This window comes from Manis pentadactyla, chromosome 1 (assembly GCF_030020395.1).
Source record: "Manis pentadactyla isolate mManPen7 chromosome 1, mManPen7.hap1, whole genome shotgun sequence".
Taxonomy (NCBI): domain Eukaryota; kingdom Metazoa; phylum Chordata; class Mammalia; order Pholidota; family Manidae; genus Manis; species Manis pentadactyla.
Genome location: NC_080019.1, coordinates 148,663,672 through 148,952,029, shown reverse-complemented (window position 1 = coordinate 148,952,029; position 288,358 = coordinate 148,663,672). Strand labels below are relative to the sequence as shown.

The 288,358-nt window shown below is 35.5% G+C and overlaps 1 long non-coding RNA gene across 1 annotated transcript; it reads left to right on the top strand.

Moving 5' to 3' along the window:
- Positions 1 to 58,378: 58,378 nt before the first annotated feature.
- LOC130683626 (uncharacterized) lies at positions 58,379 to 285,062 on the top strand. Its single transcript, XR_008997517.1, has 4 exons — positions 58,379 to 58,521; positions 278,705 to 278,779; positions 279,311 to 279,361; positions 284,375 to 285,062. It is a non-coding gene; the product is annotated as an uncharacterized LOC130683626 (long non-coding RNA).
- The last annotated feature ends 3,296 nt before the right edge of the window (positions 285,063 to 288,358 follow it).

Here is a 288,358-nt window from a genome sequence, read left to right as displayed (position 1 = left end):
TGCTTCTGCCCATAGGGAGGAACGTTAAGATGGCTACACGTCTTGATCTTTCCCAGGAAGGGCCATTATAACAAACCAATGCCCGCGGCTCACTCACCCCTCTCACGCTGTCTGGACGGGAGGACTGAATCATGGCTGTTATAAGGTAATGATTTTACCTCAGTCAGTTTCAGGCCATGCCCTGTATATGCTCCCCTTTAATCTGTGGAAGCGAACGACCCATGAACCACTGTGGCACCAGATAATTTTGCTGAGTCTGTGTCGAGAAGCAGCAGAAAGTAATAGTAACTAATGGTGCATTTGCTATCTCTAAAGGAAAGGATAATAGAGCTGAATATTTAACCTACTCCCAAATCTATTTGACTGAAACTTGCATTCAGATAAACGATTTAACTCTTCTGTGTGTGTGTGTGTATGTGGGCATGTGCTATGTGCACATATTTGTAGGCATCTTTAAAAACTTCAAATGTCTCAGAACAAGTATCTCACATCAAATACCTCTGCTTCCCTACTTGTTTACCTTTTTTCCCCGCCCTACACACAATAGACCCATGAACATTTTACTTGCCTATTACTTGGAGTGGAAAATTAAAATCATAGATTTTCTCCCCTATTGCTTTCAAGACAGTAATACCTTTGGTCTTAAAAATTGTCTCAGAGGGCATGCTGGAAATATTAGATTGGTAAGTTAAAGCAATCTCAGCATGTAAACTTTTTGAAGCAAGGGACCTAGAATAATGCAATTTGCCTCATCAACCAGGAAGCAGGTGACTTTTCTTAGTCTCTTCTTTGTGCCTGGATTTAAACAAATTAACAAACTGTCACTACTATACCATTCAAGATGGCCTCATAAACACATCTATATTACATATAAACAATTCATTGTGTACTGTAAATAATATGCAAACATAATATTCCCATGTATGTGCTATGTTTATTAATATACATTACAAAATATATGCATAGTTTTGCTCATTCCACAAATATGTGATATCTATAAGCTATAAGACCTGGTAATAGACCATAAGGCTGCCCAGATGCCCCATCACACAGTCCGCTGCACAGAGGCATGGGTAAGTGAATGACACAGGGGACTGTGAGTTGTGCTAAGCAGAGTATCTACAAGTATTTGAGAGTGTCAGAGGGAGTGACAGAGAAGACCTCACAGATGAGGTGGCATTAGAGCTGAGATGTTAAAGGGCGTCTAGTAGACCTTCATGTAGTCAACCAAAGAAAGATGAGGAATGTGCATGATACATTCAGAAGTTGTAATTGGTTATCTGTCATTAAAGCCTGGATTGAGAAAGTCAGGAGGGCAGTCTGGAAAGAGAAATTTCAATATGATCTGCATGTTGGATCTACTATTGTGGTTATCAGAGAACCACAAAATATTTCTAATGAGCAAATTTGTATAATTAGACTTTTTATTTTAGAAAAATAAATTTTGACATGCAGAAGTAAGATTCTAAAGGCAGAAAGAATCTTTAGGAAGCTAATTTGATAGCTCTAAAGGGAGATGATGTAGACAGAATTCATGGAGGTGAACAAGTCTAGTGCAGGAAGTAAAAATACCAAAGATTTTGAAAGATGTGAGATTATAGCAAATGTCAGCTTGCTTTCACTAGTAAGTAGAAATTGAAAACCCTCCCTCCAAACACATGTGCGCATACACTCATACACACATGTTCACGCACATACACACACTCCACATGCCAAAGACAGAATGAAGACATTTGAAATTTTGAACAACAAATTGATTGTTTCATTATTCCCTTTATATAATACAGCTTTTTTTCTAAAGGTTTATTCAACTGTATAACAAGTATTTATTGTAAGTTATCTATGTGCACAGGTCTGTACTTGGTGTTGGGATTTAGAAACTTAGAAACACAATTTTTGACCACTGTGGAGTGTGTGTTTTGGTAGGTGGTCACTGACATTGATTCATGTTAACCCCTAATGTGATAAATCAATGGAAGAAATTCAATTTAAGCTGTGCTCTGTAATAGCAAATAAGATCTATTTGAGACTTTTCCCCAAGAAAGTAGTGATTTCCTGGTAATCATAGAATAAAGAACCCCTAAATGTACTGCTTCACAGAAAAGACCTGGGGAAGCAAAATATTTAAAAGTTAGGCAAAATAGAGGCAGAAATAATATGCCATGGTATTATTTTATAACTCAAATTGTCTTTGAAAATTTCATTTGGTAGAAAGATAAAATTGTAAAGGAAACTATATTAAATTTATTTTTTCCTCACAACCTAGGTGGAAAGCCATCTAAAAAATAAATCAGCTGAATTCAATGATTCTGATGTAAATATTCTAATTAGGAGCAAGTGCATTAAAAACATGTAAGCAAAATTCTAATTTCCCTATCCTACATGAATTAAATATATATAAAGCTACATACATTTATATATATCTATATACTTTTATTAGCAATGTGTATATATTCACATTTAGATATATATGCTTTCTGTTTCCTGATCCTAGAAGCTTTCTGTCAGATTTTTTTTCAATTATATCAAATACAAAGAGAAGAAAATAATTTTTGCAGACCTCAGGCCAGTGCTCCAGGTGAAAAGAGAAAGGAAACAAAGCTTCCTTGATGGAAGAATAAAAGCTTTCTCATCATTTTGGCCAAGCTTGAGCCATTTATCAAAAGTGATTTATTTTCTGAGAAAAAAAACAAATTGCTCAGAGGAGAAAATACGATTGGGAAACTCGAATTTGGGGAGACAGACACCCAGAGTTCTTTTGAATCATTATGTATGATATGTCTAGATACTAAGAAATTGTAAGGAAATTTTAAAAGATATATAGAATTCCCAGTGGTGGCCCTTATTTCTCAGTTATTTTCACTGGCGAACTGCATCTTTTCAAACCATATTGTGGAGGCTTTTATATACCCTTGAAGATATATTTTTTTCTTACAATAAACTGTCAACGAGTACTTTTGTAGACACACCAAATGCCTTATATATCTCAACCTGTTTATTTACCCTCTGAATTATTGAATCTTGAATAAGTAATGGGTTTGTTCATAGCTCTCTACTCATTCTCTTGTCTTCTGTACATGTTCAAAGTTTGTACATTGTTCTGAAGATTATCTAGTTGTCTGCCACTTCTGTTTCCATGTTTTCAGATGAGTCAGCTGCCAATACCTAATCTAAGAGGATTTACTCATGTCGAAATTGGGTAAACCCTGAACTGACCTCCTGGGGACTGGATGGTGCAGACTAATAAAACGTCACAATAACAGAGTTTTAGAAATACTTGGGTTAAAAGAAAATCTTGAAATGGTGCTTTGTATATATTTCACACCTATTCACTAAACAAAACAAAACAAAACAAAACAAAATTAAACTGGAAATTAAAACATCATGTAACTGGTATATAGGGAAATGTTTTCAGAGTGCAGATACAGTGGAGAATAGAAGTCATGCTTCAAAATGAAAGATCCAATTTATGCTTACCCAGCTTTCTCCCCAGTTTTTCCTGATTCTAATACAGCTTAAATAAGTTTCCCCTGAGTGAGTTTCAAAGTAAAACAAGAAGAATGAGCAGAGACATTTTGTGAGCCATCGAATAGATTTTCCTATTAGTTTTGGATGGATGCTTTTTAACATGAATACTATATTTAGGTGCTTAGTACAAAAGGTCACTCTATAAGCACTGCCTGATACAGTGATTTGTGTCACTTTTAGAGAGTTCAGAATTATCTTGCTATATCAAAAGACTTAATTCTGCCTGGCAAATTCTACTATAAAACAAAAGGAAATTATACCCTTCTCATTATATCTTTAAGAGGCTAAATTCACCACAGTCCCATTTTGTTCTATTTTATTTAAGGCCTGTGTAGAATAAATGTAACCATTCATTATAATTTTAGTCAGCATTTATTTAGAATCTCATGAATATTTTTATAATTCATGCAATAATAACCAATAAGAAACCTAAATGGGGATCAAAGTGTTCTCATTTTTAAAAAAAATTTGTTTTTAAGAAAAATAAAGGGAACAGTGACAACATAAGCTTTGAAATAAATTTTATATGGGTCAGTCAAAGTAGAATAAAGTTAGCAAGAGTGTTTGAATGAATAAAAGATAGCACTTGAGTTTCTTTCATAAAAAGAGTTATGAGACCAGTATGTCACCATGTCATCTAAATCTTTTGTTTGAGCTTTTCCTGTGATTTTGAAGAGGCTGTAACAAACAGAAAGGAAAAAAGTTGAAATGCCTTTTAAGTCAAAGGAGGAGAAAAAGCAAATTTCTTGAGTCTATAAGAATAGAATTTGTAGCCAATATTGAATTGGCTGCTTGGAACTTGACTGCAATAGATCTACAGTTCACACATATCTATGTCTCTGTCAAGTTTTACTGGATAATCTTCTCAACTGAATAAATGAAATCAATATAAGCTGGTTTGAATAGATAGTAACTGTTGTTCAGGTATGTGTTCTCCTTAGGTTTTCACAAAGCCCTACAGTTAGTTAATAGCCAATGAACTGCTGTTTAATCAAATTATGAATCGATGCTTCTCTGCTATTATTAAATGCTGATCAAATCATGCACAGATTTTTATTTTGTTTGATAAATTCTCAGTTGTGGTAATGACCAGTGAACTCTTAGCTCTATGAGTAAGGTCTTTTACACTGTAACTGTGTGTGCACATGTGTATACAAAAACATACAACTACATAATTTTACTTATTATCAGTTAAATTATAGAAAAATCAAATATCTAAAATGATATCCTCATAACACGTTATTTCATGAAATTAGTTTAAGGAAGCAAGTATAATACTTAAAAAAATAACGTTTAGTGATCCTCATTATGTTAAAAAAATTAAGGTTGAAAATTAAGGTACAACCAACCAGTCAATGGCAGTGACAGATATTCTGATTTACAGTATTGCTGATTACACCAAAATGTAAACCTATATAGTTATTTTAAATAATCAAGGATTTAATGCTTTACTTCCTCTTTCTAGCAATCTTCTTATCTACTTCTCCCAGGAGTCTGAGTAATTCTAACTGATTCTTTTCCCCGTGATATATACTATGAATATTCATGCTAAAATGAGAACTATTAAAATAAAGCATGAATTATTTACTGCTGCCCAGAGCTGCATTAACTTCATGGAATATTTCTAATTCACAAAGGCGTTAAACATCTACCTGAGGTCAGTTAAGCATTCATAATACATGATTATAAAATAATGTTCTCCAAAGTGTGTGATTTTCACTTGAAAATATCAATACAAATCTGATTATAATGAACAGTATGATTGTATCCAGGTCAGAAAAATATATTTCTTTTCTCTCCACAGATTAGGAACAGAATTGTGACTTTGGACAACTCCTGTGGAAGGGAAACGAGGTATTGTTCCTGGGACACCATCTTCACATCTATGAGGTTGCATAGTAATTGTGATGCAGGGGTTATGTTTCATGCTGATAAAACAAGTAACATATTACAACACATGGGGAAACATCGGTAGGGCAGGGTTTTGCTTTGCAAAACACAATTTAAAAATTTTGTTCTCCCTTGCTGGCCAGCCAGGACACAAAGTTCCTGTGCCCACATTAGAAACCTTCTCTTTCTTTTAGAGTTAGTGTGGTGCAGTGGAAAGATCACACATCTAAAGCAGACTCATTTATGTAATTTTGTACAAATTAATGAATGTCTCCAAGTTCTCTGTTTCATCTGTAATACACCTCCATCCTACAGGTGCTAGGTATATTAGATAAATTAATATGTTATTAATAACTTAATACAGTTCCTGGTGAGCTAATATAAATTCAAGAAATCGGATATTTGGGTTCAAAGAATCAGTGTGCTTCCTGTGTATTTTGGTAATTTAGGGGAAATTAGTTAATTTCTCTCAACTCCAGTTTCTTCAGCTGTGAAATGGGGATAATAGCATCACCTAATGTGGGGTGTGTGTATGTAATATTTAATAATATATATACTAAGTATGTATAAAGTATGTATATAAAATATATTTATAACTATATATTTAAATATATATGTATAAAAACATATAAATATGTATATATAAAGTGTTCAGTGCAGTAAAGAGCGTCCCATAACACTCAGTTCAGGTTAACTTTTATTCCATCAACATTAGTTGGTTATTTTCATTTCTGTAATTTATCTGATGATAATGAGATTGAATGACTGGATGGGCAGCTAATATTTCAGTTTTAGGAGGAAAAGAAAGCAATTCTTTTCTCTGATAATTTAATATATGAGTATTTGGGGGGAGGAACAGACAATGTATATTTAGGATGAATACTTGAAATTTAACATTAAAGTTACTTTAAAGTACTAGTTTTTCTGGTTATTGAATAATCACCCAAATATGAGCTGTAGTCTTTAAGAGGAAACAACAAAATATAGAAACTGTTTTAGAACTTTTATAGGATTAATGGTATAAGGAGAGCTTATGGAAGAAGGCATTCATTCCTAATTCTTTAGCTAATCTCAATTATACTAAAAAAAAGAGGGGGATATTTATACATCAGTTTTATGGCAATATTACCAAAGCTACTCCAGGTATGCATACAGAGGAGTAAGGCAGGAAATCCAGTTTATTCATTCATTCATTTCAAAACTATTTGTTAAGTGGCTACTATGTATATGGTACTTTTCTAAACTCTGAGTACATAGCACTGAGCAAAGTGGACAAAAATCTTTGCTCTTAGAGATTTCTCATGAAGAAAGCAATAAACAAGACAAATAATTATATACAGTGTAGGACAGACAGCTTTAAGTGATTCGGAGACAGATACAGCAGAGGGGGGCTGAAATTTTAGATAGGCGTGCTGGGTAACAGCTAATAGCTTCCAGAAGGTGACATCTGGAAACCTGGAGGTGAGGGAATGAATGATGTGAATCTCAGAAAAGTGTGCTCCAGGAAGAGACAGAAAATGCAAATGCTCAGGGAGACTAGGCCTGATGGGTTGGGGCTGATGACCATTCCTGAGATCACACTTAGGTCTGCAGCCTTGGCAGGAGGAGCCCCCACTGCCAGCCTTTCCTACCTGCCCAGCTTGATCAGTGGCTGGTCGCTGGTACAGGAAGCTTCAGGATGGACATTACAGTAAGCCACGAGGAGGTCCCCTGCCCAGACCTGAGCTCACAGAGGGACCCGTGCCCTCAGAGGACCCCAGGGGTGTCTGTTTCTATGTTCTACCTTGTTGCTGTTCAGTTTCCACATAAGCACACAGAGGTCCTATTACCCAAAACAGATGAGACATTTTGCTTGTGAGATTCTCGTCTTGTTTATCGGATCCTCCGTTTCACACACAGAGAATATTGCCTTTTTATTGGAAAGCAGAGAAAAGAAATAGAAATAGCTGGCAGGTATCAAGGGAGTGAGATTGTTTGAAGGCTATTGCAAATTGTTATTAATGTAGTGATATAAGGATTATTCAATATAGTCTTACATGGTCTTATCATAAAGAAGGAAAAAAAGAGATGAACATTTTATCTTATATGCCATAAAATAACTCACGAAACTGCAAAGCAACAGAGAATTGTTATCAGGGCAAGGGGACTGCCTTATGGGTAAAATGCCTTATTAAGAAATTCTTCTGATATTATTATAATTAGCATCCCATTTAATATATTGCAAAATTCCCACTCTTTAGCAAATACACCAAGTGATCTGCATAATACAGAAGTTTCAAATATATTTTTTAAATAAAGAAAAAAGTTCAAGTTAAAAAATAATATTTGTTTAAAAGACTAAAAAGAATAGATACAAAATATGAAGAGTTGTGGCTGTCTGTGGGTGGTGGGATTAGGAATGGTTTTCTTCCTCTGTGCTTTTCTGCTTGCCAAATTTCTCCATAATAAATACTTTTTAAAAGTATAAAAACAAATAATTCAAAAAGCTTTATGTCTGAGTGTGAATGCTTAGGCAAGGTTTAAATGTGACGGAAAAATTAAAGACTTCTGCATTATTTTAGTCCAGATGGCATTCAGCTTATGGTTTTTTTGTGCCTAGCCTTTGAAAGATATGACTTTAACATAAAATAATGATAATGATAACTGTGATAACAATAGCAATCTCACAAGTTCCACCTGACTCTGTCTGGGTTGCTTGAAAGTGAACGAAAGCAGTGCCAGGCTTGTGCAATTTAATTGATCAGTTCAGAAACCATTGTTACCATTGTAGCAAGCAGATGTCACTGCAGACTGTGTGAAAATGTCAGAGAAAATGAAGCAAATACAAGTAGTAGTAGAAATGAAATCTCACCCTTAAAGTGTGTCCTTTCCCACCCTAAAGATTGTCAGTTTGAAGACTCTTTGTTCATTTGCAGTATTTATGCTGCCTGGAACTCATGGTCTGAAAACATTGCCATTTACCTCGATCTGGTATGGCAGCTTCGCCTCCCAGGCTCATAAGGCTCTGAGTGTGTCACCAAAGCACGGTAGCTGCAGGGTCCGATAAAAGGGAGCTCAAAACCTGCTCAGGTGCTGAGGGGGCCACAGAGGAGGGGAGTGGGAGTGTGGCAAAAGGTGGGGATGTTATTAAGTTGCAGAACTGAGTATGCCATGCCATTTTCTGGATAGATGGGTAGAGTAATACATGTGCTGATCTCAGCTCTGAAGGAATAAAGTACTTCGAGTCCAATCTGTTTCTCACTGCCACTATAAACAAGCCTTCTAAGGGCTCTTTCATTAAAAGTAAAAGCCGACAATCTCTGAACTTAAGCTTGGAATTTGAGAGTGCAATCCTCTAAAATCAGGACACTTTATAATAGCAGAATCCTCTCTCTGGGACTAATTTTCTATCCACTCAGGCTGGAGAGTATTTAAGTTTCTAGAGTGAAATGCTACTATCTGGAAACACAATCCTATTTCCTTCTTCAAGTAAAAAGAGCTTAATAAGAAATCCTTATGTTACACAGTCTTTAAATTATAATTTTGGAACAAAAGCCAATGGATAATATATGCATGTACCATCTATGTTAATATATTTTATCAATAATTAGCTCTATCTCATAATATATAATTCAAGCATGATCATAATCAGAATACCTGCCTCACCATATCTGTGGATTTATCTTATTGTGAGAACTCTGATCAAATTTTGATGGTGTTTAAAAATGTCATACACCATAACTCTGGAGTGGGAGTGAAATAAAACCTGAGGATAGGTGAGATGTAAAACTACAGTAAATTGAGGCAATTACAGAGTTCATGGAAGGTGGAGATTTAGAAACCTGAAAGAAAATGATTCATCTCTTCCCCGTGGAACCCCTCTTCATAATTGCATAAGAAATTGTAAACTATAGATATAATTTTTGTAAAAGCATTTCTTTCACAGAGTATTTCAGAGCAGTAAAAGTAGAGAGAAAAAGAAACAGTGAAAAGCACTGGACTTGGACTGTCAGTTCAATTCTCACTTGCACATTCTGGGGTCTTAGGCCCATTATCAGCCTCTCAGCATCCTCATTGGCCAACTGTACCACAGGACCACGTGGGATGTCACCTCTGATCACAGGTGCACACAGTCTGGAAACTGTTGACTCTTTAAAAAATGTAAGATGTGAGTTACCATATGTCAAGGCTTTCCTTCACTGAAAAAGAGAATGAATCTGTGTCTTAACAGTTGTGGGCTGGGTCAGAGAGCGTACAGCTTGGCCTACCTGCAGATCTCCGAGAGCCGACTGGGATTTAGTGGCTTTAAAGCTTTGGAGAAGCTGCGTACCCCCAGTATCATCTCCATAAGCTGGAGCAGCCTTCTTTTACCAGAGTTTGAACTCCCTGACTATAGAGTGAAAAATAAAGAAGAAAAAAGAAAGAAAGAAAAGACAAGGATTTTCTGTAGTAACTAAGAAAGATAAGTCTGGTTTTATAATTAAGGGCTCCGACTGGCTTAGGTTCACTAAAACAAAAAACCCGAGTTGGGAGGCAGGAATGATTTCTCTCTTTTAATTAGGAAACCTATTCCCCAGAAAGGAGGGCAGAATGAGAATGAATATTTCTGATTCCTCAGTTTTTCCATTCTCCTTACCTCCTTTACCTTATAAATTTAGCAGATTTGCATACATAAAATATACCTAAAAAAACTCAGTAAAAGTATGGTTTAAAAATATGCAGCTAATTATATGAGAATGTTCATTTCTTTTCCCTATAAGGCAAATGAATATTTATCAAGTTAAATTCCAAGATACTTATTATCTTGCTTGCATTTTGAATATAATTACATTGGAAGGCAATTGTTCTGATGGGTGTAGGCACAGATTAAAAGATTTGTATGCACTTTTTAAAAATGCGAAATAATCATTTTTTTTATCATTAACAAAGTAGTGCAACCCTTCCCTTCAGCTGAAAAATAAATTAGCATTAAAGCAAGCAGTTCTAAAGATATTATGCAATAAATGAAAATGGCCAAATAAAAAGTAGGTTGTAATTATTTTTCAGAGCCTAAGTTTATAAACACTAGGAAAGATGGTTGAAATATTTAAAGGAACTATTTAATCTATTATTTTAAAGCTCAGATTTAAAAATAACTTCCCTTAAGTTATTCCACTACTGTATGACCTAAATAATATCAAATTGAAGAAAATGTATAAAATAGCAAATAAGTCATGATTGTCTTTAAATTAATTACATTTAATAATGTTAAGGCAAATAAAACCAAGATCTCATGAATCTACAATGCATGTAACTTCTATAACTATAGAAGGTTTTTACTCACACTGTACTTAATAAGAATAAACAGCATCAGAATTAAGTTATCTACATACACATCTTATTTTCCCATCTATATCTAAGCTTCCTGAAAACATGGATTTTGCATCATATTTCTTTTATTGATCCCAGCTATCAAAAATGTCTTACAACTAATTGGCTGCCAATAAATACGTTAAATGCTAGCAATAGAAAAACATAGGAGAGGACATATGAAAAATTATAACAAAAATTATGTAAATTAAATTTAATCACTCTAAAAAGCAAAAAGTTGATCTATTATGTATGCCTGGTTACATATAAACCTATCTTGTCTGATTATATTTTTGTTCTCCCAAATATGTGCCTGCTATAACAAATATTGTTAGTGTCTTTACAGATTAAACATGGAACCTAAACAATAATGAAAACTGTTAAACAAAAAGCATCCTGATCCTACTTTCATGTTTGACCAAAACGCTTTAATAATTCTAAGGAGCAAAGCTAAAATGTTAGGTGGTGAGACAGGACAAAAACTCATGCAGCAACTGCCACTGAAGTAGTGGAACATTCAAAGCCTGAAAGACTGAACAAATTTCAACGGAGATTAGCTCTGGAGAACGTTCTGGCCAAATAGGAATAGAAGTATATTACTGCTTAGAAAATGAGTTATGCATTTTTATAAAAAATACTATATGTACATGTAGTTTGGTTTGAACTAGGGGAAAAGAAAACAATCTCTTAGACTCTAGAGCCCTTTTATAAAATTTCTAATTAATTTTGATAAATCCCTTTTAATATGGCAAGGAGTTCCACTTGGGCTTATCAATTTAAGACCTATACTTGCACTCAGTAGACTACAATCTGCCCTAAGCTAGTTATGCATAACACCTGCTAAAGTTAATAGATGTTCCACATGAGTAGCTCATTTTTCCAGAGAGTCATATGGAATTAACTAATAATGAAATTTGGCTGACAATATCTTTAATTTTTCCATTTAGAGACTATTTATTACCTTGCATGGCCTCCCTATATAATTAACTACTTTTGATGTGTACTCACCATATTTCAGATGTGTCATCATTCTTTTTCTCTGATGCTATATAATCAGGCAAAGAAAATATTTTGAAAGTTTATCTCCTAACATTCATTACAAATGATACAGTGGCATATGAATACACACACATACACACAGAGGTTATGTATAAGAAAACTTGTAAATGGATGATATATTACTTTTGAAAATCCCTATAGAATCTCATAAACTGAGTGATATACTCTCTTTAAAGGAAACAACATTATTGATTTAATGATGAAAGTACTAAAATCTTAGAATTACTATTCTTGGTTTAAAAGAAATGGTGCACAGAAGGGCAGGCATGAGTTCGCTCCATTAATTAATCACATTCCCCAGACTAGTTTCCTTTTGCATGGTCACATTCCCATTCACGTTGCTTTTCTCTGTTGGAACTCTTTCCCTAATCCCTGTTACTCGAAATCTTTAGAATTTAGGTCCTGCGTCTCACATTTCCTGTACAGTGTTTCCTAACACACAGAAATATCTCTAACCATCAAATTGCTGCCTTATTATGTCCTTCTCTCATCACAAGATTATATTCCATGTCCATGTTTTCTTATTCAGACTGAAAACTCCTGAAGTAGCAGAGTTTTTATATGTCGGGTTTCTTCCTAGACCTTATGCAATGACTTATACATGTTCGGTACGTGGTTAGACATGGGATGATGAAAAGTGTTTTTTTTTATATTGATGCAAGATGAAACAGTACGAATGTGAATCCCTGATAAGGTCTTAGTGTGATGGACTTGCTCTGACCAACAATACCAGACACTATTTTACTAAATAAGTATAATTCCTATAAGATTCAGAATGCTACCGAGGATTTCCATAATGTGTCATAAATTTATTGAAACCCCAAACTACTCACTGAGAGATATAGTTCATCTATTTTACCACCTAAAGTCTAATGATTTCAAATTCAAATTTTTCAAATATTACTTTTTTGTACCACTTCTTAAGATCCCTGTTTGTGTCATCTTATTTTATAGTCATCAGCATTTATTTTGCATAGTATGCTATATATTCAGCACATTAAAAGCTAGAAAGAAACCAAAGATATAATTCTTTCCACAGGGGTTTTCAATTTGTTTGGTAAGTTGAAAAATGAACATCTAAGAAAGCACAAAGATAGTGAAGATTGTGCGTCTACAAATAATTTAGGGAAATGATGTTATTATATGATGAGGTAGAAATGAAGAAAAATTTTAAAAAGGTATGTTAGATTACAAATACTGATGAGGGATCTGAATAGCAATATCCGAGGCAGATGTTACATAGTCTGTGAAGAGAGGGTTATAGCAGCGGGAATAGAAATCGGAGAGTCACGCATATTGGTAGTAGTTAAATCCACTTGCGTGTACACACTACCAGGATGAATGTAACTGAAGACGATTAGAGAGTCAAGCTCTGAAAGTTCCAGGACAGCCACTCTCCATAAGAAAGACAGGATTTAAGAAAAAGAACTCTAAGCTTAGAGAACCAGCAGAGAACAGAGAGCCAGAAATGGATAGAAAATTTCAAATAAATTGGTCGATAGCCTGATTTTATCAGCAGCCTTTTCCCACTTTTTCTTTGTGATCTCTTTAACTCCAATCCCTTCAACCACCACACACACACACACACACACACACACACACATATCTGATACCTATGCTTTGCAGCTAAAGTGACTCTTTTATATGTTAAATGTCTTATCTTGCCACTCCTTTGTTTTAATTATTTTGTGGGTAATATATAAATCTCCATGTATTATTTATCAGTTTCTTCTTTATCTGCCTCTTGCCTGCCTCTCTAGGCTCATTGTTCAGATTTCCAACCTGTTCCCTGTATTCCAACCATGTAGAATCTCTTATAGAAATTAATTTGGCTTTTCATACTTTCCTTGGAACTGTTTCCTTTGTATGAAACTCCCTTTCGGTTATTTAACAAACTTATACTTGCCTTCAAGTTTGTGTTTAACAATCTCTTCCTCTTGGAGGCTTTGATGAAGATTGGCCCCTTGTGCCTCCCTGGTGCCCCACCACAGTCTGGGTGAAGTTCTAGTTCACCATTATCTCATTCCTTTGTATATCTGCCATGGTAGGTACCATCATAGTGTGATTGATTGTTTGCTTTTCCACCTCCCCCATTCATTTTTAAATTTTTTTAGAGCAGGAACTTATCTTTCATTTTTGATGACCAGTGTCTAACAGCACCTAACATGCATTCATTCACTTATTCAGCAAATATATATTGAACAAATCCATGAATATGTGAGAGATCATGGTAAGAATTTGACAATTACTACCCAGTTTGAATATTAGAGCTACCATTGAATCTTAGAGAGCAAACATATTCATCATAAATGAAGTAGAAGCCAAACAATAAGTTATCTAATTCTGCATGTAAAAGAAAAGTAACTGGATATAACTTAGTAAAAAGAGAAGGTAGAGAATAGGAGATGGCATATAAGGGGAAAACTAGATACAATAGTATGAAATGCAAGGTATTTTTTAATCCTTTGTATATATGTGTGTCTTAGAAAACAGGAGATGAGGACAGTTGAAGAAAGATATATACTTAAGAGCATACCAAGTAAGCTTTAAAGAAGGTAAAGCTGAACTTTGTCCTTATACAGGCATTTTTAAGACCTAGTCCTTTTACGGATTTTGGAGTTAACAAAATATTACTCCATATTCTATCTCATTTCTATTTTCATACTAACCGTTTCATGCAGGTATTGCCATTTTTATTTTATAAATACAAAAAATAAGATTCAAAGAGGTCATGACCTGTTGAAGTTTATTAAAAAGTAAGTTCATATGCACACATGAGATGCTGTAATATATACTTTTTAAGTTTCAGAATCCTGAAGACTAATAGATGTGAGTGAAAATTATTCGGAGTAACATGCAAATAATTATCCGATTAACCTTGCTAAAAGGCCACAGCATTCTTTGCATGACAGTTTTCTATATAAATAAAACTTAAAAAGCATATCTCAGTGATAGTCTAATAACTGTATGTGTGAAAACATACATGATTAAACTGTGAATTTAAGAATTCCAAATAACTGTGAATTTAAGAAATCCGAATATTTAGGTTTATGCAAAAAGTGTAAGTGTCATGTGATATAGAAGGTTTTCTTGTGTGACAAGAAAATATTTTTGTTTCGGTCATACATTCATATCTCCCACACATGGATGCAACCTTGGTCCTTGGGACTTGAGGGCATCCTGGTGTTAAGAGCCCTTCAAGATCCTTCTACTTAGCCTTTAATCTTTCCTATAGATGGAGGGATTTGACTACTTCTAACTTAATAAGAATGTTGGATTTGGTTTACTTTATAGTTCTTCCAATTAGCTTCTGAGTGCTTTTTTGGAACCTTTAATCTTGTCTATACTTGTGAGAAAGTACAGAGAGGAAGAAAAAGAACACTCTTTCTTAAAAAAATTACAATTAATTGTCAGTACACTTGACTTGGATCATCTCATACTCTATGTGGAACTCAGTTTAATTACATGACAGTTTTCATTGCTTCTAAATAAGCACCATTTTATTAAAGATTGGATAGACTTTGAAATTGAAGGAATGTTCTATAATGAGACCAAAGGGAAGAAGATTCTAGTAGTCTTAATATCAAGTACAATATTTCTTCAATATTTCTAAAGTCCCCCAAATTAATGTATATTTAAGGCAATTCCTTTGTATAGGTATCCTCACATTTTGCCACTTGCCTTTTATGAAAGACCTACAATAGTAAGTCAATGGCTTTTAATGTAAAAGCAAAATTCTTTTTGGGTTTCTTTTGGTTAGTGAAAATAGGTACTAATGTAGTTACTTTATAAAAGGGAAATGGCATAACAAGAACTTTCAGAAAGCAGGTGATACTCTGCTTTATGCCAATTGGCTTACAAAAGTTCTCATAGGAATGTTTTACTTTCATATAGTGGGGAAACCTGTATTTCTTTTTAGCCTACATGTATATGTGTATGCACACATTTATATACGCCTTTCTAAGGAATATGAGTTATAGTTGCAGTTCACATTTCTCTTTGTTAGTAAATCTCTGATGCTAGGGAGGCCTAATAGATTTTTGTACTTGAGTCTAGGCCCTGTTGGAACTACCCCAAGAGAGGGCATGCATCCTCAGCTTGCTAAGTGGTTGCCAGGTCTTATCACTACGCTCTAAGGAGATGTCCCACCAATGAAAAGTGACTTGCAAAGCTCTGCCTGTAGGTTAGGTGAACAAGAACACTTAACATCTGTCACAGCCATGTATGGGGGAAATAAATCATGGGTAAGAAATTGTAGTCTAGTCTTGTGTTATGCAGAGTTGTTATTTCCAAATTAATACTACAGCATGGTACAGGAAACCAAGCCAAGAAATTAACATAAAACAGAACCATTTACATCTATAGAGCTCCTGAGGAAGTAAACAAAATCATTTGTCCAAAACCTTTTACAACTCCTGTATTAACAGCCCTCCCACAGGAATCACTGATGATGAGCTAACAATATCACATAGGAAAAAAATGACAAAAACAAACAAATTAAACAAACAAAACATGGAAAGAGAGGTGGTTAATAAAAATAGAAAAAATTAAGATTTGCCTCCACAGGAAATGTTGGAACCATTTGGAAAACACTATGTTTTAGATGATTCAAAAGATAAAAGAAGATTAATGAGTCAAAAAGAAGAGAAGAACATGAAATAAGAACAGGTAGCTTTGAAAAATAACTAAACAGAAGCTAAATTATAATTTAGAAACAATGTTGTCATTGTAATTAAATACACAGTTATTTAATTACAGTGAAAAAATGAACCACTGTCCTCGATGGACATATCATGAGAATAAAATACAGGGAGCTACAGATGTGGAAAATGTTAAAGAATGATTAAGAATACAATGAGCAAAGAAGAAAAAAGGTCTTGTACTGGTTTATTAAAACTTTCAGGCAGAGGGAATGGGAGAAGAGAGAGAATGTATAAAGAGGTAATTACTGATGATTTTAAATGCTTGAAGAAAAAAACATGGCTTCCAATGTAAGTAGAACAGCCTGCCCCAAAAGTTTAAATAAAAATCATTATACTTCTAATAACATACAGAAGAACTTCAAATATAAAAGAGTGCTCTGAAAAGTAACACTAGGAAAAAGATGGATTTTCTAAGAAGGGATTGAGAATTTAAGTTAGACATCAAAAACAAATGGCAAAAGAAAATAGAATATTGTGCAAAGGAAAATATGTGTCAGTCTACACTTGGAAATTCTATCAATCATTCAAGAATGAAGATAAAATAAAGGCATTTCAAAAAACACAGAGGTGATATAATTTGAATGTTAGGAGATCCCAAAGTGAGCAAATTGATTTTATAATCCGGTAGAGTGTAAACTTTCTCTACCTGATTATGAAATATTTGAGTTTAGAGATTATTTCTTATTAATCTAAATACCTCCAAAGTACAAAAAAATATCCTGAGTGAACGAATGAGTGCTTAAAAAGTGAATGGAGAGATATTATGGTAAAATTATATGCCTAAAGGCTAATAGTATGATTCCTTATGATGGATTTTTGATGGATTTATCTTTAATCCATTTCATCACCAGTATTAACCTCTGGTTTAGTTCTTGATGTTTCAAATTGGATTGACTTTTTAATTCACATGAAATTCTTAATTTCACTCATTAAATATTTCCCTTGGCTGTATTTCTGAGTTAATAGTTTAGCTTTTGACCCAGCCACCAATTTTATCCCATGACATTATTTTAAAATCATTTTTAAAATTTAAATCCATTCTTTAAAAGTATTAAAAAATTCTCAGTAAACAGACGTAGTGTGGTTCACCCACAGCAAATAGATGATCAAAACATTCAATTCTACTTTTCTGGGTAAAATTTCCAGGTAAAATCATCATGTTTGTTCTCTTAAAACCCTCTAAAGTTAAAAAAGTTGAATCATAGCCAGGCCAAACGTGTCACACTACCTTAACTCTCTAGAAGGCATGCCTATTCGCCAGAGATCCAGGGTCAGAAATTAAAAACTCTTTAAGAGACAAAAAGGTCCTCTAAATGAGTGAAGCAGGTTGTAATCTGTAAATATGCTTTATTTGCTTATTATTCACTTTCATTATTAGAGAAACACACTCTACCATTTTTCTTGAGATGCATGGCTTTCTTGGTTTACCCTTTATTTCTTGGCTCTTGAAGATATATTTTACAGTATAAAATGTAAATAAATGTGAGAAGAGTGATCACAAATAGCAATTGACACAAAAGCACTGTTTCAGAAAACAATGGGAGTAGCAGGAACTCGGAGGAAGCACAAGCCCCATCTAAAGGAGGCAACCACTACTCAGCTCTAACAAGAACCGGAGGAATGCAGCACAGACCTGCCAATTACACCGAGAAGCCAGAAACCTGAATGTGGAAGGGTTGATAAGACCCAACTAAACATGTTTGTTGGCTTTTGGTTTGCATATCTTTCTTGAGGTCCTCAAACCACACTATAATAACCCTAGCTCAGTAATTTACTCCAGTGGAAAGCTGAGGCACCCTTGGGATATCCTCTACTGGCATGTGTGACATGGTTCACATGGCTGAATTCCAACCAACCTCAGTTTCCTTGTAGCTGCACCCTGACGACTCCTGTCCAGGGTGTTTTATCCCTTACTCGGTGTGGTAGTCGCATTAATGGCCTCCCAAAGGTGTCCACATATGAATCCCTGGAATCTGTGAATATGTTACATTACATGGAAAGGAAGATTAATGTAACAGATGGAATCAAAGTTGCTAGCCAAGTGATGTCAAAAATAGAGAGATTACCCTGGATTATCAGGATCAAATGTCATCTCAGTCTTTAAATGTGGGAAGAGAAAGAAGAGTTAGTGTGAGAGGATGAGACATGAGGCTCAGCTGGCCATCGGGGTCTGATGATGGAAGAGCACCATGATCCAGAGAATGCAGGCAACCTCTAGAAACTGGAAATGCCGAGAAAATGAATTCTCTCTGAGAGCCTCTGGATCTTTGTTTTTAGACTGGTGAGACCCATTTTGGACTTCAGACATCTAGAATGGTAAGGCAATGGATTTGTACTGGTTTAAGTGACACATTCATAGTAATTTTTTGCAGCAGCAGTAGGAAACAGATATAGTCACTGACATAAATGTGGTTTTCCAGTTACTTATCCTGATGATTGACCTTCCTTCCCATGTGTTCATCTGTTAGTCTGCATTATTGATAATTGGCTTGTCCAATCAGACATTCCTTTTACCTATGACTGTGGTCCTGAATTATGTAAGATAGTATGGTGTTCAGTTTAAACTGGATTTTGATCTCACTTTTACCATTTATCCTCTCTGAAACTTGAGTTTTATCATCTATAAAAAGATTATCTCATAGGCTTCCTGGAAAGATAAATGTAGATATTGCACAGCAAGTACTTAGCACAGTGACTAACTCATAGTGAGATACTGAAAATCAGAGTGATACTGTTTTTGTTATCTTATGCTTAAATTTCCACACTATTTAAGCTACTACTTTCCTGCCTCATTCTGTAAAAACCGCTGTGAATCCTCGACGCAGGCTTCACTTGATTTAATGACATTCACATTCTCCCTTTTCCTTCATACTCACCTGTGCATAACGGCATACCTTCTGCATTTGCATGTCAGGTTTTTCCTCAGGTACTGGCATACCTCTTTCTTCTCTATTCAGGAATCCCACATCTGGCACGTTGAGACTTCCTGATATTAAAGATCAGAGCATTAAAATTAGTCTCAGCAGGATGTAGAAATTCATGTTCTCAGAATGATACATAACAAAGTGTACATAATGTGATTTCAGAGAAACCTGGATATTTTACTGGATATTCAGAGGAACCAAAATACCCAGTTCACAACTTGTCCAGTTCATCACTGTGGACCAAAGTTTTTGACCACTATTGGTAACATTTTGGACAGAATCTTTAAGAAAATATCTAGTATTAGCACTAAGGCCAATTGCTTCCATATTTTTCTCCCTGGTTCTCCTTCAAGTGACTTTCAAGAAACTTACTCCAGTAGAAGTAATAACTAAGTAATAATAATAACAAGCATTTATTGTGTGCTTTAATTTTTCAAAATTACTGCTTTAGGAGTTTAATTTATATTAGCTCACTTAATACTCATTTACTACTTCTTTCTTTTGCACAAGAGAAACTAAATCATAGAGAAGTTAAGATAGTAAAGACCATGAGAGTAAATCATAAATCCAGGATTTGAACCCAGGTGAAAATTCCTGAGCTTGAACTTTTAAAGGCCACATGATTCTAATAATAACCTCAAAATGATATTTAGTACAAGTTGTTATCGACTGAATGTTTGTGTCCCCTGAAAAATCCCTATATTGAAATATTAGCTCCCCATGTGATGGTATTAGATTTGGTAGGTAATTAGGTCAGGAAGGTGGAGCACTCATGAATGGGATTGGTGCCCTTATAAAAAGAGATCTGAGATAGCTTGCCTATCTCTGCACTCTGCCAAGTGAGGACACGATGAGCAGATGGCCATTTGCACCCCAGGAAAAAGAAGGTTCTCATCTTGGACTCCCCAGTGCCCAGAAACATGAAAACTAAACATTTGTTGTTGAAGCCATACAGGCTCTGGTCATTTGTTAGAGCAGCCCAAACTAAGACACAAGCATTGAAAATGTTTCCATCGTACTATTTACTAAGTGGTTTGATTTTCATTCTGGGGATTTTTACAACAAATCATAATTTCTTCAAGAAAGATAAGAGGATCTATATTACAGTTAAAGAACAACAGAAAATAAACTTGTGAATTTACTGAAATAGTATTAGCGTTATAAATAAGAAAAAAGATAAGCCTGCAAAGCAGCACAACCATATGATACAGCAGAATCCTGAACTTTCATTAGTTTTATGGAAATATGTTTTAAATGTCAGCCTAGCAGCTATTAAAGAGGCTTAACAGTACAGATGAACATTAAAAAAAAAACAGGAATCAAGGAGACATCATAGACTGACACCTTCTAATGTTTTTACTGACTACATAGAAAGTTTTAAAAATCACTTTCTTTTCTCTTTGAATAAGTCAGCAACACAATTTTGACTACAGATATTGTGATCAATAGGATTTATTCATCAATGACTCATTTCAGCACTTGATTTTTCTAAATGTTCCATTATTCATATTTTTCTATTAATCTCAATAAGGAAAAATGTTTAAAATCCAAGTTGAGAGGGGCGGAAGATGGCGGCGTGAGTAGAGCAGCAGAAATCTCCTCCCAAAACCACATATATCTATGAAAATATAACAAAGACAACCCTTCCTAGAATAAAGACCAGAGGACACAGGACAATATCCAGACCACATCCGCACCTGAGAGAACCCAGCGCCTCGCGAAGGGGGTAAGATACAAGCCTCGGCCCGGCGGGAGCCAAGTGCCCATCCCCCCAACTCCCGGCGGGAGAAGAATAGGCAGAGCGGGAGGGAAACGGAGCCCAGGACTGCTGAACACCCAGCTCGAGCCATCCGAGCCAGAGTGCAGACGCAGTGCATGCCCAGGGGGCCCTGGATACTAGGGAAACAGGGCAGCAAGAACAGTGAGCAGGCACCGGAGGCCGGGTGCCGGAGGACATAAGAAAAGCGCGCGACCATTTTTTTTTTTTTTTTTTTTTTTTTTGCTGTTTTGTTTTGGCGAGTGCTTTTTGGAAGTCTTAAAGGGATAGGGCCTCCAATACTAGGGAAACAGGGCAGCAAGACTGGTGAGCAGATGCCTGAGGCTGGCGTCGGAGAATAAAGAAAAACGAGCGGCCACCTTTTTTTTTTCTTTTTAATTAAAAAAAAATTTTTTTTTTTAATTTAAAATTTTTTTTTTTTTTTGTGGTCATTGTTTTGTTTTGGTGGGTGGGTGCTTTTTGGAAGTCTTAAAGGGGCAGGGTGGGACACTTAATCCAGAGGTAGGGAATCCGGGGATCTCTGGGCACCCTAACCCCTGGGCAGCAGGGAGCAGGGAGGCCCCTTATGGAGATAAATAGCATCCAGGCCGCTCCCCCTCCAACGCAACTCCACCGCTTTGGAGCAGAGGCCCGAACCAGGCCACACCCACAGCAAGAGCGGAGATAAACTCCATAGCAGCCCGGCAGGAAGCAGAAACCTTGTGTGCACGCAGCTGCCCAGCACAAGCCACTAGAGGTCGCTGTTCTCCCAGGAGAGGAGGGCCGCAAACCAACAAGAAGGGACGTTCTTCCAGCCGTCACTTGTCCCAGCTCTGCAAACTATTCCTATCACCATGAAAAGGCAAAGCTACAGGCAGACAAAGATCACAGAGACAACACCAGAGAAGGAGACCGACCTAACCAGTCTTCCTGACAAAGAATTCAAAATAAGAATCATAAACATGCTGACAGAGATGCAGAGAAATACGCAAGAGAAATGGGATGAAGTCCAGAGGGAGATCACAGATGCCAGAAAGGAGATCGCAGAAATGAAACAAACTCTGGAAGGGTTTATAAGCAGAATGGATAGGATGCAAGAGGCCATTGATGGAATTGAAACCAGAGAACAGGAACACATAGAAGCTGACATAGAGAGAGATAAAAGGATCTCCAGGAATGAAACAATGTTAAGAGAACTGTGTGACCAATCCAAAAGGAACAATATCCGTATTATAGGGGTTCCAGAAGAAGAAGAGAGAGGAAAAGAGATGGAAAGTACCTTAGAAGAAATAATTGCTTAAAAACTTCCACAAACTGGGGGAGGAAATAATCGAACAGACCACCGAAATACACAGAACCCCAACAGAAAGGATCCAAGGAGGACAACACCAAGACACATAATAATTAAAATGGCAAAGATCAAGGACAAGGAAAGAGTTTTAAAGGCAGCTAGAGAGAAAAAGGTCAAGTACAAAGGAAAACCCACAGGCTAACATCAGATTTCTCGACAGAAACCCTACAGGCCAGAAGAGAATGGCATGATATATTTAATACAATGAAACAAAAGGGTTTTGAAACAAGGATACTGTATCCAGCACGATTATCATTCAAATATGATGGTGGGATTAAACAATTCCCAGACAAACAAAAGCTGAGGGAATTTGCTTCCCACAAACCACCTCTACAGAACATCTTACAGGGACTGCTCTAGATGGGAGCACTCCTAGAAAGAGCACAGCACAAACACCCAACATATGAAGAATGGAGGAGGAGGAATAAAAAGGGAGATAAGAAAAGAATCTCCAGACAGTGTAAATAACAGCTCAATAAGCGAGCTAAGTTAGGCAGTAAGATACTAAAGAGGCTAACCTTGAACCTTTGGTAACCACAAATTTAAAGCCTGCAATGGCAATAAGTACATATCTTTCAATAGTCACCCTAAATGTTAATGGGCTGAATAAACCAATCAAAAGACATAGAGTAATAGAATGCATAAAAAAGCAAGATCCATCTATATGCTGCTTACAAGAAACTCACCTCTAACCCAAACACATGTACAGACTAAAAGTCAAGGGATGGAAAAACATATTTCAAGCAAACAACAGCGAGAAGAAAGCAGGGGTTGCAGTACTAATATCAGACAAAATAGACTTCAAAACAAAGAAAGTAACAAGAGATAAAGTAGGACACTACATAATGATAAAGGGCTTAGACCAACAAGAGGATATAACCATTCTAAATATATATGCACCCAACACAGGAGCACCAGCATATGTGAAACAAATACTAACAGAACTAAAGGGGGAAATAGAATGCAATGCATTCATTCTAGGAGACTTCAACACAGCACTCACCCCAAAGGATAGATCCAGCAGGCAGAAAATAAGCAAGGACACAGAGGCACTGAACAACACAGTAGAGCAGATGGACCTAATAGACATCTATAGAACTCTACATCCAAAAGCAACAGGATATACATTCTTCTCAAGTGCACATGGAACATTCTCCAGAATAGACCACATACTAGGCCACAAAAAGAGCCTCAGAAAATTCCAAAAGATTGAAATCCTACCAACCAACTTTTCAGACCACAAAGGCATAAAACTAGAAATAAACTGTACAAAGAAAGCAAAGAGGCTCACAAACACATGGAGGCTTAACAACACGCTCCTAAATAATCAATGGATCAATGACCAAATCAAAATGGAGATCCAGCAATATATGGAAACAAATGACAACAACAACACTAAGCCCCAACTTCTGTGGGACACAGCAAAAGCAGTCTTAAGAGGAAAGTATATAGCAATCCAAGCATATTTAAAAAAGGAAGAACAATCCCAAATGAATGAACTAGTGTCACAATTATCGAAATTGGAAAAAGAAGAACAAATGAGGCCTAAGGTCAGAAGAAGGAGGGACATAATAAAGATCAGAGAAGAAATAAATAAAATTGAGAAGAATAAAACAATAGCAAAAATCAATGAAACCAAGAGCTGGTTCTTCGAGAAAATAAACAAAATAGATTAGGCTCTAGCCAGATTTATTAAGAATAAAAGAGAGTCAACACAAATCAACAGTATCAGAAACGAGAAAGGAAAAATCACGACGGACCCCACAGAAATACAAAGAATTATTAGAGAATACTATGAAAACCTACATGCTAACAAGCTGGGAAACCTAGGAGAAATGGACAACTTCCTAGAAAAATACAACCTTCCACAACTGACCCAGAAAGAAACAGAAAATCTAAACAGAACAATTACCAGCAACGAAATTGAAGCAGTAATCAAAAAACTACCAAAGAACAAAACCCCTGGGCCAGATGGATTTACCTCGGAATTTTATCAGACATACAGTGAAGACATAATACCCATTCTCCTTAGAGTTTTCCAAAAAATAGAGGAGGAGGGGATACTCCCAAACTCATTCTATAAAGCTAACATCACCCTAATACCAAAACCAGGCAAAGACCCCACCAAAAAAGAAAACTACAGACCAATATACCTGATGAACGTAGGTGCAAAAATACTCAACAAAATCTTAGCAAACCGAATTCAAAAATACATCAAAAGGATCATACACCATGACCAAGTGGGATTCATCCCAGGGATGCAAGGATGGTACAACATTCGAAAGTCCATCAACATCATCTACCACATCAACAAAAAGAAAGACAAAAACCTCATGATCATCTCCATAGATGCTGAAAAAGCATTTGACAAAATTCAACATCCATTCATGATAAAAACTCTCAGCAAAATGGGAATAGAGGGCAAGTACCTCAACATAATAAAGGCCATCTATGATAAACCCACAGCCAACTTTATATTGAACAGCGAGAAGCTGAAAGCATTTCCTCTGAGATCGGGAACTAGACAGGGATGCCCACTCTCTCCACTGTTATTTAACATAGTACTGGAGGTACTAGCCACGGTAATCAGACAAAACAAAGAAATACAAGGAATCCAGATTGGTAAAGAAGAAGTTATACTGTCACTATTTGCAGATGACATGATACTGTACATAAAAAACCCTAAAGACTCCACCCCAAAACTACTAGAACTGATATCGGAATACAGCAAAGTTGCAGGATACAAAATCAACGAACAGAAATCTGTGGCTTTCCTATATACTGACAATGAACCAACAGAAAGAGAAATCAGGAAAACAACTCCATTCACAATTGCATCAAAAAAAATAAAATACCTAGGAATAAACCTAACCAAGGAAGTGAAAGACTTATACTCTGAAAACTCCAAGTCACTCTTAAGAGAAATTAATGGGGACACTAACAGAGGGAAACTCATCCCATGCTCATCGCTAGGAAGAATTAATATCGTCAAAATGGCCATCCTGCCCAAAGCAATATACAGATTTGATGCAATCCCTATGAAACTACCAGCAACATTCTTCAATGAACTGGAACAAATAATTCAAAAATTCATATGGAAACACCAAAGACCCCGAATAGACAAAGCAATCCTGAGAAAGAAGAATAAAGTAGGGGGGATTTCACTCCCCAACTTCAAGCTCTACTATAAAGCCGTAGTAATCAAGACAATTTGGTACTGGCACAAGAACAGAGCCACAGACCAATGGAACAGACTAGACAATCCAGACATTAACCCAGACATATATGGTCAATTAATATTTGATAAAGGAGCCATGGACATACAATGGTGAAATGACAGTCTCTTCAACAGATGGTGCTGGCAAAACTGGACAGCTACATGTAGGAGAATGAAACTGGACCATTGTCTAACCCTATATACAAAAGTAAACTCAAAATGGATCAAAGACCTGAATGTAAGTCATGAAACCATTAAACTCTTGGAAGAAAACATAGGCAAAAACCTCTTAGACATAAACATGAGTGACCTCTTCTTGAACATATCTCCCCGGGCAAGGAAAACAACAGCAAAAATGAATAAGTGGGACTATATTAAGCTGAAAAGCTTCTGTACAGCAAAAGACACCATCAATAGAACAAAAAGGAACCCTACAGTATGGGAGAATATATTTGAAAATGACACACCCGATAAAGGCTTGACGTCCAGAATATATAAAGAGCTCACACACCTCAACAAACAAAAAACAAATAACCCAATTAAAAATGGGCAGAGAAACTGAACAGACAGTTCTCCAAAAAAGAAATACAGATGGCCAACAGACACATGAAAAGATGCTTCACATCGCTAATTATCAGAGAAATGCAAATTAAAACTACAATGAGGTATCACCTCACACCAGTAAGGATGGCTGCCATCCAAAAGACAAACAACAACAAATGTTGGCGAGGCTGTGGAGAAAGGGGAACCCTCCTACACTGCTGGTGGGAATGTAAGTTAGTTCAACCATTGTGGAAAGCAGTATGGAGGTACATCAAAATGCTCAAAACAGACCTACCAGTTGACCCAGGAATTGCACTCCTAGGAATTTACCCTAAGAATGCAGCAATCAAGTATGAGAAAGATCAGTGCACCCCTATATTTATCGCAGCACTATTTACAATAGCCAAGAATTGGAAGCAACCTAAATGTCCATCGATAGATGAATGGATAAAGAAGATGTGGTACATATACACAATGGAATACTACTCAGCCATAAGAAAAAGGCAAATCCAACCATTTGCAGCAACATGGATGGAGCTGGAGGGTATTATGCTCAGTGAAACAAGCCAAGCAGAGAAAGAGAAATACCAAATGATTTCACTCATCTGTGGAATATAAGAACAATGGAAAAACTGAAGGAACAAAACAGCAGCAGAATCACAGAACTCAAGAATGGACTAACAGTTACCAAAGGGAAAGGGACTGGGGAGGATGGGTGGGTAGGGAGGGATAAGGGGGGGGAGAAGTACGGGTGTATTAAGATTAGCATGCATGGGGGGGTAGGAGAAAAGGGAGGGCTGTACAACACAGAGAAGGCAAGTAGTGATTCTACAACATTTTGCTATGCTGATGGACAGTGACTGTAAAGGGGTTTATAAGGGGGACCTGTTATAGGGGAGAGCCTAGTAAACATAATATTCATCATGTAAGTGTAGATTACTGATACCAAAAAGAAAAAAAAAAAGGGCAGTTCCTGTGTGGTAACCTCCAATGAGTTCTACACAAGAGTATAAAGGGCATATAAAAGTGTAGGCAAAGGGTCTGTTTGTGTTTATACAGAGGATCAAAGCCTAATTTGGCTACCCCAAAAATGAACTAAGATACGATATGAAAAAGATCTTCCAACATCAGCACTCTCTGGAAGACTCATGCCAGAAGATGATCATCGAAAACCCCAACAAAGATCCACGCACTGCTACAGCTGTAGCACTCATCCCACCAGTTCCTGGACTTGCCATGGGAATGATTAAGGAGATATCTAAGCTGGCCTGTGCATACAATAAAACAACAAATTTGACTGGATCTATACTGTTGGAACTCAACCAAGAATTAGGAGAAGTGCAAATTGTAGCCCTCCAAAATCTTACAACTGTAGACTATTTACTGTTAAAGGAACATAAGGGATGTGAACATTCCCCAGGAATGGGTTGTTTTAATTTGTCTGATTTCTCTCAGACTGTTCAAGTTCAGTTGGACAATATCCACCATATCATAGATAAGTTTTCACAAATGCCTAAGGTGCCTAACTGGTTTTCTTGGTTTCACTGGAGATGGCTGGTAATTACAGGTATGCTTTGGTTATGAAACTATACTCCTATTATGTTAATGTGTGTGCGCAATTTAAGTAGTAGCTTAAAACCTATACATGCTGAAGTTACTCTACAAGAAGATATGTCAAAGAAATAATCAATCTTCCCATGTTTTCTGCCGCCTGCTACTTCTATAGCTTTTCTTCTTCCTTCCTAATTACAACCCTTAAATAGAATTCGTGCCTCATATCAAATTTACTGAGTATCATAATTCTTCCAAATGGTAAAGATATCTCAAGACAAATGCTGGGCATAGAAGCTACAGGGCATAAATATGCAAAGAAATAAAAAGCTAACCATTTCAAACAATAAGGCTTCTCTCTCACTTACAACTTTACATTTCCCTGTATGGCCCTGGAAGATGACTGGTTAGCCAGAGATGGGTAAGATTCCTCAAGGGAGGAACAACCTAAGACAGGCACAGTCGCAGGGGCATCATCAGGTGAGAAATTGGGGATCAACAGAGGTGAGGCTTAGAACCTCAGCCCCCCGTTCTGAGAGAAATCTTCTGCATCCGTGGATGTTTTTTTGCCCTTGTCTAGCTTGGATTAACACATAGTCTACAGGCACACACTTGATCTTCTACATTTGCTCTCTTACAACACTAAACTATGTTTTCTACCTTTATCTTGTATCTACCTACCACTTCAGCATTTTATTAAAAATAATAATAATAAAGAGAGAAATGTGGTATCCACATATAAATCAAGGATAAAAATCAAATGAGTATTCATGTTTGAACTGACTGTTTATAGTTCATAATGCATGAGCAAAACCGAGAGTTTCTGTGATGACTGCCCTTGTACTGTTCACCATGTAACTTATTCACTATGTAAGAATTTGTTCTCCATGTAAGAACTTGTTTGTTATGCCTCAGAAGATTGGAGACTGATGAAAATTAGGCTTGGGGTTGATTAATGATTGTGCATTGAGCATTGACTCCCCTATACAGAATTTAATTGTTGTTAACAACCATTTGATCAATAAATATGAGAGATGCCCTCACAAAAAAAAAAAAAGTATACACTTCCAATGGTAAAATAATAAGTAACCGGGATGTAATGAATATAGTCAAGATATTGTAACAGCTTGGTATGGTGATAGCTGGTACCTAGAATTGTCATGTATATAAATGTTGAATCACTATGTTGTACACCTGAAACTAATGTAATGTAATACTTTGTGTCTACTACCCTTCAGTAAAAAGTAATTATCTACAAAAAAAAAAAAAAAATCCAAGTTGAGCAGATCCTAGGCAGATTTCCTAGTCTAATCATATATAAGGTAAATTGTGTTTCCAGTGTCTTTTATGTATGTTTAGTCATCAAGTAGTTGTCTAGCGAATTACCAAGGTCAGCTACGTATATGTATACACACACACACATACACACGTATTTATTTAAAGATCAAGTTGAGTTATATAATCTTCCTAAACACCACTTTCCAGAGAACTAAGATTTACCTGTGATGCAATATTAACACCGATGACATATAATTTAGAGAGCTATTTCCATGAAAAGAGACTTCTGATACGTGCACTTTGCTGACTCTGAAATGTGTCATTCTTTGCCATATAAAATGGGTAATTGCGCAGTTGATGATTATAAACATGCAATAAAAGCTACAAAGTGATTTTATATTTTGCCAACTTCTATTTGAAAGAGTAGGCCATTTACAATGGATTTATTTAATGTGCTATTTTAAATGTTTCCTACATATTAGCAGGCAATAGTGTAAAGGAGACTTAAAAAAAATAAGTAATATGTAATGCCTTAGATAATAGAATAAACAGAATATGTTTAGTTGGCATGGGAGATGTTTAGTTAATTTATGGGACACTTGCATTTCAAAAGTCCTTTGTTTAATCAACACAAGACAGCACTGCATTTTGAGGAGCTGTGACATCTCTTCCTTTAAGGAACAAAGACCAAGAAATGGAAGTTGGGTCCTAAAATACAAAACATTACTGCTCAACCCCAACTACTGACAGCATTAAATCAACTACCTTTTACAACCAGGATGTGTTAACACAGCACATTGAAAAGAGCACAGACTTTGAAGTTAGGTCTGTTTAATCATGCATGGACTTGACAAATGGACAGGCAAGCATACGATCTACTTTACCTCTTAAAAACTGATTTCCTTTTCATGAAGTGAGTATAATATCTACAACTTCAAAAAATATGAGTATTAAGTTCCCCCATGCAAACTAATGCCTGGGATCTCATATGCAGTGAAGAAAAATGACCCTTTTTTAAAAAAAACAACAGAAATTTATTTTCTCACAGTTCTGGAGGCTGGAAGTCCAAGATCAAGGTGGTAGCAGGGTTGATTTCATTTTTTTAAAAAATTGAAATAAAGTCGATATACAGTATTATATCAGTTTCAAATGTACAACATAGTAACAAGATAATTATGTACATTATTAAATGTTTACCACAGTAAGTGTAATTATCCCCTGGTAACTATACCAAAATATTGCAATATTATTTGTTATTTTCTCTATGGTTGCACTTCTATTTGTGTGACTAATTTATTTTATAATTTGAAGTTTGTACCTCTTTATCCCCTTCAGCTGTTTGACCTGTCTCCCATCCCCTCCCCATGGTAATCAACAGTATGTTGTTTTATGGGTCTGTTTCTTTTTTGTTTGTTTCATTTTTTTGGATTCAACATAAGTGAAATTATGTGGCATTTGTCTTTCTTTATCTGACATTTCATTAGCATAATACCCTCTAGGTCCATCCACATTGTTGCAAATGGCAAGGTTTCCTTCTTTCCTATGGCTGAGTAATAATCCATTATGTACATGTACCACATCTTCTTTATGCATCTATTGATGTACACTTGGGTTGCTTTCATATCTTCGCTATTGTAAATAGTGCTGCAAAGAACATAGGTGTGCATATATCTTTTCAAGTTAGTGACTTTGTTTTCTTTGGGTAAATTCTCAGAATTGGAATTGCTGAGTTGTATAGTATTTCTGTTTTTAGTTTTTCGAGAAACCTCCATGTTGTTTTCCACAGTGACTGGACCAATTTACATTAATACCTTTTCTCCACATTTTTGCCAGCACTTGTTATTTCTTGTCTTTTGGATAATAGCTATTCTGACTGGTGTGAGGTGATACCTGACTGTGGTTTTGAATTGCATTTCCCTGATGATTAGTGATGTGGAATATCTTTTCATATGTCTGTGGGCCATCTGCATGTCTTCTTTGGAAAAAGCCTATTCAGGTCCTCTGTCCATTTTTAATTGTTGAGTTGTATAAGTTCTTTATATGTTTTGGATATTAGCCAATTATTTGATATATTGTTCGCAAATATATTCTCCCATACAGTAGGTTGCCTTTTTGTTTTGTTGATGGACCTCTTTACTGACAATAAAGGAATAGTGTATAATATGTTCTTAAAGATATTCACTTAATCACAAAATGAGTCACAGGTAATACAAAATGTATTTTTATGGGAAATTTTATGTGTTAGTATTTAAAATGTTTTAAAAATTATTTGAAAATGTCATTTGTGCTTATCAGTATAGTTTATAGGAAGTATAATGTCCATACTTTATTTCACTGTGTCATATAAGCCACCATAAGTGGACAAATGACAGTGAATGGCTACCTGGCAGTTCTCCAGAATTCACTATGTATGTGAGAGCTGGTCAGTTTTTGAAAGATAGTCTGTCATGAACTCTACTAGAAGCATATCAGAACCAGGTTAATTCTCTTGCTGATTATCTTAAATCTTCTTTATATATGGTTTAGAATCAAACATCATAAGCTAGGCAAGAAAGAAAATGTATTTATTTTGATTTTAAATCCTTCCTTTATGAATAAAAAATAAAAAGACACATTTCCCTCTGAGCAATGCCAGAGGCATTCTTAAGTTGCCTTGGTGGATATGATCATAATATGTAGAGTGGATAGCAAAGAAGCAAATTTCACTAAAACAAAAGAATAATATTGAAAATGTATTAGGACTAAGGTTAAAGACCAAGCAATAGGTCATGTTATGGAGAGCTTTGTGGGCTAAAGAGATGAGCTTATTTTGACAGTGCTGTAACTAGAGAAATACTGAAAAGCCATAGTTCAAAGAACTTCATGGTGAAAAGAATATTTGAAGAACATTGATCCAGTTGTGAAGGACAGTATGGATTCTGAAAAACTGTTTTCTCCATTCATCCTGTTATTTAATTATCAGAGTCTTACAAATAATTGCAACTCTCTAAAAACAGACTTGCATTCTATCTTGAGTTAAGGCAAAATTTATTCTTCTACTGGAAGACACTTCCAGTGCACACTGATGCATGTAAACACACATTGAGAAAAAAAAAAGTCTTAGTATTTTAAAAAACAAACAGAAAGTGTGCCAGGTATAAATAAATTTTATTTTACTTAGGTATGGCTGCAAATTAGCTTGTAAACAATCATTCTAACCACCTCAGATAATTCAGTCTCAAATAAAATAAGTAGATAAGGTATCTACTCCGAATAAATTTGCATTTCTTTTGCTTGGTTATCCACTCTAAGAGATTCAATTCTGATATCTGAAATGGATAATAATCATGCTGATTATCCCATTGCCAATTCATATTTGCATGAATGGTAGCCTATAAAAATGGACAATAGTTTGATTCAGGGGGACAAAGGGACCTGGCAAGTGAAGTCTCATGCTGGGATTACAGGAAGTCCTCTGTCTTTACAGGAAGGCTTGTAAGGGATTCTGTGCATCAAAAATCTATGAGTATCTATTTCCTACATAAAATGCTTCAAGCAGCTGCTTACTTTTCATCTGTAACTTTCCTTTCCCATGTTCTTTCATTTTTCTGATTACATTAAGGGAAATCCTTGATTAGGAGCCAGTGGTCTTTAACACCTGCTAATCTCCTTTTGAACAAGGAAAGTGTTTGCCAGGCCGGGCCATCTGCAGGCAACAGAGGGCTAGAGTGGCACCAGGGGGGCAGGATGCAGTGGGTATTCAAATCCGCGTATCCTGAATCTTTGAATCAAGAGGGTTTCCTTCATTGAACACTTGAGTGGGGTCGCCTAGCAGCTAAGGAAGCCCTGGCGGTAAGTAATTAAAGGAGTCCATTATGCCTGAAACACAGCAAGACTGTAGCTACTCCTAATTCCCATAGAATGGAGCCAGCTCCGTGTGCCCACTGCAGAGCTTGTGCTCATTCTTCAGGAAGTGCCTGGCCGCCCCTCCACTGTGGGAAGGCAACTGTGAAGGGCTGTAGTATGTTTCCTTGCAGTAGAAAGTGGCTTATATATCATTGAAAAGGATATGGTGTTGAAGCCAGCACCTGGGCTCTCCTAGCATCCATGCCAGTCAAGTCTGGCTTAAAATTTAATGAGGTCTTTCGGGAAAGGACATTCTACATATTTTTAGTCCATTCCAATTCTGTACAAGTACAGTTCACAACTATAATAATAAAAATCCCAGTGTTGAGTTGCACCTTGGAAATAATTTCATCTACCTTTGTCATTTTCCCAGGGTGAAAATTTAGCCAAAATCAAGCAGTGTTTAGCTGAAGTTCACAAGTTTCTGTTTCGCAAAGCTTTAACCTTCATATTGTCCTGAAGTTCAATTAAAAAAAGACTTAGTGTTCTGGCATTACATGTTAGGCACCATGCTATGGTTTGATGATATAATGAAGAACAAGATAGAAATGGTTTATGCCTTCACAGAATTAGAGGCTAAGGGTAGATGACAAGTTTTAAGTGTTATGATAGTTATGTGTCTTGCCATTGGGTTTCAGCCCCAGACAAGTATAACTGTGGATTCAATGAGAATGAAGAAATGACAGTAGAACATTCTTGGGGTGAAAGGGTTTATACCCAACTTTATTCCCACGGTAGCAGGTCTATCACTAGAATCCTGTCGTCCAATCAGAGAAAGTCTGTATGCAGCAAACCAGTCTCTGCCTCTGTCCTCAGTGCTGCCAACACTCCAGTGTCTGCTCTCCTGCAGCTATGAAGGAGCCATGTCACCATGCACCGTGTCACCCAGAGCACTGGGCGGAGCTCTTTACATAGAGTCAATAACAATGTATTGCCCACATGAGTGTAGTGAGCTACCCGACCAGGGCCAGGTGAGAATCCTGGCCATAGGACCCTTCACTTTCTCCACATTATAATAAGAGAAAAATGTAACTATGGAAACAATTCAAATAAAGAAGTGTGAATAATATAGATTGGTATCAAAGTTAGGTTTTTATTATTGAAACAGTACATTTTAAAATAAAAAATATGGAGTTACTTTAAATTTATTTATGAGGACATGCTGAGGATTTTGATTACTGAGGCATTGTGTATCTTCTTGAGAGAAGATTATAAAACTTCAAAATATTTTCCCACTGCAGATTTTTCTGATTAGGGGGATATAGGTTTATTAAAAATGTATAAAAGAATGCATTAATTCAAACAGGTTTTCCTAGGGCAATTAAAATACTTTCACACATTCTAGAAACAAGTATTCTTGTTTTATTTGCTTTTTAAAAAATTTATTCTACCTGGTGTATCTTTTTTGTGAAGCATTTTAATATTAAGTAAGGAATTTGCTTTCTGTGGTTAGTAAAAGTAGTACTAAAATTATGCCTTAAAGGAAAGTTGTATTATACAACAAGATGACTGACATTTTAAGTCCAGAGCCAATGTATTTTGACCTTATTGATTTATTTTTTGAATAATTGTTCTTAAATAGATGAGGGGTGGAGTCTCAAGTGTCCATCTGAATATTCAATTGAAGCTCCAAATAACCTCCTTAAAAACATGAATGCACTGTTGTTTTTTCAGATTCCACACCCTTATCCAGAGAGATCTATAATTGTATAATTATATATAGGGTCATTGTCACTGACCTTCCCTTACTTTTGTCAATATATTGGAATGAAATACAAAAAACTAATTAGTCAAATTATAGGTAACACCTTCTGGACAGATTAAAGTAAAATGTCTGGTCTTCTGAAACAATAGACTCCATAGTAGTAGTAATGATATAGTAAAGGGGAAAAACATGTATTTAAGGTAAAATAATCAAAGTAATAAATAATTCCACTCATTTTCACCACAGCATACTTAACTTGACTTCTAATATTAATTACTAGTTTCTGTATTTATGAAACAGGGGTGTCAAACCAGAAACATTAAGGGAGTGCAACAAGCATGATGGGATCTTGAAATAGTCGATTGAGCAACAGTTTACAGGCCCACAGATTTCTAGCTTTGAAGAGAGAAACTAAGGGGCACATATCTCTTCACTAAGGGGCACACATCTGTGTAGAGGTCAGAATTAGCAGCAGTTGGTACATTTTACCACTTGATTACAGGTTCTTAAGAGTAAGCTCTGTAATTATTTATCCCTGAAAGAGTGTTCTATAAATACCTGAGTAAATTAATATATTCTACATGGAAGAAAACTACACAATAAAGAGGTTCGAATTATTAGCTGATAGAGATTAGTGGACTGGTATCTCTGAAAGGTTCCTAGAGATGTGACATTGTCATTTATTAGGAATTTAAAGAAGAAATTACTGAATTGAGAATGAGATGATGATAGATAATTTCTAAGTTCCTACTCTGTTTCAGTAGTTCATGATTCCTTTATAAAGGGGACCTTCCCTTTTCTTCAGAGAATATGATGTGTTAACATACAAAAGGAATTTATTTTTCATCTAAAAATGGTGGTACTTTTAGTTTTTATAAATTTATCAACTCACTAACACAACAGTAATTTAAACTGGATTTTACCTTTCGATACAAAGTGGTAAAATACGATATTCTGTCCTTTGGAATTGTAATAGTAATCACTACAAATCCCTCCAACTGAGGGCTACGAAAAAACATACAATTACAATTTCACCTTCAGGTGAAGCCTCTCCAATCTTGACTCTGAAATTGTACAGAATCAACTCTGTAGAATCTGGAAGTCACTGAGTCCAAAAGAAGAGATTTAAAAAATTAAACAAATGAAACCAACACAAACATTGGATAATTGGTTCCTTCACTAGTGTGAATTAATGAAACAAGTGGTATTTCAAATACATCAGGTTGTTTCTGTCTGCATTTTCTACATTCAATAAAAATACAGTGCAAGCACATTCTTATACTGGAAATCAATAAAACATTACTATTTTATGCCTGATGATATAAAACATCAGGTTATTTGCAAACATATCAGCTTTCAACTGATGCAAATGTATTATTTCATTAGAAAGCATGATTTGGTCCCATAGCTTATCATAATTTGTATATGTCATTATGAGATGCTACTGAAAACCTTCCAAGGAATGGTATTGAAAAATTACAATGACTAAAAGACTTCATGGGGATCAGTTCTAAAGATATTAGAAGAGAGAAATAAAAAAATATATTAGAAATTAGAAGAGTCATCTTCATGTAAAAACAACATATTACAAAGCAGACAGTTAACCCAAATGATGATAAATAACTTGTCTGGTGTTTTTGAATATCAGCTATAAGCCTGTGTAAAAAATAATTTGTTTTTATAACAAATTTGTTAATTGATTATATTTGACATAAAATTATAGGTAATAACATTAATTAATAATATGTTGCTTATAATTAACACTAATTTTAATAATAAATTAATAATTTATTATGTTTTGTTATGGTTACTTTACTACTACCCAAAAAGATGGAAAGTCCATATATCATCTTTAAGAACATTAATGGATGGGATGAGGGAAGATCACTAATGATGCCACCATATGCCTCTTAGAACTTTCTAGTTTCCCACTTTTAACTACTGGACTTACTCATTATAGACTCTATAAGGAGCAACTGTATTATCTGTGCAAATTATATAGCACAAAAATTCATTAGAAACTCACTAAGATTTACTAATGATTGTCAAAAAAGTTTTGACTACCATTTCATTTCAAGATGGCAGGTTGTAACTTATGATACACAAATACCCTTTCAAAACTCTTAGTATTTTGTGTTTGTTGTTAAGTCAGCTGATTCCTTAGGCAATCATTAGAGAACTTTTATGTAAACTATGAAAACTAAATGAATGTGGTTGGAAGTAAAAACAATGAAAAATATTTCCTAAACATATGTTATTTGCTTGCAGTTAACCATGTAAATAAAATAAAAGAAATAAAAAACGCAATTTTATATGATAAATATTTACTGGCTTAACAGTTTTCTAAATTTGGATTTCCCATCAGAAAGAAGTGTGTTAGCTAATGAGTTGATACAAATTTCTGGTCTACTTTGCAATTATAGTTTTCAAAATGAATGAATATATGATTCTTTTGGATAATTACCCAATCATTTATTTTTTGATTTGCATGAAACTATTCATCAAAATCTACTCTTAGTTGATAAACTGCAAATGTGAATTTCAAATTTCTAGAACTGATTTATCATTAAAAAAATAGATAAATAAAAATCCAAAGATAAGAAATATAGAATATAGTACAATGACATATTCTGGAATTCTTTTTTTAAATATCCATATGCTATTTAAAAATAGATTGATATACAAAGGATAATATGTCATAAAAAGAAATGATAATTTAAACAATGAATTCTGAAATGAAAAGAATAGCATATAGTTTCCTTGGGAGATTATTTTCAGAAGAATGTATAAATTAAAAGAGGAACTATATAGAAAGAAGAAAACTTTGTGGACATTTGTGACCTTTGGTAATATTCACTTTTCATTTTCTTTCTAGCCATCTCTACTCCACTCTATTAAGGAAGTATACACTTTTCATGTTAAGTTAATATTACGAATTCACAAAGAAATACCAAAACCCCTACTTAAATTTAGAGCAATGATGGATGAAATATATGTCAAAATACATTCAAAAGACATAACTATGATCCAAAACAAGATAAAATATCTTTGTTTAGCTAACACAGAATGGTGAGTAGAAATGGAAGCCACAGACCTGCTGAACTTAAGACTGGAAAAAATGGTGCAAAAGTGTCTCCTAAATGATAAGGAAGAAAGCCAGGCTCACTGGGAAAATCTGGAGCTAGGGTAGGTTCTCTGTCTATGAAAGGAGGTTAAATACCTACAATCACTGCTTAGGCCTACATCTAGTTTTGAGCAGCTGGTCAGTCAGATAACAGGAAGACTGGGGAAAGCCACAGGATCAGGAACATGGTCAAGCCACACATGGGCTAGAAGGATAGAACTGGATCAGTAATATCTCCACAGAATGAGAGCCTTGCAGTACCAATAAAGCTCATATTTTAAAATTGAAAACCTCATTTTTCAGGTGGAGGGAAGCATATGCTTCTAGGTATTCAAGGAATGGCATGAGGTTGTGAGGCTGGAGGAAATGGAAGTTGAGAAAAAGGGGGAGGGAGAAAGAAGTATGAAAAGAAACTCTTTCAAGATGAGCATGCAACCTTAATTTCACAACAGTTTAGTGAAACAAACTTTGTGAACAATAGCCAACAATTAAATAAATGGGTTGAGTCATTCCAATAAGTTAACTTCCAATGAGTTAATTTATTTTAAATTCCAATGAACAATCTGAAAAGGACATAAGTGTATTAAAGAACCCAAAGATATAAAAGTAGAAATAAACAAAAAGAACAGTTTATAAAATGATAAAAAGCAGACATAATTCAAGACCAGAAGGAACTGAAAAAAAAAAAAGAGAAGATATGGTATATATATATACATATATATATTTAGAAGAAACAAAGGTCAGGTTGGTCACAACTGAAAACAAATTCATTGCAAAGATAAAGGAGAAAATTAACATATAAAAATGAATTTGGGAAATGTGTAGGAGATAAGGTGCTCCAACAGATTTCTAGTAAAAGTTCCAGAGTGGTAGGGAAAAAAAACACAGAATGCAGAGATGCTTTTCAAAAGGACAATGCCTGAAATTTTGTAAGAATCAAAGGAAAATGGAAATCCTAAAAGAGAAAAATATCTAGTGTTGAAGAAGACAAATAAAATACAGCCAAAACCAGATATTTTGAATTGAAAGTAAAGTATGCCAGCAATAAAAATAAATTAAAAGTTATTCAGGAGGTAAAATAAGTGATCTACAGATAAAAGTCATTTAGGCAATGGAATTTTTAGTAAAAACTAATTATAGAAATAACTAATATTTCCAAATTGATGGAAAAAATAACTGTCAATTTAGAATCCTAAATCTAGCTAAACTATCATTACAAATTAAGAAAATAATAGTGATATTTTCAGGTATAGAGATAATTTACCACTTACAGATTCTAGGCAAAGAACTAGTAAGGTAACTTGAATCTGAAAATTTAATTCAGAGATGATGCAAGCTAAAAATGTGTCAAAATGTCCTGGAAAATATTAATCAAATGATGATAAAATAATTTAATAGATAATGTGTGAGAGTGAGTTCATAGAAAAGTTCAAGAGTAATGAGATTCACATCTTTTATGGGAGGGTGATTAATATACTAAGTAACATTAGACCCAGGAAATTATGAAGGTAAATTTGTTTGATAAAATATTGAATGTAATTGATAACATAATAGAAATAAAATCTATAATTTCCAAATCAGTAAGAAATAATCCAAGATAAGTCCAGAAATTACCTAAAATAAAAAAGAATAAAAAAGTTAAAACATAGTAGGAGACAGCAGAAATTTGTTATAAAAATATTTATAAATATTTGTTATAAAAAAATTATAAATGAATTTTAAGTTACTTCTTAAAGTAACAAATTACTGGCTTAACAGTTTTCTTAATTTGGATTTTCCATCAGAAAGAAGTGTGTTAGCTAATGAGTTGATACAAATTTCTGATCTACTTTGCAATTATAGTTTTCAAAATAAATGAATATATGATTCTTTTGGATAATTACCCAATCATTTATTTTTCAATTTGCATGAAACTATTCATCAAAATCTACTCTTAGTTGATAAACTGCAAATGTGAATTTCAAATTTCTAAAACTGATTTATCATTAAAAAAATAGGCAGATAAATAAAAATACAAATTATCAGAAACTATTTTTTAAAATCTCAACCATGTAATGCTTACTAAAGATATGCATTAAATAAATATCCAATTAAATGACACAAAGTATAAAAGTGTAAACATGAAAAATACTTTCACCAGTGAATGGTAGCCAATAAAAGCTCTCATAGCAATATTACTTTCTATCAAAATTGAATTTAAGGTGAGAATCATGAAGTATACAGCCAAGAACAACATCACGAATTTATAAAGACTGATAGAAATAACAGGAAAATTTGATAACTTTATTGAATATAGACAATTAAAGAAGTGTTATAGGTCACATATCCTAGAGGCATAAAATGGTAGCAAAGGAATATTTTAAATTATTTTATAACAAAAATGTATATTTAGATGAAATATGCAAATTTATTGAAAATCAATATTTTAAAATCTGACTCAAGAAGAAATATAACATCCTAATAATGTTATGTCTATTAAAGGTATGAAATTCAGAATTAAATTTTTCAAATAAAACTGTGGTCATCAGTGTCCAATCAGGAGGCAGAAACCTAGCAATTTGAACACAAAAAATAAAGTACTATTAACTGGTAAAAGAGGTTAATAACTATTAAAAGGGATAGATGAGGATTCTAAATTCTAAAGAGTGATAAACATAGGGAGCAGCTACTATCTCTGGGCAGAGGAAGTACCAAGGAAGGAATACCACTGGAAATGGAACTCCCACAGATGAAATTCAGATGTATTTGGAGAAGGTATGGCTTCAGCTCACAGGATGATGAGTTTGCTGAGGTGCTTCAAGCAAGAGCTTGTCTAATAATAGCCATCTTGTGGGGTACAAGCAGAGTTCACTAGATAATCACGGGCCAAAGATAGTACATAGGAATTCAACCACTGGGATGCCAGAAGGCTGAACTTGGTCCATAAGAAGCTATTCATTGCCACTCAGTAAAAGCTTACTAGAGAGTGAGTTCTCCTGGTCTCCTGCACACTGCTGACAGCTAAGGCATTAGAGAAAGAAACGCACCCAAAACCAATATATGCCCCTCCCTGCTATGCCTATAGTGTCTCTCCAGAACCCTCTATAGGCAAAATATAATACTGGTCCACCAAACAAGGGATACATGTCTCCATGGTCCAGCTCCAGGATCACAAAGCAGTGTGAAGAAGGGTCAACATGGAGTTATGATGCAATATAGTGATAAATGGCCCTAAACTGTTGGCCTAGTAACATCAATAGTGAATTCTATCAAGACCGTTTAAAATAGCATCTGAAAAACAAATATACCTATGAATAAATGTAACAAATAGTAAAAAAGACCTATACACTAAAAAAGTACAAAATCAACATGCAGTGTAATAAGGTGTGGGGAAAATGGAAGTTCTATGGCCAGCATCCTCACCTGACCCTTGATGATGTAATTGGGCTACTGCTAGACTAGTGCTTCCACATTAGGCAATAAGCTATTATTGATTGAGTCACCGCATAAAGTGCTCTGCCCAGTGGAGGCAGAGATGGAGGTGGATTACAGACCTGCAGACTGTTGGATTGTAATTCTAGTGTGCAACCTACCTCTGTGAGAATAAAGCTGGGTATAAATGCTTTTACCCCAAGAATGTTCTGTTGTCATTTCTCAGTCTCACTGAATAAATAGTGAACTTGCCCAGGGCTGAAACTCTCAGGCAAGACACCCTTATCAAATAAAAATGAAATCCAAAAACTGAGAGGAATTTTCACATTTATCTGACAAAGTCCTCCTTTCAGAATATATAAATAATTCTTATAATTAATTATAAAGACAAATGAGGCAACTAAAAAGAGGCCATGGACTAAGACCCAAAAGAGCAAATATAAATAGTTAATATGTACATAAATGTTGCTAAACACCATTAATCATCAAGAAAATGCAAATTAATTTCCTGAAACCACATACATGCAAAATAGATCAAATTATGAAGAACTAACTATGAAATATTGGAAATGATAAAGAACAATTTTTAAATTTCATTCATAACTACTAAAAGTACAAAATGCAAACAACTCTTTTGGAAACTGGCAGTTTCTAATAAAATTAAACCTGTATATGATTCAGCAATTCCACATAAAAACATTTATTCTAAAGAAGTAATAATAAATATCCACACAAAAAAATTTGTATAGGTATGCCCATCACTGCTTTATTCATAATGCTAAAAATTTTGGCACATTCATTTAATTGCATACTACTCAAGAGAAAAAAAGTTAAATACTGATATAAATAGCAACATCAATGAAACTCAAAATACAATTGTGATCCCAAAAAGGATCCAGGCACAAAATATAAATATTTTGGATAATATGAGGCTCAAAATCAGATAAAGTCAATTTATAGTGATAGAAATAAGAACAGTGGATGCCTGTGTGGTAGTGGTGGGGAGATTGACTGAAAAGTGGTTTGGGAGAACTTCCTAAGATGATAACAATGTTCTACATGGGATATGCATGTGTCACAATTCATCTAACTATACACTTAAAATCCATCTGTCTTACCATATTATAGGAAATATTATGAAAGAGGTAAAATAACATTTACAAAATTAATAAGATATTCCATCTTCATAAAGAAACTCATTATCCTAAAATATTAATTTCTCCAAGTTATATAACTATTTCATGTAATTTCAACAAGGACATTCCTGATTTATCCTGAAATTAACATCTTATTCTCCATTTCATATAGAGACTTGGCTGGTCCAGATGGCAACCGCCTTCTAAAAAAAACCTTCCATTATTAGGCAGATTAGAAAGATAAGACCTCTTTCCCCCCAAATTCCTAAAAGCCTAAGACCCATATATGGCCAAGCAGATAACGCAGCACAAAATATGAGAGATAACAATGTGTGATATCAACTCTTCACACAGAGTTCGTTCATGTGGAAAGCACAGCGGTAGAAGCATCAGTATTTCTGATAGTTCCCTTCCAGTTTTGGAGGAGCCTATTGTTGTGTTTTTAGGTCAAAGCTTCTTTCCTCAGCTGTATCCAGCCTGCCAGTATGCTCATCACAGACTTTTGTCGTGCCTGTTTGTGGGGAAGTTGGGGTTCCTATGGTCAGGATCCTCACTGAACTTAAACAACCTGATGATGTAACTGGCCTGCTGCTAGGCTACCACTTCCACACCTTTAGGCAATAAGCTATTATTGCACCATATAGAGAGCTCTGCCCAGTGCTCTGGGTGGAGGCAGAGACGCTAGTGCTCAACCTACTGCTGGGAGAACAAGCTGGGTAATAAACCCTTTCACCCCAAAGAATGTATTGCTGTTCGTTTCTTTGGTCACATTGAATCCATAGTGAACTTGGCCAGGGATGAAACCCATTGGCAAGACAATTGGTGAAAGTTGGCAAGGTTCATTGTTCCAAGGAAAAAGGCTGCCCTTATGGGAGGGGTGCTTCAGTGGGTTGCCCCTGTGAATAGGGAGACAGTAGATTGTCCCCCAGTGGGAATGTGCTCTGAGGTGGCTTCTCTTGTAAAGGACTGGGTCCCACCCCAGGACTGGAGGCAAGTGGAGGTGACACCTGAGGCTGTAGGGGTGGCCCTTGGTATAGTAAGTAGGTCTTTTGAGAGACAGAGTGCCTGTGAGGCAGCAGGGACTGTGCTTTGGCTGTTTCTCACAGTATTAAAAATGTCTACAGGAGAAAAGGACATTCTCCTGAAAAATACCCAAGAAATGGCATCCTAAGAATATGAGCTTCAAACTTCTGTGGATTCCCTGAAGAAGGAAATAGCATTGATGTGAGAGGAGGCAGCATGAGAACGCCGGCAGCAAGGTGCCATTGAAGAAGTAAAAAATTATTTACAGAACGAGATGGCAGCACTGCCAAGTGCTCTGAAATAGATAAAGACCATCAAGGAAAAAGATGAACTCCTGAGGGAAGCACAGGTGGAGGTGGCACTAGAACAACAGCTGTAAAGCATTGAGGTGAAGGTAAGAGAGCTTCTGAAGACTGAGCTAGCATTGCTGTGAGGCACTGTAGAAAAGGTAAAGGTTGTAGCAGAGGAGGCACTTAGGGGAGGGGAGAGAAAGGTGCCATCAGCCCCAGAAATGGAGGAGCTGGGAAGGATGAAGGGGTGGTGCCAGAGGCACTGGCCCCTCCTGTATTGAAAGCATGCCCAGTGGTTGTAAAGAAAATGAAGACCCAGCAGCTCAAAGATTCCCCAGGAGAGGAGCAGCCCCCTCCCCAGGTCATGGAGCACTCTATGGTCCGCCCCTATACTCAGGCTGAGCTGGTGGATTTGGGCTCCCGGTTCAGGCAGAAGCCCTCGGAGTTAATATCAGCTTGGCTTCTGTGTCTGTGGGACTTAGGGGTGGAAGGAATTGTTCTGCCGGGATCAGAGAAGTGAAAGCTGGCTTCGCTGACAGTGCAGCTCACCTTGAGGCAGCGATTACAAATTGCATATCAGATTCCAGGGAGTCACTCCCTCCTCAATTGGCTTATGGCTGCACTTCATGCTGTGTGGCCCAATCCGGGTGATCTACCATCCTCTCCTGTTAGATGGCAGATGTATGTTGAGCTCCAACAGGTGTTATGAGAGTTAAGCATAAGAAATGCCATCTATATTGCAGAGAATTATGGCCCAGATGAAGAGATTTTCACTACTGAGATGATAAATATTGGGCTTCAAATGGCTCCCACATCCCTCTTTGGGTTTCTAGTGGCCATTCTTTCCCCTCACTTAGGGCATCCCATAAGTGAGGTGACACATACAGTAGCAGACTTAGGAGAGGCTGAAGCAATGAGAGACCAAAAAGAAATAAGATCTGCTACTCATAAGAAGAATTTAAAGGGCCCCATGAAGGTTATGAGAACCAAGATGTGGGTTGATTTAATATGGTCAGGAGCAGATGGAAGGAAATTAGATTGGAAGTCAAATAGGATCTTACTAGAGCATGGCAACAACTGAAACCAGAGCAGCAGTTCCAGCCATTAAGACCAAAGAGGCAGAGGTCAGAAACAGAATCACGAGTCTGGCCTGTGTGTTTGCAAGACATCTTGCTGGAGAGTGAGCCAATCTCGAACCCACACAGAAAGATGATTGGGAACATGGTTTGACTGAGAGGAAGGTCAAGGGATCTGCCCTGAGGGACCAGGGGGTGACCAGAGGCCACATGTTGAAATAGCTATCCATTGGTCCCCAGTGAACATACAATGTGTCCTGGCTCTGGTGGACACTGGGGCTGAAAGTTCACTGATTCATGGTAACCCTGGGCAGTTCCCCAGGCCCCCCTCTCTCATAGATGGATATAGGATAAGGCTATCAGAGAGAAAAAAGCCCAAATCCCTTTGGGAATAGGCATCTACCCCCAAAGAGTATACTGTGTATATATCTCCAATCCCTGAGTATATTTTAGGGATTGATATCCTGCAGGGTCTATGGTTGCAGACCACTGCAGGTGAGTTCAGACTGAGAGTACGTGTGGTGAAGGCAGTTCTGAGGGGACATGCTAGGCACCTGCCAATAGCTTTGCCTGTGCCTCAGCGGGTGACCAATACCAAATAATACAAACTGCCTGGAGGGCATAAAGAGACTGGAGAAACTCTCCAGGAGCTGGTAAAGGTGGGTACTATAAAGCCCACCTATAGTCCTTTCAATTCCCCAGTGTGACCAGTAAAAATGTCAGGTGGCTCCTGGCGTATGATTGTGGATTACAGAGAACTGAATAAAGTCATACCCCCTATGCATGCTGCTATCCCCTCTATTGCAGGCTTAATGGATAAGCTCAGCCATGAACTAGGAACATACCATTATGAGGTAGATCTTGCTAATGCCTTCTTTTCCATTGACATTGAGCAGGAAGTCAGAAACAGTTTGCCTTCATGTGCGAAGGACGGCAATGGACTTTTACCATCCTTCTATAGGAATACCTCTACAGCTCCACCATTTGTCATGGACTTGTAGCCCAGAACTTGGCTACGTGGGAGAAACCACCAATGGTGTGGCTGTACCATTATATTGATGGACATGCTCATGTCTGATTCTCTTTCAGATCTAGAAGGTGCAGCGCCTAGACTACTGCAACATTTACAGGAGAAAGGATGGGCTGTGAACACTACCAAGGTTCAGGGACCTGGTTTATCTGTCAAACTCTTGGGAGTCGTCTGGTCAGGTAAGACCAAAGTTATACCAGAAGCAGTTATAGACAAAGTCCAGACCTTTCCTACCCCTACAACTGTAGTATTGCTACAGGAGTTTCTGGGTCTTCTAGAACACTGGAGAGTGTTTATCCCTCACTTGGCACAAATTCTGAAGCCATTATACTGGTCTGTACAAAAGGGCATCAGGTGAGACTGAGATGAGACATGTGCTTCTGCCTTTACTACAGCAAAACGGGCTGTGATAGACCCATCAAGGCCCTTTGAGCTGGATGTTCATGTGACTGAAGACGTTTATGGCTGGGGTCTCTGGCAGCGGCTTGAATGAACTCACCAACTCGTTGGATTCTGGTCACAACTCTGGAAAGTGGCAGAGGTATGATACACTTTGATAGAAAACAACTGGCTGCCGTGTATCATGCCTTACTGGCTACCGAATCCATCACTGAATGGCCCCAATAAAGGTAAGAACCACCTATCCCATCTTGGGATGGGTATGAGACTGGACCCAAAAGCCAAGGAGTCATGTGGCACAAATGCCCACACTAGCCAAGTTGGGTGCTTACCTACAGCAGCATAGTGCCCTCTCTAGTAGCTCCTTGAGTGAAGAACTCCAACGCTTATTGGAGCCAGTGACATATACTAGTGAAAAGCAGGAAGAACTTGCTTTTGAACCATTAGTAGCAGAGAGTCCCCATTGTGAGGGAAGAATCCCTATACCCGAAGATGCATGGTACACAGATGGCTGCAGCCGTGGACAGCTCCCAAAATGGAGGGCCATAACTTTCCATCCTAAGACTGAGACAATATGAATGGAAGATGGTAAGGGGAAGAGCAGCCAATGGGCAGAGCTGCGGGCTGTGTGGCTTTTGATCAGCCAGGAGCCCTCCCCTATATTTGTCTACACTGACAGCTGGGCTGTCTATTGGGGCTTGACCCTATGGCTACCAACCTGGTACCATGCCAACTGGCTGGTTGGCCACTGACCCCTTTGGGGACAAGAATTGTGGCAAGACTTATGGACCTCTGGTCAGACTAAAATAATTACAGCATACTATGTGACAGGTCATTTGCCACTGGCATCTCCAGGATGATGAGGCAGATAAATTGGCCCAGATATGTTGGTTAGAAGGAAAGCCTGCCTCTGATGTAGCCCAATGGTTATATCAGTGTTTGTTGCATGTGGGACAAATGACAATGTGGGCTGTAGCCCATCGGTGGGGCTTGCCTTTAGCCTTTAAAGAAGTTATTAGAGCCTGGCAGGAGTGTGTTATGTTCTCCAAAGGGGACTTACACTGAGTTCCACAGCAACATGGGACAATAGCTAAGGGGTCTATACCCCTCTTCAGGTGGCAGATAAACTATATTGGGCCTATACCTGTGTCAGAAGGATATCAGTATGCTATGACTTGTGTGGACACAGCTACTGGAATTCTGGTTGTTCTTCCTACCCACTGTGCAGAACAGTAGATGACCAAAAGAGGCCTGGAGCATCTCTTTGCTGCCTATGGCCAATCGCAGGTAATTGAGAGTGATCAGGGCACCCGTTTTACTGGACATACACTGCAAGAATGGGTGTGACAGCTGGGAATCAAATGGAAGTTTCTTGTGCCATACAATCCTACCACAGCAGACATGATAGAGACGCACAATGGCTTGTTAAAATCTGGACTAAAATCAAATACCAATAGTCTGCAGGGATAGTCAGTCCACTTACAACCGTGCTACAGCGTTTGAACAAGAGACCCTGAAAGGGAGCCCTGAGCCCTGTAGACATGTTAACATATATGGCTGCCTCCCCTATACAACTGCAAGTACAAACCAAGGAAGAATCACTGAAGCTGAGGTTCGGCCACCAGAATAACATCTTGCTGCCAGCACCAACTGCATTGAATCCCAGAGACTCCATTGAGTGGATGTGGCCTTGGACCTTTTGACACATTGACCAATGATGGCTGGCTCTCCTGGCACCTTGGGGACAAGGCCTAGAAGCTGGCCTCCTGTGTATTCCTGGAATAACAGCAGAGTGGCCCCCAAAGGTCACAGTAGTATATCCTGAATGGCTAGAAGGTAGGAGCATCTTACTGGGGAGTTTTGTTTTATCATTATGGCCAGTGCATATATCTCCAATAGCACTATACATAGACCCTTCAGTAATCCCCATGGGGAAAGGAGTAAGAGTATGGTGTAATAGACCTGGAAGGGACCCCCTTCCTGCTACAGTCCTATCACGGGACCACTCTCTTGCATGCATCTTACCTGAAGGACAAGATTTGCCTATGTTTGTGTCATTGAAACATGTGTCTTGTCACCCCTAAAGTCTTTGTTATTAGGAACCTCCTCTGGCTTGACAATTATTATAATTTTTGAAACCTGTATCAAAATCTTATTGTATCTTAATTTTTGTTACTATCTCTAAGTTGTTATTATCCTCTGTTGCTATTGTGGAATCTGGTTACAGTGCTCCAGCTTTCTTGCACAGGGAACATTTCGGAAGATTGAAAGCATGTAGATTGTAAGGCGAGAATCCTGGAGGGGTGGAGTGTGGGGAAGTTGGGGTTCCTATGTCCAGGATCCTCATTGAACTTAAACCACCTGATGATGTAACTGGCCAGTTGCGAGGCTACTATTTCCACACCTTTGGGCTATAAACTATTATTGCACTATAGGGAGCTCAGCCCAGTGCTCTGGGAGGCAGAGACGCTAGTGCTCGACCTACTACCGGGAGAAAAAGCTGGGTAATAAACGCATTCACGCCGAAGAATGTTTTGCTGTCAATTTCTTTGGTCACATTGAATCCATAGCAAACTTGCCCCAGGCTGAAACCCATTAGTAAGACACTGTTTGTGGATAAAATGAAGGTTCCTGTGGCCAGAATTCTCACCTGGCCCTAGTTGGCTAGCTCACTACACACGTGTGGGCAATTTGTTGCTATTGACTCTATTTAAAGAGCTCTGGCCAGTGCTCTGGGTGATACAGTGGCATGGCTATAAGGCTGCAGGAGAGCAGAGCAGAGGCTGGAGTGGTGGCAGCACTGAGGACAGAGGCCCAGAGGACGGCTGTGCAGACAGAGAGGCTCAGAGGCAGAGACAGGCTTGCTGCATGCACACTTGCTCTGAGTGAATGGGATTTTAGTGACTGACCTGCCACCATGGAAATAAAGCTGAGTAAAACCCTTTCACCCCAAGAACATTTTACTGTCATTTCTTTCATCACATTGAATCCATAGTGAACTTGCCTGGGGCTGAAACCCATTGGCAAGACACTGTTCCAGTGGATTTGAGCTCTAGCATTTCTTTCTGGTTCTTTGCTTAGGATTTCCATCTCTGCTTACATTCTCCATCTGTTCTTGCTCACTATCCACTTTACCTGTTAGAGCCCTTAGCATATTCATCACAGTTGTTTTAAATTCCTGGTCTGATAACTCCAACATCCCTGCCATGTCTGGGTCTGATGCTGGCTCCATCTCTTCAGACTGTGTTTCTTGCCTTTGGTCAACCTTGTGATTTTTTCTTGGTGGCTGGCCATGATGAATCCGTTAAAGGAACTGCTATAAATAGGTCTTTAGTGACACGGCAGTTCTACAGTCCTATGATTAGGTCTCAGATGTCAACTGAGCTTGTGCTTCTAGACTATACATGTCACAAGTATTTCTCTTTTTTTCTCCCCACTAAGATGGGCAAAGATAGCTACAGTAGGCTGGAGGTAGGTTTTTCCCTCTTCCACCTGAGAAGCTAGTGCCAGCTGGAGTTGGTCTATCCTTTCGCTAGGTCATTAGGCTCTGATCATGCCCAGCAGGTGAAGCTCTAGCTAACTACTTTCCCTTGAGGGCAGGCCAAGTCAAGAAATACAGATTGCTCTGTCATAATTCAAAATGGTTCCTTTTCTCTAGTTCCTGCCAGAAACCCAAGGTGATTTTTTTATGAGATTTACTGTGGGAACCTGGTCAAACTCTTGGAGGTAAATCTCACTATATTGAGGTGGAGGAGGCCTGCATTACTTGGTCCCCCTGCAGTTTTTGAACCTCAGGCTAGTCCACACAAGTCTCTGGCAATTTGTCAAAGAAGTTCAGGTCTTCCTCTCCAGTACGGGTTGCCCCAGAGTGATTTGTGCTTGTGGGTCTCTGCCCCAGGTAAGCCGTGACTCCCTGTAGTTGTCTGTCTCTCTCTCTGATACTGGGGACAGTTGGCCTGTGGTTTGTCCTTTCTGTTATGGGTCCACGAATTGTTCGTTCTTTCATCTGCTCAGCTTTTTACTTACTGTTAAGATGGAATGGTGACTTTCAAGCTCCTTACGTGTGGAACTGGAAAGTTAGAAATGAGCAGTATCTAATAAAATTGAACAACAAAAAAACACAGTGTGTCTCTGATGACTCTTCAGTTTAACTTAGAGATTTGCATCCTAGAGAAACCTGTCCTAATGTATACAAACATATATGCACAAAGCCATTCACTGTAGTATTGTTTAAAGTTCAAAAATGTGAAAATAAATGGTCATCAGCAGGAAAATGGATATAATTTGCGCACACTTTGAATATTTAGTACATATGAGTTAAACATAAATAAACTGGCTGTTCCTCTATCAACCTCTCTGTACTTCAAGAAAATAAGTGAATAAATCAACCTGCAGAAGGATTTCATGTAGCTTTTCAACAAAATGTAAACAATTCTTTGTGTTTATAGAAATATTTGTATGTAGACAAAATATAAATTCAGAGATTATAAAGTGTTATTTTAAATGATGACAGTCTACCTACCCCTTATCCCTGTGGAGAGATGGAATTAAAATCTTACTGGGGAAAACATATTTAAAGTTTATTTATAATATTTTATTTTTAAGGAAAATTACATAAAGCCAAAATTGAAAGAACTAATCACTTTTAGTTATGAAGGATAGATATCCAAGATTTTAAAAATGGTTTCTACTGTACTTTTTAAAATAAAAATTGAAACATTTATAAGTTAATATGACCTCATTATAGAAAATTTAAAGTTTGATAAGCCACAATGTTTGACTTTTGTCAGGTCTTCATAAATACTGGTTGAAATAAATTATATAGATATCATCCCAAACATATAATATTGTGTTCTGCATTTTTTACCACTTAATTGTATATTATGAAATGTATGAAGAGTGGATTTATGGAGTTAGATTACTGTCATTTAAACACAAGATCCATGGATGGGTAATTCATTTAACTGCTTTTTGCCTCAGTTTCCTAAAAAGTATAAACAAGCTAGTGAAGTTGTGTAAAGATTAAATGAAATGCTGCATGTAAAGTACTTGGAAAAGTATCCTGAACACAGGAAGTTTTTCATATCTGTTAGACTGTGTTATTATTTCTCAGGTCATTTAAAAGTCTTTAAGCATATCATATAAATGGCTGCATAATATTCTGATTTAATATTATCATAGACGATGCTTCATATGTTACCACAGCTTTTCTGATCCTGAGTTAATAGCTTTAAAATATGTTACAATTAAGTATATGTTTATGTCATTTTACTTCCAAGGTGGGTTATAGGTAGTAGTAATTTTTGAATGATTAATATTTGAGAATATTTTTCTATTGTTCATAAAGAAAGTTATTGGATCAAAACATTTTTCTCAAATCTCAAAAAATATTGTGCTATTTTCCTTTAGTAATTACTGAGAAATTAAATGAAAATTAAAATGAGTCTCATTTTTGTTCTATTACATATGATTTTTTGTCTAATTGAATATAAGACTTGATTATGTGTTACTAATTCAAATTTTTGCCTTGTTTTGTGTTTGAGTGTGATGAATTTTTATTGATATTTTACTGACATTTATTAATATTTGTTGACATTTATCTTCATTATTGATGAAGACTTTATACCAGTATTTTTCTTTCCCTTTCTTATTTTTTAAAATTTTAATTCAGTTATTTTGTTCTTTTTTTCCCTTAGGGATTTTTTTTCCCCCACTGTGGGATTCCTAATATGTTTTATACTCATAATTAATTCTTTTGTAGTAATTTTCCTTGTGGACTAGAAGCTCCATGAGATCAGAACCCTTTCCCATTATTAATTCCAATGCTGAATACTGTTTGGAACAAACATATATATATTGAGTACTGTCTAGAAGCCTGCCTGCCTTTCCTCTAAGTCTTCCTTATATTCTTCCTTTCCTTTATTCCATTGAATGCTTATTTGACAGTCTCTGCCACAGAATGAATGACTGTGTCCTTCCTCCCACTGAGTTTGTAAACTGAAGTCCTAACTCCCAGTGTGATGGCATTAGGAAGTGTCATGAGGGTGGAGACTTCACACATGCGATTAGTGCCCTTATAGGAAGAGACATTGTGGAGGTGATCCCCCTTCTCCAGTATGTGAAGCTGTAACAGGTAGGTGTCTGTCTGCAAACCAGGAGGCGAGTTCTCATCAGGAAGTGAATCTTGATCTTGAATTTCTTGGAAGTTCTTTATATTGGAGATCTCAGGGTAAATCCAGGGGGAAAATCCTGGGTCAAAATACCGTTGAAACCAGAATCAGTCAAAGGGAGAAATAAAGTGGGAGATACCTGTTTATTTCTTACAAGCAGTCAATTTATGCTCTCCAGTGTCTCTTGCAACCCAGCTGCAGAAGAAGAGACCCCACCCAACCTCTCTGGTCAAGATATGACCTCCTTGCCCTTATAATTAACTATTGATAAGGAGATGGACTACTTCTCTCCACCCCATGGAAACACCTACCGATACGGAGATGTGCCAAGAGTAGGAGAGATATTCTGGAAATACTGCAATTTTGCCCACACTCAGCCTGCAAAATTATGAGAAAAAAAGTTCTGTTCTTAAAGCCACCTGGTATGGCACTTTTGTTATGGCACCCTGAATATACTAAAACAGACTTCATTTCAACATTTTATTTGTACTATATTAATGTGCTTGGCCATGTGTTCTTACACCATTCTAAATTAACTTTATTTCACTGGACTTAATGAAAAAATACCATTCACATATGGTATATAATTAGCTCATCTATTGTATGGAGTGAATCTATGTCAATCAACAGTTTTTCAATAACCTGTTTCAAAAAGTAAAGCACTCCTTTTTCTTACTAAACAAAATTAAAGCTATTTCCAGGCATGTATTCATCTTCAGCCCAACTACAAACCTGTATTAATGGATGCTGTCATCATACCTTCTTTTGATTGTTCATTCACAATTTCCTTTAGTTTTTTAAACATACTTAACAGTAGTGGTGGCCTAGAAGTCTTTGTCTTTGAAATGTAGCATCTGTGTGCTTTCACAGACAGTTCCTATGCCTGCTTTTCCCCCTTATATATCTATTTCCCTGTTTCTTTGTATGTCTTGTGATTTTTTGTTGGAAACTGGACCTTTTAGATAATATGGTTGATCCTCATTATTCACAGATTTCTCGTTTTTGGATTTATCTTATCACTAAAATTTATTGTAATCCCCAAGTTAATACTCACTGTGCTTTTGTGGACTTTCGTAGATTTGCATAGAGTAGGGAAAAATCTGAGTCACTCAATGTGCATATTCCCACTTGAGGTCAAACAAGGTGATGCTCTCCCTTTGCTATTTCCACTCTCATAAACAAGTGTCCTCTTCAGGATCTACATAGAGCCACACTATTATGACTTATGATGGTCATTTTGCTGTTTAAAATGGACCTAACCATAGTGTTGAAGTGCAAGGAGGCTGTGATGTGCCTTAAGGAGAAAATATGTGTTAGGTAGCTTTGTTCAGGACTGAGTTTTAGTGCTCTTGGCTATGAGTTCAGTGTTAATGAATCAACAATGTATATTAAATAAGTGTCTTCAATAAAAACACAGATGTAACAAGGTTTGAATCAATTCATTGACAAAAATATTGTGACCAGAGGTGGAAATTGCAGGAATTTACCCTTGTTTTCCCCTTAGGAGAAAATTCTTCAGTATTCACTAATTTTGTGTTTGCAGTGAGTTTACAAGACATAACTATTATGAGCACTGAGAATCAACTGAATAACATAGCAACCCTGTGTTCTGATCCCCCCCTTCTCCCTCTGCAGAACTTGGGTCACATCTCTTTTCCTGACTGCCTCTCCCCTGACCTATCCACTATAAAACCCCACTAATTGTTCACTGATGGTTCTATTGTTTTCAAGAGCACCTTTAGGCATAAACTAATTCACAGACAGATCCAGGCTTTGAAAGGATAGTTCCTCAGTTGGTTCAGCTTTGTTAGGACCCAAAGAAGGTTCTTAACTGTATCTTCCCTTTTTTTTTTCCCTCCCTGCAGGCTAGCAGACCTACAGTTTATTTCTCATGAGTCTATCAATCTCCTTCCAACTGCCTTTAACCACCACTTTCATTATTTTTGAAAGTGCCTTCAGGCTTGATATTCTCCATCTACTGTTATAGATTAAGTCCACTTTCTTTGGAGAAGGATTGAAATTCTCTTCCACAGTCTGCTTTTCTCTTGGGAAATATCTTATGAGCCATTGACTTGGTGCTGGGAGTGAGGACCGCGGCGCACTCTAACCGTCCCTCCTCTAGGAGCTGAGCGCTTGGTGGGTGGGTGGGGCAGCAGCCTCAGGGCTCCTCAGCTGGCCTCTCTGGTGTGTTGACCCAACCCCACAAGCCATGGCAAAGGCAGTTAGGATCCCACTATTCTCAGCAGTATTTTTTTCCTAAGTTAGAGATTCCATCCTACAAGGGAGCTGAGAAGATGAAGGAGCCGCGTCCCTCAGCCACACTGGCACAAAGTTAGCTTCAGTAACAGAGAGCTGGGACTATTTGAGAAATGTTGATATCCTGCACATCTCAGAAAGATTGCCCTCGACGGGGAGCTGGGAGGACAGCCTCTGGGCCCTGTGACCTTTGCTGTACGAGCTGGAGGGCAGTTTCTGTCTCACTGCACTGAGAGGCTGGAGGGAGGGTATGGGACTTGCTTGAAATAACAGAGACTTTTGTAGTTCTTACCAGTTTTATTTTTTGAATAAATGTTTTTCATTTGTTGTATACCATTAGGGCTATTTACAGAGAGTTTAAATTGTAAGTTTCTTAAAAATAATTTCCACTAGTTTACCTGGAGTGGGTGTCCTCAGAGTGCCTCACACTGTCTTGCTAGAAGTAGAACAAATGCGTCATTTAGGTTCTGTAATATATTTAACAGTAATATACAATTGTATGCAACAAATCAAAGTCTATTCTCAATTGTTCTGTTTGTGCTATTTGAGAAATGATAGTGTGGTCACATGTCACATGACATCTTGATGGTAGGGTTCTTGTTCACGAAGCCAAAGAATGAGCTTCACAAACACTCAAGGTAGGAGAGCAAGGTACCGGCTTTTATTTCAAGATACAGTGAGAGGAAAGAGCTCCTGGCTCATGCCAGGAGGGGACAAGAGAGCCCGGGGTGGTGCGTTGTCTAGGGGATTTATAGGCAGTTGAGGATTTGGGGGAATTTAAGGCTTAGGGTGTGGACTTGTACCACCTGCCCTGCCCTCAAGGTGGGCTGGGTTGTTGTCTGTTTGCTAGGGCTGTTTACAGTGAAGTCACGGGTTATGCTGAGATATCTTTGCGGAACACTCAAACATTCCAGGCCAAGTTGCTCCTAGCCTTTTGACCTTTAACTGATCTCACTGAAGATGTCTATATTCTTAGTCTAGTACCTTTACCCTAGAGAATTAGTGTGACCTTAACTTTGCATAATACTCAACACAGTTTCAATAGGGACTTTACATTGTTTCATTGCTTTGACTGTAAATATCTTGCCTTGCTTTTTCTGGAGGCCCTCAACCAACTCTAAGCCCATGGTTCCTGTCTCAATCTTAATGAGCAACTTTATGGTAGAGATTAATTTCTTAATAAACTATTTAAATTTATGTATGCAAGTTACTAATGACTGCTGCCTGTAATTATTATCAGTGCTGTAAATTCTAAGTCTATTAATTTTGCTAGGTACCATGGACCAGGTGGCCTCAACATCAGACATTTATTTTCTTGCAGTTCTGGAGGCTCCAAGTCCAAAGCCAAGGTGTCGGCAGGCTTGGTTCCTCCTGAGGGCTATAAGAAAAGGACTTGCCACCAGCTTCTCTCCTTGGTTCACAGATGTTGTCTCCTCTCTGTGTCTTTGCATCATTCCCTTTGTTCATGTTTCTGTTCAAATTTCCTCTTCTTATAAGGACACCAATTATATTGGATTAAGGCCCACCCTTACGATCCCATTTCAATGCAATTATCTCTTTAAAGACCTTATCTCTAAACAAGGTTACTTTTTGAGGTATGACGTGTTAGGACTTCATATGAATTTTCAGGGGATATAATTCAGCACATAACACTAGGTAGCATAGGTTATGTTCAGCTGCTACTTAGCTTACTTTAAAATATTTTTTAAAAGCACATTGGAAATGAATCTTAGGAAAACATAAAAATATCAGGTAGCTCAATGTATTAGAACCAGAACACTGTTAAGATTGCTAATAAAGTTTAAAAATCTCATTGTCTCCTTGCATTAAAAAGCACTAATTGACTTACAGTTTAGCGAAACACTTGAAAAAAACATAATATTAAAATGTATTAGCTATTTATCAAGTCTACAAATTTTGCAACACGGATCAAAAGGAAAGTCCTAAAACAATCAGAAGTTAAGTTATTTAGTTTTTAAATAACAGGTTAAATTTTTGATACATAAGTAAATAAATATCTTCCAAATTGGAATTTCAGTATGTAATAAGCAGCTGTAATATGATAACATATGGTCTAAGACCTCTTAGGTAATAAGACAGCAAATGTGTGTCATAAATTTAAATATTGATAGTCTTCAAGATAGGTATTAATGATGATTTCCCCTTTGTTTGCCTTGTGTTGTTCAGTATTTCAATGAAGATTAAAACTTTACTTGTCTCTATTACTTGGATGTATTTCCAAATATCCAGAAAGTATATATATTTCTTTACTAAAAATCTAATCAATATTATTTTTGAATGATTAACTGTGTAACTGTATATTTGGTATGTTTTTTTCCAATGTATCAATTAATACTTGCAAAAATTGTCTAAAACTATTACAAAAAATACTACAGTGCTCATGCAAGCCAATTATAACACACTTTGTAATCGAACTTATAAATTATACTTTATTAAAGAAATGAAATGAGCAACTGAACCCCATTATCAACTGCTACATTATTGATTTCCTTTCATCCTTTATTAGGATAGACTTTTAGCCTTCCTTTTCATTTATTTGTACCTCTTCCAAATTCCTTAGACCAAAAATAAGTCAACCAACTTCAGTTGACTCAGTCAGTATAATGAAATTTGTATTACAGCAGGATCCTCATATGTTATCACTGTGGTAGGAAGCCAAGGAGACAAAGTTTCTGTTGAGGCTTTAGGAACGTAGAGGAATCACAAGATGCTTGGGTGCTTGAGACTGAAACAATGTAACAATGTATCACCCCCACCGGGCTGGTGGTATGGAACATCTTGTTGATCATAGTCAAGGAAGCCCATTAGTTTATAATATGGTATCCCTGTAACCTTTACAGAGATAGATTAAAATATAACTAGCATCTTGAATACACCTATAGCGACCTAATAGCTCCTACTGCAACAGTTCCTGGGTGCTGACTCCCCCACAACCTTGTAGCCAAAGTATAAAAAGCATGGCCCTGCTGTGCTCGGGGCTCAGCCTGTGGATAGGAATCTGCGGAGCCAGGGCTGGCACTAATGAACGCTGATTCTCCAAACGTCTCGGCGACACAACTTCTTGTTTGTAGTTCCTGCGGTTCCTGCAACATCACCACCATAGCTAACTTAAAATTAGCCAGCAATTGACTAGTATTGATTGTGGCCACCATTTTTATAGGAGGCAATTAGGGGTGAAAGCTGAGTATGAAGAGGGTCTTTGTCGTCCCTTTCCCAAATCATATTAAAAAGAATTATTTCTTTGCTCTTCTCCTCTTTCCCCTTTGTGGGTCCTCAAGAAACTACTGTCTACTTAGTGAGCTGATCCCAGGTTCTTTAATGGTTTAGACACAATTGGGAAACCCATATAGGTTCCCCTAGCCTATAAAGAGTCCACTTAATCTACAACTTTCAGGATTTCTCTAAGATTAAAATTATAATTTTGTGATCTAAAGCCACTCCAAAGATATGCTAAAGTTGTATTTTTTTTTGTTTATTTCTAACTTTGACAGATTACTTAATATTTTTTTAAGTGTTTTAATTCCCTTTTGGCCTTTGTCGGTAGTGACAAGGATCCTTTGGTTACAGAGTTAGGTATTTCTTTCATGATGATGTCTTCATTAACCAGCTTAGCAGTTTCCTGTATCCTAGCTTCTTTAAATTAAGCATAGATTACATGGTTTTAATATGGTAGGCAGGGTGTGTTAGCCCTCAAAAGCCTCCTTTGCTTTATTATTTTAGGTGATGCGGTGGCTATGCTGTCTCAGGAGAGACCACTGATCTCAAGCAAGCACTAGAAAGTGAATGACTGCACTGATGCAAACCCCTCTCAGTGCCTGCAAGACCCACTAACTTGAGTGTTCTGCTAAAGATCTGATCATATCATCTGTAAGTACTTTTCAATTCATTAAAATTTAAACAATGGAAAAATTATTTAAATTATCATTTGATATTATTTGAAACTTTAAGAAATCTTGGTTGATGTGTCTACTGTAGTTTTTAGTAACAAGGATTTATACAGACTGGACTTCAAATCCTGTCAATTGCACTTATTGTGTGACCATGGAAAACTATTCAACCTCTCTAGCTTCAGGTTCCCAGTGATAAAATGGTAATAATTACATCCACTAGATTGAAGAACATATCAAGCGATGCTGAGCGAGTAGGAGGCAGAAAGAGAGGACTTCCTGTATTTCTGACAATGCCCTGATTCTGCTTTCCTTCTTGAGGAACTGGTGCTTATGTTCCCTTTGATTTTTAGAAATGCCTTAACAATAATTATAGTAACTTATTATAAACAGTCACATGGGCCTAAACATACAAGCTGTGTTCTAAATATGTTATTTAATAGTCACAATAACCTCATGGGATAGGTGATAAGATGATCACTATCCTACAGATGAAGAACTTGGAGCACAGAGTTGTTAAATAACTTGTCTGAAGTCATGTGGAAAGTAAATGGCAGAGTTGGGGCTATTAACAACCATGTAAAGTCCTCTCAGTAGTAATGTCCTTTCAGTATAATTCACCTGTGTTTAATCTTGCTTGAATTTGGTTTGTAACACTTGAAACCAAAATTCTCTTAACAGATATTTCACTCCCAATACTTAAAATGCTTTCAGAAAGTAACAGGAATAATCATAGTAGTGGCAATTATTCTAGCACTGGTGATTATTATTATTTTTTTATTAAAATTGAGTATTTTACTGTATGTCACATGACTGTATGTCAACATGTAAGATACTCTGAATTTCTTATAAGCAAATTTTTATTATGTAAGTTTAAAATAGGATTAGGTGATAAACCCAATACTACCATATAACAAAAAAGTTAACAAAAGAGACATAAACGAATTCAATAACTGGAGTTCAGTAATAAGCATATGGTGTAAACTAACATAAACCAAATAGTTTATGAAAAACTGTCAACATGTAGTTAGTGTAAGAATTGAATCAACTAAATTTAAAATTTAAAACTGTTTTCAACCAGCAGTTTTGCTGTTTTTATTTTTCTTCATGTTTTCCTTAAATTGATGCAGAAATTCTTATACTTAGGAAGAAATGTGCTATAAATTATTGCCCTAAATGCAACAACCCATTTGCAAGTTATTAATTTGCTTATTAGAGAAACAGTCTATAATTTCTTTGAAAATTTCATAGTGATATTTTCTTGTTAAGAAAATCTTCAACGTTTTGCCTTAAGCATTGTGTTTTCTGGGTGATATATTCCCAAAGAGCATTGGTGATGAACAATTTTAAGAGTACAAAAATACCTTTTTCAAGGATACACTTCCATAGAAATCATTTCTTCTCTAACAGACAATATTTTTTCTCAGCCGCCCTTGGTTTTTGCTTCAAGATCAAGCCTGTAAGTCTCACTTTGCCTTTGATCCTCTGTATTTATAGTTATATAGAATTTTTGGTCAGTCCAGTCAGATTTCCAGATAGATTACCAATTAAAAGCTGCAGAAAGATTGACACACACATGCACTTACACACCCTAAAACACTGTAAAGTTAGAGATGTCTAGAAGATAAGGATTTTGAATCACTTTTTTTTCTGTTTTATTCTCATTCCGCTTTCAAATATTAGATTATTAAAATTTCTGGGTATGTGAAGGTGGCTTATATATAGGGATATCAAAATATAAAACACTAATCAATATATGATATATTTCCCTACATTATATAATCAGGCCAAGGTACATATTCTTCAGGAAGCTGAGAAAGAATGAAATTGTAATATATTTGTGAGCTGAAATGTTTTGCATTAATGGACAATATTACAGCAATTCCTTATCAAACATCATGAGGATTTCCTATCCCTACCTTTACTATTTCATTTTCCCCTTGCCATCTGGATTCAATTTTCACTGTAATTCCTATCTATCATCTAATATTTTCCCTTTAATAGTACCCTATCTTTCTAACAGAATATGCAGAATTTTAAAGTCTTTAATGAATTCTTATAAAATTAAAATAGACTAAACAAGTTGAAGAATTTCAGTCTATCTTGAACAAAGATCTAAACTAGCATTTTTTTTTAACTTGACATTCTTTTCAGAGATGTATTATTCAACCATTATTTCATTATTTACAACTTTATCCAGATTTTATCATACCCTTGGGACTTTTGCAAACACCAGAGTTTTAAGGGTGTGGGAGTCGAACCATTAAATAGTTGTAAAAATAAAAACATGGCTGGTTTATATTTTCAAAACCATCTCAGTACTTCAAGTATTAGCAGTTAAAGTGGCAGAAGACACCAGCAAGATAATAATTACATTGATGTTTTCTGGTACACTAGAGACCTACATTTGGCTAGAGATATTTATCTAATAAAGTGATAAAATCAAATTTCATAATAGCTGGGGAGTGTGGAGGGTGAGCTAGATTCTCTGGTTTATGTAATTTAGTCACACAAACCTGATGCAAAATGCATGACACAGAGTACCTATGTAGTTAAATTGTTCTCTAAGTCTTCTCCTTATTGCAAAACATAAAGACATTATGAATGCTCAGTATTCATTTGGTCTCGCTAAGTGTGTAATAATGAAATTTTAACTCCTTTTTCTATACTATGCCTTTGAACAAGAGAAGGAAATAGGTCAAATTATGGAACTAACTCTGTTGTACCCCTTGAAAGGATGTTAATAATGAATTCTATGTTTAAGGAAGAAAAAAAGCCTAGGGCAGAAAAATTCTGTGAATGGACTCCAGTCGAGTCACTATTTGAAAAATTTCATAGAGAGCAGTTGCAGTTCATGTGGAGGCCTGCAGATATAATTTACAGAATCCTTAGTGACTCAGAGCTAAGGGGAGCTTCATTAAGGATAGGGTTCAAAGTAAAGGTGATAAAGACAATCTAAATATGAGTGAACTTTATACTGTAAGAACCTTAAGCCAGTGGAACTAAGTAATGAGGGCTGATTACTTGTATATTTGTTTTGAGTCATACTACAGTGGAATTACTCTCATGTGTACATCTGATGATGTTCTTGTAACAGGTGACTGATTCGCCCGTGCTGGCAAAGACACCATACATAGGGGATAAGAGTATTGAAAGTGATGTCAAGTGAAAGAAGGATGATCCCTCAGTAATGATAATGGAAAATTATTCAAGCAACAATTAAGCATTCAGGGATCCTCCTGTTTGCAAAACTGCCTTAGGCCACATTTAGTTCCATAGTCTGCAATGGCAAATCCGTAGAGAACAAAGCCCCATTTATTCTACATTGCTGCATGATGACGTGTTCCAGCAAAGGGAGTTTCCTAGTTAAGTTTACCCCTTCAGAAAAAAGGAAAAAAATGTCTTTATGAAAGCCATGTCCCAACCTGTGAACCTCTAAAAGTTTGAAAAGTCCATTTCTAACTCCAAAGAAAATGGTTCTTTGAAATCTTATTTACATTTACCTTTCTCCTTAGACAGAGTACAGTTTCCATAGAGAGAATTCAAAAGTATTAATGTCATAGCTGTTCATGATAACCTATTTTTGAAAAAATCTACATAACACTCATACCCAAAGAAAAAAGTGCCTATATTTTCTCTTATTGAAATTTATTTATATATTTTTAAAAAGGGCACTGGAGAATTAGCTGCCTGACCCTAGAGCTATGCTTGGAAAGCCAGCTCTTGAAAGAGCTCCAAGAGATAGACAACTCTCTACACGAATTTAGAAACGCAAAGCTGGAGGGAGCTTTGGCTTCCTTAGCTTAACATCCTCCTTTTAGAATGAGGATGCTGAGCACCAGAAGGATGAAAGTCTTCCCACAGCGGTGTTAGTGCCATTACCACATCCTACATCAAGGGTTGGAAAAGCACGGATCTCTGGCCAAATTCAGTCTTTCTTCCATTTTTGCAAACAAAGTTTCATTGGGGCATATAGCCATACCCATTAATTTACATAGTATCAATGGCTGTTTTTATGCTATAGCTGCAGAGTTAATTCATTGTGACGGAGATCACAGACCAAGACATCTGGTTCACAAAGCCTAAAATACTATTTGTCACTGTTCAGAGAACATGTGCTGACTCCTGCCTTTTCTCCATTACCATCCAACCCTTTCCCACTTTGGCCTAGTGCATAGCATTGGTTTGCTGGATTCACCTCATGCATGCATACAAATAACACCCAGGGACCTAAAGAACTCCATGAGGGGACTTTTGTGTTAGTGTTTGGTCCAGCCAACATCTGCTGTTACAGGACAAAAATCTGAGGACCATACTGCTTTAAAACACACTACTTTAAGACCATGCTACTTCAAAAATGTACTATGTCATATTGCTCTACTGTGAATTAATGAGGTGGGAAGGATGCAGAAAAAATATATCTCCTTTTAATCTTTTCCCACAGTGCATGGTTAGATCATTAAGTCTTCTGAAGGAAAAAATATATGGGTTACTTACTCATAAACCTTGTTACATTGCTATAACAATAAATTTGGTAACAATTTTGTTGTGTGGTATATATTTATGAGAGTAAATATAACTGTTACCTTCTTTAGAATTGAAAACTCAAAGGAATTAACTGATAACTAGGGGTAAAGAAGTTTCTTAACTCAGTAAGTAAGTTATCCTCTCTTCCACCTGTGGCACAAGCCATCTATATAGAAGCCTGGGTTATAAGGAAACTCCTGCTGAAATTCAAAACACTTCAGACAAGCTTTCTCATGCACAAAATATTGCTTTTAATTGGTTCTTAACTAAATTAATTAAGCTACTATGACTCATTCTCCAGTCACATCTCAACTTGAAAAACACAAAGGAATATGGCTGGGAAAACAAAAGTTAAGGGTCCTGAATTGCTCCTGATTTTCATATTAACAAGGGAGTTGAGCCTACAGAGAAAAGGTTAATTTGTTTTTTAATAGGCTTTTGAAAGACGTGATCAGGTCTAGTGTGATAATTTATGGTTAATCATATGTTTGGAAGCAAAAGGGATTAATCTTTAATATTAGAGCTATTTTTATGCAATGTAAAACAAAGTTCTCTTCATAGTAACTTTAAAAGTCAGGTCAGACTACTTTTTTGAGCAAAGATAGCAAACAATCAACAAGGAAAGAGCAATTCTGTCTTAGTAGAAACATGGCAAGAACAAAATGACAGAAACACTCCCTGAGAAAACTTCATTCTTCTTCATTTTGCCGTATCTTGTGACTGAAACCTTTCTTCTACCAACTTATGAATTATGGCACTACACACTGAACAACTGTATTCCAGACCTTCATAACCAAATGAGAGACAAAATAATCCCTTAAATCCTTTTGGTCAGTCATTGACCTCCAAAAATGTAATTCCTGGAGCTGATGTTTGCTAAGCTCAACCACAGTTACTTTACCACATTGGAATCTTGCCAAAAATCACCCACCGAGAGACACCAGTGCAGAAAGACAGCATACAACAATATAAGTTTACAACCCGTGTTAAGGGCTTTTATGGGTTGCCTTGTGTCCCCCAGAAAATAAATGTTTTAAAAAGTTCTAATTATCAGTACCTCAGAATGTGAGGGTCTTTATAGTCAAAGTTAAAATGAGGCCAGTAGGGTAAGCCCCAATCCAATATGGCTGGTATTCTCAAGAAAGGGAAAATTTGGACACAGAGACATATTCGCATGCAGAAGAGATAATACGTAGACACCCAAGGAGAAGACACCACGTTACTGGAGTGATGCATGAATAAGCCAAAGAATGTCGCACACTGCTGGTAGACTGCAGGATCTTTAAAAGGCAAGGAAGGATTCTCCCCCACACCAATAGAAAGAACATGGTCTTACTAACAATTTGGTTTCAGGCTTCTATCATCCAGAGCTCTGAGGCCATACATTTCTGCTGTTTCTAAGCCACTCAGTTCTGGTGTTTGTTCTAACAGCCCTAGGACATTGGGCATAATAGTTTTCTTCCATGGTCTAGTGAAGAACTTCAGGAAAAGAGTAAGAAAGATAGAAGGAAATAAATAATGTTACATTATGTTAGATACTTACATTTTAGAATTTAAAAATCAATCTCATGGCTAGAGCAGAAGCACAATTTCAGAAATGGGGGAATATCCTATTTTGTGCATCCCTTCACATCGATGAGACTTGATGAAACCTGACATTTCTGCCATAGAAATATGCATTCCTTGCGGGTAAATGGGATACAGGAAAGCTTAGACATAATGCTGTACTTTTTTCCATGTTGAATGATAATGCTTAACTGGGCTGGTACATGCACAGAAATAATATGAGAATCTGATCAAAAAAGATCAAATTTAAAGATCTTCCAGAAGTAAGTTGTATCTTAGAGAAACGATATTAGGAGACATTATTTATTGTTGATGAATAGATGGAAAAGGATCTTTAAACTTATCCTGTTCAACCCCTTGCTCAACACTACAAGGTTTTTATGCTGGGACCACGGTACTATACCTGTAGACTCAGCTCGATCCCAGGGTCTGAAGTTGTCTGATATTTTAGGTCTCACCCTCTCACACATCTGGACTCAGCTTCATGCACTGACCTAGTTTAGATTGCATCTTCTTGGCTCCATGAAATTTATTTTATTTTCTATTAATTTAATTGAGTCTGAGTCTTCAACCAAACCAAATAAGTTAAATAACAAATAGCAATCAGTGTCTTTTTCTTTAGATGTTGCATCATCTTATAACATCCTAATTATCCTGATCACTTACCAGCTTCAAGTTACCTCCACCACCAAAAAGTGAACACGAATTGTTCATCCTCATTGTTAAATCTATCCAAGATCCACTACAAATTTATTTCCTACATCTTGCTTCTTCTAAGAAAATTGACTTGAAACCCCAGTTTTCTTATTTGCAATCTTATCGTGTCTTTTTTCTGAAAACTTCCTGACTCCCCTCTTTCAGTCCATACACTCCCTAATTAAATGAAAATTTAGGCTATCATGATAATAAAGGGAAGAGCACAGATTTCACCCCAGGGAGGCAAACTGCCAACTCTATTGCTTCCAAGGCCAGAGACTACACACATCAATTGCATTTGTACACAGGACCCAGCCAAACATCCACTATTGCTTTTATAATTCTAGTACCTAACCTAGAAAAAAGAATGTATCAGGGACATCTTAGGGAGAAAATTCGGTGCTCATTTCAAACACGGGAGAAGCTTTGGAGAGAAATACATGAAATTGAGAGGAAGGAGATACTAACTAAGGTATTAGAATCTTGGAAACTGATGCTGGATGTCAACAAGATGACAAATAAGACTGCCAGGAACTTTGTATCTACTTTTTGAGACAAGGCAGTTATATTTAGGTATATTTAATAATGTATGCAAGTGTCTGAAAGATACCATTATGAAAATAATTCAAATACAGACATACATAAGTTCATAGTTTTCAAAATAATGTGATAAATTTATTTATTCCTTCCATCTAATCTGAAGACTATCAAGTGGAAAAACTGGCTCCTAAAGAGTAGTAACATTCACAAAGTCACATAGACCCAGACTGGTCAAATCAAGATTCAAAGGCAGAACATCTATTGACTGTATGAACATTAATTCAATACCTACTCTATGCTAGACTTATGTTCTGGGTAAGACTAAGAATGTTCTTGTATCACTATTTCTTTGAAACACATGCTCTAGACAGACTAGAAAGATGATAATTTTAAAAAGTCGTTGAATTATTTCTTTCAAAAAAGTCTCAAATTTTGGTTAAAGGAATAAAATTGCTTGAAGCTTGAAATACATAATCCAATAACATTAAATGACCATTTCTGAACACCTCTGCACTGTCAGAATATCTATTTGAGGTTTGGAACTATAGTATCTTCTCTAGACATTAACTCTAATTTATGTGTAAGTATCAGTAAACAATATGTTTAGAATCCTTTCTCATTGTCTTTTTTGTATCTAATATAGATTTTTGCTTTGTGGTTACCATGAGAGTCATATGTAATATCCTATATATATAAAACAATCTGTTTAAGTTGATAGTATCTTAAGTTTGAGTGCATTCTAAAACATCTGTGTTTCTACTCCCCTGCCAATGTGGTTTTTTTTGATATCATATTTTATGTCTTTTTATTTTGTATATTCCTTATTTAATTTTTGTAGATAACAATCGATTTTTTTACATTTTATCCTTCATACTAGCTTTATAAGTGATTAATATACTACTTTTCAAAATTATTTTTCTTTTTGTTGCTCTGATTAGGTGATTTCCACTATGCTGTCTTCCAGGTCATTGATCTATTCCTCTACTTCATTCAGTCATCAGTTGAATCCCTCTAGCGTATTTTTCAATTCAGCTACTGTATTCTTCAGGTCTGTGGCTTCTGTTTGGTTCTTGTATTTTCTCTCTGTTGAAGTGTTCACTGTGTATTTCCACTCTTCTTCTAAGTTCAGTGAGCATCTTTATGACCATTACTTTATCTTGATCATTAAGATCTTTCTCTGAGGTTTTATCTTGTTTTTGATTTCGGGCATATTCTTCTGTCTCTTATTTTGCTTGACTCTGTGTTTTTATATATTAGGTAAAACATCTATCTTTTCAGGTCTTGAAGAAGTGGCCTTATGTAGGAGATGAAACTTACCATTCAACCTTGCCCTTGATTTTGGTTATTTCTCAGACTTTTGTGATTGTCTAAGTAGCTTGATTTGTTCTTCGTAGGTGCCAGTTGTTGAGGGTGTTAAAGACCTGTCAGTGTTCCAAGGGAGGCATCTCAGAGGGTGCCTAGTTTCAAACTAATTATAAGCCAGATCCTCAGGTAGCAGCTTTTTGTGTATGGAAATATATACAGCATTGTGGGTCCACATTTGTAAGCCCTGCTGACTTCCAAACCAGAAGATCTGAAGGTGTCACTAGGCAATTGTTGAAAAAATCATGGCCTTATATATATGTGTAAGCTCCTTTCTTGGATATCAGTGAACTGTGGTGAGGCCAGGAGAGGGAGCTGATATGGTGCCTCCCTGCCCATGCTCCCTAGGTGTACTTCTGCATCCTCTGATTGTACAGCAAATATGAAGCCTGCCCCTCAAGCTGAAGCTCCAGGACAAGCAAATAGGAGTTTGTCACATGAAGGTGGGGGTATATTTTAGTCTTATATTTGTGCAGTGCCGTTTGGATGGTACCCTGCCAATGACTCTCCCTGTTTCAGACTGTGGAATCCAGACACTCAATAGTCTCTGGTCACCAGAGCCAGTACCCTGTGTGGTCTGTGCATTTATGTGACTGGGGCAGGATGGGTGACCCTTGGGCAGCCCATTGGGAGCAGGGTGGGCTGTGGCTGTGGCACAGAGCAGGGCTCCCTCCCAGAACCAGCTGGCTAGAGGATGGACAGCTACCACCAGTGTTGGCACAAACAAAGCAGAAGTTGAATGCAAAAATGGTGCCTGCCAGTGCTTAGGGCCCCAGAGAGTCCTAGAAGGCTCCTGCCTCTTTGGCAGACATTCTAAGGTTAACAAATGAGCCTCATTTGCATGGATGAGGTGCCTTTCAACTGTTGTTTTTTTGTTGGCTTCTGGGACATGTGATTCCATGTGTGATCCCTTTTGGAGAGGATTTTTCATTTCCTATATCCCTGTGGTTTTCCTGGAAGTAAACACTGTTGGATTTCAAGGCAAGATGCTTTGGGGACTCATCTCTACAGTACTGTTCCTCTAGGCTGGGGTGCCTGATGTGGGAAACAAACTTCTCACTCTGGAGGGACAAGCTTAACTGTATGTTGCCACATGTTGTGGTGGGATTTCTTGCAGGACCTTGTAGCTGCCTCTCCTACTTGTCCTGAAGTAGCCCGTTCTTCCTTTGTTTTAGAGGTGCTGTTCAGCTTAGCTTTCAGGTTCTTTTCAGAGGGAATGTTCCCATAGGTAGCTATAGATTTGTTGTTTGTGGGACGAGGTAAGTTTAAGATAATTCTACACCACCATCTTCACTAAATCTCTCCAAAAACTTTTAATAATCTGTCAGTTGAAATCACCCATGGATATTTGTTTATATTAATCCATCCATTCACTCCAATCTCCAGTTTGCTTACTAAGCTGTTGGCCTTTTAATTCTAGAGTACACCGGCTCCATAATTTTCAGAGCATGTGAGAGCGTTCAGTACTATTCTGCTATCCAGGAGGGTTTGAAACTGAAGCCTCCCTGGACCTCTGGATGTAGCGATGTGTAAATCCAGCTGACTGTTTAGGCCAGGCCTAGAGGGGAATTACACCCTCATGCGTTCACTGTGACCCAGCTCTGCTGAATCAGATGCTCACTTTTGTTATAATATCCAAGGGAGATCCATCTCTGATTTTCAGTGATTATACTTAAAAGGGACTTATTTATAAGCTGTAATGCCAATAATTTACAACTGGGTAGGAGAATTTGGCACTTGCTCACCATAGTCCTTTCCAAATAAGTAGGTTTATTTAGATAAATAAGTAAAGTTTAGGAGGTTGCCTGATGAATACTGTGCTTTAGAAAAGAATATATATACACTACTTTAAAAAGATTTCTGTATTCTAACTAAAAACACTTGCCTCCACTGCAAAAAAAAATTTAAAGGCAAGGATCAGTCATTAGGGATACCACCTTCCTCTAAAGATAGCAAAGAAACTAACAAAACTTAACTTCTTGGAGTTCAATATCTCACCTTTTGGTTGCATTTAAAACTATATCCTTCCATTTTCTTTCAAAGCATACTAAAATTATTTTGTCATTGTCTTGCTAATGGGTTTCAGGACCAGGAAGTTCACTATGGATTCAGTGAGACCAAAAAATGACAGTAGAACGTTCTTTGGGTGAAAGGGTTATACCCAACTTTATTCTCATGGTAGCAGGTCAGTCACTAAATCCCATCCTCTCAGAGAGAGTCTGCATGCACCAAGCTGGTCTCTTCCTCTGGGCCTCTCTATCCCACAGCTGTCTCAGTCTCTGTCCTCGGCACTGCCACCACTCCAGCCTCTGCTCTCTTGCAGCCTTACAGCTCTGCCACCATGTCGCCCAGACCACTGGGTGGAGCTCTTTATATAGAGTCAATAGCAACGTATTGCCCACACGTGTGTAGTGAGGTAGCCAACCAGGGCCAGGTGAGAATCCTGGCCACAAGCATTTTATCCACAGTCATCTTAGATTTTTAAAGTGACAATAGGAAAACTCAATAATTTTTTAAAGTTTTGTCCAAATTATAGCATGAATTCCTTGTTGTTTCTCTAACACCTAATTGTAAATACAGCTTCATTTGTTTATTCACCCTTTTATATTTATTCATTCAAAAATAGCATAAAAGGTCTGGTTAGCTTGAATCAAGGGGAATATATCTTTATTTCTCTTTGAACTTTCATTCAATTACTTCCTTCAGTAATTTCCTTAAATGATTATTAGACCTACTTTTGTAATTTAAGGTTGGACTTTCATTCTTTACAACCTGTCTGGCCTGGGTCAATTTCAATATTTTAAAGAATACCTTAGTTGATTCTGTCTCTGTCCTAGACTATTATATCATAGAGGATGTTTCTGGAAATCTGAGCAATTAGTTAACTGTCATTAACTACAGGAAAAATATGAATGCTTCAGAAAACTCTCAGATTACTGTTCTAATGTGGAATATGGAATTTTCTACTTGTTCTATTCCTACAGTTAAGCCAAAGGAGTAAAAAATATTATGGGGTTAATCAGTTTTGAAGCATGAACTAAATATTCCAAAACATGAAAGCTCACATCATATAAAAATCACAGAGAATTTAAATTTTCTCAAAGATACAAAATGTTTATTTTCCTAATCTGCCTAGTCTTTTATCATAATTGTGACTTGTTTTCAGTATTAGAAAAAGTAGGACAAATAAAACCTGAATTTTTCCCCCAGAGTCATATTGATTCTTCACAAATGTAGATAGATCCCCAAAGTCATATTTGGTCAGTTTTACACCACTGTTTCATACAAGATTGTAAAAAAATCACATAGCAATGCTCTCTCTTGACCTTGACTGGGGTGCAAGCAGATCATCTCTCTCTTTGGAAGTGTTAGAGTATGATTGCTTCATCTCCTCAGTCTGCAAGTTGAGTCACTGTATTTTCAAAGCCAGGAGAAAGAACAAGTCATGTTGCTGAACAGAAAATTAAAGTTGGCTTAAATATCAGATATGCATCTTCAAAGTATAGTTTGTCACTCTGCACAATATGAGATCTAGATTTATGATGGTCCATCAACTTTAGAGATTGACATGGGGGTCAACTTTGAACTGTGGGTTCCTAAGGAGGTTATTATGATAATGAGATTAGGAGGAATATAACAATGAATAATTAATCTGATTATATTGAGATCATATTTTCTAAAAATAATTAATACAGGAAACAATTATATTACATGGTAGGTACAAAACATAATAGGTGTTTTTGTCTTTTTTAATGAAACCTAGTACACAAATGATTCACTTATTAATGAAGATAAATTAAGTAATAATCAGCCCTATAAAATATTCCTGGATAACCTTAGATAAGAACCTCAATCACATTAAAATGTGATTCAATTTAGAAAATTTTTATTCATGTGTTTGTTTTTTTAGAAATACATCTATTTCACAAGTGTAATTTACAAATGAATAGAAACCTGCTTACCTGTGACATTCCTGGTCTAGTTCTTATTTGCAAACCTCTGGTTCTTACAGAACAACTAATAATTTGTTTTGTTTGTTTAATATCTTTTGGGGGAAAACATTGGCATTTGTAAATACAACTATCAAGATTATAAATAATAAATATTGCAAAATAAGAAACACCAGGTAGGCTTGTAAAATTATTGTGAATTATTTTTGTCCCAATTTTTCCTGGTCTTAAAGTTCATGTGTCTGGTAGAGAAAACCTGCTTACTGAACCCCCCTCTAAAGAGATAACAATTAAAATTGTATTTCACTAGTGTCCATTATGTATGCCCCAGAAAAATTAGCAGAAAAGATAAAGGTACTCCTTTTAAGCTGTCTCCAACCTGTGTTAGCAATGACTGCCAGACATCCCTCTGTGTGTACCCACCAGAAGAAATAATGGTAGACTCCTTGGATATTTACAGAAAGATGGACTTAGCAATAAGAAGGAAAAATTCAGTGAGTATATTGTCTTGTTTAGCATTGCCTGTAAACAGGTAATAGAGAGGACAACAATTTCTATCTCTTGGTCTTTGAAACTTCTAATTGGTTTCAAAGGCTAATCCAAACCTTCAAAACCAAAGCATTCATTCATTCACTCTCTAGACAGCATTCATGGAATGCCTACTGTGTCCCCAACACTGGCCTATGCAATGAGGATAAAATAGTGGGTAAAAACATCTATGCTTAAAATAAAATAATCTAAGCTTCTCAACATGCATCTCTGAATCAATTTTAGTATTTTTAGGGAATTACTTAATTACTGAGCTTTCTAACTTCAAATTTTAGAAAGGCCCTTGTTCAGGATTTGTATTCTGAAATCTATGTGTAAAAATAAATACTAAATGTTCTATGTCCTTAGATAAAAAAAAATATACAAACATAAGGTTACCTGTATATATATATTATATTATATTTTTTTAATACAGTGCTGGGAAAAATTGACAGCATTTAATGAAACTTAAAAATGCATTTTTTGAGTGTTCACAAAATATAAGAAAATATGATAATGTGTCTAATTGTGACATTATTTTATAGGAAAGATTCCAAGGTCAAATTTAGCCATTTAGTTTACTAGATCACAGGTTTATTTCGTTAACATAGAATTCAGGTAGAGGTTATATGAAGGGGTATGCAATTACTCATTTACTAAATATTTATTGCACCTAGTAGACTCAACAGAGGCAGAATTGTTGTTTGTTTTTTAAAGAATCTGTGGTAGGAATCTTATAAAAGTGTATGAAAGTGAAGCTGACATAATTTGTGAGCATAAACTCATTAAACAGCCAAGTAGCCTATGTAATGGGGACACACAGGAAGCATGAGTCCAAGTTTCTGTTCAACGAAGGCAGCTTCACTCCAGAATCAGTCTGTAAAAAAGCACATTATATAAAAAGCTGGCCAGAGAGAACAGCTCCCTTTCTAGTAGCGAAAGGAGACTTGAGGTAGTAAAAGGGACATAAAGAGCAGAGCAGTAGGAAGATGAAAGTGGAAATACAAGCTCTTCTTCCATAAAGTAACTTGTATATCTTTGCTGGCATATTAAAGCAAGACAAAATGCCAGCATAGAGCTAATAACGACCTGTGCCCAATATGAACATTGAACAATTATATAAACACAGCTGATGATTTTGAGCAAGGAATAAAGGAAAGCATTGGTGCAGATTATCCTGGAAAAATGGCAAAGGCATGCCACAAAAGCCTGCCAGCAGAATTTAGGTTACTTAGGACTCAGAGAGAAAAATTTCTATACCTGCAAAGCAAATGCATGGTTTTGTCTAGGTCTTTAGTGGGGAGAGTTAAAATTATTTCAGTATTTTCATGTTTGTTATTTATTTTCTAAACAGAGTGATGTTTATGTTACTTATATCCATTAAGCTGTATAGCATTCTCATTACATAGGACCATTTAATCACTTTCATAAATACTTGTATTCACAAATACTTCGCTTAAATATAACTCTGGGTTAGTTTTCAGTGTCATCCTGGGATTCTGTGTTGTAGAGAACAAAACAACATCAAGTAAATGCAAGTATATACATATGTGTTTGTAGGTAGTAACAAACAAACCTGGAAACAGACTGAATAAGCATCCTCAAGAAAAGGTGAAATAATTCGGATATATTTACTGCATGACTATTATGCACCCATTAAAAAGATAGGATTAAAGTAACAGTACTCTAGAAGAGCTAACTAGGAAGTACTCCCAGGTGTAAAAGCAGGGTGCAATAGAGTACAATAGGCACATTTTTGTTGGTCAGTGGAAACAAAATCCTTTTATATACATGTGTGTGTATGTGCACATTTATAAAACACCTGTATAAAATGATATAAGCATAAAGAAAAAAGAGAGAAGGGTCCATCCTAGCTGGTTAACAAGTTCCTGAGAGAGGCAGGGGTGAAGAATGATGCTGTTTTGAGGATGAAAGTAAACACTATGTGAAAGCAAAGCCAAAAAGAGGGGAAAGTGTAGAAAAGTGTCTCTTTAGAAAAAAGCATTAATGTTACATTATATCTTTATGCATCATTATTTAGGTGTCCATGTGTATAAAGAGCTTTCATTAAAATTTCAAAATAAAAAAAAGATTCTGGTTCACAGAGTGATAAAAATAGTAAGTCATAAAAAAAACACACAGATCCTTTCCTGGTTCTTGAAATGAGCCTCATTACAAAATGAATGTCCCTACAGTGTTCACAGTCAAATCCAAAACTGTAAATTTGATTTGGGATTATTTCCAAAAATACATTTTACAGGTAGTATTATGATACTCCAAAGAAAAACAATAATAGTTTCAGACAAATACATAAAATCTCTTAACATTTTCTAAATCTAATTGTGATAGTTTCTGAAGTATAATTTAAAATTAATATATACTAATTTCAATGTCCAAATATTAAATGCTTATAAGGATGTTATCAGTATTACTATTTAGCACTGGCTATATTTGGTAACTCTTAAAATAATTTTGTTTAGCCACATAGTAATAAAGAATGTGGTAAGTATATGTTTTTTTAAAGTTGCTTATTTTCTGGTTAAAATTTTGGTTAAGTGAAGCAAAGATTCAATTCCATATATAATACAGAAAAATGCCTTCTTAATTATGAAAAAATGGGAAAGAAGTTATATTTTTTCTGGAAGTCCTTTGATATTTTGCTTTATAGAATAAAATAGATGAAGTATTTGTAATTGGCATAGTATTTTAAATAAAGACATTTTTAAGAGCCTGAACCATTTTCTTCACTCCTGAAAAACTAAGTATTCTCCTGTGACATCTTGAATGATTAGCCTTTTTTTTCAGATTGTGAAAAATACATTTGACTAAGCCTTAGACTCAAAATTTTCAGTGTTCAACTTAATTAGGTTCAAGTGTATTTGCAAACTTAAGCTACTATAAGAATAAAAATTGTAGCTTTCTCTATACCCAGTATATTCTAAGAAAAAAATAGGACTAAGAAGTAAATGTAAACTTCAAATATAAGCAGATGTACTGGCCAGAACTCTGAAAGAAAATAAAAAGCTGAATTGTCAATGGTACTTTACATTTCATTCACCCTTCATCCAGTTTTGAAGATAGTCTCCTTCCCCAATTCATAAAGAACATAATACCAGCTAATTTTTACAGAGCTCTTCATATACCTGTCACTACTCTTGGTGACTTTTATGTGAACATTTTGAACCCTTAAAACAATTTTGTGAAACAAGATTTATTAATATAATTATTTCACAGATGAAGAAACTAGTATTAAGGTGAAATATATTGTTAAGAAATTCAATGGGTATAAGATTTCAGTCATACTAGGTAAAAAGATTGTAGAGATCTAATGAATAACACAGTGCCTATTGTTAACAAGACAATATTATGTACTTCCAAATTTGTTCAGAGGGAAGACTTCATGTTGTGTTCTTACCACAAAAACAAAAACAAAAAAGAAGACAGAGGGACACAAGAAAACTCTGGGCAGTGTCAGATATGTTTATAACCTTGACGGGGTGATAGCGCCACCAGTGCTGCCTAGGCTTGAACTCATCAAATTGGGCACATTAAGTATGTGCAGTTGTTCACATATCGGTTACATTTGCATAAGGCTGTTTAAAAAAAAGGAAAGAAAAGGAACCTTAGCCAGGATATGTAGAGCGGAGGTCCAAACCAGACAGATCATGCTCTTAATCAATACGCCAGGCTTTCTCATCCTCAGCACCTCTGACATATAAAGCAAATGATTATTTGTTGTAGGGGAAGTTCCCACACATTGCAGGATATTCAGCAGCGTCTACACCTCACTCTTACTAGATGCCATCCATAAACTGTGACAACTAACAATGTCTCTAGAAATTGCCAGATGTCTCCTGGAGACAATCTAACTCAGGTGAGACTTGCTGAGTTAGAATGTTGAATGGATGAAAATTAGAATGGAATCATTTCTGACAATCACCGAGGGCCAATTATTGAATGATTTACTCCTCCAAGAAAATTTTTTAAATATAAATTTAGGTTAGCAACTATCACATTACTTTTTAGGGCATACATTATTGTTGAGTCACTAGATGACTACACAACAACTGAGAACTCTGAAAACAGAGTTGACACACCCAGAAATGCTATGTAGCATAAGAGGAGGTTGAATGTCAAATCCCAACGTTGACATTTGTAGTTGCTGTGTGACCATTATTTACACCATTTAAAAATCTTTGAATATTATTATCTTCCTATAACAACCATGGGGTTGCATTAGGAATTAAGTGATAGAATGTACACAAATAGCAAATGCAGTTCCTGGTCTATGGGCAAGGAGAACACATGGCAAATCAGGATATATTTGAGAGTGAATGAGGCTGGGACAAAAAGAAAAAACTTCCACTGTCTGGAATATACCCAAGACACACAATGCTCAATAAAAGGAGGTAATATTTGTGGCCCCAAAGAGATGCTGTTCGTAGAGCAGTGAGTGCACTGCTTTGTGGTTACAGCTGGTAACAACATCCATTAACAGGAGTGTATTTTATGGCTCCTTATACCACGACTTGCCCATCTCATAATTTTTAAAGTTTTTTAACACAGATTTATCTGAAATAAAAATGAATTCTCAGCTACATCTTCTGTCATTTTGAAGATTATTACATTTGTTGATAATATAACTTCGTTTTCTTGAACATCTAGAAACATGTATACATGAGCTCCACAGGTGTGTAAATACTTTGTATCCATGGAGATTCAGTGAGGAAAAACAGATAGCTGCCAGCCTACTGAGGCTGGGGTTCTCATTTGTGGAGTCAAAAAATGAACTTCACAAACACTCAAGGTACAAGAGCAAGAGAGAGGCTTTTATTTAGAGATAAGGTGAGAGGACAGAGCTCCTAGTTCATGCCAGGAGGGAACAAGAGAGTCCATGTTTGTGCATTGTCTAGGGGCTTATATCTTTAGGTTTAACTGAGGGGTTTAATTATTATTGGTCCCAGCCTGAATGCTGCCTTTTTGTTTTAACCAATCCCACTGAGAATTGCCCATATTCCTAATTTGATATTTCTATCCTCAAGAATTTGTGTGACTCTGATTTTACTTAATGTTTAACACAAAGTTTAAGTAGGAGTTTCTGCAAATTGTTACGTTGTTCTGACAGTAATTACCCTGTTTTGCTTCTTCCAGAGACCCTCACCCTACTCTGTCTAAACCCAGGGTCCCTGTCTCACTACCACTGCTTGAGTATGTGTTACATTGAGAAGGATGCCATACGACAATGCAACAATGCTCACAAAAACTCAGATTTTATGGGCAGATCTCTCTGTGAATAAAACATCTATATTAAAAGTGGAGATAATTACTTGATTATATACTGTATTAAGTGGACACCTTGGTTTGTACTGTACTAATCAAGCAGTAACTACTCTTTAGAGAACTTACAGATATGGTTAAAAATGCCATCAACCAGGAGCTGAGAGCTCAACCTGGATTATCACAACCTTACATTTAAAATAAAAAAAATTTTCCCATAGAAGAATATAACCAAATTTTCTATCATTTCTTTTCAAAAGCACACTTTCATACTTCTTCTAATGTTTATAAATTTATGTAACCATTGATACACACTTTCATCTGTGTGTAAGGTATGAATCTGTGGATCCATCTATGTATGTGTTAGGCATTACTGACCATGGTGGGCCAGACTCTAACTCTGATAGACCCAGTGTGGATCTTTGTTATCTGCACTTCATGTAAATTCTTCTTAATAAGTCAAGTCTGTAGACACAGAGCTAGTCCATATGAAGCACAATCATAGAGCTTATATTCAGAATGTTTCTCTTTGATTCATTTATATGTATATGAATAATATATTTGTGAATGTACAATAAATATATTTGCTATCATTTTCTAAATTATTTTAGTGATTTTGATTTTAAAAGAAAATTTAAAAATAGTTCTAAGTACATTGAATGATTTACTGCCCCCAAGAAAAGACATAGCCTCTACTAAAGGATATCAAACAGCTTTTGATTGATTTAGTCTCCTTACAAACATAAGATTTCCTTCATAACTCTATTACCTGGGGACTATGGACAATAGCTGAGAGAAGATTCCTGATACCAGACTGTTTAAGGTATTAGATGGTGTTATTGTAGATGAACTCTAATCCTGTGCACTTAAGGGTGGGGACACAGATAGCTTCCATTTTACCTCTGCTTGAATATGTGTTATGTTGAGAAGGATGCTCAGAAAATCTTTGTTCAGAGAGCTATACTGACCACTGAAACCTCCACTCATTGGCCTGGCCAACCTGTGAAGACAGTGGTACTCATTCCTATCTCTCATGTATCAGGCAAAACTTAAATGGAATTTTTCTGTATATGGACATTTACTTCTAAGAGAGCAGGTTGAAGATGGGAGAAAGAAGAGTGAATAGGAGAAATTATATACACAATTTGGAGATATTTCATGCATTCAAAGCTAATTACATGGCAAACAGTACAAAAAGGACCCTGCTAATAGTTCAGTTTCAGTGTGAGCCTTTAACTCGGCAACACAACTCAGATCCCACTTCTGCCCTTAGGTTACCATGTCCTAAATCTCTTTTATTTACCACATGTGAAACTGCCAAGTAGAGTGGCTCAAAAAAGTCACCTCTAACTTTTTCATATCATGAATAAAATGAAGATACACTCTATTACTTGAATCGGAGGTGGGTCTATGTTGACATGTAACTCTAAAATATAATTCTAGTTTCACAGACTTCTTTACTTATGAAGGAAATTTCTTAATTTCTACATATGGTAAGGGGAAGGATCTCAATAGTTGGTGAATGGATACCATGTTGTTAAAAATCACTTATGATGGAAGAGCCATAAGCAAAGGATGCCATTATATGGATAGCAATAAAAATAAACTAAATCACTTAGGGAAATATCACATTAGTGATCAAATGAACAGAGGCAAATATAATTTGACTTATTATTTGTATTTTCACTAAATGATATCAAGACTTCATTGTTTTCCTGTCATTTAAAAATAGCAAACTTAATTCATACAGTAGTTCCTCCTTATCCATGAGGGATATATTTCAAGACCGCTTGTGGATACCGGACCAGGGTTAGTACCAGACCCTAATACACTCTTTTTTTCCTATACACACATACCTATGATAAAGTTCAACTAATAAATTAGGCACAGTAAGAGATTAGCAATAACTAATAAAACTGTAATAATTGTTAGATTGAGCATACAAGACACAAGAAGTGGACTGAAGTCATTGGATGGGGGCAGGTAAAGACCAGGGAGAAGTAGGAGATGGAAGATGGAGCTTCAGAGCTCATGTAAGGCAGGGAGCGGTGGGCTGAGTCCCTTGTCTTCCATTTACAATCCTCTGGGCTCCCTAATTCATCTATAGTAGCCTTTAAGAGTCACAGGGAGAGAATTCTGCTAAGTCAGTACTCACTTCACCAATGAAAGGGCTAGTGATTTAAATAAGTAATATGTACTTCCATAGTTAACATTCTCAGGTATGCCCCAGTTACTGCAAAATGCTGATGAGTTTCCAATCATGAGGTATTAATTTTTGGAGAGAGGCTGGGGAATGACATCAGATTTCATGAGGAAATGAGCTAAAAAATTAAAGATCAGTACATGAAAACTTTCTCTCAATTTAGCACTGCAATGGCCTTTGATGATCACTTGGAGTTGTGCTCATACGAAGTACTATCCAGAAACCAAGTTATCAGTATTGTGAGTGAGATGAGATAAGTCATTCAAAGATAAGCAATCTATAGGGTTATTACACTTTCCTGGTCTTAGCCTGGGTATCTAACCATGGATAATAACAATGATCATTTAATTAATAACACTGATAATTACCAGATATTGAAAAATCCCAATGAAAAAAGGTATTTTTCCTATTGTGTGGATATTCTTTATTGTCCTAAAAATTATCATTAGTTTTACAAAAGGGGTAAGATGCTTATATGTGTCCCTAAAGGAACATAGAAGTAGATACTTCAGGAATTAGAGTTACAGTGTTTCATCATTTCAGAGATTTAATATAGTGTAGTTTCTGAGTTTTATAAGAAACCATTTGTTGTTACAAAACGTTAGTCAAAGTATATCAGTTTTCTTATAATGTCTTGATTTGTCAATATTTAATCTTTACTACTATCTATAAAGAGAATAAAAGGAACTTTTGAGTCTTGGGGAAAATGGTTAATAGGAAAAATAAATTTTCAAAATAATGTAGATATTTATATTTAATTGAGTTTTAGACAAAACCCTTACCTTTCTTGTATAGTTTTCTTATTTTGAAATTTAAACGTGCTAAAGCTTTGTAACTAAATAACAGTGAGATTTTAGTGTAATACAGTATGTAGTCTTTTCACATTAGCTTATTTACTTATTAATATGCATTTAAGTTCCTCCACATCTTTTCATGACTTGATAGCTCACTTCTTTTTAACACTGAATAATATTCCACTGTCTGCATGTACCTGCTTATCGATTCATCTACTGACAGCCATCTTGATTGCTTCCAAGTTTTGGCAATTATTAACAAAGTTGTTACAAACTTTGTTATGTATGAAGGTAAATTTTCAACTTCCAAGAGGCACAACTGCCAAATTGCACAATAAGAATGTATTTCATTTTTCTAAGAAACCACCAAACTCTTTTCCAAAGTGACTGTGTATCATTTTCCATTTCTGTAGCAATGTATGAGAGTTACTGTTGCTCCACATCTTCTCCAGCATTTGGTATTGTCGTGTTTCATATTTTGAACATTCTAATAGATGTGTAGTCATATCTCATTGTTTTAATTTGCATTTCTCTAATGTGATGTGAAAGATCTTTTCATATACTTATTTGCCATCTGTATATCTTCTTTGGCAAGGTGTCTGTTAGGGACTTTAACTCATTTTTTAATCAGATTGTTTGTTTTCTTACTGTTGAGTTCTAAGAGTTCCTTGTATGTATTGAATAGCAGTCCTTTATCGGATGTGTCTTTTGCAAATATTTTCTCCCTATCTGTGGCTTTGTCTTCTCATTTTATGGACAGCATTTTTCACAAAGCAGAAGTTTTTAATTTTAATCAAGTCTAGCTTATCAGTTATTTCTTTCATGAATCATGCCTTTTTGGTTTTATATCTAAAAACTCATTATCATACTCAAAATTATCTAGGTTTTCTTCTTTATTATCTCAGAGTTTTGTAAGCTTGCATTTTACACTTAGATCTATGTTCCATTTTGAGAAACATTTTCTTTTCAAACATGTGTAAACCAAGTTTCACAAAATCAATGACAAGTCTTAAAAGTAATAGAAAAAAATGGAAAACTTTAACTTTCAAATCCCAAGAAAATAATCACCAATATGATGTGAATATGTATTTATGTATTTCCAAAAGGGAACTCTAACAAGGTTTATATATATCACAGAGAAAGAAATATCTGGTAAGATAGTGTAACTTAATAGAAAATAAATCTTGACTACTAATGTCCAAAAAATCAGGAAAATGTTTTCATTTAGTGGCACATGTAAAGTTATACTTTGACATTTTACATCATAGCAATTACCTTTAGCTTCTTTTTAGATATAAAATAAGTAAAGACAAAAGAAAAAAAACTAAGGATTAGATTTTGGCATTTGTTTACTCAAGAACTTGTGTTCATCAGCAATTACTTAAGGATAAAATCAATTCAGCAAAGTGCATTCCACAGTACATATAACCTTCTGCAGGCTCTAGTTTTAAGTCCATCCTCTCATTGTGAAGCTATTATCACTCTTTCTGAAATTTCTGCATCTCAGGGCATTTGTAATATCTATAAACAATCAGAGTAATAAGTAAAGTCAGTATAGCATTGACAATTTAGGTCTAAAAACCCATTTTTATAGAAAAAACTATAATCTCTAGCAAATGATTAGTTTGCAAACCACCTCATACTATTTGAGAAAGAAATCTTCAGAATTGTTGACTATAACCATTTTGAAAACTCTATAACTTCTTTGAAATTTTCCCAGCAGGAAATAGATTTATTCTTACCATCTTTGAAACTAAAAAGGCTGAAGGGTAAACATCCTATTTCATATGTACATGAAATTATTAAATGTCAAAGTGAAAGCAATTCCAATACCAACGGTAATTCTATTTCTTCCTTCTTCAACACGATAACACCTGCCCATTATTTATTTACATGCAGAATTATATAAAACTTTTTCTTACAAGAGAAAACACTTTTATGGAGCAATAGTAGCTACAATATTTATGTTTGATGTACATAGACTGGTAAAAGTGACTGCTTCCAGGAGGGAGACTGCATGTGTGGAGCTTCATTTTTAATTAAAGGAACCTATGAATCACTTTAATAATCCCACACAATATTTTCATAATTAATTATCAATTTCTGCAGCTTTGTCCCAGCAGCCTACATTTCACATAATTTTTGTGAAATGTTATGAGCATGACCAGTAAGCTGTTCTAAGTACTGGTATTATTTATTTTTTCATTTATAAGAAAATGCTCTATTTGAGTACCTGGACATTATGCAAAATACACACATTAAAGATATTTATTTGTAATGATGAAGAATCCATTTCTCCTTTATTCTCTATTTTTATGAACTATATGTGAAAAACTGCCTAGTTCTTGTCTGTAGACTTTCAGGGAAGCATTAGCATACTAAGAAACATTCAGAGAAAAACAACAAGAATAAAATATCTTGTGATTATGTCATATGACAAATTGTTGAATGATTATGGAATAAAACCACCAGTTCTTTCCAAGGGGCAGAAATAGGACTGATGGGTAGAAGTTAAGATTTTTTTCATGTAACATAGGTAAATTTTAAAAACATAAACTTTCTTAAAAATATTTCTCTTCACTTACATCTTAAAAAGTTGTACCCATTACTAAAAATGTTTGAGCACAAGCTAGATAACCACTTTTTTGTAATGATATAGTTTAGTTCATTACAAAAGTTTGTATTAGGTGACCTCTAGGATTCCTTGAAATACTAAGATTGAATCAATTAAATTATATATACTCTAAAGATATTTTTTGCAGTTCCATGAATATGTCCTAAACTGAAACACAAGATTCAGACAAGTATTAATGGGCTATTAAATTATGCCCTATGGTGTCTTTAAATCACATGTCTTTCAGGCTTACATTTAATTAAAAATTAAAGGCTATTTTTGGCTATTGCCTGCTCTTCTATCAGAAAAGGTTAGGAAAAAGGAAGATTATTCTTTTCTCTTGTTAAATGTTCACCATTACTGAAACTTTTTCATACTACTGTCCACTTGCTCCCAAAGTTCTAATTCTAGAGACCCATTTCATCTGCATAATACTTTCTTGCTTTGATAAGCTTAAAAGCCATTACACTTGAAATAGATTTATAATATATACACAGAAACAGGTTTTTTTCACATCCTCTTGTTAAAGTGATATTCAAAAGAGCAAATCTTTATTATAAATGGAGGAGTTTGCAATTTTTATACATTTTTAAACAAGTTTGTCTTGTGTTCACACCAATGGTATATACTTGTGGTTAATGTAATGTGATCACCTGAACAGTTACCAATGTTTTATTTGCCAGAGAAGATTATGAACATTTCTGTAACAATATTTTTAAGAGATTAGAGGCAGAAGAAAACACCCTGAATCTACAAGATTCCAAGAATAATGTATTGAAAATGCAATTTGATTGTAAATTACATGTATTAATCTTCTGGGATTTCAACTGTTGATGGATTGAGAAATAGCCAGAGTAAGAAGAATAAAAAATTAATGTAATTCAAAAAGAGAATTATTAGTTCCACAAAGATAGGCAGAATTCAAAATCTGAATTTGAGTGCAGAAATATCTTTTGTGGAGGGATGTTGAAGGATGCCAGGTGTAGCAAAAATGTGGTCCTATAAGCCTTAAAAGGCATCACTGAGATGGTTCTATTTGAATGAGCTCTGATTTGACATTCAAGAGGTAATCTACCAAGTAATGACTATGTGAATTTTGCTGGGACAATAACTTAACATGCTTGTGGTTGTGTTTTTTCTTTCTCTAACATAAAAGAATTTGATAACTGTTACAAGTAGAACAAAAGCTTGAGATTTCTCAAGTTGTAATATTGAAAAATAATTTTTAAAAATCCTTATTTTATGGCTAACCAGATTTAAAAAGGGAAATATATCTATAAATAGAAGAATATTAAACAAGAAAAAGATGATGTACTATGAGAGTAATTTAAAATAATTCCCTTTTGTATGTTCTATATAGGACCTAAAAGTAGTTACACACTGGCATTACAAGAAGAAGCTACTTTTTTCACTAGTTTAAAATTAATTTGTAGACAATTTGGAAATGCAAGAAAAAACTACAGTCAGTAGTACATTTTTAAGAAGTGTGAAAAATCATTTGGGTTTATTAAAATTTTGAGTATTAGGAATATAGAAGATATTCCTTTCAGGAAATGTGTAATATTACTGGAAAGATAAACTATGGGTCCATAAATATTACTCAGTTGCAGGCAATCTGGACAACAGCTGGAATTTCATTAAAAAGAAAGCAGATATTCCATAGCTTTGGAAGGGGATACGATTGCTTCAAAATGCAGTACCTTTTTCTAATTAAATCAATGTTTTTGGATATCAGCATATCTTTACTGCATTTATAAACATCTTTACTTTTCTAGTTAATTTACAATAGGAGATAATATAATAGATAAGAGAATTTGATCTTCATATAAATCAAGGGATCAAGGTATAATTATACACCTAATTCTTTTGTTTTCAGACCATTACAGTGTAGTTCTAATTAAGTCAACAGCTATTCTCATGAGTGCCAAATGTTTTTCATCTGCAGTGTTTTGGAATTGGGTCATTCACATACTTTACATGTACAGCACTAACAGAGTTTGACCAGTAGAGGGAGCCATTATCTATGTAGTATAAAATTTGAAAACTATTGTATTCTCATAAAAGAAACTATCATAGAATCGTAAAGTCTATCAGTCCCTTTTTATATTAAAAAACAAACAAACACCTAAGTGGGTTTAAAGTACTTGTTTCAAAACAAATTAAAAATCAAGTTTATTGTAATTCCTTTTGGTGTAGTAAAGAAATAAATACCTTTGGAATGTGTATACTTTTTAAATCTTGCCTCAAATTTATCAAATGTCTATAATACCAAAAGAAATGTATATACAGCTATTATACCCATATTTTCTTCTCTTGATATTACTGGTGTATCTATTTAGCTTCATTGTTTCCTGTAAAGTTCAAATACACTAACATGAGGGGCAGATTTATCTACATAGGTCTGTTATCTATTTAAATAAGAAGCCATGTCCTACCTTCCAAAGAGTTATGGATTTTCTTATTGGTAAATATGAGAATATAATGGAAATTCTCACTTGATAGGGTATAATGTAGTTAATAAATGATTCCTTGTGTCTAAAAAATAGAGAAATAGAATTAGGAAATCTGTGTTTGCCCATATACTGGCACATTAATAACACTAGTGTGGTATTTAAAGTTTATTTATTTATTTAAAATATATTTAAATATAATTATACATGAAGACACCTAAAGTGATTCACATAATTTTGTATAGCACAGCTTGACACAAACTTAAAATAAGTTTATAATTAAAATCTCCACACTCATACTCCAAAGTGCAATTTGCTTTTCATAATGATATATGAATTAACACCTGTATTAATCAAAGCAAAACATCTTGGGACTGTTTTAAATAGTATGTAATTAGAGATTGTAAATGATTCCTCACTTTTCCATAATTCTTCCTATCCTTACTATGACATAGTTCTTTACTATCATTGTGATGAGATATACAAACATGGCCTTTGTTTGTGTCAGATTTTACAGTCTAGACTAGTAGTTCAGCAAATTTATTAACAGCACAGACATATGCCAGGCACTGTGCTAGTAGATATAATCTCTTTATATAGCACCTGCTAAAGCAATCCCCCACAACTCCACCTTTAATGTGGTTTATATAGTAAGAACTCAGTCCAGTTAGCACTCCTTGGAATGAAAATCAATATCCTGGCCACTCAGTGTACATTCTACTGTCCAGGAGAGGCTGGTGCTACTCTCCTGGGAGACTGTTAGAAGTCTGGCCTCTCAGGGCCAACCTAGAACCGCTGAGCTAGAATCTGCATCTTAGTAAGATTTGCAAGTACTTGGAAGACATTCAATTTTGAGAAGCACAGGTACATACCATCTCTTTGCAGAGATTTCTCCAGGACCCAGGGGACCCCTAAACTTCTAGAGTCACTCGTATTAATGAATATTGTGACTTTGAAACTGCTGGGCAGTTTGGGAAAATGGCAAGAAAGTTTTTTAGGTCTTAGTTGTCTCTTGCCTTTCTGGAATTCTATAAATCATAACTTGATGGTGTGACAGAGTCCTTGGGCAGTTTTACATGATGAGTTTAATTCTGAAATCACCGAACAGTTTTTCTCTAGTTCTCTTGTCTTTTTTCAGTAAAAAAAAATTGTTAGAAATAAGACTACCACTTCCATATTTTTCATGCTTTTTTCTTATATATCTGTAAAACCTTTGACCTAAAATAATCACTGTAACATGAGCACTTTTCACGATTGAGATATAATACAAAGTGAAAAAATAATGGTAGGGTTAAAAAACTTCATTGTATTCTTGAAAATAGCTAGTGCATAAACTTTGACATAACAAATCTGGCAACGATTTAAATGTCTCTAGTTGCTCCTTAAGAATGGAGGAGGAGAGTCAGTCTGCAGGATACTGTGATGATTTCTTTTTCTCCCCAAACCTGCACTAATATCTCAGCTGACAAGGTAATCTTCCTCATGTTCAGCAACTGTTTATACTTGGTCAAATTATATCTTCAATGTCCCAAACAACCTCACCTTTATTATGATATAAAATTAACAAACAGAAGAGTAAAAATCATGATGCAGAACTAGCAAAGACAATGGAAGCTTATGTCTCTGGATAGAGCTGACCTGGTGGCATTTGCAGTGTGAGTGATAACCTCAGCCAAAGCACATGCCTCCTGAAGAAACATGTCTTGTGTGGCAGAGCAGAGGGGAGAAGCAGGAGAAAGAGGGATTCCATTGCCAAAGTGTCCTCAGGTTATATACACCTCTGTGTCATGGGTCTGCCCACTTGTGTACACACAGAAAAATACTGTCCCCTGTTCTCCCATCTTTTGTCCATAATCACAATTCACAGTCTCAGGACATCAGTATCATGTCAGTGAAAAGATGAGAGCAGCAGTCACTTTAGTTACAGATATGGAAGCTGAGCTCAGCTAGGCTAAGGAACTTGCTTAAGGCTTACAGTTAGCTTACACAGCAGGACAGATCATCAAATCAAAGGTTCACCAAGGCCCAGCTTGTATCCACACTCACCTTCAAGATGGCATTTAAAAAATATATGGATTTTATTTTCCCTTCTAGATATCCCCCTTAACATAACTTTGAGATTGGGAAGATAGAGAAAATGCCCCATACATTAGCAGTCTGGGCATTTAGACAAATTTGATTCAGTAAATAGTTATTATGTGTCTACCATATTCAAGATTGTGAAGTGGTAAGATAGATAATAAGAAGGCTTTTCCCTCTTTTTTCCCTGAGCTGATATATATGCGAAGGCTTAGGGTTGTCACCAGGCTTCACAAAGCAACCAATTCTCTCTAGTAGGAGGCTACAGCAACCTGTCATAAGCCTCAGTGGGAGAATGCACCTCTCTCTCCCATATCCTTCACACCTGTACCTAGAAGGCTGTACACACCCCTAGGAATTACACACTCTCTGAGCACATGAACAAGCCTACCTGACTTAAACATGGTTCTCTGAAAAATAGCAGACCAAGTCCCTTGCTGACATGAGAATCTATTTGAATTTGAAAAGAACAGGCCAGGGAACTATTGAAATTCTGAGCATAGTATTGTGTTCTTGAAATTCCATCATAAAACAGACTGTCTCATCAAACATGACCATCACTTTATACCCTTTATTTTGCCAAGCATTGAATTTTGTAATGTTTTTTTTTAAAGTGACCTCAGCAATATAAGATGTACATATGCTTTTAAAAAAAGTTGTCATAAAGCTGTAAATTTTAAAAAATTTAATGTTTGGTACTTTGATCTCATCTCTTTCCATTTGATAAAATGATCAGTAGCAAGCATCAGCTCTCCACTCAAATATACACATGCATCCTACTGTTTTTGCAAGAGCATAAAATTATAATTCTTACTGAGAAAAATCATAAGCCTCTTATTATGTTTTTTCTTCCTTCAACAAAATCAAATAGAAAGAGAAAAGGAGGAAGATAGGCATTATTAGCGATTTGTATCTCTAAAAAGTGCTTTAGCACATGCTGAAGAAATTCCAATATCTCCAGCTAAAATTCTGTTGTTTTAAACTGTTCAGATGCATGCATAGATAGAGAATTAAGCATAGATCATTTTAACACTCTTACAGAATAAAGGATGAGTGTTAAACTGTACAGGGGAAGAAAAGAGGAATTAATAAAGACAGAAACACTATAGAAGGATTGTAGGTATTATAAACATTTTTATGTAGTGCACCTAGTGAGATATGTTTTAAAAATTAACAGCACCTACACACATTGTGGTAATACAGAATGTCACTTGAGATGCCACTATTACCTGTGTGTAAGTCTAAGGGCTCATTTCTCACTTAAAATACTGCTTCAGCTTCCAGACTGGCCCCCCTCCTACCAGTCTTGCTAGTCAAATCTGATCAATTACCACAAAAGTGTGTCTCTAAAAACAATTCGTCATAACTTCCTAGTTTAAAAATAGCTCTTCCATGTCTCTTGTCTAGGGGATAAAATCCCACTTTGACCAAGGCTTTAAGGTCATTTGCAACCTTGCTGAAGCTTCTGTTCTTCATTTCTCCTTTGCATTTCCCCCAGCTCATCTACCTGCTTTCTACAAGGCATAACCAGGGCTCCAATACTCTGAGCTTTTCAACATTTCCCAAGCAAGCGAGGCATCACTTAATAATTTTTTTCTCTGCCTGAAATGCTTTTCTTCCCCTTCACACATAGCAAACTCATAGTTTTCTGTACAAACTTGACTTGTGAGCAAGCTAGTGAGAAAGGATCTTTGGTAACTCTGGTTCTCTCTTTAAGTCATGTCTTAACTCAGTGTTATATAACCTGAAACATTTATTCATGCTTCTGCAACAGTGACAGCATGGTGGTATTAGAGCAATTTACCAATTGTCTCCTCTATTTCTTACATTGAATCATAAGAGTCTGTGTCTTATCTGCTTTTTCTATTTCCAGTTTCCACGACCAAACACAGTACCAGGCATATGGTTATTTTTCAATAACTAATGGCTCAGGGGAAAATGAATGAATGGCCCCAGTCAGATTGGGAAAACATATTCAAAAAATTAAACAGTTCACTCTTTTTCCAATTGATTAGCACAATATTTTGTAGCTCAAATTATACTTCAAATTTTATTTACAGGCACGACAATTAGTATTAATAGGCCAATTTTTGCATATAATGTTTAGCCCTCTTTTTATCTGAGAAACAATGCTGTTAAAATGCCTTTTTTATTTAGATCACTACTAAAGTAGCAGTGGGAACTTTTGGTGCAATTATAAAATAAGTAAATGTCACATTGGTTCTTAGATTTCTATTTATCTTCCTATAATATTTTGCAAATTTATGATTAATCAAATTCCATTAGTAGTATAAATTATCCTGTTATATATCCCCAAATTATTGTACTCTAAGCTCATGTTTTGAATTATCAACTCATACCAAATAGAAATTTCAAATCAAATTAATTGTGATTTTTAAAGTTTTAGCTTACTTCCTTTGTGTGCTGTTATAGTTAATAAATAATCTCAAGGTGCTTTGTAAAGGCTTATTGATCTAGCCATGTAATAATGGGAAGTTTTAAACTTGTGGTTCATTTAATATCAATATGGATTTCAGAAAACCAGGGAACCTGAACTTTTTCATCAACAGATACCATGTTTCACTTGTATAAAATAAATCCAGGTTAAATTTTCTTGAAACTCTTTGAACAAAATCATTGTCTTGCCTATAGATTTTGCAGCTACCAGTAATCACTCTGTGCCTCTCTGGTGAACACCACACCTTCAGAGAGGTCTGTACAGAGGTGATCCCACTTGTACTGGTATATTACAAAGCTGAATAGAAATGTTAAAAGAAGACATTCTTTTCTTATTTCCAGTATTGAGGTGGAGGGAGTGTTCAGTATTTCCCCAGTAGATGAGGTGTTGTAGCTGCCCACTTTTAGACTGGGATGTCAGTTTGCTGAAAGCTTTAATCATGAATCAGTGTTGAATTTTGTGATATGATGCTTTCTATATCGTTTGATATCATTCCATGTTTATTTTTAAATAAGTACTAGGTTATATTAATTAATTTTTGTATGTTAAACCACTTTACAATCCTGGGTTAAGGCCTGCTTCGTCATGATGTATTATCTTTTTTATGTATTCTTGGATGGTATTTATGTTCTGGATGGTTATGTGTATGAGGAATATCAGTCTGCATTTTTCTTTGTTTTTAACTAAGGTTTATAATTAAAGGTTATATGGCTTTTAAAAGCAAGTTGGCATATGTTCCTTACTCCTCTAGTTTTTCAAAAGCTTTGCATGAGATGGTATTATATCTTCCTTAAATGTGTTATAGAATTCATCAGTGAAGCTGTGTCTGGATTTGTCTAGGTATTTTTTTAATTAAAATAATTCAATAACATATAGGGCTACTCAGATTTTTTATTTCTTAATTCAGCTTTGGTGAATTATAATTTTCAAAGAATATGTCCATTTCTGTTAAGCTATCAATTTTATTGGCACAATGTTGTTATAATCTTTTTAAATATCAGTATCATCTGTAATGATCTTCCCTTTCTTACTATGATACTACACTTGGCATATTTTCTTCTCTCTTTTTTATTTATCATCATCAGTCTTCCTAGGGATTTAACAATTTTATTAACCTAATCAAAGAATCAACTTTTGGCTTTTGATTTTAGCTGTTATTTATCTGTTGTGTATTTCACTGTTTTCCACTATTATTTTTCCTTCTCTTATTCATGTTGTTTATAGTTTGCTTTTCTATTTTAGAGCTTGTTAAAGTGGTAGCATAGATGACTGATTTTATATCTTTCCCTTTTTCTAATAGAAGCATTTGAAAATATATTATTTCCCTCTAAACATTGCCTAATTAGGATCTCATAAATTTTGAAACACTGTTTTTATTATCATTCTTTTGGATATATCATTTAAATATTCATTGGGATTTATTCTATAAATTTATTCTTTATTTGGAAATAGATTTTTTAATTTCTGATATTTGAAAGTTTGTAGATTTTTTGATCAATGATTTCTAATTACATAACATTATATCTAGAGAACATATTATATATGATTCTGCTTCTTTTAAACTTACCAACACCTCCTATAAAGCCCATTCGTGGTTCATGTTCCATGTGCAATTGAGAAGAATGTTTCCTGCTGTTTGGGGATGTGTAAGTATCAATTAGTTGGCTCAAAATTCTGTGACCTACCTTTTTGTCCTACTGCAACATCAGTGGAGCTTTGAATTGTCTCAGAAATCTTGGTCCTGATTTGGATACTTTCCCAAGTGGAAAATCCTGCAAGCCAGTCATCCTTGGTTCAGCTTAAGGAGAGGTCAGTGCCATCACTTGTACTGTTTCTGCAATAAAGGAACAAGGCCTATTGAGCCCCTTCAAGAAAAGACATCTCTCTCTAGAAAGTTAGAACAGAGGGCTGTGGAAAGATGTGAGAAATCTACACCATTTCCTATTCTAATTGCTTTACATCAAATATGCTCTTCTGGTTTAAAAGCCTATATATCATGAGTGCTAAATTTAATCAGTCTCACAAAAGATAGGAAGGAAATCGGAAGTTACTTCAACTTTAAGAGCTCTGTGGTTTGATTAGTAATTCAGAACCAGCTGGGGAAAATTATAGAATAGTACCTCTAAGAAATATTTTGTATAAGTTACATTAGTCTATTACCCTCAGCACACACATAGACACACACAAACACACACACTCATTTCACTCACACTTCATATCTTCTTAACCTCCACATTTACAGCCCAGAAATCATTGTATTCTGAATATAGAACCACACATTTACAAAGATATTATTTATCCCTTTTAAAATTAGATTTGCATAAAAATTTTTTTAAAAAATAATTTCAATCAAAATTTTTGATTCACTGGTTCCATGAAGACACATCTTATATGTTTTCCTTTAATTAAAATAAAGGATAAAAAACACAAAGAAAACACTTAACTTAGGATTCCTATCAACCTGTTTTCTTTCTGTGCTGCTTGAAGGATCAACAAATGAAAAAGTGTTGAACTATTTTAATGTGTAACTAAATCAGAAGTTTTTCCGCTTCTTTACAGAATAGATCTGTTGCTTCCCAAGCAGATAATTTGTCAAATTCTTTCTCTTATGAAGTACTGCAGTGACCTTGAAACTGCATTAGAACCCTGTAAGCAGAAGTGCTTTATTTTCTGCTGCAATATTTATACATTAAGATGCTTTGGAAATTGGGATGTGGGTATCTTCATTAATTGCATATTCTTTGTGTAAATGAGTGTTTTTAAAAGGCCATTTATTATGACAGAATAGCCATTAAAGTGAGGTGTTCCAAGTAGGACAAATTTAGCAGAAAACACTTTTTTTATTGGATATACTTAGAATAACATGTACACACATGTTTTTGCTTTACCATTTTGCAATGATTTGTGAGATTTTACTGCCTCCTATACTCATATAATTAGGTAGATGAAAATCAAATCAGAGAAGCTGGGGAAATTCTGTACAAAGTCATTTAAATGTGCCAGTGCTAAGACTATTAAGGTGTATTCCTTTTTTCTTTTTAAATTGCTATTACATAATATCTTGATTAGTAAAGTGTTTTTTTTTTACAGTTTTGCACTATAAAACTTGATGTAACATTGTGTAAGTTTAAGGTGTACAATGTAACAATCTGAGACATAACTATAATCCCAAACATTTACCACAGTAAAGCTTGTGAATGAATCCTTTACCTCACATAATTACCATTTTGCTATTGTAGCATTATGGTGACAATATTAAAGCTTTATTCTCATAGCAACTTTCAAGTATGCAGTACAGTGTTGTTTGCTATAGTCACAGCCCTGTTCATTAGCTCCCCAAACATATTTATCTTATAACCAGAAGTATGTATGCTTTGACTGACATCTCCCATTTTCCTGAACCTTCAGTCCCTGGCAAGCACTGTTCTATTGAGGTGCAAAGGTTTAAAGATACTTATCTATAGGTGTGTGTTTCTCCTGGCACAAGCTTGCTGCTATCTTATGGGAAGGTTAGTGGTATTTTCCAAAGGTAGGTGGTCTCAAGAGCGTTTGGAGGCTGAGAGGCTGAAGTAGCCAAACTTCTGGAGTTAGCCTTGTAAGTAAATGTTACAAAGCATTTAGTAAATATTCCTGTTCAAAATATCTTCATTAGTGGAAAGCAAATTGCTTCTAATAATCATATCATGAGTGGGTTTAACCCTTTTATTTAAACTCTCCCAGAATAGCACAACGTTAGACTAAGGCTTGAGTGTTGGCTTACTGAATGTAACTGGCTTACTGAATTTAGGTTGGTACTATCTTACCCACCTGAAATAGTTTGTTACTTAGGGTATCACTCCATGTATTTGAAATTAGATGATTAAAGGGAAGCAGATTGTATAAATGTGGTAATAATTGTTTACAACATAGTATGTGTATCAAGAGAAGACTTTTGTGCCTAGAAAAATACAAAGCCATTCTCATTTTTTTACCAAATAATCTTGAAAGTTATCATTTCCCTGAGAATATTGTCTGTAATGGAGTTAGCATACAGATACTCATTTGAAATGTTAATTATTTGTTCAGGTATGTGTACTTTTTGGCAACTGAAACCCAAATGAATAGTCACTATAATCATGCCCATTTTACATATAATGAAACTGAAGACTAATTTATTAAAAAACCTCAAATAAAACAAGTTAAAAATTAATACTTTTATCAGACATATACTTACATCAGTTTATATTATTTAGCACCTAGATTAATACTATCAGACATATACACAAATATACATGTGTATGGGTGCAACATAGCCAGTGTGATTTGTCCAGGATAACTTACATGAATCCAAATACAGAAATATGTATTACTTTATGACTATATCAGATGAACAGATCATATACAGTTTGGAAAAATAGAGTTTGATTTATAACCACAATGAAGTAAACCTTAAAGCCTACAACAAAATAGATCACTTAAATGATCAGATAATGGAGAGATGTCTAACAGAAGTGTTATTCTGGTGTAAAAGTCATGGATGATAGTAAGGCACCCTGAAGACAATCCCAAAGATATTTTTTTCTTCTGCAAGGAAAAGTTCACATTTGTGTAATTCAGCATATATTCCTGTGGAAAGAGAAGTGAACAGATGCATAAAGATAGTGCAAATTTAACTGGAAAGGAATTTTTGTAATTAGGATTAGTAGGGATAGGAAAACATAAGAAGTAGAAGCCATGCAATTTTCAAGCCTAGATTCAGAAGCAGTAAGAAAGGACCACTACTCAAAAGCAACAATTTTGTTGCCATTTAGGTCCAAACACATTAAGATTACAGTCAAATGTGATCTACTCTCATATTTTTGAATTTTGCATGAATGGAAGGGACAGCTCAGATTCATGGCGATAGGCTCCTGGCTGATTTTGGCCTGGAGACTTTCTAGTTCATTACCTTCCTTAGTCCAGAGAAAACCAATTTCCACTATGTTAAAAGAATTCTTGCTGTATGCTTTAGTCTCTCATTTTTTAATTTAAGATTTTTTCTTCTGTCTTTTCCAAATGTATTTCAAAAGAAACATTCCTTTTGCTTTATAACTCTGCTGTTTTGAAATAGGTTGTGTTTATACTACTACACAATAAATTACTGCAAATTGTCCGAAATATATGGTGTTATTTACAATAAAACATTTATAACCAAATCATTTTGATGAGTTGTTCCCATCCATATTTCATTGAAATATAAAGATGGTTGCAAAACAGTTTTTAGAATGTCAAAATCGATTACCTTCTATTTCTACTTCCCTCTTAAGTTATAGAAAATCAAAGTCAAACCATTTGCCCAGTAGTGTCAGCCACCAGTACTTTCTACATATCCTGCATCCTTGTCAGTTAATAATTCAGTGTGCTTCATTTTCCCAGGGTAGCCTTATGCTACTGCAAAAGTGATGTGAACAGTTGAACCAACTCTTTGAGTATTGCCAGAATTTCTCAAGTAATCCAAGCAGAAATGGAAAGTTTGCTCGAAGCACTATTGTTATCCTTCTCTTCACAAGAGGAGTCAGCCCCAAGCTTGTCCATCAAATGTCCTTTCTGTTAGACGGTTCCACTCTCTTAACCACTATTGCTCAAAATGTCTGGACCTCATACATTTTCTTGTTTTATTCTTGGAAACATTCTTTAAAAACATTGGTCTCACTTTAGATAGAGAATTTATATATACATCAGAAATGAGCTCTAACAGCATATTTTTGTAAATAAAATATTTTATTATGCATATCTAAAAAAATTTTCCAGCCCATTAGACCCACATGATTACATTTTCTCCCTTATATAAGTCATATGAATATAAACACATGATCATGTGGCTATAAGGCATTGTAAATTTGTAAATAAACATTAGAATGAATACATCTAAACGTTAATACCTTCAAAGTGATTGTTAATATTTTTAAAGGTTCTGTGTTTATTCAGAAGTAATGATTACTTTGCAAGAAAAGTATTTAGAAATTTTCTTGGAGAATTACTTTGAATATCTGTGATAGATTCATTGAATTTCTATAATTCTTTACCCACACAGAATATATTCATGTCATCACTGTCCCACAATCTCATCACTTTTCCTTGTCAAAAATAGAACTTTAAGCCTGGCACCCCAGAGGGACCTTATATTCTCCAGCCTGAGCACAATCTCTCACCTTCCAAAATAACCACTATCTAGATTTTTATCATTCAAGGGTGCATTCTTAGTCATTATTATTTAGTCTTGCCCATTTTTTAAAACTTGATATGTATTCTAAATATCTGTTAAGCTATAGGGTCACTTTCTATCCCTTAATTTTCCTTATATTTTAAAATGGTACTTATTAGGCCATTTGCCCTGTCGGGTTTCCCAGTGCCCAGATGTTGTAGATTGTATGCCTCTGGTGTAGTTAAGAGCATTGCTTTGTCTCTGTATTTCCTGCAAATTGACTGCTGGACCCAGAGACTCGATCAGACAAGTCTGATCCCTCTGGGAAAACCACGGGTGGTTGTGGCGTGTGTATGTTTCTTTTTCTTCAGGATACATATCTTATCTGGTTTTGATTTTTTTGATGTTAATTATCGGTTGCTGACCAATGACTAGATCCTTTATTGGATTGAAGGTTGCAAGATGGTGGAGGTCTATCATTTTATTTTTAATTATTAGGAGGAATAATTTCATAAAAAAACACTTTCCCTCATCTGTTACTTGGTTGTATAATAGCAGGAGAGGCAGGACAAATATTGATTCTTTACTCCTATTTACCCAGAGACCTTGTGAATGCTTCTAACAGCCTCCTGCTGCCTAAAACTCCAGGGGAAAGAAGCTGGGCTGGCCTCTCAGAGGTGAGAAATCCCATGGATAAAGGGGGCCAGGTGAAGGCAGAATCAGCTCCCAAAAGTGAGTGAGGCTATCTTGGGTCACAAGCCACTCACCCTCAGCTGTCACCTGACTTCCTTTGTAAGAATGATTCCCCAAAAGACCATTGGTAAGAAACCACCTAGCTGAGCCCAAATTGCTAACCCAAAGAATTAAGAGCAAATAAAATAGTTCTTTTAAGCCATTAAGTGTTCAGATGGCACTATAGACTTGATGCAATGTATTTAAAGATAAAATGTCTTGGGAGCTCATACTGATATTTCCAATTCAAATCACACCATAGACTTCTTACATAACCTCTTTCCTAATATATCTGGATCTTCCTTCTTCTATACTAAGAAGCCAGGTTCTGAAGGACACAGGGAGTAATTACTCATTTGCTTTATTCCACATTATCCATACAATGGTCATAGAAAAACAATACTATTGTTATCAGTCATAATGACTAAAAAACATTAAAATGTTTCTGAATATGCTTCTCCTATTCTCTTTGCATATTTTAATGTTTTGTTACATCTATTTACCACAAGTCCTATATCAATGTTTCTCTCATTTTTGCTGTTTTAAGATCTTTCTCTATAAGCCTTATCCTGTATATTAGGATAAAAACAAGGGAACTGTATTCTCTCAGTTTTGTGTGTTGATAACAGTTTGTGACTTTCATAACTGAAGGTCAGTTTTAGTGGATAAATCGCTTATCACACTTTATTTGAGAATCTTACATATTTACTCTAATTTCTTCTGAAGTAAAGCATTGCTATCCAAAAGTCTGATGCTAATCTAACTTCCTTTCCCAAAAAGGTCACATTTTTTCCCTATACTTATCCCAAAGACTTATTTTTCCTTTTGTTTAAATTCCAGAAAATGTGCTTGATTGTATGATGATTTCCCAGATATATATCATTGCATATGAAACCACCCCAAAACTTAATAGCCTGAACAACCCTGTTATTAGGCTCACAGATTTTGTAGAAAAGAAATGGAAAGGACACAGAGAAGACAGCTCTTCTCTACATCAGAGTGTCTGGAGCTAGAAAATTGATCACTATGATAGCTTCCTCACTTGCATCTATGGCTAGACTTGGGTGACTGAGGGCCAGTATTGGCTAGGACAGGTGGCTGGAGCACCTACATGTCATCTCTGCAGGTGGAGGGCTTTATTGATATCTTACATGAGCATAGAGGGTTCTCTTATTCCCAGTAAATTAATGGGAAGCTGTAAGGTCTTTTATACTCTATATCAAAGCAGCCACAGGCCTGTCCAAATTGAAGAAGGAGAGACATAGCTCCCCCACTTGATAGGAGCTGTCTTATTCTGTTCAGGCTGCTAGAACAAGTCACCCCAGGTTGGATGGCTTTCAAACAATAGAAGTTTATTTCTCACAGTTCTTCAACCCAGAAAGTCCAAGCTCAAGGCCAGGCAGATTCTTTCTTGACTCTCCTAGCTCATTTCTTGTTCTGCATTTGAAAAATGTAGTTCTTCCATGTATTGGGTCATTTTTCTTATGTATTTGAGCTCATTTGGAAATAGTACAATACAGCTTTAATCTGTTCTTTTGTACTGAGCCTGACTTTCTGGTGGGCTTTCATTCCTGTAGTGATGTTATCCTCTTCCTTATTCCTCTTCACCTTACAGTAACTTTGTATTTGATGAATTGACATTGATATTTTTTCTGTTGCTCATACTAATGTGATTTTGGTTTTCCTGAACTCTAAGAAGGGGGTTTGGACCAGATAGCTTTTCTAACTTCACAGAAGTTTTCATAGTGTTAAAAAGATGATGGCTTACTTTATGAAATGTCCTGGCTCTGTTTCCAAGTCCAATTTCAATTAAATCGTATTTCTTCACATCTGTTCTTATTCTGATCAATTTATTTATACCCTAAGCTGTTTCTGCTTAGTGTGTAGCCCCCTCAGGGAAGAGAGTCTTCATTGGTCCATTTCAAGAGTTCAGAATGCTCAGTTGGCTTCAAAACTTTCCATAGACTGCGTGCATGCAGTCGTTATCAGAGTGAACAAAACCCATCCCAGTTTCAGCTGGACTTCCATGCTTTCCAATGCACACCTGTTGCCTCTCTGCGGTTCCATGTTTTCACTTCCATCAGCCACCCTACTGCTTCCCTCTGCTTTCTTCTGCACAGGTGGATACAACACACAGTTGCTGTGAATTACCAGTTTAATCCTACCTACTTATAATTTGTGGTTCTCAGGAATATCTTCTCATCTGGTTTTGTTATACATTTTAATACATGTGTTTAGTTGTATATTGTTACTTTGTTTGTATTTGGAAATCAGGGAAGATGAAAAAATATGCCCACCACTGCTGCCATTTTCCAAAAAAACCCTGAAGACAATTCAAAAGGAGTTTTCCAAACTATTTGAGAAATGGCAACATAATAGTGGCCATCTTTGAAAGATCCTATATCTATGATCTTATATATCTAATATGTATCTAGTATATTGAAGTTAAGCTTAATATTTTAGAGTCACAGATCACATTACATATATTTCTAATGGCAACAAGTAATATAGAGCTCAATGTCATTTTAAATTGTAGCTTTTGAGAAAAAAACTACTTTCCTTATATACAATCTTACTGCTATCAGAAAGTCAATATGATGAATACCTTAATTTGCTCTATCTCCTTTTAATACCAGCTTTATATTAAATACAATGCAAAAAACATGTATCTTTAGATTAAACAAATATATAACAGGTTCTTATGCATAGGAAATAATGTACTTTGAGAGGGACTAAGACTAATAGAGTATAAAACTGAAAGAACTTTCATGTTATCTTAAGGAGTAATGTAAGTCTTTTTCTCACAGCATAATTTTCTAGCAAAACTAGAAAATTGCTTTGTAATCATGACATGTTCTTTGATCCATGAGGCCATACTCAGCATTTCCTCCATATTTCCAGATTCACTTCAGTGAAGATAAAGTTCCAATACCTCATGATTATTCTGGGGGGGCAGTATAATTATACTATTGATTGTCAATTCATTAATAGCCAACTCCCCCATAGCAAACATACTTTTCTTTTTGTATGTTAAGATAATGGCTACTTATCAGAGTTCCTTTGCATTTCTGCAATTTACTAAAAATCTACACATGGATATTTGCTTTGCATGATAACAATGAGTAATGACAAAAACTAGTGTTTTCTAGGAAGGCAACTTAATGTGTCTTTAGAGAAGATATTATTTCTTAGAGTGAAGCGTAATTTACCACAGATTTACAGATATAAGATGCATGTAAATATCCTATATACATGTATCATTGAAAAAAGCAGTCAGAGGATAAATTCTATATGCTCTCCCACCAAACTACAAATGTATACACTCTGCTTTCCCTCTTTGTACAGGGGCTGTGTGCCCATCTAAGATGCTCATCTACTGGCAATGGATCACATCCACTTTTCATTCAAGGAAACCAGTTCTGAAATTGTTTCTTCCTCATTATCACCAATTTTCCCTTCTATTTTCTCAATCTTATCAGTATACAAATGTGCTATAATAATTCAAGCTTTCAAAAAAAGGTTTTGCTCTCCACATTCCTTTAAGCAATTATCCCCCTATCATTTCTCAGCTCTGTCTATAGCAAAACTCCACAAATTTCTTTATTCTCATTGTTCCTGATTCCTGACTTCCCATTTTCTCATGAAGCCATTTAGTTCCCATTACTCCACTGAAATTATTCTTGCATTCATATCCATGTTGTCATATTTAATGCCACTTTCTCAGGACCCATGTTAATCCATATATCAGTACCATTTTATAGTTTCTTTTTCTTTCCTTCTTGAAATACTTTCTTCACTTGCTCTTTGAGATACTCTGCCCCTTGGGTGTCTTCCAAATTCCACAATCCACTTTACTGTGAAGTTCTAATTCTTCTAACCTCTAAATATTGAAGCAACCCAGGAATCAATTCATGGATACTTACCATCTCTATTAATATGTGCTTTTTAAGGTTATCAAAACTAGTTTTGAGCTTGACATATTTTCTCTACGCAAAGACACCTAAGTTTATATCTCCAACACATTATTGCTGTTTCCTAACTATGAGACTCATATACACAACTGCCTACTCAACAATTGAGATTTTAGTAGACTCAACATTTTTAATTCTTTGCATAACATACTCCCCAAATTTACCCATCTCTGGATCTTCCTTGACTTTGTACATAGTGTTTTCTGTATCCTAACGTGAACTCAGGACAAAAAGCTGTTCATCATTCTTGATCTCTCTACCTGGAAATCCAGAATCTAACCATATTTCTTCATCACCACTCATATCATCCTAGTCTAAGTAATCATTATATTTTGCACCTGTTATTGTAATAGTGTCCTCCTGCTTCCATTTTCACTCCCCCACCCTCTGTTCTCCCAAGGGAAAATAAAGTAAGCATATTGCATTTATTCATTCTTTATTTAGCATATGTGTTGAATAAATAATTAATAAAGAAGGAAATGAAAAACAGGAACATAGATGGGAATAAAAAAATAAGAAAAAGAGGAAAAAAATGTGTACACAAATAATTTCCATGAGTAGATGAAGAAGAGCAGCAGATGAAAGGGAGAGCCTATTGCAGTGAGGTCGCATTAGTAAAATTATATAGAATTGAACCTGTCCTGGTTTTTAACTAATATGTGACCTTTAGTGCATTATTTTTCTCTGATACTGTTTTGTAACTGTGGAGGGTGGAATTCTAAGGTGCGCCCCATGAATCCCACACCTTGAGAGGCATGCACATTTTCCCTCTTCAATCAAACACTAATCTGGGTGCCGCTGTGAAAGAATTTTGCAGCTGTAATTAGGATCACAAATCAGGGGACTTTAAATATAAGATCAGTTGGTAGGCCTAACCAAATTTTGTGAGCCCTTAACAATGGATAAGGCTCTTCCTGGCATTGAAGATTTGAATCCTAATGAGAATTTTCTATTGCTTGTTTTGAAAATGGAGAGACCATGTGCCAAGGAATGCAGGTGGCTTTTATAGGAACTGAGAGTGACCTGCAGCTGACAGTGAGCAAGGAAATGGGGACTTCAGGCCTATAATCACCTGTTTGCAAGAGTACTCTGAACTCCAGGTGAGAACGCAACCTGACCTAAACATTGGTTTTAGCCTTGCAAAACCCAGAGCAGAAATCTAGTTACGTTCGTTGTGCCCGAGTTTCTGACCTACAGATCTGTAGCCTGTTAAGTATTGTTTTGAGTCATTAAGTCTGTAGTAATTTGCTATGCAGCAAGGGTAAATGATTACATTAATCTTTAAAATAAGGATTTTTAAGAGCATCTTTTTTTTTTATGAGAAAGGAGGTAGCAAATATTTTTTGAAGGAACATAAATAGTGTTTCTAAATTTGAAGAAAGAAAATTGTTGAGAGAGATGTTGGTAAAACACTTTGCTGCTACAACAAGAAGTTTAAAATAGGAAAGAGGCACCAATAGCTATGTATTTTTACCATGTATTTTTAATTGACATCTATTAATATGTACCATGAATATGTAGCCATAATATAGTACCTGAGTGCAGAATTCCTGGACTATGAATATGCAGCCACCATTTAAATCTTATTGTAGGATACATTTTATCTTATTGAAAATGTCCTTATATACTTAGTCTACTTCTTTGCATTATGTTTTGGATTTTGTTTACAAAATAAAAAGAGCTGATGTATTACTGAATTCGGACTATGGGGGAGGCACTATACTAGATACTTTATTTAGAATGTCAAATTTAGTCCTCCAAACAAAAGCAAAGAATTAGTAATAACATCAAGGCAAAAATTTGTTGTTATAAACACCACCAAAAAGATGCTATATATTCTGGTGTTCAAAGGAAAAGTGTCCTCTAAAATCTAGAATTTTCACAGAAGGATATTTGAGCTTTCCTATATTATGCTATACTATAGGGGGAAATCTTGAGTCATTAGAAGTTATGTTTTAGGAGGACTACAGAGTTCAGTAAAGTTGCCACTATTTGTTATTTTGGCTGACGTTTTATAACCAGAAAACTTCTTTTAAACTGTGACTGTTATGCTCAATTATACTCCTAATGTCATTTTGAGCTTTACACCTGGTAGACATTTTATGCTCATTTAAGTCTATCTTCTAGTCTTAAGTCTCTCTTTATGTTATGTCTAATTTATTTATTATTTCACTTTTATTATTACTCACATTTATTGCTAGAAATTCTATTCAAAAAATTTATTTGTTATATTCCACATTATAGTCCTTTATATATGTAAACAGTTTTTTTTATATGTAAACAATCAAATAGTCTAATTTTATTATTTCTTATAGGTTCTACTATCTTAACTTCTTAGAGATTTAAAGTCTATTCTTTGTTATGTCAGCTGACACTTTAAGAGCATCATATTCCTTGTGAATTTTGAAATTTTTTATTGTTACCTCATCTTAAGAGTTTTACATTTTTCCTGTGGAATCATATGCATCCTAGGCCGAGAAATTGTTTTATAGAATTGTTTTTTGTCTGCTTTTCTCTGATATCCTTCTGTTATCACAGGTCCATAATGAAATGATTAATTTATTAGTAGATCAGCAACATGAATATAAAAATATAAACTGGATTCAATGTTAGAGTGTATCTTTTCCTTTACCCAAAGATCTAAGCAGACATGTTTTTTGTTTTTGATTTTTTTTTCATGTTGCTTGGATAAGTGGATTACAAATTTACCTTCTGCTTTTGGACTGGTCAAAGCTTATTTTTTCTTCTATGGGCTTTGAAAGTTGATTCTGTCATCCCTAGGGCAATATGCAGCCCAAAATCATCATATGTCTTCTCCCATATCTATCAGGCTAAAGTATTGCTTACCAGTACAGTGCTGGAACCTGCACTAGTAGCTCACCTGCTGTTAAAATATTCTGGAATTTTGTAAGCCAGTTATTACTGTATTGGTAGCAGAAATAGACCGTGGAGGATATATTTATACCACAGAAATTGGCAAACACTACAAACAAGGACCTTAATTAATCAAGAACTGATTTACCAGCCAGCACAGAATATAATTAAAATGATGGTCATATAATTCCATTTGTTTTAAATTTATTCAATTTGACTTTTGTGTTTATTTAACATCAGTTTTTAGGATTCTAAGCCCTCTTCTTTTCTTAAACTGATGGATATCTTTCTTTTGAACACTTTATGAAACACAAGCCTCCTTCATTTATTTTTCCTTATTATTGGAAAAAGAATGTGTATACAATTTTAGTTAGAAGAGATACAATAAAAAGAGAAAAAGCTGGGAAATATCTGCGCTGTTGCATGAATGGTTTTAGGAAAATTATTTGACTTCTTTGAGCTTTAGTTTTCTCATCTGGAAAATTGAATTTTTTTCATTTAGAAGTGTTGTGGGAGGACTCAGGGAGGATGTCTTATTTGTGTTCTACTGCCTGAGGACATTGCCAGTTAAAAGTTCGTCTATAAAGCCAGGAGATGGCCATTGATAAAGAATGAAATGGGCTTATTTCTCTTAGAAATCACTGGGGCTGTGGATGAGACTGTAGAGAAAACACAAGTACTGATTAGCAACAGAATGATCATTTTCCTGAGAAGTCCCAGGTGGAGAACTATCTTTAGACATTTTCTTACTAAACTCAGGAAGTAATGACACCATATTTACTCTTAATAGCAGCATTACAATTTTTAAATCTTCAATAATAAAGATGTCTTCTTCCATATCTATCAGGCTAAAGAATTGCTTACCAGTACAGTGCTGGAACCTGCACTAGTAGCTCACCTGCTGTTAAAATATTCTGGAATTTTGTAAGCCAGTTATTACTGTATTGGTAGCAGAAATGGACCATTGAGGAAATATTTATACCACAGAAATTGGCAAACACTACAAACAAGGACCTTAATTAATCAAGAACTGATTTACCAGCCAGCACAGCATATAATTAAAATGATAGTCATATAATTCCATTTGTTTTAAGTTTGTTCAATTTGACTTTTACTCTGATAAGGTTTTCTCATTTTAATAATTTAAACTGTGTTTACAATTGCGGAGAAGAGATTTACACATCAAACTGGAACTACTATAGGAGAGCCCTCAAAGCCTAGGGTATGCTGAAAGCATTAGAATTAATTGCTCTAGTTCTCATCTCACCAGGCTAAACAGCAGTACTGTCTGGCTGAATTTTGACTTCCCCTGTGTATAAGAGGGTTTTATTGTCCAAGCATGGTGTCCCTAAAGAGCTGTTAACATCTCACATGGGCTTTGATGGTTTCAAAAAACATTTGTTGAGCATGCATATGAAAATTAATCCTATTATTAGATAAAACAAAATTGAGGTATGTGGCAAATACAATTTCCTGAAACATTTCTTCAGAGGAAACTACTTACACAATTATAAACACTCTTTCCCTATCATTTATTTGCTATCAATATTTTGGTTTCCAGTTATAAATGTAGTTAAAATATCCAGTGCATCCTGCTATCTGATTTCTGCCAGACTAAGGTTATGTTTGACTAATGACTACTTGTATAACTTCTTGTTTTACAATATCCTTCCTAATCCTAAATCACTCTCAAAGCCAGTAATAGGTTCTGATGTGTCATGTCACTCAGTATAAAACTCCTCATGTAATTTTGATACCACTCAGACTGTATGGCAAGATGACTCTCAATATAAAATTGTTCCTGTGAACTTTCCAAAGAAAGAACTTTTTCAACAATGTTTTCAAAAATCTTTTTTAACACATGCTGACTTTTGAGGAGTAACAACTCTTCTGCCACCTGACAGCATGACCATTCTATAAAGGTTGCCTAATACAATCCCACCTGAACAGCCTCTTAGTCTTTTGGATTTGCAGCATGCGTGAGTTTTCACCTCCTTTAATTTGAACACATACTTACATTTAACCATTATATCTAACTCTGTATTTTCCATGTAAATTAAAGTTGTCCGATGGACCAATATGCATTTATGCTGTGACTTATCACTAAGTTTAAATACTCTTGAAGAGTCCATACGTTTTTTAGTATTTTATTTTTTGTTATTTGCACAGAATGTCTCATAGGATCAACACTCAGTAGGAATGTGATATAAGTTGAATGATCCATGTTTGTCAAAAATACATAATGGGTATAATAAATCTAGAATATATCATATGTAACCAGAAGAATCATCAATTTATAGTTATACAAATAGAATATTATAATATGGCTTTGTATATTTAAAGGACCATATACTTTCAAAGGAGTCCATGATTTTATGTTAAGACATTTTAAATATTTTCAATAAATATGGCACGTCCAGACCTACCAGGCTGGTCAGGTTGTTCAAATTCTCTTATTCTGGTCTTATAATTACAGCTTTGTTTGGTATTAAGAATTATTGTGGCATGTAGAGGTTGAAGAAATTGTGTCAGTCTCAATAACAGATCATATGAAGATTTCCAGAAAATCTGAACATTGGAATTAAGGGACTGAGTTAATCACTAAGTGAGGCTAAGGTTGAGACATAGAAAGGTGAAATTAGGGAATCTGACAATGGATGTTAGAGTTTGGGAAATGGCCTCCAATTTCTGGAATGACAAGGTTAAAGAACAAACAAGGATATTCATCCAGAAAAAAATCATACTCAAAGAGAGAATCAGATCAGGTTTTATTTAGTTCTTTATTAGAGAGAATATCAGGTTTAGGCACTGAGAACAAGGGTACGTGATCAATGTAAGTGTCTTTCTACCTCTCCCTTACCCATCCCCAGTTCCCCCAGTTTGTTCAGAAGACAGAGACAGAAATCCTGAGTAAAACAATAACAAGAGGCTGGTCATAAATGCATTTTAGTTTTGAAACCATTTGAAGTTTAGCCTTGAAACCATATGAATTCTCCGCTAAATAAACTATGATTTGATTCTTGTTTTTTGAGTATGATGTTTTTGAGTATGATGGGTAGCTCTGTTTGGTACCTAACCTTGTCCTTCCAGAAATTAGAAGTCATTTCCAAACTTTGAGACATTCTGAGTAAATAACTATTAAAATAGTGTTTCTGATCAAAAACATTGACTTTCAGATATGCATAAACTCAATACACTTGCTTGAGGTTTCCTGAGAAAGTACAAATTTTACAGGTAAGTTTAAATATTAAGCTCTCAGTATTAAGTGCACTAAGAAGTTATTTGCACTGATCTACTCAAGTATAAGTGGTTCTGCTAAACATTCCTAACTGTTGATAAAACCTCAACTGACTGACTTGTATATATTTTCTTAAAACTTGCACTTTATTTGCTTAACTTAAATTTAACTATAAAATTTTAAATAGAGGTAAAAAATAAGACTTATTCAGAAATTGTAAAGAGCAAGTGCTTATAATTTTGATTTTGTTGTGTAGTAGTAACTGGTATGCAAAAAGTAACCTAAAAATGTTCCCTTTTAATTTATCCAGTTTAGAAAACATTTGTACTGGAAGTGCGTAACTTGAACTATCTATTGATTATAATATTATTTCAATGTATTAACATAGGAGTTTTATTTTGAAAAGGAATTTTTAAAAAATAGTCACGTAATTCACTAATCAAAACAACATTTCAGTATACTTTTCTTTTTTATTTCACAAAAGGTATTTATTCTCCAGGACAGGAAAAAATATTTAATATTATTTACATATAAAGTCTCTTATTAATAATCCATAATATCTAAGTACATATTTACACATATAAACATCCATTAATTTTAGTCAATTTAAATTTTAAAACAGATATAAGATTTAATCAGATAAAGTATAAAATTAGACTAATTATCTAAATAATACCTTTCCATCCCCAACTCATTCTCCTTCAAGTATCTTATTATTTCCTGAAATATTGTAGTATGTTATTTTTACTGAATCATTCTCCTTAGATTTTTTTTAGTATAGATATTGTCTGCATTAAAAAAACAAATTTGTGAGTGATTATATTTCTATTATTTTACTCAAGCATCTAAAAAAAGGGAAAACTTTTGAAAAATTTTGAACAAATAATTTAACTTGTTTAATTGAAAATAGTAAAAACATTTACAAACAGGATGATTATAACTGTTCATCCAACGATCTTACCAACACCTTTATTTAAAAAGATAATGGACAAATGCAATAATGTTAGGAAAATTCGGTGCTAAGGTATTCAATGACAAGATGTTTAAAATAATACCTGCCAACCTGATTACTGTAAATTGTTATGAAAATAATAAAAAAAATATTAAGTTAACACATTTAAAAATGTATTTAAAATTATATATTAGAGTTATTAAATACAAAGATAATCGTCAATAATAACAACTAATTTATGTTAATAAGTAGTTAAAAATAAACATATCAGAAACAATACAGAGAGGTGACCTATAGAGATTTGTACATATAATCAGTAATTAAAATATTTTTATATTGAAGATATTATTTAATGTGCAATAGCTGCTGCACTTTAATATGTTTTAAACTAAATAATTGGAATAAAGGATTTATCAACAGGACTTTTTCCTAAATCTGAGATTGTGTACGTCTTAATCCTTCTGAAATCAGGGCAATACTTAGGGGAACTTATTAAAGAGAAAAAAATTGCAAAAATAATTAGCCCACATTCACTTTATAAACCCAAATGCAAGGAAGTGGCCTTTAGCTAGACTCCAACACTTTAAATGCAAAGTAAAATATTTCTAAGTGGAGAGAAAGAATTTCTTAGCAAGTCTGGACTGAAGAAAGAACAAAACTGATAGCTGTTGAAAAGGAATAGGAAGAACTCAATGAAACATTCTCTGCAGAAATGAGATGAGATGCTCATGAGTCATGATTACTCTTGACTTTGATATCCTTCTTGTCCTGGCTTAGCATGGTTGGAAAGGCAGAGAAACTTAAGTACATGTCAGAACTTTCCTAAACTATTCTACAGCATACTTCTGAGCCTAATTTCTCCTGCAGATCCCCAAATAGTCCTCTGTTTTAGTGAACACGGCCAATCCTGACCATGCCAATTAGCAGGTGAGAAGATGTGATGCATCATTACTGTAGTTACGAGGGATTTAGCACCATTACTACCACTGACAAGGGCTGAGCAGTTAGTCCTTATACCCAATCAACACCAAGGAGTAGCCCAGGCTAATGAAAATGAATTCACTATAAATTGAGAAGTACTCAAAAATGCTACTTAAACCTTCTAAATGTCATTCATGTTGCAAATAATCGACAATATCTGTTCCTTTTCTCTCCATCCTTTCTCTCTCCCTAGTGCTTGTTTTATTTTCATTATGTGTGTAAATCCCCCTCTGTTTTCTCTTCTTTCAGATCACCTCTGTCTGTGATGAGGAAGTTATATAACTTCCTTCTACACACTCTTTGTGTGTGGTATTTTCTTCTTCATAAGAAAAATGTAGTATCAAACATGATCTATTGAACATCAATTTAAATTTCAGCCTTTACTTAATAGTTTAGTTTGGGCAGTTAACCTGCTGTACTTTCCAACAATGTGTTATGATTAAGTTTTCATTTAATTATTTAAGAAAAATGATATTAAGAGCAAGAGATATGTCAATTAAATTTTCTTTCAAGAAAAGGAAAGCAAAGAGGGAAATGCTAGTATTGTCATGGAAATAAGTGAAATATAATTAATTCAAATTCTGTGAAGCCAAGTCTCAAAAACACCATCATTACAGGAAATAAACTATTTTTCAGAATAGAGCACAAAAACTATTGATAGAAAAAAATTAAGGTACAAAAAAATGTGATAAACACACTGTTGAATATGACTTAATAAGATGAAACAAATTGTTAACATAATTTTAAGCTACAGAAAAGTCTGATTTATAATGAATAAAGGAAAGATATATAGGTTGCCAGGAATAAAATATTTTGAGAAGTAAATGATTCTAGATCTTTCAATATTAAATATTTTAATACCTTCACCATCTGAGGATACAATTAACCTCTCCTGACATCAGTGGCAAAGCTTTTTAAGGAATCTAAGGCATGAAGATAGAAATTACAATTTAAATAAATTACAGAGTTTATAATGACATTTAAAAAAATGTTACTTTCCTAGATATTTTCACTTATTTTAAAAAATATTCAAGTGTGTGGACTAGTTATCCAAATTACCATCTAAAGTAAATTCTAGAAGGTAATAAAGTATTCTTTTCGTTTTTTTGTTTATTTTATTTCCTCCTTGATTCAAGCTAATGTTGCAGGACACTTTAAAACCTATTCATTTAGATCTTTGAAGCCATCTTCTTACCTTGCTTTACATATTTAATATTCCATTCTTATACTTTGCAATGATTTATTATAGTTATATTGTTAGATAATGTGCATTTAAGATATATCCTTTAGTCTATAGGGAAACCTATAGAGTTGAAATAAGTAGAATTTACTACTTACTATGTTGTCCCAAAAAATTCAAAACCAGATGTTTGAATAAGACCTTAACTGTCTACACTAAAGCCACAAGAATAATCCTGAAGAAAAGCAATAGCCACAAAACAAAGATAAACTGAAAACAAGAACCTGAAGTATTCAGTTCTCTCATCCATTTTCCACTCATTTCGTTGTGGAAAATGTAAATTTGATTTGTATGGTCTAAACTGTGATTAATTAAGGAAAAGTTTTCAACCAAATTATTTAATAAATTCTTATGCAGACAGTCAGTATCTAAAAATGATCTGTTGGCTTGTTGGCAATCCTCTGTTTAATACATATTTTCTAAACTAGGACAGCTAAGAAAATCTCTCTGTCTTTTTCTAACCAGAAAGACATGATAAAGGTTATATATCCCACCTAATTTAGGGTTTATTTAGAGAAACTAAAGATCCAGGATGCTAAACAACATGCCCAAAAGGTGACACAAACTTGCTCTTTGATGTGTCACATCAAAACTCAGGGTTCTAGATTCCTAGGTGCCAAGTTGTCTCTTAATTCCTAAGATACAGTAACTTCCCAGTAATTTAAAAATTATTAGCAATGAACTATGAAAGCTGTATAAATGAATGAAGTATAGAGTGATAATCGAATAAAATGACAAAATATATTTAGTACATGCTTAATGGTATACAAAATCCATATCCTACCACAATCTAATTGCATATAAATAGTAAGCAAAGATTAAAAGAGCACAATTAGTTATTTAAGTGGTCGATTGTATTGTTTTATCTCCCTAATTTTTTAAGTCCTGGGTTTTTGGTTCACCCTGATTTTAGTTTATCTTCAGCTGTGTTCAGGCAAGCTATGCTTAGAGAGATTTCATGAGTTTTAAGCACACATACCTTCACAGTAACGCTACCATTTAGATAACTGAGTAAAGCAATCTATGAGACACCTTGTGGGTGGGAAAGGCCTCTGAAAAACCAAGACTAGAGACTATGTCTTAGGAATGTTAGAGCAGTTTCCAGCAGTGAACTATTTTCATCAGAAAAGTGGTATAAAAAGTTCTAGCTTGAAAGAAAAAGTTAATTATTGCTTCAAGTTAACAGCGCTGTCCCAACTGGGGCTGCTGAGCTCAAGGTTAATGTAAAAGTACAACAATAAGCAGGGCAGGAACAAGGAATTGAACTTGAAAAATGCTGGGGCACAAAGAGGTGGGAGAGGGAGAGGGAGGTTGAACCAGCGTGAATCACGCTTGCCTTGATTGAAGGGTCTTCAGGGGTTGGAGACCAGCAACGAAATGCATGCTTTTCTATCTTACTCTTTGACCCCGCTTACGGTTAGAAATTTGGGAACCTGATAGATGACATGTTACAGGAAAACCACTGCTCCCCTTGCCCAAGGGACCCTTGCTCCCCATTAGTCTTGCCAGTTTTTAACATGAGCCAATATGATGCTGCTTAATTAGAAGAAACATCATTTCCTGCAGTTTATTTGCTGAAACTTATTTGCCTGCTTTTTTGCAAGTATCCCCAGTTGAAGAAAAAGCTGATCTTACATGAACAAGGAGCAGAAATGTAAACTATAATAGTACGACTGAAGCATAGCAACTTTGGTGTTCAATGAAAGGAAAAGGTTCTTTGAGGAATTTTTGATTGGTAATCAGAAATGTCTAAAAAGGGGAGGTAAGATACTGAAGATTAAGGATGAACATTTCAGCAAAATCATTTTAAACTTACCAGATTCTCTATGGCTATGCTTTTGTGTTTGTAACTTATTAATGAGTTATAAAATCAGTTGAATGGATCACAACCAGCCTTTAAACAGTAACTAGAGTAGAATAAAAATATAACGGAAACTACCAGATTCATAGTAAGAGCAAGTATCATTTGACGTAACTCTTGTCCCTGTCTTTTTTTTTTTGTGTGTGTGTGTGTTCTGGCCCTTTATGCTACTAAAGCAGTTGTTTTTTGAGTCAAAGGAAAACCAACAAAAATCTACCACTCTCCAAAACAAAAACAAACTTTGAAAATCACCATCCCTCACCCAAGGTGCAAACTGAAAAGGACTAATGGCTTTGAATGCACAAGTAATCCTTTATGTGGTAAAGTCATAGGAACCCACTAAATCTGTATTTCCAAAACCACTTCATTCTCCCTGTATAATTCCTATTTTATTTTCCTGACCTAATTTCTATTTTATTTTCTCTCATAAACAATCACCATACACACAGGCACAGCTCTCATGAAGAGTACCCCATAGAACCTTGCACTGACAAATGCTAATTAGCTCAACATTTTTAACAGTTTGCTTTCTTTTTCCTAATAATTTAAAATTGATGCATCTTTTCTCACAGTTTTACAGAAGGAATCTGTAAAGATAATTACAAACTGCCTTCCATTAATTTTTCCTATTTTAACTTAATGTAGTTACACTGAAGACTTACACACTTATACACACACTGACCACAGAAACCTCAGGAAATCTTTGGAAAATCATTATTATTAACAGGCTTCAAGACCATCCCTCTACCTATTTTGTATTCATAGATAAATGGGAGAAAATAGCAGCATTCCATCTGGTTTATCCCACTGGGTTTTATATATGCCATCTGGCCCATTTTCCATAATTCTATTCAATTCTTCCAACTACCTAAAATTGTGCACAAGAAATCCTGAATCTACCTGATTCCATAAGCAATATTTATTGAGGACTTACTCATTAAGGTCATGCTTCTATGCAATTTTTTTCTTACTGAGGGTTATTTTACGATGTACTCACCTCTGAGTCAATTTATTTCATAGAATGGGAGTCACCACTGTCCAACACACCCACATGGAAGAGTAGCTGGCTCCCATCTCTGCGTGATGAAAGAATACCCAGAACTACTGCCTCCGGAGACTGGAAACTCTTATGTGAGTTTTAGGAGAAAGAAATGGTACACACGTCCACCTATATGCAGCTGTCTGTATTTTACAATATAAAATTACTCTCCAACAGTAGTCAAAACCAGAACTTTTTTAAGATTTTCAATACAAAATTTCCAGTGTGCAATGAACAATGGCTTTAAAACATATAAACTATTCAGTGTTGTTATTGTTATTGGGTGTTTTTATTTTTCTACTGTCACAGCTTAATGAATAAAAGCAGTAGTGAAACTTAATAGGCTTTTTGCTAGAAGAGTTTTCAACCCAAATTACTTATGAAGAATCAAATATGCTATGTGAGGGAAGTATACAATGTTAAAAGTCAGAGAGTATAGCTCAGAGAGGCTTATGTGATTCTGTGTGACTCAAGATTGATGCAAGTAATAATATGGATTAAGGGACAAGTGGACATAGCAGAGGGGGCAAGGCATTCATTTAACAGAGTGTCTTTCTCTTATATTACTGATGAAAGAGAAGGCTCTTATCTGTTGTACACACTTAAACTTTATATTCTGTTTCTTTATTCACAGTATTACATAGTTTCTTAGAAAATCACTGAATCCTAATATCAATGTATTAGTCCAGTTTTTTCTAGGTGTTTAAGTACACTTTTTTGATGACCAGTATCATAACAATGCACTAAATGTACATATCGGGTTCCTGAATCATTGCATGTCATGAGTTAAGGATTTATTTAATAATTTGTTTTATGATGTAAAAATATACAAAACATGAAATTTACCATTTTAACCATTTTAAAGTATACAGTTCAGTGGCATTAGGTGAACAAACATTGTTGTGCAACCATTAGCACCATCTGTCTCTAAAACGTTTTCATCTTCTCACACTGAAACTCCATACTCATTAAAAAATACCCACACCGTCCTTTTCCTAGGTCCTGACAACCATTTTCTGTCACTATGAATTTGACTACTCTTGGCAACTTGTATAAGTGGATCATACAGTATTTGTCTTTTAGTGACTGGCTTATTTCATATAGTATATTGTCTTCAAGGTCCAGCCCTATTGTAGCATGTGTCACAATTTTCTTCTATCTTAAGATCTAATAATATTCCATGGTATGTATATACCACATTTTGTTTATCCAGTGGACACTAGGATTGCTTCCAACTTTTGATTATTGTGAAAATAATGTTATGAACATTGGTGTACCAACACCTGTTTGGTCCTTGTTTTCAATTCTTTTCAGTATATATCCAGAAGTGGAATTGCTGGATTATATGGTAATTATATTTCTCTAATTGAATTGAACAACAGTAAGACTGATTCCAAACATATATATCATTGTTTGTTCAATTCTAGTGTACATACATAGTAGTTCCAGAATTGTTGACCAGTGCCTTCATAGGAAACAAATTTATTCAACTAGAGCACAGTACTAACGTACAGTTCCTTTTGCTTTTATAGACTCCATCAATTTCCAAAGATACATAGGTAAGCATCTTTATCCCCCATCTCCTTCAGGAAGTTGTATATATCTGTAATAGAGTTAGAACCTTTTATTACATTCTGCATTCCATCCTGGGATCCCCAACTTTTTGAATGTTTTGTTTTAATTTGTGTACCTTAAGGTTTACTCTTTGTAAAGTTATAAAAGTCTTGACAAATGCATAATTATATATATCCAACATTATAGTATTGCACAGAATGGTTTCACTGTCCTATAATATCCCCTGTATTTCTACTTAGCTCTCCCCTCTTTCCATGAACAACTGACAACCAATGACCTGTTGACTATTTCTATAATTTTACCTTTTTCAGAATGTCATATGAGTGATATATACTGGATATAGCCTTTTCAGATTGGTAGACTAGTTCCTTTTACTTAGCAATATGTATTTAAGATGAACCTATGTCTTTGTGTAGTTTGATAGCTTATTCCTTTTTATTGTTAAATAGTTTAATTTTTTAAATAGTTAAATTGTTTGTGTATCCACTTAGTCAAGGACATTTTGGTCACTTCCAGTTTGGGGAATTATAAAGAAAACTTCCATAACATCGGCATGCAGTTTGTGTGCAAACCCAAGTTTTCAAATCTTTTGGGTAACTATCTATGAGCACAACAGGAGGATCATATGGTAAGACTATGTTTATCTTTGTAAGAAACTGCCAAACTGTCTTCCAAAATGGCTGCACCACTTACATTCCCACAGCAGTGAATGAAAATTCCTGTTGAAGTTTGTTTTTTAATAAGCAATTTGGCAGTTACAGAGGTATAACTGGATAAAGTAATAAAAATCTATCTTGCATTTAAACAATATATTGAACATCCTCAGTGATTTCTGGTATGACAAAGATTAGTAATGCTGCAGTAGCAACTGGGAGTGTTTCACAATCTTGGAAACATCTCCCAACTCACAACACTGCCACTTACACACTGTGTCACCTCAGGGAGAGGACTGTCCTCTCTGTGCATTTTTGCCTCATCCGTGAAAGGAAGATTGCAACATCTGTCTTTCAAGTATTTTGGAACTTAAATAAAACAATGGTAGCTGAAGACAGTAATGAAAGCATGGTTTTACATTAAAACTTAGGGCTAATCTTTCTTGATTTTGTTCTATTGTCTGCGTTTCACTGACTTCCTAGTAGCACCATCCATAATTATTTTTCTCAAATAACTTTCATACTATTTTAGTTACAAACCGAACTCTACACTGCTAATTCTTGGAAAATTCTCTGTCTTCTTACTTAGCAAAGTAGACTGAAGAAATACAATGGTGATTATACAGTGATTTTATATATCTATCACATATATTATTATATATTACATTGCATATTATATATTAATATATTATATGTTAATATAAATTAGTATATTATACAAAATATGTATTACATTTCATTATATAAACACATATATTGATGTCATTAATATGACATATTAATAATTAATATTATATATTATGTTTTATGTATATAATGTATATATATAAAACATTATATATATATATAAATGTAGTGAGACCAGTCTAAGCTGAATCTAGTAGAAACACTTGGGTTTCTCCTTATGCATATTCTCTCTTCACAGCTGGAGAGAAGCTGGCCACCTTATGTGTACACGAACTGAGGGACCCTTACCCCTTCTCTGTTCCAACACTGTCCGTACCATTCTTGCACACACATTCACATACACATAGCCTCTTTCATTGTTTTCTTAAAATCATTCTTGGTGTTTCTGAGTGTCCTGGGACCAGCACAAAGGAATTAAGAAGTGTTCTGGTCCTTCTATTCCTCTTCCATACCCAAGGGAGTCTTGAGACAGCAGGAGCGGTGTGAAAGAGGAGCCAGACCTCCTGATCTCCGACTTCCCGGCCCTCCCGGTCCCCTCGGAGACCTACGCCTTTGCAGGACTAGCAACTACTTTTTTCCTCCCTGTATACCTGTGCCAGAAGCTATCTCCAGTATTCAGTCTCCTTGAGTAAAACCTTGAGCTAGCTATTACTTACTTATAATTAATGTATCTCTAAAAATTACTTTTATGTCTTATCCAGTGAAGTTTACTGAGCACTTAAGATATGCCAGAAAAAGTGGTAGGTGTATTTTACCTCAACAAACTTCAATAGCATCAGCATCACATCGGCGTCTTGTCATCATCCATCCACAAACATTTATTAAATCACACTGTTGTAGGAATTGGAATACAGTGGTGAAAAAAACTAATATGGTCCCACATTTAGGGTCTGGTGGAATTAATTATAAAGAAAAAAGAACAGGTACACTACAATTTGAAAATATGTTCAATTATGCCGTGTATTTTGTTTCATGACAAAATTTTAAACTCTAAATTATGAAATAATTTAGTTTTCTCCTGTCTTCCTGTCTCATTAGAATAATAGTAATAAAACTGCTTTTGTGGTCCAGCTGTTTGTACAGTGATAGCTATCATTTAAAGGTATTACTCTAGCAATAATACTTTCAAGGAGGGAATGTATAAGAAGGTCATTTCAGTTTTAAGCATGTTGCATTTGCAATGACACAGTAAGTTATAAATATTCAGTGGATAGCCTGTTGGCCATAGTGGACTGGAACTCAGGAGTGAGAAATGGGCTGGAGATTAGGGATCCACAAAATGTATTGTTGGTAGATGATGCCATGGTTGAAAACACCCAAAGAGAAGGGTAAATGAGATGAAAACAGGCGAGAGAATCGTAAAGACGTTCATCTAAGAATGGTGGGGTTAGTCAAAGGAGAAGTTGCCTAGGAGACTTATAAAGCCAGTAAAAGGTAAATGAGAAACTAGGAGATTAGGCATAAGAAGGACACTTCCAAGAAAAGGGAGTGGTCAAACATGATTGAGATACAGAACTGAAAATTGCAAAGCAGATTCTGTAATTAGGATATTAACAAGCCAGTTTAGAGTGCAGAAATTGAGTTTTGCAGTTCAATAGTGAGTGTGGAGAATAAGTAAAGACAGGATCACTGGAGACTATGATTAAGAGTTCAAGAGTGTTTCATTTTTTTTTTGTATCCACATGTCTAAAAACCAGATCTTCTCTTATGTTTTCTTATCTTCTCTTATCCCCTCTCCACTCTTTTTTCCTCTCTCCTGCCCATTCCATCCACTCAATCTTTCTCAATATCCCTCTCAAAATCTTTGGTGTTCTAAGACTTCTTACCTATATTTTTCAAGAACTGGAATGAGAATTTGACTGAGACATAAAACTGGCAATATAAAATTCCCTATAAAAGTTAGATTGCACTTCTATAGCACTGGCTTCCTCATGCGGAGTGCATTGATGGGTGTGTGCTCTGCCTTGCTGATCCTCTGATAGTCAGCAGAGACTGCAGCTTTGTAAATGTCACTGCTTTCTGGGTCTGGAATGCCAGGATGCAGCTGGTCCATTAGATTCTCTCTGAAATGACTGAGGAAAGAAAAATTTGACTCTCCATGAGATATTCTTCTGAAGATATCAACCAAATAGAAAATTCTTCACCAAAATATTTATAGAACAAACCTCCCTGGAGCTTAATTTCGATATATTTGGACCAAGTTAGGGAGAATTTTATTTGTATTTTTACTCTAGGGAAACAGTTTCATAAACTATTCCAAAACAACTTCCCCTGTATTTACAACACTATTTAGAATGTGTTCTGGAATATGAAGAAAGTGGCTGCTTCATCCTTCTCCACATTATTTGATGTAGCTGCCTGAATCTCTCCTAGCTGAATGAATTCTCCACATTATGAGACTAAACTCACAAATAGTGCCTAACAAAGAAGATGCAACTATTAAATATTAGATATTTTTGGTGAGATGCAGAGCCTATCTCTCACTTGACAGTAAATATGATCTGTGATTGTTTTTCAATCTTCCTTCACATCTGGGATGTGGACACAATAACCTTGATTCATACATCAGAAACAATCTCTACAGTTTCTGAATTGCAGTATACTGACAGAAGGATATTAAAGAAACAGGGAGAGCACAGAATGAGTTCTGATACCAACGGTGGCTGTGGAGCAGACACATGCTGATCTTAGTAGCCATATTCCAGAAGCAGTCCATACCTACTGTCCACAGATGCCTCCTCTTCTAGTGTGCAGAACTAGAGGCTTATTCTTTTTCAGGGGCATGATTTCTGCTAAGTCCTGACTGTAGCATAATGTCCTTGTCCCTATTCTCCACATACCTGGTCCTTGAGGTTTCTAATAGTCTGTAATCTGTTCATACTGTTATAAAAAATTCAGTTTCTGTTTAAATAATAATCAAAATCAGATTCTGTTGCCTACAGATAAGAACCTGATAGATACAATCGCCAAATACATCAAAACTCAGAAACAACAACCAAGGATTTTATCAAATTTAACTCTGATTGTACATTATTAATGCCTTGAAAAACTTAAATATGGGTTATCTATGTGAAAATACTGTTTATTCTCCAGACCTATTAATGAAATGAGATACTAAGGCTTTGTTACTTAAGGCATAAATTTGGTGAGTGAGGTCCTAGGAGTTCAGATTCTGATGGTTGCCTTTAGAGATTGTTTTCCCAGTCTGACATAAAAACCCAAGGTCCACAGGCCATTTTCTGAATGATAATTAGCAATGTGCGCTCAAGAAATAGTTGATGTTTAAAAGTCTACTCAATAATGTCCCTAATAATAACTTATATCTCTGAAGTCTTCAAGGGTTTTTTTGAGTGGTGAGCAACTAACTCCACTAATTTATTTACTTTTGTAACTCCAAGAATATGCTCTTTCTTGATGGAACATGGCTCCACTTCAATCCCTTTGCCCTCAAAATAAAAATTTTCTAGCTAATTAGGCACTCCCTTGAAAATGTATGTGAGTTTCTCCTTGTTTGAGTCATAAGTCTGAGATTCTTCATACTTCTTTAGGAAGAAGGGCATTTTTCAGGGTTTGATTCAAATTAAAACTTTGTGTAGGGATGATTATATAGATCATATGTCTTAATATATCAATATACATTCAGAACCAGAAGAATTATCTCTTGATGTATTTATCATGTGGACAAGACACAAAAATGTTCTGGGATCCTGTGATTTAAAAGTCTGTAATTGACACTTTGATTAATATATTTGAATACATGAAATGCATATTCCTCTTCAGGGAGGAGAAAAAGTTCCTCCTCCTTCTATATGCAAATAAAATGGTCTCATTTTCTTGAACTAGAAGTAATCTTAGCACAGAAATGACCCTGATAACACACTTGCTACCATAGAGAGTAATTATTTGAGCTAGAGAATCCCTAACAGGTTTGTAGGTAAACATATTCTTCAGAAAGTTGACTTATTCAATAACCTATGGATGTTTTTGAAAACGTTATCTTCTAATATCCAGCTGAATTTACAAAGGATACCATATTTTACCAATATTATTTAGTTGGCAATATGGATATTGACCAAAACCCAATATTATTCAGATAAAATCAGAACAGGCAAGACATATGGCCTAGAATTTTGACCCTCAGAGTTGGCATGAAATCAAACTTTATTTCTTTTTAAGAAAATTCTGTCCCTATTCATGGATGGTCTTTCCATTTTGAGTCTTATCCACTTTCATAAGGGACAGTAAAGTTAACAGATGTGAAGATGGAAGGGTCTTGCTTGGAGTGCATGTGGAAAGCCCTGATGAGACCAGCCACTTGAGACCCTAGACTTAGAGAGCAGGTGTTGGAAAATATCACTCTGAATAATTTCATCTGGTTTGATATATTAAGGCATTCCACAAAAGAATATATGCCAGGGCCGTGCTGTTCCAAATCCCCACCAGCTAGGATTTACCTTATTGAATTGCATGTGTTGCATGGTGCCAGCCATCAGAGGGCTTTATGAAAGATATGATCCTTTGAAACTCATCATTGCATTTATCATAATTATGATGTTAAAAATATTAGTCACTATATCATACAACTCCTCTTTTCTCACAGGAAAACTTTATTTCATATGTCACAACTAGGAATAATTGTACCCATGTGAAATCTGTTTGTTTTCATCTTTGGAACACTGAAACACATGTAATAGGTTCTTTGTATTTATTGGCTGGTAACAGCTCAAGGACAGGTTTGTGGCTTAAACCTAGTGTTCGACTCCAGGCTGTTTGATTTCGTGTGTTCTGGTTGTGTCTTTGCTTGTTTGTTATTTTTGCATTTGCTTTTTAGACTTTAATTTTTTCTTTAATCTGTTTCATTTCTCATCTGAAAGAATTAATTAATCTGATTATATTATTTGTACTTCTGAATGCTGCCTGAAATCCACTTTTTGGAACAAGGTAAGATATAAGTTTAATAGAATAATTTGAAAACATACCATTTCTTTTTCCTCATCCATGTGAAGTCTTGAGTGTGTATATTTAGTATGAAACCTTCTAAAGCTTTCTTTTCCTTTTCTCACTATTTATGTTCAACAAATCTACTTATGCCTAACTTGTCCTTTCACACACTCATTATAAATAAAGTACTAAAAGTTTTCAAATATTTGATGTGCTCATGAACAATTAGTTGTGAACAGTCATTTTTCCTCAAAAACAATTTAGGTAGAAACATTTATCTTCTACTTTTAATTCAAATACCAGTACTTCCAAGGTTTCCAGTTTGGTGTAAAAATCCTAAGCTCAAAATGCTTCCAAAACCTTAACAACTAGACAAGTGAATGGGTAATAAAGGCAGTCAGGGGTGTCCTGTACTTCATTAGCAGAAAAGTAAATAGCAGAGCTTTTTGAAAATATTTTTAGAAGCTAGAGCTCTAATGTGCATACAGATATCAGATATGTAAATTGGGTTGAACTTTGTTTGTATTTGTCAACCTGTCCTCCATGAGGTTAACCAGGAATTTGTAAAGATTTGCTATAGTAATTGATACATCTAAAATAACAACTAGTCTCTTAAGTATGGTTTATTGGAAGTCACAGACTCAACATGGAGGAGAACAGAAATTTAACTTTATCATTTCCAACCATATTTCAGTGCAATAGGGTACTTTCTGTGCCATCAATTGATAGACCAAATTAACAGATAGTGCTCAGGTGCCCTTAAACAGTTAAATAATTTTATTAGGAAATACTCTTCTTACAGTGCCAGGCTCAATATAACTACCCAGTTTAAAATAAATGTTTCCAAATGTTAAAAAATTATCTGCTTAATAGTCAGAGAGCCTAGCAGATCCCCAGGGATAATTAGACAGAATCACACTATGGAAACTGGGAGGCACATCAAGCAGATAATTTCTAATACATTTTAAGCAGTGGCTCTCCACTTTTGCCCTGTAATTATTTCTCACACAATATGATCCATCCCAGGGCAGAATTTTTGAATATAAACATAACTTTCAGTGGGAACTACTAATGAAGGAGCAATGCTTAGTGGTATCTAGCACAAGGACATGCATAAATCATACTCTCAAACTGCAAAAACAGAATGAACTGCTGTATTATTCAAGAGTTATAGTCCTCAATACATTACTATCCCCCAAACTAATGACATCAAGTAGACTTTTATTCCAAATAAAACTTTCTATCCTATGAAAGCAATATGAATATATTTATTATTTCCAAATTTCCTTGAGATATTTTCTAATTAACTGTATAATTTTGGGAAACATATTAATAACATTTCTTTCAACCAAAGCCAGCATTTTAATCAAACCAAATTTTCCCCCAAAATGATTCTACATAGAATAATTTTTATAAATTAGTCTAATATTTATATATAATGATTGTGCTCATCTCTAATTTACTTACAATTCTGCCATAAGACAAAATCTGTAAACAGATTTCACAGACTTCAGCCCCAACCTAATGTTTGTAAACCAACTATTGATGAAAAAGAAAATTAATCTTTTTTTCTGTTCCATCTAGAGCCAAGACCAAGACAGGAAATTAAGCACCTTATTGCTTGCTAGTTTTTTCAAGGTTTACTCAGTGAGGAGTAAACCCCCACACACAGGGAATGTGTGTGTGGGTGTGGGTGTGCGTGGGTGTGTTGATGGTAGGAGGATGTTTCTGATCTGCTATTACCTCTCCCTGGGACCCATGATTTTGCCTTAGTTCCCACGTGCGTGTACATCCTGCTGGGGTAATAAGCCACTCGGGTTTGGCAGATGCTAGCTGGGTAAATGCTGCTCAGGATCCCTCAATGTACAGGACTCTGCTCTGAACTTCAATAGTTTTCCTTACTTCTGTCCCTCCAGTTCATCCATTTAAAACAAAAGCATGTTTTACCTTCATGTTTCATTTAATATTTTTGGTTGAACTGGGGGGACTTGCTCTCTACATCTTGCTAACATAATTCCAAAAACTTCCTTTCAGTTATGTTTTCTGAACTGCAGTGAATTTTAATGTACCTTAGCCCTTACTCTCCATGGAAGCCTTGATCAGGTGCAGTATAGATTATATCTATTTGCCCTTGCTAGTTAGACATGTCCAGAGCTGCAGTTACTCTATTTCTCAAAGAAGAGTTTGAACTAAATAGTATTGAGGATTTTTAAAACTGTCTTTTATTTATTGCTGGATCCAGCTCTTTCAGTCAGAATGGAGAATAAACTGTAAGGGTATTCAATTATGGCCTTTGTTTGAATTGTGGAGCTCTATCCCAGTTTTTGTTGGTAGATACCCAACCCACCAGATCTCCTGCTTATATCTTTGTGAAGAGAAACAAAGCAATAGAAAACAAACTTAAAATGATGAGACTTTCTGTGAAGTTTATCCATAAGAATGGGATTACTTTGACAAAACAAATAGTGTTTGGTGCATAGTTCAATTTGGGTCTTTATAGCACAGTAAAGGACAGCATTCCCATATATATATGGTCAATCAGTGAGGAAAATCTCATTTTGGAAATATAGACTATAGGAACATACTTCAGTAATATTTTGCAAACTCATCCAAAAAAACCTGCTCTCTGCCCAGCACAATAACGAACCTATTGAGGAATAGATGTGTGAAAACAAATTCTCACTCTTCATTCCTTTCTGAAACTAATCTTACCACACAAAGCATGTGTTTTCATATGTTTTGCTATGCTTCTCTATTCAATTTAAGAATGATATACAGAATACTAAGCTATCCACTTCCATTTTGTAAAATGATGAAACATTTGCACAACTGCTGTTGGTTTTGGTTGCTCTGAAGAATTGCTCTCCTAGGCACTTGGCCTTTCCTCAGCCCTGTTACCCTCCCTGCCCCTGGATATAGATTGAATGGTTTATCTGTAAAGAATAATCTGGGCAGGAATGGCATGGACAGCTTTCTTCTGTTTGGGGGAGGGTTTCTAAGCATCACAGACTTAAGTTCATAGTTCTGCTCTAGTGCTTCCTCTCTTTAATCTTTCCTTGGCACTTCTTGTTACCTTTCTTTAATCTGATGGGTTAAATCTCAGTCACCATTACCATAAAGCAAATCTAGTGTTGATTGATGATATCTGCTAATTAAAGCTCTTTCTGAAACAGTATGTACAAGTATGGACAAGCAGAATGTGTTAGGCTGTCTTGTGTTATCTCTTGTATGTGGAAAGGTCTGTAGATACCCTTTCAAGCTATGAATTTAGGTCTAGACTTTTTAATAATACTATTATATTATAATAATTTTCTGTATTTAGATGTAAAAAATATATATGTAGTACATTATTAAAACAATTTTCTAATTTTACCCTTGTTTGAGCACGGAGTTTAAATTTTTAATTTTTCTGACATATTTGTATATATATATATATATATATATATATATATAATTTTAATGAATTTAAATTTAAATAAAATAGTCCTATGTGGTTAGTAGCTGTCATATATATACATACATGTATATATAAATTAAGCTTATTTTTAGATATGTAGGAAATCTAATCAATCTAATCTAAAGGTGGAAAACTGAAAGTCAAACCAACTATACACTTTTCAAAATCAGTGTTAATGCTTTATTTTCCTTTTCCCTTCTGAATTGTTTTTTAGCTTATCAAAACACTATTTCTTCTGTTTATTTATCTTCTCAACTTGACTGAAAAGTTGTCTGTATTTCCAAAGACTTAATCTTGAATTGTGTTCCAAATGTTTTGCCTGGCCCTGCATTCCAATTTCTAAGCAGTTTGTAGGAAGTTTATATAAATTTATTTTACAGCAATCAATATTAGAGAAGATTAGCAAATTTATGTCAACTGTGTACAGGTTGTTATTCCAGGTAAATACAGATGAAAATAACTGGTTCATCCTCTATTAAGCTACTCATTTTTTTCATGAAAATGCTATATTTTCAAAAATATTTATTAGGATTTTTTTCTGATTAAAATTTACCACAGGCTTATATTAGCCAGTACAGAGAGAATGTAGAATAAAAAGAGGATTTGATGGATTTGGGTCTCCCTGTGCATTTTCTCCATGTTTGCATATTTAGTATATGTGCTGTGAAGTAAGCATCACATAGCTGTTTACATGGCTTATAATTTTCACACTTTCAAAGCCAAAATACCTTTAAGGTTAATTTTCTGTGGAGTCACGTGTTTGTAACAAACACAGCAAAGGTTATGTTTTGTTATTCACTGATTTTTTCACTGTTCATTCATTTCTTTGAATGATTTTCTTTAAGGGGAGGAGAAGGTATAGAATGGTGATACTTGATCGGGTGGTTTGTTCCCTCACCAAATCTATTTTGATTTCACTTATTGTGCACATTTTATGAAAATTTAGTGATATAGAATAATATATATGTGTATATATGTATATATATGTGCAGGCATATATATATCCTAAATATCATATATGTGCGTGTGTGAATGTATAATATATATGCATACACATACATAGTTCCTTAATATTGAAGTAGGAAGCTTAGAAATTAAATTTTTCCAGCAAATAAATATTTGATTCTTTCTACATTCTGTAGAAGCCTTAACTAAACTTCCCAAAGACTAGAAGCATTTCAAAGAGTAGGAATATTAGAATATCACAAGGCAGGCCATTCAATTTTTGATAGGTTATAATAATTAAAAAGTAATTTCTCATATTGAGCCAAACTCTGTTCTACTATAATTTCCACAAGGTAATACTAATTATACTTTTAATACTATGATGAAAAAGAGTAAGTGGTCTTCAAAGTAACACATTTTGAACCATCACTTCCCAAAATTGAATGAATTTTATTGATTTTCATAATACATTGAATAAATTATATAAATTATATAAACTATCTATAATAAATAAGTAACAGTGATGCAGAGGAAAAAAATGTTAATTTTTTAAATAATGTGTTAGCATTTTAATTCATGTATATATATCCATATGTTAAAATTAAAATTTTATTCTACATATCATTTGATACTTGCTTTTAGTTATTCAGTAATGTCTTACCATTACCTATATATGTCTATATATGTATATATTACATTACATTACATATACATATAGACAAAGTTTTATTTGATGCATAATATTCTATTTTTGAAAGATATAATGATTTAATCAATTCTTTATTAATGAATCTATACATCATTTCTGCATTTTACTCTTCTAAATAATGGTGGAATGAAACTCACTCTATTTACAAATTTATGTCTTTGAATATCATCATCCTATTTACAACATCTGAAAACTTTTTATTCATTCTGTAGACTTTACTTCAATAAGTGACTGCTGGGTCAAATCACTTTGTATATTTTTAAGAATTTTGATACATATTGCCCTGGTTCCTGGATACATATAATGTCTGGTTCTTGATAATAGAAGAATGGATATTTGGAACAAACTTCCCACTGAGATCAACCAGAAAACCTTGAACAAAGAGTTTTCTCTCTCATATCACTGGAGAGCTAGCAAAATAGTGGATTTATACATTTTAAATGAAGAAATAATATGAAATTTATAATAATTTTTCTTTAAATCTAGCCCTAGCACATTTTATTAAGTCAGAATTTGCCTGACACTAAAACTTGAAAAGGAATCACAAGAAAGGAAAATATGCAGGCCTATCTCACTTATGAGCATAAAAACAAAATTACAAATTATCACTAAATATTATAATTACATTCAAAGTTAATACACCTAGAAATGTAGAGTTGTTTTTAATGTTTGAAAATTGTGATTATCTCCATATGTGAAAAAATTATTTCTTAAAAAATTCAATCTATTTATTATCAAAACTTAGCATACTGCAACTATGAGAATTTCTTAACCATATAAAGGATATTTATAAGACAGCAATAGCAAATATCAAATTTAAAGGAGAACTTTTGAAAGACTCTTTCATTTAACAAGATATACTTATATTACTACAACTTCTATTTGGCACTATAATTTCACAGGATTGGAAAGGAAGAACTATAATTATGATGCATAGACTTCATTCTGGTATATTAACAATTTTAAATGAAAAAAATTATTAGATTCAATAAGTGGTTTTAAACAAAATTCTGAGTACAAATGCAATTGTATTCTTATATATCAGCAAAAATGTTGGAAAATGAAACATAAAAGTTGCCATGTAAAACAGCAACAAAATATTTTAAATATATAAGAACACATATAACAAAATATGCCTAGACCTCTACATAGAAAAAATTTCAAAGGTTATTAAAAGAAATTAGCGAAAACATATAAAGGTGGAATACAAAATGTTCATGCATCAGAAGATATAATATTATAAAGATGACAATTTAATATGATCTCAACCTAAATGTCCCTTTTTTTTCTTTTGAAAATGACAAACTGATGTAAAAAGATACCTGGATATGAAAAGGATGAAATATATGCAAGAAAATCTTTAAGAAGAACAAAGCACCAGAATTTACTTTACCAGATACCATGATTTATTATAAAACACAGTAATTACATTTGCAAAGTATTGACTCTAGGAAAGACGGATTGGTGGAACAGAATAGGGAGGCTCAAATCAGACCTGTGTGTGTGTGTGTGTTTGTATGTAAACAGTCCAATATTATAACGGTGTCAGTGTAGAGCAGTGGGAGAAAGGGAATCTTGTCACTACCTAGACTTGGACTGTCTGTATAATTTGGAAGAAATAAAAGAATGAAACTAGCCACTAACTCACAATATATATAAATAAATTACTGGTGGACTATTGATCTAAATGTTCAAGTTCAAATAATATTTATTATTTTCATATTTACTATGTTTATATAATATTAAAATATCCCGATGACCTTGGGTTAAAAAAGTATTCTTTAAACAGGAAACAAAGTATTTAAACTGGAAAGGAAAATACGTAAATTGGACTATGTTAGAGTTTTGAACTTTTATTTCTCAAAAGACACCATCAATACAATGAAAAGGCACAGAGAGATCTGGCGATATATATAACCAACAAAGATATTCTATTCAAATATATGAAAGTTCTAATATGTCAATAAAAATATATAGATGACCCTATAGAAAAATTTGAAATAAACTTCACTAAAGAATATATTCAAGGGCAAATATACATGAAAACTTGTTTAACATTATCAAGACTCAGGGAAATATAATTTAAAAACCCAATGAAATATCACTACATACATATCAGGGTGTCTAAAAGGTAAACATTTTGACATGTGTATAGTGTATCAGGGTCTCATATACTACAGGAGGAAATGTAAATTAGCCAACCATTCTGCGGAGCAATTTGGAATCATCTACTTAAGTTAAATGAATGTTTGTACTATGACCCATAAATTCCACTCCTTTGAATGTGTCAAACAGAAATGTGTGCCCAGGTTCACCAGAAGATATGTGCAAGAATATCCATAGCAGCTATATTCATAGATGCAAACTCTGGAAATAATCTAAATGCACATCAGCAACAGAGTGCATTTATAAAGTGTGACATGTTTATACAAAGGAATACTATCCAATAATAGAAACGGATCAACTAGAGCCTAAGGTGATGAAAATATTCTAAAATTACATTGTGATGATTATAGCACAACTTCATAAATATACTAAAACTCATTGAACTGTACATTAAAAACAGATGAATTTTATAGTATTTAAATTATATCTCAATGAAACTTTAGAAAATTCATTCTTCAGAAAAAACATCAGTGAACTGGTACTATAGACAGAGAAGAGTAAAAATATAAAGTATTTTAAAATTAGACTTTACTGGAGCTATTTTGTAGTCCATTCAACATAAAAATGAATTTTCCAGTCAGTGTAAAATTGAAATTTATATAATTTAATGATTTTAGTGCCTCTTTTTTTATTCTCAAAAGTGTCCTGGCTTGGACAATAGTTTTTATGGTCACTTAATCATAAGTCTTTGGTTCCACAGCTTAAAATAAAAATTAGCCTCTTGAAAACAGAATCCCCATTTGCAATTGTCTACCTAAAACTGTGAAACAATGTATTAGTTGATGTTAGTATGAAACATTATTATGTTTAAAATTGTTTTCAGATATTTGTTCATGTTTTACAAACAATGATGAAATGTCAATGAAAATTATATTAGCCTGATGTTTATAATAAGATAACTGAAACTCAGACTTTAAAATCCCAAATGCTGAGCCAAGTTGCACTCTGCTGCCTCTCCCCCAATGCCACAGGAAATTTGTGTCATTATCCTGGATTTTATTGGTATTCATAAAGTATAAATATGAATTACTTCTTTTCAGAAACAAGATCTCACTATTGAGAACTTTTCCATGGCGATGATTCTAATTTACAGATCTCATCCTTCTTTTTGTCTTATTGCTCTGAGCACTTGGAGGTGTCAAAAGAAAATTCTGCCACCTGCCCAACTAGCCATAAAAGCTCAGGTTTCATTGTCTTTATTTCAGGATTTTGTCAGCTTCATTTCAGGCTGGAGAACTCCCAGGCTTGTTTTTCACAGGTTTTGGCATTTTAAAACTTATTAGTTTTGGATTATATTCCCTCTTCCCATCTTGTACTTGTCAACCATTTAAAGTAATACTTTTTAATCCAAAATTTCATTACAAGTTGAAAAATAGTCCTTTGTCTTGGTTGTTAGTTGTACACACACCCCAGACTATAAATTGTCATTGTGTTTGCATGATTGATTTCCCAGCTAGATAAACTCAGTAAGCTTTGTTCTTTTATCATTATTCAACCTCAAACTGAAATTGTTGTCTATTCATTCTTGCCTAAAATAACTTTAGATCTTACAGATTCTCCCATAATCTCCCAAAAAATAACAATTAAAATTATTATTTACAAGTAAACAGTTATTATATATTGAAATGCCCTATGTAATCTGTAATTTCCATGTGTGAATATGACTAAAAATGTAAATAAATGCAGCAATCCTTAATCCATTCTGCTTTGAATAAAATGCATCAATGTCAATTTTTTAGAAACGTGAGCATAATGTAATGAAGGATTTGTTTTAATCTACATATAAGAGAGTTTATATTTCTTCACTATTGTTACAAGAGAAAAATCAAGATCTTCAAAACTCATTCATTATTTGACTATAAGTTTACCGTTAGTTTTTCTTTTTCTCCCAAGTGATTATAATGCTCCTCCTTCCTGTTAGTTAAATAATACTTTTTTTGCTAATAAATGAAAACATAAACAATTGAAACTTAAGCTGTTTTGTGTATATTCTCACTTTTATTTTGCTTTTTAGCATATTACAAAATATGAGCAAACCATCATTCACTTATCAATTATGAAAGTGAAAAAGTCTTCTATTATTACGTGACAAAGCCAAGATTTCTTTAGATGGCTATTGTCCTTTGCTCCTTAAATTCTTATAAAGAATGTGAAATAAATACTAACCTGCATCAGAAAACCAACTGCTACTTAAAAGATTATATAAAAGGCACTTTTTCTACTGTATAAATATCAATTTTTTTTGGTTTCTAATGAGTTTGACCTTGATATAAATATGAACTCCCAAATCTATTTCCTTGCTGATTCTGCATCCTGGCAGAACTTACTCAAGCATAAGTCTTCATAAAGCAACTCTGTGCTTGGGTCACCTCTGTGGAAATATAAAATAAAATGAGATAGTTTACCAATTTAAGGTACACTATGACTCGTGCAGTGTGTTCAATATTTAGAGAGATGAGGAGAGTTAAAGAGAAGCTATTGGTTTCAAATGGTCTTCAGGGAGAAGAAATGGCTGTGATACCCTTTGGCCTTGAGTCTGATTCTGAAAGTTTTATGATAATGTGCTGTCTGCCAAGTTGCCACACGTGACAGTTAATCAACTGGAAGAATTAAGGTGCCAGAGTAGACAGTTCCCATCAGGATGAATTCCTATGTGCAGTGACCCACTAGCATCATATTTCATATTTTGAAGCTACCCTTATTATCATTTCATCTTTAATATTTCTACTCCATGGTTTCTGCCATGCCCTTGTTTTTACCACACATATTAATAAAAATTCATGTAACCTCACATTTTAAAAAGTACCTCTGTCATAAAGAAAATCAAGTAAATATTATGACTTCTCTGAACTCTGGGCAAGAAGGGCATTTTAAGCATAAGTGTAAAAAGAAAAAAAGGATAAATAAGGAAAGCCAATTTTAGACAAAAGGTTAATTCCTTATCATATAAAAAGTTATAATCAAAGCTTGAAAATCCAATAGAAAAATCCAAGGTACCATATATAAACACACAATTTACTACAGAATACAAATGGCAAATAAATTTTTAAAAATCACCTCATTAATTATTAATAAAATGCAAAGAAAAATAATTCAAGACTGTTATTTGACTTATCAAATTGTCAGGGATTCAAATACAGTTAGAGATAGGAAGGAGGGGAGAGAGAGAGAGAAGAGAGAGGGAGAGAAAGAGGGACAGAGAGAGGGAGAGGGAGAGAGATGGGGACGGTGAGCCCTGTGGGTTGGAGAGGCGCAGGAAAAAAGTAAAGACTACTAGTCTACTTGTAGAAGTTCATCATGGAGTATTCAGTTTCAGAAAGTATTTGATAATGTACATAGATATTTAGCTTTATCATAGCCTTGCTTTTAAAAGCAAAAGAAACATTTAAAAAGAAAGTAGGTCCAAGGAAAGATTAAGCTAATTTGCATACATGAAGAAAAATTTCATTTAATACATTTTTTCTGTGCCTACCGTATTCTAGGAATTGTGCATTAAAAACCATGATTCAAAACCATGAAAGGGAAATATGCTCATTATGTAGTATTAATGAAATAAAGAGTAATTTCAACTTTCTTTATATACATTATATGGTCCCATGGTTAATTAGTGAATTTCTGCATAACAGAACTATTAATGCTTTTCATGTTCTTAACATATTTCTACGTGCTCTAATATCTGCAATTTATGTATTACTTTCCTAATTAGAAAACCATTTTAACATAACGTAACTTTGTTGACATATCATTCACTGATTAATTTGTTTAGCACTATGTACATTTTTCCTTTCTTTAACTACTTGCACTTATTTAGAAATGAATTCTTTGGAAAGGTAGGTTGTGATGCAAACTCATAAAGATTTACTAAATTAAGTAATTTGGAAATACCTCCCTTTAATTTATGAGTTAGTTTTCAGGTAATTTGTTGAAACTTAATTAGATTATATCAGCTTTATAAAACTTGTAAATCATCTATAAAAGTGGAGGCTAATTAAAATTTTGGAAATATTTTTCTTAATTCAATCAAATAAGTACTTTTATGCATCCTACCAAGTAGTTAAAAAATGTTCTGGATATTTAGTTCATTTAAATATAACTGAATCAGAATTGAGGATAATTGACTTCTCTAGTCCAAGCTTCCAAGCATAACATCCTAAGACCTTTTATCTTCCATTACACAATTTTCCTATGTGCACAAAATGGAAATAATGATTGACTTTTTAAAATTATTATTTGGTTGTCTTATATGAAGCATATTTCCCCATATTCCTACACATGCCTTATTCACTGCTTTTTCTAAATTAAGGGGAGTAATATGATTTTTCTTGAAAGACAACTTGCAACTATAAAGAAGCTGTTTTCAATTCACCCCTTATAAGCTGGAAGAAAACCCTAGGAAAGACCATTCTCGACAGCCAGACCCTAGTTACCCTGCCAGCTAACTGACCACCATGCTTGAACAGACCCAGCTGGAATCCACAGACGAGGTCCCACCCCGGAGGAGCTGCCAGGGCACCTTGTAGACTCATGAGAAATAATAAATGTTTCTTTGTTTAAGCCATTACAGTTGTAGAGTACATTGTTATAGCACAGTAGCTAATTGATACAGCTATATTAAATAAAGCACATGTTTCTAAATTCTTTAAATTATATTTAATTCTCTAATTTTAATCCAATACAGTTGTGAGCCAGTCTATAAACTCATGAGAATCTCTTCCCAGATTCTGCCTTTAATAAACTATTTAAAATTTCCAAGTGTCAGACCCTAACAGAATGTATTTGGGGCTAAATTCTACAACCATTTTTAGTTATAATAGCTACACAATCACAAATATAAAGTTAAAACAGAACATATTTGCTTTATGAGAAATATAATAAACTATAGACAATTCTTCATTATCCAGAAACAAACCAAACAGTTTAACATTGAGTGTGGCCATCTCCCCACTAACATCAACTAGGACTTTGGGTAGGTGAGGGTGGAAAAAGCACTGACATTATCTTTCATATCCTCTTTTTTCCCCAACTCTTCCCAGATCAAGAGGATCTCTAAATAAGCACCGAGTCCCACATTATAGATTTCCATCTAGGAGATGAAGATGTCTCATGTCATTGCTGGGATTGTCCTGATTTTTCTGACCCTGAAAAGCTTGACATTATAAATATAACAAATAGACTATTTGGAAAATAAAAGTTTTCTTTTGTTTAGAATAACAACAAAAAAAGCATAGTTATGTATCTTCAACATTTTATCCACTGATATTTTAAAGCATCCTAATAAATACCTTTGCTACTTAAGTATTAGGTAAAATCCTTTTAACTTTATTCACTGAGTGGAAGCAGATGGCTCCCAATTAACTAGTGAGCAAGTTCACAAATCTTTTAATAATTATGTCAAGAAATGCTCTTAATGAGCATATGTGGAAATGTTTTAATCCCCAAGACTGCCTTCTGGAATTGTGAAGGTGGAGGCAGTAATCTATAGAAAGAGATGAGGCAGACCACTGCGCTAGACAACACGGAGGCCCATGTTTGGGTGGAGGCGTGGCTTGTCCATACATTTCAGTATAATCAGTGCCTATCACAGCATTCAACTCTCACCGTCTATCATGTGGCTGGCATGGTGAATATTAGAGCAATTTATCTGGGTCAAAATGTTTAGTAAAAACTCATTAAAATGCAAATATATTACTTGAGAGAGGTAACACTTTAAGTCACAGAACATATTAATAATGTAACATGTATTACACTATCCTAAGGTTCTCATAACTGATCTGTTGACACAGTACTCAGAAGATGTATTCACTTGTACTTTTAATAATAGGCTTCTCAAAATCAGGATTATTCTGACTCAATTCTTGATCTCCACCCTTTGCATAGTTTTCCCCTATTAAGGACCAAATGTTTGTGTCCCCCAAATTCTAAGTTGAAATTTTTATCCCACTTTTATAGTATTAGGAGGTGGGGCTTTGGGATGTAATTTGGTTTATGAGGTTGTGAGGGTAGAGGCCCCATGATGGAATTAGGGCTCTTAGAAGAAGAGATACCAGCATATCCTCTTTCTACCATGAGAGAACACAGCCGTCAAGACTGAGGATCCTGAAGGAAGCCGTTGCAAGCCAGGAAATGGGCATTCATCAGAACCCACCCACGCTGGCATTCTGATCTTGAATTTCCAACCTCAAGAACTGGGAAAAAAATAATTTCTGTTATTGAAGCCACCCAGCCTATGGTATTTGCTTATAGCAGTCTGACCTAAGATAACACCCACTTACCCAGTTTCTCAAACCAAGAACCTGGGAGTCATCTTTCACTCCTTTATAGTTTTCCATATCTCATATCTAAACCAACAGCCAATTCTTTGGAGTCTTGCTATTTGCCTGATGAAAACTTTCCAGTGGCTTTTCCTGCAATAATAATGCAATCTAAACTATTCCTGTTAACCCTACCTCTCCAACCCTTCCCTTATCGCTCACCTTCTAATTCATGCACTCCAGTCAGACTAACCTTTGTGTTGCACCCATCACAAAGCCCATTCATAACTAGGGCTGCTGTACTTGCTCTTTCTGTGCCCGGCAAGCTCTTTAACTGGCTATCTCATTTTACCATTCATGCCCCAAAGCTGTCTCGCTGCCCAGAGAGGGCTTCTCTGACTATCCTCACTGAGAAAGCTCCCAGTAACACACCTGTCATATTTTATGCCCTACTGAAATTTTATCACTGTCCAAGTGCTTATTACTCTTTGTTTGCATGTATTTTTTCTATTTTACTTAACAAATATATTCAATGGGGTGTGAATATTATTTACTTTATGTGTTGCTATAACTACAAAGTGTAAACAACACCTTAATATATCATAAGTGACTCAAGAAGGTACTTTAAGCAGCAAGCTAAAATTAAAATATTTTATATGTTAACATACACATTTCATTCTATAACACAATCTAAAGAAATTTTATAAACAAAATATGTATGATATTCAATATAAAAATCATAATTCAAACATATGAACCAGAAAACAAACTTGTGAATAAAGCATAACAAGATTATGTCAATATTTTCCTTTAAAGCATATTTGAAAATTGTCAACCTCTTTGGTATTTCCTGAACAGAAGCAATGGTAATATTTATAAAATATACCATAAATAAAAATTTTCAGTCGAATATATTTATATGTTTCAGTAAAATGCATTTATAAATATAATTGCAAAAAACTTTAAAAGGGAGAAATTATATTCCTTGCTAACTCCCCCTCCTAAACACACATACAGATTTGGAAAATACAGTCACTATTCCATATTAGTTAACCAATCATGCATTCATTCCATAAGCATATTTTAGATAATATATGTGAGGGAAAAGAGTGGATTTCATATTAGGAAGCAAAGATATTTATATACGATATAGACTTATCCTCAAGGAAATAGGTCTAGGTAAGGAGACAGACATGAGAATACATGAAATGGAGCTAAAATTCAATGAAACTATACACACAAAGACAGACTTACACATAGGCTAATATGAAATCGTATGGGAGGAGGTTCCCAGTTGTTGAAATGCTGTGGGGAGAGGGAGATGGTGATTGCTGAGCTGAATTATAAAAGATGATTAGATGTTAGCAAGGCAAAGAAGAAAGGGGTGATTTCATGTAGTGGGCCAATGTCAGAGACAAAAATAGGCAACCAAAAGATAAGAGATAAGGAAGGAAAAGCAGAAAGGAATCTCACTTGGTAGTGCCTTGTCTTCACTTTATTCATTGATCTCTGATTTATTCCTTAAACAAATATTTGAGTGGCTCATATGTGCCATGCAGGATGCTTCATAGTAAAGAGCTTGAACTCTGTATTGTAAGTGAAAATAACAGGTTTCATCATGGCTTGTGTTTTCACACGTTACTCTGACATTTCTGTGGAGGAATAAAGAGTTTAGGATTGCAGGTAGGGCTGTTGTAATAATCTACAAAAATGTTGATAATGTTCTGCATTAGGGTAGTGGTAGTAGAGTAGAGAGAATGAGACAAATTTAAGAAATATTTAAGAGAAAACGTTAGCAGATTTTACAAGTGAGAGAGAAGAGTAATTGTCAGCCATATGCAGTGAGTAAGGAGTTTATTAACCTTTGTCTTGTATCTGTTCCTTAATAGCTTGAGAGGCAAAGGTTCTGTAAAATGGCATGATCTGTCATATTTAGATGCTTCAGCTGAACTCCCAAGTGAGGGGGAAAGAAATCTGTTTCTCTTTTCCTTCTTTCCATGTGGTGCTCATACTGGTCTCAGAGCCCTACAGACTTCTCTCCTTGGAGGAGAGCTCCTCTGACCCTTTAGAGAACTTTTGGACACATATCTGTTAGGTACTGCAGATCAAAAGAGGAGAGACAAGAATTCCCACCCCAATCCTGTTATTGTCCTTTAGTCTGTTCTTCACTGGGTAGATAATGTTATGAGACAAAACAAAGAGAAATATGAATATTTTGCATCTGTACAGCTTGGATTTCTATGCACTGCCCCTGATAAATATGGACCAAGCAGGGCTAAATAATCTATCCTCTACTTTTGGGACGAATTGCAACTACAGATTCCAAGACAGCCTAGGCTTTTTGTCCATAATCACTAAGACAGAAAACTGTGTAAGCAGTGTGTTACAATTTGAGTTTTTTTTACAAGCATATTTTTAACATTTATATAGGCAAACATTCTTTATGAAGTAGGCTTGAAGTTTCAATGCATGACTTGGAATTTTAAAAAACTAATTTGCTTTGATTTTAAACAGAAAATTCTAATAAAATTTTTCTATGGGTAAGATTTCACCAAACTGTTCTAACAGTTAGATTAATTTCTGATTAAAGAGTTATTTGAATTCAATTCTTCATGAGTCCAAGTAAGATTGTACCTAGAAGTTCAAAAATATCTTGCCTATTTTATCTATAAATATACTGCTAGTCTTACACATATAAGTGCGTTTGAATTCCTAATCAATATTTATTTCTAATTATAATTTGAAGAAATGAAGTTAGAAAAATTCAAATTTGTGTAATGGATATATTATATATTTATTTCTTTTATTCTGATAACATTGAGTGTAACTCATCATTTTGTTTTCATTTAAGAATATTCTGGAAAAAAATCTTATTTAAATTTAATTTAACTCTATCCTTTCTGAAGGACATTAGGTCATGCAACTAGATAATTATGCAACTAGACAATCTGGAGTGTCTAATATAAATCTGTAGAGATCTCTAATAGTGAAATGTTGTACCTATCACAAAAAAGAGACCATTTTAAACTATTTAAATAAATATCTTGTCAATGAATATTGGTACACACTTTTGTTAGCTTTCCAATTGCATTGCAATATATCATAATGTACTGAATTTCAGGAAATTGGGGATTTTATAGGTACTAAACTATATTCTTATTTCCCTCTGTTTTAAATGTAAATTAATACTAATAAGCTGAAATCTATGTGACATAGGTATATTCTTAATAATTAAAGGCATTCAACAACCATAAAATTTCAGTATGTAACAGATTACTTTGCAACAAAGAACACTATGATCTTTTAGGCAGTCTTCCTGTATGGAGTTCCATTGATAATACATTTCAGAACACTGTAATACAGAAATGAACAAAGGAAATAAATTCTTTTTCATCTCTTGGGTATTGTACAATGCAAATTTTATCAGTTCTTTTCTAAGGCAAAACACAAAACTCACCAATTAAGCACGATAAATTAACATAAAAGATACACTGTAGTCTAAAGACAAAATGGAAGAGATAGTATTACTCACTGGGAAGTCCAAACACAATGGAAGAACTTGAATTATTTTTACTCTGTTATTCTTGTTTTACAAAAGAGCATGAAAGACATTGCAAATTCATCAGGCATATTCCCTCTATTTGTACTTTCTTTATATTGGAGAAAATGTATTCTTTGATATATTGAGTAAGTGTATTCCCCCCAAAAAGGTTAAATTCTATATATTAAGTATATTTTTATATTAATATTTGATACAAATTTGAAAGTTATTTTGTTCAATAAATTTCATTGCAGGATTTCCTATTTCTAATATCAATGGTCTAAATAATCAGAACAAACCTCAAACTGTGACTACTAGATATAATACTAACAATATATTTCTTTAAAATAATTGAAGAGTTGACAAGATCACAAAGAATTAGTGGGTCAAGCTGAAGTCAAGTTCAAAATCCAGAGAGATAAACAAGAAAGAAAATTTATCTCAGAATAATTGCTGAGACTGGAAAATTTGAAAAGGTGTTGAGGGAATAAAATAAAAGTCCACAGCCCACAGAATATGGGAATTGTTTGAAGAGAACCATCCAATTCTGTGTTATGGTCAACTGGGAGTTGACCATCCTTCAAGAGGAACTGAGAGCAAAAATATAACTCAACTGAATCTTCTGAGAAATCTCAAGGCTTAAATTTAATTTAAGTTAGTCTTATACTGCAGTGAGCACAGGCAACTGGAAGACAAGGACATCTTTTTCTTTAGCATTCAAATTATGCTTTCAATTTTTTTTTTCACATACACTGACATGAACACAAAGTAATGTAGACACTCAAAGAAGTCAGAGTAAGTTTAACTGGAGAAACATGCAAAGAATAGACATGGAAAGATTTTGGATATTAAATTATCAGAAACAATATAAAGTGATCTTTAACATATATAAACATGTATAAAGTTCATATAAAGAATATATTAACATATATGAATATATCTCCAAGGGATAGGAAACTATAAAAAAGATAATGAATTTAAAAATCATATCAATAGGTCATCTAGAAGTGAAAAGCACAATTAAAATACTAGAAGATTTTACAATTTAGCCAAAAATCGAAAACATTATTAGTAAACTGAAAGAGGATCCAGTTTGAAACCTTATGAAAATTGTGAAAATGACAATTATCTATTCTTGAGAACACAGATTTGTACATATGAAAATATAGTGGGGATAAAAGTTGAACTTTTGAGGTATAATATTTATTTAAACAGAATCTGAGAATAGAAGAATGAGAAAGAGACAATAGAATGTTAATGGCTAAGAATTTTCAGAACTGATGAAAACCATCATGCTATAGAATAAAAAATCTTTATTATAAATAGGATAAATAAAAAGAAGTCCACATACAGACATATGATAACAATACTGCAGAAAGCACAATACAATGGCAAATTCTTAAAAGAGCAGAGATAGGGTAGAAGACAGGTCATCCTAAAAGGAATCTTAAAAGGAGTGAGACTGAGCGCTGATTTCCCAATGGAAAGCCAGAAAATAGTCCAGTGCTAAAAGAAAATAACTGCCATTCAAGAGGTACAAACTTCAGAAATTGAACTTGAGAAACTGCAATCACAATTATGAACACTGAGATAAATCTTAGAAACCCTTTTAGACAATAAACATTTGTAATCATCTCTGGGATATCCAGGCTAAGATAATGAGTCACTCAAAAGGAACAGAGAATTTGATTGAAATTATGCTTCTTAAACCAATAGAGAACTTGAATGACTTCAGAAGGAGAAGGTGTATAAAAGACAGGTTCTCGAGCCCGCCAAACTCTGCTTCAGGTGTATGGTCATGAAAAATTAGTTATGCAAAAACAGAGTTCAAGGACTATAGTTCCTATGAGAACTCTTGAGAAACTACTAGAAAATGATTTTCAGACAACCAAAAAATGATTTGAGAAGCTTCAACATAAGGCCTGTGGTCAATCAAGTATATTTAATTGCTGGACTTAGATTAAAAAATGGGATAAAGTGCCAGAAGAGTATATAAATGTCACATGTTTGAGCAATGTGGAAAAACCTGTAAAGGGAGAATAGACAATGCTTGTGATTGCCTCAAAATTTAAGTTGAATATAAAGGTATTATTTAAAAGTAAGTAGCAGGGAAAGAAGGGAAAGAAGAGGTGACTCACTGTATTATAGGCTGTAGTACAGCAGAAATATCTGATACTTATAAAAAGAGGAGATAAAGGTTTGCATAAAATAGTATAAACATAGTATAAAAATAAAAAATAAAACATACTGTAAGTATTTAGTAAATACATTATAATATGGCAAAACTGAGGACAACCTATCAGTCAAATCAAGAAAAAAATAATTTTTGGGTATTTTTAACAAGTATTTTATACTGAGGAACATGCAATAAAAAGCACAAACCTTAGTGTACAGCTTAATGAATTTTGACATGTGTATAAAATCATGTAACCATTGCATAGATCAAGATATCAAACATTCTTAATAATTATTTTTCCTTTCACCCATTTCTCCCCTATTGTAACCACCCATCTGTTCTCTGTATTTATGAATCTCTTTCAGTTTTATTTGTTCATTTTTGTTTTTCAGATTCTTCCTATAGAGGAAAACATATGGTATTAATTTTTCTTCATTTCATTTATTTCACTTAGTATAATATCCTCTAGGTCATTCTGTGTTGTTCCACATGGCAAGATTTCATTCTTTTTTATGGTTGAATAATATTCCTGTGTATGTGTGTGTGTGTTTCTGTGTCTGTGTGCCTGTGTGTATACCACATATTTTTTTCCATTGATCTATTGATGGGCATTTAGGTAGTTTCCATATTTTGGCTATTGTAAATAATGCTGTGATAATACAAGAGTACATATATTTTTCAGATAAGTGCTTTTGTTTTCTTCAGGTAAATTACCACAAGTAGAATTGTTGGGTCCTATGGTATTACTATTTTTAGTTTTTTGAGAAACCTCCACACCATTTTCCACAGTACCTGCACCAATTTGCAATTCCACCAGTAGCGTGCAGGACTCCCTTTACCCCACATCCTCACCAACATTTGTTATTTCTTGTATTGTTGCTATTAGCCATTCTGACTGGTGTGAGGTGTATCTCATTGTTTTTTTATATTCCCATTTTCTAATTTTTCCAGTTGTGACTAATGTACTAATCCTATCCTTTGGATTCTTAATTTATGTTAATTAAAATTTTCAGCTCTAAAACTTCTAACAGGTTCTTTTTAAAAAGTCAAGACCTCTGACAGAATTTTCACTCACCTTGTATTTTCTTTAACATACTAAAAATGGTTTTATTTTTGAAATCTACCTCTGATGACTTCCTCATCTAGATTCCCTGAGTCTGTCTCCAACATCACATTGTTTTGCTCTGTATGCATGATTATTTTTGATTGCGTGCTGGACATTGTAGATAAAATGAGTAGAGATAAATTGAGCTCTTTACAGAGCCTTTATATTTTCTTCTGCTTGCTAGCTAAATAAGGCCAATAACAACCTGAATCAACTTAATCCAATCTAGTGTTGAAATAATTTGAAATTGCGCATGTTTCCCATGAACCTATGCACCTACAGTGCCGCCCTTTGTTTCTTCTTCGTAGTGCTTGTTGGGTTCATCAGGGTTCCTACTCTTTGGTAGGTCCAGAGCTCCAGTTTTTGGCCTCTTACCTTTCTCAATCTATCTAAAGTTTCTCTCAAATTCTAAGTGTGATAGGGCAAACAAGGCCCCAATTTAAGATAAAAGATTTTTTTTCTTTATTTTCTCTCTGATTCTCACTCTGCAATTCCTTATTACCTTGAGTCATTGTTTAATTTACAACATATATTTTCAATATATATTTTCCAGGTTTTCTATTTGTTCTCATTATGTGTGTTTGTTTGAGTTACCTAATTCATTGATGTAGGAAAGAAAACCCTGGTAACTTATTTTGGGACCTGAAAATTAGACACTACTAACATTTTATCACAGTTGAAGTCTGTTTTACACAATTATATTTTAAGGCTATAAATGTCTATAGGCTGAAAAGTTATCCATATTTTTACTAGAAGCTTATTTTGTTGCTACATGGTCATCCAACAGTATTGTGGCTAATGTAAATTGATGATTCAGTTGAAATGTGGACAAGTTCTGCTAACTTTAACCATTGACATTGCTGCTCAGGTCTACTGATTGGTTTCAACAGAAAAATGTGTGCTCCAACATCTTCTGCTGACCTCTTCATTTTCCTAAAAACCAATTTACTTGCAGATAGGAACAGAAAGGCAGGGTGTGCATACTGGTGAGAATTATGAAACAAAGATTAATGAATGGTGCTTGTCAAAGATTTGCTGAAGTCAAATATTTTGCACAGGATGCCTGATACAGCAGTCATGCATCCATTCAGTCTATAGAGTTTAGGGCATAAAAATGGAATCATGCCAGACAAGTGAGCTAAGGATATGTGAATGCTTGAATGGTACCATTGTATCCCACAGACTTCACCTTAATAAAGCCTGGCAAGTCACCTTTCTTAGACCTCATTTTTCCCCTCTGTCAGGTGAATTTGGGTAACATTTCTAAAAGATAAAGGATAGGAATGTTATGCAAAATACTTCAGCCTTTAATTTACTTTTAACTCTCTGACTTTCCAAGCATGCTTGCCATGGACCAACAGGCAATTTAAGATAAATTAATTTGTGTTCAAAAGACTAACTATAGATACATTTAAAATGGTAACATAAGTTGTAGTTGAAATTCACAGCACCAGTAATAAATTTCTAGTGTTTGTTGATATCAGGTGAATCATTTTGAGAACTTTGGAAAGCAAAATTTTAAGTTTTCATTGTACAGGTCTGTTCTTTTTCATATATGTGAAGACAACTATATCCTAATTTGCTTCTAATTAAAATATTAGTGGATTAGTTTGAGTGTCAATCCACCCATACGTTGACAATCAATTATTTCTCCAACATTTAAGCCCTAAAAGATTCATAATGCATCTTGCAATGCCATTTTTTTAACTGATCAAAAGGAATAGCAAGAATGTTGTGCAACAAAAATCTTTAGAGCAAGACACAGTTTATCTAGAGTAGAAAACAATTTCAAGATAAATCCAGCTCTCCACCGAAGAATTATCTCTGCTTTAGGGTTATTTCATTTCAAAATATTTATTTGCCATGTGTAGAGAAACATTCAATTCTGTTTTGATATTTTACTTAAATTAAAAAAAACATATCATGTTCTGATGATAAATTGACATTTTGTTTGTTCAGTATTGGTTAGACTTTTAAAGATTTCAAGTTAAATTTAAATCAAATTAGAAGTATTTGTGATAAGATGAGAGTAAAATTTTAACTGTCTCTGAGACAATTTTAAAACACTATTTACATATTTTCAGAACAATTTTTAAATTTTATGATAGAGTTTGATGAGGTGATGACAAATTCAGTGAAGTTAGAAAACAAACCATAAAATTAAAAAATAAAAAATAGTAGCTATTTAAACAATAATGCTACTGAGCTACTGTGAGTTAGAGATGCTGAGAGACTAGATAGTTGATAATGGTGAACAGGAAGTTTTCTGGCAATTACTTTTCTGCATGATGAGAAGAACCTTTCACCTTGGATTTTAAGAAATAACTAATTCAGTAATAGTAATAATGTAAAAATAATTAATTTAATTCCTTCCCTTTTTCTCCAAACATGCTTACACCTTACTTCAGCAAGTAGGAAGATGACCTGGGGAAGGGAATGTAGCCACCACTACCCAGAGGGTGATAGGAACATGTTACTAGGTAAATAGACAAAGGGGATAAAGGTCACAAAGAAATTGTAAGTAATTTATTTACTATGGTGCTTCTTGAAGTATGTGTTGAACACATGAGTGTAGATATGAATCTCAGAGAGGGTCTAGATCATGAACAACATCTAATAAGTTTTTACTACCACAATGTGGTGGGAGAGTTCTAAGATGGCTCCCAAAGATTCCATTGTACACACTGGTGGACACACATGTTCTCCCTGCTATTAAATCAAATACTAATTCAGGATCTTCTGCAAGAGCCTTTTGCCATTGCAGTTAAAGTTCCAAGTCAGATGTCTGAAAAGTTAGGGAGATAATCCAACAGATCTGCACTAGTCAGGTTAGGCCTTTAAAAACAGTAATTTTTTTCTCTAGCTCATTGCAGAAGAGGAAATCAGAGATTTGAAGCACAAGAAGTATAGAATGTGCCATTGTCGGCTTGAAGACAGAGGTGGCCACATGGCAGGGAATGCATGTGGTCCCTCATTTCTGAGAGCACCCTCAACAAATAAACAGCCAGCAAATAAACAGGGACCTCAGTTCTTCAACCACAGGGAACCGAATTCTGGCAACAAGAGTGATCTTGGAAGCAAATTTTTACTGAGTCTCCAGATGAGAATTCAGACTGACTATTCCTTTTATTCCAGTTTTATACTACCCTGAGCAGAGAACCCAGCCACACATGCTGGACTGCTGACTTACAGAACTGTGAATTCAGTCACATGACCACACCAAGGAAGCCAGGCAATGTAACCAAAAAGATGATTTGGAAGAGTATACAGTTTTGGGGATAAGATAGAAGTTTGTCTCTCAGTATAAATTCCCATTTTTTGAATCCTTTATTAGGTTGTTAAATCTCTTAAGTTATTACTTTTATTAATTCTCTTTATTTCATTAAGAATTACAGATGTATGTCACCTAAAAAATTTTTAAAGAATCTACATGCAATCTGATTTTTTTCTAAATGATTCCCATGGGATGTATGGAAAATACATAGAAAATTTAATTACTGGATTGATGATATAAAAAATTTTAAAAAGCTTCTTAGCAGTACATAGGAATGAATATCTTCACAATGATTTCTTCAGTTTACTAGCTTTATCTATTATCAAAATTCTACTTTATAAACTGTGCCATAGATTCCAGAATATTTGAAGGAATGTGAGTGATATCTTATTCTAACCATATATTTAAAATGAATAAAGTTATATCCAAAGATATAATATAAAGATCTCTTAGATAAACAGTTTTTAATATTTTTTAAAAATTAAAAAGTATATACAAATGTAGAAGAAATAGTACTGTTAACCATCACTTATTTGTCATCCATTTTCAATAATTATCAACCCATGGCCAATTAAAGAATTGTATATTAAGAAAATGATAACACTAGAAGATATTACAATTTGTAAACAGTATTTTATTTGGTCAAGGGACCTTACTCAACAGTCACAAAGTGCTGTCATTAACTGAAACTTTCAAAATTTTATAGGTTTTCATAGTATTCTCTAATAATTCTTTGTATTTCTATGGGGTCCGTTGTGATTTTTTCCTTTCTCGTTTCTGATTCTATTGATGTGTGTTTATTCTCTTTTTTCTCTTAATAAGTCTGGCTAGAGGCTGATCTATTTTGTTGATTTTCTCAAAGAACCAGCTCTTTGTTTCATTGATTTTTTCTATTGTTTTATTCTCAATTTTATTTATTTCTTCTCTGATCTTTATTATATCCCTCCTTCTGCTGACTTTAGGCCTTATTTGTTCTTCTTTTTCCAGTTTCGATAATTGTCACATTACACTACTCATTTGGGATTGTTCTTCCTTCTTTAAATATGCCTGGAATGCTATATACTTTACTCTTAAGACGGCATTTGCTGCATCCCACAGAAGTTGGGGCTTTGTGTTGTTGTTATCATTTGTTTCCATATATTGCTTGGTCTCTATTTTAATTTGGTCATTGATCCATTGATTATTTAGGAGCATGTTGTCAAGCCCCCATGTGTTTGTGGGCCTTTTTGCTTTCTTTGTACAATTTAGTTCTAGTTTTATTCCTTTGTGGTCTGAAAAGTTGGTTGGTAGAATTTCAGTCTTTTTGAATTTACTGAGATTCTTTTTGTGGCCTAGTATGTGGTCTATTCTGGAGAATGTTCCATGTGCACTTGAGAAGAATGTGTATCCTGTTGCTTTTGGATGTAGAGTTCTATAGATGTCTATTAGGTCCATCTGTTCTAGTGTGTTGCTCAGTGCCTCTGTGCCCTTTCTCATTTTCTGTCAGGTGGATCTATCCTTTGGAGTGAGTGGTGTGTTGAAGTCTCCTAGAATGAATGCATTGCATTCTATCTCCTTCTTTAGTTCTGTTATTATTTATTTCACATATGCTCGTGCTCCTGTGTTGGGTGCATATATATTTATAATGGTTATATCCTCTTGTTGGGCTGAGCCCTTTATCATTATGTAATGCCCTTCTTTATCTCTTGTTACTTTCTGTTTTGAAGTCTATTTTGTCTGATACTAGTACTGCAACACCTGCTTTATTCTCCCTGTTGTTTGCATGGAATATCTTTTCCCATCCCTTGACTTTTAGTCTGTGCATGTCTTTGGGTTTGCGGTGGGTCTCTTGTAAGCAGCATATAAGTGGGTCTTGCTTTTTATCCATTCTATTACTCTGTGTCTTTTGATTGGTGCATTAATTCCATTTACATTTAGGATGATTATTGAAAGATACATACTTATTGCCATTGCAGGCTTTAGATTCGTGGTTACCAAAGGTTCAAGGTTAGCTTCTTTAGTATCTTACTGCCTAACTTAACTCGCTTATTGAGCTATTATAGACACTGTCTGGTGATTCTATATCTCTCCCTTCTTATTCCTCCTCCTCCATTCTTTATATGTTGGGTATTTTACTCTGTGCTCTTTTGTGTTTCCCTTAACTGCTTTTGTGTGTAGTTGATTGTATTTTTTGCCTTTAGTTAGTATTTGGTTTGTCTGCTTTCCTTGCTGTGATTTTATTTTCTCTGGTGACATCTGTTTAGCCTTTGGAGTGTTCCCATCTAGAGCAGTCCCTCTAAAATATCCTGTAGAGGTGGTTTGTGGGAGGGAAATTCCCTCAACTTTTGCTTGTCTTGGAATTGTTTAATCCCTCCTTCAAATTTAAGTGATAATTTTTCTGGATACAGTATTGTTGGTTCAAGACCCTTCTGTTTCATTGCATTAAATATATCATGCCATTCTCTTCTGGCCTGTAGGGTTTCTGTTAAGAAGTCTGATGATAGCCTGATGGGTTTTCCTTTGTAGATGACCATTTTTCTCTCTCTGGCTTCCTTTAAAACTCTGTCCTTCTCCTTGATCTTTGCCATTTAAATTTTTGTGTGTCTTGGTGTTTTCCTCCTTGGGTCCCTTCTGTTGGGAGTTCTGTGTACTTCTGTGGTCTGATCGATTATTTCCTCCCCCAGTTTGGAAAGTTTACAGCAGTTATTTCTTCAAAGACACTTTCTATCCCTTTTTCTCTCTCTTCTTCTTCTGGTTCCCCTATAATGAGGATATTGTTCCTTTTGGATTGGTCACACAGTTCTCTTAATATTGTTTCATTCCTGGACATCCTTTTATCTCTCTCTTCGTCAGCTTCTATGCATTCCTGTTCTCTGTTTCCTATTCCATCAATGGTCTCTTGCATCTTATCCATTCTGCTTATAAATCTTTCCCAAGATTGTTTCATTTATGTTATCTCCTTCCGGACTTCATCCCTTAGCTGTTGCATATTTCTGTGCAGGTCCATCAGCATGGTTATGACCTTTATTTTGAATTCTTTTTCAGGGAGATTGGTTAGGTCTATCCCCCCAGATTCCCCCTCAGGGGAGGATGTCTGGGTTAGTCTGGTCTGTGTCAAATTCTTCTGCTTTTTCATGGTGATAGAGGTAGTTGTGGGGAGCTGGCTGGCATGTGTGTCAGCTGGGAGAATGTCCCTTCTTGCTGGTTTGTGGCCTTCCTCTCCTTGGAGAATGGCGACCCCTAGCGGCTTGTGCTGGGCAGCTGCGCTCAGATGAGGTCTCTGATTCTTGCCCAGTGACTGTGGAGTTAAGCTCCACAGTTGCTGTGGGCGTGGCCAGCCTCAGGCTGCTGCTCTGCTATGGTGGAGCTGCATTGGAGGTGAAACAAGCGGGAGGCTGTTTATCACCGTGAGGGTCCTCCGAGCTGTGCTGCTGCCCAGGTGGTTAGTGCGCCCAGAGTTCCCTGGGATTCCCAGCTGCTTGGCTAAGAGTCCCGGGATGTTTCCGTCCAGCTGTGGGGTTGCGGTCCCTTTAAGTCTTTCAAAAAGCACTCGCTTTTCTTTGTCCCAGGGGTGTCTGCTGCAGGGACCCACTTGCAGGTTTTACTGTCCCGTTTCCCTAGTATCCAGCACCCCACGCACTGTGTGTTTGTGCTCTGGTGTGGATGGCTAGGGTTGGGTATTTAGCAGTCCTGGGGTCCCTCTCCCTCCCCACTCCGACTCCTCCCCTCCCACTGGGAGCTGGGGTGAGGGGCGCTTGGGTCCCACCGGGCTGCGGCTTGTATCTTACCCCCTTCGCGAGGTGCTGGGTTCTCGCAGGTGTAGATGTAGCCTGGCTGTTGTCCTGTATCTTCTGGTCTCTCTTTTAGGGATAGTTGTGTTTGTTGTATTTTCAAAAATACATATGGTTTTGGGATGAGATTTCCCCTGCTCTACTCATGCTGTCATCTTGGCTCCGCCGACTTCTAATTATTTTAAAAGCCAAAGTCCTCACCTTATTATCTCAAAGGAAAGTGTATTTCTAGTATCTATACAGAAAAACAGTTGAATGTGATGTTGTCTTAATTCTCAAGGAGCTTGCTAGTGAGGCAGTGTAGTTAAATAAAACATAGTAGAGATTATTGTAAATTAAATAGGAAAGGTACAAAGATTATGGAAATTCAGAGGAGTAACAGAGTATGTACATTTTCTTAAGTGAAGAAAAACTCTATAAAAAGGATCATTTGATATGGACTTGTAATAACCAGTAAGTATCCAACCACATGAAATGAGAAAATGTTCTAATCAGAAATATGCACAAATACACACACACATACATACATATAATAAGGGAGCAAGTTGGATGAACAACTCTAAAAGGATTTTCTGATGACCAATATTAGATTGACAATTTTTTTGACTTCATGAATATTTTGGAATATAAGAGGCATAAATTTACCAAATCCATTAATGATGCAGCATTTGCCATTTAGGAACATAACACAGAGGTGAAGAAAACCTCAGAAAGATAGTAAAAAGCTATATCATGGTGATGAGACAAAAAATACTGGAGCTCAATATAGACAACCCAGCTAATGATAAAGGAGCCTCTATTCTAATCTGACAGGAAGCCAAGATATGTTGCCAAATGTTTTAACTAAAAATCTAGTTACCGAAATTTTAAATACAAAGTGCAAACAGGCAAATATGTTCATATTGATTTATTCATTGATTCCATAATCAATCACTAATACTTACCATCTGGAAAAGGGTCTCACATAGCTTAGATGGAAGAAGCAGTCAAATACTGTATTTTAAATCCAAAGAATGGAGTTAAAAGTGCTTTATTTGATCTTAAAAGATGTGAAAACAGGGAAGGGAATTGCTTTTATTCTTTATTTAACTTGATGGTAATACTGTTCATCATCTTTCAACTATAACCCTGTCTAATGTTCTCTCAGATATATCTCTCTAACTCTGTTCCTCCTTTTTTATTTCATTCTTGATGTCTTACTTCAGTCCTTCATATTTGGCAGTTGAAATATTGTAAAACAACCTTCTAGCTGGTTTCCATACAACCAGTTTATCTAGGTCCATTTGACTTGTCACGCTGCCACTCCAGTTATCCCACTTAAAATGCAAATGAATTGCCTCCTTATCAGTATTAAAGCTGCACTAGCACCCTGCGCACATAGAATAAAATGCAAACTCTTGGCAGCATAACCCTAATGTACATTTATCAACATCATTTGCTACCACATTCTCCAAACTTCCCACCCCCTTCTCCTACCCTGTGATCTGTGAAACTTTTAACCATACTCTAGGCACGTTAGGCTCTTTCACAAACAGCTTGATACAGTTTCCCAGCCTCTTCCACTACCTATAATTGTCTCCTCTCAATTTTTTTGTATTAAAGTCCTACCATCATTGATGACCTAGCTCAGATATTCCCTCCCCATTATGACATTCTCTGTAATGCCTAGAAAACACTGTTTTGTGCTCTGTGTCTCCCTTAGAACCATATATATCCAAATAAAAACATTTTTTTTTTCATTGTATTATAATCTGGTGACTTCTGGGTCTGGTCTTACTCTAACAGGTAAAATAAATTCATGGGGCATTTCGATCTATCTTTTTTCCCTTAACGCCTAGAATAGTGCCTGGCCTAATGAAAGTAAGAAATGTTATTTACATAAATGAATACTCTGCTGAAAATGATGGTGTAGTGAAACTTAATATTTTTCTGTAAATTGTAGATTTTATATTTGTTACTTTTTAAATTAATCAAGCTTACTTTGATATTCTAGTGTTAAGTAGAGTAGCAAGGAGAAAAAGACCAAATCTGTGACTAAAATTCATTCAGTCATATATTTTATTAACTATGGATGGAGTTTTGCCTGTTGAAGTAAAATACTCCCTCCTCTCCCACCAATTGTGGTTTGTGCCTTCTTAGTATGCCAATATAAGGGAAAGGTTTAAATATATGTTCTATATTTTTACTATTGGAGACAGTAATTGAAAAAAATCTATGGTATTCTTGTGGAAAAATCCCCACAGAAGATCAAAGTAAACTCAGAAATTGGTGAAATATGGGAACTTTAATGTATTTTTTTTCTGTAAAGTTGTTCAGACTTTAGAAACTTTTGTAATTATAAACTTTTTATAGCTTTTGCTATTTATTTTACATAATACATTTGAAGGCTTAGATTTCTCTGTCCTTGGGACAGCAAGAGAGACTTACTAATGATTGTTGCAAAACTGAAGTATTTCTGAAGCATATTCTTTTTTTTTTTTCTTTTTTTTTTTTATTGAAGGGTAGTTGACAACAGTATTACATTACATTAGTTTCAGGTGTACAACACAGTGATTCAACATTTATATACATGAGAATTCTAGGTACCAGCTATCACCATACCAAGTTGTTACAATATTTTGAGTATATTCCTTATGCTATACATTACATCCCGGTTACTTATTTATTTTACAATTGGAAGTGTGTTTATATATATATATATATATACTTATTTATTTTACAATTGGAAGTGTGTGTTTATATATATATATATATTATTTATTTTACAATTGGAAGTGTGTTTATATATATATATATATATATATATATATATATATATATATTTTGTGAGGGCATCTCTCATATTTATTGATCAAATAGTTGTTAACCACAATAAATTTCTGTATAGGGGGGTCAATACTCAATGCACAATCATTAATCCACCCCAAGCCTAATTTTCGTCAGTCTCCAATCTTCTGATGCATAACGAACAAATTCTTACATGGAGAACAAATTCTTACATAGTGAATAAGTTACATGGTGAACAGTGCAAGGGCAGTCATCACAGAAGCTTTCAGTTTTGTTCATGCATTATGAACTATACACAGTCAGTTCAAATATGAATATTCATTTGATTTTTAAACTTGATTTATATGTGGATACCACATTTCTCTATTATTATTATTTTTAATAAAATGCTGAAGTAGTAGGTAGATACGAGATAAAGGTAGAAAACAGAGTTTAGTGTTGTAAGAGAGCAAATGTAGATGATCAGGTGTGTGCCTGTAGACTATGTGTTAATCCGAGCTAGACGAGGGCAATAAACATCCATGTATGCAGAAGATTTCTCTCAGAACATGAGGGGGGAGGTTCTAAGCCTCACCTCTGCTGCTCCCCATTTTCTCACCAGATGGCCCCCTGCGACTGTGCCTGTCTTAGGTTGTTCCTCCCTTGAGGAATCTTACCCGTCTCTGGCTAACCAGTCATCTTCCGGGGCCATACAGGGAAATGTAAAGTTGGTAAGTGAGAGAGAAGCCTTATTGTTTGAAAAGGTTAGCTTTTTACTTCTTTGCATACTTATGCCCTGTGGCTTCTATGCCCAGCATTTGTCTTGAGGTGTCTTTACCACTTGGAAGAATTATGATACTCGGTAAATTCGACATGTGGCACAAGTTCTATTTAAAGGTTGTGATTAGGTAGGAAGAAGAAAAGCTATAGAAGTAGCAGGCAGAAGAAAACCTGGGAAGATTGATTATTTCTTTGACATATCTTCTTGTAGAGTAACTTCAGCATGTATAGGTTTTAAACTACTAATTAAATTGTGCACACACATTAACATAATAGGAATATAGTTACCTAACCAAAGCATACCTATAATTACCAGCCATCTCCAGTGAAACCAAGAAAACCAGTTAGGCACCTTAGGCATTTGTGAAAACTTATCTATGATATGGTGGATATTGTCCGACTGAACTTAAACAGTCTGAGAAAAATCAGATAAACTAGAACAACCCATTCCTGGGGACTGTTCATATCCCATATGTTCTTTTAACGATAAATAGTCTGTGGTTGTAAGATTTTGGAGTGCTACAATTTGCACTTCTCCTAATTCTTGTTTGAGTTCCAACAGTATAGATCCAGTCCAATTTTTTGTTTTACTGTATGCACAGGCCAGCTTAGATATCTCCTTCATCATTCCCATGGCAAGTCCAGGAACTGGTGGGATGAGTGCATCTACACCTGTGGCAGTGCGTGGATCTTTGTTGGAGTTTTTTTTTTTGCTGATCATCTTCTGTCATGAGTCTTCCCGAGAGTGCTGATGTTGGAAGTTCTTTTTCATATCGTATCTTAGTTCATTTTTGGGGTAGCCAAATTAGGCTTTGATCCTCTGTATAAACACAAACAGACCCTTTGCCTACACTTTTATATGCCCTTTATATCATTGTGTAGAACTCATTAGAGGTCACCACATAGGAACTGCTTTTTTTTTTTTTTTTTTTTTTTTTTTTTTTTTTAGATAATTATTTTTTATTGAAGGGTAGTTGACACACAGTATTACATTACATTAGTTTCAGGTGTACAACACAGTGATTCAACATTTATATACATGTTCTAAGTACCAGCTATCACCATACCAAGTTGTTACAATATTTTGACTATATTCCTTATGCTATACATTACATCCCGGTTGCTTATTTATTTTACAATTGGAAGTGTGTACTTTTTCTTGGTTGTTGTTGTTAGGGCATCTCTCATTTTTATTGATCAAATGGTTGTTAACAACAATAAAATTCTGTATAGGGGAGTCAATGCTCAATGCACAATCATTAATCCACCCCAAGCCTAATTTTCGTCAGTCTCCAATCTTCTGAAGCATAACGAACAAGTTCTTACATGGAGAACAAATTCTTACATAGTGAATAAGTTACATGGTGAACAGTACAAGGGCAGTCATCACAGAAACTTTTGGTTTTGCTCATGCATTATGAACTATAAACAGTCAGTTCAAATATGAATACACATTTGATTTTTATACTTGATTTATATGTGGATACCACATTTCTCTCTTTATTATTTTTAATAAGATGCTGAAGTGGTAGGTAGATACAACATAAAGGTAGAAAACATAGTTTAGTGTTGTAAGAGAGCAAATGTAGATGATCAGGTGTGTGCCTGTAGACTATGTGTTAATCCAAGCTAGACAAGGGCAATAAAACATCCACATATGCAGAAGATTTCTCTCAGTACAGGGGGGGTGAGGTTCTAAGCCTCACCTCTGTTGATCCCCAATTTCTCACCTGATGACCCCCCAGCGACTGTGCCTGTCTTAGGTTGTTCCTCCCTTGAGGAATCTTACCCGTCTCTGGCTAACCAGTCATCTTCCGGGGCCACACAGGGAAATGTTAAGTTGGTAAGTGAGAGAGAAGCCTTATTGTTTGAAATGGTTAGCTTTTTATTTCTTTGCATATTTATGCCCTGTGGCTTCTATGCCCAGCATTTGTCTTGAGGTATCTTTACCACTTGGAGGAGTTATGATACTCGGTAAATTTGATATGAGGCACGAATTCTATTTATGAATTCGTTGTAATTAGGAAGGAAGAAGAAAAGCTATAGAAGTAGCAGGCGGGAGAAAACATGGGAAGATTGATTATTTCTTTGACATATCTTCTTGTAGAGTAACTTCAGCATGTATATATTTTAAGCTACTACTTAAATTGCGCACACACATTAACATAATAGGAGTATAGTTACATAACCAAAGCATACCTGTAATTACCAGCCATCTCCAGTGAAACCAAGAAAACCAGTTAGGCACCCTAGGCATTTGTGAAAACTTATCAATGATATGATGGTTATTATCTAACTGAATTTGAATAGTTTGAGAAAAATCAGACAAATTAAAACAACCCATTCCTGGGCACTGTTCACATCCCATATGTTCTTTTAACAATAAATAGTCTGTAGTTGTAAGATTTTGGTGCGCTACAATTTGCACTTCTCCTAATTCTTGGTTGAGTTCCAACAGTATAGATCCAGTCAAATTTGTTGTTTTACTGTATGCACAGGCCAGCTTAGATATCTCCTTCATTCCCATGGCAAGTCCAGGAGCTGGTGGGATGAGTGCATCTACAGCTGTAGCAGTGCGTGGATCTTTGTTGGGGTTTTTTGATGATCATCTTCTGGCATGAGTCTTCCCGAGAGTGCTGATGTTGGAAGTTCTCTTTCATATCGTTTCTTAGTTCATTTTCGGGGTAGCCAAATTAGGCTTTGATCCTCTGTATAAACACAAACAGACCCTTTGCCTACACTTTTATATGTCCTTTATATTGTTGTGTAGAACTCATTAGAGGTCACCACATAGGAACTGCATTTTTTTTTTTTTTAATCATTAATCTACACTTACATGATGAATACTTTGTTTACTAGGCTCTCCCCTATACCAGGTCCCCCATATATACTCCTTTACAGTCACTGTCCATCAGCGTAGCAAACTGTTGTAGAATCACTACTTGTCTTCTCTGTGTTGTACAGCCCTCCCCTTTCTCCCACCCCGCTATGGATGCTAATCTTAATACCCCTCTTTTTCTGCCCCCCCTTATCCCTCCCTACCCACCCATCCTCCCCAGTCCCTTTCCCTTTGGTAACTGTTAGTCCATTCTTGAGTTCTGTGATTCTGTTGCTGTTTTGTTCCTTCAGTTTTTCCTTTGTTCTTATATTCCACAGATGAGTGAAATCATCTGGTATTTCTCTTTCTCTGCTTAGCTTGTTTCACTGAGCATAATACCCTCCAGCTCCATCCATGTTGCTGCAAATGGTAGGATTTGCCCTTTTCTTATGGCTGAGTAGTATTCCGTTGTGTATATGTACCACCTCTTCTTTATCCATTCATCTATCCATGGACATTTAGGTTGCTTCCAATTCTTGGCTATTGTAAATAGTGCTGCGATAAACATAGGGGTACATTGGTCTTTCTCATACTTGATTGATGCATTCTTAGGGTAAATTCCTAGGAGTGCAATTCCTGGGTCAAATGGTATGTCTGTTTTGAGCATTTTGATGTACCTCCATACTGCTTTCCACAATGGTTGAACAAGTTTACATTCCCACCAGCAGTGTAGGAGGGTTCCCCTTTCTCCACAGCCTCGCCAACATTTGTTGTTGTTTGTCTTTTGGATGGCAGCCATCCTTACTGGTGTGAGGTGATACCTCATTGTAGTTTTAATTTGCATTTCTCTGATAATTAGCGATGTGGAGCATCTTTTCATGTGTCTGTTGGTCATCTGTATTTCTTTTTTGGAGAACTGTCTGTTCAGTTCCTCTGCCCATTTTTTAATTGGGTTATTTGTTTTTTGTTTGTTGAGGCGTGTGAGCTCTTTATATATTCTGGACGTCAAGCCTTTATCGGATGTGTCATTTTCAAATATATTCTCCCATACTGTAGGGTTCCTTTTTGTTCTATTGATGGTGTCTTTTGCTGTACAGAAGCTTTTCAGCTTAATATAGTCCCACTTGTTCATTTTTGCTGTTGTTTTCTTTGCCCAGGGAGATATGTTCAAGAAGAGGTCACTCATGTTTATGTCTAAGAGGTTTTTGCCTATGTTTTCTTCCAAGAGTTTAATGGTTTCGTGACTTACATTCAGGTCTTTGATCCATTTTGAGTTTACTTTTGTATATGGGGTTAGACAATGGTCCAGATTCATTCTCCTACATGTAGCTGTCCAGTTTTGCCAGCACCATCTGTTGAAGAGACTGTAATTTCGCCATTGTATGTCCATGGCTCCTTTATCAAATATTAATTGACCATATATGTCTGGGTTAATGTCTGGATTGTCTAGTCTGTTCCATTGGTCTGTGGCTCTGTTCTTGTGCCAGTACCAAATTGTCTTGATTACTATGGCTTTATAATAGAGCTTGAAGTTGGGGAGTGAGATCCCCCCTACTTTATTCTTCTTTCTCAGGATTGCTTTGGCTATTCGGGGTCTTTGCTGGTTCCATATGAATTTTTGAATTATTTGTTCCAGTTCATTGAAGAATGTTGCTGGTAGTTTCATAGGGATTGCACCAAATCTGTATATTGCTTTGGGCAGGATGGCCATTTTGACGATATTAATTCTTCCTAGCCATGAGCATGGGATGCGTTTCCATCTGTTAGTGTCCCCTTTAATTTCTTTTAAGAGTGACTTGTAGTTTTCAGAATATAAGTCTTTCACTTCTTTGGTTAGGTTTATTCCTAGGTATTTTATTTTTTTTGATGCAATTGTGAATGGAGTTGTTTTCCTGATTTCTCTTTCTGTTGGTTCATTGTTGGTATATAGGAAAGCCACAGATTTCTGCGTGTTGATTTTATATCCTGCAACTTTGCTGTGTTCCGATATCAGTTCTAGTAGTTTTGGGTGGAGTCTTTAGGGTTTTTTATGTACAGTATCATGTCATCTGCAAATAGTGACAGTTTAACTTCTTCTTTGCCAATCTGGATTCCTTGTATTTTTTTATTTTGTCTGATTGCCGTGGCTAGGACCTCCAGTACTATGTTAAATAACAGTGGGGAGAGTGGGCATCCCTGTCTAGTTCCCGATCTCAGAGGAAATGCTTTCAGCTTCTCGCTGTTCAATATAATGTTGGCTGTGGGTTTTTCATAGATGGCCTTTATTATGTTGAGGTACTTGCCCTCTATTCCCATTTTGCTGAGAGTTTTTATCATGAATGGATGTTGAACTTTGTCAAATGCTTTTTCAGCATCTATGGAGATGATCATGTGGTTTTTGTCTTTCTTTTTGTTGATGTGGTGGATGATATTGATGGACTTTCGAATGTTGTGCCATCCTTGCATCCCTGGGATGAATCCCACTTGGTCATGGTGTACGATCCTTTTGATGTATTTTTGAATTCGGTTTGCTAAAATTTTGTTGAGTATTTTTGCGTCTACGTTCATCAGGGATATTGGTCTGTAGTTTTCTTTTTTGGTGGGGTCTTTGCCTGGTTTTGGTATTAGGGTGATGTTAGCTTCATAGAATGAGTTTGGGAGTATCCCCTCCTCTTCTATTTCTTGGAAAACTTTAAGGAGAATGGGTATTATGTCTTCCCTGTATTTCTGATAAAATACCAAGGTAAATCCATCTGGCCCGGGGGTTTTGTTCTTTGGTAGTTTTTTGATTACCGGTTCAATTTCATTGCTGGTAATTGGTCTGCTTAGATTTTCTGTTTCTTTTTGGGTCAGTCTTGGAAGGTTGTATTTTTCTAGGAAGTTGTCCATTTCTCCTAGGTTTCCCAGCTTGTTAGCATATAGGTTTTCATAGTAGTCTCTATTAATTCTTTGTATTTCTGCGGGGTCTGTCGTGATTTTTCCTTTCTCGTTTCTGATACTGTTGATTTGTGTTGACTCTCTTTTCCTCTTAATAAGTCTGGCTAGAGGCTTATCTATTTTGTTTATTTTCTCGAAGAACCAGCTCTTGGTTTCATTGATTTTTACTATTGTTTTATTCTTCTCAATTTTATTTATTTATTCTCTGATCTTTATTATGTCCCTCCTTCTGCTCACCTTAGGCCTCATTTGGTCTTCTTTTCCCAATTTCGATAGTTGTGACATTAGACCGTTCATTTGGGATTGCTCTTCCTTTTTTTAAATATGCTTGGATTGCTATATATTTTCCTCTTAAGACTGCTTTTGCCGTGTCCCACAAAAGTTGGGGCTTAGTGTTGTTGTTGTCATTTGTTTCCATATATTGCTGGATCTCCATTTTGATTTGGTCATTGATCCATTGATTATTTAGGAGCGTGTTGTTTAGCCTCCATGTGTTTGTGAGCCTTTTTGCTTTCTTTGAACAGTTTATTTCTAGTTTAATGCCTTTGTGGTCTGAAAAGTTGGTTGGTAGGGTTTCAATCTTTTGAAATTTACTGAGGCTCTTTTTGTGTCCTAGTATGTGGTCTATTCTGGAGAATGTTCCATGTGCACTTGAGAAGAATGTGTATCCTGTTGCTTTTGGATGTAGAGTTCTGTAGATGTTTATTAGGTCCATCTGTTCTAGTGTGTTGTTCAGTGCCTCTGTGTCCTTACTTATTTTCTGTCTGGTGGATCTATCCTTTGGAGTGAGTGGTGTGTTGAAGTCTCCTAGAATGAATGCATTGCATTCTATTTCCTCCTTTAGTTCTATTAATATTTGTTTCAGGTATGTTGGTGCTCCTGTATTGGGTGCATATATATTTATAATGGTTATATCCTCTTGATGGACTGAGCCCTTTATCATTATGTAATGTCCTTCTTTGTCTTTTGTTACTTTCTTTATTTTGAAGTCTGTTTTGTCTGATACCAGAATTGCAACACCTGCTTTCTTCTCTCTGTTGTTTGCTTGAAATATCTTTTTCCATCCCTTGACTTTAAGTCTGTGCGTGTCTTTGGGTTTGAGGTGAGTCTCTTGTAAGCAGCATATGGATGGATCTTGCTTTTTTATCCATTCTGTTACTCTGTGTCTTTTGATTGTTGCATTCAGTCCATTTACATTTTGGGTGATTATTGAAAGGTATGAATTTATTGCCATTGCAGGCTTTAAGTTTGTGGTTACCAAAGGTTTAGGGTTAGCTTCTTTACTATCTTACTGTCTAACTTAACTCGCTTGTTGAGCTATTATAAACACAATCTGATGATTCTTTATTTCTCTCCCTTCTTGTTCCTCCTCCTCCCTTCTTCATATGTTGGGTGTTTTGTTCTATGCTCTTTTTAGGAGTGCTCCCATCTAGAGCAGTCCCTGTAGGATGCCCTGAAGAGGTGGTTTGTGGGAGGCAAATTCCCTCAACTTTTGCTTGTCTGGGAATTGTTTAATCCCTCCTTCATATTTAAATGATATTCGTGCTGGATACAGTAGTCTTGGTTCGAGGCCCTCCTGTTTCATTGCATTAAGTATATCATGCCATTCTCTTCTGGCCTGTAGGGTTTCTGTTGAGAAGTCTGATGATAGCCTGATGGGTTTTCCTTTTGTAGGTAACCTTTTTTTTCTCTCTGGCTGCCTGTAATACTTTGTCCTTGTCTTTGATCTTTGCCATTTTAATTATTATGTGTCTTGGTGTTGCCTTCCTTGGATCCCTTGTCATGGGAGTTCTGTGTACCTCTGTGGTCTGAGAGGCCATTTCTTCCCCTAGTTTGGGGAAGTTTTCAGCAATTATTTCTTCAAAGACATTTTCTATCCCCTTTTCTCTCTCTACTTCTTCTGGAATACCTATAATTCTTATATTGTTCCTTTTTGATTGGTCGCTCAGCTCTCTTAAAATTCTTTCATTCCTGGATATCCTTTTATCTCTCTCTGCATCAGCTTCTCTGCGTTCCTGTTCTCTGTTTTCTAGTCCATTAATGGTCTCTTGCATCTCGTCCATTCTGTTTTGAAGTCCTTCCAGAGCTTGTTTTATTTCTGAATTCTCCTTCCTTAGTTCTTGCATATTTCTCTGCAAGTCCATCAGCATGGTTATGACTTTTGTTTTGAATTCTTTTTCAGGAAGACTGGTTAAATCTATCTCCCCAGATTCCTTCTCAGGGGAAGATGTAGCAGATGCTGAAGCTGTCTGGGTTAGTCTTGTCTGGATCATATTTTTTTGCCTTTTCATGTTGACAGGTGCTATTGACTGTCAGCTGGGAGGGCCAAACTTTTCACTTGCTACTGGCCTTTCTTTACTGGGACAACTGCGTCCCCTAGTGGCTTGTGTTGGGTAATTGCATGTAGAGTGGGTCTTTGTGTCTTGCCTGGCCGGAAGGGAGAAATTTCCCTTTCTGTGGGCGGAATTTGTCTCAGGCTGCTTCTCTGCTTTTGCAGCGCCCAGTGGGGTAATGGATAGGGGGGCTGCTTGACTGTTTACCTCCGTGAGGGGTTTCAGAGCTGTTGCCCAGGGGGTTAGTGCACCTGGTTTTCCCTGTAATTTCCAGCTGCTGTTCTGTGACCTGGGTTGTTTCCGTCAAGCTGTTAAGTCCCTGTCCCTTTAAGACTTTCAAAAAGCCCCTGCTTTTCTTTGTCACAGGGGCATCAGCTTCGGCACCCACTCAGAGGTCTTACTCCCTGTTCCCCCAGTATCCAGGGCCCCCTGGGCACGTACTGTGTCTGCGCTCTGGCCCGGATGGCTGGGGCTGGGTGTTCGGCAGTCCTGGGCTCCGTCTCCCTCCCGCTCTGCCTATTCTTCTCCCGCCGGGAGCTGGGGGGAGGGGCGCTCGGGTCCCGCAGGGCCGGGGCTTGTATCTTACCCCTTTCACCAGTCGCTGGGTTCTCGCTGGTGTAGCTGCAGTCTGGCCACTGTCCTGCGTCTTCTGGTCTCTCTTTTAGGGCTAGTTGTGTTTGTTGTATTTTCAAAAGTCTATATGTTTTTGGGAGGAGATTCCCACTGTCCTACTCACGCCGCCATGTTGGCTCCGCCTGTGAATCATATTCTTATCAGTACCTTAATTCCTTAACAAAGTTCCATAATAATTGGTGCCTCCCAGCCTCCCCGAGACCCATATAGTTTCTTTACTTTTCATCTCTTATAATTCATATAAGAAGGCTAAGAGTTCATAGTATGGATATAAAGTGGTAGTTGATGAAGTGGAGAAGAGAGGGGTAAATATCTTTGCCTGCCAAATTCTTACTTCTAAGCCAAATCCTCTTAATTACGGAGTTAGGAAATAAAAGTTAGGAAAGACAAAACAGTGATGAGGTGAGATAAATGGTATGAGAACTGGTATAATCTATTCTAGAGGGACTGTGTAATCTCAGATTTGGAATAAAAAGAAATCCTTCTAAAACTATCCCAAGCCCTCTTGAATGTCATTCCACTATAACTCAAGCATCTTTTTAGTTGTCTTTCTTTATTAATTCCAAAGTTTGTGGTATTCATTATAGTTTCTCCAGTGAATATAGCATTAGGTATATTATTAGTCACTGTAAATATCAGTTTGAAATGTTTTTTTTCTTATCTTTCTAAATGACAGTACATTTTTTCTTTTGAATACTGACATAATGTGCAGAGTACAAAAGTATAACTATAAGACTAAACAGATTTTACATTATATAAATTCTCTCGAAAGTCAGATAGCTAAGTTGATAAAACTCTAATAACCTTTATGTGTTAATATATTTTTAGAAAAAATTACTGAAAAATAATAAAATCACATTAAAATTTTAAGGGAAAGCTATAATTCAAAACTTTTAATGAAACAATGATTTTCAGCTATTGTTTTTTAACAAAACAATGATTTTCAGCTTCTTTTCAGTTCTTTCCCGTATGTTCCCATACATTGTCATAAGTGTAATCATACAGCAGATTTGGTTGCTTAATTTATCTCTGTATTATATACATTTTCCATGTTGTCATACATATGAATCATTTAGTTGATATATCATAATTTACTTTAAGGATTCTTCTCAATTAAGGTTTTTTTTGTTTTAGTTTTCAAATATTATAGATAAAGATTCATAAATGCAGAACTGTTTTCTCTGGAATTATTTTAAAGTGAAGTTGGAAAGAAAAGTCAGAATTCCTATGGAGAAAGTCAATTTCAAATATGTGTGTCTGATTTCAAAAGGTTTCTTTTATATATGAACTGAAGGAAATCTATGAATAATAGGTATAGCTCTTGGCATATTAAATCAATACTAATTATATTAGTTTATTATGTGACCTAATATAGCTTATATTATATTATAATTATCCTATTATATTAGGCAATCAATTATGTTCACTTTAGAAGTAACAGATGAAAATATTTTTTGTGGCTTTGTATTACTTTCTTTATGCTCTTTTGGATGAGTGATTTTTAACTCTGAAATACTGTGGTTTCCTTATACATAAGAATTACAATGTGTACTTTGCAGAGTTTTTGTTTGTTTTGAAAGAGTATAAACAGACCCCACGATACTGCCTAGAATGTAATAGTATCAAGACACATAAAAAATTAGGCACAATTGAAAGATATATACATAGATCAATTGAGCCCTACTTTTTTCCAGATTTCAGTTAACTGGCAAACAATTATTCTGGCTCTTTATTCCTAGAACTTATTTTTTGTTTGTTTGCTTGCCTTTTAGAAATAAGATCGATGTTTCAGTTCAGAAATGGGTAGTTTGTACTTTTGCTTAAGCATGTACTTTAGAAATTCATCAAGGCAGGAACAAACCTATGTTCTTATCTCTAAAATAATGAGTAATTATTAATCCATAGTATTTTACCTTTTCATTTTGAAATAATAATAAATTAACAAAGATAGTACAGAGATGCAAAGATAGAAAAGTCCCATGTATCCTTCACACAGTTTTCCTTCATTGGTTACATTGTATAAACCGTAGCACAAAATCAAAACTAGGAAATTGACTTTGCCATTACATGTCATTTTCTTATATATGTAGACTGGTGAAAGCACCCCTAGTCAAGGTACAGATCTTACATCACCTCAAAGATTTCCTTAGAGCTATATAGTCACATTTACCATCTTCCCACACACCATCCATAATTCCTGGTAACCACTAATCTGCACTACATACTCATACTCTGTCATTGTGAAATGTTTTATAAATGGAATCATACAGGTTTTAGCTTTTGAAGTTGTGGCTTTTGACTCAGCATAATGCCTTTGAGATCTATCTAAGCGGTTGCATGTTTTAATCATTCTTTTTTATTCCTAAATTGTTTTCAATTGTACGTATACACCACAGTTTGTTTAAATGTTTACCTGTTAAAGGACATCTGTTATTTCCAGTTTGGGACTGTTACAAATAAAGTTTCTATGAACAGTTGTGTACTTTTTTGTGTGTACATAAGTTTTCATGTCTCTGGGATAAATATCCAGAAATACAATTGCTGAGTCATATGGTAAATGTATGCTTAGTTTTTCCAGAGTGGCTGTATAATTTTACATTCCCACCAGCAATGTATGAAGGATGCAGTTCCTCCACATCCTCTGAAGTATTTGGCATAGTCACTACTTTTATTCTAGCTGTTCTAAATGGGTATGTAGTTGTGCAGTCTGTCATAGTGACCTATGATTGCATTCTCAGCTTGACCTTGGCTGTCATCTTGGGACTTGGATTTAGAGGGGCTTCCCATCATTATCTGGTAAGAATGCCTCACTGTACCTAAACTCTCTATACAAACAATTTGGTTTATGTTCATCACATGCTTTCCTTCTGGGAGTTGAATTTGACCCATGGTGTGCAGAGGCTGCTTCTCTGACCAGCTGCCAATTAACAACCCTGGACAATGAGTCTCAAATGAACTTCCCTGATACACAACACTTGGCATGTGTTGGCACAACTCATTGCTGGAGGAAGTGTGTCCTGCATGGAGAGAGGAGTGAGAGGGAGTTGGAGGCTTGTGCCTGATTTCCACAGGAATTCTTCCCATGCATTCACTGATGGAGATTCCCTTCACTGGTGTTGCTGTAATTTCACTGTAATCATAGCTGTAAGACTATGTGCTGAGCCCTTGAGTCCTCCTAGAGAATTAGCAACTGTGGGTGGTCTTTTGAACCCCAACACAGTAAATATCTCATGTTAGTCTTAATTTGCATTTCCCTACTGGCTAGTGATGTTGAACATCTTTTCATGAGCTTATTTGCCATTTATGTATCATCTTTGGTGAAACGTATTTCCTGTCTCTTCATTTATAAATGAGCTATTTGTTTTTACAGTTGAGTTTTGGGAGTTCTTAATATATCTTACTTATGGATCTCTTATCATATTTATGGTTTATAACTATTTTCTCCCAGGCTGGAGTTTTCATCCTTTTAATGTGGCAGAAGATTTAATTTTGATGAAATCTAGTTTACTGATTTTTATTATGGATCATGCCTTTGATGTTATGTCTAAGAATACTTCACCAAATCCTATGCACCAAGGATGCTCTGGTTTTCTTCTAAAAGTTTTGTAGTTTTACATTTTGTATTTAAATCTATGATCCATTTTAAGTTAATTTTTGTATAATGTATGAGGCTTAGGTCAAGGTTTTAGGTGAATGGATGTCTGATTGCTACATATCCCTTGTTGAAAATACTGCCTCTCATCCATTTAATTGTTTTGCACCTTTTTCAAAAATCAGTTGTTATACCTATATGGGGCTACTTCTGGGTTTTCTATCCTGCTTCATTGATCTATGTGTCTTTCCCTCCATTAATGCCATGAAAATTTGATTACTATAGCTATGTAAGTCTTGATATAAGACAGAGTGATTTCTACCATTTTATTCTCCTTTTTCAAAACTATTTTAGTTTTTCTAGTCCCTTTGCCCTGAAACATAGTTTTTAGAATAACACTGCCAAATTTACAAAAATCTTGCTGAAGATTTTGATAAAAATTGTGTTAAACCTACATAACAATTTAAGAAGAATGAGCATCTTTCTACATTTAGTCTTTTAATATAGGGACACAGTCTATCTCTCCATTTGTTCACACCTTCTTCAATTTTCTTTTATCAGATGTTTTTAATCAACATACAAGTTATGTGCATACTTTGTTAGCTCTACATCTAAGTGTTTCACCTTTTTTGAGTGATTGCAAATTGTGTTATATTTTTAGCTTTGATATCTAGTCATTGCGAGTATAGAGAAATATAATTGGCTTGTATGTATTTATCTTGTATCCTGTATACTTGCTGTACTCATTAATTGTAGGAATTCTTTTTGTAGTTTCCTTGGGATTTTCCACAAAGACCATCACATTATCTATGAATAGGGACAGCTTTATTGCTTCATTTCTGATCTGGATTTCTTTTATTTCCTTCACTTGAAGCTTTCAGCTTGCTTTCTTTGTCATTAGTTTACAGAAGTTTGGGCATGATATGACTTAGCATGGATTTTTGGGGTTTGCTCAGCTTCTTAAATCTGTTGATTTGTATCTTTTGTCAAATTTGGAAAATTGTCAGCCACTATTACCTTGAAAATATTTTCAGCTCCACCTTCTTTCCCTTCTTACAGGCTGTGATCACATTTCTTGTCCCACAGGTTCCTGAGGCTCTTTCATGTTAATTCCAGCCCATTTTCTGTCTGCGATTTCTATTGTTCTAACCTTTAAGTTCACTGATTCTTTTCTCTGTTTTCTCTATCTAGTCTGCTGTTAAGCCCACCATTATGATTTTTGTTGTTGTTATGCTTTTAGTTTAAAAAATCTATATTTGATTATTACTTGTATATTCTATTTCCTTGAAGGTATAATCTATTTCTTTAAGGACATATTCTATTTTTTATTAGCTTTAAACTTGTTCCTAATTGCATGTTGAAATATTGGTATGATGGCTGTTTTATGATCCTTGCCAGATAATTCTACCCTCTCTGTCAAGCATGTCAGGGCTGTTATCTATTGACTGACATTTTACATCCAAGTTAACATTTTTCTGATTCTTTATATGACAAATGATTTTCAGTTGAAAGCTGGATATTTTGAGTATTATGGTATGAGTCTCTGGATCTTATTTACATTTTCTGTTTGTTTGTGTTAACTGCTATTTCCGACATTGCTCCAGAAGGGGACGGGGATAGGGATTTTCCCCTTGCTTCCTGGTAGTTGTAGAAGTCTAGATTCCCCTCCTGGCCTCCAAGACCCCCTGTGGTTAGAGAGAGGGTTCCTCATTATTGCAGAGCAGGGGTGGAATTTTCAGCTTCCAGTTCTCCTCCAGGGAGACCAACCTGGCCAGGAAAGGGTGCAAGTACCCTGTTACTCCTTCTCCCTCAACTCCACTGTCACTGCTCGAAGAGGGAGAGCTCATTAATGTTGGGTGGTGGCAAAACCTGTCTCTCCACTCGGCTCCTCTGATGCCAAAAAGGAAAGGGGCTTTATTTTCCCCAGTAAAAATGAGTGCAGACTCTACATCTGGTCTTCATTCACATTCAAAGGGGGCCATAAAAGTTCTGGCTCCCTTCAGGGCTGTTGAGTGTTTCATCAGGGACTGGCTCCCCACTTTGCCTTTGCTGCTGAGGTAAGTAGGGGCCACAGATTTTTCCATGGTGTTTGGTAGAGAAATTTTGGTCTGAAATATTTCTGTTTCAGTGGGCTGCCCTCTTTCCTAGCCCTTTGTTTAAAGAGAGTAAGTTTTATTCTTTGTTTTATCTGTGACTGTTGGCATTTCTTGGGCTTCTGTAGCACCAAGTCTGGGAAAGGTGGGGCATAAAAGAAAACCCAGTGACCTCACTACCATGTCTTTTCTTGGGTCTCCAGGCTCCTAGGTGGTCTGTCTTCCCTCCACATTTCAGAGTCTGTTTGTAAGTTTTATACTATCCAGGGATTTCAGTTGTATCTAGTGGCAGCAGTAGGAAAAGTATTTCTGCATCTTTTTAGAAGTGGAAGCACCACAGTTATATAGGATTTTAGTGAAGAATAATGAGATAAATTTTATCAAGAGTCTAGAATAGTAACTATTATTAAAGAATATTTAATAATTATTAGTATCCTACTCTGACATCTGCATAAATATTCTGAAAATTAATTAAAAGAATAATTACATTAAGTGAAGAATTAAGTTTCCTCATTGATGGTATGATGTATATTAAATTCACACAGTTAATCATTTTCTATCAGGAACATGTATAGAGTTTGTTAGAAAGTGAAGATTTTTAGAATGCAATCTACTAAATGAAAGTCATATTTCTTCTGTATGGCACTTGCATGGATTTAATTATTTTGAAATCTTTGGTACAAGTTCCCAATTTATATTTCTTAAACATAATTACAAAAAAGGAATTGCATCAACTGGTCTCACTGCCCTATTGCTTTCCCATCTGTCCTTGACATTTAAATGGATTTTCTGAGGATGAAAGAACATTATAAAAAAGAGAGAAAGTGATAAGAGCATAACTAGAAAGAGGTCAAATTACTGAATTCTCTCTTCCATTTAGCATCTTGGAACCTTAGAGAGTCTACTAGTTGTAGATATACTTGCTAGTTATGCAGTCCCACATCAAGTTTTATTCATAATGGTGCAAAATAAAAAAACAGATAGTGGATAAAGCATGCTCAATTTAACAGATCAATTTAACCTTTTTCTTTTTATGTGGAGGCTCACGGATTATTCTACTGTCTTTTAGGGACTTGGTACAAAGACTCTTGACTGAGAATTTGCAAATTTGTGTTACCTAGTTTTTCCACTGTTTCATTTCAACCCTCCTGCCTACACAGTGCCTTCTCATTATTTTTATGTGTGTCTTTTCACTTTTGTTATATTAAATGTTACTATTTCCAAAGCCTTTGCAGAGAGCTCTGTGTTTTTAGGAGGAAAAGCACTATATAAATCTAACAAGCAAAGCCAAGACTGAAATTCAATAAAGGAGGACCTCTAGAAATTATTAAAGGCTTCACTGACAGAGAAATTAAACCTTGATATCCTATTTCCTTATCTTTTCACTGCAGTAGAATCAGTGAAATCAATATATCTGAAATGAACCGCATACAGTCCATTCATAAGAATGACTGGCACAAAAGTGAGCAGCTTCTAAAACTTGTCGTTTGCCTCATCTTTGAAACAGTGTACAGAGTTTTAGCAAGGTTTTTAAAGACTTATCTAAATTTGTAAACAAGAATGCCAGTGCTTTTGAAGAATGCACAGATAGATGCTAATGGGCCTCAATATTAATAATGAAATTCTCATAGCATAGTCATAATCCTATAAAAATGTCCTGACTGTTTCATGTTCAGAATACAGAAGCATAAGGATTAAACAAGTGTTTATGAATATGACAGATAATCAAATGGTTTCTTTGGAACTTAGCTAAAAGACAAGAGGTAGCCAGTCTCTCAGAAAGAGTATAATCAACATCTAGATCAGCTTGGCACAGGACCTATAACCATCTAAGAGATAAGAGACAACAGTACATGTAGAAGGTTTGGAGTTTTTTTCATATTTCTTCTGGCCACAATAATCTAGGTGTGTTTTTTTAAGTTTAAGGGATAACTACATGTATATATTCCTATTTATGAATGACAAACTGAAAGCTAGACAAAATAATTAAATAACAATACACTAAACACATGCCAGGTACTGTGTAAAGAATGTTTTATACATTTTCTCATTAAATACCACCAATTCCCCTGCAAGTTGTATGTAAGCTTATTCTTATAAGTCACAATTCCTGATATGCTTCTGGCCTCGTAAGAGATGCTCCATCTATAGGCCTCATTAAAAATATGGCCTTAGGTAGTCATGAGTTTTACTGGATTTTTTTACTGAATTACCCTCATTTATACATGATTTGTTCAGGAGTAGGCCTCTCATGCAAAATCAGACAAAATGTGGGCTGCCAGAATAAAAAGATATTCCAGGTCAAACAAACTTCATCTTACAGGAATTTCATCTTGACAAATGGAGATCAGCCACCAGTGGGTGGTTATACTAGTCAAGGTACAGTCAGAAGACAGAAATCACACCAGACGTTTAATATAGAGAATTTTTATAAATGTTACTTGAAAGATGAGAAGAAACATTAAGTTTATCACCCTAAAGTGAAACATGTACCACCCCTAAAACTGAGGATTAAAGGAAGAGGTGAAACTGGAGGAGATATTGGCCAATGGTGCTGATGCTTCTGACTTCAGAGGAGGATCCCAGGCCAGGTTTTTAAGGAGGTGGCGCTAGCCTCCGGTATTGGTGTCTTGGAGCAGGTATGATCAGGCTGGGTATGTGCATGTGGAAAAACCTACAAACTTGATTCACCATCTCCTGTAGGAAGGACCTATTTCTCTTAGGTTAAGCATTGCTAAGGTGATGCTCACAGAAACAAGAAATAGAAAGTTACTAAGAAGGAACAAGTCCCTTCTTTCTCCACTAGCCTCCCACTCTTATAATGCTCCTTCTTAACAGAGGCCAACAGGGAGGCAGCAAAACAGATACATGGTTTGCAGAATCCCAGTTCCAGTATCACAAAGTAGATTATAGACAAATGGGTTTGAATCTGAGAAAGAAAACGTTAATAGCTATTATATTCTGCTCCTTTGGCTAATCATCTTTCATGTGTGCTCTTTTATGCATATTATAATTTTCATACAACATTAAAACAACTTATGTTTCCACTCAGTAAGATGCAACTATCTTTCATTCAAGGGAAGACGTTCTTATACTCCACTGAAATAAAAAGGTATAAAATTCCAACAGTTACTGTATCTGAGAGTGGGAGACTGTCACATTATCCATCTCTGATCCATGTTAATTTGTTCTGTAATTCAGTTACAATTACATCTGAATATTTTGTTTCCTGAATTATAAATCCTGTTATCTGAGTGGTAAATTCCATTTCTGATTTATGAAGTTAAACTTCTACAAACTTTAGATAAAATAATAAGGGGGAGAAAGAGAGAAAAAAATAAAATTATAAAGAAACAAAGGCCTATATACATGTGCATAAACACATAAAAGGAAGAAAATTTATAAATATGAATATATAAATAAAGGAATTTCTCATTTCTGTAACTGATCTTGAGGGCATAGTTGATATTTACAACTTTAATCTTACGTTAATTATTCTATATTTCTTTTCCCCTCAAGTCATAGGTTTGAGGCCACAGTTGATATTTAAAACTTCCTTTTTCCAGAACTCTTTCCAAGTCTTCTTTGCCTTCAGTTGCTCAGGTGGTGCTTCTTTTCCTACTGTGGTGTCCTCCAACTTCATTCTTGAAAGGTCCTTATTTTTTTATTGCTGTTATTTTCCCATTACCTTATATTATCAGACAAAGAAGTACTACGAGACATCTCAAAAAATTCTGTGGGTCCCTACCTAATCTTTTCTGCCTCCAATTTTTTAAAATTGTTTATTAAGGTATGATTGATACACACTTTTATGAAGGTTTCAAAAAAACAATGTGGTTACTACATTTACGCATATTATCAAGTACCCACCCATACCCCAAGGCAGTCACTGTCCATTAGTGCAGCAAGATGCCAGAGATCCACTATGTGCCTTCTCTGTGATACACTGTTCTCCCCGTGATCCCCCACACCATGTGTACTAAACATAATACCCCTCAATCCCCTCCTCCCTCCATTCCCACCCGCCCGCCCACACCCCTCCCCTTTGGTAACCACTAGTTCATTCTTGGAGTCTCTGAGTCTGCTGCCATTTTGTTCCTTCAGTTTTGCTTCATTGTTATACTCCACAAATGAGAGAAATCATTTGGCACTTGTCTTTCTCTGCCTGGCTCATTTCACTGAGCATAATGTCCTCCAGCTCCATCCATGTTGTTGCACATGGTAGGATTTGTTTCTTTCTTATGGCTGAGTAGTATTCCATTGTGTATATGTACCACATCTTCTTTATCCATTCATTTACTGATGGACACTTAGGTTGCTTCCATATCTTGGCTATTGTAAAAAGTGCTGCGATAAACATAGGAGTGCATATGTCTTTTTGAATCTGAGAAGTTGTATTCTTTGGGTATATCCAAGGAGTGGGACTGTGGGGTCAAACAGTATTTCTAGTTTCAGTTTTTTGAGGAACCTCCATATTGCTTTCCACAATGGTTGAACTAGCTTACCTTCCCACCAGCAGTGTAGGAGGGTTCCCCTTTCTCTGCATCCTTGCCAGCATTTGTTGTTCTTAGTCTTTTCAATACTGGCCATCCTTACTGGTGTGAGATGATATCTCATTGTGGTTTTAATTTGCATTTCCTTGGTGTTTAGTGATGTGGAGCATCTTTTCATGCATCTGTTGTCGTGCCTCCATTTTTATACCAGCCACCAAATTCCCTTTTGGTAATCTGTATAAATCTCCCCAATGAGCAGAGTAACCACCTTTTTAAACCTGTTGGTTCAGGGGCATGAAGAGCAGAAAAGGGACAGATGATAGTCTCAAGTTGCAGTTGAATGAAACCATGGCTTTATCTCTGGTGGAAATCTTTTTCCCTTGCAAGCAGCACCTCCAACACAGGAGAGGTCATAGTTGAAGGGACGGAAAGCAAAAACTCTGTGATTCAACCTGTTTAATTAGTGAGAGAAGCCATTCCTACTTCCAATCTGATTCTCATGTATTCTAGATAGAAGAGAGACAAAAAATATGTTAGTCCATTATTAAAACATGTGTTATATCCTGAAAGATGAAACTCCATCCTTTCTAATGTTTGTGATTATTTCCCCCAAAATGGCACTCTGACAGTCTTCAGTAGGCCTTTCCATCAGTAGATTAGGACAGCTCCTAAGACCAATTAATTCTGTGAGCAAGAGCCCTTCGCTGCTCTTCTTTTGCTATAAGTTTCTTGACCAGAATCAATGTTGTTTAAAATGTAATGGTGATGAATAAGCCATACCATAAATCCATGAATGGTGCCATTGGCAGGAGCATTAAAGGCAGAGAAGGCAAATCCATATCCAGGATACATGTTTATTCCAGTGAAGACAAAACTCTGCCCTCACCTTCATGGAAGTGGACTTATGTAATAAACCTGCCATAAGGTGGCCACCTCAGAGAATGGTTTTATACCAAGGTTCACGTTGGTCTCTGCTGTTGACAGTAAGGCTCTCCAGGATAGCTCACCAGTTTAGCATTGGTGAAGGATATCCATGTGTATGATTCCTACGGTGAGGATCCAGACTTTCCATTATGAGTACCATGGACATGTTGAGCAAAAATTTGGTGGCTGGATAAAGAGGTTGATTGAAATTCATAGGATGAGTCATTTTTGTCAACCTAAGAACATCTCCTGCAGTGGATAACCTTTGGGGAACATTCAAATGGAACACGATTATTTCAGACTCTCAACCCATTCCTGATACATCTATACACACACCTCTTACCCAGACCTCATGTCAACAGTTTTCCAATCCTGTTCTTTACAGCTTCCTAACTGTCCAGGAAAACCATTGGCAATTACCCCTGAATCAATGTAGATGTGTTCTTTTGGCTATCACTTGATCTAGATAAAGTGAAGAGCCAAATATAATGCATGAAGTTCTAAACACTGGAATATTTCCCTTCAAACTTTCCTTTAATAAATAAATAAACTTCTTAATTAAAGCCTGAATGTCTTTCTCCTTAGCCAATTAGTATAGGGAACTCCCTAAAGGGCCATAGGTATAGATAGAGAGATAGTAGAGATAGAATCAATGTAACGGAAATTATTGTCAAAGAAGTGTGAGCCATATACTCATTTAGTTCACATGTGCCTTCCAGACATCCTCAAGCCTGAAACGTTACATTTCTTTTTTGCTGATTGATTGTTGCTGCAAATGTCCAAACTTAAGAATTGGTTAGAAAGATGTCACTATTTCATTATAAGCAGGGCAGGTCACACAGTCATTTGTACTAAGTTAGGTGATGAGTGTCTTCCAGGCCTCATCAGCAAGCAGGGGACTATGTCTCAAAGGGGAGAAGAGTTATTTGCAGAAAAGAGCAAGGATGTCTCAAAACTTCACTGGGTTTCACTGTGATTCTTCTGTTTAAGTCCTTACTAGAGACTCCGTACATCATCCCTATTTGCCACAGACACTGTGAACAATATTGGACCTTCTATTCATAAGGCAGCGTGAGTGGAAAAATAGCTGAAACTTCAGTCTGAAATTGCTGCTAAACCATCTCTTGCTCTAGTCCCACTAAAGACTGGAAGACTTACAGGCTACTTGTTAAATGTTTTAAAGTATCACACCTAAATAAGGTGTATGACATTCCCTAATCCAGAAAAGGCCCATCAAGCATTGTGTTTCTTTTCTGCTGGTAGCAGTGCAAAGCATAGCAACTTGTCTTTCAGTGTGAAGGGAATAAGTATGCCATACTCCAGACCTCTGTACTATCAGAAAATTCTGAGCCCCTAAATATTCTTGGGATTTATATCCACCCTCTGATTCACATCCAAAGTTTTGATAATTTCTATTCATAAAGTCCCATAAACCATAATGTTAGTGAAGCAATGTGATGTTGTATTAAATATTAAAACTATTAAGATCTCTATGGACTATATTATTACAGAGGGCAGAAGGGCTGTTCCAGTCTTGAGGTAAGATTTCTGAAAGTGTACTCTTTGTCTTGCCAGGTAAAAGCAACAGCTTTTGATAGCCTTTTCAAACATATGTAGAAAACTGTATTATTTAGGTCAATATTCAGCTGCATATCAAGTACCCTAATGTATCAGTTTGGACCATAAAAGCTACAGGAGCCTCTACCTGATTCAGTTACAATAATTCATATTCTCTTAGATTCAACCACCCACATAAGTCTTTCAGGATGCAAACCTAGAAGAGGCATGTTAAACAGTATTCTCATGGGAATAATGATCACATATCTTTCCAGATTTTGATGTTTTAAATATCTACAATACCCTCAGAATATGATACTGCTTCCAGTCTACTATCATGGAAGAGAAAGAAATTTTAGGAGCTTCAACTTCACCTTTCCTATTAATGGCTCTATGCCATTGGTCAGATAGCAAATATGGGGATTTTTTGCCAATTATAATTATACTATTTCTATTATATTTTCATATATATTATGTGTATATATATATATATATGTAAGACCTCAAACATTGGGCTTAATGTGATGTGAACTTAAGCCAAAATTCCATTTATCACCAGAATCAAATATAATCTCCTTTTGACTGGTGGACCATGAACAATTATGGCATTTTGAATTCTCATGATTTACCATCAATTCAGAGAAAATATCCCATAATTTCCAGAAGGTTTGGGTATTAAATTTTCCACAGTGTGCAGTCATTCTAGTAATTGGCTGTAATTCCATTTGGGGAATGCTTGACAGAAGTTTACAGTTGGAGTATATACTTATGGAAGTGTTGCTGGGTCTTTCCTCAAGGCTATCTCCTTCAATCCATACTTGTTAGGTCTGTGAAATGGCTTAGTCCTAGAAACTGAATGAACAATAAGGATTTATTAATGCAGTGAATCAAAGTTAGGATTTGGCCACTAGATCTGGAGTTTATTTCTGTAATAAAGATCAAGTAAGCTTTTAGTAACTGGACCATAAATTCATTCATAAAGACACCATGAACAATTAACTACCAACACAGATCCCTGTGGATCAAAATTTTCTAATTACAACTTTATTCCTGCTACTTCTTCCAGTAAAAAAAGAAAAAAGTTAAGTATCCCCACCCAGTGTCTCTATTTCTCCCATCCAATTATCCCCATTAAAATTGGAGAGCTCATTTCTACTGCATCATCTCTACCGTCATACCTGTTCTACAAAAGACAGCTAACACAGAGCATTCCAAAGATGCTGATGCTCCACTCATTGATAGATTTGTCTTAAACAGTGGAGAGTTCTCTGGGTATTATGTACCAATTATTTTGGTACATGAGCTTTTTTCTCCAGGGACATTTTTTTGTACTAACCTGGCTGGAATGTGCTGTAGTATGTCCATATTTATGGACCTTGTGATAACAAGGTATTTGGGGGGCTAGTTTTAAATAAAAATAGCATCTCTTTGCAACAAAACTGCTACAAATAATATTCTTATAGGATATTCAAGCAGAGAAAAGACTCCTAACACTAGCAAAGAGAAACTGCTTCCATCAGCAAGAGAAGCAAAGAGTCACTGAGAAGTTCAAAATCCTCAGTTTTGGATGGGTCCTATTAGGTTTTCTTGTTCCCAGTTTTATGTGTTCAATCCTTCACAGTCATTATCACAATATTTATACCATGATAGGATACAAGGCATGAATTTAACTCACATCCAATTTTGCACCCCAAACAATGACATTTTTGTGTTTAGTTTTTGCCGTATTGGTCCTGATTGTGTCATGGTAGTCATCATAGAAGTTTTCTGGGTTTCCTAATGACACCGACCTGAAAAATACTGTTTAGTTTCTGTAAGCATTTTAGAAAACTCAGAGAATTTGCATCACGGACGCTTTAGTTAGTTATCATTACCTTCACAATTGAAAAGTGCTGCAGCTATTTAGTCTACTAAGGCAAGACCTGCTGAGGTCTTGCTTCAGTAGGCATTTCAAGATAAGGTATGCGATAATTGGCTTAACTATGATGATAATGAATGTCAGGGATTACTGGCATTCTGCAAGCACACCTTGGAGATATCTTGGGTTCCCTTTCCAACCACTGCAATAAAGCAAATATCACAATAAAGTGAGTCAAATGAAAGTTTTGGTTTCCCAGTGCATATAAAAGTCTTGTTCATACTCTACCATAGCCTATTAAATGTGCAATTACACTGCATCTAAAAAAGTTACATATTTTACTTTAAAAACACTTAATTGCTAAAAAATAATAACCATAATCTGAGCTTTCAGTAGGTTGTAATCTTTTGCTGGTAGAGGTTCTTGACTTAATGTAGATGATGGCTGACTGATCAGGGTGTTGTTCCTGAAGGTTGGGGTGGTTGTGGCAATTTCTTAAAATAAAACAACAGTGAAATTTGCCACATAGATGGACTCTCCCTTTCACAAAGGACTTCTCTGTAGCATGCAATACTGTTCAATAGCATTTTACCCACAGTAGAACTTCTTTTAAAATTGGAGTCAATCCTCTGAAACCCTACTACTGCTTTATTAGCTAACTTTATGTAATACTCTAAATCCTTTGTTGTCATGTCAACTATCTTCATAACAGCTTCACCAAGAGCAGATTCCATCTCAAGAAACCACTATCTTTGCTCATCCATAAGAAGCAACTCCTCATTCATTCAAATTTTATCATGAGATTGCAACAATTCAGTCTCATATTCAGCCTCCACTTCTTATTCTGGTTCTCTTCCTAATTTTACATCTTCAGTTATTTCCTCCACTGAAGTCTTCAGTGTCTCAAAGTTATCTATGAGGGTTGGAATCAACTTCTTCCATACTCCTGTTAATGTTGAGATTTCAATGCCTTCCAATGGGTCGCAAATGTTCTTAATGGCATCTGAAATAGAGAATTCTTTCCAGAACATTTACAATTTCCTCTGCTCAGATCCAGCAGAGAAATCACTGTCTATGGCAACTATAGCCTTGTGAAATGTATTTAAGAAGACTTAAAAATCAAAGTCATTCCTTGTTCCATGGGCTCCAGGATAATTGTTGTGTTAGCAGGCATGAAAACAACATTCATTTTATTGTGCATCTCCATCAGAGCTCTTGGTGACCAGATGCATTGTCACTAGCAGTTATATTTTGAAAGGAATCTTATTTTTTCTGAGCAATAGATCTTAACAATAGGCTGCATATATTCAGTAAACCATGTTGTAAACAGATGTGCTATCATTCAGGCTTTGTTGTTCCATTTAGAGAACACAGGCAGAGTATATTTAGCATAATTTTTAAGGGCCTTAGGACTTTTCAACTGGTAAATGAGCTTTGGTTTCAACTTAAAGTCTCCAGCTTCATCAGCCTCTAACAAGAGAGTCAGCCTATCCTTTGAAGCTTTGAACCCAGGCATTGACTTCTCCTCTCTGTGAAAGTCCTAGATGGCATCTTTTTCCAATAGAAAGCTGTTTCATCTACATTGAAAAATCTGTTGTTTCATGAAGAAATCCTCATTCATTATCTTAACTAGATCTTCTGGATAACTTACTGCAGCTTCTTCACCAGCATTTGCTGCTTCACCTTGCACTTTTATATTCTGGAGACAGCTTCTTTCCTTAAACCTCATGAACCAACCTCCGCTAGCTTCCAACTTTTCTTCTGTAGCTTCCTCACCTCTCTCAGCCTTCATAGAATTGAAGGGATTTAGGGCCTTGCTCTGGATTAAGTTTTGGCCTTAGGGAATGTTGTGACTCATGTGGTCTTCTATCCAGACCACTAAAACTTTCTCCATACTAACAATAAAGCTATTTTACTTTCTTATCATTTGTGTGTCCACTGGAATAGCACTTTTCACTTCGTTCAAGAACTTTTTGTTTGCATTAATGACTTGGCTAATTCTTTGGTGCCAGAGGCCTGTTTTCAGCCCTTTGTCAGCTTTCAACATCCTTCCTCACTAAGCTTAATGGTTTCTAGCTTTGATTTAAAGTGAGAGATATGTGACTCTTCCTTTCACTTGAACACTTAGAGGCCCTTGTAGGCTAATTAATTCACTTAACTTCAATGTTATTGTGTCTCAGGATATAGGGAGGCCAGAGAAGAAACAGGAGAATAGCCAGTTTGTGGATCAGTCAGAACACACACAGCATTTATCAATTAAGATTGCCACCTATATGGGTACAATGTGTGACACCCCAAAATAAATACAATGGTAACATCACATATCATTAACAGATATAATAACAACAAAAAGTTTGAAATACTGTGAAAACTGTCAAAATGTGAGACATGAAGTGAGCAAATGCTGTTGAAAAAATGGTACCAATAGACATGCTCGACTAGGGGTTGCTACAAACCTTCAATGTGTAAAGAATGCAATATCTGAAGTGCATAAAGCAAAGAGCAATAAAATTGCCTGTATTTCCCATTGCCAAAAATAAACATGACACTGTATTAAAGACTAATAACATGACTAACATAATTGCCAAATAATATCCAATGGTTTCTTCACTGAAACAAATTTCTTATCAACCAGGGTCCAGTCAGGAGACAGAAACCATACCAGTTATTTGAATAGAGAGAATTTAGTATGAGGAATTTTTAACTAGGCATACATTTTTAATTGCTTAACTAAAAAGTAATAAAGAACATTAAGTTTTCACCATGATTACAATTGTAGGGAGTAACTACTACTTCTAGGACTATAAGAACAAGAAGAGGAGGTTGTAATTATTAATGTTTAAGGCTGCGGGGAGAGGCCTCATGGATTGGAGACACATATCTCAGGGAAGATAATGGCAGTCACTTGGGTGCTTTTGTTTTGATGGGGGATCACTTAAACTGTTATGCAAGTGTTGGAAAATCTGCATGCTGAATGCAGTAGGTGCTAAAGGAAAGAACTGCTGAGCTGGTGAACAAGAATGGATAGGGTGACACAGGAATAGTATGCAGACAGGAAGGAAACAGGAAACAAAGAGGAAGGAGCGAGTCTCTTCCTCACCAGGCCTCGTTATCTCTTTCTGTCTTCTACTGACAGGACCTCTGAGGGGCTAACTGGCAAAGAATAAATATGGTTTATAGGGTTTAAGCCTGAGGGTCACACGTCAGAGAAAGAATTTGGGTATTTGGAGTTAATAATAAATTGAAAAGTGGCATAGTAGCTGAAGGAGGAAGAATCAGTTGGGAAAACATTCAAATTATTGGTTGTACATTACAGAGATGTTAAGCTTTCTGTGCAATTGATCATTTCCCTGGGTCAACTCTCCATATTTTGCTAATTTCATCAGCTTGTATGTCCTTATAATGATATCTGCTTCCATACTTAAGGGTATGTGAGCAAATCCATTCCTTCATATAAATAAAATATGTCCAACAAGCCTTCAATTTAAGGGTGACAAGATAAGAAAGACTAAGTGAATTGCTTGCAACTAATTTGGCAAAATTCATAGTTTAATCCAGTTCTAGATATGTAATTCTAGAAACTGGACATATACTTATTATCTTAAAATTTTTTTCAACCACTAAAATGGATTTTCTTTGGTAGTGCTGAAATTTTTGATGCAATAAATTTAACTGTGCACACATTTTATTTTCTGATTAAATTAGTCATACATAGCAATTTCAAAACATTTTTTTAAATTTATTTCTAATGTAAGGAATGGAGATTGTGAGACCAAAGTCTCCTAACTGATCCAGCAAAATTGTACTGGATTATTTCTTTGGGAAATATGGATGCCCAATCCATTTAGACTTAAATTTTACCTGAGGCAGGTACAACCCTCACTAGAAATTAATTGACTTTAGCTACAAAACTTTTTCTTGTAAATTTGGTTTCTTTAAGTGTGTTTTCCAGAAACTTATTATCTAAGGGTTTGTTGGTAACTACGCTTTCTGAATCCTGGGGTGAGGAAACAAATCTTTAAAGAAGTGATCATCCTGAGGCAGGAGGTTATTCTCAACAACCCATCACTGTTCCTGACAAGCAACTATAACTTTACTCTATTTGCAACACAGTATTAATGTGGTGATAAGGCAGAATCCCAGATGCTTTAGTTTTTAATATTTATCTATATTTTTTGTTTACTACAGTGAAATAATTATAGACTCTGTATACACCATTGTGTATTTAAATTTTTAACAGCCAGAATGCATTTAATTGCATACTGGCATTATATAATATAGTTGATCTTAATTTCGCTAAATAAATGTTTCTAGAGAAAAATTATAAAATAATTGTATAGTTTCTCTAATATGCTACTATAACACTTTTTGCTAGCGTGTCATTCTATTTTATTCCAAAATGTGACTTTACCATTATGAAGTTATAATAAAAGCACATCTAAGCAATATATTTATTTTACTCTCTTGTCACACATTCTTGTTTTATCTAAATAGTACCATGAAATTTTCTATACGTTAGTACATTATTAACTCTATTACTGCACAGACGGCTCAAATCTTCTTAAAGGATATGTGAATATTATAATGCAGCTATGTCTCCACAATTCCTTAATTTTTAGATTGACCTACTTAAAAGTAGGATCCTTTGTGACTGCAGTATTATATATATATGACATATATACACATATATGTGAAGTTACAAGCAATACATACTAGATAAGTACTTAAAATTATAAAATGAAATAATCACAGGATGATATCCTCTAAACAGGATTAAGTAAAAATTAAGTAGTATAAAGGAAAAAATATTTGTAATGTAGGTCTAAGGCCACTCTATGTTTTACATAGATATAGCTAATTTGGCTGCTATTAGTTAATGTAACTAACTAGTTAGATTCTTGTGATGAGTTAAATCCCATAATCTTAAATTTGTCATTCTAATACACATATATTTATAGTGATAATCCTATATCTGAGTATTTCAGAGAGGAAATAATTCCATTTTTCTAGAAGATTATTCCTTACCTTCATTAAAATCATTAAAAATTTCCATAAACATGACCAGCTCAATCATAGAGCAGCTAGAATTTTAACATGAGAACCAGGAAAGAGAAGCTAAGAGTCCTCCTGGGGTTGGAATAAGTCTCAATAGTCTGGCCTCAAAGACTACTGCTGCAAAGGGGCTAGGATTTAATTGGATCAAACTGTGGAACAATGTGTGCCCAGAGTATTATGAAACATAATAGATAAACTAGCAGAGGCTAACAGCTGTGTGTGATGCAAATAGATACAGGTAATTTAAGAGAGACCAAATAAGAGATGGTCAAAGAAAGCCCTGCTAAAAACATTGTCATCCCAGGGTGACTGTCAGAATGGCCAAGACTGTGCCTTATGAGGAATGACATCACAGGCTGTGCACTACTTGGGAAATAAACTTCACTGAGGTAGTCCAGCCAATTCACAAAACAAATAAGCAAACAGTAACACCAAATCCTGGTGAGAGAGGCTGGCTTGGTATCCAGATTATCACAATATATTATCTAAAAAATCCAACTTTCAACGATGACAAAAAAATATGATATGTGCCAAGAAATAGAAAAAGTATGACCCATACACTGGGGAATAAAAGAAACAATAGAAATTGCTTTCTGAGAGGCCCTGAATGTCGGACTTTGTAGAGTAAAACTTCAGTGCAACTATTAAAAATATGCTTAGAAAACTAAAGTAAGTAATACTCAAAGAAATAAAGAGTTGGATGACAAGTTCTCATCAAAAAAGAGAATATCAAAAAGATAGAAGTATTAATACTAAGTCAAACAGAAAGTCTGGGTTTAAAAAATTCAATAACTGAAGTGAAAATTTTACTAAAGGATCTCAGTGGTAGATTTAAGCTGGCAGAAGAAAAAACAAGCTACCTGAAGATAGGTTGATATATATTATGCAATGTGGAGAACAGAAAATAAAAATTATAAAGAAAAATGAACAGGCTTAGAGAACTGTGGGATACCATTAAGAGTAGCAACATGTATATAATGAGAGCAAAAGATCTGAATAAACATTTCCCTAAAGATATGCAAATAATTTATATGCACATGAAAAGTGCTATAAATCATTTTTCTTTAGAAAAATCCAATCAATACCACAATAAGATACACCACAGCAAATAGGGTGGCTGTAAAATGGAAAAAAAAAAACAGATAATGCCAAGTGTTGACAAGGATATAGAAAAATGAAATCCTTATACATTGCTGGTTGAAATGGAAAATGTATAGGTACTTTGGAAAAACCATTCAAAATATGAAACACACGAGTTACTATATGACCTAGTAATTCCACTCCTAGGTATATACCCAAGAGAAATTAAAACATAAATCCACACAAAAATATGTATACAAATGTTCATAGCAGCATAATTTATAATAACCAAAGAATGGAAATAATCCAAATGTTAATCACCTGATGAATGGATAAACAAAATGTGGTGTATCATACAATAGGATATTATTTGGCAATGAAAAATAATAAAGTACAGATACATTCTACAACATTAATGAATCTTGAAATTATGCTAAGTGAAAGAAGCCAGAGATAAAAGGCCACATATTAATTAATTTCATGTATGTGAAATTTCCAGAATAGGCAGATCTATAGAGACTAAAGGTAATTACATGGTTAGGGCTGGAGAAATGGAGAAAATAGGGGGAGACTGCTAAAGTATTCAAAGTTACTTTTCTTGGTGTTGGTTGTCCAACTCTGTGAATTTCCAAAAAAAGCCATTAAGTTATACAGATTAAATAGGTGAAGTGTTTGACATATGAATTATCTCTCAATTAAGCTGTTAAGAAAGCACATCCATTCAACCACATGGATGGACTTGAGGGTGTTATGCTAAATGAAGTCAGTCAGGCAGAGAAAGACAAATACTAAAAATGTAAAAACAAAAACAAGAACCAAACATAGAAAAAGGGATCAGATTTGTGGTTACTAGAGGCAGAGAGAGGGGGAGGGGAAATAGGAGAAAGGTGTCAAGAGGTACAAACTTGCAGTTAAAGATAAAGTGATAGGATGCAAAGAGCAGCATAGTGACTACAGTTAACACTGCTGTCTGCATGATATATATGAAAATCATTAGGAGAGTAAATCCTTAGAGTTCTCATCACAAGGAAAAAAATCATTTTTCCTTTTCTTTCTCTTTTCGTTGCATCTCTATAAGATGATGAATGGTAAATAAACTTACAGTGTAATCATCTCACAATATATGTAAGTCAGACCATCATGCTGTATACCTTAAACATGCAGTGATGTATGTCAATTATATGTCAATAAAACTCAGGTGAAAAGTACATTGACCCTAATTCTAGAATGACAAAAATATCACTGAATAAAAAAGTTCTCTGAATAACATAGATGTACAAAGTTTCTAGATTTTAATTAGAAAATTAATAATTGGTATTGTATGTATTTGGTTTTAGGTATTAGGTTTCTAAGAGAGCAGAACTATCTGCCTAAAACCAGAAAAAGAGATTCTCTCATGATCCTTTCTAGTCATTAGATTAATTTGCTTGTTCTTACATATATTTATATAATATAATGAAGGTGCTGATACTTTGATTCAATAGTCTTGAATCCCCAATATTTTGAAGTGTATTAGAATTAAAATTTAAATTTTTGCAGCATTTCAAAATTTATATTACTGTATGTACAAATATTAGAAATATTAATATTAGAAACAGATTATTAGTAGTGTTTTAAATCTGTAAAAATTAAAACTGTGACTACATTGAATCTATTTCAGAAGCTAATATATTAGGCATTTAAAATTGTATAATTTTATTCTGCTTTGAGAGGCATACTTGTAATCCTAAATGTCTTCCAACAGTAATATTGGTATTTCAATTGTTTTGTAACATCTGGAAGACAAAATAGATGTTGATAATTCTTGCTTAAAGGTTCAGAACTATTAAATTAAGGAACTTTATTTTTTCATAAAAAGAAAAGAGTACTTTTGACTCATTAAGCTTGAAAACATCATATTCATATCTTTTACAAACAGCTAAAATTGGTTCACCTGGGAAATGCTAGATAAGATTATATTTCAGAAGTATTACTTTGTTTCTCATTAAAAGAAAAGTATATAATAAACTGGTTAACAAATGATTATAAGGATCAGTAAGGACAATTATCTTCTTCCACTGAATATAAAATTTGAAACTAAAGTTCATTTTAGATACAGTCATTAAAGGAACTACAGAGGAAAAATCATTTTATTCTGCAAAAAAGGCAATATTCAGAAATAGAACTCCAATCATCATCTTACCAGAATTAACTTCTTTGAGTTATTTCAGTTATCCTAATGGAGGATTAGAATAAGATTTAAATAAAAACTGATATGTTCTATTTTCTACACCCACCAAAACAATTATCTACTGACAGTGACAGTTTTTAGAATTCAATGTAAATCAGTATAAAATTTTAAAAAGAGAGGATCTTCCAAATCTGTTTAATTAATCAAACTTTAGTGAATGATTAGTCCATTGTTAAAAGTAATGTTTCTTGAAAATTTTAAGATGTAGAGTATGAAATTTATATGAATTGTTCAAACAGAAAACTACCTTTAAAATGTTCTACTAAAGTCAAAACTGTTCAAGGTCTAAATATGTGAGTAACTGGAAAACAATATCTATCACTGAGTAATTAATAGAAATGATAAATTAAATATATAAACAAAATATTTTAAATATGTATATTTGAAATGCAAAATGTACATATTAAAATGAAATAATGTCTGTCAAGATTGTTTAAAAAATGAAAATAGAGATGAACTTTGACTTTCAAAATCTTACTTTAGAATAACATGTATTTTATAAGTTATACATCCACATTCTAAATAACCTACTTAAAATGAAATATGTTTTTCCTCAATGGGAAAATAAGTTAAACGATGTCAGTTTAATATGGCATATCAGTAACAGTTTCAAATATTGTCACCTTTGTCTACAATAGTATTTATGCAATTATATTCATATGTTGGTTTTTAAAATAATTATTAATGCTGTGATAAGAAAATATAGATCTGAATATATTAGCACACTATAGATTACAACAATGTTAGTTTGAATAAAGTTGAATATTTAATATCGTAAGTGCGCACTGATTTCCATGACTGCAATATCTAATATATATATATTTCTATTTCTATTAAGGTATCACTGATATCCACTCTTATGAAGGTTTCACATGAAAAACAATGTGGTTACTACATTCACACATATTATCAAGTCCCTCATCCATACCCCAATGCAGTCACTCTCCATCAGTGTAGTAAGATGCCATAGAGTCACAACATATCTTCCCCATGATCCCCACACACACCATGTATACTAATCATAATGCCCCTCAATTCCCTTCTCCCTCCCTCTCCGCCCACCCCACCCCACCCCTTCCCCTTGGTAAACACTAGTCACTTCTTGGAGTTTGTAAGTCTGCTGCTGTTTTATTCCTTCAGATTTGCTTCTTTGTTATACTCCACAAATGAGGGAAATAGTTTGTTACTTATCTTTCCCTGACTGACTTATCTCACTAAGCATAATACCCTCTTAGCTCCATCCATATTTTTGCAAATAGTAGGACTGTTTCTTTCCTATGGCTGAATAGTATTCTTTTGTATATATGTACCACCTCTTCTTTATCCATTCATCTACTGATGGACACTTAGGTTGCTTCCCTATCTTGGCTATTGTAAATAGTGCTGCAATAAACATAGGGGTGCATATGTCTTTTTGAATCTCAGAACTTGTTTTCTTTGGGTAAATTCCTATACATGGAATTCCTGGGTCAAATGGTATTTCTATTTTCAGTTTTTTGAGGAACCTCCATATTGCTTTCCACAATGGTTGAACTAGTTTGCATTCCCACCAGCTGTGTAGGAGGGTTCCCCTTTCTCCACATCCTCGCCAGCATTTGTTGTCCCTAGACTTTTTGATGTTGGCCATCCTAACTGGTGTGAGGGGATATCTCATCGTGGTTTTAATTTGCATTTCCTTGATAATTAGCAATGTGGAGCATCTTTTCATGTGCCTGTTGGTGTTCTGAGTTTCTTCTTTGGAAAATTGTCTGTTCATATCCTCTGGTTATATTTTAATCAGCTTATTTGCTTTTTGGGTGTTGAGGCATTTGAGTTCTTTATATATTTTGGATGTTAACCCCTTGTCGGATATGTCACTTACAAATAAATTCTCCCATACTATAGGATGCCTTTTTGTTCTGCTGATGGTGTCCTTTGCTGTACAGAAGCTTTTTAGCTTGATGTAGTCACATTTGTTCACTTTTTGCTTCTGTTTCCCTTGCCAGAGGAGATATGTTAGGGAAAAAGTTGCTCATGTTTATATTCTAAAGATTTTTACCTATGTTTTCTTCTTATAGTTTTATGGTTTCATGACTGACATTCAGGTCTTTGATCCATTTCAAGTTTACTTTCATGTATGGGGTTAGACAAAAATACAGTTTCATTCTTTTCCATGTGACTGTCCAGTTTTGCCAACATCAGTTCTTAAAGAGGCTGTCATTTCCCCATTGTATGTCCATGGCTTCTTTATAATATATTAATTGACCATAGATGCATGGGTTTATTATCTGGGCTCTCTAGTCAGTTCCATTGGTCTATGGATCAGTTCTTGTGCCAGTACCAAATTATCTTGATTACTGTGGCTTTGTAGTAGAGTTTGAAGCTGGGGAGTGAAATTCCCCCAGCTTTATTCTTCCTTCTCAGAATTGTTTTACGGGGTCTTTTGTGGTTCCATATGAATTTTAGAACTATTTGCTCTAGTTCATTGAAGAATGCTGTTGGTATTTTGATAGGGATTGCATTGAATCTCTAGGTTGCTTTAGGCAGGATGGCCATTTTGACAATATTAATTCTTCCTTTCATTGGAAGAAAGGAAGGAAAAGCTTCTGTTGAGGTAATTGGTCTGTTCAGATTTTCTGTTTCTTTCTGGTTCAGCCTTGTAAGGTTGTATTTTTCTAGAAAGTTGTCCATTTCTTCTAGGTTATCCAGTTTGTTGGCATATAATTTTTCATAGTATTCTCTCATAATTCTTTGTATTTATGTGGTATCCGTAGTGATTTTTCCTATCTCATTTCTGATTCTGCTTATGTGCATAGACTCCCTTTTTCTTGATAAATCTGGCTATGTATTTGTCCATGACCCCAGGATGTATTTCCATTTATTGGTACCTTCTTTAATTTCACTCATGAGTGTCTTGTAGTTTTCAGAGTATAAGTCTTTCACTTCCTTGGTTGGGTCTATTCCTAGGTATTTTATTCTTTTTGATGCAATTGTGAAAGGAATTGATTTCCTGATTTCTCTTTGAGCTAGTTCATTGTTAATATATAGGAATGCAACAGATTTCTGTGTATTAATTTTGTATCCTCAGGTTTGCTGAATTCAGATATTAGCTCTAATAGTTTTGGAGTGGATTCTTTAGGGGATTTTTTGTGCACAATATCATGTCTTCTGCAAACAGTGACAGTTTCACTTCTTCCTTACCAATCTAGATGTCTTATATTTCTTTGTGTTGTCTGATTGCCATGGCTAGGACCTCCAGAACTATGTTGAATAACAGTGGTGAGAGTGGGCATCCTTGTCTTGTTCCTGATTTTAAAGGAAAAGCTTTCAGCTTCTCGCTGTTAAGTATGATGTTGTCTGTGGGTTTGTCATATATGGCCTTTATTATGTTGAGGTACTTGCCCTCTATACTCATTTTGTTGAGAGTTTTAATCATGAATGGATGTTGAATTTGGTCAAATGCTTTTTCACTATCTATAGAGATGATCATGTGGTTTTTTCCCTTTTTGTTGATGTGGTGGATTTTTGAATATTGAACCATTCTTGTATCCCTGGAATAAATCCTACTTGATCATGATGGATGATCTTTTTAATGTATTTTCTAATTCAGTTTGCTAATATTTTGTTGAGTATTTTTTCATTTATGTTCATCAAGGATATTGGTCTGCAATTTCCATTTTTTGTTGAGTCTTTGCCTGTTTTTGGTATTAGAGTGATGATGGCTTCATAGAATGAGTTTGGAAGTACTTCCTCCTCCTCTTCTACTTTTTGGAAATCTTTAAGGAGAATGGGTAGTAGGTCTTCACTAAATGTTTGATAAAACTTAGTGGTGAAGGCATCAGGTCCAGTGGTTTTGTTCCTAGGTAGTTTTTTGATTAGCAGTTCAATTTCGTTGCGGTAATTGGTCTGTTTGGACTTTCTGTTTCTTTCTGGTTCAGCCTTGTAAGGTTGTATTTTTCTAGAAAGTTGTCCATTTCTTCTAGGTTATCCAGTTTGTTGGCATATAAATTTTCATAGTATTCTCTCATAATTCTTTGTATTTCTGTGGTGTCTGTAATGATTTTTCCTATCTCATTTCTGATTCTGTTTATATGTGTAGACTCTCTCTTTTTCTTGATAAATCTGGCTAGATGTTTATCTATTTTGTTTATTTTCTCAAAGACCAGCTCCTGCTTTTATTGATTCTTCCTACTGTTTTATTTTTCTCAAATATATTTATTTCTGCTCTAATCTTTATTATGTCCCTCTTTCTACTGACTTTGGGACTCATTTGTTCTTCTTTTTCTAGTTACTTTTATTGTGAATTTAAACTATTCATATAGGATTGTTCTTCTTTCCTGAGGTAGGCCTGTATCGCAATATACTTTTCTCTTAGCATAGCCTTTGGTGCATCCCACAGATTTTGCAGTGTTGAATTATTGTCATTTGTGTCCATATATTGCTTGATCTCTGTTTTTATTTGATCATTGATCCATTGATTATTTAGGAGCATGTTGTTAAGCTTCCATGTGTTTGTGGGGTTTTTCATTTTCTTTGCATAATTTATTTCTAGTTTCATATATTTGTGGTCTGAGAAGCTGGTTGGTAAATTTCAATCTTTTTGACTTTCCTGAGGCTCTTTTTGTCACCTAGTGTATGATCTATTCTTGAAAATGTTCCATGTGCACCTGAAAAGAATGTGTATCCTGATGCTTTTCAATGGAGTGTTCTATAGATGTCTTTTAGGTCCATCTCTTCAAATGTGTTGTTCAGTGCCTCTCTCTCCTTACTTATTTTCTGTATGGTTGATCTGTCCTTTGGAGTGAGTGGTGTGTTGAAGTCTCCTAAAATGAATGCATTGCATTCTATTTCTGTGTTTAATTCTATTAGTATTTCTTTCACATATGTAGCTCTTGTTGGAGTAACCCCTTTATCATTATGTAATGTCTTTTTTTCTCTTGTTACTTTCTTTGTTTTGAAGTCTATTTTGTCTGATACAGGTACTGCAACACCTGCTTTTTTCTCCCTATTGTTTGCATGAAATATCTTTTTTCATCCCTTCACTTTTAGTCTGTGTATGTCTTTGGGTTTGAAGTGAGTCTACTGTAGGCAGCACGTAGACAGATCTTGTTTTTTTTGTCCATTCAGTGTCTCTATGTCTTTTGATTGGTGCATTCAGACCATTTACATTTAGGATGATTATCAATAGGTATGTACTTATTGCCATTGCAGTCTTTAGATTCATGGTTACCAAAGGTTCAACAGTAATTCCCTTACTATCTAACAGTCTATTATAACTCAGTTAGTATGCAATTACAAACACAATGTCAAGTTTCTCTTTTTATTCCTCCTTTTTCTTTGTCCTCCATTCATTGTATATTAGGTATCATATTCTATACTCTTTGTCTATCCCTTGACTGATGTTAGGGGTAGTTGATTTGATTTTGCATCTGCTTAGTAATTAATTCTTCTTCTTTCTTTACTGTGGTTTTATTACCTCTTTTGACAGCTATTTAGCCTTAGGAGCATTTCTGTCCAGAGCAGTTCCTCCAAAATACACTGTAGAGATGATTTATGTGAATCAAATTCTCTCAGCTTTTGCTTATCTATAAATTGTTTAATCCTTCAAATTTAAATGATAATCTTGCCAGTAGAGTATTCTTGGTTCGAGGCCCTTCTGCTTCATTGCATTAAATACATCATGCCACTTCCTTCTGGCCTGTAAGGTTTCTGTTGAGAAGTCTGATGTTAGCCTGATCGGTTTTTCTTTGTATGAGATCTTTTTTCTCTCTTTAGCTGCTTTTAGTAGTCTGTCCTTATCCTTTATCTTTGCCATTTTAATTAATATATTTTTTGGTGTTTTATTCCTTGGGTCTCTTGTGTTGGGAGATCTGTGCACCTCCATGGCCTGAGAGACTATCTCCTTCCCCAGATTGGGGAAGTTCTCAGCAATTACCTCCTCAAAGACACTTTCTATCCCTTTTTCTCTCTCTTCTTCTGGTTCCCCTATAATGCCAATATTGTCCCATTTGGATTGGTCACACAGTTCTCTCAATATTCTTTCATTCATAGAGATCCTTTTTTCTCTATGTGCCTCAGATTCTTTGTATTCCTCTTCTCTAATTTTTATTCCATTTACTGTCTCCTCTACTTCATCAAATCTGCTTTTAAATCCCTCCATTGTGTGTTTTATTTCAGATATTGAGTTCCTTAATGGTTGAGTCTCCGTCCTGAATTCATCCCTGAGTTCTTGAATACTTTTCTGTACTTCCAAGAACATTATTTTTATTTTGAAATGTTTTTCAGGAAGATTGATGAGTTCAGTTTCAGTTGGCTCTCTTTCTGGTGTTTGTGGGATATTGTTTTGAACCAGGTTCCTCTGATGTTTCATATTTGTATGTGATGCCCTCTAGTGCCCAGAAGCTCTACTCTCTGGAGCTGCTTAGCCCCTGGACTGATGTCGGGGGTTGCAGGGGAGCACTCTGGTACATAGGGGGAGGAAAGAGCTGTTTTCTGTTCCCGGATGCTCTGCCTATTCCCACTGCCAGAACCAGTGGGCTGAGCACACTGGTGTAAGCCTCTATGCTTTGCATTTGTAGCTGCCATAGGTGAGGCCTCCCTGTGACTGGCCTGAAACCAGGGCAGGGGCTGCCAGTTTGTGAGCTTGTGCCTACCTGCCAGGAGGAAGGTGCAGCAGGCTGCGTATCATGGTGGGGGGCCTCAGAGCTGTGTAGCCAGTCAAGAGGATGGAGTGCCTGAAGTTCCTGAAAGTTCCCAACCTGCTGGGCATAGTGTGCCTGCACAATTTTGTCCACCTGTCCTTTCTCCTGAGCAGCAAGCTGTGTGCAATCCTTGCTCCTTTAGCAGCCCTCTCACTGTTAGCAAGTCTCAGACTGCCTGCCTTTCTTTTGTCCCAGAGCAATCGAATGTGGATGCCTGTTCTCTACTAGCAGCTGGAATCTCTGTCTCTCCAAGTATTCTACCAGTCTTAACTTTCCATCCGCACTAATCTCCAGAGCACCATGCAATGTAGGTTTGTGCTCCCAAAGCAGATCTCCAGGGCTGGGACTGTTATACAGCTAATCCTGAAAGTAAGGGTAACATGTGGATTGAGTTTCAACTAGCCCTGGCATTATTCCAGAAATCATTTTTTTAAATTAGTAAAACAATTTTTATTTTCCACTGCTCCCAGAGAATATCTCCAGGACTGTTCAGCAGTCCCAGGCCTCCACCACCTCTCCGCTCTATTTTTATTCCATGATGAGCAGGGGTGAGGAAGCGTTTGGGTCCCACTGGGTCACGGCTTTGGTACGTCACCGTGTTCCATGAGGTCTGCTCTTTTCTCCAGGTGTATGCAGTCTGGTGCAGCCCTCTTTCCTGTTCCTTTTTCAGGATTAGCTGTATAACTATATTTTCATATTATATGTGGTTTTGTCTCAACTCTCATGCCACCATCTTTAATCCTCTCCAGTATCTAATATCTTTAAAAGAAAATATACAAAATCAACATATCAGTTGGAGATAAGTCTAATATTTCCCCATTTTTAGATCTTTCTTTGCTACTACAACAATATCAATATCAAATGAAAAAAACTACTTAGAAAATTAAAGTGTGTTATTAATTATTGTTATGGAAATACCATCCTTTTTAAAAGATCAGTACATTTAAAAAAGTTTGGAGTTATCCATAAAATAAGAATATATTTAGGACAGGTCACTTTCAAACCTGTAAAATGAAAAGAAATACAATTGAAAAATAGAGGGGATTCCTTTAAAAACACTACGTATGTCTTCTCCCACTTTCATCTCTGTCAGAGTAACTAATACTATTTGTAAACAACTATAAGCTGAATAAGATATGCAGAGTATTTCTTTTATGATGTTGGAGGACGTGAAGTTCTGCACTATAATCCTTGAGGGAAGGGTAACATGTGAATTGAGTTTTAAATCACCCTGGCCTTATTCCAGAAGTCATTTTTTTAAATTAGTAAAACAATTTTTATTTTTCACTAAAGATCATTGTATAACATCTAAACACATCTTTGATAATATTCAGCAGATGGTGTTACCGTTTGACTTTTAAAACTTTTCAAGCTTTATTGAGGAATAATTGACAAATATAATTGTATTTAAAGTATACAATATGATGAGTTGACATACATATACATCATGAAATGATTACCAAAATCAAGATAACTAACATATCCATCAGCTCAAATAGTTAATTTTTTTCCCCATGGTGAGAATGCATAACATCTACTTTCAGCAAATTTCAAGTATACAATATGGTATTATTAACTATAGTCGCCATGCTGTACGTTAGATTCTCTGAATTAAGTCATCATACAACTGAACATTTCTATTTTTTGACCTACATCTTCCCATTTCCGACTCCACTCCACCTCTGGCAATCCCCATTCTATTCTGTTTCTATGAAATCAGCTTTTTTTTTGATGCCACATATAAGTGGTACCATATAGTATTTGTGTTCCTCTCTCTGACTTATTTCACTAGCATAATGTCCTCCAGTTTCATCCATGTTATAGCAAATGAGCTGCAGAATAAGATGGTATAGTAAAGAGATAATAGTTGTTTCATTAAACAAAGAGGTGGTAAAAAGAGGTGGCAAAAAGGACTGGAGCTATAGAGAAAAGGAACCCCGAAATTCTGACTTTATGAAACATTAAATTGCTTGCGGAAAGTGAGAAGATCAGAAGGAACAGCTATGAGAGAGCCCTGAGCTGAATCATAATTCTGGATGTCACACATCACTGGGTGGTGCAGGAGTTCCAAACAGCAGAGTGGAGGAATTGCATTGAGCACCCTAGACATTCAATTAAGACACCAGAAAAAAATATATTGAAGTGGTACCCTGAAGTCAGGGCTACCATAGACATACTCTGAAAAAAACATTTAAAAATGTTAAAAAAACCAAATCCACAAAAGGATCAAGGTTTTCCACCTGCTTGATAAAACAAAAGTCAACATTTTTTAAAGGAAGACATCATTACAGAGACTGTCAGCAGTCTAACATCCACAATACAATTGTTAGAGTGTGAAAAAGCAAAATAACACAACCTGGGGGAAAGAAAGGCAGTTAGTAACAGTGCTAGTGATGACAGATATTGAAATGACTAAACAAGAAGTTTCCATATTTTGAGGCAGAAAAATAATTGTGGTTGATTTTCTTTTTCAAAATGAAAACATACCCCTCCATTCCAAACTTTAATCATGATAAACACAAAGAAGAATCTTCACATAAAAAACATCCCAGTTAAATTTCCAAGAAAAAAAAAGGCGGTGAGGGAAAGAGCTCCAAGGTACAGAGATAACAATTCAGGTTTAACCATGTTAATTGCTGGCTGAGACAAATATATTGACAACATTTAGAAGAATATAGGAGAATCTATAAAATAGCATCCGTAACGTTTAGGATAAAATATGAAATTATTCAATATACAAAGAATTAAGATATTTTGATTAATTCTAAAGGAAAAAAACGTCCACAGAATGCACAGGAAAAAAAATCTGCCAATTCTGAGATGGCCCAGATGTTATCCATAGCATGAGGTCATTAAAGCAGTGCACTATGTTCAAGGAACATAAGAAACATGCTCAGACTGAATGAAAACCAAGAAAAGTCAGCAGATAAATAGAAATAATAATGATGGAGGGCAGAGAGGGGGAACAAGCATCAGGATTAGTTTTCCGAAAAATGCTGAGATATAAACAGTGTAGTAAGAACAGTAAGGATTCCATCTTTAAGCTAGGATTCCATTTTAAAAACCAGGAAGTTAGGATGTTAAAATATTCTTCAGCAAGCATACAATAAATCAATCTACTTTGGGGGCAGGGAAGGCGGTCTTGATTGATATGTTCCCAGAGGGAAGCTGCTATCCTGGAGAGGAACTGACCAATTTCTTGTGTTAAATTAATTCTGCAGAATTACCTGGAGGACTGATAATAGAAGAGACTTAATGTCTCTCACTAGAGATAAGCATTTGAGACCACTTTACAAGTTAATACCCCCTGGCCCTTTGAAAAATGATTAAAAGACAGAAACCCCAGTCTTTCAGTGCCTCCTCTCTCAGAACATCTATATTTTTTCTCTCCTTAAGTATGTAACTTTAAAGAGAGCTTTCTCACTGCTCCACTTAATTGTGTTTTCTGTCTCTGCACTTTTCCAGTGGTAAGCATCTTTGTTTCTTTATTATTTCATTTTAAGTCTTCACTTAGTCTCTACTTTACTCCTGATAAGTCGGGGAGGGTCTACAGAGAGCTCAGATTTGGGCCTGCAAGTTCCCGTTGCCTGGGTGACCTGGATGGAGCAGCAGCTGCAGGAGACTGATGAAAATCTCCCTTCTTTGGGAAGTTCTCAGAACACAATCTCACTCCATCCCGTGACCTGTAGCTCCCCCAAATCCTGGGGTGGTAGAGGCTAACTCCCATACAGTGCAAATTCAAGTGGTCACAGGATGCCAGGTGACCTTGGCTTTAAGAGATGGCAAGGGAATCTGCCCTAGACCAAGAAAATGCTCAGCGAAATTTCCCTCTGCTCTTCTGTATTTTCCTGCTCTCAGCTGCTTATAAAGCTGCTGCCATTCATTTTTACACTCACTCTAATGAATTCCTTCCTTATCTACACTCCTCCGACCTGCTGGAAAATTCTTTTGCACTCAGAGCCAAGAACAATCCCCTATCTAGGTTGAGGTTTCACCTTGTGCACAGGGAGAGACCTCCCAGATGCAGCTGCCCGGCAACACTAAGAACAACCAAGGAAATTATAGAACTGAAGAAATATAACATGATATTAAACACTGTATAGAATTCATAGCAAAATGGAGCTGGCAGAGGAGAGAGTCAGCAACTATCAAGATAGAGCAACAGAAATTATTCAGGAGAGAAAAAAATGGAAGATAAAACATAGAATGAAAATAAACAGAATTTCTGGGACTTGGCAGTATCAAAAGGTCTATAAAACACTTAATTTACTTAAAAGGAAACAAAAGAACAGGGCTTAGAAAAATTTGAAAACAAATCTCAAACCAGAAGATTTCTCAATTTTGGTAAAAACAAATTTATAAATTCAAATCTTAGGCATTTATACAAAATAAATGGACACCTATGCTCTCAAAAAGACTTTGGTACAAATGTTCACAGCAGCTTTATTCATAATAGCCCCAAACTGGAAATACTCAGATGTATACTAATAGGAAAAGAGATAAAAAAATGTGATATGTCCATACAGTGGAATATACTCAGCAACATGAACAAACTCCTATAAATGCAATATGTCTACATCTCACAGCCACTCTGATAAGCCAAAAAGGCAGACACAAATAATATGTTCTGTGTGTTTTCATTTATGTGACATTCTAGTCAGACAGAAATACTTTATCATTATGATAATAGAAATTAAAAGTGTTTGCTGCTGACGAGAGGTGAGCATGAGAATGTTCATCTTGGCATAAGTGTTCACTACATGGGTATATGTGTTTGTCAGAAGTCATCAGACTATAATAAATATCACACTGATAATGTTTATGACTTCGTAATCCACTAATTCCATTGTTTAAAAATATACCAATAGGCTATAACATTTATAGTTCCTAAAATGACTCAGTTAGAAGTAGAGAAATTTCTTTGATAATCACTTGTGGCACTGATGATGCCATTTTTCTCCTGCTTAGAGATGGCTGCAGAAACATGTTCAAACTGTCTGTGACACATAAACAGGTACAAAACGCTTCATTAATTTATTAAATAGGTATTATTAAGTAGCCATTAAATGCTTGACCAAAACCAAGAATAAGAATACAAAGATCCATGAAGCATCTGGCCTCTAAGAATCTCCATCAATAATAAATGAAATAGAGCATGCAAACACTCATCAGTGCACTTAACACCCTGTAGGTCCTCAATAAATGCTAACTGCATGTAAACCAGAGGGTTTTTATTTTTCTTGTCATTTCAAGAATTTATTGAAAGCTATAGATATAGATTAAGGACAAAATATATAAGCATAGAATATATTCTTTATAAGGAATTTTCCTTTAGGGAATTCATGGTCTCCTGAAGTTCTAAGAAATCTAAGTTCACGGCTTAGAAACCCATGTATTTGGAAGGCATGTAAACACATAATATATGTGCATAAACATTCTAAGCAAAGGGATGTGTTGATTGCCAAGTTAAGACTTTTTATGGAAGCACCTGATTAAAAGAAATACCTCCAAAAAGAGAAAAGTCACTCTTACGTGGATTAGAGGGTCCAAATCAGCTTCAACTTCTTATTGCCAATCTGGATTGACTGATATGGATAGCATTTTCTTTGGCTTAAATATGTTAAGTGTGACTCTGGGGGGGAAGTCCCAGGGAAAACTACCTTTGAAACCAAAATCAGTCAAAGGGAGAAATAGAGTGGGAGAAATCTGTTTATTACTTACAAGCAGTCATCCACTTCTCACCTGTGTCTCTCATGACCCGGCTGCAAAAAAAAGGGGTCCCACCCAACCTCTCCAATCCAGATATACTCTCACTCCCTCATGTAATTACCTATTGATATAGAGATGGACTACTTCTCTCCTACCCTTGAAAAACCTATTGATGTGCAGATGCACTAAGGCCATGATATATGGTAACAGTCTTAGTCTGACCAGAGGCCCATAGGTCTTGCCACAAAGGGGCTGGTGACCAACCATCCAGTAGGCATGGTACTATGTCAGTAGCTACAGGGTGAGGGTTTCTACGTGATCACAAGCCACACTGCCCACAACTCAGTCCATCGGCTGCTCTTCTGCTCTCCATCCTTCATCCATATTGTCTATCTTAGGATGGAAAGCCGCAGCTCTCCTCTTCAGGGACTGCCCATGACTGGAGCCATCTGTATACCAAGCATCTTCAGGTATAGGGGCTTTTCCCTCCTGATAAGGACTCTCAGCTACCAATGGTTCAAAAGCAAGTTCTTCTTGCTTTCCAATGGCATAGGTCACTGGCCCCAATAAACATTGGAGTTCTCCACTTAAGGGGCTAGTAGACAGGTGCTGTAAATATGCACCCCATTTGGCCAGCATAGTTGTCTGTGCCATGCCACTCTGTGGCCTTTGGGTCCAGTCTCATGCCTACCCTATGATAGGATAAGTGGTTATTACCTTGGTAGGAGCTGTTTCGATGATAGGCTCCAAAGCCAACAAGGCATGGAATACAGCAGCCAGTTGCTTCTCTCTCAACATGTACCAGACCTCTGCTTCTTTCCATAGTTGTGAACAGAATCCAATAGGTTGGCATGTCTGTTCAAGCCACTGCCAAAGGCTCCGTCCATAACTATCTTCAGTTACATGAACATCTGGCTCATAGGGCCTTGATGAGTCCATTACACTCAAGGCCTGTATGGCCTTGACTATTCACTTAGCAGCAATAAAAGCAGCTGCATACATTTCATTCCAGTCCCACCAGATGCCCTTTCATACCAGTCGGTTCAAGGGCCTCCGAATTTGTGCCAAATTCTGTGTGGGATAAATACTCTCCAGGAGCCCAAAAGACCCCAAAGCATGTAATACTGCCACAGTGGTAGGGTGGTAGGGAAAACCTGGACCTTGTCTGTGACTGCTTCTGGGATAACTTTAGTTTTACCTGATCAGACAACTCCAAGAACTTTACAGACAAACAAGGTCCCTGAAACGGTGCTGTTCACAACCCATTCTTTATCATGTAGATGTTGCAGCAGTCTAGAAACTGCCCCTTCGAAAAATTCAAGAGAATCAGACATGAGCATGATATCATCAATGTTATGATACAGCCACACTGTTTGTGGTTTCTTCCATGTGGCCAAGTCCTGGGCTACAAGTCCGTGACAAATGGTGGGACTGTGGACATTTCCCTGTGGAAGGACAGGGAATGTCCACTGCCAGCCTCCCCACATGAAGCAAACTATTCCTAACTATCCTGTGCTGTGCCAATAGAGAAGAAAGCATTAGCGAGGTCCACATATGCTACGTCCCTAGTTCATGACTGAGGGTGTCCTTAAGGGCTGCTATAGAGGGGACAGCAGCATGCTAAGAGGCTGTGACTTTATTCAATTCCCAGTAATCCACGGTCACACCAGGAGCCATCTGGCTTTTTCACTGGCCACACCAATTTTGGGTTCAGAGGTCCTGCCAACTACAGCCAGATGTAACTCCAGGGGGAAAATCCCAGGGCAAAATACCTTTGAAACTGAAATCAGTCAATAGGCAGAAACAGAGTGGGAGAAACCTATTTATTGCCTACAGGCAGTTGTCCACTTCAGCTCACCTGTGTCTCTCACAACTTGACTGCTGAAAAAAGGGGCCCCACCCAACCTCTCTGTTCCAGATATGCTTTTGCTCCCCCATATAATTACCTATTGATATGGAGATGGACTACATCTCTCCGCCTCTTGGAAACACCTACTATTATGGAGATGCACTAAGACCAGGTGAGAGATTCTGGAAATACTGCAATTTTACCCACAATAAGTTTTATTTCTTTGTTTTAACTTTAAATTTGCAGTTTACTTGAGAAATAGTATACCATATTGGATCTTAGAATCAGACTTCTTTGGCTTTATATCCTGGTTTTTAAAAATTGCTAGTACTAAGTCCTGAATTATTATTTTTTCTCTGTAAAATGAGACTAATAATAGCACCTACTTCATTGTGATTTTTGAGGTTTAATTAGCTAAATTTGTAAAGAACTAAGGACACATGGAAATACTAAAGGGTATATAAATGAATGTTAAACAGCATTTCACTGACCTTGAAACAAGGTAAGGAAATCCTGAGATGTAAAGATATCATTTGAGAGAGACTGAAAAGAGTTGGGTAAAATTATTGAGAAAGGCAAGACAGTACATGACAAATTTATTTCCAGATACTCTATTTACAGCCACAAAAAACTGTTTTAACAAGCTCTTGAAAGTAAAAGGAGGATTTTAGAAAATCTCTTTGTATTTAAATTCCTACACTTTTGGTTCCACAACTAATATCTGGACTACTAAAACACACATATTTTTAGACTAGCTTGCTTGATGCTTTTGTAAATGTCTAAGTTATGAAAAATACATAGGGTACAGAGAACTTATATATACCACTGCTAGGCTATGGTGAGGCTACACAGAAACAACAGAATGGGGGCTGAAAAAAAATAAAGCAAAAGCAAACAAAAAATGAGAAAGAAACTAAAAGGAGCCTGTTGAGATTCTCTGTTGCTCAATACAAAGCTAAGTGAAGGAAGCACTAGGCCTGGGTAAGGCCAAATCAGAGTGCAAAAGATTTACTATTCACCAAAAGCTGAAGTTGTCAACTAGTCCCACTGCAATTAAATGTCTCTGCATGTGGTCATTTTCTACCTCCTAGTAATTTCTTTTATCTATTTCTTTAACTTGTTCAGCCAGTATTTAATGAGTACATACTATCTACTAGACACTGTAGAAGAAATAAGTATATAAGGATGCCTTGTACTCTTCCCTTGACTTCAGGTTACCTGTAAGGTAAGATCAGAGAAGCTTGTGTAAGTGTTAAGTTGCAAAGCTAGAAGTGCATTAGCAAGGACATGAACAAATGACCAAGAAAGCAGAGAAGAAGGAACAATTAAGAGATATCAAAAGCAGAATCAGATATAGGTTGCTGCCATTTATCATTCTTTGTTGCATTCTTTTCTAGCTAGGCAGAGTCTACACTTCTCATTTTTACTTCAATGCTTTTATCCCTTTTATAGGAGTATTTCTTGTATTTTTAAATCATTTTTGAGATTCTATTCCAGAAACTTTCTTCACTATTCTCCCTTTAAAATTACTTAGTTGTTAAATTTTCCTTTTATTTTAAAAGTAACTAAATATTTTTCCTAATTTCTACATGAAATTATTTTCAGCATTTGAAAGAATTGATTTGAGCAACATAAGTCACTGATCTACCTCCAATTAAAACATGAACAGGAATATTACAAATCTTAAAGTCACCTAAAGTAAAACATAATTATGTAAGATGGGCCTCTAAATAAACCAGATGTTTCAAATTGGCTTTCTTAAATTAACACATTTGGATGCATCCCCGTATGCATGACAAAAATTATAGCTGCAGTCTTCACTATTGCAGCATCACTGAATATGAGAAAAGGTAAATTCAGGTACTTACTAGTCCATAACGAAAGAGAAGATAATAATCTTTTTTATATCTGAATTCTCCTGAAGCTATAAATCATTCTATGTACACATGCACAAACATAAGAAAAAATTTGAAAATCTAAATAAAATAAAACACAATCAACCTGTCTCTGCTCAACCATGTTTTCTCTGTGAAGACATTCATTTGATAGAAAAGACTACTTTCTACAATAAGGACTACTTATCCATGTTAGTTGTTTCTTACTTTGCCCATTTCAGAGTATGGATAAGAATTCTTAACTACTTCATACATATCATGAGGATTAATGACTCTAAGAAGCTTTCAAGATGGAATTTCTTTCCAGTATGAAGCATCATTAATAATAAAGAAAAAGGAAATTAAACCTTCGCATAAATATCCTTATACATGATGACAAATTAATGTCCTGATGAACATAATTGACATTTCATATTCTTGGCTGTAAGGTATATTTTGTAGTGTACTAGTATACTATTCTAATTCTATTCAGGTACACAAAGGACATTCATAATAAAACATACGTCCCACACCTAAACATACGTGCATAGAACACAGACACACACATCAAATCTCATGTGTTCTCCACAAATTTACCAAAGACAGAATTTAATCTCATGAGTGGATTATAATTAATGAAATATGCATCCAGATCTTCAAAATCCAAAAGCAACTTAAGTTTACCACAAATAATATGCATGTATTTTCTTTATTCTATCTCATACCTCAATGTCTCTCAGAAAACTTTGAGAGTTAACCTACCATAAATAACTTTCTGTAAAACCATAAAATGTCACATTCTGATTTTATGGGGTATTAATTAAAATATGCATTAAAAATCAATATCCTCAGAAAATATGCAATAATAGTTTTGCAAATAAGAGTAATAGCTATAGTTTTCAAGTCAGGTCCAATTCCATGATTGTTATGGGTTGAGTTTGCTCCTCTCAGTTCTTGTCTGCTGCCACAACAAAGAATTGAAAGGCAGAGACACAATAACAAAGCAGAATGAAAGTTTCATTTGAATACACTCCAATTGAGGAAAGGGCCAGAGTCAAGGCAGGCAAAGGCCCTGAACTTTTAGACGAGGGTTTATTTATTAGGGCTTAGTTGGGAAGGCCCTTCCTTTGATTGACAGGGTGAGATCATTTGATTGGCAGCTCTAGTTATACACCCATCCCTCTCAATGCGCATGTCTTTTCTCAAAATGCACACAGAAAATCCGTGGAGAGCAAAGTCGCAATTTTATTTTAATGAGACTATGAGGTGGTGTGATTTGGGCAGTTCTTCGTTTTGTTGGATTGCACCTGAGCTGGGACCTGGCTGGGACCGGTTTGGCCTGACCCCAATAGGCAAGAAGTTATCTCCCTGCAAAGCCTTTGTTGTCCTCATGTGGACCCCTACCTGGGCAGACTGGGCTGTTTTTCCTTGTTATCTTCTCCTTCCCTGGCTGCTCATGTCTGTCTTTCTACCTAACATGATCACTTAAATAACAAGTTTTAATTCTTGTCAATATATGAGAGGCAATCTCATGCAAAGGTATACACGAACAGCTGTATGAGAAGTGTGGTTAATTTTGATAGGTTTAAATAAGATGGTACTTCAATCGAAGCATATACTCCAGAACAATTCTCTGTGATGATTTTGATTCAGAAGTTTTGCAATGGTAACATTGAGGAGAATGTGGATAGTAAAATATCAAAACTGGCAGCACACAACTCCAATTTAGAAAAGAAATTAGATTTCCCTGCAAATAGATTAGGAGAGGAAGTGGAGACAACGTGTGGTGGAACACAAAAACAATTCATGCAACCCTTTTGAAACTGGTCGAAAGAGTTACCATTTCTGCTTAATAAAGTGGATGATTCAGAGACTAAATCCTCAGGTTTTAAAGGAGGGGAGGTGGGCGTAAAGCACTTACTGAGCAACCAGCTTTAAGATTTAAAGTATTCATGCTCAGCATCACACACTACTCTTGCATTTCTGTAATTCGAGAGCTCTAAACATTTACTTGCCCTAAAAAAAGGAGAATATTTTAATTTAAACATGCTTAAAGATACATAGTTAACAGCTATTCCAGTGCTAAAAATAAACAACATAACGTGGTAACTTAAGCTGAATAACAGACACAAAGGCTAACTCATATTTGTAATCACCTAAAATATTCATAGAATTCCTATGGTTGCCAAACTTCTTTCTAGGCTGTGGCAGTAACCTTCACAAGTGAGTGTGGCATTAATGGAAGAAGATAGACGACAGGGAAAAAAAAAACAGTATGAAAAATAGGTAGAATATGAGTACAATGGAGAGAACAAAATAGGGGAGATACCTAGAAAGTGCCCCAGGGATCAGGGAAAGACTGAGAATGTGGCATGAGTGAAGGAGGCTTGCAGGGGATGAGGGAGGAAGCAAGCCTCAGGGGTATCTGAGGAAATAGTTTCTGGCTGGAACTTGCTAGCACAGATGTCCAGTGGCCAGAGTGTCTTAACTACTCTAGGAATGATAAAGAATGATTGGATGGCACTGAGTGAGAGAGACAGCAGTAGGTGATGAAGACAGAAAGGGAAAAAATCAGATCTAGTAGAGCCTTGTAGGCCATGGGGAACCTTTTGCTTTCGTTCTGAATGAAATAGGGAGCATCAGGTGCTTTCAAGCAGGAGACATGTTTGAACTGGAACGGATCATGTAAGAATATGTGTATGTGTCAAAATTTCTCAATCAAAACATAAGTTGGTCACGGGAATGGTAGTATATCAAGGAGAATATAGCCAATGATTCTGTAGCATATTCCTGTGTTGACAGATAGTAACTCCACTAGTGGGGGTGAGGATTTAATGATAAGGGTAGCTGTTTCATTATGCTTGCATAGCTCTTCAAGCTTGTTTATTTACTTTGTCTTTCTGGACACTTAAAAGTGTGATGATAGTATTGTGGTTAAGAATGTAGGCTCTAAGGCAAGAAAGCCCTAGTTCCAATCCCAGTTTTGCCATTGGCTTAGCTGTGTGAGCTTCAGCAAGCTAGTTAACTTCTCCGTGCTAACGCTTTATCATCTGTAAAATGGGGTGGTTCTGAGAATTAAATGACTTACTTCATGTACAATGTGTAAGAGGACCTAACAATTGTGTTTCTCCAAGTGCCATTTTGTCTACTTTATCATGTTTTAGCCACAAATCAACACTTTTATCCCGATATTATAAACTAGGCCCAAAATGTAAACACTTTGAAAAAACACAAGTCATATTAGTTCATAATTTCCATTCTGAAGAAGAAAGGAGTTTTACCTAAAACAGTCTTTTTACTTGTTTTCAAATCCTGAATACCCAGACACAGCTGTTTTTCTGTCAGATTGAACCCAGTTTCTACTTTACATTCAAGTTCCCAAACAGCTATAGTTTGCCCTTGCTGCCCAGCACATTAGTGTCGAGCATATAATAGTTGCTCAGTAAGTATTCATTGAGGAAATTGAATTATAGAGAAGTTAAAATCCTTGAGACCTCAAGAATTTAGTCTTTATCTCCAGTCTTTGTTTGCAGACCATTACATAAAGCCTGTCCAAAGTCAAACCTACTAACATCTAGGGCAGCTACATCTGGGAGGTGTTGGTGTCAGTATAGAGAACCTTTTTCTGAAGTAAACCTAACAAATAAATAAATCTGTACAAACAGAAAAGCATGTAAGTTATTATATCTTTATCCAGGTATTACCTCTAATATCCTTTGCTAAGGCTACTAACCGACACGGACAAAGTTGGAAAAAAATGAACAAAACGAAAAGCTCTTTACTACTGTTAGAATCCAAATTTCAGTTAAGGTGCCAAGACAATGTTACTGCTGGGGAACGGCCAGCCTGGTGGAATAGAAACTAGAGGACTCGGTTTGAATGTGTACCTATCCTTTGAGCAAAATTAGAGGAAGAAAGTTTTAGTGCATAGGAGAATATGGTATCTGTTTATACACTGACCTTTTTAGACCAAGTGTGTGTTCTTTGGAGGAAAAATTAAAGGAAACTTTGTTATAAAGAGCATAGAAACCTAAGATATAGACAATGCTGCATCTGGGTGTAAAGGTGTTATGCAGTCCTTTTTGTCTGTTGTTATATCTTACAGTGAAATTAAGGGCAACTTTTCCTCTTTTCTTTTTCAATTTCTCTGTACCTTTCAAGTTTTCTATACTTTTTTTTTTACCAATCAAAAACAAATACCAAATGATAAAACAAGCCAGAAGAAACCTAAAATATTCATCCCAGTAAGTAAATTATTCAAAATTGGTATGAATGAGATGATAATATTTTAAGAACTAGTAATGATTTGTTAGAGAAATAAATGGATTAAGTGAACTAGTGAAAGACTGTGCTGATATTGTGAATATTACAGAAGTAAAAAAACCTAGAAGATACATGGGACAGAGCCAAGAACTAATAATGAAGGCACATCTTCATGGCAAAAAAAGTCAGGAAGAAACAGTGGAACCTGTGAAATAGGGTATGGAGGTATAAATCACAGGCTTTGAAATTGCACACAGAAGAGATATGGAAGGGCCAAAAGTGACAAGGCATGAACAAGCATTTTGGCCTTGGGCCAAGCACCCAATATCAGTTATCTCTTCTTTAAAGAAGAATGCAGTCCACCTGTGAGAGTGTTTATGATGCTTTATTTAGGTAACATTTAGGCCAAAAATCCTCATCAAATTTCTCCTGAAGCTGGTGGTTCAGGAAGGGAAGGAGTACAACACAAACAAAAAGTTTTCAAATCTCTTCAAGAAAGGAATTCCAGAATTATTTGGTTAGCCCCAGAAAAAAAAAATAGAACAACTAAAAAAGTTAGATTTTAAAAGCTGCTTGATTTTTTTCCAAAGATAGTCATAATATTTATCTTCTAACTTTAATGACTAACTTCTAATGAACTACATAGCTACAAAAAGTTAAAGAAATAAGGAATAACAAAAAAGTACAAAGGCTGACTGGGAGATTAAGCAGAAGAGTTTATTAAAAGAATATTGGTTAGCTCAAGAACTTAGAAAGTTATGTAACTGTTAATAGGTTCCCAACTGAGCTTTCAGTAACAATATGCTACACACCTGGCTGCCAAATAGACCCAAAGAGAAAACATTGCTCTTCCACTGAAGCCACTGATGGTAATGATATGCAGAAAACATTACTGTCATAAACTAGAGATCAATGCCACTGTTACTTCTTTTCCAGGATCTTGACCTTACAATCATTGCTAGGTACCGCAGTCATCATCCCATACCAACACAGTGAATTCTATACAGAACCTCCTTCCTAAATTTGCTTACTTTTAAAATTTAGGATGCTGTACATATATACAATGGAATATTATTATTCAGCCATAAAAATAAAAGAAATCCTGCATTTGCAGTAACATGGATGGATCTTGAGGATATTATGCTCAATGAAATAAGCCAGGTGGAGAAAGACAAATACAATATGATTTTACTTATTTGTGGAATATTGAAATGGAAGGAGCAAAACAGCATTAGACTCATAGACACTGAGAAATGACTAGTGGTTACCAAGGAGGAGGGGAGTAGGCTGAGAACGGGGTAAGAGGGAGGGGACTGTTGAATCATTGTGATGAACATTTGATAAAATAAAATTTAAAAATTTAAGCTGTTTTTTATACTGTGTGAACTATTTAGCAAAACAAAATATTGTTTAATTAAATAGGACACTGTCATAAAAGCAACATGAATTAACATTATCTGAAATCAATTAATGGTCCTGTAAGTACTATATGGCATGTAAAGGTATTATAGGTGAAAACTAGATATTTAAGCATTTTTTGACCTCAAGAAGTCAACATAGGCATTTGAGAAATTTTAGGTCAGACTATTACACCAGTGGTTGTAATATATGCTGTTGACTATGGTTGGAAGTCTAGTAGTAGCCTAAGTGAGGGTGGAGATTTCTCACTGACTCTTCCTTACCTAGGATGTGAAAGTATGCTTGGGGTCAACTGCATGTGCAAATGCATGATTGCTCTCAGTTTCTATGTACAGCTCATTGAGAATGGAGCCAATTAACCCTTCATTATAAATATTTCTAGAGGATTCACCATATACCAGGATTTGTGCAAGGAACAAAGGATAGACACAAAAAAAAAACGACCTCTGTCCTAGTGGAACTTATAAGGTGGTGAATGTTATGAGAACAGTAAACATTGGTACTTTGAAAGCAAATAAAAAGTTATCTGATACAAAACAGACTGTGAAAAATGAGCTCTCTGGGAAAAGTAATTACTGAAGGACACTTCAAGAGAAGGGCATAAACTGAAGAACTTGAGAGAAGAGCCACCACCACTGGGGCCATACTTGCAGTTCCTACTGATTTTTTTCTTAATTAGCATTACCACTTTTGAACATGGGGTTTTCTCCTAAAACAGGGAAAATAGTAATAGGTTTATAATGCATTTTTAAAAATTTTTTACTAAGGTATGATTGATATACATTCTTATTAAGGATTCACATGAAAAAACAATGTGTTTACTACATTTACCCATATTATCAAGTCCCCACTCATACCCCAATGCAGTCACTGTTCATCAGTGCAGCAAGTTTCCAGAGATCCACTATGTCCCTTCTCTGTGATACACTGTTCTCCCCGTAATCCCCCACACCATGTATACTAAACATAATACCCCTCAGTCCCTTCTCCCTCCCTCCCCACTCACCCTCCCACACCCCTCTCCTTTGGTAATCACTAGTTCATTCTTGGAGTCTGTGAGTCTGCTGCCATGTTGTTCCTTCAGTTTTGCTTCATTGTTACACTCCACAAATGAGGGAAATCATTTGGCATTTGTCTTTCTCCGCCTGGCTTATTTCACTGAGCATAATGTCCTCCAGCTCCATCCATGTTCTTGCAAATGGTAGGATGTGTTTCTTTCTTATGGCTGAACAGTATTCCATTGTGTACATGTACCACATCTTCTTTATCCATTCATCTACAGATGGACACTTTGGTTGCTTCCATATCTTGGCTATCGTAAAAGGTGCTTCGATAAATATAGGGGAGCATATGTCTTTTTGAATCTGAGAAGTTGTATTCTTTGGGTATATTCCAAGGAGTGGGATTCCAGGATCAAATGGTATTTCTATTTTTAGTTTTTTGAGGAACCTCCATATTGCTTTCCACAATGGTTGAACTAGTTTACATTCCCACCAGCAGTGTAGGAGGGTTCCCCTTTCTCCACATCCTCACCAGCATTTGTTGTTCTTAGTTTTTTCGATGTTGGCCATCCTTACTGGTATGAGGTGATTATCTCATTGTGGTTTTAATTTGCATTTCCCTGATGATTAATGATGTGGAGCATCTTCTCATGTGTCTGTTGGCCATCTGAATTTCTTCTTTGGAGAATTGTCTCTTCATATCCTCTGCCCACTTGTTAATCAGGTTATTTGCGTTTTGGGTGTTGAGGTGTGTAAGTTCTTTATATATTTTGGATGCTAACCCCTTGTCGGATATGGCATTTAGAAATATATTCTGCCATACTGTAGGATGCCTTTTTGTTTTGTTAATGATGTTCTTTGCCGTACATAAACTTTTTAGTTTGATGTAGTCCCGTGAGTTCATTTTTGCTTTTGTTTCCCTTTCTTGAGGAGATGGGTTCAGGAAGAAGTTGCTCATGCTTATATTCAGGAGATGTTTGCCTGTGTTGTCTTTGAAGAGTTTTGTGGTTGCATGAGTTACATTCAAGTCTTTAATCCATTTCAAGGTTACTTTTGTGTCTGGGGTTAAACAATAATCCAGTTTCATTCTCTTGCATGTAGCTGTCCAGTTTTGCCAACACCAGCTGTTGAAGAAACTGTCATTTTTCCATTGTATGTCCATGGCTCCTTTATCAAATATTAATTGACCATATATAGTTAGGTTTATATCAGGGCTCTCTAGTCTGTTACATTGGTCTATGGGTCTGTTCTTGTGCCACTACCAAATTGTCTTGATTACTGTGATTTTTTAGTAGAGCTTGAAGTTGGAGAATGTAATTCCCCCTGCTTTATTCTTCCTTTTCAGGATTGCTTTGGCTATTCGAGATCTTTTTTGTTTCCATATGAATTTTAGGATGATTTTCTCTAGTTCGTTGAAGAATGCTGTTGCTTTTGATAGGAATTGCATTGAATCTATAGATTGCTTTAGGCAGGATGGCCATTTTGACAATATTAATTCTTCCTATCCATGAGCATGGGATGTGTTTCCATTTATTGGTATCTTCTTTAATATCTCTTATGAGTGTCTTGTAGTTTTCAGAGTATAGGTCTTTCACTTCCTTGGTTAGGTTTATTCCTAGGTATATTATTCTTTTTGATGCAATTGTGAATGGAATTGTTTTCCTGATTTCTCTCTCTGCTAGTTCATTGTTAGTGTATAGGAATGCCACAGATTTATGTGTATTAATTTTGCATCCTGCAACTTCGTTGAATTCTGATATAGATCTAGTATTTTAGAGTGGATTCTTTAGGGTTTTTTGTGTACAATATCATGTCATCTGCAAACAGGGACAGTTTAACTTCTTCCTTGCCAATCTGGATGCCTTTCATTTCTTTGTGTTGTCTGATTGCCGTGGCTAGGACCTCCAGTACTATGTTGAATAGAAGTGGGGAGAGTGGGCATCCTTGTTTTGTTCCCGATCTTAAGGAAAAGCTTTCAGCTTCTCACTGTTAAATACAATGTTGGCTGTGGGTTTGTCATATATGGCCTTTATTATGTTGAGGTTCTTGCCCTCTATACCCATTTTATTGAGATTTTTTATCATGAATGGATGTTGAATTTTGTTGAATGCTTGTTCAGCATCGATGGAGTTGACCATGTGGTTTTTGTCCTTCTTTTTGTTGCTTTTGATGGGAATGCTGTTGGATGATGTTGATGGATTTTTGAATGTTGTACCATCCTTGCATCACTGGCATAAATCCTACCTGATCATGATGGATGATCTTTTTGATGTATTTTTGAATTTGGTTTGCTAATATTTTGTTGAGTATTTTTGCATCTATGTTCATCAGGGATATTGGTCTATAATTTTCTTTTTTTGTGGTGTCTTTGCGTGGTTTTGGTATTAGAGTGATGCTAGCCTCATAGAATGAGTTTGGATGTATTCCCTCCTCTTCTATTTTTTGGAAAACTTTTAGGAGAATGGGTATTATTTCCTCACTAAATGTTTGATAAAATTCAGTGGTGAAGCCATCTGGTAAAGGTATTTTGTTCTTAGGTAGGTTTTTGATTACCAGTTCAATTTACTTGCTAGTAGTTGGTCTGTTCAGATTTTCTGTTTCTTTCTTGGTCAGCCTTGGAAGGTTGTATTTTTCTAGAAAGTTGTCAATTTCTCTAGGTTATCCAGTTTGCTAGCATGTAAGTTTTCATAGTATTCTCTAATAATTCTTTGTATTTCTATGGTGTCTGTAGTGATTTTTCCTTTCTCATTTCTGATTCTGTTTATGTGTGTAGACTCTCTTTTTTCCTTGAGAAGTCTGGCTAGGGGTTTATCTATTTTGTTTATTTTCTCAAAGAACCAGCTCTTGCTTTCATTGATTTTTTTCTATTGTTTTATTCTTCTCAGTTTTATTTATTTCTGCTCTAATCTTTACTACGTCCCTCTGCCTGTTGACTTTGGGCCTCATTTATTCTTCTTTTCTAGTTTCATTAATTGTCAGTTTAGACTGCTTATATGGGATTGTTCTTATTTCTTGAGGTAGGTCTGTATTGCAATATACTTTCCTCTTAGCACAGCTTTGGCTGTGTCTCACAGATTTTGCGGTGTTGAATTATTGTTGTCATTTGTCTCCATATATTGCTTGATCTCTGTTGTTATTTGGTCATTGATCCATTGGTTATTTAGGAGCATGTGTTGTGAAGCCTCCATGTGTTTGTGGGATTTTTCATTTTCTCTTTGCGTAATTTATTTCTTGTTTCATACCTTTGTGATCTGAGAAACTGGTTGGTACAATTTCAATCTTCTTGAATTTACTGAGGCTCTTTTTGTGGCCTAGTATATGATCAATTCTTGAAAATGTCCCATGTATACTTGAGAAGAATGTGTATTCTGTTGCTTTTGGATGTAGAGTTCTGTAGATGTCTGTTAGGTCCATCTGTTCTATTGTGTTTTCCAGTGCCTCTGTCTCCTTACTTATCTTCTGTCTGGTTGATCAGTCCTTCAGACTGAGTTGAGTGTTGAAGTCTCCTAGAATGAATGCATTGCATTCTATTTATCCTTTTAATTCTGTTAGTATTTGTTTCACATATGTGGGTGCTCCTTTGTTGGGAGCATAGATATTTATAATGATTATATCTTCTTGTTGGATTGACCACTTTATCATTATGTAATGTCCTTCTATGTCTCTTATTACTTTCTGTGTTTTGACGTCTATTTTGTCTGACACAAGTACTGCAACTCCTGCTTTTTTCTCTCTGTTAGTTGCATGAAATATCTTTTTCCATCCCTTCACTTTTAGTCTGTGTATATCTTTTGGTTTAAAGTGAGTCCGTTGTAGGCAGCATATAGATGGGTCTTGTTTTTTTTATCCATTCAGTGACTCTATGTCTTTTGATTGGTGCATTCAGTCCATTTACATTTAGGGTGATTATCAATAGGTATGTACTTATTGCCATTGCAGGCTTTAGATTCCTGGTTACCAAAGGTTCAAGGTTAATTTCCTTACTTTCTAAGAGTCTAACAACTCACTTAGTATGCTGTTACAAACACAATCTAAAGGTTCTTTTCTTTTTCTCCTCCTTTTTCTTCCTTCTCCTTTCTTTATATATTAGGTGTCATATTCTGCATTCTATGTCTATCCCTTGATTGACTTTGGCGATAGTTAATTTAATTTTGCATTTGCTTAGTAATTAGCTGTTCTACTTATTTCCTCTGGTGACAGCTATTAAACCTTAGGAACACTTCCATCTATAGCAGTCCCTCCAAAATAGACTGTAGAGATGGTTTGTGGGAGATAAATTCTCTCAGCTTTTGCTTATCTGGAAATTGTTTAATCCCTCCTTCAAATTTAAATGATAACCTTGCCGGATAAAGTAATCTTGGTTCCAGGCCCTTCTGCTTCATTGCATTAAAGACATCATGCCACTCCCTTCTGGCCTGTAAGGTTTCTGGTGAGAAATCTGTTGTTAGCCTGATGGGCTTTCCTTTGTATGTGATCTTATTTCTCTCTCTGGCTGCTTTTAATAGTCTGTCCTTATCCTTGATCTTTGCCAATTTTATTATTATATATCTTGTTGTCTTCCTTGGGTCCCTTGTGTTGGGAGATCTGTGCACCTCCATGGCCTAAGAGATTATCTCCTTCCCCAGATTGGGGAAGTTTTCAGCAACTACCTCCTCAAAGACACTTTCTATCCCTTTCTCTCTCTTCTTCTTCCGGTATCCCTATAATGCAAATATTGTTCTGTTTGGATTGGTCACACAGTTCTCTCAATATTTTTTCATTCTTAGAGATCATTTTTCCTCTCTGTGCCTCAGCTTCTTTGTATTCCTCTTCTCTAGTTTCTATTTCATTTATCGTCTCCTCCACCATATCCAACCTGCTTTTAATATCCTCCATTGTGCTCTTCAATGATTGGATCTCTGACCTGAATTTATTCCTGAGTTCTTGGATGTCTTTCTGTACCTCCATTAGTATGTTGATGATTTTTATTTTGAACTCCCTTTCAGGAAGAGTCATGAGGTCCATGTCATTTAAATCTTTCTACGGAGTTGTATTAATAATTTTACTCTGGACCGAGTTCCTTTGGCATTTCATATTTGTATATGGTGCCCTCTTGTGTCCAGAAGCTCGATTCTGGAGCTGCTCAGCCCCTGAAGCAATGTCGGGGGTCGCAGGGGAACGGTCTTGGTGCCTGCAGGAAGGAAAGAGCTGTTTCCTGCTTCCCGGCTGTTATGCTTGTCTCCACTGCCGGAGCCAGTGGGCCAGTCACACAGGTATAAGCTTTTGTCCTAGAGCAGCCAGATATGGATCCCTGCTTTCCACAGCAGCTGGAATCTCAGTCTCTCCAGGAATTCTGCCTGTATTAACTTTCCAACCCCATAATCACATGTTTCATGAAAGTACCATGAAATGCAGGTTTGGGCTCCCAGCATAGATCTCTGAAGCAAGGTATTCAGCAGTCCCAGGCCTTCCACTCCCTCCCTGTTCCGTTTCTCTTCCTTCCGCCTGTGAGCTGGGGTGGGGAAAGGGCTTGGGTCCTGCCGGTCTCCAGCTCTGGTAGATTACCCTGTTCCTTGAGATCTGCTCTTTTCTGCACGTGTGTGCAATCTGGTGCCATCCTCTTTCCTGTTGCTCTCTCAGGATTAGTTGCACCAACTATATTTTCTAATTGTGTACAGTTTTAGGAGGAAGCCTCTGTCTCTCCTCTCCTGATGCCATCTTTAATCCTCTCTCCATAATGTATTTTTATCATGGCAACTACAAACACAGTTTTCCACCTGTAAACTTTACGGAAAAGACAAAAAATAAATATTGTAACCCAGTGCCCATGAAATCTTACATAATTAAGTCTATATGGAAACAATTTAAATGCTGGGTGATGATTGAATAATGTTGATCACATCCAGGAATGTCTTCTCTTAAACAAAACAAGGAAAACATTGATGTAATCTTGTCCAGCAACATCCAGTTTTCAAAGTACAATTGTCCCCTGCTTTTTGAAACTTTGAGTTACACTACTTCACTTTTTCAAAAGACTTACATTCATACCTGTTTTTACTCACTGAAAATCTTAAGAGGATTTTCACTTTCATGAAAAAGCCAAGAAGAAAAATAGCCTTTCCTTCACTCCTTACATCTGGACCCTTAATCATGCTGATAACATGAGTCTTCCCTATCTCCTAGTTGTCCTCATAGTCCTTCAAACTCTTCACAAACCAAGGTCTCTGCTGTCTGCCCAAACTTCCCCATAATCCTCAGAAATACTTATGTAAATCAGTCCAGATTGGGACTTCAAATCACAAATGAATAAATTTTTAAGAATATCACTCTACCATGTGAACTATTGGTAACATAAGGTAATTCAAATGTAAGAACTCGTCCCTGAAAACCTCGGAATTTCAATGCTTAAGAATCACTTCTCTCAGTTCTACAGGTCAAAAATGGGCCATCAGCCCTTCAGTGCAGGGACCACAATGCCCTAAGATGGTGGTGATTGTCTGGGAGTTAGAGACTGAAAGAAGTGGTTTTCAGTACAAGGCAATTACAGGAGGAAGCCACGTGACTGATAGAGTTGATATCTTAAAAAAGATATATTGAAAAATTCTTCCATCTTAAAATTAAAAGAGAAATTTCTCATGCTATTAATGGGCAGATGGAGTGTATGAAGTATTTTTAATTTAACTTAAAATGATTAAATAATCAAATGGTCATGAACTATTTTGCAACCAGGATGTTTGCAGCAGCTGCTGGAAAGCAGTGAGACCATTTTTAAAGTTCAGCTTAAAAGAAACAAAGAGAAAAAAAATTAAAAATACAAAACAGGTGTAGACATATTCAAATGCACTAAGCTAGACATAAACAGAAATAGAATGATCAAAAACCCAAATACTTTCTCCACTAGAAGTGAAATCTAGTTTCTTAGATTAATTTTTTTAGGGTTTCTTATTATTTAACATTCAAAATTTCATACACTTAGAATTGCAAACTCAATATTACAAAGATAACTCCAGGGTTACCTTCTGAGAGTGGACTGAATTTACCTGCTGAGTTCACTGCACTATTTTCAAAATAGAGTGCTTTTTCTTTCCACATTACTCTTCTAGGTTCCTCGTTCACTTCAAAATAGTTCACTGAAAAGAATTGCCTTGTGTTAACCTGCAAATGTGAGTGACAGCTTCAAGGTGCAACTCAAGAATTAGTACAATTAATTAATCACTGAAATAACGGGGGTCTCCATTGAACACCAATTAACCATTTTAGTTAAGAAATGTTCCATCTCCTCTCAAAAATGTCAATTTTAATGGGTGTATTTGTCACCTTTAACACACAATTCAAGTGATCATTAACTCAAAGAATAATATATATGAGTTCTTTCAGAGTGAGGAGGGGAAAGTAAGTTGATTTATCAAATAAAGTGCTGCAATTTCTGCCTTAGTTTTGCTCCAGGAAGCAAACCCTTTCTCCTGATTTAATTATTCTTATCTAGGTATTTTTAGAAGCATGGCAATCAGATTGAATGACTCTGAGAAGTAAATGGGTGAGATCTCCACATATTGCTCTCAGGGATTTTTACATTTTTCAATGGAAAAATTTTTAAATAGTGATTCTTTAGGGAATATGACATAGAAAAATACAAAAAAAATAGTCAAATCATGATAATGAGACGTTTTTTAATAGACTGTTAAATCTTACTTAATCATCTCAAAGTCTATATTAATCCACCTGGACTGCAGTAACAGAAAACGATAGACTGGGTAGCTTATAAAACAGAAATTCATTTCTTACAGGCCTGGAGGCTGGGAAGTCCAAGATCAAGGCACCTGCAGATTATCTGGTGAAAACCTGCTTCCAGTTCATTTTAAGGCAGTCTGCATCCTACAACCTCACATGGCAGATGGAGCAAGGTTGTTCTCTAGGATCTCTTTTATATGGATACTAGTGTCATTTATAAAGGTTCAGCCCTTATTTCCTAATCAGCTTTCAAAGGCTCCACCTCCTCATGCCATCTCATTGAGGAATGGATTTCAACATACGAATTTTGAAAGCCACAAATATCCAGTCTATAATGTACTCTTTTCTCCAGATTACTCCAGCCCTTGGTAGGGCTTCCTTTCTCACATGTTTGTAATAAATGTGTGGTTTGCTTATGGAAAAACTTGGTTTTAGGAAAACTTTCTGAAACCACAGAGAATTTGGGAAAAGAAATGTCCTTCTATCATAAAAAAAGACATAGACTATTATTTGGGACAATTTCTGCTATTAAAATGTAAAAAATGAGAAAAGAAAATAATTAAATTTATTGAAGATTTGCATTTTAAATTGTTCATTTGAAAAAAAATTGTTCACATCTTACTGAACTTGACACTGTGATGACTAGGTAAATGGGAATGTTTCTTCTCTTTATCCTGCACTCTCTCATTTCATTATGTGATACTGATTGACAAGCTTTTCACCTAGATTACAGCTAGCAGGCTTGAGCATCTCCTGCCAGAAGTGATTAATACCAATCAAACAGAGTTTGTTCAGTTGGAAAGACTGGCAGAAAACATTTATCATCTTCTCAAGGAATTAGAGCTCCAGATTGGCTCTGTGCTTGAGATAAACAGGATACAAATGCATTTGCTCCAGTATTCACCTTGTTATCACATTTACTGAGCCTATTTTCCCAAGCAATGAAAGTAACTATGCCTACCCTTGTCAATGGCCTTCATGCTTAAATTGCAAATATTTAAAATCTTTCAGTAATAATTCTAATGCTTCAAATCAGGGAGTATCCAAGTAACACCCAAAAGGACAAAATGTGTCCCTCAAACTGTTTCTGAGGTCTCTTCTTAGATGTTGAAATATAAATCAGATGTCACCAGCTCACATATGAGGCATTCATTCATGTTTCCTTACTGTTGCATTTCAGCATTAAAAAAAAATGCACTTAACTATTTTTTCTCTCTTCCACTGTCAATACTACCACTGCCGTCCATTTCAGGGGGTGAAACTGGGTAGCTGAGACAGACCCAGGGAGGACAGAACAAGAGCAATAAGCAGGGCAGGAATGCATTTGCTAATCTCTTAGGGCTGCCTCCTGTCTCTCCAGGACTCTCTCCACTTAACCTGTTCCAAGCCGGATGCCCTCAGTCCTAGCTCCAAGTTCCCCCAAGTTCATACACCATCTCCCTCGTTGTGCCCCTTCCAGCCCAAACCTTGGTTAACTGTATGTGGTCATCACAGGGCCTAGGGATGCTGTAGTTTATCTTCTCCCTGAATTTCTTTCCCATCTAGTGTTTTGCTGTAAATTCTGTCAGGTTTTCCTCAAAACATTTCTCTTTTATTTTTAAGAGTCCATTGTTGTGGTTAAAAATGAACGTTAAAATAAACATTTCTGGTAGAATAATTTTAAACCTCCTCAAGGTGATGTGGTAGCTTCCCACTGACTAGGCAAAGATCATAAAAAAGAAAAAAAAAAAAGAAAAATATACACAGAGGGTACACAACTGTCACCTTGTGGTTTGTCCTTTCCTTCACCTAGCAAACATTTATCCAGCATTTGCTGTGCATGGCCAGGACCTCAGAAGGCTCACACACTAATGGGCTGGAAAGAACAAAAAATTTGTCCTCACAAGACCTTACCTCAAAATAAGTGTGTGTACCCCGTGTATAGCTAAGACGCCCAGAGAGAGGATTTGGAAAGACACATGATCTATTAGAAAAGAACAAGAGTTGAGAGACTTGCATCTAGACCAATGGATCACAGGAGCAGACAGAGGCTATTTTGAACAGTAATCTTGGGGAGTGAAAAGTGGTCCAGTTTGCCCACTGATGATAGATGGTGAGAGAGGAACAGGGAGCAGAGTTCAGGTCAGGAGGTGCTTATTTGTTATGAAAAGCACTTCGAACATTAACAAAAGCAAGTGAAGCCATTATCAAATCTCAGAAAGATTTTAAATAGAGAGTAATACAATTAGATTTATAAATGATGAGGTTAATCATTGTAAGTTTAAAGAATAGTTTTGGGGAAAACAGAAGATAGGTTACTGCAATTATCTGAAGAAGAAATTATGAGATCCTGAAGGCAATGGAAGCAGACATTTTCAATTCAAGTTTTCAATACAGACACCCAGTCAACCAATACTTATACATAATGCTGTTTCTTTTCTAATTAGATACTGCATAGATTTATGCCATGTAATCATTATCAAGTAATGTTGCTCTAGGAATTCCTACTCTGAAATGCATAGTGGTTGTAATTTGGAGGGAATATCCTTTTCCCCATGGCAGAGGGGTGGTCATGTGCCACAGGAGTAAACCTGGCCATTAATTAATATATTTAAGCCAAATCTTGCTTTATCCTTGGATGACATTAGAATATAAAATGCCTAAAAATTACTTTTACCTAAAATTTATGCTCTTGGTGTGATAGAGGTAGCTTAAAAACAACAACGGACTAAAAAGTAGCAAGAAAGTGCTATGTAACATATTTTTTCAGTCTAGGCACATAAGATAATCTTAAATGAGTTTGGGATTCCTGCTTGTGACAGAAGCCATAAATAGTTTCTTGCTAATAAGATTTTAGTAAGAGCCGCAACCAGAACACTGTGAAGGTGGAAGGTCACAGTTAGTACTTCAAGTACTTACTGAAAAGCATGTGTTTCCTGAAACTGTTTACTCAAGTCAGAACCTTTATTAACTGCATCCTTTTCTTCTGGAAGATAGGATTCAACTATAAATTATTTGGATAGGCTACAATTTCCACATTAATTTACCAAGGCTTTCATCCTCCTACACTGAAGTGTATTTCTTAATACAACTCAAAAGGCATCAAGTACCTCATCCACCCTATTCACCAGCTCTAAATGGGATTTGACATTACGAGGTCAGCATTGGTTTTCCTCATAGATGACTAACAAATTTACGGAGACATAAGTTCACTGTGCTCACATGGATCACCGCGCAACAGACCAGTGGCTTTTGATGGTAACATTTAGGTTTCAGTTATTAAATGAAAGAGGAAACTCAGGCTGTGACAAATTGCTTGGCACCTAAACAATGATCCGGAGAGATACCCAGAAGGAAAGCCTACGTGTCTTCAGATTTCAAGAAGGAAACTTGGCCAATAATAAAATTACATCTATTTGTGAAACTTTATGAAATTTGAAAATTAGAATAAATTAAACTATGGTGCACAGTTTTAACATTTCATTGGTTTACGTGAAATGATTCTTTGAATTTATAATGCATCTCAATTTTTCTGAAAATTTCCACAAAGCTAGTATTCATAGCATAAAAGTAAAAAGTAAATATTTATACAATTAAAGTTTATTTGGTCCTGTACTAACCTTTAATTAAGTTCAATAACTTGAGAGCATAGGAAATTAGTTGTCTTATTGCTAGAGAAATCAAGCAAGTGAAGAGAAAAATCCATGTGAATCTCCAGTTGAAAGTTGATTCATATTTTAATGGCTATGGCTACATTAAGTCACATACACAAATGAAGAACTACTTATACATTGCAACATGTCCAAATGCAGGCAAGCTTTGACTAAGGACAAGTGATTTAAGAATGGCTCATTCATTCATAGGAAAAATCAGTAGTGGCATATTATGTCACAAGCTACAATTTCAGCTTTTGCTTCCTAATTCAGAGCAACTAGCTAGTGACTGGTCTAGACAGGTGCCCTCTCTTATTTATGTATCTATCGTGGTAATTACACTTCCTTTCTTCTCTTAAACAACAAGACCTCCATGCTTAAAATAGTAGCTTCACCTCTCCTTCACCCCTCACTTCTACTTCATTGCTCTATTTCATCTCCACAGTTGGAAAATGTTTTCAACGTCTTTGGTTACAAACCTGAAAGCATTTTCACCATTGAAAGCATAAATAGTCATAGAATCAGGGTTATAATACTTGTTGAGTAGAGGTGAAAGGCATTAAAGAAATCCTTTCCCCAATGTATAATTCATATATCAATTTAAGAAAAATGTATTAAGAAGACAGTATATGCCAGGTACTAGGGATAAGAAAAGCAAGAAACAAAGCAAAACTTTCAGAAATGTCCTTTCTACTAGGGGACAAAGGCAACTAAATAATTGAAATACAGATGGTGCATACTATACAATACTTACTCAGCATCCATTCTTCCCTTTCCCTTCTAAACAGAAATGTAATTTACTTGAATTATCTATAAATCCTCCATGAAGACAGAGATTCAAAGAATGCCTTTAGTCTAAACTAGTGGTCCTCAATTGGGGGTGATCTTGCCTTTCATGAGACATTTAGCAATGTCTGGAGATATTGTTCATTTTTACAACTTGGGGGTTAGCATCTAGTGTATACACTTCAAAGATATTTCTACTACCTTATAATGCACAAAGCAAAGGATTATCTAGTCCAAAATATCAGTACTGTTTCATTGAGAAATGCTAGTCTAAGCTGAGGTTACTAATCCTACTACTTCCTGATTTAGAAATTTAGGAATGAGATAAGAGTTTTCTTTTGACAACTACTATTGGGCTAGTTGGTCTAATCAGAATAATGGAAGAAAAGCTTCATCTTTCATTCTTTAGACTTGATTAAGAAGACATTTGCTCTATTATTTCCTGCAATTATTAGGATTCTTGAACAGTTAAATAGAAATAAAGCCAATACAAGGAAACATACAAAAATCCATTCTGTTGCCAAGAAAGGACCAGAGATTTAATAATAGTACATTTTGTGGGGGTTTTAATGTGAAGTAGCACATTTCCTCATTATTCAAGTTGGTTTGTGTCAGGTTTTCTATTATCTAAATGAGAAGTCTCCTAAGCAAAAATAATATTAAAATGTTCTTATGTATTGGGACCTAGAGGAGTACAAAGAAGAGACAATTACTAAAGCCTTGAAAAGTCCAGAATGATTTCTCCAAGAAGGAGGTGTCTGAGTTATGTCCCAGTCAGCCATATCTAGGAGGATATTACAGATTAAGTGAGCAGCATGTACCAAACCTAAATAAGAAAGGACATGGCATATTGGAAGAACTATAAGCAGTTCTTTCAATGCGGATGGAATGCATGGGTTATGGGTGAGAGAGAGTGACAAGAGAATAACCCTCAAGAGTTGACTAAAAATTGATTCTGAAGGACGCTGTGTGCTGAGTCAAAGAGCTCAACCATTTTACTGAAGCCATCCTAGGAAACCAGTGAAAGATTATAAGCCCTAGAATGGCAGGATCATAGCTGCATGGTTGACGGATCATTATAGCTATGCTGTGAAGACTGGAATGGAGAGAGAAAATATTCAAAAGGAACCAACCCTACTGGGGGCCATTACCTAATAATAAGTAACCTAATAAAAGTGTAGCCTGGACCTAAGATGATGACAGGAGGAGAATCAAGGAGATGGATAACACTAAGCAATATGAAAGAGGTTAGATTTGACAGGATTCGCTAGTTCACTGGAATTAAGGATGAGGGGAAGATAAAGAATGATGAGAATCATGATCCAAGAAACTTAATAGAAATGGTATAGTCACTCACTGCAGTGCCAAAATGCCAAAAAGTGAGGGAAGGCAATGCTTAAGTTGCTGATCTATTGAGGTTGAAGCAAAGGGAAACAGGTGTCTGTGGCAGGACCCCTGAGAAGTGTAGATTTGCAGAAAAAGTCCCACAGAAGCTGGAGGATGAGAAATAACCACTGTATGTCCTAAAATCAGAAAAGTGTTGTGGCAGAGAAAGCAGTGGCCCTTTAGAGATGTCCATATCTTAATCCCTGGGATCTGTGAGTGCTACTTTATTAGTCAAATTTCTCTGGAGAAATAGAAATAATTGTATGGATATAGATGTAGGTGTAGATGTAGATGTAGACAGAGAGATTGACTGACTATAAGGAGTATAAGGAATAGGCTCATGTAATTACAGAAGCTGCCAAGTCCCAAGACTCCCAGAGTGAATTAGCAAGCTGGAAATCCAGCACAACCAGTGGTTTAGTTCCAGTCTGAGCTGAAGGTCTGAGAACCAGAAGAATTAATGATGTAGCCCCAGTTCAAAGGTTGGCTGGCTCGAGAACAAGGAAAAGCTGATGTTTCAGTTCAAGTATGAAGGCAGGATAAAGGCTGACATTCCAATTTGAAAGCAGCCAAGTAGGAGAAATTTGTCCTTACTTAGGGCAGGGTCAGACTTTTTGTTCTATGCAAGCCTTCAACAGATTGGATTAGGCCCACCACAATTGGTGGGGGCTAATCTGCTATACTTAGTCTATAGATAATCTCATCTAAAAACACCTTCACAGAAACACCCAGAATAATTTTTGACCAAATATTTGAGCACCCATATCAGCCCAGTCAAACTGACACATAAAATTAACCATCACAGGAACCTTACATAGCAAAAGGGGCTTTTCAGGTACAATTAAGTTAGGATCTTAAGAGAGCAAGATTACCCTGGATCATATTGGAGAGCCCAATATAATCACAAGGGTTCTTGTAAGAGGGAGGTGAAGGGGGCAAAGTCAGAGAGGAGCTGTGACAACAGAAGCAGAGTTTGGGGTGATGTACTTTGAAGGCACAGGACAGGGTCATGAGCCATGGAAAGCAGGCAGACCATAGAGGCTGGAAAAGGCAAGGAAATTGAATCTTCCATAGTATACACAGGAGGATATGGGAGAAAGAACCCTACTGAACCTTGATTTTAGAGCTTCTGATCTTCAAAACTGTAAGAAATTTGTGTTGTTTTAAGCCACTAAGTTTGTTGTGATTTGTTACATTGGCAATAAGAAACTAATATATGTATTGAACATTTAGATGGAGTATAGTCAATAAGAAAAATGTCTATCAAATATTCCTATCTCCATAACTACAACTAATTTGATCCCACTTGCAGGTACCTTTGTTGAAATTAAGGGAAGGAGAGTTTATAAACACCTTGCCTGTATTCTCTCACTTTCTATAACAGCCTCCAGTTAGGACTGTACTTTTCTTTATTTCATGGGTGTTACATTGACACAGGGAGTTAAGGAGTTGACACAATGTCACATGGTTGGCAGAAATGGAATATTCAAGAAGAAAATGGAAAACTATTTGTCTTACAGTTTTTAGAGTGTTGAGGTGAGGATCAGTTCAAGTGTTCCTCTGAGTTTCTGCCCTTGGCCTTTGCTAACCTACTATATTACAGTGATGAAGGGGAAAGCAGCACCTGAGGGGTCCCCAGTGCACAGTCTAGGGTCAGCAAGGCTTAGGGGCAAGTAATATGGTATTAGGCAAGTTGCATTCATCCAAAGTTGCCTGACTGTTTTGTAAGATTGATTCAAATGTCCTATTTTTTCAAAAAATTTTCTCTTTATTCATACATGTTTTACTATGAACATCATGTTAATATATGACTTCAATTTATAAATTATAGATATTAAATTTGAATAATTTCATGTTTTTTAAGTAAATGTCAGCTACTACTGTGTTTATTTACTATGTTTAGTTACTGAGTTCCAAAATAAATAATTTTGTGTGAGATTTTAGTGTAATCAGATTGCTGTTGCATCAGATTACTTGTATTTATTTGTGTTATAATGCATTCAAACATCAGTCACTGATGTGTAGCCATAATTTTTCTGATTATGGAAGACCTCTAACCATAAAATATCATTCACATATCTTGCTTTACATAGTATGCAGAACACTTACATTTTCTGTCTTGTTCATTAAATTCTACAGATGAAATGTCTCCCCAGTATCTCTGCCTTTCTAATGCAAGGGATTTTTGTACGTTGTGCTACGTGTCTTTTAAGCCAAATTAGTTTAAATAATTTAAATTGTGTGCATTATGTTCAAATGTAATAATCAATGATCTAGCAGGGTCTTAAAACCCTTTTCTGTAAAAGGCTAGATTAGTAAATTTTTTCTGGCTTTGTGGGCCTTAGTGTCAAAACACGACTACTCAGCTTGCTATTTTTTCATGAAAGCAGCCATTGGCAGACAATACCTAAACCAGTGGACCTGGCTCCAATCCATAAAATTTTATTTATAAAAATGGGCTGCAGGAAGTATTTGTCCTTGTCTTGCTAATGGGTTTCAGCCCAGGCAAGTTTACTATGGATTCAGTGTGACCAAAGAAATTGACCGCAAAATCTTTTTGGGGTGAAAGTGTCTTACAAAACTACCTTCTGGCCCATCTCTCTCTCCTGCTCCAGCAGCAACCACAATGGCCCTCCCCCTCACCTCTCAGGTACAGATAAGCCCTCTGTTGCTCAGGTAATTACCCATTGCTTTGGAGATGAAAGATGCAAATGCACTAAAGCCTACTTCTTTCCACCTCTGAATGCCTGTTGATATGCAGATGTACCAAAGCCAGGCGAGATATTCTGGAAATATTACAATTTTACCCACAGTCCTGCTGGCCATAGTCATCCTACATCAGTGTCTGTGTCTCAGAACCTCAGTAAAGTTGAGAGGGCAAATATTGTGGTTAAGTGTGTGTGTGTGTGTGTGTGTGTGTGTGTGTGTGTGTGTGTGTGTGTGTGTGTAGGGAGATGTAGGTTAGGTGGAGTGGTGGGAATTTTTTGCCCTGAGAGTTCCCTTGTTGTCTCCTTAAAGCCATTTTTGTTTCTGAGTGTTCCAGGTTGTTTCTCTCCCTAATCAGTAGAGGGCAATGAACATGAGTGAATGAATGAATAAATAAATACATAGAAATCAAAAGTAAATTAATATATTTAAGGATTCTCAATAATCAGTGGTCTACTAAGAGTTTAAAAACTCTAAATTTGGATTAAGGATACCTCTCTGCCCCCACCAATCTTTTCTGAATGGTTCTGCTCTACATGCCAGATTGCAAATTAGAGTTCTTATTGCAATAACTAGAACTTCAGAACTAATTTATGTTTGCCTTTCCTGTTAGGGAAAATGACTGACTACAACTGTGTGGGCATTGGACTCTGACTCTTCAGGGAGAAAGAACGAGAGATCCACATTCCACTTCATTCATTAGCAGTAAAGCTCTGACTGTCCTGTTACACAGTCACTCTACAATCTCAGCTGAACAGAATAGAGAAAATGCTGTAAACAACAGAAAGAAAGGGCAGAAAGCAAAGTAGTAACAAAACGATCACTGGAGTATATCATTCCTCCAGTTCTCCCAGACTGTCATCTTAAATTTGAAACATGCATGATTGTTGAAGACCATAGAAATAGTCGCTAAAGGAGATGCACAGTGTTCAGTCTCAGCACCATCACCTGCAAATGGTTTCAGAAAATAATTTTGTTCTCTATCTGTACATTTCTTTGACTCAAAATTTGCATTAGGCATCTTTCTAACTCTGATAAAAAAATATCATATCAAGTATGTTATAAATATAATTGAGGCTTATAAATTATTTAAAAAATAGCAACTTTAAAGCTTCTGAAAGAAAATCCAATGTAGAATGGACCTGCTGTTTAAAAAGCAAAAAGGAGAAAAAAAGGAAAGATTAATGGATATGGTTTCTCATGGAATGAGGGCTCTCATGCATTTAGCGTGAAATTGGTATTCCGCCATTAAAAAAAGGAGACATTTTAGAGACCTTTTCAGTTAGAGGAGGTACTGAAAAAAATGTTTAAGGTGAGTGAAGGAGAGGATAACTATAACAAATAGTTATTGTATATCCTGTTATCTTTATCTGATTTTAAAAACATAATATCTGTCAATGAGTGTGTTATAGAAATTTTAATAGAGGCACCTTTCATACGTCTACTATTTTCACTTAAGAAGACCATCTCCCTTCTTTTAATACAACCTTGTTAAAAACCTTCTAGTAAATAATATTTTGGAAGAAAGCTTTTCATTAAATGGCATTTTTATAGAGTTAAAATGCTGCAAAAATGTGTGCCTTTATCTAATAGAGAATGTTTAATGTGGTGCCTAGTTCATGGGAGATACTCAACAAACCTAAGCTTCAGTAAAGAAGCAGTCTGTTTATGTGAACACTTATTGGAGCTGTGAGTCAGGACATATTCCATCCCTGCTTTGGCAAGGATTTATTAAAATCTCTGTATCTAAGAGCTTTATTTCTCTTCAAAAAAGAAAGTTTTCATTAGATTATCTTGGTACTAGATATTGTTGCATTCCTTTCTATTTCTCCTATTGTACTGGAACTTCTCTACATTTGGGGGATGCTATGAACTGAACTGTGGTCCCCCCCAAATTCATATATTGAATCCCTACCCACAGTGTGATGGTATTTTGAGATGGGGTCTTTGCTAGGTGATTAGGTCATGGACCTTAGATGAGGTTTCGTAAGACCTTATAAGAAGAGACCACAGAACTTGCTCTCTCCTTTCCTTGCCTTCTGAGGATGCAGCAAGCTGGTCATCTGCTAGCCAGGAAGAGGACTCTCACCAGAACTAATTAGCTGTCACCTTGATCTTGGACTTCTCAAGAACTGTGAGAAATAAATGTTGTTAAAATGTCCCATTCGTGGTATTTCATCACAGCAGGCTAAGCTCAGTAAGATGGGGAAAACCACCCCACCCTGACTTTCAAGACAAATTGTAAATGTGGGTTTTGGCTCCAGCCCTTGGCATGAGCACAAGATTCAGTCCTAAGCCTGTCAGTAAATATATTGCTCCAGTGTAATCAGAGTTCGTTCTCTTGAGAAGTCAATGACATTTCTCATGTTTTTTAACTTAAAAGAATGTGGCACCAAGGGTTATATGACACCTTGATACCGTAATGGGAAAGCTTGTTTAAAAATAGAATCAACACTGCAGAAGAATTTGCGGGGATGGGAGGAAACATCTTGACATCATTTGAACCTGTTTTTTAAACTGAGGTTAGAAATATGCTTGGATCATTTTGTTTTATTCATTTTTTCAGCTAAAGTCAGTTCAAAATGTAATATGTCATGTGTACCTAAAGGACTCTTAAATGTTTCAACTTCTAAAGATTGAATTCCAAACATCCAAAATTATGGGTAGAACTTCATATTAAAAGTATTATTTTCTTACCACTAGTTAGCTGAATAGGATAAAATCCCTTTCACATTAATTGAGCCCCAGTTTCCTCAGTGTAAAATGGTATACTCATATCTGTCTTTAATGAAGACATACTCTCTACCAATGTGACTCAGTCTAGTTTTGAAGTTTAATCTCTTAAAAATCCATTTTCTGATAGGGAATAATCCATTATCCCGTAACATATTATATGCATTTACTCCTCATTTCATTGAATATGATACTTTTTTCCTTTGTCGAGTTTGACAAACATGTCCAAATTTCTTTTTTTTATAAGGAGAGCAGGTAAACTGGATGACGGCCCACCCATATGACTTCATTTCACCTTAATTAGCATTATCTCTAAGGACAGTCACAATCTGGGGGACTGTAAGTTAGGACTTCACCATGTGTACTGGGAATAAGGGTGGGGTAAAGAGGCTCACTTTTCTATACATGACAAAGAACATTAAATTCTCTTAGACTTTGCTTAATTGTCAATTGTCTGTAAAACCTTATCTGACTCCTGGAAAATTATTATATTTCCCTCATACTAATTTATGCATGCCTCTAATATGCCTCTCATTATTTTGAGCTGTAATGATTTGATGGTTTTCTTTTTATGAATATAAGTGTTAGAAGTGTTGGGAGAATTTAGTATTTTCTTGATATCCTTGGCAGGTACACAGACACACAAATGCTTGTTGAGGATGGAGTTTAGGGTAATTCACCCATTGAAAAAGTATTACTAGGTAGTATATGAAATAGCAAAAATTAGAGAGATAAGTTAGAAAATTATTCACACCCTGTTGATTAAGATTTCAATCATGTAGCTTTGGCTTTGTGACTTCAGTGTGTGGCCTATAGTTAGAATTCAATGAATATTTGTGCTTTGCAAAAAATAATTATTGAACAGGAGGTTCAGTTCAGAGACCCAAGAGTGATGCTGCATTTCCCTAATGAAATATCTCATTTATCAATATTGCTTAACAAACCACCCCAATATTTAAAACACCATCATTTTACTGGCTTATTATTCTGTATGTCAGCAATTTGTACTGTATTCAGGTGGATAATTTTTCTGCAGTCATCTGAAGTCTGGCTTGGAGTCCGGCTGTCTAAGGGGAATCAGCTGGAATAGTTTGTCTGCTGCAATTATTTTCTCACATGATAGAGGCTAGACATCCAAGATCAAGGTGTTGGCAGGTTTGGTTTCTTCTGAGAATATTTCTTTCCTTGTCTAGCAGATAACCATCTTTTTGCTGTGTTCTCACATGAACTTGCCCCTGTGCTTGTGCAACCTTTGTGTCTGTTTTTAGGTGTCCAAATTTCTTTTTTTTATAAGGAGAGCAGGTAAACTGGAAGATGGCCCACCCATATGACTTCATTTCGCCTTAATTAGCCTTATCTCTAAAGACAGTCACAATCTGGGGGACTGTAAGTTAGGACTTTGCCATGTGTTTTGGGAATAAGGGTCGGGTACAGAGGGACACAGTTCAACACATAACACTAGACAAAGCTCCCTCATGATGATACCATTTTCTAAGAGAGCAAGCTCTGCTACTTCTTTAGGCCTTGGCTTAAGACCCATGAACTTCTGCCACACTCTGTTGTTCAAAGCAAAACACAAAACAAGTGTAGGTTCAAGGACGGGGAAATGGAAGTAATGACAAAAGGATGTGCTTTGGGAAGACTCGTTCTGACCATCTTTGCAAATGATTAGTAACGGAAATACTAATGAAAATAGTTATTGTTAAAGAGTCCTGGAGGAACTTCCATGTAACAGCCATGAAGAAAAATAAACTCTAGCAGATATAATAGTTAAAACTGAGCAAAAACAAGGAAAATACTTTTATTAGGTGATTCAAAGTTCTTATTCTACCTTATTAACTAATCTAAGTACCTAACTTGCACCACTATGCAGAATTCTCAAAACCATGCCTGGAAGTACATACCATTATTAAATTCATTTTATAAATAAAGAAACTAAGCCTTGCTCTGGTTAAGTAACTTGTTATTCATGTTTTTTGGATTATTAATTTTTAAACTGGACTATTAGAAAATTGATCAACATCATTATCTTTGGGAGCTATGTAGCATCAATTTCCAGGGTTCCAATAATAGGTGAGTTAATTTATTTTTGGTATCTGTAAGGTTCATATAAAATAGGTCAAAAAAGTTTATACTATGATTAATAACACCTTACTCATTCTACCTTACATTGATCATCTATCTTATTTTAAGGAGAGAATTTATCTTCACATACTAGGTTTTTGTTTTTTAAGAAGATAGTCAATTTTTAAGATCAATCTCCACTGAGCTTGCAATACCATATATCGTTGTTATTTCTTTTAGTACATGAGTGAACTTGAAATGTAACTTATTCTGAGCCACACAGTGATTATGTATGTTTAAAATAAAACCTTCCTAAAGCATACTTTCAAATTTTTAACATAAAACTCTTTCTAAATAACTGGCATTGAAGAAATAATACTGCTGTAAAATTTTATTAGGTATTAATTTAAGTTCAAAGTAGAAAATTAAGTTACTTAAGGAAGTGTGCATAAAAGCCATAAAACCATAGGATGATAAAGCTTAGAACAATCTTAAAAGAAAATCACGATTAAACAGTGAGCTAGCAGTTTTCATGTATCAAACAGGCAAAATATTTAGACAGGATATCACTAAATGCTGATGCATATGATATGATATTATAAATGCAAATCAATAAGTTGTTTTAGAAAACAGTTTGCCAGTATGTATCAGAAAGTATGTGACCCAGTAATGACACAACTGGAAATAGGGAGATAAAAATATTACCAAAATAAAGAGCAAACACACACACACACACACACACACACACACACACACACACACCTTTTTCACAAGGATGTTTATCAATTTATGATTTTTAATAGTAAAAAAATCTCTTAAGTTTTCAATAATAAAATGTTTAAGTGAATTACATTAGAGCTAGCATTTTTCAATGGAGAGTTTAAATAATTGGTCCTGATGTTAAGAGCAAAAAATTGGAAGTCAGAGCAGACTGTTATGATCCTGTAACAAACTATCTCCAAATCTTGCATTTTTAATACAACAAATATTAAATTTTCACTTATACTATAGGTATAATTGCAGGTCATCAAAGGGGCTCTAATTTTTTTCATAAGAGGCTCAGGCTAAGGGACTTCATACAGATACATTCCTCCACCAGGTCCACACCCCTAAGAAGGAAACTTGGTGATTGCACTATGGCTTTGAGAACTTGCAACAGAAAGTGACAGGCATTTCTGCTCTTACACCATTGGCTGATCACATGGCTCCCCCACTGCAAAGCAAGTAGGATGCTGTAAACATATCACGTGCCTCCAGAGTGCAGCAGAGAGATAGAAACACTATGTCTAATGAACATACTATCTACTAGTATGTTCTAGTAGTTTTTACTAGAACTACTATCTACTAAATACACTCACGTATATACAATGATCATGGCTAAGGAAAGAAAAAGAAACAGTATCCACAGAAAACAAAGCTAGAAGTTATGCTGGTGAATGGAATTCAGATAATGTACTTAGAATCTATCTACCTTTCTGTATTTTCTATAATATGTATTTCTTTCATAATTGGGAAAAATATACAATGAACAGTGTGGATTAATGGATTAAAAAAAGAACACTTACCCTCCTTTTTTTCTTATTACTTCTTCTCCAGTTTGAGTTATCAATTCTCTATTAAATGCGCTGTGTTCATTAAGAAAAAACATTATACATTTTTTCAAAGCATAGAAGTCTAGAAGAATGCCAGAGATTATAAATATTTTTATTATTATCAATATATTAAAACCTGAGAAGTCTTATCAATTTTTCTCTGACTGTATTTTACCAGGACAAATGTCAAATTGATAAATGTACTGAACATCTATTGTAATTTATTGCATAGCTCTGAAGAGGAGAGCTGAGTAAACTGACAAATTAGGAATAAAGTTTCACAAGAAAACCAGTGGTATAAATTATACTGGTACCAGTCACTAGGCATCAATGCTTTAAGAAAAAAAAATAGTTATATTTTTTTGGGTAAAGTCTAAATAACTGTTTTATATAGTGATGGGTTGAAGACTGTTCCTCCTTTGAAACAGAAAGAACATATAATAGCTTATAGATGTCATTAGTCAAAGAACTTACTTCCAAACTAAACTGGATATTTTACATATATATTCGGTTAAGATTTGCACCTGATTTCTAAATATGTATCCAGGAACATGTACATACTGGTACTTCAGAATCATGCTAACCTTATCAGTTTGCCTAAGATATTAAATCTTATATATGAATACAGAAATATAAAAATAACATGGTTCACCCTAAGAAACAATTCAGATTATTTTAGAGATTTATAGAATGATAGAAAGTTCATTTTGGAAGGAAGTTTGGAGGTAATGCAATTCAGTGTATTATTAGGCTTTTTCCCTGCAATTTCTTTGCTCAAAGGAAACTATAACAAGAAGCCTAAACTATAAGAGATTGAATTACGGCAGAAGTGGAGTGGGAAAGCTGTGCTTCTCCTTTTATCTCTCTGTTTCTGTCTCTGTCTCTCTCAGCGTGGTTTTTAAAATACGGAAGTTTTAGTTCAACAGAAGAGTGACTTCACAGTGGAGAAAACAACTTTGCCCTTTTTCAATAACTTAAGATTTTCAAATAATTTTGTCATATTCAAAACAACTCCAAGTTTCTTTCTCTCTCTCTCTCTCTTTAAATATCATATGCCTATCTTTCAAGAAAGAAAATTTTGGTTTCCAAATAGGATGTCCTCATTATGTCAAATGACATCTGCCTTGAGCACTGTGTTGGATCTTATCAGAATTTTATGACTTTGTTGTTAGAGATCCTATATCCCAAGTCAGTGCGGAAAATACTGCTATTTGCTTGCCCATATATATTCTCTTTTCCTGCTTGCACAAGCCCATTTATTACTATTGTGTCTATCCTCTGCAAGGCATAAGCTTGAGAATGGTGACCTTATTTCCAGCCCCAGGAATGACACATGATTGGTTCAGTACAATCATCCTTAGTCTTGTCCCTTTTGGCAGTGGATATTTTATGTATTGTCAGATGACCAAGTACTGGTCAATGCAACTTGAAACTCTACTGGTAAACTTTCATGGGAAGTTTTCTTACTATAAGAGAGATGTGCAAGCACATATTCTGTCTTCTTTCCTGAATACTGTTATGTCTGATTCTGGAACTGCAGCAGCCATTTTGTCACCATGAGAAAAGACATATTATAAAATAGAGAAACTTTGCCTTTATTTCATATCATTGTAAGTAACAGAAACAGACTTAAACAAATGTTAAGTTTTACTTTTTTCACTCAGCAAAAAGTCTGAAAGGTAGTGTTTGCTGGCTTTGGGACAGCACTTCTGAGTTATCAAGAGCAAGATTTCTTTTAGTTCCCATAGCCTTTCCCTATTAGTAGAGAATGGCTGTGAGTCACAAGCAACATGCCTACATCAAAACAGTCAGAGAGGAACAAGGAATGAAGAGGAGGTTCAGTGACTGCAGGAGAAGACAAAACACTTTTCCGTAGGGAAAAGAAAAATCTTCACGGAAAAAAAGTCTAGGAAAGTTACTCTATTCTTCTCAGCCTCTATAGTAAAAGATAGCAAGGAAATGTGCTTGAGATGGCTACTGAGTGAACCCTCTTCTCCACCTGCCACAATCCCCTGTGGAAGACATAGGGAAAGAGAGAAAAACCTGAGTTCTTAGTGATGTTGTTGATCGACTGAATAAAACCACATAGGATCTCCATACTCACACTTCATGTTATATGAAAAAAATCAAGGTCTTTACTCTTTAAAAATCTGTAGTTTGGAATTGTGTTTCTCTCACTTGGGAATATCTTAATTAATAGAACCACATCATATAAAAGGAATTCTAAAGTCACATATCCACAAAGGTCAACCTGACAAAATTTTTATAAGTCAGAAGACTTAAATTAAATATTCCTAAAAGTTTTATGTTGCAGTTTATAAACATTCTTATTCTTAACTTATTAGAAACAGATTAGTCATTACTTCATAGACATCCCTTATGGACTTTATTTAATGTCTGTCTTCCACAATTAGAAGGCAGTCTTTCTGAGAGCAGACTCATTTCTGCATTGTGTTTTTTTGCTGCGTACACAATGTCCTTCATAAAGGACATGCTAAATAAATGTCTCAAAAAAGAATACGTTTTTGCTACAGTTGTATTTTGTTGTATTTTTGGCAAATGCACTTAACAAAAAATTCAAGATTTCTTAAATTTAGTACAGCCTTTAATAACATGATTTCTACTATTTCTGAAGTCAGTGGTGTGGGAAAAAAAGAAAAAAGTATGTTTGCAGATGTTGAGTGGTTGAGATGTTTGCTGAAATTTATTTTATTTAAATGAATATGCTCTGAATAGTAATGTAATCTTTATATGAAGGAAAATGAGTCATTCTCTTTCTTTTATATTTATCATTGATCTATGAGTTAATGAGAGCTTCAGATCAATGTTCTCTGTATTCATCAAAGAGGTCATAGAATCTTCGTAGTGTAGGTCATTTAATCCAATATTTTTCTCTTAAGCAAGCTCTTATTAACATGAAGGGATTGAATATACCATCAGACAATGGACAAATCATATATAGAAAATATAACTTTGCCCAAGAAACAAATACCTTTACCTACAATAAACAAACAAAGAAGTCAGCCTGCTCAGAATGCTGTTTGTAATGACAATCCAGGAAGCTAAGCAGCAACTTCTGTAACAATTGTCCCAGAATAGGCATGACTTAATAATGGACAGCTTTCCCAATTTTTATCCATGCTTCCAATTTAAGACCAACCAGAGAAATGCCAAATATGCAACCCACACAAGGCACATAGGATGCTGCTCTAACTGTTCCACTTACAGCTTCCCTAGGAAAACAGCTTCCAATCAAGGCATACCTAAGGCTTTCCTTTGCTCACTGTAAAGCTTTCCTACTCCTCTCTTTGATTTTCTGCCAAATCCAAGTAATAGTGGTGGACAGCTTTGCTGCTGCAAGCTCAGAATAAATAGGCTTTCCTTTTCTCATTCATTTGTTTTGTTTGTTTATTTCTATAACATACATTGTCAAATATACTTCGACAATCATCCTATAGAGCCAAATGTGAAATTAAAGTACATAAAAATCTTTGTTGGACTTTCTTAAAAGAAATTTATTAAAAGAAGCAATAAAGACAATCATTTGAAAGTGATATATTGAGGAAATGGACCCCAGGAGTGTTAGTTTAATTAAAAAATGGAAGTAATCTTTACAAGATCTCCTGACATATTTTAAGCATATTTAGCAGTTAGAAAATAGATCGTTTTAATTTTTTCCCAAAATAATTGATTAAATATAGATGTAGCCAAAATGGATTCAGGGTCAATACTAGTTAACCAATTTGAAGCATTCTGAATCACCCTTCAAAAACTATTTGTCTAAAATTTCAACATATGAAGGAACTTAAGAAACATTTGTTGTTGAACTTTTTTTCCAAACACAATGAAAGAAATGTAGCTGTTGTTCTAGATTTTTAAACCGGCTTGTTGGAATTAAAATTTTCTAAGAGGAAAAAATGGACACCCATGTATCAAATTTTAAAACTCTCAGATATAATCTTTAGTTGTTCTTCTCGTGTTTGACTGTAAATACACAGAAAATCACAAAATTAAAGTATCATGAATGATTAAACATGACTAAACACACTTTATAGAAGATTCCTAGGTGAACTAAATTGTTTACACTTGCTAATCTCTCAGTTGATCTTACCTTTAACATGTAAATTCCACATAAAAATATGACATTTATTAAAGAAATACAGATTTCATTTTTAATCTTAGTTGGAGCCATAGTCATAAAATGATAATAATACATCAATTTATCTTGATAATTTTTGAAGAAAAAATATCATTTTCAAAAACAGAATTCAATAATAGAGACGTTGTTTCTCCAAAAATATTCCGATGGATTTTTCCTTCTCCTTAGCATTTGTCTTAGATCACAGACATTTCTTACTGCCACCAAAAAAGCTTGGAGACAAAGATGTCACTAATCCTTGATCCATGAAATAAGACTCCCAGATGTAAAAATCAAAGTAGGGCCTTTTAAGGGAGGATAATAAATCCAACCAGCCCCAAGGGGAGAATGCTCAGACAAGTGCCTCACCCCTGCTGGGACTGCCTACAATTTCACTATTTGAGATACTCTCTTTGGACCATGAGTATCCCTAAGAGGGTTACATTTTCCTGCATTAATGTTGATAGCATTTTAACAGCCTTAGAAAAAATTGAGGAGTTACTGTTCAGTGTGTACAATGTTTCAATTACACAAGATGAATAAATTCTAGAAATCTGCTGTACAGCATTATGCTTACAGTTGACAATACTGCAGTATACATTTCAAACTTTGTTAAGAAGGGAGATCTCATGTAATCTTACCACAATCAAAATAACTGGAACACTAATAAGAAGATGTAAGCTAGAGCAGTCTTTCTGAATCTCTGATTTTCACCATCCCAACACACATGATATCTAATGCCACATAATATTTAGCAGCACGATAACATAGACACTTACAAGGTACTGATTCTCAAACGGGAACTTTGTTTCCCCTCTGTTTTCCTGTATCGTTCTTAAAGTATGCTCTCAACACCTTTGAAAATAACTAGAATGCACTGTCTGGCCCTGGGCAAAGGGAGACTGAGTGAATTGGAAAAGGAGGGGAGCTATTTGACTGCTACACAATTTGGCTGGAGTTAGCCCTCATTTTGCCTGTGATCCTTTACATCCCCAACTGGATGTAACATGTAACTGGGCATTATCAGTTTCAGTGCGTTAGAAACACAGCGTTTTTCTATTGGAAAAATCACACTGCAGTGAATAATAAATATCCGTTTCCTCTTAAAATTACACAAAATTTCAGTGGAAAAGTTCAGATCAATGAAATAAACATACACTTAAATACAACAACAGATAGCATTTAGAATATCAATTTTTACCAGATTCTAGATATTCTGATATCTCCAAAGAAAATTCAAATATAAAATAGAAAGTATACTGCTGCTATTTTTAAAGTTCAAATTTATGAGACTGTCTATAGATGAAATTTAGATTATAAATATATATATATGAAAGTACTAAAAATAAGACTTTGTTAAATATATTGTCAGACATGGGTATTTTATCATATCACTACACTTCAGCTATTTGTCCTTTTGAGAAATGCTCACATTCAAATCATCTTACTTAAATATTTCCCATTCTTCTCTAAAAGCTCAGAGGCTTAATACTTACATAAATGGTCTTTTAAAAATTTTAAATGATAACAATGTTGCATAGAGAATTGTAATCCTTTGATTTTATTTCAATAAATAAATATAATCAGTTGATTCCTTTGCAAAAATAAATAATTTCTTCTTTGCTATTTATATTGTTCCTTTTCTACCTAATATATTAACAAGATGTTACCATACAGGTATTAAAAAATAGGCATTTAGGTGAAAAATTTCCGAAGAGTTTATGTTTTCATTCAGTAATCTAGTATACATTAGTAAAATTGAGAGAGAGAAAGGAAAAGAAAGGAAGGAAGAAAGAAGGAAGGAGCCAGCTGAGGTATTTCTCCAGAGGTGCTGGAGGAGAAAGAAGCCTAAGGAATTGGAAATGATGTTGGTAATGTAATGGTCTGTGTAACCTCATGAGCTGTCAAAGCCTAGACTGCACAAGACTAATAGCTCTTTTATAAAGAGTTTCTTTTTAGCACTGCTTCCCAAACCCAAAGGCACAGAACACTAGCTATTTAAGGGCAAAGTGATAAAAACTCACTTACTTAGGTTGATAAGCTTTCTCAGGAGCAGCATTTTGATTCTGAAACAAGTCACAGACCTCATTAGCAGAACCCGTGGCAATGATAATAGACTATGAGTATCTTTAATTGTCCTTCTGTTGTGTTACTCAGGCTACATTTGAAATGAAAGCTTTGTCCGTGATTTAATGGCAGGATTTGGGTTTTAAAGTAAGATAATCTCACACCTATAACAAGATCAGTTCTGCATTAGACACATGCCCTGGATCACCTTCAGAAATCTTTGTGGGCCACATAAAATGCAAACATTTTAAGGTACTGATTTTGCAAAATAATAGTTAAAAGTCTACCTATCATTTACTATTCAAAGATATGAACTTTATGTTTCATGAAATATGAAATAAATACACTAGCCACAAACATGGCACATACTTCAAATGGCATTCCAGAGTTTAAAGCATGAAAAGGTCTTAAACAGGCAGTACCATTGTAAAGCACAGAGATATTTAGGACTATGCACATAATGGAGAGAAATATTTCAGCTTCCTTGGAAGGGTGTACAAAGTTTAAATAAGCATATTCAATACGACTATATAATTTTATATTTAGAAATGAAAAAATTACTATTTTGATACAAATTCCAGAAAGTAAACTCATAAAGAAAGCTTTGCTACTTTGCACATTATTGACTCTCAAAGCAGGAAGGGTTAACTTAGATATAGAATATGTTAATGAGATATTTGTTTTAATGGTGCAGAGTTTAGATTTCAAAAGCATGCACTTCCAGTAGAACAATAATATGCAATAGAGACTAACATGGAGTCTGGAGATCTGGATTCTATCCAGGGTTCTGTATATGGCCACAGGGGTTTTAGACCATACAACTTGGATTTGCACAAGCTTTGTGGGTCTAGCTGAACCTGGCAAGCTGTGTGGTTCAATCCTTTACTTACAGAGTTCTATAGCTCATACCATAGATCCCATTTTGGTTTTAGTGTCCTCTGTTAACAAGTAACGGGTTTGGATTAATTATTAAATTATGTCAGATATGCAGATATTTAAATTATTTTTTGAGAATATAGTGGATTAAATATCCTTACATTTTATCCATGTGGTTATTCTTGGCATTATAAATTATGTATATTAGAACACTAAAACAAAAAAAAAATCAATGAAAAGGTGTCTACAGTTCATGTCCATGTAAAGCAATGTGATTAGAAATAAAAGGCTTACAAAGATGCAGAAACCCTTACAAAGGTTTTATGTGTATTATTTCCCCTGTGTTGTCCTATATCAAAAGGAGAAATCAAATAAACCAAAACGAAACTTGGTCGTAGTTAATTGCATGGAGTTCAGGCCACTAGGACATTTGTTGCTTTTATTTTCTGTCATTTGTTTCTTATTTTCTTCTTTTCTTAAACTACCTTATGTAAGTATGATTGGCATACAAAAAGCTGTACATATTTAATGTACACAATATATTAAATACAAGTATAGATTCATGAAACCATGACCACAATCTATGTCATAAACATATCTATCACCTCCAAATACTAAATGATACCACTTATAGGAGGAATCTAAAATTGTCCTTTTTTCTTTTAATATCTTGTCCATACTTTTCATTTGGGGGAGGATTTTTGGGAATGGAGAAGAACCACTGCTAATTGGCAGTGATAACAAAACCTCTCAATCATTTCTACCTACCCATACTATAGGTTACAAAAATAGTGAGAAAAATGTAAGCTGATTATAGGAACTTATGTAATCAGGATACTTGAATGTATCATAACATTTGGAGAGTTAAAGGAGCCACATGTATATAAAACATGTTGGCTTAAAAACTTATTATTGAATAAACATTTACTGAGGCCCTAATAAGCATGAAGCTTATTAAGAATGCAAAAATGAAAACACATGATCCTCAATCTGAAATATTTATCTCCTGCAAGTAGATAGATAGTGAAGTGATCATTAAAATGAGGTGTAATAAATGCTATGAGAAAAATGGACACAGTGAACTCAAGATTTTGTGGGAGCAAATATCATGGGGGATCAAATGCAGAACTCAGTTTAGGAAGGACACTTTGGAAGAGGTGATGCTGATTCCTAAAGTATCAGTAGGAGTTAAAGAGTCACTAAAGTATGATCCAGGCAAAAGAGCAAACACATATGAGGATGTGCGAGGAAGCCTTATTTTTCTGCAGAATCTAAATTACAATGAGGATCAGGTACAGAGTGAAGATTTAAGTTGAGTTCTTATCATGAAGGGCTGTTACAGCTTGCTAAGAATTTGCACAGTAGCCTGAAAACTATTGGAAGCATTGAAGAATTTTAATAGAACGGTTTTTCAATTGCATTTTTAATTTGGAAAGACCTCTCTGGTGTTAAACAGGATGCTAACTTGGGCTGTCACAGTAGCCTTAGAGAGGAATGATGAAGGCCTGAACCAAGGTAAAGGCAATCACTAGTGATGGTAAAAATATTTGAGTGGGTTCAAAAGATATTAATCAGTTAAATAAGGGGGACTAAGTGATTGATTACAAGTAGGGTGCAAGGGAGAAGGAAAAGTTAATAACATCCAGATTTTTGGAGGCAGCTAGATAAATGATGGATCTATGAAGACAATACTTTGTGTTCAGCTCATCATGTTCTTCACGGATACATAAATACATTTCCCAGCCTCCCTTGCAGTTAGTGTGTCATATGACTGACTTCTAGTCAGTTACATGAGTGGTAGTGATAAAAATCACTTCCAGACCTAGCTTTTTCCACTCAACCCACAAGTCATTCTTTTTCTCCCATGGCAACACTGGAAGCCAACTATTCTAAATGGTTAAGCTACAGTCTGGTTCCCTGAGTCCCTGTGAGGGAACTTCTGAGGAGACATGCTTGATCCTCTCACAACATGGTGAGAAGAGTGAAAAATAAAACTCATTGTATTAATTCACTGGAATATCAAATATTACTTCTTACGACAGCATATCCAATCTTATTCTGATTAAAAGGTAAATCATTTAATCAATAAAAACCTTTTCAGAAGAGCAGGTTTGGTAAAGAGGGTATGTTGGGGAAAACCCTGATCAGTTTGGTTTCAAACCACTAAATCTGTGGTCCTGTGTATAGTCCAAGTGAAGATGATAAGAAACTTTGGATATATAAATATGGACTCAATACAAGAGAGCTGGGCTAAAAATTCAGATTTAGAAGTCTTTAAGTTACAAATTGTAGTTAATGCCATGAAAATGGATAATATGACTCCATTCCATTATATCCTCTGCAACAACTTTCCTATAAGGGATTTTTTTTCATGTCCATCTATTATCTCTAAATATTTAAAAGACTGTATCAAGTTAAACAAATTTAGTATGATTTTGCAATGTGTGTTATACTTTGACTCATTAAGATGAAACAGCATAGTTGGCAACCTGTATTTTAGTAAAGTAAGAAATATATTAAGAGCAAACATTTTTTTTTTAAGTTAACTTCTGTTGTAGGCTGTTTTTTCCTTTTAACATCCAGAATTAATTCATCCAACTTCTGGCACCAATTGTTCTTACTTTTCTTTGACTGCAAATAGTTTTTGCAGATGGTAAATGAATGTTTCTTGTTCTTCCTTAACCAAAGTGTGGCTCATGATCTATGATAAGCCAATCCTAAAAACTTTTCTAATCAAGATACATGCATGGAATACTGCAATGATAGAGGAATGTTTAGAGCTCATTCATTTCAGTAGCAGTTTCTGATGCAAAGCTCCAATAGCTAATGATGTCCAGACACCCAGAGTTTCCTTGGTTTCTCTTTGTTTTTGTAACAGTTTTTTAGTCTTCCTGTTGAGTATCTGAGCTAATCATTAGCATTTCAATAAATCCCCATGGTGTGCAAAAGAGTGCCTGCAGCCAAGCAACACTTAACTGCTGAACATACCTATGCAAATAAACAGAGGGAGTTAAAAGTAAAAATAATTCTTATAATTTGGTAGATAGTCATTTGTGAAAACAAAACCCCTGGCTTGAAAACACTACATGAATATATTATGCATTTAATAAAGTGTTTTATAATAAGTGAAAACAATTTCTTAACTTTTTCTAAGTTTAGAAATAACAGAAAATTTAAAACTAAATGAGCTCTTCTAAAAGAAACCCATCAAAGCAAGATTTCTAATACAGAGCCTACTTGGTAAAATGCGTTGACATTTTCTTTTCTGTTTCAGACATCTACTACATAATTTAAACATAAAATTGTCATAGTTAATCATCAAATATGGAGAAACTAGACAAAATGAATAACTTAGGACAGAACAGGGAAGTGGTCTTAAAAGGAAGTTTAAACCTAAAATAAAAATTGATAGTTCCAAATATTAAATATGTGATATTTGTCTTTGAGAGGTGAAAGAAGTAAAATCTGAACAAATCAACCATGTGAAATGGAATATTTTACATGGGAGAGATGGATACAAAAACATCTTCTCTGAAGGAACCACTATCAACAGAGTAACAAAATTCAGAGTTAGATAGATTAAAGTGTAATTAAAGTGTAAATAAGGTACATCTAAAAAGAAAAATGTTGGGCTCTGTAGAAAACATGGAAATTTTATGGCCAGGATTCTCTCCTGATCTTAATATTGTCCATTGTATACATGTGATGAGGTAATACTTAGCCTGCTTGCATGCGCATTGGCAGTAAACTGTTTACAGCCCATATTGCTTCAAGAAGAAAAGCTGGAGAGCCCTGTGCTAGGAAGATAAAAGGGAGCCTGGAGAGAGGGAAGCAGGAGAGAGGGGAGAACAGAGCCTGATGCTAAGAGCAGGAGGGAGCAGAAATGGAGCCATGAGTGGAGGCAGCACTTGGGAAGCAGAGCCTGGAGTCAAGGCCAGAGACTGAGATGGGTGGACTACAGTGTAGCACTTGACCTACTGCTGCCATGAGAGTAAACCTTGGTAGGAGCCCCTTTTTATCTGCAACATTCTGTTGTCGTTATTTGGTCCCACTGACTTCATAGTGAACTTGCCTGGACTAGGGAACCCCCTCCTGGTAAAACAACAGGATCTTCTATGAAAAAAAAATGTTGTCAATTAAAAATATACTAGCCTACTAGATTTGAAGCTTTTTGAGAGCCATAGCTATACTCTCCTCCAGTCAGTTAACAAATCATTAGTAGACACTGGATAGCACTGTGTTGAACATTTTGAGGCTTTGAAGAAATAAGTGGCACCTATGTGAAGTAAACATGACATGGCTCCTGTCCAGAAAGAAGAACAAGTCACAGAACGACCCATTACACCATGATCCATGCCATTACAGAGCTAGGACCACTTGTAGTCACTAGTGTATAGGAGGTAATCAAGTTACTGAAGATTTGTGCTCTAGGAGATTGCATTTAGAATGAGACGAGACATGTACTAAGGACAGAATACATGATCTAAGTGTCAGGGAACAGAAGAAGGGCACTGAGAAAGAATAAGCAAATGACCCAGATGAGGAACAAGAAAGAACAGATTGCCAAAGTCCGAGGGAGAAAAAAACACCAAGAGCAAAGAGGTGGCTGGCAGGAATAAATATTATATTTTATTTTCTCTTCTTATTCCATTCTATACATTTAAATTATACCTAGTTTACTTATAATTCATATTCCCACATGATTGTTGTATTTTCTTCTCCTGGATACAGTTACTTCTAACAGGAATATAAAAATTACTTTCTTTGGTTTACCATTTTGGGAAGCAGAATCTTTTGTATTATATGTTTATCCTGCTTTTAATTCTGAATGTCAAAGGTAAAGCAGATATCACTATAACTGACAAATTATCTAATTTGTTAAGAATAAAATCCCATTTTCTATACATTTTTATAAGGATGCCAAAAAATAATTTAATAAATAGATTGTCAACATTCTCAAATTTTATTATAAAGTTAAAGACTGCCCAAGATGGCCTTAGCACTTCTCTCAGCTTGACCAAACTTTGGACAGGGTTCTTCCTTCCTTGCAACAGCTGATCTCCCTTTCCATGGAACACTTTCAAATACTTGTGACTGAAAATTATTTCTCTGCCCTGTGGAGATGTAAATATTTTTAAAAGTCTTTTGCCAGTTTTACAACTCAGGACAGTCATTCTCAAGGACTTGAGAGCATCCCATTGAAATGTAATCATCAAGAATGGTAGGAGTTCAATACTGGTAGAGATTTTCCCCAAGTTGTAAAACTACCTCCTGTCCAAAAGACTGGAGAAATCTTACTTTTCCTTTGACTAAGTCCAATTAGCAAACACAAATGACCTACAATCCCCCTACCTCCATTTGAGCTCTTAAAACTCTCCAGCCATTTATTACAAAGGAGTTGAGCTCATTGAGTTCTGGCTTCTATCTCCTATTAAAATAGACCTGAATAAAGTCTTCTTTATCTGTTTAACTTTGGAGCAATTTTTACTTTAACAATAATTACTATGTAAAATCTACAACAATGAAAAGTGCAATACATAGGATTACAATTTCAATGGGTTAATCTTTATATTTTCCCTTTGCTCAGTGCTGAAGTGTATTTTTTTGTTTATAGATAATTATTTTTTATTGAAGGGTAGTTGACAAACAGTATTACATTAGTTTCAGGTGTACAACACAGTGATTCAACATTTATATACATGATAATTCTAGGTACCAGCTATCACCATATCAAGTTGTTACAATATTTTGACTATATTCCTTATGCTATACATTACATCCTGGTTACTTATTTATTTTACAATTGGAAGTGTGTACTTTTTTTTGTGTGTGTGAGGGCATCTCTCATATTTATTGATCAAATGGTTGTTAACAACAATAAAATTCTGTATAGAGTGGTCAATACTCAATGCACAATCATTAATCCACCCCAAGCCTAATTTTCGTCAGTCTCCAATCTTCTGAAGCATAACGAACAAGTTCTTACATGGAGAACAAATTCTTACATAGTGAATAAGTTACATGGTGAACAGTACAAGGGCAGTCATCACAGAAACTTCTGGTTTTGCTCATGCATTATGAACTATAAACAGTTAGTTCAAATATGAATATTCATTTGATTTTTATACTTGATTTATATGTGGATACCACATTTCTCTCTTTATAATTATTGTTTTTAATAAAATGCTGAAGTGCTGGGTAGATACAAGATAAAGGTAGAAAACATAGTTTAGTGTTGTAAGAGAGCAAATGTAGATGATCAGGTGTGTGCCTGTAGACTATGTGTTAATCCAAGCTAGACAAGGGCAATAAAACATCCACGGATGCAGAAGATTTCTCTCAGAACAGGGGGGTGAGGTTCTAAGCCTCATCTCTGTTGATTCCCAATTTCTCACCTGATGTCCCCCCTGCGACTGTGCCTGTCTTAGGTTGTTCCTCCCTTGAGGAATCTTAACCGTCTCTGGCTAACCAGTCATCTTCCGGGGCCATACAGGGAAATGTAAAGTTGGTAAGTGAGAGAGAAGCCTTATTGTTTGAGAAGGTTAGCTGTTTACTTCTTTGCATATTTATGCCCTGTGGCTTCTATGCCCAGAATTTGTCTTGAGGTATCTTTACCACTTGGAGGAGTTATGATACTCGGTAAAGTCGATATGAGGCACGAATTCAATTTAAGGGTTGTAATTAGGAAGGAAGAAGAAAAGCTATAGAAGTAGCAGGCGGAAGAAAACATGGGAAGATTGATTATTTCTTTGACATATCTTCTTGTAGAGTAACATAAGCATGTATAGGTTTTAAACTACTAATTATATTGCGCACACATATTAACATAATAGGAGTACAGTTACATAACCAAAGCATACCTGTAATTACCAGCCAGCCATCTCCAGTGAAACCAAGAAAACCAGTTAGGCATCTTAGGCATTTGCGAAAACTTATTTATGATATGGTGGATATTGTCCAACTGAACTTGAACAGTCTGAGAGAAATCAGACAAATTAAAACAACCCATTTCTGGGGACTGCTCACATCCCATATGTTCTTTTAACAGTAAATAGTCTGTAGTTGTAAGATTTTGGAGCGCTACAATTTGAACTTCTCCTAATTCTTGGTTGAGTTCCAACAGTATAGGTCCAGTCAAATTTGTTGTTTTATTGTATGCACAGGCCAGCTTAGATATCTCCTTCTTCATTCCCATGGCAAGTCCAGGAACTGGTGGGATGACTGCGTCTGCAACTGTAGCAGTGCGTGGATCTTTGTTGGGGTTTTTGATGATCATCTTCTGTCATGAGTCTTCCAGAGAGTGCAGATGTTGGAAGTTCTTTTTCATATCGTATCTTAGTTCATTTTCTGGGTAGCCCAATTAGCCTTTGATCCTCTGTATAAACACAAACAGACCCTTTGCCTACGCTTTTATATGCCCTTTATAAAATTGTGTAGAACTCATTGGAGGTCACCACACAGGAACTGCCTTTTATTTTGTTTGTTTGTTATCATTAATCTATACTTACATGATGAATATTATGTTTACAAGGCTCTCCCCTATACCTGGTTTCCCCTATGAACCCCTTTACAGTCACTGTCCATCAGCATAGCAAAATGTTGTAGAATCACTACTTGTCTTCTCTGTGTTGTACAGCCCTCCCCTTTCTCCCACCCCGCTATGGATGCTAATCTTAATACCCCTCTTTTTCTGTCCCACCTTATCCCTCCCTACCCAACCATCCTCCCCAGTCCCTTTCCCTTTGGTACCTGTTAGTCCATTCTTGAGTTCTGTGATTCTGTTGCTGTTTTGTTCCTTCAGTTTTTCCTTTGTTCTTATATTCCACAGATGAGTGAAATCATTTGGTATTTCTCTTTCTCCGCTTGGCTTATTTCACTGAGCATAATACCCTCTAGCTCCATCCATGTTGCTGCAAATGGTAGGATTTGCCCTTTTCTTATGGCTGAGTAGTATTCCATTGTGTATATGTACCACACCTTCTTTATCCATTCATCTATCGATGGACATTTAGGTTCCTTCCAATTCTTGGCTATTGTAAATAGTGCTGCGATAAACATAGGGGTGCATTGGTCTTTCTCAAACTTGATTGCTGCATTCTTAGGGTAAATTCCTAGGAGTGCAATTCCTGGGTCAACTGGTAAGTCTGTTTTGAGCATTTTCATGTACCTCCATACTGCTTTCCACAATGGTTGAACTAATTTACATTCCCACCAGCAGTGTAGGAGGGTTCCCCTTTCTCCACAGCCTCACCAACATTTGTTGTTGTTTGTCTTTTGGATGGCAGCCATCCTTACTGGTGTGAGGTGATACCTCACTGTAGTTTTAATTTGCATTTCTCTGATAATTAGCGATGTGGAGCATCTTTTCATGTGTCTGTTGGCCATCTGTATTTCTTTTTCGTAGAACTGTCTGTTCAGTTCCTCTGCCCATTTTTTGATTGGGTTATTTGTTTTTTGTTTGTTGAGGCATGTGAGCTCTTTATATATTCTGGACGTCAAGCCTTTATCGGATGTGTCATTTTCAAAGATATTCTCCCATACTGTAGGGTTCCTTTTTGTTCTATTGATGGTGTCTTTTGCTGTACAGAAGCTTTTCAGTTTAATATAGTCCCACTTGTTCATTTTTGCTGTTATTTTCCTTGCCCGGGGAGATATGTTCAAGAAGAGGTCACTCATGTTTATGTCTAAGAGGTTTGTGCCTATGTTTTATTTTTAGAGTTTAATGGTTTCATGACTTACATTCAGGTCTTTGATCCATTCTGAGTTTACTTTTGTATATGGGGTTAGACAATGGTCCAGTTTCATTCTCCTACATGTAGCTGTCCAGTTTTGCAGGCACCATCTGTTGAAGAGACTGTCATTTCGCCATTGTATGTCCATGGCTCCTTTATCAAATATTAATTGGCCATATATGTCTGGGTTAATGTCTGGATTATCTAGTCTCTTCCATTGGTCTGTGGCTCTGTTCTTGTGCCAGTACCAAATTGTCTTGATTACTATGGCTTTATAGTAGAGCTTGAAGTTGGGGAGTGAGATCCCCCCTACTTTATTCTTCTTTCTCAGGATTGCTTTGTCTATTCGGGGTCTTTGGTGTTTCCATATGAATTTTTGAATTATTTGTTCCAATTCATTGAAGAATGTTGCTGGTAGTTTCATAGGGATTGCATCAAATCCGTATATTGCTTTGGGCAGGATGGCGATTTTGACGATATTAATTCTTCCAAGCCACGAGCATGGGATGAGTTTCCATCTGTTAGTGTCCCCTTTAATTTCTCTTAAGACTAACTTGTAGTTTTCAGAGTAAAATTCTTTCACTTCTTTGGTTAGGTTTATTCCTAGGTATTTTTTTTTTTTTTTTGCAATTGTGAATGGAGTTGTTTTCCTGATTTCTATTTCTGTTGGTTCATTGTTGAAGGAAAGCCACAGATTCCTGTGTGTTGATTTTGTATCCTGCAACTTTGCTGTATTCTGATATCAGTTCTAGTAGTTTTGGGGTGGAGTCTTTAGGGTTTCTTATGTACAGAATCATGTAATCTGCAAATAGTGACAGTTTAACTTCTTCTTTACCAATCTGGATTCCCTGTATTTCTTTGTTTTGTCTGATTGCCATGGCTAGGACCTCCAGTACTATGTTAAATAACAGTGGAGAGAGTGGGCATCCCTGTCTAGTTCCCGATCTCAGAGGAAATGCTTTCAGCTTCTCGCTGTTCAATATAATGTTGGCTGTGGGTTTATCATAGATGGCCTTAATTATGTTGAGGTACTTGCCCTCTATTCCCATTTTGCTGAGAGTTTTTATCATGAATGGATGTTGAACTTTGTCAAATGCTTTTTCAGGATCTATGGAGATGATCATGTGGTTTTTGTCTTTCTTTTTGTTGATGTGGTGGATGATGTTGATGGACTTTCGAATGTTGTACCATCCTTGCATCCCTGGGATGAATCCCACTTGGTCATGGTGTACGATCCTTTTGATGTATTTTTGAATTCGATTTGCTAATATTTTGTTGAGTATTTTTGCATCTACCTTCATTAGGGATATTGGTCTGTAGTTTTCTTTTTTGGTGGGGTCTTTGCCTGGATTTGGTGTTAGGGTGATGTTAGCTTCATAGAATGAGTTTGGGAGTATCCCCTCCTCTTCTATTTTTTGGAAAACTTTAAGGATAATGGGTATTATGTCTTCCCTGTATGTCTGATAAAATTCCGAGGTAAATCCATCTGGCCCGGGGATTTTGTTCTTTGGTAGTTTTTTGATTACCGCTTCAATTTCATTGCTCGTAATTGGTCTGTTTAGATTTTCTGTTTCTTTCTGGGTCAATCTTGGAAGGTTGTATTTTTCTAGGAAGTTGTCCATTTCTCCTAGGTTTCCCAGCTTGTTAGCATATAGGTTTTCATAGTATTCTCTAATAATTCTTTGTATTTCTGTGGGGTCCGTCATGATTTTTCCTTTCTCATTTCTGATTCTGTTGATTTGTGTTGACTCTCTTTTCCTCTTAATATGTCTGGCTAGAGGCTTATCTATTTTGTTTATTTTCTCGAAGAACCAGCTCTTGTTTTCATTGATTTTTGCTATTGTTTTATTCTTCTCAATTTTATTTATTTCTTCTCTGATCTTTATTATGTCCCTCCTTCTGCTGACCTTAGGCCTCATTTGTTCTTCTTTTTCCAATTTTGATGATTATGACATTAGACCATTCATTTGGGATTGTTCTTCCTTTTTTAAATATTCCTGGATTGCTATATACTTTCCTCTTAAGACTGCTTTTGCTGTGTCCCACAGAAGTTGGGGCTTAGTGTTGTTGTTGTCGTTTGTTTCCATATATTGCTGGATCTCCATTTTGATTTGGTCATTGATCCATTGGTTATTTAGGAGCGTTTTGTTAAGCCTCCATGTGTTTGTGAGCCTTTTTGGTTTCTTTGTACAGTTTATTTCTAGTTTTATGCCTTTGTAGTCTGAAAAGTTGTTTGGGAGAATTTCAATCTTTTGGAATTTACTGAGGCTCTTTTTGTGGCCTAGTATGTGGTCTATTCTGGAGAGTGTTCCATGTGCACTTGAGAAGAATGTGTATCTTGTTGCTTTTGGATGTATTGTTCTGTAGATGTCTATTAGGTCCATCTGTTCTGATATGTTTTTCAGTGCCTCTTTGTCCTTACTTATTTTCTGTCTGGTGGATCTGCCCTTTGGAGTGAGTGGTGTGTTGAAGTCTCCTAGAATGAATGCATTGCATTCTATTTCCTCCTTTAGTTCTGTTAGTATTTGTTTCTGGTATGTTGGTGCTACTATATTGGGTGCATATATATTTATAGTGGTTATATCCTCTTGTTGGACTGATCCCTTTATCATTATGTAATGTCCTTCTTTGTCTTTTGTTACTTTCTTTATTTTGATGTCTGTTTTGTCTGATACCAGAACTGCAACACCTGCTGTCTTCTCTCTGTTGTTTGCATGAAATATATTTTTCCATCCCTTGACTTTAAGTCTATGCATGTCTTTGGGTTTGAGGTGAGTCTCTTCTAAGCAGCATATGGATGGATCTTGCTTTTTTATCTATTCTATTACTCTGTGTCTTTTGATTGGTGCATTGAGTCCATTTACATTTAGGGTGATTATTGAAAGGTATGAACTTATTTCCATTGCAGGCTTTAAGTTTGTGGTTACCAAAGGTTCAGGGTTAGCTTCTTTACTATCTTACTGTCTAACTTAACTCGCTTGTTGAGCTTTTATAAACGTGGTCTGATGATTCTTTATTTCTCTCCCTTCTTATTCCTCCTCCTCCCTTCTTCATATGTTGGGTGTTTTTTTCTGTGCTCTTTTTAGGGGTGCTCCCATCTAGAGCAGTCCCTCTAAAATACCCTGTAGATGTGGGTTGTGGGAGGCAAATTCCCTCACTTTTGCTTGTCAGGGAATTGTTTAATCCCTCCTTCATATTTAAATGATATTCGTGCTGGATACAGTAGTCTTGGTTCGAGGCCCTTCTGTTTCATTGCATTAAGTATATCATGCCATTCTCTTCTGGCCTGTAGGGTTTCTGTTGAGAAGTCTGATGATAGCCTGATGGGTTTTCCTTTGTAGGTAACCTTTTTTTTTCTCTCTGGCTGCCTTTAATACTTTGTCCTTGTCTTTGATCTTTGTCATTTTAATTATTATGTGTCTTGGTGTTGCCCTCCTTGGATCCCTTGTCATGGGAGTTCTCTGTACCTCTGTGGTCTGAGAGGCCATTTCTTTCCCTAGTTTGGGGAAGTTTTCAGCAATTATTTCTTCAAAGACCCTTTCTATCCCTTTTTCTCTCTCTTCTTCTTCTGGCACCCCTATAATGCGGATATTGTTCCATTTCGATTGGTCACTCAGCTCTCTTAAAATTCTTTCATTCCTGGAGATCCTTTTATCTCTCTCTGCATCAGCTTCTCTGCGTTCCTGTTCTCTGTTTTCTAGTCCATTAATGGTCTCTTGCATCTCGTCCATTCTCTTTTGAAGTCCTCCCAGAGCTTGTTTTATTTCTGTATTCTCCTTCCTTAGTTCTTGCATATTTCTCTGCAAGTCCATCAGCATGGTTATGACTTTTGTTTTGAATTCTTTTTCAGGAAGACTGGCTAAATCTATCTCCCCAGATTCCTTCTCAGGGGAAGATGTAGCAGATGCCGAAGCTGTCTGGGTTAATCTTGTCTGGATCATGTTTTTTTGCCTTTTCATGTTGACAGGTGCTATTGACTGTCAGCTGGGAGGGCCAAACTTTTCACTTGCTACTGGCCTTTCTTTACTGGGACAACTGCGACCCCTAGTGACTTGTGTTGGTTAATTGCGTGTAGGCTGGTTCTTTGTGTCTTGCCCGGCTGATATGGAGGGATCTCCCTTTCTGTGGGCGGGGTTTGTCTCAGGCTGCTTCTCTGCTTTCGCAGCGCCCGGAGGGGTAATGGACGGGGGAGGGGGTGCTGTTTGGCTGTTTACCTCCGTGAGGGGTCTCAGAGCTGTTGCCCAGGGGGCTAGTGTGCCCGGTTTTCCCTGTAATTTCCAGCCACTGTGCTGTGGCCTGTGTTGTTTCCATCTAGCTGTTAAGTCCCTGTCCCTTTAAGACTTTCAAAAAGCACTCGCTTTTCTTTGTCACAGGGGCATCAGCTTCGGAGCCCGCTCAGAGGTCTTGCTGCCCTGTTTCCCTAGTTTTCAGCCCTCCATGCATGCACTGTGTCTGCGCTCTGGTGTGGGTGGCTGGGGCTGGGTGTTTAGCAGTCCTGGGCTTCCTCTCCCTCCCGCCGGGAGCTGGGGGGAGGTGTGCTCGGGTCCTGCCAGGCCGGGAGTTGTATCTTACCCCTTTCACCAGGTGCTGGGCTCTCACACATGTGGATGTAGTCTGGCTGTTGTCCTGTGTCTTCTGGTCTCTCTTTTAGGATTAGTTGTATTTGTTGTATTTTCAAAAATATACATGTTTTTGGGAGGAGATTCCCACTGTCCTACTCACGCCGCCATGTTGGCTCTGCCCCCCTGTAGTGTATTTTTGAAGAACAAAATTAGAGATATGTCTTTGGCATTTCCAGTATGTGAGAAAAATCAGGTTGTTATGCATTGCTACTTGTTCTTCAGGCTGCTACAAATACATGTCATATGGGAACAATCTTCTTGATCTGCTCTTTCATCTGCAAAGTGAAAATTAAATGGAAATATCAGTAATTTATTTTCTATTATTCATTAAAAGCACTCATTGATTGTATTAGTGATGCATACTGAAGCACAATGATATATACCCCCTACAGGTTTAATCATTCACTATATGAATCAGACAAAAAAAAACTATAATAGGTAGATTTAAGTATGATCTACACAAAATTTCTGTCATTTCAGTGACTAGCTTCACTTAGAAAGGGAAACTCAATATCACAGGTCAAAATCCTTGAACCTACAGATTTGACTTCAAACATTGGAGAGACAAATATACCCAAACATGGCAAGTATACATATAATTAAGTATTATATAGCAAGGATTCTTTCCTAGAGTGGTAAGAAAAGTAATTCTTAAAACTAGCAAGAGTCTAGAAGTTTAAGTTAGTGTGAAATATACTAGTTTTCTGTGCTGATATAAATAACATTTAGTTTCTCTCTTGCCAGAGAGTTTCAGCTCTGGCCAAGTTCACTCTGGATTTGGTGAGACTGAATAATGACAACAGAACATTGGAGGTAAAAGGGTTTATGCCAAGCTTTATTCTCATGGTGGCAGGTGGAATGTTAGAATCATGTGTGCATCTGACAAGTCTGCAAGCCTTCTCAGCCTCCACCAGCCAGGAGCCTGGGGAGAGCACTGGGCAGAGCTCTTTATATAGCAACACAGACAATAATGGCTCATTGCCAACAGGTGTATAAGCATTAGCCGATGCAGTAGGCCAATTATATCACTGCACATGTGCAGCAGGCAAGTAGATTAGGGTCAGATGAGGGTGCTGGCTATACGAACTTTCATTTTCCCTACAGTTTTATTTCTAAAAATGTATTTGGTAATTTACAACTACTACTGGAGGAGAAATTTTGAGGGCCACACAATCATTGGGCAGTACATATTCTTGGTATGTTATTTAATAAAACACTTTTTCTAGAAATGACTCTTAGGGCTAAGCCATCTCAGAAAATAAGTGCCCATGACTGTGAATAAAATGAGAATTCCTGTGGCCAGTATTCTCACCTGGCCGTGGTTGACTAGCTCACTGCACACCTGTGGGCAGTACATTGCCACTGACTCTATATAAAGAGCTCCACTCAGTGCTCTGTGTATACCACGGTGGCAGGGCTGCAAGACTGCAGGAGAGCAGAGGCTAGAGTGGTGGCAGCGCCGAGAGCAGAGACCCAGAGAATGGCTGTGCAGGATGACTGTGCAAAGAGGCCCAGAGGATGGCTGTGTGGGATGGCTGTGCAGACAGAGGGGCCCAGAGGACAGCTGTGTGGACACAGAGGCCCAGAGGCAGAGACCAGCTTGCTGCATGCAGACTCGCTCTGAGTGACTGGGATTCTAGTGACTGACCTGCCAGCTGGAAATGAAGTTGGGTATAACCCTTTCACCCCAAGAAGGCTTTGCTGTCAATTTCTTTGGTCACATTGAATCCATAGGGAACTTGCCTGGGGCTGAAACCCATTGGCAAGACAATGACGTGTCTGAACGTCTCCAAAGAATGGCACTAAATAAGCTACATATTAAAATGAAGACAAAGTTTTAAAATCTTTCCAATCAAAACATCCTGAATACATGTACCTCAAACATAGAAGGGGTCCTTCCATTGTCTGTGGTTTCACCCCAGGTGCACTTTGAAGTCCAGGTCAGAACAGTTGACCATCTCCCAAAAGATTGCCCCCGCAATTCATTAATAGCATTTTCATAATGTGACTAGCTTTATCTGCCTCCTATTCAACATCAATCCTCAATCCCTTCTTTCTAAGCTTAAGAAAAATACAGTTTTGACTGGAAGGGCAATCCCATACCCTCTTGGCACTCTACACTGCTTATACAGGCTGCTTACTGCAGACACCTCAGACTCTGCCTATGGACTTTTACCTATCCCTGCAAGCATGTTAGGCTCCCAAATGCAGAGAAATGCTTCCCATAGGCAGTTCTCAATCAGTGCAATATATTCCCCAGTGTCCTTATCATTCTGATGTGTATTCTACCTCGTCTCTCCTGGATCCCTGGCAGGAATGAGCTTTAGTTGCTCACAATGATAACTTGCTTGATAACTCCCCCTCAGTGATTTCTTTCTCTTCCCTGTCTCACCTCCTTCAGTTCCTATCAGTCTTTCTAGGAATCAGCTCAGAAATATGCTATTTGCACCCAGGTACTTTTCTGAAGGCTTGTTGACTTTACCCAACCTTCTTTGTAGCTAGGCATGACCAGGAGATCCTAATTATAACCACTGAGGCTTGAGAAAAGCCTGATAGGCAAAAAAAGGCAGGAGAGTGCTGGAAAAGGGTCTGTTCTCTTAATTAAGGGGAGATACAGGAGCATCTCCATTCACTCCCCTCCCTTCTCCACCTCCATCAAGTACCTCATGCTTTAAATATATGCTTAGAGCTGCAGCTGTCATCTTTAATCAAGCATGAAGATAACATGAAATGTACTCAGAACGGTGAAGGGGACAGAGGGAATAATCTGGGACTTTGAGCAGATGATTAATGTTAGCAGAACTTTCTGTTTTGTGAGAGAAATTAATATACTATACTTATTTAAATCAAATATGTTGAATATAAATATATATTTTATAGAAAATTTTATAATAAAAAGGGAAAGGTTCACATTGTAAAATATGTAGAAAATCCTCACAGAAATGTTCATTAAATCCTTTTCTGGTCTCTAGTATTAACTCTTTAGTTGTTTCACAACATTCTCTCCCTCCTGTAATATTTAAAAAATTTTCTATTACAATGAGGAATTCAGTTTCTACTCTCAGCTTACATAATTGACACACACACAAAAAAACCCAGTAGTTAGCCCCAACCAAATCTTCTCTATTTAAAATTACAATCAGTCTAACATATCTACATTCTTTAAATTTTTTTTTCCATTACATGTGTCACTTTGTGAGGAAAATTGAAGTTTCTATTGTCAGGATCCTCATGTGAATCTAAACTACTTGATGATGTAACTGGCCTACTGCTAGGCTACTGCTTTCACACTTGTAGACAATAAGCTATTACTGACTGAGTCAGTATATAAAGAACTCCGCCTAGTACTCTGGGCAGAGGCAGAGATGAAGGAGGATTGCAGACCTGAAGACTGTTGGGTGCAGATGTAATTCTGCTTTATCTACTGCGGGGGAACAAAGCCAGGTAATAAACCCTTTTACCCCAAGAACATTCCATTGTCATTCCTTGGTCTCACTGAATCCATAGTGAATTTGCCTAGGGCTGAAACCCGTTGGCAAGACAAGCTTCTAACAGATTATATAATCTACATTTTTTCTATTACATCAAATGTTTATTAAACATTGGTTTCCACAGTATAGGAACCTCAAGCAGGCAAGTATCTATATCTGTTGGGTACAATGATACAGTCCAAATGCCTACAATGGTGCCTGACATAGAATAAACATTAAATAAGTTGCTGTGCCTGGAAAAGAGTAGTGCTATTATTATTGCCTATCCAGTCCACAGTATATGAACAATTACTGGATATTGCCCAGAGGTCAACATATTCTTATCCATTGTATTTAATTTAATAGGTAATGAAATTACACACAGATGATCCTTAAATAGAATGGTGCATAAAAATTTAATGTTATTTGAACAGAAACTCGGAAGTGTTATTGGGAAAGGAATTTTAGGACTAGGTACTGATGAATAAGGAAGCTAGAGACATCTATGAGGGGAAGAAAAAAATAATAGTACAGGGGGCTGTGGTGAGTTAACCAGATCCTCTCTTCAGACCTGGCATTCATTCCCTTAGCTGCAAGGAATGTTGACTGCTAACAGCTCACAGGTGGGTTCTTCAGACATCGCCCTCAGCTAGAGAGTGATGATTTGCCCAAAGATATGCCTCCTGCAGTGGGCAGCTGATATCCATTGACTTAGTCATGCAGGGTATAAAAACCCAGTCCCTCGCTTGATTTGGAGCTGTTCTTGAGAGACAGCTTAACTCTGGGGTTGCCCACGGATTTGCCAGTGGCCTCTGTTATAAAGAGGCCAACTTTTAACTTAGTACTAACTTAAAAGGTACTAACTTTTAACTTTTAAACAGGCTAATCCTGTTTCTCTCATTCCTTTTGAATTTTTGCAATGAGACATGTTCCCCAGTAAATCTCCTGCACATAATCTTTATCTCAAAGGCTGCTTCTTAGGGAAATTCGCCTAAGACAGTTTGTACCAGAAATGACCCAGAAAGTACATGCGAAAAATGGGATTTTGGATTCACTTTCCACCTGTCTGGCTGACAATGAGGACCACATCACTGGAAGTAAGTAGACTCCTAACACCTGGAATGCCATCTCAGGGAAATTTTAAAATTTCTGTTAATGGTGGCAGGGGATGCACTGGCTGTGCAACATCCCAGGCATCTGAGAGTTCAGAGAAATAGTGTTAGAAGGTCCCTGAAATTAGTCATTTTCGTTGGATACTACAGATGCACTGGGGAAAGAAAATAAAGTCTGGAGATGATTAATCACCACTTTAGGTGAAGTGTGAAAGCCGGATAACCTCCTAAGCAGCAGAAAGTTATTTTCCTCTCTGTAAGGCAAAAGCAGCTATGCATAGGCCCAAAATTTAATTACAAGAATGGCGGCACTTCAGAAAACCTCAGATTCTCAGCTCTGCAAGTGTATTTATCCTGAGGTTAGAGCCCTAACTGGAAAGACATGGGACCCTGTGGAGGTAACAAATGGATTGATGTACTTAAAATTCTTGAATTTTCAGATTCTGTAAATATAGTGAGGCCAGAAGTGGTATTCCCTCTTAAAAGCTGGTGTTGCACTCTTACATGAAGTTGATGCAGCTGCTCTCCATGTGTTCCCACTTCTACCCTCAGTCACTGTACCAATAACCTGGGTTAGGTCACATCATAACCCGACTGAGGCAGTGTTGGGCCTACAAGGGAAAGAAAGGGAATACACACCAAAAAAAAGCTGTAGGAGGTAGCCAGAAATTACTGGTAGGAGCCAGGAGGTTATATATAGAGAGAGAGATCCTGAAAGGGCTGGATTAAGAAAGGTCAAAGGGAGAGGTTTTATGTGTGTGTTTTAATATGTTAGCAGTTGTGGTAGACAGAACAAAGCCCCCACCTTACCCCCAAAGATGTCCACTGCCTAATCTCTAGTACCAGTGAATATTTTTTAACCTTATATGGTAAATGTAATTAAAGTAGAAAATAGAATTAATGTTGCTAATATGGGTGGGGAAAAGTGGAAGTTCCTATGGTCAGGATCCTCACCAGACCCTAAACTACTTGATGCTGTAATTGGCCTATGGCTAGACTGCTTTCACACCCATAGGCAATGAGCTATTATTGACTGAGACACTAAATATAGAGCTCTGCCCAGTGCTCGAGGCAGAGGCAGAGAAGAGGTGGACTATGGACCTGTAGACTGCTGGATACAGATGTGATTCTACCACCAGGAGAATAAAGCCAGGTATAAATCTTTTCACCCCAAGAACAGCCCATTGTCATTTCTTGGTCTCACTGAATCCATAGTGAACTTGCCCAGGGCTGAAATCTTCAGGCAAGACAATATGCTAACCTTAAAATAGGGAGGTTATTCTGAGTTATGTAGGTTGTTCCAATATAATTACAAGGGTTCTTAACACTGGATGAAGGAGAGAGAAAATGAGTCAGAAAAAACTATGACTGTGAACCTGCAGTGATGCCATGTGAGTGGAACTACCGTTGCTCACCTTGAAAATAGACCAGAAACCAAGGAATTTGGGCAGCCTCTAGAAGCTGGAAAAGGCGAGAAAGTGTGTTCTAATCCAAAACCTCCAGAGGTAACTCACTCTGGTGACACCTTGATTTTTAGCCCAATGAGACACATTCTGACTTCTGCCCTCCATCACTATAAGATATAAATTTTCATTAAGGCACATAGGTTTTGAAGATTTGTTATTACAGCAATTTGAAAAGTAATGAAGCACTCCTTCATGACATGGGATTTATCACCTTGGCAAGGACTCCATGAGATTGTGCTGACTTGGTATGAGAAGCATGAAAAAATACAATGACCTGCACCAAGTAAAATATTTATGCCTGAATTGCCATGACTTAGAGCACCTGGAAAAATGACTGCCTCAACCTGGAAGGAAGGGGGCAGCTACCTGAGTATCTAATAGCTTCCCCACGCCTCTCCGATAAACTTGTTTTGTATAGTATGTTTTCTGTATCTGGACAATCTTCCAGCATGTTGTGTGAGAGCATTAGCTGCTGATGGCACACTGTTAATTTCTCTTCCAGAATTACCCTTAGCAGAAGAGTGCTGCCTTTCCAGAAGTTACCGTCTTACTCAGAGGAAGTCCCAAAACATGACTGGCTGGTGAGGGGCTACAAAACCTAGAGACTTTTCTTCAACTTGAGACCATTAGGAAGGATCAGCTCCAGAGCTTCCTGTGGAGATCAGCTGAGAAACCTGATAACACACATTTCAGCCTCTACCCCGCACTGCTTCTCTCTCTTTTCCCAGTGGCGGTCTTTCAGCACTGCATGCAACTAACTTGCGCATGCAACTTTCCATCTCAGATGTTTATCTAAAATAAATTCCTAAGGAAAGAAAACAACTATTCTCTCCCTATTGAAATAAGCAGTGACTTAGTGACGGGATAAGAGAGATTATGTTCTGCAGTATGCCCTTAGGTTTCCAGAAAGTCTGATGTTGAGCTGATCTCAGTATTAGCTCAACCAATATTAGGTGTAAAGCTTTTAATAGTGACATAAGGCAAGCTCCTTTGCTGATGGATTGGAGAAGAATTTGTGTACTATTTGACATGATTCAGGCGTAATGACTTATCCCAGGAATGAAATAAATAATGTACCTGGTTAAACACTCAGAAGCATGAATTTGGGGCTAGACAGATGGGAATGTAATAAATGACATTCTGGGAATGTTGAGAGAGTCTGGGGAGGCAGTTACTTCATTAATTCAGTCACATATTGATATAATCCAGTGTTAAGAACTTTTTAAATGTTTAGCACTGTGCAAGATAGAGTGCTAGCATATCTGTGAAGAAAAGATTTGTCCTGGTCTTCTCAGATGGAGTTCAGGCTTATAAACTTTTAATATTGGATGACGAGTGCTGTAATATAGAAATAGAACATAACTAGGCAAGGCTAGAAATAGAATAATACAGGCAAAGCAAAAAGCAGATGCCAAGGGCCAAACTTCAGTAAAATGATGACATGGTGTTGCTCAGTGATCTGAAAGCTTTGAAGCACATCTGTTGGCTAGAATGGAAAGAAGGAAGAAGACGAGAGAAGAGGTGAGCAGCAGCCAAATGGTGAAATGTCATGTAAGCAGATCATGCTAGAGGTTTAGACTTTCTCCTGAGCTATCGGGAGAATTGGAAAATTTTAAACGGTGTGATATGATCAGATTGCCTTTCAGGAATATCGGTGTGAAACTTACAGAGCAAGGTTCAGAGGGCACATTCAGGGTGCTCTTGTTGCGAGCAAACTTGGTAACATCAAGTCTCCACAAACCTTGATCTCTCAGTGCCCTGGAGAGATTTAATTTATGTCCTGGCTTGGTGACTTTTATTTATAGGATGCAAATAGATAAAGAGCCTCAAGAAGCTCTTAACAAGAAGACGCATAGAACACCATAGAAATTACTGGGGTAGTCACTATAGTTTCTAAAATACACCAATCAAAAAGCAATTCTGCTCAGGGCATAGGCTATAAATTACTAAGCAATGAATCTTATCCTCATTTCCATCAGTATTTTCAAATAATTGTGTTCAAAGTCTCCGAAAATGAATAACTATGGATAATACTAACAGAATATAGTAGGGTTTTTTTTTTATGTTCTAGAGAATCCCATTTCCTTTAGATACCAGAGGGAAAAGCTACAAAGTTATAGACCTTAATTTCTATAAACTTCAGTAAAAGTCTTAGAATCTTATGTGTTTTGGAGAAAAGGCATTATTGACACTGGTGAAGGTTTATTTAACCTTAGGCAGTAGGAAATCTTACAGCTTCTGATATCAGAAATGATCAGAAATGTTGTCTTATGTACAATTGAATGTTGTAGGATTCCAGAATTGAATTTCCTTATTAAGATTCAGGTGGCAATAGTCTTTTCCCAAACTTTTAGTTTTCAGACCTGCTCTCCTTGAGTCTTATTTTTCTGATTAGTTGCTTTTAATAAGAAGTCTTTCTTTATAGGCTCTATGTGCCCTGATAATGCCAAGGAGCAGGTGAAGCCTGGGTAAGAGAAAATGAGAAAGCATTTGCTCTATAAATCCAGAATATAAATCAAATGATGCAAACTTCCAAGAAGCAGAATCCTACAGAACACAGATTGATCAAAAAATTGTTAAGGAGCTAGAGAAATAAAACCTGGTGGAAACCCTAGAAAAATAGGTTTTTTTGGTATGGATATTAAAACATCTATTTTTCTATATATAAATGCATATAATAATTTATATATATATTCATTATTAGGCACTCATGGAAAATAAATGGATTTATAAGATCACTCATGCAAAATAATATAATAAAATCATCTGTACTAGAAAACTACAGGTATTTCCTAGGTTGGCCAGATTTTGAGCCATTTAGTTTAATGTTGTATGACCACCTAAGTTTTGTTGAATTTCCCATTTTTGAAACTAACTACTAATATGGGTATAAATTGCCATTTCATATCCCATGAGCTTATTATTCTTGATTAAATATTCATTAAATAATTGGAACTTACTAAAATTGGAATTTCTTTATAATACCACCCTGATAGAACATCAGTTCTATGAAATCATTATTTCCATGTTTGATTAGCAAAGCATTTGGGTTTTATTATAGGCCTTTTTTATTAATTACACTCACCCTCTTTGGGTAATATCCTTCAGTTTGGGTTTGCCTTTTATTCTGTGATATCTATGACATTTATTTGACGTCATTCTTTCTAAATCCATCCTCTGACCTAATTTATAATCCTGCACTTTAAACATGCACATTGAACTGCTGCCCAGATATTTGCATTCTAATATTGCCCAGGAATACCAAAATGAATACTCAAAATTAAATTTCCCCTGAATCTGCATCTACTTCTGTAATCTTCCTTAACTCAGGTAAACATCCTCTGATATATATGATAATGAAAGGAATACCTTGACAAGGGAGTATCTATACTGCTTATTACCAAGTCATGTGTGTAACATACTATCTTTGCTTCATTCCATCTTTAAAACACCTGGATTCTTAGAAACTTTCATATTTTACTTTTATCTACATTTGAATTTTTACTAGAATGTATTACATATATTATAAAAAAAGTCAGTAGGAAAATTTACCGTGTTATATACCAGTGATGTCTTATGCATATTACTGATATCACTACCATCATTGTTATGGATGTAATTCATAATTTCCTGTGCAGTCTGGGATGGAATGAAGTAATCCCATGGGACTCAAATATGGTCCCCTTTATCTCTCCCTTGCCCCTGTCAAACTAATTCATGACATAATTGAATGAGCAGGCACTTAACAAGCTTATTGGCCCCTTCTGAAAGAAGGGAAAGTGATAAACAGAACAAAACCAACAGTAAAAACATCTTCAGAATGAACAAATGACACTTAGTTCAAGCATACTCTGTGTTAAGCACTGATTTAAGCCCTTTACCTACATTTAACCCTCTAACAACTAAGGTGGTAGTTACACTGATTATTCTCATTTTTTAGGTGTGAAAATGGAAACATGGGGAAGAGAAACTTACTAAAGATAAAAAACAAAGTAGGTGGATACATGGAGCTTTGTTGACCTGTAGGGTCAAGAATCTTAACACCAAACTATTTCTCCTAGGTGTCATTTTTTCTTGCACATGGTATCCACTCTAATCTCTCATGACACTGTTAATCATACCCTGGGTTTCTGCCTTAAAAATAGGACTTAGCTTTGATTAAGAGAGGGCTATCTGAGACAGAGTAAACATTTTGTCTGTAGATGGAAAGGGGATAGGTGATTTAGTTCTGTTAAATTTTTGAAGAGTTGCTCCTTAAAGAATTGTTTTCAGCTCATATCAAAATACCTCATGCTTCTCTGGGGTATTACTTTCCCTAACTTCAAGTTATACTACAAAATAGAGTAATCGAAACAGTATGGTACTGGCCTAAGAACAGACCCATAGATAAATGGAACAGAATGGAGAGCCCAGATATAAACCCATCCATATATGGAAAATTAATATGTGATAAAGGAGCCATAATATACAATGGGGAAAAGACATCCTCTTCAATAACTGGTGTTTGGAAAACTGGACAGCTACATGCAAGAGAATTAAACTGGATTAGTCTAACTCCATATAAAAAGTAAACTCAGATGGATCAAAGACATGAATGTAAGACATGTAAACACACAACTCTTAGAAGAAAACATAGACAAAAATCTTGAACATAAGCATGCACAATTTTCTCCTGGACACATCTCAGAAAAAAGAAACAAAATAAAAAATGAACATGTGGGACTATATCAAACCAAAAAGCTCTGTACACCAAAGGACACCATCAACAGAACAAAAAGGCATCCCACAGGATGGGAGAATATCTTCATAAATGACTCATCTGATAAAGGGTCAACATCCAAAATACATAAAGCACTCATATGCCTCAACACCCAAACAAATATCCTATTTAAGAAATGGGCAGAAGACCTGTACAGACATTTCTCCAAAGAAGACATACAGATGGCCAGGAGGCACATAAAAAAAGTGCTCCACATTACTAATCATCAAGGAAATGCAAATCAAAACCACAATGAGATATCACCTCACACCAGTTAGAATGGCCATTATCCAAAAGACAAGAAATAAGAGGAGTTGGCAAGGATGTCGAGCAATGGGAACCATCCTATACTGTTGGTGAGAACGTGAATTGGTGCAGCCGCTATAGAAAGTGGTATGGAGGTTCCTATTGAACTAAAAATTGAAATATCATTCAACCTAGTAATTTCACTTCTAGAAATTCACCTGAAGAAAACAAAATCCCTGATTCAAAATGGTATATGTACCCCTATGTTTATTGCTACATTATATGCAATAGGCACGATATGGAAGCAACCCAATTGTCCATCAGTATATGAACAGATAAAGAAGATGTGGTACATATATACAATAGAATATTATTCAGCCATTAAAGAAATCCTTCCATTTACAACAACATAGGTGGACCTAGAGTGTATTATGCTAATCGAAATAAGCCAGGTAGAGAAAGACAAATACCATATAATTTCACTTATTTGTGGGATATAAAAACAAAAGATAAACAAAATGAGAAAAATAGTACTAGATTCATACACACTGAGAAGTGACTGATGGTTACCATGGGGGAGGGAGAGAGGGATAAAGGGGCACAAAAATTCTCAATCATGATGTATGTTGGTCACAAGGATAGTAGTACAGCATGATTCTGTAATATCTTCCTTTGTTGACAGATAGTCACTGCACCAGTGGGGGTGAGGAGATAATATTGTGAGTAACTGTTGAACCACTGTGTTGTATATTTGAAACCAATACAAGATTGTATATCAATGATACTTCAATAAAAAAAATACCTCATGCTTCTAAAGCAAAGCACTGGGTGTAATTTCAGACTTTGTGAGTTCTCTTTTCCTTTCTCTCGACCACCAAATGGTTGGCTTTTTAAAAAATTTTACCTCCAAAATTGCCCTAAAATCCATCCTCTTCTCACCATCCAGACAATATCATCCCCTTCTCCCATGTAACCTTTCTTCCTATCTGGTTCTGTATCATCATGTTTGATTCTGTCTACCTTATTGTCTAAATTTCAGCACATATACACTTTCCAAAATGCAAATATTATCATATTCCTTGCAAAAACTCCCTGAATACATCCTCATCTGTGAGGGCATCAAATATAACCTTGTCTGCTTGACTCTTCAGCTTCATCTCTTTCTACCTGCCAGCTCACTTCATAGTCCAACTATGTCAAACTTTACAGGTCTTTCACTGCACCTCATGCTCTCTTGCTTTTGGGCTTTTGATTATTTATGTTGAAATCATTTTAGAATTACAGAATATTTGCAAAAATAGTATAGAGTTTTTGTATACTGTTCACTCAGCTATCTCTAATGCTGACAACTTGCATAATTGTTACACCATCATTAAATCAATGAAACTGACTTTGATACAGTACTATTAAGGGAAATACAGTTTTTAATGTTGTTTTCACTGGTTTGCACACTAATGCCCTTTTTCTGTTCCAAGATCTGATCCAGGTTTCCACATTACATTTAGCTGTCATGTTTCCTTTAGTTGTCTACTGTCTGTGACAGTTCCTCAGTCATCTCATATCTTTCAACATTTTAATACCTTAAAGAGTATTGGTCAAATATTTTGTGGGCTTTCTTTCTATTTGAATTTCTCTGGTATGTCCTCATGGTAAGGTTAAGATTATATATTTCTGACAAGGATACCAGAGAAGTGATGTGTCCATCTCATGTGGGGGTGTACGTGATGTTGGTATGTACTTACTGGTGTCATTAACCTTGATTATGTTTAAGGATTTTTCCATGATAAAGTTTCTGTTTCCATTTGAATTCAATAAATGTCTGAGAGAGATGTTGTGAGACTGCAAATATATTGTTGCCCCTTTTAGCATCCATTGGTGGAAATAGCCTGAAAAAACAAATTCAGTTGTTCATATGGTGATTTTTCAATCTCCCTAAGCCTATGTTTTTCTTCTATAAGACTGGTCTCTTCCATTTATTCATTTATTTAATTATATGATTATAAATTCATGGATACTGATTTTATTCTAGGGGTTATATTCAGTATTGTTGTTTTATTATGTGTTGCTCAAATTGTTGAACAATTGTTGAACTTTAGTCTCTAGGAACACTTACAGATTGGCTTCTTTGTTTACTCCACATCCTCATCCTTTTTTTAACTCTTCCTTTTTTTCAAACACCAACACGATGTTGATTCATTTTGTTTTTTCTCTACCCTAGAATCAATCACTTCTCCAAGCTGGCCTTGGAAATTATTGAGAATGGCACTTAGAAACCAATATCTGACTTTTAGGTGTACTGATGGTTACAATGACACCTTCTATTATCTCTGATTAGACAGAGATAAGAAATATATATATATTGAAGCCTACTATATACATAAAATAGTTCCAGAATTGCTAACTCATGCCCTGTGAGCAAAAATGTTACTAACTAGAGTACAATGTTTATGTACAGTTCTTTTACCTTTAGTCTTACAGCATCATGTCAAATTACTGGTTTCCAAAGATAGGATTTACATCTTCATTTACTTTATTGTTATTCAGTTAATACAAGTAGGTTCATCTGTTATAGTTTGCTTTTCATTTATATCTCCACATTGTTTTTGGTTTTTGTTTGTAAAAAGTAAATATTTGTGGTATACATTTCTATGGATTTTGACAAATGCATGGAGTTGTGTATATAACAACACTATTGTGAGTCCAAGCAGTTTCATCACTCCCAAAATTGTCCTGAACTACCTTTAAGTCAATTTCTCCTCTATCCTCAATGCTAGAAAGCACTCTTCTATTTTCAGTCTTATAGGTTTCTTTTTCAGAATATTATATTCAAGGAATCATGCAGTATATCACTCAATAATAATTCTTCCTATGTATTCTAGAATACTTATAGTTTTACATTTTATATTTAACTCCATCTTTTATTTTGAGCTAATTTTTGGTATAAGATGTAAGATATAGGCTAAGGGTTATTATTATTATTATTATTGCAATTATATAAATATTCCAGCATCACTTGTTAAAAATATGTAAATGTTCTAATGTTCTTTGTTAAAAAGATTTTTTTTTTGCATTGAATTACGTTTACATCTTTCTCAGAAGTAGAACAGCATCTGTGTGGGCCTGATTCTTGATTCTCTATTCTGTTCTCTTGTTCTGTATATCATCCACTCACTCAGATTAGTGCAGAATTATAGTAAGCTTCGGCATCATAGCGTGACTCCTCCAACTTTGTTCTTTCCCCCCCCCCCCCCAAATTGTTTTGGCTCTTCTGGTTCCTTTGCCTTCTGTGAAAATTTTAGATCAGTTTGTCAAATCTGCAAATAGACTCCTGGAATTTTAGCTAGGATTGTGCTGAATCTACAGATTAGTTTGGGGAAAATTTTTTTTCTGTCTCTAGTTTGCTGAAAATTTTGATAATGAATAAATATTGAATTATTAATGCTTTTTTCTTCATCTACTGAGATGAGAATCAATTTTTTAATTTTCAAAAATTCTGTTTATGTGATGAATTAAGATTGTAAAGGGGGTGTTTGATGATGTCCTGGCAAGCCTCAGCTTTAAGTAGATACACTGTCCCTGTGTATGGAGCATGTGATCTTCTCACTGTTCCTGACTCCTTCAGCTTTTAGTTTTGAGTCCAGTATCTACTCCTATCCTTCCTCCAAGTTAGAGGAGTTGTTTGTTTTGTCTGCTCCTTACCCAGTTACATTGGATTTTCACCAGTGTCCAAGGATGACTGTGATGCGCTTCCTGCCAGAGAATAAGGCACTTTTCCACAGGAGATATAGAGAGGATGCATACAGATTTTCACATTCCTCATATAACATTTCCTCTTTCCTCTCACCCAGGTGTGTACTATTTCAGAAGCTTTCTCAGGATCCCCAGTCTTTTTTTGTGAATATTTCATGGAACTGATAGGAAAAAGAAATCTGCAAAAGTATGCCAAGTCCCCTTATATACCTGTGCTTCAGCAGCTCCACACTGTTTCCCCACACTGGGCTTCTACCAATTTGCTTACTCTTGCAGTTGAATTCTTCTGCTTGTGTCCACCAGCACCTGCTCTAGGTAAGCAAGTACTTAAGTCCTGCCTTTCCTTGCTGATCCTGTTCCTTCATGGTAGCCGTAAATTACCTTGTGATCTCTGTTCCCTGACAGATATAAGAAATATCATGAGTTTTCTTTCCATTTGTCCAAATTCTTGTTGTAATAGGCATGAGGCTCTTTCTTGCACTCTATTTTCTTGAATGAGAACTGGAAGTCCTATTGGGTTTTGAAAATGCTCCTCCCTCTTGTGGAACACTCTCTTATGTTCCCACCTTATACCCTGCAATCAACAACTTCATGGACTTCCCAAATTATACACACTGTCTTATTATTCTAATTAAGTGCACTTTCAGATACCTTCCTCCAAAAGACCATCTCTCACTCCAAAAGGAGAAGCGAGTCCTTCCTGCATGATTCCTCATGTACTTCTCTCATTAATACACTCATTTAATTCTACTGTAATTTCATATTCTCCAGTCCATATCTTTATCCATTTTGTAGATTCCTGAAGGCAGGAGCCTGTTGCACACATTGTAGGCATTCAATAATAACTTGTGTATTGATACTTTCTATTACGGGTATTATGGACTGTTTGGGCAAGAAGTATGGGATGAGGTAAAATTCTTCAGCATCAACCTACAACCCAATAAATCACAATGTTAAGTGCATCTTATTGCCAAATAAGACATCCATGCTCTTGAAAAATGTGAAAACTCATGTATATTACACAAAAGAATATAAAATTAATGGAGGCAGGATTGTAACCTTTTATCAGTACCCCCTCCCCAGTAGCACTTATTATACACTTAATTGAAAATATTTAGAGATATGAAACAGCAAAGGAAAGAAAGGGAAGAATAATCCAGACATATATTCTTGTTTGGGGGGAGAAATTAACACTATTAGGAAATTTAAGTGTTTTTTTTATTATTGTCACTAATATCAGTGGGAAGCTCCTTCCTAAATCCTAATATGAATCCTAAGTAAACTTTATATTTTTGTTTCCCTGACTTTTTCTAAAGATCATAACATTTTAAGTAACCAAAAAGATTTTTAAAGTAACAGAAAAGATGTTTAGAAGAAATATAGGTGAACTTCAAAGAGAAAAGGAAGACACAGATTCTCATCTGTAGGTAACAATGCTAGTGATAGTGAGTGATCCCAGGGCTAATAGCCAGGAAACAGCCATCTGGCCCAAGACACGCAGACAATAGGCAGCTTCTCAACACACTGAAGTATATGCCCTTAGGGAATATATTTAATTACTGTACTAGTAAAATCAATGGATATTCAAGTTATTTCCCCAAAGAATTCAACATTTATTCAACATTTACACAAGAATTGAGAAATCCTTCACTGCCTTATGCACTGAGCCACAGTTAATTGCAGTTGAAACTTTATTTTTTAATATATATTTTTAATTATAATCATAAAAATGGACCTAAATAGTTTAACATAACAATGCTAGACTCATAAAGCTGAAGCTTCTTATCAGTATTTAATTGTAGCTAAATTCTCATTTAGCTATAGAGAGGAATGTCAATAAATCTACAAATATTTCATAAATGCAAAACTTAACTTTGTCCTTTTCTTTGCAGTATATCACATTCCAAAGAAACTGGACAGGATCGTTACCTTGTAAAATAAAGGAAAAAATGAAAAGAGAAGAGGTAGGTAGTTTACTTGGCTTAACTGAAACTGGATTTCTGGAAGAAGAATTATCAAAGAGTAAAACATTTCAACACAGCACCATAAACCTTACATGGCTTTGTAAATATAAATAGTTGAATAACTGCTAGTACTGTTATCCCTATATCTCTTTGCAGAGTCTTTCTCTTTGCATCTAACTGCACAGCTGCAAAAGGTGATACTGTGCATCATAGGGGTTCAGAGCAAAGGATTTGGAGTCCGACTGCCTGTGATTAGAGGCCCTGCTATGCTTCTCAATAGATTTTTGGCTTTGAGTAGTTTCTAAGACCTCTTAAGACTCAGTTTACTCATTTGTAGATGAAAGTAATACTAGCATATATTATCAGGTGGTGGTTTCAAAATTAAATAATGCATCTACAGTTATAGACATGATGGCTGATAACATAATACTCAATGAATGTTTGCTGCAACAATAATGATATGTATCACTGAAAGGCAGATTATGCCATATGAAACATCCTAGTAAGCAGGTTACAAGTCATCCCTTTCTTCCTGTTAAGAAAAGACAAACCAATTGCACTAGTATGTAAAACTGCTCCTTCTTTTATAATGGGCTCATTGTCTCTTGAAAATCTAAAAGAGCGCTCTATTACTTTTGTTTTCCACTCCAAATGCTTATGATTCACCGTAGGGATCAATGGCCCTTGGTGCCCAATGGCAACCCATAGGGAAAAGCTTTCAGTTACTTAATTCTTGGTCTCATTGGTATTTTACCACTGGTGGGACACTTAAATTATGAGAAAAGAGGAAAAATTTTGGAACCTAATGGACCTTTATTTGAATACTGGATCTATCAGTTATAACTTGTATAAACCTGAAAAATAAATCATTCTCTACCTAAGTGTTTTTCCTTTTGCAAAGCTAGGTTAATAACATCTAATTCACAGGGTTATTATAAGGATAAATGATTAATAAGAACTAGGTCTGGTTCATAATAAGACATTAATAAATGGCAGCTATTATCATTTTCATTTAGTGTAGTTCATTCTCTTTACTAAGAAATAAACATAAACTGAGAAAAAGCAAGGATTAAGTTTCACTGTCTTATTTATAATGTAAATTACTGTCCTTATGAAAAAGGAGCATTAACGTTTCCTTTAAAACTACAGACAGAGAGGTTATGTAATTTTTTCAAGTTGTTTATTAAGGGAAAAAGAAAAAAGGTTTTTAGACTCTCTTCAGTTACAACTGTTAAAGTTGCTTCTGTTTAGTCATTTTTAATAACCTCAATTCCAAGCCTGAAGAAGTTTTATATTTGACAGAGTAGGACAGCTCAAAATGTTTTTCTTAAATTATGAAATATTTCAGACATACAAAGAAAAGTATGCTTGAACCCAGCAACCCAACTTTAAAAAAATAATCTCACTTAAGTAAATGAGGCCCCAGGATACTTCTGACTGGTGCCTTTGCCTTTGTTTTTCTGATACATGCCCTCAAATTACCATTATCCTGAATTTGAGGAATCATTCATAGAATTTAACCCAAAACCACTGTGACTTTAATGATTCATAAAAACATTCATTCTTGTTTCTGCAGGTAAGTTTCAGGACAAAGATATGACTTGAAATCAAAGAGAATTTTCTACACTGCTTTGCATGTTTCTATTTCTCATTTCATAGTAATTAATAGCATGAATTCCTACCATTGCTAACAGTACCATGGCACCAGAAAGTATCAAGGTCATCTCTGAATTATTATGATAAACTGATATGCCTTTCCTTTTATTTAAAGAAAATATGAAATGGTATGATTTAAAAACCAATTCAAATACAAAGAAACATTATATACAAGCCACCATACTAAGAATAAAAAAACAAAAATAATATTTAATTCTTGTGTTATATTATTTCAGGGTAAACTGCAAAATACCTGTTCTTCTCCTTTCCTTTTGTTAAATATTTTACATAAGGGTCTTGGTTTATATTCATCTATAGCTGTTTTAAATGTTTGCCACTCTGAGCAAATTAGTAGTGACCTTGCATAGATCTATACCAAGTCTTGAAAGCTTAATGTCTTTTTTAACCTTCAAAGAATATTCTCAGGTTATTTAAAAAATAATTGTTTTAAAATATGCTTTTAAAAGTGGAAAGATTTTTAAATAGCCTCTAGGGAAAATAGTGTTACAATGGACTTTGTTACAAAATGAAATTTTTTTCTATTTATAAGACAGAATATTCTGCCATAATCAATTAGACAAAACTAATATAGTTTGGCCTGTATCATTTGTTTTAATGCTTTGATTTTATTCAGATGATGTCATGTTAAGAGAATGTGGGTATAAAGGAAAATGGTAAGACATACACATAGTGGAGTTGGTCCTCTCTGAATGGCTGGAAATCTGTAATTCCATGATAATTTAGAACAAGAACACTTCTAAGACAGAACTGGTCACTGCTATTTTAAAATTCCTCATGGATCAGACCATGTTCAGTTTATACATGAACACGTGGGTGCATATACACACACACACACACACAATATACTGACAAAGAAAAGGAACACAGTGTCAAGGAAATACATACTGGAGATCTCCATATTTCAGTGGCAAAAGGAAGAGTATTTTTTAAAATTAACTCCTAACAGATTATTTTATGGGTAGTATTACAGCACCTTATCCTTTCATCCTCATTCTATCTCACCACTGATCCAAGAACAGGCACAAGTGTCAGATTCATATAAGCTAAATAATCATCTCAGAATCAAAGGTGTTATTACCAGTGTGTGCCTGACAGATGTGATCTATTTCACATGTGACATCCAGGGTGCTTGAGATAAGAAGCAGAATTAGTACCCTATTTTACTAATTTACAGATATATTTAATTAATGATTTTTCAATAAAGGGTAGAGGTGTTCATCATAATCACATGCAAAAGTTCTTCAAAATTCCAATTCTGGGACTATATACTAGAGATTCTGGCTTAATGTCTACACTGGGGCATGGATATGAATGTTTTAGTGAAGATCTATACCTTAGTCTAGTTGATACCTATGTGGAGTGTCTTCCAGGACTCTGATAAACTACTAACAGGCCATTCTTTAACCTCAGTTACAGCTCTCAGTCTGCAAACACTGTTGACCTAACCCTGTGGCCATAGCTTATTAGACTAGACTCAAGAGGCTCAGTTTGAGTTTTCTCCCCAGGGTAGTGTTTGGGGCATTGTAGAAAGGAAGGTAAATAAAGCACTGGAAATGGTGTAGCAGCTTCTTTGCCTATGTGGACTAAACAAGTAGAGCAAGTCTGTGCATAGAAATAGAGTAAAACAAGCACACAGGAGGAACTAAAGATAAAACACACAGCAATTTTCAACTTTTGGTTCCACTAATGTACTAAGGTCCAGCTGATTTCCTGTCATTGGCTTTTATGACCTCTTTTTCATTATAATATAGTTCTCCTTTCTACCTAAGATATTTCAAGCTAATACTTTTCAAACAAAAATCCTACATCAAATATGTAAGTTATCCTAATCTTTCAAATAAGAGGAACATAACACAATGATAGCCAACTTACAGTTAGGACTATTCTTTGGAGATTTAAAAATTGCCATTCCTTGGAGCATCTGAGAAGGAACCACCTGGCCACTGCTTCTCATTTGTTTTTGACTTAATAACCTTAAGCTATTAATTCACTTAGATAATTGAATGAGGATCATTTTCCTCCATACAATTGACAGAACACACATCAAACTAAGTTTCCTGGCCAATACAGGAATTTGCGACATTCTCTGCAGGTGACCAGCTTCTGAACACTTCTAGCAATTAGGATCTCTTTAATCTGTGAAGCAGTCAGTTGTATTATTGTTAGACAGTTGTGATGTTAGAAATTTCCTCTCAAAATAAATTTTTTTTCCAAAAGTGAGAGACTGGAATTTCAGGGGAAGTTTGCCAATGCCTTTTCAAAATGAAAAGTTGACCCTGCTATTATTATCAAGGTACTGCTTTCAGGATGCAGCCCACAAATTTCAAGAGATTAGAGAATAGTTACTATGAGCAATGTGACATGAATGATCTGATGGTGGGTGAGACAGAAAACTAAGCTGTAAAATGCTGGAAATTCAAATGAAAGTGAAAATGAGGATACCATGACATTGAGAACTGTACTTTAAGTGTTCTGCTTGTCATCTTGACTCTAACTTGCTATTAATATTGGATAAGAAATCTAATTTTCTGTATATGTTTCTTTATCTTTAAGCAAATTATCTGAAAAAATAAATCTCTAAGGATCCCTTCTAAATCTGACATCTTATGGGTAAATAAAAGAATGCAACACAGATAGCTAATGTAGGCACTATACTAATCAACGAGGCACGCAGTGCTCGTGGAACAACGAGCAGAGCCAAGCACTTCAGCACAGCACTTCATCAAATGCTGAGCTTTGACTTCTCTGTTCGTTCAATGACCCTGGACACGTGGCTAACAGAGAGTTTCAGCATGCCATCTGTCACAGTTTGAGGACTGGACTATAGCCAAAGATCCATCAATTAATGTATCAGTCTTCCCATTCTTAAAGTCATACAGTTTTAAAAGTGATATCTTTGCCTTTATCTACATTTTACTTTTGATAAGTCATAACGCAGTGGTTGGCGATGAACTAGAAAAGTAAGTGAATAGTAAATCACTGGGACTGACTGTGACTTTTATCATCCAAGTGAAGATGGCCACTCAGTTGGGTCTGAGAGATTGTGAAGTAGAAAAGGCACATTGAGTGCTTCATTAGCTCCACTCCATCCTTCTCTGTGTGATTCTCTTCCTGTTCTTCTGTATCTTCTCTCTCCCTTATTCCTGTCCCCTGAGCTCTGACTACCAGAACCCTTCACTGCTGTGCTTTTCTTCATTCTGGTCTACACTTCCACATTCAGTACCCTTTCTTCTTCATTCAAACTGTCCTGCACTGTGTCTCATACCCTTTCATCCTTGCTAAATAGCTGGCTGGTTACTGAAATAGTATTTGGGGCTAAGCTGCTAATAGCGTTAATAGCTTACAAAGATTGTAATGTTTTACCCCTTAACTTTAAAACCAGAAAATATTTATTTTGTTCCTTCCATGTGCCAGAAACAGTACTTTAATGGAGGATTCAGAAATTTAAACCTATGTTATACTTGGTCCTTTGTAGATCTCAGCCTAGAGAGATAAAACCTAAGCAAATAGCTAAAATACGTGGTCAATACTATAATAAATATGTAAACAATATACACTGAACACACATAGAAAGAACTTAATGTGGAAGGAATGGATTGAAGGAAATAACTGGGGAAAGCTTTTACTCTCCCTTTGAGTAAACGAAGGAACAACTCAAGAGACAAGGTGGAGTGTCTTTCAAGAAGAAAGAATGTAAGCAAAACGCCATGGTGAAGAGAAGGCTGGGTTACCTAGGCCATGTGAATGGAGGAGTGAAAAGAGGACTAGCCAAGAGTGACTATCTTTACAAATTATCTTGCATAACATAGTAAGGCATTTGGAGACACTATAATAATGAAGCTCAAAAATAGAAATAGGAATAGAAAGAGACAGATCCCCTAGATGCTTACTACAGGAGTTGACAGGGTCTTATGATCCACTGACTGTTTGTGTGGGAGAGAGTGGAAGGGAGTCAGATGGTTTTGAGAGATGGGGGCTGAGGATGACACCAGAGCATTAGGATCGCATGCTCAAATAGTTGGTGGAACCATATGTGGAGATCAGGAGATGTGTACAGACATTAAGTACAGAGGGAGGTAAGCAGTAAGAAGGAAGAAACAAAGTACAGCATTGGTTGTAATAAATAAAGTATTTGTAGACTATTCAGAGAGCAACATCTGTAAATATGTCTGGAAATCAGGAAATAGGGCTGTCCTGGATTTGTACAATCGAATTTATTAGCTAAAATGAAATAGTGGAATTATTCATGAAGGGTTTATAGCAGGAGGGAGACAGATGTAGGTGGAATTATCCCCTGGCAATTAAGGGTAAGAACAAAAGGCCAGAGAAGTGAAAGGAAAGAAAACATAAGTATTGTAGTAATGAACTAGAATAATCCAAGGAGAGGATTAGTAGAAAACATAATCTTGAAGGACATGTGGGGTGATGGTCCAGAGGAAAAACAAAGAAAAAAACATGATTTAAATAAAAGACTGGTTCCGATAGATTTTAGGAGTTCAAATATGGCAAGAGACATTTGAGTGGAATAATGAATTTTATTGCATTGAAAACTAAGTAAGAGGTAAGGACATGGAGATACAGTATAGACAAGTATTTTGAGGGATGTATCCATTCATAATGTATCTGTGGTCTTAATATACAGGTTAGTGCAAAAAAAGAACTCAAATACATTTAGTAAGTGAACAACATAAACCATTAAGATAATTTGGTAACAACTTGGCAAAAAAAAAATCACTGGCCTGATGTATGGAGAATGTTTGGAGAATCAACCATGAAAAGGAGATGAGGTGTCTTAATTATTGCTGCATAAATTATTAATACAAACTTGGTGGATTAAAACAATATTATTTCACATTTGTGTGGGTCAAGAGCCAGGGCATAGTTAGCTGGGTCCTCCGCTTCAGGGTCTCATAAAGCTGCTATCAATGTTTTACCCCAGGCGGTGGTCTCACTAGAGATTTGACTAGGAAAAGATCTGCTTTCAAGCCTGGGTAGTTATTACCTATACTTAATGCCTTGTGCGATTTTGGACTGAGGCCTTCAGTTTCTTGCTGGCTGTTGACAGGAGTCTATCCTCAGTACCTTTCCATATGGGTTTTCACCAAATAGCTGCTTCCTTCCTCAGAGCCAAGAAGGAGAATCTCTTTGAGAGGCACACATTACAGTCTTTGTATTATAATTATAGAAGTGATATCCCATTACTACTTGAAATATGAGCTTGAGGGTTTTATTGATAGATTGGACCTAGTACATGAGAAAAAGAAAAAATCAGTATAAGTCCTAAATTTTTAGACTGAGCAGCTAGGTTAGTACTAGTGCCATTTCCTTACAGGTCAGACTGGAGGAGGCCTAGAACTGGACCATGCTGCAGCTATTTGCTATTAGATATGCTAAGTTAGAGATTCCTATTAAGTGTCAAAGTAGAGATGCCTATTAGGCAGGTGTTAATACATGAGTTCAGTATACAAGGAAGAGAATAAGGTGAGGATAGAAATTCAGGTTACCTGGATATATGTAAAAAAGGACCACACAGTGAGTAAGGTTAAATGAAGAATGGAAGTGAGCCAACATCCAGCTGTGGTAGGGGAGAAAGAGGAACAGCCACCTATAGCAGGAGAAGAATCAGAGCAGCGAGATATGCCGAAAGAAAAGGAAAGAAAATTGTTCAAGAAATTGGACGTGACCAACCACGCCAAATGTTGTTAGAAGATCAAGGAGGATAATGAATGAAAATTGACTATAGGATTTAGTAAAGTTGACTTTTCTAGCAATTCTGATAAGAACAATTTCATTTGGGTTGTGGGACAAAAATTTAATGAAGGAGGGTAAAAGAAGAGAAAGAGAAATCCTCAATGTGAGGAGGAGAAGTGCAGGTGCACAGATGGTATGACGGAGGGGAAGCTCAGGGAATTCTCACTTGACTTGAATTTTCTTTGCAAAATGATACTGATCAGGTATAGAGACTTCATGAAGTAGATAATGTTTGAATAGTTGCTGTGGGGAAAGGAAGCCTAACTCATTAGGGACACACACAATTGCTTTCAACTGGAAAACTCCTCCAGAAACTTAAATATCCCTGATTGGCATGTCATCATCACCACCTCCCACGTGTTAACTCATGACGGTGAGCCACGACAACAGGGCCGGCAGAGAAAGTTTGGGGAAAGAAGCTTTGCCCAAAGTACCTTAACTCACATCAGATACATGCTTGCCAAGTTTATTCACACTTTAAGATCAAACTGGATAACAAAATCCTGGTAAAACCACAAAAATAGAATGATGAATACCAAAAATATAGAAAGGAAGCAAACATCCTACTAAGTAATAGAGATATTAAGACTGAATATTGTAGTAATGCAAAGTGGGAAAAAGACTAGGGTAAAGGTCTTAAATCCATACTGTGCATTTGAGTTTGTCATTGTTACATTTACTTTGAAATAAATGTATCAAAATCAAAAGACAAAATAACTTATAAGCATTAATTCCAGGCTGTATTGTTTTATTCTGTAGATATGTAAGCTTCTCCAAGGGTATGTTTACTGTAATACATCTATGAGAATGTGCGCATTTTTGGAGACTGGTCTTAAAAGTATTTGTGGTAGTTCAAAAGTTAAAATGGTACTCTAAGGGATAAAGTATGATGTTCATCAAAAACTCCAATTTCAAAGTATCAGTGTTTGTGATTCCTACGATTTGCTATGTACGCTTGACATTGATTCAGTTGCTTTCATCTCTCCAGCTCTTTATATCTCTATAAGCAGCTTGTTTTCCAGCTTTAAGGTATAGTTAACAAAATTTAAGGCATTTAAAGTATACAGTACAATGACTTCATATTCGTATACATTGTGGAAGGATTCCCCCCATCATTTTAATTAACACATCCATTACTCACATATTTAATTTTTTCTTTTGTGGTGAGGACACTTAAATTCTGCTGTCTTAACACAGTATTGTATTATTGAAATTTGTTTTCAACTATAGCCACCATGTTATACATTTAATTCTTAACCCTACTCATCTTAGAACTGACAATACTTTTACCAACCTCTCCCTATTTCTGCCAACCCCCAACCCCTGGCACCTCTTTCCTTTTATCTGTGAGCATTTTTTTTCTTTAGATTCCACATATAAGTGACACCATTCAGTATCTGTCTTTCTCCACCCTACTTTTAAAAGACATGGTAGATGGACTGGGCAGCAACTAGATGAGCCTTACCTTCAGGACCATTAGAGAAAGAATGGGAAATACAGATTCAGTCAGGAGAGAAAGTGAGGTATTGTGGAAAGTATTTTGTGTTAAAGAAATACTGGAGGACTTGGATAGCATATTCCTTGTGTATAGAGAGCTGTCTGCATGTTTACGTGAGAAATCAAAGGGAAATAATCTGTTATTACACGTTCCTCTGCCTCTTAAAGTAATGGAAAGGGCTTAAGGAGACTTAAGGAAAAGATGCAAGTAACTTAGTAAGGAGAGCTATAGTTCTTTTTGGGGACATCAAAGATCATCAAACTTCTTTAATGACTAAAATAGAATCAAGCCACTGAAGACTTCCCCCTATTGTGCAAAATTTCAGTACTCAACATATATCCAGAAACTTTTAAGCCTGAAATAAATGAGAAGGAAGAAAATTAACATGAAATCTGGAAATATTTCAGTGATGCATGTATTTTCTGGGACTTAATTTTCTTATAACAAGAAACACTAACTTTTAAGTGCCCTAGTATTTGGCCAGAACAGTTGAAAATTTCCTTTTATCACCTCTGAACATACTGAATTGAGCATATTGTCCTAACAGAAAATCAGGTGTCAAAGCAACACAGCCTATACTATTCACAACAGATTATCTGAGACAAAGTATGTGTAGCCCAGGAGGTTGCTATCAAGTTGTTCAGTTCATAGGACCACTCTCCAAAGCCATAGGAACCTCATGAGAGTAAAAGTGGAAAATAACAAAACACTTAAACACTGATGACAAATTAATCCACCACACTTGTCTATCATATAAACACATACGTATGCCCTTACATGTTTATGAAGATGTGTACATGTACATGTAAATTTTCCTACAGAAATAACTATTTTACTCAAACCAAAATAACCTGCAAATATATATCTGTACACCCAACCTACACATACACCCACATATGTTTGAGGCATTGGTCTCAGCAGCCCATCTGTGTCTTTATATTTAGCTGTAACTATATAAACAGTCTGTGGTAAATATAATGTCAAACTTTTGAATCAGGAAAAAGGGAAGTTTTGTGAAATATCTTGTAATTTTATTCTTAATATCCTTATTAGAACAAAAAGCTGCTGATTCAGTTCTTGTCATATCAAAAGAGAAAATATAAGAATCTGATTAGTCACATAGCTCATTTATAGTTCTTCAAAATTAAATAATATAAAGAATTGTGTTGGACTTGGAAATCAAAGCACTCCTATGGTTTCCTAAGTAGTACGGAAATAATCATGCCCCTGCAAGAATTTCACTGTATTTGAATCTTTAATTGCATACAAATTAATAAAGTGCTTAGTTGCATCTGGAAAGTCCACATGACTAATTTCAGGCACTAAGTAACCTTGTGGTGAATAAAAAAACAACTAAACTTATTACAGGTATTTATTAAAAGAGAAATGGACTTGCCAAACCATCAAATTGACAGTTACTCTGTAAATGATTCACAAACTGATAAACCTAATGTGATATATCAAAGAAAAGAAATACTTTTTTTGTATCAACTGTGTCAACCTACTTGTCCTGAGACCTTGAGAAAAGATTAATTTAAGAACTACATTTTTGTTCTACATTTCATCTGAAAAAATGGATTTAAGAGGAAATAACCATAGATAGTAATAAAAGGTAAGTATGACTAAATACCATTATTACTGCCGTTAGGCATAATCCCTAAAAATATGATCATAACAAAATTTTGAACTTGGTAAAAGTGATTTCTACTATGCTAAAAACAAAACATACACTAAATGAGTATCACTCATGAGAAATAAAAATCCTTTATTAACGATATTCTTCTGGCCACCTCTAACCTATTGATTGCAGTTTCAACATACATCAATGAACATCTTTGAAGGAAGTAGTCTTTCTAATGCAATAGGCATTTGGTCCCCATTAATGTTTGATCTTTGCAGAAATAGTAGATTGAATGAAATCAAAACAATTATTAACAGAATAGAAACACAGGTTTCTAAACATTACCTGAGAGTTGTGTACTGCTAGAAAACAGAAAAAGAGGAATTGCTCTTTTCAAAAAATTTTTAATAGAACTCATTTCTGGGATGGCACAACCACCTATTTCTAGGAAGCATTTTTTGTGTGCAAATAGAGATGTTTATAGAAGAGAAAAGCTCTGAAAAAATCTAAAACTCTAAGTGCCTATGTGAATAGGTTCAATGAATTCCTTTCCTATTCATTCATCAAGCACTTCAAAATAAAGGCACATTGTCATCAATTTGTGCATCAGATATTGTCACCATGCAATTGACTCTCAGTGTTCAGGTAGCAGAGAAAAACAGCAACCAAGCTGTGCCAAACACATCCATGGAAGGAGATGTGGAAGGAGAGAAGGCATTTTCCCAGTTGCCTGAGACTTCCACTCCACTATAGCCACTTGGTAATGTGTTCTTTGCTCAAGGAGTAAAAGAGTTCTACCACAAGGCAGGTGACTTCTTACTGCTCTTTCCTTCCTATAAGAAAAGGAAGTGAGCACAATTAAGAATATGGCAACACAATCAATCTGTCTCTACATGTTGGTGAATCTGGCATTGATATCTTATCATACAGCTAAAATAACGCTCAAAAGCAAACAATAGAAAGATGAAGAATATTAAAGTTACAGTGTGTTACTTCTCTAAATTATTAGTGAACTCTATTGTAACCATAATACTTAAGCATATTTAGGGCTTGATCATGAACTTTTGGTGTTACTAGTGCATTTCCAATTTCTCAGAATCATAGCAATTACCAAGAAAAAGACGGTCTGGTGGTGGTAACACTACTCCAGGTCTAAAGAAAGTCAAGTTTTGTGAAGACAAGTCAAGATGTAAGGAACTCTTAAGTATAAAGTTATTTACCTCTTACCCTAAATTAGTTATCTTCATCTTGCTCAGTCTTTAAGAGTAGTAGTTGAACTGTGTCCCCAGAAAGTCAGTTGAATTTTTCATGAATAACACCAAATATCATTTTTTTCAAATATTTTATGACAGTTTTATTTCTAATAAATTCTACTACTTTGCTCTAGTCACACTTTAAATATATGTATAATCAAATTAAAGAAAATCAACTGTAGAAAGAAAAAACTCAAGTATTTCTTAAGAATTTTACATTAAATTTTTTTTCAGTTTTCCTGAAATAAGAACCTCTATCTTAATTGGAAATATTTTAACACTGAACGAAAAAGATGGGAAATAGTACCACTACAAAAATACAGATTTATATATTTTCTTTTCAATTAGAGTTTTTATTCTAAAAAATAAATATAAGTAAGATAATTGAATGCTTTCTACCCCATTCTAGAAGTATATATTGGGGTCAATACTAGCAACTGCATATGGGTAAATCCTAAATAAATTGGAAAATAGCCACTAAGTTTTTGTTCATCCCTACCATTATCACATTTTGTCCATTGTCTTATAGCATTCAGGGTCTTCAATGTCTTCTACCAAACCAAAATATATTCTTAAATATTTTTAACATTCATACTATAAAAGATGTAAAGAATCAACAGAATTTTCTGTATTTCCATCAAAGTGATTATCTTAAGCAAAAGGAATATTACTTACCTGTGAGATTAAGACTTGAAAAATATTTTTAGAGCTTAGGGTAACTTTTGGGAGAACACCTAAAACTGGTATTTCCCTCCTTGCACTGAACTCGAACTCCGCCCTCAAGGGAGGTACATTGGCACGAAGAGAAAAGCCTAGATTTGAAACAATTAAGATAAAAAAATTTAAAACAAAAACAAATAGCCATATTACATATGCTGATATTAAAATGAAATGTGCTTACTCTAGGGAATCCAGAGAAGAAAGTTTCAGAGTAAGAAAAGTTGACCTTACAGCTAAAGATTGACTAGGGCCTGGGGAAGCATGGCAGAGGAGGGGTGAGTGTGAAGGTAGGGATAACTGAAAGTAAAGTGACTATATATGAAAACACAGCATATTATCACTTAAGAATAATAGTTTCATTATTTCCTTTTAATAAATTAGAAAGCAATTCAGAGCCAAGAAGATTGAAATTCTTCCTCTTTTATGCTTCCTCAGCAAGAATGTGTTTATTATCAGAAAGTTGCAAGGAATATTAAAAAACTAAACTTTCAACTATCTTAATATTAATTGAATCATTTTCTTATTGGGATTATCTTTTGCCCCAATGTCACATTTTACTCTTAGGAATCCAGCAGCTGGAACAGTGCAAATATAAAGAATGACATTCACAAGCAGAAGCTACCTGATGAGGGGAAAAAGGTAGGCCTTCTACTTTCTTGGATATAATACCTTTCTTCATCAAATGACTTCTGAAATAACAGTGTTCTTCTTGAACTCAAAAATATAAAACAGGATATAATGAAATTTATATAAGTAAATTTATAATAGCATTTGCTATAATGAAATAATTTTGTAGACCCCAAGACATAGAAATTTTTATAGGAAACAACAATGAAAGCAAAAACCAAAAATATACAAAACAGTGTCTCTTCTCCTTGCCCTATCCTTTTCCACTTAACAGTTTATTCTTCACAATGCAAATGGATTTCCATGTGCCTTCTTCCCTAATTAACCTTAGCATTAAAATTATTTAACAAAAATACTTTTTAACAAAGCTAGAGGTAAGAGCATTCACAGTATTCCTCTTAAAATTTAACTCCAAAAACATTTCACAAAACATGAAGAGTAAAATCCATAGAGCCATTTATCTTTTAGCAGTGGCATTTTCTCACTGAGACTTCTGAATTCTCAGACCTTTCTTTCATTTTGGTTTTCTGCTTCTTCAAGCAGGTCACAACTACAGACCTGACAGGAAAAGAAATGGTGTGCCTCAAATTTGTTGTGAGTACTTTCATTTCACCTTCTTCACATTCTGCCTTTTGTCAGACTCCATCTAAAATCAAATCACTATTGGCCAAGGCCATGTCCATAGAAAAATGGCAAAGTTAGATGTGTCCAAATAAGATCATAATTCTGCTTTGCTATAGCAGTTTACATTGCTATGTGAAATATCAACCCCATGGCTAGAAGAAATGTCTGCAATGAGTATACAGAAATTAGTCCTGCCAAATCTGTTCCCTTCATTATACCATTAGTATCTGAAACCAGATCAATGAAAGAAAATAATAACCATTTAAAATACTTCTAGAACTTTCTAATTATGAAACACTTGTACAGGAAAACACTTAAAGGACTAACAGCATGTTTTATTACATCATTTAGATTAATTTGGATACCCATGTAGATAATTCTAACCATCAAGTAATTCTAGAGTAGATGCTATATGTATTTAATTGTTCATTATAATTTCCACAAAAGAATTGGTTAATATGTGAGTTTTCCAAAATATAGCCAAATAACTCTTCAGAGGTTTATATATATAATAACTTCAAAGTTCTCTTCAGTCTACCAAGACAAACTATATATCAGTATATAAGTAAACCATTCCACAGGGAACACTATAAATCTTCCCTGCCTTTAGTCAGACTTACAAATTGTTATCGACACTCTCTCTGTAGCCAGAAACAAAGATGTGTATTGTAACAGAAACCTATAAATGTTAACCCAATATGTACAGATGACTAATACTACAAATGTGACCCAAACATGAAGTTACAGGAAGTAAAAATAGAGATTTCATAGAAAATATTCAGAATGATGTATATCTACCAGTTTTTGCCTTTAACTCTTCCCTCTTGCCTCCTTTGTTCTACTGCCAAAGAGAATATGTACTTTTGTATTTTCTGTATAGCATACACATTGATTTTTTTCAATAAGGCTGTGTGCTAAAATGTCAGTTCAGCTGTGTATGAATCCTTCTCTATGGCCCAAAGAATACATCTGTACTACTTTTAGTATAAAGATAAATCCAGCTACTGGGTAGATCTGCTATTTCTGGGTGATTTGGGGGACAGTTGGCGCAGAGCTGGATTACCCAGATTTCCCATACTACTGCTTTGCACCAGCTGTATATTTCTCCCAACAGCCTGGACTTAAACATTATCCTTTCTGCCTGTGCTGGTTCTTTCTGCAGTTGGCCCTGACCCTGATCGAGTGTCAATCCCAGCGGTTAGCTACCCTGCTTCTGTATTTATATTCTCTGTGGGTTAGGTAATAATAAACCTCTCTCTCTCTCTCTCTTAAGCAAACAAGAAAACTGCCACAATAAAGTTACTATTAATAAGTCAGTAAAAGACAGAGATATGTTCAAATGACAGCCTGGTATTTCTAAAATACTTGTTTTGGCAGCAGCTTCCACTGGAGTCCCTGAGCTAAGAATTTTAGTTTTGGCTTGTAACATATACTGTTATCAAAGACACCATTTACTTAACCAGAAACAGGTTCAGGTCCTAGGAGTAATTAGGTGGTAATTTATTTGATCATTTATGCATTAAAGGAACCTTAAACTGGAGCCATAACTGTAACTCAGTTCAAAAAATTAAAACAACAAGAACCTGATTTCTGCTAGTCAGACTATCCTTTGATACACTCTTGCATCCTGTTGATGAAACATTAATCTGATTTCTCCAAACTCATCTGGTTTGGAGAAAGGAAATAATCCAGCTAAGAGTAGAATTTAGTCTCCAGGTAACCATGATCCACAGGAGAGCCAGTTAACTCTGCTAGCTTGTAGACCTTTCTTAAAAAGAGCAAGAATTAGTTAACCCTTCTAAAGCCAAAACAAGACTTCCACATTGATATTTGAGAAGATTATCTAAAATAGGATAAACATAGATCAAAGACTCCCTTTCTTTCTAAGAATTTGTTTTAGGTTTAAGTGATTTATAATATTATATTCATTTTAGGTATACAACATAATTCTTTGTATATATTGCAAAATATCCACCACAGTAAGTCTAGTTTACTCCATAACTGTACCTAGTCACAATTCTTTTTTCTTATAAGAAATTTTAAGAGCTACTTTCTTTAGCAACTTTCAGATACACAATACACTATTATCACCTGTACATTACATTCCCCGGACTTATTTATTTTATAAGTGGAAATTTACACCTTTTGACCAACTCTGCCCATTTTGTTTGCCCCCTACCTTCCACCCCTGGCAATCACCAATCTGTTCTCTTATCTGAGTTCAGTTTCATTGTTTTTAGAACCCACACATAAATGAGATTATATAGTATTTGTCTTTCTCTGTCTGACTTGTATTCCTTAGCATAATGACCTCGAGGTCCACCCATGTTGTCACAAATGGAAAGATTTGCTTCATTTTTATGATGAACAATATTTCAGTGTGTGTGTATCACATTTTCTTTATCCATTCATTGACGCATGGATACTTAGGTTGCTTTTCATGTATTGGCTCTTGTAAATAATACTGCAATGAGTAAAGGGGTGTATATATATTTTTTAAGTTAGTGTGTTTTTGTTTCCTTCAGATAAATATCCAGAAATGGAATTGCCAGATTATATGGTATTTCTACTTTGAATTTTTTGAGGAACATTCACAATGTTTACCTAGTGGCTAAACATTTATATTCCAATGGACCAATTTATATTCCCACCAACAGTGCACAAGGGTTCCCTTTTCTCCACATCCTTGCAAACACTTGCTATTTCTTGTCTTTTTTATAATAACCAAGCTAACAGATGTGATGTAATAATATTTCACTATGATTTTGATTTAAAGTTTAATTATGATTAGTGATGTTGAACACCTTTTCATGGGTCTGTTGGTCATCTGTATGTCTTCTTTGGAAAAATGTATTTTCAGATGCTCTGTCCATTTTTTTAACTGAATTGTTTTTATGCTATTGAGTTGTATGAGTTCTTTATATATTTTGAATATTAGCCCTTTATGAGATATATAATTTGCAAATATTTTCTCCCATTTGGCAGGCTGCTTTTTCATTTCATTGATTGAATTCCTTCACTGGGCAGAAGCATTTTAGTTTAATGTAGTTTCACTTGTTTATTTTTCTTTTGTTCTATTTGCTTTTGGTGTCAAAGTAAAAAAATCATCATGTAGACCATGTCAAGGAGCTTATTGCTTAGTTTTCTTCTTGTTTTATGATTTTGGGTCTTTCATTCAACTCTGTAATTGATTTTGAGTTAGTTTTTGTGTATAGTGTAAGGTAGTTGTTCAGTTAAATTCTTTTGCATGAAATTGTGCAGCTGTCCCAGTACCATTTGTTAAAGAGATTGCCTTTTACCCATTGGATATTCTGGGCTCCTTTGTCATAAATTAATCAACCATATATACCTGGGTTTATTTCTGTCCTTTCTGTTCTGTTCAATTGAGCTCTCTGTTCCATGCATCTGTTCTGTTCCATGTATCTGTTTTTTCATGCCAATACTATTCTGTTTTGATTACTATAGCTTTATAATATAGTTTGAAGTCAGGACACATGATGCCTCCAGCTTTGTTCTTCTTTAGAATGATTGCTTGGGCTATTCAGGGTGTATGAAACCTTCTCTATGGCCTAAAGAATACGTCTGTACTACTTTTAGTACAAAGATCAACAATATATACCTGGGTTTATTTCTGTCGTTCCATATACATTTGGGGATCGTTTTTTCTATTTATCTAACTTTTTAATGCATGCATTTGTTGTGTTCAAACTGTGTATAACCCTGTCTCATGTTCTGGGGTCACAGTAACCTGTTGATTAAAATCAGTGAGAAATCCTCCCATGACTTCTTTATGGGAACGTATTGAGCATCACAACACGTAGGTTAAAGATTTCACAACATGGTGCCAGGTAACCACTTCCTGTTTCTCCCACTCCCTCAATCCTCACTTTACAGTCTTTGCTGTGCCACATCAAGGATAAGTTGTTAGTTGATACTGTTTAAATATTATTACATTCAGTAAAGTACTTGTAGGGTCTGAAAATGGTTTCAAGGTTGAGGTAAAAAAAAATCCCTAAGGTACTGAAAAGTGTAGGGACTACCATTTATTACCATTATAGACTTTCTTAGTGGTTATTTCATTCTCCACTAGGAGTTTCTTCGAGTTATATCTCAACTAGTTCTCCTGGTCAGAGGGCCTTTGAAGGAGAAGACGTGAGGATAGTCAAGAAATTTCTAAGATCATTTAAATTTTATATATTGTAGTGTATACAGAAGGAAATAATAACTTTCTTATTATATGCATGTGTGATATGAATTTTATAAAACATTTATATCTTCAATATTTTCATTGACTACTGTTGCTTTTTTTGTAACACAAAGGACATACTTTTTATTTATCATGATTATCAATATTATACACTATTAATTTAAAAATTACATACTGTACAATTAAAATAAGAGTTTCTAATCAATTTTATAGGTTGTATTGCTGAATTTTTACCTTAAATTGTTTTTTGCAAAATTTTCTTCCCTTTTTTGTTAAAGAGTACTATGACAATAAAAAGAATGTTCAAATGTCAATATGTAGTTCTAATACTTTAATCAGGAACTAAAAATCCTCTCAAGAATCCTTGACTTTCCTCTACATGGTCTGCAAGATAGTAAAAAAACCAAAAGATTATCTATAAACTTAGCTAAGGTAAGTAAGTCTTAGTATTAATGAGGAAACCATTTGTTATAATTCCATAAAAATGTCAAAATTAAGTTAAAATGTTATAATTTTATAGATTAAAAATAAAGAGAAACTAAACTTTGGGATTGTTCAGGACTTTTGAATGCAAGTAATATGTGACTAGCTTTAGGGCAGGAAAGATTTGGACATTTATGCGTCTAAAAAAATCAAAGAAATGAGATATCAGAAATGCATTTGATTTCTTGCTTCTAGCTCATTTTCTCTCTCCTTCCTTCTGTGCTTAACTCATCTCTTTCTTTCTACATGATTAATTCCATTTGTTCTTAGTGCCTCCTCTTTGTTCTCCACAGAAAGCATGGTCACCAACATTTCCTGAATATCATAACTGCCTCTACTAAAGACTTTCTTATGCCTAATGAAAAGAAAAGAAATCATGGGGAATTACTGTGATTGGTTCAGCTTAGTTTAGGTGCCCACCGCAGACAAAGCAATAGTAGCCAGAAGAAAACGACAGCTTCAAATGGAACCAGGAATGGTGGTGGTGGAGCAGGATAAGGTCTCAAGCCCATAATGAGGTGCTATATTAATGAAGGGGAGAGATATACTTGTTTAAAACATAAACCTGTTTATAACAAATTAAGAAATTATAAATAAATTTTAAAATGCAAGCAAATTATGACAATGTGTAAGACTTGACCTATACTTGAATACCATGTACAATACCTATGGAAAGTCTTTATTTCAGTCAAGTAATTTAGTTTTCAGTGTTTAGGAAAATGGTTCATAAATATGTAAATGTGTAGATTTTAGCATAAGCATTTGCTATTTGCTCTCAAAAAGAATTTGTGATTAAGATCATATTTTTTTCACAGTTATATGAATAACTAACTCAAATTATAAGCGGGAGAAAAATGATTCCAAAGCAAAAAAGTCTTACTTTCCAGAATGTGAAGGGAAATTTATTGTTCAAAACTTTCCATTACTTAGGCTGTTTGCTGTTTACTACAGGGAGTATTAAATAACATGAGATGAAAGTGACAAAACAGATTTCTTGATAAGCACACTATTTTTAAGTACCTCCTCATAAAATGGTGTGAAATCTAAAACATCTTGAAAATGAAGTAAACTATTTCAAGTAGCTAACAGCAAAAATGAGACATCTTCCAAGAGAGTAGGCAAAAGAAAGAATGATAAGATCAACAGAAGCTGAGTGCCTGTAAGTTGTAAAACATTTTATAACATGATCTGGATGTTATTTCATTTTATTTTATTTTAGTGAAAGATTGAAGGTGATTCTAGCATAGAAAGATATTTCTGGCAAGAAAGAAATTTCTTGAGATAGTCCCAACATTAAAAGCCTTCAGAATGAGAGATTGCATATCTGTCATGGTATCTTCAAAAAGGGAATGGGCCATTTTTTTTTAAATTAAAGGCTACCTTATTTGAGAATGTTGAATAACAGATATGGAATACAGAAAGGAGTCTTGCAGATAATACCCAATGTGAAGATGCAAAGGATATACCATTCATGATCCTTTGAACTGTTCTATTTAATATGAATTGTATGTTTCAAAAGTTCTTGAATAGCTCACCGTGGTCAACAGTCAACTGCTGGATCCCAAAGAAGTAACCACAGTCAAGTTACTCTGAACAAACGAGGTGCAGGTATCATAAACTTCTTAGATTCCTCAGACACTAAGAGTATTCTAGAATACTCAAAGAGAAAATGCAACTGCAGAACTGTCTTCCAGATCTGTTCCTCTGCAAAATGACACCATCACTTATGATATCATGACTGCTATTTATAATAAAAAACATGTATATCACAGAAACTGAACTTTGGCTACCATTGGACTCATAATATGTTTCTTCCAAACCTTTGTCTTCAGATTTGATTTTTAAAGATTTGGGATGCTATCTTGCCACCATAAACCCACCATAAACCCCATATGTCTATGTTTAGACATAGAGGGACTTGAAATCTCCAATGATGATATTGAGGTTTCTTGATTGGTCTTGTCTCAATATTCTGGACTTGAAGCTTCTAAAACATTTCCTTCCATAACCATTAGCTGAGATGGATACTTTAGCTTTGTGCTTGCCTTCTTTTTAAAAGCCCAGCTCTTATTCTTAGCCCTCACTGTGGTTCTAACCCAGTGGATAGCAAATTGGATATGTTTGTCCTGAATCCTTAACATGCCTTTGTAATAGAAGGGTGTCCATTTATGGCAGTGATTATGTCTCTGGTTCCTAAGACTTTCTCAAGCAGTTTATGCTTACTCTCCTAGCCACTGTTGCAGTGTTTAAATCAAGGACCAGGAATCATGACTTCTCCATCCTTAGTCTTGTGTCTTAAGGGGTAGGAGGGTTCAGTATTCCCCACAGTGCCCTACCATAATTCCATTTGTGGTGAATAACTATAAATTATTATACATCTTAAGAATAGAAAGGAAATGATAAATATTTTCTACTCATAAGATACACAGCAAGATGCCAAAGTAAACTATACTTAATTCTGAAGATGGGCACCCAAAGGTGCAAAAAGGTAAGAAGAGTTAAAAATATACATACCTCAGATATCTCACAATCTTACCCCATATTTTATAGCCTGATACAGGATATTTTCAGTGAAAAATGAATAAACATTGGATAAAATCTTATAATACAACAACTTGCTAAGTTAATTTAACAGTTGAACAGATAACAAGATAACACTGAATAGAAAATATTGAATAAAAAATAGTTTGAGTTCTTCATAATTACATTCTTGGGGATTAAAGAGATGGTGGCATGAGAGGAGAGACAGTTTTACTTCTAAAACTGGATACAATTAGAAAATTTAATTGGCGCAACTACTTGTGAGAGAGCAACAGGAAAAAGGATGGCGTCAGACTGCACACACATGGAGAAAAGAGCAGACCTCAGCTAACGGGGTAACATACCAGAGCTGTGGCTCCGCAGGACCTGAGCCCCTACCCCACCCCAGCTCACTGGCGGGAGGAAGAGAAACGGAGCAGGGAGGGAGTGGAAGGCTTGGGACTGCTGAATACCTAGCTCCGGAGATCTGCACTGGGAGCTAGGATGGTGCTTTCATGAGACTCGCAGGACTATCGGGTTCGAAAGTTAATACAGACAGACTTCCTGGGGAGACTAGGATTCTGGCTGCTTGTGGAAAGCAGGGATCCATATCCCACTGCTCTGGGACAAAAACTTATACATGTGTGACCGGCCAACTGGCTCAGGCAGTGGAGACAGGCACAGCAGCCGGGAAGCCAGGAACAGCTCTTTCCTCCCCCCAGGGACCAATACCGCTCCCCTGCGACCCCGAACATTGCTTCAGGGGCTGAGCAGCTCCAGAGACTACAGCTTCTGGACACTAGAGGGCACCATATACAAACATGAAAAGCCAAAGGAACCTTGCAGGGGAAAATTATTAATACAACTCCTGATAGATTTAAATGATATGGACCTCGTGACTCTTCCTGAAAGGGAGTTCAAAATAAAAATCATCAACATTCTAATGGAGGTACGGAAAGACATCCAAGAACTCAGGAATGAATTCAGGTTGGAGATCCAATCATTGAAGAGCACGATGGAGGATATTAAAGCAGGTTGGATATGGTGGAGGAGACAATAAATGAAATAGAAACTAGAGAAGATGAATACAAAGAAGCTGAGGCACAGAGAGAAAAAAGGATCTCTAAAAATGAAAGAATATTGAGAGAACTGTGTGACCAATCCAAGTGGAACAATAATCGCATTATAGGGATACCAGAAGAAGAGAGAGAGAGAGAAAGGGATAGAAAGTGTCTTTGAGGAGGTAGTTGCTGAAAACTTCCCCAATCTGGGGAAGGACATAGTCTCTAAGGCCATGGAGATCCACAGATCCCCTACACAAGGGACCCAAGGAAGACAACACCAAGACACATAGTAATTAAAATGGGAAAGATCAAGGATAAGGACAGACTGCTAAAAGCAGCCAGAGGCAGAAATAGGATCAAATACAAAGGAAAGCCCATCAGGCTAATATTAGACTTCTCAGCAGAAAACTTACAGGCCAGAAGGGAGTGGCATGATGTATTTAATGGCATGAAGCAGAAGGGCCTGGAACCAAGATTACCTTATCTGGCAAGATTATCATTTAAATTTGAAGGAGGGATTAAACAATTTCCAGATAAGTAAAAGCTGAGAGAGTTTACCTCCCACAAACCATCTCTGCCATCTATTTTGGAGGGACTGCTATAGATGGAAGTGATCCTAGGATTGGATAGCTGTCACCAGATGTACTTAAACCATGGTATGGAGGGTGAAGCAGCTGACTGTGAGGCAAATGC